General features: G+C 39.5%; 7 protein-coding genes across 10 annotated transcripts; 4 read left to right on the top strand and 3 right to left on the bottom strand.

Annotated features, from left to right (window-relative positions):
* Positions 1-16,398: 16,398 nt before the first annotated feature.
* Positions 16,399-31,160, top strand: ube2d1b (ubiquitin-conjugating enzyme E2D 1b). The gene is made up of 7 exons (XM_042507464.2): positions 16,399-16,607; positions 19,761-19,824; positions 23,107-23,138; positions 26,723-26,800; positions 28,317-28,422; positions 29,883-29,976; positions 30,104-31,160. Exons 1-7 carry the CDS (start codon positions 16,584-16,586, stop codon positions 30,147-30,149), a joined length of 444 nt encoding a protein of 147 aa, XP_042363398.1. The 5' UTR covers positions 16,399-16,583; the 3' UTR covers positions 30,150-31,160.
* A 3,725-nt stretch (positions 31,161-34,885) lies between these two features.
* LOC121958483 (signal transducer and activator of transcription 5B-like) lies at positions 34,886-60,611 on the bottom strand. The gene is made up of 19 exons (XM_088069823.1): positions 60,426-60,611; positions 58,073-58,209; positions 55,537-55,693; positions 54,682-54,771; positions 54,319-54,496; positions 53,296-53,426; positions 51,395-51,546; positions 50,985-51,140; positions 47,483-47,662; positions 47,163-47,250; positions 45,735-45,857; positions 45,334-45,426; positions 44,148-44,354; positions 43,945-44,039; positions 42,544-42,686; positions 42,081-42,236; positions 41,878-41,929; positions 41,017-41,124; positions 34,886-39,520 (listed from the first exon to the last, which is right to left on the bottom strand). Exons 2-19 carry the CDS (start codon positions 58,198-58,200, stop codon positions 39,397-39,399), a joined length of 2,361 nt encoding a protein of 786 aa, XP_087925949.1. The 5' UTR covers positions 58,201-58,209; positions 60,426-60,611; the 3' UTR covers positions 34,886-39,396.
* A 1,331-nt stretch (positions 60,612-61,942) lies between these two features.
* cavin1b (caveolae associated protein 1b) lies at positions 61,943-96,857 on the bottom strand. Its single transcript, XM_042507767.2, has 2 exons — positions 95,950-96,857; positions 61,943-66,601 (listed from the first exon to the last, which is right to left on the bottom strand). The coding sequence occupies exons 1-2, from the start codon at positions 96,478-96,480 to the stop codon at positions 65,741-65,743; spliced, it is 1,392 nt and encodes a 463-aa protein (XP_042363701.1). The 5' UTR covers positions 96,481-96,857; the 3' UTR covers positions 61,943-65,740.
* A 9,083-nt stretch (positions 96,858-105,940) lies between these two features.
* On the top strand, positions 105,941-148,354 carry LOC121958938 (V-type proton ATPase 116 kDa subunit a 1). Of its 2 annotated transcripts, none has more exons than XM_042508124.2 (22): positions 105,941-106,026; positions 107,466-107,628; positions 107,783-107,861; positions 108,019-108,116; positions 110,156-110,284; positions 110,380-110,462; positions 111,685-111,811; positions 111,978-112,060; positions 114,845-114,938; positions 116,482-116,694; positions 117,511-117,661; positions 118,635-118,774; positions 118,920-119,083; positions 119,973-120,063; positions 120,498-120,616; positions 121,241-121,454; positions 122,948-123,055; positions 124,893-125,000; positions 128,059-128,076; positions 133,479-133,596; positions 134,232-134,403; positions 145,538-148,354. In XM_042508124.2, exons 2-22 carry the CDS (start codon positions 107,512-107,514, stop codon positions 145,629-145,631), a joined length of 2,520 nt encoding a protein of 839 aa, XP_042364058.1. In that variant the 5' UTR covers positions 105,941-106,026; positions 107,466-107,511; the 3' UTR covers positions 145,632-148,354. The 2 variants fall into 2 exon arrangements, with proteins under 2 accessions (XP_042364058.1, XP_042364057.1); XM_042508123.2 differs by having other exon boundaries at positions 124,800-125,000.
* Positions 148,355-152,716: 4,362 nt separating this feature from the next.
* On the top strand, positions 152,717-179,974 carry rfng (RFNG O-fucosylpeptide 3-beta-N-acetylglucosaminyltransferase). 2 transcript variants are annotated; one of them, XM_042507521.2, is made up of 9 exons: positions 152,717-152,975; positions 157,499-158,068; positions 166,394-166,442; positions 168,038-168,140; positions 168,359-168,512; positions 168,692-168,777; positions 173,108-173,273; positions 173,401-173,486; positions 175,457-179,974. In XM_042507521.2, the coding sequence occupies exons 2-9, from the start codon at positions 157,565-157,567 to the stop codon at positions 175,530-175,532; spliced, it is 1,224 nt and encodes a 407-aa protein (XP_042363455.2). In that variant the 5' UTR covers positions 152,717-152,975; positions 157,499-157,564; the 3' UTR covers positions 175,533-179,974. The 2 variants fall into 2 exon arrangements, with proteins under 2 accessions (XP_042363455.2, XP_087926624.1); XM_088070498.1 differs by lacking the exon at positions 152,717-152,975 and adding an exon at positions 155,007-155,255.
* A 1,312-nt stretch (positions 179,975-181,286) lies between these two features.
* Positions 181,287-203,666, top strand: dcxr (dicarbonyl/L-xylulose reductase). Of its 2 annotated transcripts, XR_006106890.2 has the most exons (10): positions 181,287-181,441; positions 181,659-181,735; positions 183,573-183,670; positions 186,571-186,725; positions 187,238-187,280; positions 191,581-191,680; positions 198,389-198,453; positions 201,180-201,297; positions 202,119-202,205; positions 203,485-203,666. XR_006106890.2 is itself a non-coding variant. In XM_042508489.2 (9 exons), the coding sequence occupies exons 2-9, from the start codon at positions 181,684-181,686 to the stop codon at positions 203,586-203,588; spliced, it is 735 nt and encodes a 244-aa protein (XP_042364423.1). In that variant the 5' UTR covers positions 181,288-181,441; positions 181,659-181,683; the 3' UTR covers positions 203,589-203,666. The 2 variants fall into 2 exon arrangements, 1 of the variants encoding a protein (XP_042364423.1); XM_042508489.2 differs by lacking the exon at positions 202,119-202,205 and having other exon boundaries at positions 181,288-181,441.
* Positions 203,667-208,008: 4,342 nt separating this feature from the next.
* Positions 208,009-227,597, bottom strand: rac3b (Rac family small GTPase 3b). The gene is made up of 6 exons (XM_042507489.2): positions 227,414-227,597; positions 219,976-220,047; positions 215,793-215,910; positions 214,232-214,294; positions 213,491-213,650; positions 208,009-209,111 (listed from the first exon to the last, which is right to left on the bottom strand). Exons 1-6 carry the CDS (start codon positions 227,446-227,448, stop codon positions 208,981-208,983), a joined length of 579 nt encoding a protein of 192 aa, XP_042363423.1. The 5' UTR covers positions 227,449-227,597; the 3' UTR covers positions 208,009-208,980.
* Positions 227,598-228,851: the final 1,254 nt, after the last annotated feature.

The raw sequence follows: 228,851 nt of genomic DNA, 5'->3' as shown, positions 1-228,851 counted from the left end.
CTCTCTTTCTCTTTCCCTTTTGTCATTATTGTAATTTATTTGTTATTCACAACATCTATTGCACATCTGTCCATCCTGGAAGAGGGATCCCTCCTCAGTCACTCTTCCTGAGGTTTCTACCATTTTTCCCCCCATTACAGGGTTTTTTTTGTGGAGTTTTCCCTTAGATGATGAGAGGATCTAAGGGCATAGGGATGTCATATGCTGTAAAGCCATCTGAGGCAAACTGTGTTTTGTGATTATGGGCTTTATAAATAAAATTGACCTGACTTGACTCAGTTGACTCTCTGCAGTCCATCTACTTCCTTGGGGTCTATTATCACCAAGGAGCTCAACAGAGGATATTCTTCCCACTGCAGCTGAAGAAGTTCAACCCACCAAAGACAATGATGGTGTAACTTCCACTCTGCCATCACTGAGTTCATCCCTACTCCTCCAGCACCGTCTGGTATGCTGCTGCCACTGCCAAGGACAAGGGCACAGTGCAGTAGATCATTCAGTTGGTGATCGTCTGCTATCTCTCCAAGATCTGTATGCCTCCTGGATTCAGAAGGAGGCAGAAAAGAATGTGGATTGCCCCTTCTGTCCCATTCAGGACACAAACTCTTTGAAACATTCTCTTCTGGCAGGAGGCTGCTACCAATCATGACCAAAACCAGGGACCATATTTCTCCTGTTTTAGCTTTATTGCACTGGCTCCCTGTAAAATCCAGGACTGGACTTAAAATCCTCCTCCTTACATACAAAGCTCTAAATGGTCAGACTCCATCCTATCTGTCGCAGCTAATAGTTCCTTACCAACCCTCAAGGTCATTGCGCTCTGAAAATGCAGGATTACTTGTGGTTCCCAAAGTTTCCAAATGCAGTGGTGCGGTGGCAGAGCTTTCGGCCTGATCCAGCAGGGGTGGTTTTGAGTCTGTTCAGACCTGCCACTCTGGCTCTGCTTCCTCTCTCTTTCTTTCTTTTCTATTACTGCTCTCTGGCATTCATATTTAAGTCATAATTGCTGATCAGTGACTCTAGGATCCTCACTGAGTGCTTAACCTTTCTACTGCTCATCACCTTGGGTCTGTTGAACTGCACTACGCTAATCCCGCTGCCTTTCTGGAGCATTCCTGCTCCCTTGTTTCCTAGCTTTCCTGGTTCCTGGTCGCAACCCTGGCTGTGAGTGATCGTGGTGATATCTGTGCTGGCGCGGTGACCCTGCCTTTGGTTGTGGCTGCACTGATACTGTACCCCCCGCTCACCCTGATCGTGGTCTTGGTCCTGGTTGCGCCAATTATTATGCCTTTGGACACCTCCCTATCAATATATGCATGAGACTCTTATCAACACCCACAATATCATCAAAGAGTACATTTGATAATTTCACATCTATCGGTATTGTAATATGACATGCGTCTGTTTCCACTATTGCTGTGCCTCTCTCTCCCTCTCTCCCCCTCTCCTCCCCTCTCTCTTTCCTTTTTGCCACAATTTGTATTTCAATTGTTATTTACGACATCTATTGCACGTCTCTCCATCCTGGAAGAGGGATCCCTCATCCCATCCTCTGCCACTCTTCCTGAGGCTTCTTCCTTTATTCTCAACCAGTTTATGTTTATGTTTATGTTTATTGAGGATCCCCATTAGCCGACGCACAAACGCCAGGCTAGTCTTCCTGGGGTCCTATTTAAAAAGTACAATACAAACAATACACGACAATATACAAATCCAAATACGATATATACACAGATTCAAATACAATCAAAAGAGAAGAAAAGAAGAAAAAGAAAAGAAAAAAAAAGAAAATATAACGTTTCCAAAATGATATGCTATTAGCTCTCAAGTCTAAAAAATGAATTTACATGTTTTTTGAATGCTTTTTTGTTAGTAATGGTCCTAATATTTAAAGGTAGAATGTTCCATAATGAAATTGCTCTATAAACAACAGAGTTTTTCATTGAGTTAGTTCTAGGTCTTGGTAATGTAAGTTGACGCTGAGTTGAAGCTCTGGTACTGTAATGATGAACATCTGAATTATAACCAATCTGATTTGAGAAGGCAGTGGAGAGCCTACTATGAATAATGTTTCGAATAAATAACAATAAACTGGTAGATAACCTATGATTCACCTTCAGCCAACTAAGACAAGAATGCATTCTGTCAACGCTACATCTATAAGAACAATTAAGAACAAGTCTAGCTGCCCTATTTTGAGCAGTTTGTAATTTTATCAGCTCAGACTTGGGTGCAGACGCCCAGATAACTGAACAATAATCAAGGTGACATAACACCAGTGTCTGTACTACCTGTCTACGAATTTCAGGAGTTAAATAATGAGCACATTTCCTAACAGCAGCAATACTTCTACCCATCTTGGTGACAATCTGATTAATATGGTCAGACCACGAAAGTGTGTTACTAATGATAATTCCCAAAAGCCTGACTTTATCATCTTGTTTGATAGATTGTCCTGAGATTTGTAGGTCAAGTGTAGGATTTTTAGCTAGACTATGATGTGTACCAAAAACAATACTTTTAGTTTTTAAAATATTCAGAACCAGTCTATTACTTGTAACCCAATCAGACACTGCATTCAAGTCCCTTGAAAGGACAGAATTAACTTCACTTATTGTAGGTGCAGAGAAATATAGTGTACTGTCATCAGCATATAATACCAAATTGGATTTTTTAATTACAAGTGAAAGATCATTTATGAAAATAGAAAATAAAAGAGGACCCAAACAACTGCCTTGCGGCACCCCACAGCTTAAGATTTTGCTGTTGGAAAGTGTACCATTTAAATATACACGTTGACTTCTGTTATCTAAATAGCTTTCAAACCATGAGACAGCCATTAAACCAAAACCATAACATCTCAGTTTATCAATCAGCAATTCATGATCTATTAGATCAAAAGCAGAAGTAAAATCCAATAAAATTGCACCTGATAGCAAGCTCTTGTCAATTCCCATAAGCCAGTCATCAGTCATTTTAACTAGTGCTGTACATGTGGAATGTCCAACTCTATAGCCATGTTGTAATTATCCATCAAATTATTTGACGTAAAATAATCTTGAATCTGTTTGAATACAATCTTTTCAAGCAGTTTACTTAGAATTGATAAGATCGTAATTGGTCTGCTATTCTGACCATCCATAGGGAATTTAGAGTCTTTTATTATTGGCAGTATTTTACCTTCTTTCCAGAGATTTGGACAAATTCCACTCAACAGACAGACATTGAATAAGTGACATACAGTATTAGATATGTGAATGGCAGCTGTTCTTAATAATTTACCATCAAGACAGTCCGTACCAGCACAATTTTCCACAGAAATGGTCCTTAACAAATTGTCAACCTCCTCTATTTTCACCAATTTGAACTCAAACTTACAATTTTTATTTCTCATAATGTGATTATCAATTAAAGTACATGATTTACAATTATACTCCATATCCATTTTATGCCGTAGTTTATTAACTTTTTCAACAAAGTAGTTATTGAAATAATTGGCCATTTCCAATGGTTTGGTTATAAACACTCCATCAGATTGAATGTAGGATAAATTCCCCTTGGACTGTCTACCCATTATATTGTTTAACACATTCCACAGCTTTTTGCCATCATGTTGGACCCCCTTTATTCGTTGTTGATAGTACATCTTCTTTTCTCTCTGTTCATCTTAGTAACTCGATTTCAGTAGAGTACAATATTCTTTTTTGTCACTCACTGAGCTAGAGGCCATATAAGTCTTTTTTGCTTGGTCTCTTTGTTTCATTAAAATAGTCAAATCCTTATCTATCCAGGGAGCACCATTAGATCTTACAGTAAATTTCCTTATTGGTGCATGTGTATTAGCTATGTTCTCAAAATATTCCATGAAAATTTTCAAAGCAATTTCCGGGTCAGATTCATCTCTAACATTAGACCACTTCGCCTTTTTTATGTCTTCCAGAAAGGCATCCTCACAAAAATTTTTATAAGACCTAGCACTAATTATTTTCATTCTGGCTTTAGGTACTTTGGATCTTCTAGACACCCCTATCAGATTGTGGTCACTACAACCAACTGGGAAGGACACTGCTTTTGAACATATGTTAGGCACATTAGTATATATGTGATCTATACAAGAGGCTGATAAAACACCTTCCTTGCTAACACTCACCCTTGTAGGTACAGACACTATTTGAGTTAAATTGCAAGTTCTGGACATAAACAGTAATCTGTTCTTCATGGAGCAATTGTCTGACAGCCAATTTACATTAAAATCACCCAACAAGTATGTTTCTTTGTTTTCATCAGTCACTCTATCAATCATTATGCAAATGTCATTCAGATATTCCATGTTGGTATCCGGAGGCTTATAGCAGCAGCCAACCACTATTGGTTTAATATGTGGTAAATGCACTTGTATCCAGAGAGCTTCAATATTTTTGTTCATTAAGTCATATCTAAGCTTTACTGGTAGGTGATTCTGTATGTAAATTGCTATGCCTCCACCGAACCTGTTTCTGTCCTTGCGAAATGCAGAAAAACCATCAATAGATATTAGAGAATCATCAAATGAACCATCAAGATGTGTTTCAGTTACAGCCATAATATGAATCGAGTTGTTTTTTAGAAGTGTTTCAAGTTCATGTATTTTATTCCTCAAACTGCAAATGTTTAAATGAGCTAGAATTAAACCTTTAGGTAAGTTCATAGTGAGATTATCTTGTCAATGGTTTGGTACAATCCATAGTAATCTAAAATAAAACAGTCAAAATGAACAAGCAAACAAACAAACAGGACAGAAAACTAGGCTCTAACTCCATTCCCTTGCTTCTGGGTAGGGGATGAACAATGAGCTTGTCATATCGAATATAGGCTATATCACCTCTTTCTCTGGCCGCTTTCATGGCAGGGATAAGTTCCCTGCGCTTTTGTTTGACACCCTCAGAATAATCTTCATTCATGTAGATACTGGTGCCTTTGAGTTCCTTGGCTTTTCCCAGCACAGCTATTTTATCTTTATGACTGAGAAATTTAATCACAATAGGCCTAGGCCTCTTACCAGAGTAGCCAGATGGATTGCTAGACCTGTGTGCACGTTCAATCTCCATCCGACTGCAGTCCAGATGAAGTTTCTCAGTGATCACACTCCTGACTTTGTCCTCAGTCTCCTTCCAGCTCTCATTTTGTGTCTCAGGAATGCCGTCCACAACAACGTTGTTCCTTTTTGATTGACCCTCCAGATATTCAGCTTTATCAGTTATTTTTATCATGGTCTCACACATAGTCTTGATGTCAGTACGGGCAGATTTACTCTCCAACTCAATCCTCTCATTATTCTTTATAAGATCTTCAATATCTCTCTGAGAAAATTGCAGGCTGCATTTCAGTTCCTGTGTGTCTTTGGTCAGTTGATCAATCCGTTTGTTCACATTATTCACCAGTATATCCACAACCGTCTTGAAATTACTTTCCTGCTGCTGTAAAAGTTGCATGAACCAATCCTTCTGTTGATTCAGTAGATCTCGTACCTGAGAAAGCGACACAGCCTCTTCTCCATTGTTTTGGGCCTTAGGTGGCATGGTGTAATGAGGTCCACAACACAGGCTTGAGATTCAGCAAGTGTAGTAGGCCGAGAGGAGATCCACCAAAAATCACTGCATCAGAAGGTCATCCACCTCTTTTCACTTGATGTAACGTAAAAAGTAGCGTCTTAAATTAAGTTGTTTAAAAATTTTTAAGATCTTGAGTTAAATTAAAACACTTTTAAAAGAATAGCAGGAGCAGGAGCAGGATCAGATGAGATCAGATCAGTTCCTGTGGGTTGAACCAGTACAACCAGTCCTCATTATTCCTTATTATTATTAGTTCAAGGACCAAAAATAAGATCCATTACTAGGTATTAAATTGTACTTCACAAAATATAAACAACATGTTCAGCTAAATGCTAAGAAATAAAACATATAGCGAGAATAAACAGAAATGGCACCGTACTACAAAATGAAGTGTGTTTTTTAGGTACGGGACACATTCAGGAGTCACTTGCGGTTCTTTCAGAATGGACCTAAGACACACTTTTTGACTGGGACCCACCAGTTGGGAACCACTGCTTATAGCCACTACAAGTTACATTAACATTAAGTCTCAACATCAGTAAAAATGTATTAGATCTTTGTACATCCTTTGAACTATCATTTCTATACATAAGTGTACATAGTTGCTACATTATACTGTGAACTTTTGCCCATTCCTTTTCCTTTTCCTCTTGTTGCCATTCACAATATTAAGACCAACACAGTCCAGCTGTTAAAAGGCTGTAGATAGGTCTATTATGTTGCTGTTTGAATGTTACAGTTCTTCCTGAACTGAAACTTAATGTGTGAATGATTGTGAATATCGACTATGAATTAGCATATGAACATAACTTGTAAGAGATGGTATTTAAATCTTTTTAGCTGCCTGCTGCCTCTGATTTGTATTGGCTTATTTGAGGTGGGGTGTGCTTCATAACCGTTCAGTAACAAATCTGATGAATACAGATTAATGTGTGACAAAGAGACTGAAAAAACTGTTTATTAAAATACAGCACAACAGCATGGTAAGTGATGGAATGCATGTGAAATACATTATCTTAGGGCCTCCTCAACCATAATTACAGATGGATCCATGTCCCTAGTTGCACTGACAATTACACTTATCTGTTGGAAAGTTTGTGATTGGCAAAAAGTCCCATAAACACTTTGTGGGATCAGTAAACAGATCACAGCTCTGTTTACAGGGAATTGAGGTGAAGTCCAGTCTGCTCTCCTGCTCCTAACAACATAATGACAGTGTTTATGCTTTAGGCCGTCTGACTTACATAATTACAAATGGCAGCATTACTTCTCTCACGATATCTGTCTGTATGTTACAGGCTGAATGTAGAGACCCAGAACTCAGTGTGATATTTTTCATATTATCTGCAGAAACTAAATGAATGGTATGCAGACCTGCACTTGTATAGTCCTCTTTTGTCATTTGACCACTCAAAACACTGTTACACACAGTCACCATTCACACAAATATTCATACACTGTTGGCTGAGGCCACTGTACAAGGTGTCGCTTGCTACTTAGTTTTTATCTATTCATACACAGCCAAACGCTGATGGAACAGCCATCAGGAGCAATTTGTGATGCAGTATCTTGCCCAAGGATACTTCGACACGTTGTTGAATGGAGGAGCAGTGAATCGAGCTTCAGTCCTTCGGATCAGCTCTAAGTCCTGAGCCAAAGGTGTAAAAGTATGTAGAAAACTGAACTAGAGCAGACAATCAATTAAAAAAATACTTTAGAAAGCTGAAAAGATAGATGGTAATGTACATGCGCACACCATGTCTTTACAGATAAGTATTGACCAAATGCATTGTTGATACTGATTATCAGTGGAACCAGATACACTGATAAAATTCTACCACTAATGTGAATTAGTCATTGTGAACAGGAGATTTCTCTGGAATTTTGTGACTGCTAAACATTTTTTGTTCTTTTTTTTAGTCATTGTTAACAGCTAGTGATGATTAGGAATGGGTATTGCACATCAGTACTTTTTGTTACCAACCAAAATATGTCTCAGCTTGTGGAGCTTAAAGTGTCAAAAAATACATTATAAAACTCAACAGCAATAAAAAGTAAGTAACATACTTTCTGTCACATCAAAGGCTTTAATATGATGGATGAGTTTGGCAGTTGACCTTTGACCACGCCCCCTTGATGCCCCAGTGTGAATCATAAATAATTAGGGTTCCCATAACCTTTTAACCTTGTGTCCCCAAGCACATGTGCGCAAACACATAGGCCTAACCCCTTTTGCTCACAAGTATTTTAAACTATCAGGTTCTTTCTCGAGTCTGGAAAAAACTGCTGCCGGTTGTTGATCAAGATGGTTGTAAAAGCTGTGGGGAAAAAAAGAAAACATGCCTAAGATAGTGTATACCTCTGCGGTTATCAGCAAGACCCTGATGACAGTTATTCAAAACTCATCCATGTGGAAGGCCCTGAGAAAATCTTTGGTGTGCAAATGCAGAATTCAAGAACCTCCGGCGGGCAACCTGCAGGCTGAATGGATCCTGGAAGAGAATGAAAAGTGGGGTTACCACTTTAACTACTATGTTAGAGAAGTGCTTTTCTACCGTCTTTACCGGGGGAACAATTTGGTCCAGGGACAATTGGAGCTTGGATCACCTCAAAGGATTGGGAAGTCCTGTTCTCCATAGTGTTGAGATGGTTGAGAGGTGAGGCAATACCATCTTCTGACAAGATTCAGAGCCATTCAAACAACATCCAAACTGAAAAAGTGGATGGACCGGTCCAGGCAACGCTGATTGAGAGCCCAGGTGAAGAACAAGAGTTGGAAAAGACTGTCAGAGTGATTTGGGAATCAAAGTGTGACGTCTCCACCCGATGGTTCTTCAGAGTGACTTTTCAAATGATTGGAAAAACTCCTGTGGGTCAATTCATTGTGGAGAGTTTCAGCTCTGAAAATGGGGTATTTTCAACTTTTTTTTTCTGATTAATGAGCGTCTGTATTTTAGTATGTGTTATAATTGTAATGTGTGTATAACATAATGTGTGGATAGAAAAATATAAAGAGAAGCAGTATTCTTCTATATTATTCTATACAGTATTCTTTTAACGATGCAGCTTGCAGATAGATGGAAAAGAAATTCGAGAGTTTGATAAAAAAAAAAAAAAAATGCAATTAAAAATTAAAATCCCTCCCATCCCGGCAGTTTTGGGGGAGTGGACCGTTTTCACGGGGCTGTGCAGGATGCAATGGGAAGTAAAGTCAAAGTAGATGGGATGAAAAAGTTTCTAACCGAGCAAGATACGTATACCTTACATAAACCTGCCAGGATACATTTTCCCAGAAATAGAGTATTTGTATCCCGACCCCTAAATCAATGTCAACTTGATCCCTGCGACATGCAGGTGTTGCAATACAACGATGGGTTCAAGTATCTCTTAACCGTTATCAACATTTTTTCAAAGAAAACTTATGCCAAAGTGCTGAAGACAAAGAAGTGAAGTGACCAAGGCATTTGCCTCAGTGTTAACAGACAGCAAAGTGCCTGAGAAGGTGCAAACCGATATAAAGAATTTTTCAACAAAAATTTTAAGGTGTTAATGCAGAAACACGTTATTGTTCAATTTGCCACCGGCAGTGATCTGAAAGCTTCCATGGTTGAGAGGTTTAACCGTACACTAAAGACTAGAATGTGGAGATACTTTACAGCTAAAAATACACGTTGTTACATAGATGTATTACAGGATCTGTTAAAAAGTTATAATGATAGCATAAAAATGAAACCGAGCAAAGTCACTCCTGAAAACATCCCGCAGGTATTTCAAAACTTGTATGGGACATTTCCCCTTCGGCGCAAAAACAAGTCAAAGATTAATTTAAAGGAAGGTCCAAACTCAGTCCTTGTGTCCTTGTGCATTGGAAAAATTGGCCAGAGAAATTCAATAGTTGGGTGGGGAACAGTGTTGAGGAAATAATTTACCTCCAGTCCAAACGTTTGCTGTGGTGGTGTGAGTTTATTGAAGCATGCTGTCATACTGGTGAACTGACAGACACAGAGCAGGTCTGAGTCAGTGAGCTGACCCCGAACAAAGGTAATGAAGACATTTATATGCAGTAAAGGCAATGATGTGGCAGGATGTAGGTCAAAAGATGAAGTGAACAGACATAATGCAGTATACAAAAGGGACAAATAGAAACAAAGAAAAGGGGGTGGGGTGTGTTTAAATATAGACCTGTAGGGAGGACTGGGACACACAATAGTCAGGCTATCAAATTAGCAAATTGTGAAAGGGGGACAGGAGACAGGAGGATCACACATTTGGCATACAGCAAGATCAAGGCCCAGACCAGTGGGGGGCTGAAAGCTGCCCCCAGACTTGGTGATTGGCAAGTGTGCAGTGGCAAAATGTGTATTTGCTTTATCAAGCAGTCAGCTGACTGACATATAAAGGCAGCACACAGCTTTTGATACAAATCACAAAGAGCCAAGGACGCAAAGTCTGAAGAAGGATTTTACGTGATTCTGCCTTTTAACACCAGCCTCAGCATGAATACAGAAAACACCAGTTCTGACGTTCAAGTGGCTTTGGCCCAGCATCTTCACTTGGAGGGTCCCTGGCAAGAAGCTTTAACAGAGATTTCATACCCTCACACTTTTTATAATGTTAGCGCTAAGGAGGCAACTTTTGAATGGATAGACACTTGGGAGGTCCAGAGTTCAGCAAAGTCATATCCCAGAAATTTACCTACTACAAAGCAAATACACCATCCACAGGGAAAGATTTAAAGAAGGCTATTGCGATGATACAGAAATCATTTTGAGACAAGTAAATGCGTGATTTAAAAGGATGCAATCTGACGTCACTCTCAGGTATATCCCCTTAAAACACGTGTTTCAATGGACGGATAGCCGTCGCTATCAAGTGCGTTTCTTCCCACCAATGCCGTACATTTTAGGCTTAAATGCCGGTGAATGGTTCATGTGCAGTCCCAGCCCTAAAAACACTCCTCATTCGTCTGATATAAAAGCCAGGAAGTAACAGTTCTTCTGTTACTGTGATCTGGTGCCGCCGCAAGTGGTCGGAGACTGGTACACTCCACTTTTACAAACGGTTCGAATAGATGGGAAATTTTGTGACATAGTCACTAAAACCTTTAACCCAGCTTACTACTTACCGGTGGCACAGGCACATATTGAAAACGTTGGTGTAGAAATAAAGACGAATCAAAACCAGCCAGTAAATTTTAAGCCTGTTAAAACGCTGAAGCTTGCTGAAAATAATTAAAAATGGTGCAAGTAGACCCTCATCCCGATCTTTCACGATTTGTAAGTTATTATGAAAATCAAGTGGGAAATGGGATGCCTGGGTTCCATGGGGCTCCTATGATGTACGGCAAGGGACTGTGATTCATATTTTCAGAATTATTTCGCTTTGTTACACCGATACTTACAAAAGGTTTCACCATTGCTTAGCCGCATCTTAAAAGCGCTGTGCAAAATATTCCGTCGGACATGATCAACAGAGTCGTCAGGCAAGTGACTCACAAACAAGCTCCAGTCGCGATAGATCAAGATGGCGTGGGTCTTATTCTTCTAGCTTGTAGACCTGGAAAAAGACCCCCAGGGCATCGTATAGGGGGTCATAAAAAGCGCAAGACCAACAGTCGGGGCAAATCAGTGCAGAAAAGACAGGCCACGAGAAGGAGGTCCAGCGATATATTCTCTTGACTCATGAAAATATCGCGATGGCTCTTCTGCATTATAAATCTCCAGAATGCAGCATGTCGGAGCTGGAGTTATTTGCGGCCCTGCCCACTCAGCTCTCTATCGAACAAAGCCAGTATGTCGAAGTCACACCAGTCTAAGCTCTCACTAACTTTTCGCCCTTGGAGTTTGTGTTTCAAGGTCAAGGCGATCACTGCGTGGATCTCAGTAACACTGTTTCATTTGCATTTGCAAATTGTCAACGGGGTAGGAAGAAACTTGGTGCAGGATGCCCGTGTAGGGGTGATAAACTATACAATCGTCTCACAGGTGGATGTAACCCTAGGGGACAGGCTGATTTCTCAATCCAGCGCCACCCACCCACACAGAGCTATGATTGAGACTTTGTTAAATTTTTCTGATGATTCGCTGCAAAGTCAATTCACAGCGGGTCTGTTTACCTTGGAATCAAGCTGACCAGAGCCAGTGACGCATTTTGTGTAATCGGACAGCCCATCTCTGATTTCAGATTAAAAATACTAGGGGCTTCTCTTTTTGTGAAAAAGGTGGCAGTTTCCCCAGTGGTGTGTCTCGGCCATTCAGCGGCCCTGCTGAAAGGCAACCCGCTCTACTCGTTATCCAGAATTAATGTGAAAACCTACTCTATCCCCCAAAATATGTAAAATATGTAACCATTATAATGTCCTTTCTGACTTGTTGCCAAAATATTTGGTCATCACTCTTGAAAAATAATGACGCATTTACAGGGAGAAGAGATCTCTCACCTTTCGACTTTGCCCACTACAATGTGGAGTATTTGGCTCTCTGTCAAAACGGTAGACAGATTCCATCAAAAGCCTTCCAACCTCAATTGAACAACAGGATTGCTGTCAGAGATTTTTACAACCTCTTCACTGCCACAGGAAGACATCTCAAAGATTTACCTCTGTGTATCAACAGAGAAGATTTTGAGCAGGGTTTCGGCCTTCTTGTTTTTAATTTAAATCCCAATGAGGACATTGGGTTTGGTGGTCTGGGAACCGGTGGTGGGGCAAGGACCCAGGAGCAAACTCACAGGCAAATTAGCGATGAGTGAAAACATTATATTTTAATGAAAAATGGATGAGTGAGGAAAGGAAATGGAAGGGGGATCCTCAATGTCAAGAGAGAAGGGTGAGTGGATGGGGCTGGTGAGGCTGGCGATGGTGGAAACCAGAAGGGAATGGCACAGGTGGTGGCACACGGAGGCAAGAGACTGGGTCGTGAGGCGCTGAAGCTCGCAGAAGACACTGGAGAAAACACATAGAAAAATCAATAAGCACTCAAAAAAATCTTAAGAGTCAAAATAACACTGATTGCAAAGAAATCACAATAAGTGAGGCGGCCAATCTAACCACAGGCAGTTGGCAACAATCTGGCAATGGAGTCAAGTGAGGTTGAGTGCTTTATGCCAGAGCTGATTGCTGAGGGGTTGCAGGTGAGGCTGAGCTCCAGCACCCGGAAGCCACGCCCAGCCCCTGCAACATAACCATAAAAGGGAAAACACACCACAGAAAACCACAAACACAGTCCCAGGAATTCCACCCAAAGTCCTGATCCACCCAAAAACCCAAAACCACCATGGTTGGGGCTCTCTCCCCTGTCTCTAATGGTAATTTAAGGCTCGAGGTGAGATTCCAAGTACCCCTATCTCACACAGTGATTCTTGTGGTTTATGCTGCATACGATTCTGTTTCAGAGATTATTTCAAAATGAGAGGTGCTGGTGGATTATTACTAAGATGAACACTGGTGAACTTGAAACACTGCGCGTATTGGGTAACATATTTTGTGGTGTTTGGGCTTCAGTTGAATTCAGCACCCTGCAACCCCTATTGCTACCTGCTTACTATATTGTAAACACTCACCCTCCACACTTGCCAGGAGAACACTGGCTAGCTATCACTCTGGGAGAAGGGGGGGGGGGCTTCCTTCTTTGGCTCTTTTGGATTTAGCCCTTAATTTGACTATTACCCTAAAAGCATCCTCTCTTTCCTTGAAAATCACCGTGGGATAAAGAACATTTTTTTCCCATAACCGTCAACTTCAACATGAAGTATCCACCGTATGTGGGCAACATTGTGTGTATTACTTATGTCAGACAGCCTGTGGTTTATCCTACAGAGATGTCATATCTTGCTACCAACTGTCGTGTTCATTACATCTGTTTAAAAATTGTCATAGACTGTCATAGACTGTGAGATGTAAAAAAAACCCAAAAAATCAATGTGTCTGTTTAATCGTATTTTATTGAATTTAATAAAATCATACAGAAAAAACATCAACCGATGTTACAGAGTCTTTATAATAATAATACATTTCTTCAATGATGCAATATTACGGGGAAAACCCTAGCCATGGCACCCTGGACACCTTTCTTTTCTTCTTCTTTTTGCTACGGTGTTTTTGTGAAGAGGGAAGCTCATCATCATCCCTTCGTGAGCAACTGTCTTAAGTATTTAATTTTCTAAATTGTTCACAAGCATGTGGGCTAGAAACAGAGGTCACTGGAATATTCAATTCTTATAGAGTTTCAAAAAACGTGGTCCAGCTTCTGGGTGAGGGGCGTTGGATTTCTTATAGGAACCGATAAGGTGTTTGATCAGGTCGATCATATGGGAATCTCTCACCGCTCTACCTCTGTAAATAAACTCTCCTCTGGGAGTCCACCCGCTCTGAGCTTCTGATAGTTTATTCAATATATACTCTGCATTTTTACGATCATGAACAGGAAGGTTTTTCAATATCTCCTGTACGGCTGCTTCCTCCATGCTAGGTCATTTTTCCTCCTCGTATTCTGCGTCTTTTAATTCATCTTGCGGCAGGGTCAAGGTCAAGCAGTGAGCATCATTCTGCCCTTTTTTTAATGAGATTAAGAAAGGATTAAGGAAACATTTGTTGAGCTAAAATATTCATCTGTATTTTATCTTGCAGATTTTTAAACAGCACCAGGTCGTTACAATTCAGACTGATTGTGCGGCTAAATTTGCCCTGATGAAAAACATCCTGGGTGAGCATGATGATGCTCATATCTCTGTGATGATGGTATTGGGTAAAAATTCTCACCCCCTCTGGATGATTGGAAGCTTGAAAGATGAGGTAATCTAAAATAACCAAGTGTTTGGAGTCAGAGGGAAAAAGGGTTTCATCTTCAAAAGAATCTGGTAGCCCTTTTACAAACAGGATGTTATTAATTTTCTAGAGAAGTATCTAAAGAAGTATAAATCCATATAATATTATCAGGAACAGCGTTCATAACATGCTAACAGATTTCCAACACTTTTTTGACAAAAAAAACATTTTTCTTGACCGGCTAGGACCTGCAACTAAACAAGAAAAAGGTAAACACATTCTAGGATCAAGATCAGTCTCCTTTTTATCTTCCATGTTCATTTTCAGAATAAAAAACAACAGTTTCACCCCAAATGATTTTTGTTTTTCAATCAATCAATCAATCAATCAATCAATCAATCAATCAATCAATCAATCAATATATATATATATATGTATACATATGTATATATGTATATATATATATAGTAAAATCCAAAAATACAATATTTACAATATTTACAACCAAAATAGAAAAAACATCAGCAGAGTTTAATCCAGAAAATACAATATTTACAATCACAATAGAAAAAACAGTTTAATGCTAATAGATATATTTTTTAATTGAAACAGAAACGCTTCTTGCCGTCTGGCAAAAGGCGTCTTTTGTCAAACACTACTAAGTTTTTCTGAAATGACGAATTTTCCAATCTGAAGCCTTTTTTAAAAATTTTTTATCTCTGACAATGTTTTGCTGAGGCGCTGTTATAGAGTACCCCCAGATGAATCTTCCATGTAATCCTCTACCAGTTGTTTATACTGTAAAAGTTGATCTTTTCGCAGCTGTTATAGGTCGGTGTGATTCCCTTAATGCATGTGGCTATGGCAATAGATCTGCTCAGTTTTAGATACAAGTGTAAAATGACTGACACTAGTTTACCATTAGAAAAGATCTGCTGACTTGAGTGGATGGAACGTGCTTGCTGTGGAAATATAAAAACTATGCTCTTAGTTATTGGCCGGATTAACCTGTAAAGTGGCTGTACCAAAATATACTATCACTGAGGCGAAGAATTAACTATTTTGAAATAAGAATTTATTCATTTCTAGCACGTTTTACAAACACACCCATCATGGAGTGTTTTATAATGTAATTTTTTTTTTAAGTTTACAGTAGGTATGTAAGAGGTTTAGTTGCCTCACAGCAGTATCTATACTGGCCTGTTTCTGTTGCCTGGGAGATGGCTTTATGTGTTCCTCACTAAGCCTGCCTGCCTGTTTGTCAGCCTGATCCTGCCTCTGCCCGATTTTTGACAAATGAGTAAAGACTAACTTGACTCACCTACTTGGTGTCAGCATTTTGCTTCTGGAACCAAACCGAACTTTACCGTGTCATTACTTTATTTTGATGGTCTCCTTGTCTCCATATTTAAATGTAGCAGAGTACTCATAGGTGGAGGGTAAATGGATGAATGTTTTTCATGAATGTTTTTTTTGTCTGAAAACTCCTGTTTCATCTTAGAGAATTGTTAATACAATGAACCCTTTATATTGGCTATAGTGTAGATAGGGAAATAGCAATGGAGTAATGCACCTTCTCAAGCCGTTCTTGAAAATCATCAGTTTTAGGCTGACTTTCACTGTCAGACATCACAGAAACAATTCTAATAATTATAAACAGCACCGCCTGTTGGAGGTAAAGCAAAATTGCACTTTGACACCGCTGGGATTTTTAACTTTTAGTTCCTTAACTATAATTTAGGCCTATATATAAGAACGTATACTTAATGTATGTTTCAGATTTTTAGATGCATCTGATTAATTATTTTAGGGTATCTTTTTACAAGCAAAAACAACTCTTTTGTTCACTAATTACATGCAAGTTCTGCATTAAAACGGGTGATTATTTGCAACCTATATATACAGAACCCTCCAACTGGGCTTCATAAGATCCAGAAACTGAGCTACAAAAGAAACTGCGTAAATGCAAGACTTCTTTGCCATGGACGTATCCCACGTCACAACAGATCGCAATATTCAGAACTACGTTTCCCATGGTCCACTTCGAACGAACGACCGTAAATAGGAGAAAGCGGAAACAAAAGAGGGTTTATTAAAAACACAAACACATCCTGGCTGCCGAAGTACTCAGGGAACAAACTGCAGCCATTGACTTCGACAGCAATAACACTAAAAGTGAAATACAGAGCGAGTGGCCGTGAGCTGAGGAGCAAACCGCGTCAGTCAACATGGCACTGAAAAGAATACAAAAGGTAAATGGGACTCACGAGCTAATGTAGGCTAACTGGCCCAGCTGAGGCTAATGTGAGAGTTTATTTCCACAAAATGTTACTTAACAATGATTCCAACGCTGTCCACACATTAAATCAACTTCCGGAGAACTTTGCAACGTTTTTGGAAACAATTTGTTCGCTGACAACTCCCAGAACAGATACAGCAGCCAATGACAACTTTAAAGTTTCGTGCTAGCTCGCTAACAATGTAGCTAGCTTTTAGTAACTCCTCTGGCAGTTTTCATTCAGTGTGTCACCGTCCTTACAGCTGTCTCTCTCTTTGTTCTCTAACTTGTCTTATAAACGGAACAACAGCCCTGCTGGACCTATCGTCTTGGCTGTAGACGATGACTGCAGTGACTCAGGAAAATTAGTTGACAGTATCATTCGTGTGCAACTTCGTTTTTATTGTCTCAGTTGTAAAGTGATGCTAGGTGTTACTGCTTTCGTAGAACATTAGATAGACACAAAGGAATCATCGGGCATCTAAACAAGTACAACTCCTCATAAAGGCCAGAATTTACATGGGAAACCAGGAAATAATAATAACGTGATTAAAAAATGAAAGCCTTAACATAAGAGGGAAGATGTCTGAGGCTCTTTTACTCAGTGTCATCCCTTTCCAACCAGGGAGTCTGTCTTGGCAGAAGTCATTTCCCATTGAAACATTAATAGGGGATGTCAGTGAACGGCACTGTGAAAACTGATATAAGCCTATATCCCTATGTAGCCTATCATTCTTGAACACCATACCTAAGTCAGCGTGCATTCTTTTCTGGGGGTGTAATGAGACATTGATTAGTTGGATATACTGATTCAAGGGATGCACAATATTGATTTTTTTTTTTTTTTTTTTACTGATATCAGAAATGCAGATAATTTATATTGATATTGATATATTTTCCCCACCTAATTTTAGTGATCATCAAGTCTCTTCTGTAGTGGAATTAACATCATTTAATGCAGACTCTTATCATGATGTCCCACCAGCAGGAGACATGAAATACAATTCTTTTCATTGAAAGTAATATTCATTCATTGTGCAAAACAAGGCTGATGTTTTGTACTTGTACGCTTTGTCAGTTAAAAAAATATATTGGTTTTTGATATCAGTAGGGATCGGCATGTTGGCTGATGCCGATATTTCATTTTAAAGCCAAAATCTGTGGATACCAGTGATGTGCCGATATTATTGTGCATTGCTATCAATGACCCATTGTTGTTGATACAAAGTGAAAACATCAGTAGACCAAATCACTATGTTTTTTTTTATAACGTCTCCATAGAAACCACTGTGTCTCCTAAAAAAACTAATATCAGTTTACACTATATTTCAAATATCTTCACCGCTTCACATTGCCTGAACAGAATCATCCAGGCCAGGAGGAATCTAGAATTTATGTTACTGTTTGTGTGCACTCTTTACTCCCACCAACCGCGTATGTGGCAGACCAGTTAATAGAAAAAGACCAGCAATGAAAAGCAAGCTAAAAAGCGAGTTAAATACAGCTTGAGAAAAACAAGAGTGAACATTAGGGTTGTAAATTTTAAGCACTTCCCTAATTCAGTTAATCAGTCAAATTAATAATCGATCTATCGCGTGATCGTTATTTGAAGAAAATATCAAAACTTTGTTTATTTCAGTCATACCAAATGTGTTCCTCCTTAGTCAAAGCTCACAGCAACATATGGCATATATTTTGACAGCATAGCTTATTAATTAGATTTCACATGTTCGATTAAATTCTTAACGACCGGTTAATTGATCATTAATTCATTGTTATCATCCCTAGTAAACATCAGAGTGACTATTCTGAGGTGGAGAGAGCTATAGGACCTGAAAGGATAAAAACCGATGTTGGCTCGGCCTTGGTTAAGTCTTTCTTTAAGGCTTGCTTTTCGTTGTTGGGCTTCTTTTGTCTGTCTTTGACATGTGCACTGCTGTTGCCAAAGGGATGGGCAGTTTTGTCTGTTGCTGGTGGTTGTTTCCAGTAGGTTTGCCCCTCGATAGCTTGACAGTTAAATCATCAGTTGGAGACCCTCAGTCGACAGCTTCAAGTCGAGCAGTTATTTCATTTCTTTGCAGTGTGTTTCCAGGGACAATTGTATCACCAGATTTTGCTGCTCGACTTTTACTTTGCAGCTGCGGACATGCATGCAGCTGCACAGAGGGAGACTCAGACCGCACCATAAGGTGAAGAAGTGGTGATTTTACAGCTCACAGCAAGCTATTGAGATACATTGTCTGGCTTTTTTTAAATATCTAATGTTTGCAAAAAATGTTGTTGCGCATTTGTGACCCGTCATTAGCGGCATTAGCTAGTTTATAATATTTCGTAAAAGCTGCTGTCACATTGTACATGCTGCTGAGCCTTGTTCGAACTTTAAAACTCTGTATGGAAAACAAAATGAATCATCAGATATTTGCTTTGAACTGCCAAATCCAAATCAATAGGCATAATTCTGCGTTGGTCACAACCTTAGTTTCCAGGCACTGTGTTTGCAAAGCTCCTCCTGATGCCGTGAGCTTTGTATGTGGATCTTGACTGAGTGAGAGTATGCCGTGTGTGCATGAGCAGTGATTGACACTGCGTCAGAGACTTCTGCTGGCTCTGGCGGGTTTTTATCCAGGCACGGTGGATTCTTGCAAATTCCATTAAGAGCACTGTAGAAAGATCCAGAGAAAGCAGATTTTTTGTAGATTATACTGTTGGGGTATAGTTACAACTTCAGCAAATATGACAAAAATGAAAATGCGTGAATATCGACCTTGGATCCAGTAGTTGAAAAAATACATTACAATTTTAACTCAGGGTCCAGATAGTTGTTGAAGAGTACCATGAGATGTGGTGTAGAGGACCAGTCAAAGCTAGTTGACAATGAGCCAATTTTCCCATCTTCTTTTTTGCTGTCATCAGATACCTTTCTTGGAAAGCTCATGTGGTTCACATGACGTGAAGTCTTCAGTTTTATGATTTGATAGAGAAGCACAGCTGTTTAGATATAAGCAGCATTATTCATGGAGAGAACAGTGTCACTCAAACTTTAGTCATCAAACAGGAAATCCAGTAAAAACATTACAACAAAAAAAAAGGGTTTGTACATTTGATCAATAACGTTTTGTGCCTGCAGGAGCTGAGTGACCTGCAGAGAGACCCTCCAGCACAGTGCTCTGCTGGACCAGTGGGGGAAGACCGTGAGTACACACACATTTCATTTTCTCACCTGAGTGCTCTCCTACTGCCTGTTGGCAGTGTTATGGTTAATATACGAAAACAACACAAAATCGTGCCAAAATGTTTCAGCGACTTACATACAACCAACAAATAAGGCAATTTAAAAAATCACAATTTGTCCCATCCATTCTGATCACAGGCGATGCAGATAGAGCTAATTGAGCCACCACAAAGCTTTTTCAGCAGCTACCTTGAGTGTGGAAGTAATGTTAGGTGTAACAAATACCCATGATTCTACTGTTAGGAAATCCTGCTGTACTTTTAGTGGGACTGCAGGTACACAGTGAAATCTGCCTGCAGGTGCTGCCGTGTTAATCCATGTATCATAATGAAATCTCTCTATAGCTACACTAATCCAAAGAATTAATGGTCGTGCTTCATGCTGATGTTGTCTGGAGATTTATTTGCTCTCGTCTTTGTTTCCCCCAGAAACATCAAACACAGGCAAACACAGTGAAATCTACAACAAAAAATAAAGACATTTAATTTCAATTAGCTAGACAGAAATGTGCTAAAATAAAACAAAATGACCAAAAATGCACCACCAATGTCCATGTAAGGCACATTAACAATATAATGCATAAACTGTGTCAAATAATGTTTGTACAATATTTGATTTAGTGTTTTTAGGCCTGTCTAGGGACAGGCATTGCAGATTAGCTGAGACTATAAATGCTGTGGTATGTGGCATCAGTTGTAGGCTATATACTTGTCCCTATACAAATAAACATGAAATAGATAAATTATTAAAATAATAATTATAATGTGTGCCTCGAGGACCACGTGCAGAAATCGTTACTCTAGAGTTGTAGATTCGTTGTCTGCAGCCATATCACCCACCCATCTTACCCACAATGCTACTGACCTCACCACACGACATCACATATCCCACAGTGCTGTCAGCTGTGTGGGCTGGTGTTACTCTCTGCAATAAATAAAGACCTTACATTAAAGGCAATGCATTTTTTAAGAAAACATTTTAAGTATCTTGTAGACACATTTTTATCAAACTTTTTTTTACCTTTTTAAAACCTTATTATTTGTTTAATGATTTTTAACAACTTAATGAATTTAAATCACTATGAATTTATAACCACCATATACAATAACATATTCATTAAACTGCTTCTGAGACAGTGCAGCATTGCTTCCTTAGCTACTGTATGCCACCCTGGAAACTTTGATTTTTTTTGTCAACTTTGCAACATATAAATAGTTTTTTAGTTTTACATTTGGCGTGTTTTTGCTCTGGGAAAGGCAAAAAGTATACCACTCCCGTTCCACATGCACACTGCTAGAGGTGTTCAGTGCATGCACTCACAAATAATTTTCAACAACTGACCAAATCAGCAGCTTTTAGCAGTGGAGCTGCTCTTGACTGAGAGTGTGTTTGCCAGCACAGCTATGATTCACAGTATGCTATGTCCTCATTAAAAGCATATTCAAAGACCAGGAAAGCCACAGAAATCCGCTGTTAACCTCATGGACAGTGCTTCTATAGGCTAGTTCTGAAGTAAACTGAGTGTACCAGCTTGGACCACAAACAGACTGAACGAAACACTGAGCTGAAGAAAGTCAGAATCAGCACTTAATGCTGCAGCCGTGTGAGCGCTTATGCATTATTGTTGTACTGACTGAATTAGCTTTGAACTGTGAAGCGTTCACCTCCTCCACATAATAAAAAAGTCTTTCAGCGATGATGCATACTGAAGTATGTACTGAGGTGCATTTTAACAGTCATGTGACTGTTCAGCTAAGGAAAAAAATAAGCTACAAAGTAAGTAGGCGGGTTTCCATTAACCCCCGAATTGCGCAAATTGAGACTGCAGTCATAAACTGGAACTGGCTCTCCCAAGCATGATGCAGCAGGTGCTACAAGAGGTGTTATTGCATTTCGTAACTCTTCAAAAGTTGAGCGGATCATCTGAAAGTTTTGAATCCACAATTCCTCTGTGAAATCTTGGACTATCACCTCCCAGAAATCCCTGGTACGTGGCCGCTCTATAAGGGGCTTGCCTTTCCGTTATTGCTCACATAATATACCTATGTGGCCCTGGATTGGAAATAATGAGGGTTAGTGTGGTGGCTGAAATATAAATAAAGCTGCTAATGCTTTGAACATCCATCAACATTCTTCTTGGAATGTTAACGCTAGAGGAGAAGTTCAAGTCAAGTCAGTTTTATTTATATAGCCCATTATCACAAAACATGGTTTGCCTCAGAGGGCTTTACAGTGTACGACATCCCTCTGCCCTTAGACCCTCACATCACCCAAGGAAAAACTCCCCAAGAACCCCTGTAACGGGGGAAAAAAAAAAAAGAGGAAGAAACCTCAGGAAGAGCGGTAGAGGATAGTGAGGGATCCCTCTTCCAGGACGGACAGACGAGCAATAGATGTCGTAAATAGCAAATGAAATACAATCATGGCAAAAAAGGAAAGAGAGAGAGAGAGGGGGAGAGAGGGTGGGGGAGAGAGGAGGGTGGGGGGGGGGCACAGCAATAATAGAAACAGATGCATGTCATGTTACAATAATGGTAGGTGTGGAATTAGTAATTGCTCTCTATGATGATGTTGATAGAGATGATAACAGTCTCATGCATATGTTGAAAGGGAGGTGTCCAAAGGCAAGATCACAGCATCGGCGCAACCAGGACCAGACCACGACCAAGTTGCAGAACATCACTCTGAATATTGCTGAAGTTTTGCTCAAATCTGTAATGGAAAGCTGCCTACTGACTGCAAATCTTTGAACTGTACTAAAATGAGTATGTTGAATTAGTGTAGTGATTAGTGAATTCCACCTCTACTCCCTGCTTTGGCACAGCAACTCCAGAGTTTGACAGTCCTGGCCTGCCTAGTTGCAGATGCAAAGCTATGATTGGACAGTCCAGATTTGGGTGATGGGTTTAACAAAGCGTCACTTACTCACATACTTATTCCTACATCACAACTTATTGTGGACATAGACCTGGGAACACACCACCTGAAAAGCCTGCAGTTTGATTGGTTACCTTTGAAATGATTCAGGCACAGACAGTGACTGGAAGGACGGGAGTGGCTGTCGCCCTGTGGTCAGCAGGTTACAGCAGTAAGACCAGCTCCACCTGTACCTAACATCCAGAGAGCTGGGTAGAGGTAGGAGCCTCTTTAGACACAGTGCAGTGTAACTGATGCATGATGGCTGATGAACAGCAGCTGACACTCTTCTTTCTCTCCCTCTTATTCCCTTAATTGCTTTTAGTGTTTCACTGGCAGGCGACCATAATGGGTCCGGTGAGTATCACACCATCATGGAGAGCTTTCAGTGCACTCCTACACACTCATGTGCTTGTGCAGTATTATAAAAGGCCTCATATCTCAGATTAGTCCTCACATAGTGGAAGAGCCCTGGAAGGCTTTCCCTTAAAGAGTGGCTCCATTATTTAATAAGACAGCATCTTGTGATATCACACAAGTAAAAAGATAGTCATCAGTGGACAGCTTTATTAATCAACCCAAGATGCAAGAATAATGAACTGGTAATTGCATTTGATACTTTGTGCATCTTAAATAAGTGCATCTGTGTGTTATTTGGCCAGTGCATTACCTATACTGTGACTGTACACATAGAGTATACAGTGCCTATCATAAGTATTCACCCCCTTTGATGTTTTACCCTTTCATTGCTTTCATAAATCAATCATGGTCAATAAAATTTAGCTTTTTTAACACAAAAATTTATTGGAAAAAACTCTTTAATGTCAAATTGAAAACAGATTTCTATAAAGTAATGTTAATGAAAGAAAATTATATAAATGAAAATAATTGTTTGCATAATTATTCACCCCCTTCAAGTCAGTATTTAGTAGATGCACCTTTGGCTGCAATCACAGCAGTGAGTCTACGTGGATAGGTCTCAATCAGTCTTGCACATCTGCCCACTGCAATTTTGCTCCATTCTTCTTTGCAAAACTGCTCAAGCTCTGTCAGGTTGCGCGGGTATCAGGCATGAACAGCCCTTTTCAAGTCCAGCCACAAATTCTCTATAGGATTGAGGTCTGGGCTTTGACTCGGCCACTCCAGAACATTTACCTGGTTCTTTTTTAACCATTCCTGTGTAGCTTTTGCACTATGTTTTGGATCATTGTCTTGCTGGAAAATAAGTCTTCTCCCAAGTCGTAGTTCTCTTGCAGACTGAAAAAGATTGTCCCCCAGGATTTCAGTGTATTTTGCAGCATTCATTCTGCCCTCTATCTTTACAAGCCTTCCAGGTCCAGTTGCTGAGAAACATCCCCACAACATGATGCTGCCACCACCATGCTTCACAGTGGGGATGGTGTGGTTTTGGTGATGTGCAGTGTTTGGTTTCTGCCAAACATGACGTCTTGTCTGATGGCCAAAAAGCTCAATTTTGGTCTCATCAGACCAAAGAATCTTCTTCCACTTGACCATGGAGTCTTCCACGTGCTTTTTGGCAAACTCTAGTCGAGATCTAATATGACTTTTCTTCAACAGTGGCTTTCTCATTGCCACTCTCCCATAAAGCTTTGACCGGTGAAGAACCTGGGCAGCAGTTGCTACATGCACAGTCTCTCCCATCTCAGCAGCTGAAGCTTGTAACTCCTTCAGAGTAGTTGTAGGGGTCTTGGTGGCTTCTCTCACTAGTCTCCTACTTGCACGGTCACTCAGTTTACGAGGGCGGCCTGATCTAGGCAGATTCACACAAGTGCCATATTCCTTCCATTTCTTGATAATTGATTTCACTGAACTCCGGGGGATGTTCAGTGCCTTGGAAATTTTTTTGTAACCATCCCCTGAATTGTACTTCTCAATAACCCTTTCCCTGAGTTGCTTAGAGTGTTCTTCTGTCTTCATGGTGTAATGGTAGCCAGGAATACTGATCAACCACTCTCTGGACCCTTCAGACACAGGTGTTTTACAACTCAATCACTTGAAACACACCCACACCACTCAGGTGATCTTCATTTCACTAATTGTGAGACTATTGGCAACAATTTGATGGACCTCTATTGAATTAGACCATTAAATTAAAAAGGGGGTGAATAATTATGCAAACAATTATTTTTATTTATATAATTTTCTTTCATTAACATTACTTTATAGAAATCTGTTTTCACTTTGACATTAAAGAGTTTTTTCCAATAAATTTTTGTGTTAAGAGAGCCAAATTTTATTGACCATGATTGATTTATGAAAGCAATAAAAGGGTAAAACATCAAAGGGGGTGAATACTTGTGATAGGCACTGTACAAGCCTAACCTTAATATGTACTTATTATTTATTTCAACCTATTTTATTATGTATAGATTGTCACCATGTATTATGTTGTTGGTTGCATTACAATTAGTAAACCTGAAAAAAACATTTTCTATTGTTTAACGTAGGCCTTTAAAGGGAAAAAAACACCCTATATTAAAATTCCAGTATATTATTTCCATGGCCTGGGAAAGTTCAGTCAGTATTTGTAAATATGAGCTACTCTATCAAACCACAAACCACAGAAGGCATAACATGGGATCCAGCTAGTTTCTCAGATAACAGAGACAGGTTTACTGCCATCATGAATATTTGTGACCACATACACCACAGAGGGCGAGTCCACATGTTGGGTTCACAGTGGAGGTTAAAATATACGCCTGTGTGTTAGTACAGACACCAGCATTGTGATGGAATTGATAAGTGTTATAAGGGAATGCAAAAAGTAACCTATCAGCGGGAGAACTAATGAATACAGAACTACAAAAGCCATTATCACAAAACATGGTTTGCCTCAGAGGGCTTTACAGTGTACAACATCCCTCTGCCCTGAGACCCTCACATCACCCAAGGAAAAACTCCCGAAAAAGAACCCCTGAACGGGGAAAAAAAAAAGAAAGAAACCTCAGGAAAAGCGGCAGAGGATGATGAGGGATCCCTCTTCCAGGACGGACAGACGAGCAATAGATGTCGTAAATAACAATTGAAATACAATCATGGCAAAAAAGGAAAGAGAAAGAGAGAGGGGAGGAGAGGGGAGAGAGGCACAGCAATAATAGAAACAGATGCATGTCATATTACAATAATGATAGGTGTGAAATGTTTAATTGCACTCTATGATGATGTTGAGGGTGATGATAACAGTCTCATGCATATGTTGATAGGAAGGTGTCCAAAGGCAAGATCAAAGCATCGGCGCAACCAGGACCAGACCACAATCAGGGCGAGTGGGGGGCACAGTATCAGTACAGCCACAGCACGAGCACAACCAAAGGCAGGGTCGCAGCATCAGCACAGGGACCCAAAGCAAAGGGAGGCACTGTTGCAGATGTTCGATATTGACACCTTGAGACATATTTTTCTAGTTATTGTTTGGCTTTATGGCCTTTATTTGATAGGACAGCTAGAGAAATGAATGCAAAAGGGGATTAGAGAGAGTGGGGATGACATTCAGCAAAGGGCCGCCAGTCAGGCTCGAACCAGGGGCTGTGGCAACAAGGACACATAGCCTCTGAATATGGGGCGCACACTTTACCAACTGAGCTACCCACCAGCCCTGTGAAACTTATTCTAACAGGAGCTGTATCACAAAGTCATATTAGAAAATTAGTTAATATTGCAGCATTTTAGCTGGTTAATCTTACCCTCAAAGTTAAACTGGAATTGATGGCCACAACAAACACAGAATGCTTTAAATTCTAACAAGCCTTGACAGCAGTTTACCAAAATCACCAGTGTTGGGCTCTGAAATCCAGGAACCTCAGAGAGCCTGGCTAAGCTGAGCGTCCTGACACAGTTGTCACTGAAGGCGATGTCATGTGGTTCCAGCTGGATGCTTTCAGTGTGAAATGACAGCAGTATGTCACATGTCTTTATGTCAGGGTGACAGTCCTTACCAAGGAGGAGTTTTCTTTCTCACAATCCACTTCCCCACCGACTATCCGTTCAAGCCACCAAAGGTAAGAGCTGCTGTGGCTCCTCAAAGCTTCATCCTGCCACACTGTGGACTTCAATGTGGTTGTTGTGAAACATCTCCTGTCTCATTCATTAAGGGTTAACACCTGAAAAGTTGTACTTTATGATTGTAATGGATACTTGCTCTTAGGCTAAAAACAGGCAGACGGTTATTCTCCAGAGTCCATTACAATCATGAAACATACAAACTTAGAGGGTATAATCAAGCTTATACTTTAACACATGCAATATGTCATCAAAAATATATATATTTCGTATTTTGTATGACTAATTTGGATCTTACTTTTCTGTTTGAAGCATCATAAAATATCCCTGAGCCTCTAAATACCTGCCCTTTGCATTGATAGGCAACATTAATTTGAACAGGATGGGGTTCAGAAGGCAAGGCACAGAGTGTTAAAACTGGGAGACAAAGGGGAGACAAAAATAGGTGCTTTCAGATTATGAACATACACAGCCTATAAGAACATAGAATAGATGGACAGAATCACAATGTTAGTTTACAAAAAATTCCAGGTAGAAAAGCACAGTGTCCTGTTAAAATCAAACAGCACTCAGCAACAGCTGTCTCAGTTGCAGGTTTCCTACACATTCTTTATTTGTGGCAGCCCGCCATGATCAAAACATCTGCCACCACTAATATATTTTTTTTCTGGAACTGGACCGTTCATTACGAACGCTGCTGAAATACATTTATACTGTCATACCGGTTAATCATTGCACCACACTGTCATGGAGCAACAGATCATCAGGCGCAGTGAAAGTGGAATTTAACTCTTCATTCTGCAGCAGCTGCTCCTCTTATCCAAAGATAAGAAAGTCGCAAACTGCAGCTGAGGAAAAATAACTCAGAGAGAGCTTAGCCTGTGCTGGATTCGAGGACCTGAAAAAACCTCTGAATTCACAGAGGGGACACACAAAAAGTTTGCTATATTGAAATAAGCACGACAGAAACGTCAGATAGGTAGGATTACCCATCTTCAACCACAGTATAACAGAAATAAACAAGTTTGCAGATTTCACCCATCTCCGTCATTTAAATCAGTTGCCAGCTGTCTGCCCAGGATTGACTGTTGTTAGTGGGCCATCACAATAATTCTGTCGGTAGCGCAGCAGCCTTCTGCATAATATTAAAACTGTCATCAGGTCCCATTTCCATAATTCACAATTCTCAGGGGCTTATGAGTGTGCACACTGTTCTTCTATACTTACAGAGTGCAGAGCTTCACTTTGGATTGTTGTCCTCTCTCTGTCCAACTGTGAGACCAGGATACATCCTCACCAGAAAAAAGAACAAGAGATCAGCAGTAAACTTTGCTAAGGATTGCTGTTTGAGTTTGACATGTTAGTTATAAAGACTTTATTAAGAGCAACTCTAAACGCTAAATCAGCATGAGAGCCACATTCAGGACTGAACCCTTTGCTTCAAGCGAAACATTCAGCTCAGAAACTGAGTATTCTCTGCTCATACAGACCTGTGTGACTTTTTACTTTTTACAGGTTGCATTTACAACAAAGATTTATCACCCAAATATAAACAGCAACGGGAGTATCTGTTTGGACATTCTGCGGTCACAGTGGTCTCCAGCACTAACGGTGTCAAAAGGTAACCTCTCAGTGTTCACTGCAACAGCAGCTCCACCACGAAAGGACTTTGAGCTTAACTTTATTTTTCATCTCCTCGATGTTTTATGAGTCACTCTTTTTGAACACACATGAAGAAACTGCTGTGGTGCTGTTCAGCAGTTTGCAGTAAGATTAATTCAATAATAAATCCATATTTGCTTTCAAATTTAGAGTTCAATTTCAAAATACCACACTGTTCAAATCTCTGTCTCTTTTGAAAGGGAATCAGGTAAGTTGGACTTAAATAGACGTCTGTATTTCCTCATCTCTGTTACAGAGACTTTCAAACTGCACTAAAAAGTGATATAGAGTCAATATAATCATCAACACATAATTTTAACTGTCTATGCCTGCTCTTTCCTGCCTATAGTTTTCAGTACAACATCTTTTGTTATAGTTTTAACAACACTGATCTCTTGGGGTTTTGTGTTGTTTATTTTCAGAATAATTGTCATTTTTAGTAACACACAAAAAATCATAACACTTAAAGGCAAACATGACACACACTAGCCACAAAGAACACACCTATCACAAAAGCAAACGAGTAACACGTTCTATGAAGACCACACAATAACACACTGTGAATGTCCTCATAATGCACTATAGTGCATTATGAGGACATTTTCTTTCATATGGTAATGTGTGTTCACCTTTTTTTGATCCAGATGTTCTGGAGGTTTTTTACTGTGAGACGAATTATCTGTAGAGGTCTCTTCCTTTCCAAAACAAACAGATCAGGTGATTTAAACTGATCAAACACTGAAATCCAGGTATTTCTGATGCACTTGGCATGTCACTGTAGGCGGCTAGTCCAACACATGCTAATGTGAAGTCACCTTTTTTTCTGCGATAACTTCCGATCCAGACGTTCAGAAGGTTTTTACTGGAAGCTGACTTACGCACAGAGGTCACTTCCTCTCCAAAACAAACAGATCCAGTGATTTAAACTGTTCGAAACACTGAATAAAGAACAATGATGTTATAAACAGTGTAGCTCCAGCACTGCTTATTGCAGCAGTGAAAATGGAAATGGCCATATCTGGAGCCAGTGTTTGGTTTGTCCATTCTGGGAATAAATAGTGGCTCTAGTAAACTTTTATATGTATTACCCCAAACCTCTGTGCAGTACTTTAAGTAAGGTAAGAGCAGATCATAATGTGCAGTGATTTGTTGTCTAAAAATACCTTGCTTTGGCCATTACAGAAATGCTTCTAGATCATTTAGTGTGCATGTATTTAATGTGAGACTTCCAGCAAATTTTGTCATCTGTTATCACCTTAAGGAATTTCTGTATTAACACTCACTATCTGTACCTGTGCTTTCACACTGGACCTTTAAAGGAATCAATACGAGCAGCTTGTCAAATCATCACTCCTGCTGTCTACAAGTAGTTATCTACATGTTGGACTAAAATGCCTTTTAAATTCCTCTTCATTCCAGTTTTACTGTCCATATGTTCACTGCTTTGTGATCCGAACCCTGACGACCCCTTAGTTCCAGACATAGCACACATGTACAAGAACGACAAAGACAAGTGAGTACACACAGACTGTACACAGGTGGTGCTTTACCATTATATCATAATATCACTATCAACATGTGTGTATGTGATGTCAGTGGTTCTCATCCTCTTAGCTCACTTTCCTCTTTTCTCTCCTCAGATACAACAAAGTAGCAAAAGACTGGACCCAAAAGTACGCCATGTAAAGAAGAAAAACATGCATTTTCTTTTTCCTTCCTTTTTAAGGTCACAACACACTGTAAATAATAGTATGGAATCATGAAGTAATCTTAGGTAACCTGCATCAGACTGAACTGTCATTAACATTATTATTAATCTGAGACCATGACTTTTACATTCTTTGTTTTTTTTAAGGAAGCACAGGCTTTGAATTTAATGAGACAGATCGCAAGCAGGCATTTCATGGATACCATGACACTTAAAACGCTTGGCATGTTGTTTTTGCATCCAAGACATTTTATTTACAACATGACTTCATTAAAAATCACTTCCCAGCATTCTGCACTCTTAAAGTGAACAGGACACAAACCCCACCACACGCGCTGCGGCTGCAAGCCTTTTAACAGAGGAGCTGAGTATCAGTGCAGCAGGAGAGCATCATGTTAGACAGTCTGCTCCACAACTGGAAAAGCTCAGCTCCAGTCAGATGTGGGGGGGATGAATGCCAGATGTGAATGCCTCTCAGTGACACGTCATGTAGAGGAGGGAGGAGGGTTTGTTGAGTTGTTTTGCATCTTGTAGCAGACGGAGTGGACTGAAACAATGAAGTGTTTCCCTGAAAATGGGAGCAATTCCAAGTCAAGTCACATATTACTGTCTTCTTCTTCCTATTATTAAATATTATTATTATTATTTGTATAGTATTGAAAACTCTTGAGCATTTCTTTTAGAGTTATCCCAATGTAAATGTGTCATTCAAATGAAGTACTCTCTTTTTTTTTTCCCCCCCTGGAGAATAGCAGTGATGTTGGCGTTTTGGTTGGATTTACACAGGCGCAAAGAACAGATTTTAAGTACTTGAGGGTTAAATTTGCTCTTGTGTTTGACCTGCAGTCTGTCTGTATATCTATCTATGCTCTAGAAATTGTAAGAAATCCCATTTTCTGTTCCTGTGTAAACAGTCTCTCACTTGTGTCTTTGAGGCCTGCGCGGCACCTTTTGTACTGAATTAAAGAATGGTACAGTTTTTATCAGAACTTTGTGGTTTTTGTCACCGAACTTTATGTTTGTGTGGAATTTTCTGGATTTGTTCTGTTGACAAGGTCCTCCTTAGTGATCATATTGCTAAACATCAGTGTGGTGGAGTCAGCTGCAAGGTGATAGTGACCTAAGTATAAACTAAAATTACATATGAAAAACATTGAAGTTATATTAAAATAAAATAAAAAATAGACTTTTGAAAAAAAAAAACCTCACTAAAATGATATTATGTACCTACAAAATTAACTAAATAAAATAATATAGAGGAAAAGTCTTCTGTTTTAGTCTTTGCCAGTGTGGTCAGATTTTTCATCACATTAGTGCGTATGTTAATTGAGACTTAGGGTGCTTTCACAGCTATGTAGTTTGGTCCGGACTTTCAGACAATCCAGTTTGATCCGAACTAAAATGACCAGTGTGAAGCCTCCCCTGGACCATGGTCTGGACCAAACAGCCAAACCTTGGTCCGACCAAAAGAGGTAATCTCGTTTCGGATCAAACTGAACCACGGTTCGGTTCGTGTACAGTGTGAAAGCATTATTTTGAAGGGTTCAGATCTTCGTACCAATGAAAGGAAATTACGGCAGGCTAACTGGAAAAAGGAACACCGACGTTACCAAAACAAAATGAGCAGCGGATGCACCTGGGGAGAAGAGACGTTCCATCTATTTCTCCTTGTACTTCAAATTTGTTCTATCGTATTGCAAAAATAGCCTATTTTTTCTCAGCAATAGGCCTGTTTGACATAGCACGCGTCAGCAGTGCGTGACGGCAGCCTCGCCGAACTGCAGTGTGTTTTATGGCGTTCACACACGTGGCGCTTTATTGTAATGTCGCTGCTGCGGCGCTGCCTGCTGCTATGAGTGCTCTATTTCCACAATTATGAACACAAATTCCACTCATTTATGAGGGCCTGCATCACGGTCCTGTAAATCTTTCAAAATAAACTGTCTTGTGTCAACAACTGATGGGATTCTGACCACAGGGCTTTTATTTTGAAAGGGAAGTAATGAAGTTGGAGTAAAACAGACGTCTGTATTTCCTCATCTCTGTGACAGAAAACGACTTTTAAACTGCAGTAAAAAGTGGTATAGCATCAACACACAAAATTCACTGTCTATTCCTGCTGACAAACGTGTCATCACAGGTAAAAAATTGGCTTGTCACCTTTGTGTAGATGTACTGCAGCTGACAGGCGGCTGAGGCGCTCCTGACCATCGCTGCTCTGGCGGGCAGTGTGCATGCCGTAAATTGATAACATGGACGCCAAAATAAAAAACAACACTTAATTGTAAAGTATAGAGACATGCAACCCACGCGATGACGTAGGTTTGTCAGGTAAAGTCTGTTCGCATAATTACAGTGTGACACCAAAACCAACCTGACCAAAGGTACACAATATAACAAAAACTCGAACCTTGGTTTGGACCATGGTCCAGACCTTCAGGCGTGAAAGCACCCTAAAATGTTTAAGACTTAGAGCCTTTCCCAAACTAAACCCTACCTACTGACTGCCACACCATCACTGTCTGCAGTCACCTGCACAGCTGAGTGAAGCTCAGGATGGAGGGGGTAACTACAGCAGCAGCTCTGGACAAACTGCCCCCTCTATGACGGAAACCAACAGGAGCTGTTGTAATATTTTGCAACCATGCAGAGAAATAAAACTTACTCCCATTTTATGTTCTTCATATGTATTTTCACTTCACTTTCATTTGAAAAGAAAAAAAACCCCACCAACATCTTTAAGATTAAACATGCAAGGCAGGAATATTTTCTTTAAAAAATCGGTGGTAATAAGATGCAGCCATTTAAAGTTGTATGCCCCCAAAAAATATTGGCATGCCTCGTGGGCAGACATGAAGGGTGAGGCAGAGTGCCAGGAAAAAATGATTTTGTGACAAGCAAGTAAACATCATCTACATTTATTAAAGCTATGTCATGTTGTCAGCTATAGAAAATAAATTCACCATTATGTTACATTATTGTCAGTTATTTAACCCAACACATTTCCATTATTTTTCTGAAAATTTCAATGATTTTTACTTGTTCCCTGACTTTTTGATGGCTTGGAAAATGTGTTTGTGAAATTCCATGACTCTTCCAGGTTTTCCATGACTGTGAGAACCTTGTTAATAGGCCATTTTATTTTATACCCTATCTGTTATTTAGGCCTTGAGACTCCAGAGCTTCAGTGTCACTGTTGTGTCCTCTGCACTTGCTTGCTGTGTTTCATCATGTGTTGCTGCTGTGTTAACAGCATAAGCCTCTCAGAGCTAGTCCACACAAACATGGGTATATCTGACACAGCTTTTCCTCTTTGTTTCATCCTTTGTGTGTTCTAGGTCACTGAAAATGAATTTTGTAAAAGTACATCAAGGGTGAAGATTCACACACACAGACGGAGGCTGCACATCAGCTTTTACCTGTGTGGAAGAGTTGTCAAGCAAAGCTTACTGTTGGTTTTTATTGACAACCAATGCTGTAAAGTTACCATGGCTGTTTGTTTTTCTATCTATTTGTGACTTTTCAACACAAAAATGACAACTTGCATCTTTTTTGCTTTTTCATACCATCCCTTTAGGCAGCTAGCATGCTAAGCATGTTATTAATATTCAGCGTGAAAGTTAAATATAAATTTTGAGATTTGAACTTTTTCTAATATTCTAAATGTGAAGTACAGACATCATTGCCACTCCAATCCATAATGTCTTTAAAAAACAGTTGGTACTGCTTTTAAAACTGAGCCATGTACTGGTGGGAATATGAGATGCTTTTGATGTATTTAGTCTGACCAGCCGTGATAACGTTTCCTGACTGGGTAATAAACTTAAATTAATGCCATGCAGCTGTATGCCTCCATGCACCAGTGAAGTTGCACTCAGTTTACATACATGTCTGTAAAAACATGGATGCTTCACACACATCTTTCCCCCAGCAGCAAAGAGGATCTCTACATCAGCTCAGTCTGAAGGGAGGCACCAAACATTAATGTCACAGCTTCAAAATCAGTCTAAATATCTCCCCTTCTGTTCCTGAGATCTGATTTTGAGTAATAGCCAAGAAGTGTTTTGCAGATTATGATGTCACAGTTGACCTTTGACCTTGTTGATATAAAAATGTTAGAGCCTCCTCATTATATCTTATGAGACGTTTGTGTATAATCAGAGCATATTAATTCTTGAGTTTTGGGCAAGGACATGTTTTTGACTTTTGACCTTTAACCACCAGATTCTAATCACTTAATTTTTATAGTCATTTGTGTGGGCGTTAATGCCAAATTTCAGCCATCTCCAGATATTGCGTTCATGAGACAGACACAAGGTCATGGTGACCTTGACCTTTGAACTTTAAACTCTCATCAGTTTTTCATAGAGTTTAAGTGAATGTTTGCAACAAAAGAGATTTCCCCAAAGTGCTCTCTAGATATCATTTTCAGAACAATGAGACAAATGCAAGTTCATCGTGGCCTTGACCTTTAACCACCAGAATCGAATCACTTCATCATTGAGTCCAAGTGAACATTTGTGCCAAATTTGAAGAAACTCCTTAAAGGTGTTCATAATAATGGTCCATACATACATACAGACAACCCGAAAACATAATGCCTCTGGCCTCAGCTAAAAAATAAAAATAAATACCAGGTCAGACTATGAAGAGACACTTCACAATACACACATTTTAACAGGAAAAAATACAAGTGAACAATAAACCAGTGGGATATAATTCATTACAGAAACTTTTATTTTCCATGTCCCCAATCCCCACATAGAACCTCCAGTAACATGTAGTACAATTTGGAAGTAAATATAAGATCCCAGACAGGCCACACGCTGTACAGAAGCCAGCAAACACATGGCAGCAGAGAGCTCCAAACATGAATCACACTGAAGACAAACATACATCAAGATGATTCAAAGACAAGCAGAAGTACTGCATGACCAGAAACATCAAATCACTGCTGGTGTGAGCATCAAAGTGCTTGTTCACTTTTACTGAGTTAGAACATCATCAACGTTTGTGTTTCATCTTTCACTTAATAATTAACAGAAAGATAAGATAAAGTAGCACAAGAGTTAAAAAGGTATCCCATTGACAATCTAGTCATCAGGTATTATTTGGTTGATTCTGACTCTACACTTATTTCACAGTGAGTTTTTTTTAAAGTTTGTGTTAAAGTGGAAACAGACAATTTTTCAACCCACACTCCATTTTGTTCTCCACAGTTACTTCAGTCATAATATTTTCCACCAATCCCTCTCCTGAGGATAGTAGCTGCAGAGAATTTAGAATTAATACTCTTTTGTAGCTGCAGATAGCTACCATGGAAAACAAAAACACTATCCTCTTCCTCTTTTGGCTGCACAATAGTTGACCACGCCCCCAGGAAGTTCGCTGGACTTTAAAGCCGATTTGACATAGTGGCCAAACCATGTGGGTCTGTCACATGATGATGTGCACCATAATACAACAAAAACATCCAAAATAAATGAAAATAAACAAATACTTTCTATATGCAAAAGCTCTGTTATATATCTGCAACCATCAATTTGAGTGTACCTACAAGTTTTGTCTGGCCACACAAGGTGCAAGGTAGATTTATTAGTCTTTTTTTTTAAACATGCACCCAAGGAAGCAAAAATTAGTGCACTCAAAGAGCGAAGTTCTGTTGAAGACATTTCACATGATTTAGCGGATACATATTTTGAGCTTCACAGGCCACTCTAATGACTCGTTTCACTATCAGGATTTCATCAACTTGGTATGAAAACATTTGAGAAGTCTAAAGTTCCGCATGACTGAATAATTTTATCCCCGTTCATGTCAGTGGAGAGCTAAACTGGAGCTACCGTTCAGCCAGCGCTTGGTCTATGGTGCTTGCTCTATGGGCCCAATTATGCAGAAGATCAGAGTAAATTCCATCAGTAAGTTTAACTTTTTCGGCTTCATATGCCACTGAGCAACGTTGATAAGAATGAGCGGGCCCCGCCTCCAATGCTGTTTCCAGTTCTGTGTGTACATTCTGTGTGTACATCTATGTGGTTGATGCACTTCCTAGTGCTGTAAATCGAGCCTTAACTTTCCCTGAAAGTTGTTCTCGGTGGCAGACATTTGCAAAGTTAAAAAAAGGCTGCACAATACACATTCATAAAGTAAACATAAATTAAAGCCAAAAACTTGTCTATTTCCACTTTAACCCTTTGAAACCTGAGCAAAGTGGATTCATTTCTTGCAAAAATAAGAGAGGGCAATGAGCAGGTTAACAGGAATGGGCCCAAAAATGAACAAGAAATTATTAAAGTTGCTAATTATGTTTTTCCTGGGTTTGCAAAGAAATCAAGCCTATTTTCTCAGGTGTCCAAGGTTTAAATGTTCGTGAAAGGCTCCTGAATGCAGCAAAAGAAAACTGTTGATTCAGGGGTTAAAGGGTTAACTATCACTGTGGGTGAGTTGCGTTTTCTAAAAAGCGATTAGACATTCCTTGGTTGAGTGCACCATTAATGGCTATGGCCTTTAAATGTCCTCTATGGACAGTGCTGTCCCTTAACAATCCACATGGCAAAGACGTGTCTACAGAGCCTCTGTATCTCTATACAGAAGCCTTACAGAAAAGAAACGCTTACCGAAGATTATTACTCACGATGCAGAAAAAGCTTGATATGCAGCGCAGGATTGAGCCTGGTCATAAATTCATCCATAGTGAGGGTGCAGATCTGACACAATGACTAGACTCAGGCACTTTGAGAAGCAACACACACACTCCACCAGCACTGTGGACTCGAAGTATTACAAAGTATGAGGTTTGAGCATTCTCCTGAAGCAATCCACTGCAGGTTGCTAAGCTTAGCCCGTAAGACAGCACACACAAAGGATTTACAGGGATACTTTTTTGAAGTGGGGTCGTATGGGGGATTTATCCATAGACGGTAAATTACAGCAGATATCAGTCAGCACGCCCCCAGTTTGGAGAAGCGGGCTAAACCATTACTGAAATGAATGCCTCATTCTCACTGAGAACAAAAAACCTGCTAACATCTGGCTGTTTAATTAAACAGGAAAGTGTATAATCAGAACACACATGCAGGTCCAGTGACTCTTCTGTAGTGACGGGTTTTTATCGCCTCCTGCTCTTATCGGCAGTGATGGAAACACTTGGGTGAACGCCCTAATTTCAGCTCCTTAATCGGCAAGATGCAATGATGTGCCATCACTTGTTACTGTCTGTCTCCTCCCAAGCAGCACAAACACATTTTACAAATTAGTCTGCACCAAGTTTGAAAGAGAGACTGAATCAGGAAGAGTTTTTCCAAGAGAAGAAACCATGAAAAGTTTTCACAGACCTCTGTTCATGCTGCTGTCTACTTTTGACCCATTCTCTGGACTGTCCCTGACGTCAAGCGGACACATGAAATACCATAGGCAGAGAATTAAAGCTGTTAATGGTTTTCCCATCAAAACAGTCTGTCTGGCAGAAAGACAAAAATATTCTCAATAGCAAACACTAAACTTTTTTTAGGTGGCTAAAACATGTTTTGTTGCCAACCCCTCCACAGCAGGACATTGCTTTGCTTCAGTGCCAGACTCCAATCTGTAGACCTGCTAACTGACATCTACTGTATGTAATATACTGTCCATGCACAGGTACCTCAAACAACCCCACTTAAAAAATGGAAACTATCCCTTTAAGTTTCCACTTTGACAACACATATTGATACATTGAATATTTTTAAGATTCTCTATGACCATGTCATAGTCATAGTCATTCCCTCCACTACCCTCTGGGTCTGTTTGACTGCTCAGGGTTGAAACATTTTATCAGTCTATTGTTAAAAAGGATTTGAGGTTTAGGCTCACAGAGGTTCAAAGTCAGGCTCCCTTTAGGTTTGGACAGAAATATGCAGCCAGGCAGATAATACTGTGAGAGGAATGAAAGGACACAGTGGTCACTCACTTTGAGTTTCATCATGATAAAGAACTTGTGATGTACAGTGAGGGTTCAGGTCACTGCTTCCAAACAACATGATCCATCATTTAGAACCAGGGCTTTGACTCTGACCGAAAGGAGGGCTCTGCTGGTTGCAGGACAGACAGCACAGCCGCACTGGAAGACACTTTTGACAGTCAGAATAAAGAGGGGAAATCATTCTCTTTTTTAGTAATGAAATGTGGTATTTACATGTGAGCTCAATGAAGTGCAGACTGATGAATATAATATTCTATAATCTGTCCTGGCTCTTTAACCACTAAAACAAGTAAGATCTAGCATAATAGCCATTGCACAATTCCTCTTGAATATTGTTATATCCCTAAATATATCCCAGGTCTTCTCTTCACACATACAGTGAAACTTCAATTGATAGCGTTTATTTGCTTCAATCACTGACCTTCATATATATTTAGGGCAGGTGTCTCTACTTAAACCAGTATGATGTTACTTGTATAAAAAAAAAATGGCTATCTGATAAAATGAATTACAAATCGTTCATTTGATCTCACTCTGAGACAGTGCATCAGAGCGAGAGCAACACCCAGCCAGACCTGTATAGAAATAACAGCAGCCTCGCTAAGAAGGGATGAAGGCCAAAAAAATGTTTAAGGTGGCAAAAAGGAGAGGAGAGAGAAAAGGGTTTAAACTAATCACAGAAAGGTGGGGACAGTGGTTTTCTAACCAGCAAACTAATAAAAATAAGTACACGCAATGACACAGTGCAGGAGGGAGAGAAAACACCGTTTGTGTCAGTTCAAGTGCTTCAGATTGGATTGAAGCCTGGAAATAAAAATACAATAAAAATTGTCTACTCTGACTTTCTATGCAGGAGTCTCCCAACTGCAGCTAAAAGCTCATCAGGCAAATATAAATGCAAAGCTTACATAAAAAATGACTGCAGGGTGTTTTATAGAAATCCCACTGACCCAAACCAGCTGCTCACATTAACCCTGAGAACTACAGTAAGTGAGAGAGGACATTAGCACCAGCCTCTGTCAAACATCACTAGCACTGACTTTTGAAGGGAGTTTACTTTGTCTACAGAGACACTTGGGCAGGTGGACGGCTTTTCACCAGACCTGTTGTCTGCCAAAACTCCTGTGAGGAGCTGAAAGTCAAACTGAGAGCTGATCTGATAGAGTGAGCGATGGATATAGGAAATGTTTTGCCGTGGCTGCAGCTGGGGGTTTTTGTGTTAGAAAAGATGGAAACCTGAAGGTGTGCAGCAGGTTCGGGTTAAAGGTTCAGGACTGCTGGCTGCTCCACTGGTTGGCCATGGGCCTGCGGAGCAGCTCCTCCACATGACGGGCCACGTCCATGGTGTCCTCCAGGTCAAAGTCTCCGTCTGCATCTAGCATGGTGTCGCTCCTGACAGGACCGCAGCACAAACAGGGCATACTGTCAGCAAGGAGGATCATGGAAAAATGTTTCTTCTTTTTTTTGTTCAAAATGACAATAACACATAAAACTAGGGACATCCTGATGGAGTGGGAGATAATGGCTTTAAAATACTAGTGCGATATTGTAAGGCTATATCTAGATATCTTTAAATGTCCTTTAAACTAATGTTAACTACTAAAACGAATGAACGAATGAATGAACTGCAGTTACAGAAAGTTAAATCAAGTAGTTACTCCAATATAATAAAGTTAAATACACTACTGTTATTACAACATTTAATTAAGTATTGCTGTAATTAAATAAATCAAAGTGGGACCCATAGTGCTTTTATTTTGAAGGAACTAGCTCATCTCAGATGGGAAGTGTTGATGTTTTTTGTTGTGGACTTGAAGCCTCCAGTCAACAGCTGAATGGTAACATCAGCAGACAGTTAAACAGATACCGCAGTGCCGTTAACGTGATGATTAATTCTCCGTAAGCTGGAAACAAACTAACAGCTATCAGATATTAATGGTATTTGGAAGTCTAACTTGTGCTCCATGGTCACAATATGTGACTAAATAGTCAAGATCAGAGCTCTGTAGATAGAAAAACCCAAAAGATATTAATAGTATTTGCAAATCACATTTGTGCTCCACGGTTGCTAAATGTGACTAAAGAGTCTGGAGCTGTGTAAAGGCCCTGCTTTGTGTGTGTGTGTGTGTGTGTGTGTGTGTGTGTGTGTGTGTGGGTGTTGGTGTGTGTGTGTGTGTGTGTGTGTGTGTGTGTGTGTATGTGTATGTGAAGCAGAGAGACAGAGGTGAGAGTGACAGAACCAAAACACAGTTAATTAATAAAAACAACATAATTTATACTCAATGTTGGTGATATTTTCATTCTATATATCACATGAAGAACAAGACACAATACATCGAGTATATTCGATATATCACCCACCCCTACCTGATAGGATCTTAAAAGATCAGGCAATCAGGCCATTTTTAACTGATTGGGATCGGCTATGTTAAGCGATATAAAGCCTGATCCCATCCTTTGTTTTACATCAGCTGTTACACGTCTTTTTACATACTAAGTTTTTATGCACAGCAACGCAACAAGTGCAGCTGTCAGAAAACTCTCCTCCTCCCCTCCACTCTGCTGAGCTCCATGTGTCAGAGCAGGCGATGCAGCCTGCCTGCCACAAACACCAAACTAACACTGGAGAAATCCCCTTACAGGGAGAGAGGCATCCTCTGAAGACAGCCACAAGGCCAAACTGATTGGAGAAAGTGCTTGCTATTTAAAATGTAGTTTGTAAAAAAACTAAAATAAATTGAACATTAGGGAACACCTTGAATTCAGGGAATATAGTTCTTAATACATGCATATACACTGGATTCATTCAGAACAAAACAAATTACCAACCTACAAGTAAATTTAAAAAAAAGAGGAGGGAGTATGAGGAGGAGAAGGAGTATGCTTACATAGAGGGGTAGACACCAAAGTTGTTGGGGTGGCTCACAGAGGGAGAAGGTGTTTGGTCCATGAATGTAGGAGTTCCTCCGCTGGGTTCAGGGTTCGGAGTGGTAAATCTGCCAGAGACATAAGTGATCATGGATATATTCATTGCTGGAATAATGTTTGGCATGTCTAACCAAATTGACGTTATACGTTATAACCCTATATTAATGACACATTAAGCTACAAATACTACTCATTTCTGACTGGCTGGCATGTGTCAGTCAAAAATGTTTATTGCAACACCACCTAGAGATCTGGTGTGTTAGATTTAGGGGTATATATTGGCAGAGATGGAATATGATATAAGGTGCACAATAAGGTGCAAAATGAGTCGTTCAAATCTACACAGGGAGTGAGTCCTTGTTTATGGAGATTGACGTGTTGCACCTCCACATTTCTACAGGAGCCCAAAACGGTCAAACCAATGTCACTCTAGAGGCTGATGCTGTTGTGTTAAACGTCAAGCCCGTCATGCCTCTGAAGCAGGATGCCGTGATGCAGTGTATAATCACACATTGGAGCAGCATGATGCCGCCATTGTTGGCTTCTGTGAATAAAGAGGGGACTTTGTTGCAGCTCTATAGTGCCATTTCTGTGTCAAAGCAGCTTCCGTCATTAAAAAGAAATGATGTGCTTGTTATTTCTGTCCTACTACACAAAAAAATTGTTAGACATCCACATCTAAGGTGTGAGTGGTTTTCTATTTCTGTCGAGACGGAGGTCTTTTTGGGATTCATACCAAATCATCATTGAACTTCAAGAACTTGCTACTGATTCAGTCCTGTCTGTATGAAGGAAAGAGAAAAAGAAAAAAGAAAACTTACTCTGGCACAACTTGTTTGATCTGTGGTTTTACATAGCCATCCACTGCTTTGGCTGCAACAGAGACACACTGCTTTCAAAACACAGTCATTTCATCTTCAAACTGTCATCCATGTTCTAGATTCCATAGATCTCATCTGCAGATGTGTATTTGGCTCGTAGCAGTGTTGAATGGATGTGAGTACAAAGCCATGGTGATACATACAGAGTGGGGGGGTGTAGTACTTGGCGAAGACCTCGTCTTTGGGCCGGTCAGGGTAGAGAAACAGAAGGTGGTTGAGGTCACTGATGCGGTCAGCCAGGGAGCGAATGGAGAAGTCCTTGGTTGTATAAGGCAACAGATTCCAGACCAGCCTCTCACCTAGACAAGGACAGAGACAACCAAGAGTTACACTCACTCCATTTACCAAGGCATAATAAATCACTGATGCAGAGATTAAGATGGTATATATCCTGTGTCATGCATGTATGAACATGTGAGCACAGGAGTGGAATTAAGTTACTGATTATGACAGCAGAAAATTAAACTAAGAGCGACTAAAATAAATGCTGCTTTTCAGCAGAGCAGTTTTTTCGGTGTGTATTCAATTTAGTCAGATGTTGATGAGGAATTAATTCATTAGAATGAATCCCCCTGGGAAACACACAAAAGCGCAGCAGGTGAGCACCTGGTTTGTTGGGGTTCTCAGCCACCCAAGCGATGGTGATGCCTCCAATCTCAGAGTCGCTGAAGCGCAGCAGGAAGGTGCCGTTAGGTTTGGAGAGCAGCATGTCCTGTGCCTGCTGCTTGTTCACAAAGCCCAGGATGGCCCTAGAAATGCACAGGTTCACACAGACCCCCACGTTAACATGCCCAACTTTTTTTAAAAGGTTATTTTTTGGGCTATTTGCCTTTATTTACAGCTGAAGTGCAATAAGGAGAGAGATAGAGGGTGACATGCAGCAAAGGGCCGAGGCTGGAATCGAACCTGTGGCCATTGCAGCTAGGACAAAGCCTTTTTACATGAGGCTCTACCAACTGAGCTACTGGGTCCCCTTAAAATGCCCAACTTTACAGCAAAAATTAAAATGTTTACTAGGGCTTGGCTACTTGGCTATTCTAATATTTATTTAGTAGGAAGATATTTGTTTGGGTTTTTTTTTGTTTTGTTTTTTTTGCAGAGGACAAATGTTGTTTCAGTGTTTGTAAAAAAAAAAATAAATAAATAAATACATACAAACATACATCTTAAATAATAGATAAGTTGGGGTTAGTCTGCTCTGCTTGAGTTTCTAAGGACTTTGTCAGGTTATTAGTTTTCAGGTTGAGTGGTTTGTATGTCATTAATTATTTGTTCCTGATGATAAAAATTGTCACAAGGTGTGTGATATCACAAAAAGTGCATTTTATTGTACATCTGCAGTACGTAGATCTGCTCAGATCCTCTCTTTCTTTATCATGATATTGCTGCTGCACCTGTCACACACAAAGTGACATAATGACAGTTTTAACAAACAGTTATTAACGGGTTTATTGACTGAGTCGAGCCATTTCAGTGTGAGCAGCACTGGAAGTCTTGAGTGCCTGCAGCTCACCCTCACTCTAGCCATTTTCTTCAGCATGGAGCAGGAGAATTTAACATCTTCCATAATGAGGACACTCATCATTTCAGATGCAAAACCAAATTTAACAGGCTCATTTCCACACTGGACACAGATCATTGTATTGCGTACCTGTCAGACTTTTTTTTAACTTTACAAACTATAAAGTGTCACAAAGCTGACAAGCAGTTTGAGGCACACCGGGCTCTCTCTCACCTGACACTAACACTCCACCGCCACCAGCTGGCCTTTAAACTCTGAGATATAAAACATCAGAACTTCATCATTGTATCCTATGAAACATTTGTGTGAAATTTGAGCGCATGATCTTGAGTTATAGCCAAAAACATGTTTTTTTTTTATTTTCACCGTGACCTGACGCTTTGGGACCTACAGACGAAGATACATTGGACAACCCGAAAAAAATATTGCCTCCAGCCTCTGCTCTTGCCAGTGCGGTGAAATAAAAAGTCAGGATGATTCATTACCCATCATTCCAGTGAGGCTTGAGATGTTTCTTCATGAGCTCCATAACGCCATCAAACCACTGCCAGAAGGTGAAGTTACGTCCAGGTAAGCTCTCCTGTAAAAATACACATGCTCTATGAGTATGGTGCTAACTCAGACTTTTTATCTGTTCTATTTTCCGTGTCACATTCGGCTGTTGAGCTGTGGAAAGAGCTGGCCTCACCCGGTTGAACTGAGCCCAGGATATGGTCATGTTGCGGTAGTCCTCAGAGTTGTTGCTGCTGCTGGAAAAAGCTTTCTGTGCCAGGAAGACCAGGTTATCCTCTGACAGGCCACGCCCACTGTGCATCTCTGCTTTGTATTTCATGTCGAGGGCCTCGCAAAGCTGGGGCCACAGCACCTTGTCTGGCACGATGAACGGAACTCTGCCCTGAAGGAAGGACAGAGGGGCTGTGATGAACGGAGTGTGTTCATATGTAATATTCATCAGTCCGCATTTCTCTGTAGGTATATTTAGATCTATTTTTTCAGTTTGAGAAGAATCTATCCATATCATCAACATCAACCCTTTGAAACCTTGATTGACCTTGGTGTTTAGACACCTTTTATAAGTATTTAAAAAGCAAATTGTTTTGATTTCTTTCAAAAGAAGGTATTCTGCAATTTGACACAAAATGTACAGCAAACTGCAAAACATTAGTAAAAGGTAGAGAGTGACCTGAGACCTAAAAATTAACTAAAAAATAAAAGGAAGTCATCAATTAACTAGAAAAAACAATCAAGAAAAATTGAAGAAAACCATGGGTTAGGTTACAGAAATATATATTATATATTATTTTTTAAATTTAGCACATTTTCAGGTCTTTCCTGTTTCTGTTCTTTTGCATGTCCTTCTCTATTTTTATTTGCTAATTTCAGTTATTTTCATATATTTTCAGATATTTTTCCTGATTTATTGCAATTAATTTTGGGTCATTTCTTGTTAAGTAACTCATCACCTTCTTTCCATATTTTTGAAAGAAATAAAGCCAATTTGCTTAGGTTTCTTAGGGTTAAACTTTTTTTAAATTTTTTTTCTTCATGTTCATGTGTTTGTCAATTTCTTGTTTGTAGTTTTTGTCCATTCATCATTATAAATCAAATATACAATGAATATACAATAATACAATGCAATAATTATTGCCAAATATACACGCTGAAGAAGGGCACCTGGCCCGAAACGTCCGTGTGGCAATAAAAAATAATAATCGAAGTGCTGTCCTGGTTTAGACTGCATTTACATTCACTTTGAGGATTTTAGCACTCGGTCTCAATATATTTAATTGTGAGTGCGCGCGTTGTGTTTGAATTTTATGATATATATTAAAGCCAATATGGAAACACAGGCCATCCATGGGCAACCAACTCACCGGCTCAGCAAAGGCGTTGTCCCACAGCACTGTAGCAGTGGCATTGTTATCCTGGCTGCCATGCACGATCACCACCACAGGCAGCGATAAGGTCTGCAGGTTAGACACAACAGAAAGGACAGTGACAGATCAGAGAGGACAAGTCTTCAGGATTCATTCAAACTAATCAGTCGTTAGAAAAAGGTTCATGGAAGAAAATGTCAGACTTGGAGAAATCTGGACAAAAAACTCTTATTGACTCTGGTTGGTATCTAAAGTCTTCCAAAGAAGACACAGAGATGAAATCAGTAACCAGGAAGTGGCCAGGAAGTAAAGCTCACTGTTCAATGACCAAACTTGATACCTGGTGGTCTTACTATGGCATAACAAGTATAAAATGGTTAAATGTCCCATCTGATTACTTTGACATGGAAGACCAGCTCATTGCCCCCGACGCTGAACTGTGACTCAAACAGAACTGTGAACTTCTCCTCCGTCACCGACTCTGCACCTCGACGGTCTGAACGCTTGATCCGCTTCAGTGACTGCATGAAGACACGAGGAGATCATACACATATTCCTTCATCACAATAAACACAGACAACAACTGAGCAACTGCATTCTCAATCTCTGAAGCTGAGGATCAGGCAGACATTACTGAAGATGCTCCTTGCTGAACAAGCAGAGTAGAATATGATATACCAGGCAGCAGATACACACACAGTAGTAGTTAGAGGGATCAGTTCATTGTTGGCTTTCATGGAGTTTGCTGATAATAGAAGAATATTAGAAGAATACAGGGACACCAGCTTTATTCTTCTCTCATTTTGAATGTTTTAAGTATGTACTGCATTTACATTGAAAAACTTAGAATTTGCATGCATAGATGCATACATGCATAAATCACTACATTTTGAATTTTGTGTAAATGGATCTTGTTGTACCTTAATGCAATCACCCTTAAAATGGGGGGCTGTGCACTGCTAAATAAATGCCACTAGTTTTTGGAAAATTGACTTGCATTTGCACACTCAAAGCACTTTCACACGAGTCACAAATATTGTACTTTTTACTTCATTGAATTTATCTGAAAGGTTTAGTTACTTTACAAATTAAGATTTCTTTCATAGAGGAGGAGAGCATACAATATGTTTTGTTACAAATTAAACTACATAATAGATTATACAAGTACATCTGAAACGATTAGTTTATTCAAATAGCTGATTGACAGAAAATTAATTGGCAACTATTTTGAAAACATTGAAGTCATTGTCTTGTTTTGTCCTCTTTCTTTTGAATAGTTTTGAGTTTTTTTGTGTTTTTTTTTTTCCTGAATTTGGGTACTTTGACAGCTATTATAATTATAACACTTCAATCATCTTCTTTTATCCCTTTTTCCCCTTTTTTCCCTTTCCTTTTTTAAATAGTATTGAGTTTTTTGGGGGTTTGTTGTTTGCATTTTTGAAATAGTTTTGAATTTTGGGTTGTCACGTTTTTGTTTTGTTTTTTTGGGGTTTTTTTTGGATTTTTCTGAATTGGGTACTTTTACTTTTCATCCTTAAAATGTATTACACGTTCTTACTTTACTTCAGTTACATTGATAATGCAGGACTTTTACTTTAATCAGAATGTTTACACAGTGTGGTACTTAAACTTTAAGGAATAGTTAAGTTTTGCAAACAGGTGAAGTTTCACTTCTCAAAACTACATGGGGTCTCTAAACAAATAATGTACTAAAACTGCTGCATTTAAAAAAATCTATATTGACCATACACAAAATGCTATAATGAATGTGAGCTTTTTTTTTTACAAAAAAAAAATCTGTCTTCCACTTAACCAGCAGAGCGTACCATGTTTCTGAAGTGTGCACTGAGGGTGCCGGTGGCCTGGTGATACTCCATTACACAGTTGTTGTTGAGAATTTCTCCACTGCTTTCACTGCCAAGGCAAAAGACAGCAGAGAGAATACACACATTCTTAAGAGCCTGTAGCTGGAATCATTGACAAATGAGGGTTACACATTTACACTTTTCATCGCACATGACGACTATGCCACCATAGCACCTTTTCTATTTGCCTGCTAACTGCCAATTAATGACCTTTGGGCCTTCTATCAGCCAAGTGCCCAGAATGTGTTGTACATTTATCCAGTCTACATGTTGGCCCTCACCTGTGTGTGCTCTCATTCTTTAGCAGAGCTTTGGCTTGCTGCTCGCTCACAATGACAGCCTTGACCTGAGGTGGATTCATGTGGACATTGAGCTTCCCGCCCACCAGGAGGCGCACTGTGGCTGCAAACTTGGTCTGGGTCTTCAGCACCTGGGGAGGCTGCTTTTCAATGATGAAGGTACTGGAGAAAGGAGGGCACAAATGCGTGATGATTTGGTCAACCCTTTCTCTCATGAGAGGATTTAAGTTATCCAAAGACAGTGATATGCATGTATGGACTTAAACTCAGTGTACATATATAGTTCAGGATGAGAGATTCTGTCCATGAAAGTCAAAAACAGAATCACTGAGAAGGCTTAAGAGTGACAAAGTTACTCCTCTGGTATGCAGAGTCGAGGGATTGAAGATGGAGAGCAGCTGGGAGCTAAATCTGCTGCAAAACACCTCCATGCTTGACATAACTGTTATGTACATCAGGGATACTCAACTTGCTTTGCCTGGGGGCCACCTTTGCAAAATGACAGGAGGCTAGGGGCCAGCCACAGCAGCCCAATAAATGTTTCTAGGATTTGTGGATATTTCTAGGGTTTGAGGACATTTTAAGGATTTGAGGATATTTCTAGGATTTTAGAAAATTTCTAGGATTTAAGGGGATTTTTGGGGATTTAAGGACATTTCTAGGATTGTAGGACATTTCTAGGATTTCAGGATATAAGAGACTTAGCTAGGACCTCTGTTGGGGGGAGCAGAGGATCCTCCACTGCCACTTTTTTTTAATAAACAAGCTCTATTTACATGCTGTTTTATGTACTCTGACACCTATGTTTATGTTTAGTACAAAACAATCCCCAGTGTGAATCACTTTATTTTTAATGCAAATTAGAAAATGGTTGGGGGGCACCCAGCGCTCTACAGGGGGGCAGATTTGACTGTTGTAAATGTTCCCTAAAAAATAAATTGAGTAACAACAAAAAAAGGCAGGCCTTTTGCTGTGTGCTGCCAGCTGACAGTGAAAATGACAACAGTTATTTTGGAATGGAGTGAAAGGCAACTTAGTTGACTGTTGGATGAATATTTAAGCAGGCATAGAAACTTTAAAGATAAAAGTGCCCCTTTCTGACTGAGCAAGACAGAAGGAGAGAGCAAGCATAAAAAGAGAAGTAAAATGGGAGTTCCGGTTTGCTACAGACAAGGAAGGACATGCAAATGTGAGGTCTGTGGGTGCATCTCAACAGTCGCTTTTATTTTTCGATATATTTCTCATAACCACATTATTAACATCTCTGAAGTATTTCTTTCTTCGACGTGGTGCATGGCACAGTAAAACTTCAGCGGTATTAAAGATACTCCGTCGCTGTCTAAACAAACAACCAGACCGCATTACCGCATTATCAGTTTTCTCTTGCTGCTCACAGACGCCTTTCACGAGTATTTAAATCTTTGAACACTGAGCAAATTGATTTGAGTTCTTTGAAACACATGGGAAAAAAGGGAATGAGCTACTTGTCAAGAAATGTCATAGATTGAAAAAAGTTAGAGATTTAGAAAATTATTTTTTTTAAAGCTAGGGGAAAATGCCTGGGGGGAAAAATAACAAAAGCTAGTCAAAAACTATATTTATAATTATCATAATTATAAATTTTTAATTATGTTGCAGAATTATTTCTAAGCACTTTTCCATGTCATATGCCTGTTTTTTTTATGTTGTTAGGTTTTTTTAACTTATTTTTAAGTCATTTTCATGTAGTTTTTACTAAATTCTTTATAATTTTTGGGTCATTTCTTCGTTCATTGCTTATTGCCCTTTCCTGTGTTTTTGAAAGAAAACAAGCCAATTTGCTCAGGTTTCAGAAAAATAGCCATTTCAAGGACTTTAATTTTGGTAATTCTCCAAATTGATCAGTAAAAATGCTTGAGACTGTATGTATTAAGATATTTCCTTAATTTAAATTTTCCCGCCATTGTCAGGACTGTGTTCCTTCACTGAAATAAATTATATAAATAACGACTGCAGCTCTGTGACATTACCCATTGATTAGTGGGCTGGTGCTTTGATGCATCGAGTTTGGCATTTTGGCCACTGCTATTTCCGTTTTTTGGAGCAAGGAGTGACCATAGTTAGACGAGAGGTTGGCGCAGTGAAGCATGAGGAGTGGATCTCACTCACAGCCCATAATGATGCCTCACACACAGCCTCCCTCACAGTCACTCAAGCAGCCCCACCCCTAAATATGCCAAACTTTGTGCCTTGATTAAATGTCAACAGGTGGGTTTTGTAAAAATTCAAGCCCCAGTGCACTTGCCATGAACAGGAAATTAGTTATCGAGACCAAAAACTTCTGCTAAGTTTTTGACAAAAAAGTTTTTTTTATAAACATGTCTATTTCCACTGTAACAGTGAGCATTTTAACATGGAGGTCTCTGGGGCTTTAGTGTGTTTTGGGGCCAGCCTCAAGTGGACATCAGAGGAACTGTAGTTTCTCACACTTCATACGGGCTTCATTTTTTAGCTTCAGAGGATTCGTTGTCTCTAATTTATAAGGGAAAAAGGTAATATTTTTTATCTTGTGGATATGATACAGCTGAATCACACTGCCATATATCTATTTTGTATATACTCAGTGTTAACACCTTTTTTTGAAAAGCGGACTTAGTGAAGTGTATCCTGGGCTTTTTCAATACATTCATCATAAATGTCAAAATACAGGTGCACTTCAGCTTCAGCAGTAGCTGGTGTGACCGCAGAGATGTATGTGACAGCGAGATTGCTCAGCTCCTCACTGTCTCAGTCTGATGTTTCTGCACGGCCTCGGTTATCAGGCTGACTCTGTTGATCCCTTTCAAGAACTTACATGAAGTGTGTCTTGCTGCAACTTTGCAGGCTTCAACCAACATGTATAAAGCTTTGGTCTTATTAACAACTATAAAAGATATAAAACCTTTTTACACAGAAATATCACCATGATATTCAGAAATGTACAGAAGCCCTACATGGCCATACATTAATTCATTTTTCCCCCTCTATCTTCCTGAGATAGGGGATAAATTTCTCGAGATCTTGAGATAATGAAACTGTGTTTTCCAGAGATAATGACAGAATTCATTTGAGATGTCAAGATCAAAAATCAAATGGGATTGTCCTTAGATTTCCGTCACACGTAGAATCGCAATACATTATTTGAACTTTAAATGTCAAGTTTATTTCTTGATATCTATTTATTTACCCCCAATATATTAGTAAGGAAAACACTGATCATAGTGTCCACTAAATGTAATGTAAAAAACTATTTCAGTTGATTCCTAATTCCTAAAAAAAAAAAAAGAAATTGAGTAATATGAGCAGGACACTAAATAACTGACTGTAAACCCATACAGTCTTATCCAAGCCACAAAGAACCATGAAGCCAAACCATGACTTTTCAAAAGTGGGAACCAGCTGCCCTGTCTCAGTCCACAGGCTCTGTCCACAGCCTCCACACAGCACTATAAAGTCTGCTTCTCACCTGGTAACCAGGGCCGAGATGATATCTGTGATGTCAGCATTGAGTTTGCTCAGCAGCTCTTCCATGGGGCCAGGCAGAGGAAGCTGCTGAGTTAGATGTTCACAGCGTCGGATCTGCTGCCGGTTCTGCCAGATCAGGTCAGCCAACTTCTCACACCTGGTAAACAGGGACAGGACGTGGAGACACCACCGCAGGGAGGGAGGGAAGGGGAAGAAAAGAAAATGAGACAGGATTCCTCTATAAGAATATTTTTTATCAGTCAACATCTTAAGTGAAGGAAAAAAATCAAACTTCCTTGAAATCAGAAACAAAAGTGCGTTTTTGCTTGATATAATTATAAACATTTCATAAAATCTTCACCCTGTAATATAACATGCCAGTTCAAATCAGTGGAATGGACCAGTAAGTACCAGGATTGAAGGACATCCAGCCCCCCCTCTTGAGGGCCCCCGTTGCCAGCCAGCTGCTGCCTTCTCTTCCACTGGATGAGTTCCTCATCCAGGATCAGAGTCTGCTGCTTCCTCAGCAGGGCCAGGGTCTTCTGGTGCTGCTCCGACAGGTCCTGCAAACACACCACCAGCCTCATGCTGAGAAACATTTGAATGTCACATACACAAAGGACATACAGGGACAGAGTAGTGTATTGGGATATTGTGTTGCTGAGGTGCTGGAGAGTATATATTTATTTGCTGCAATAATCTTTTTTGTGATTACTTTCGTGTTTGCATTGTCTAAACTCTGTTAAAAACTGTGCAGCAGATTAAACCCCTGCTTTTCTCAAATTCTACATTTCCAATGAAAGGTCTTCTGTTTGCAGTGGTCAGTCAGTAATGAATTACTATGGAATACTCATGTAGTAATATTATTCAATATATTGATTATAGCTGCCATGGTCAAATCTGAAACAAAAACTTTTCTTAGTAAATAATTAAATATTTTTTCTCTAAAGTCTGTACTAGTTTAAGTACTATAGGAAAAAAAAAATATGGAAAATACATTCTTTGTCCAGTTTGCTTATTTGTTTGTCACCATAGAAAGAAACTCCAGTACCAACTACAAAATGATGAATAAGAATATCTATTCACTCCAAACTAAAATGAAATAATATTATGTGCAGAAGGACATGGTTATGAGTTGATACGACCAGATATTATACAAAGGTCATGAGTGTAGTGTATTTTGCTGTAGTGCAGAGACCAGCACTCTGGTGCTTGGTGTTTGAAAGTTGCTTTGCAGTCTGGGTGACGTTTGGTGCCTAGCACTGAGAGGAGGGTGCACAGGGGCATGATTGCAAGTGGCATTACATGCAAGCACTGCTGTGTCACATCAGTAACAATATGTTTCATTTAGCATCAAATTAATGTATTCATACTTTAAAATATTGCAGCTCCAACAAACAAGTTTTTAAATTATTATTTACTTTAGTTTATTTAGTCATCATTGTACTAATTAAAGAACCCACACCATCTGCCCCCTGGCTCCACTTCAGTTTTAGAATTTCACACCCTCATTCTGCCTCGGGTTTCTGTATAAAAAGGTATGATGGGATTTGCAGTATGGGTGAACAAACTTGTCTGGCCTTCATGCCGGCAATGGAGGTAGTAACAGGCCCAAGGTTCCTGATGCCGTGAGCTCAACATTCTGTTTCTCTCTCTGTATCAGTATGGACTCTCTGCTTCCACACAAACAAAATTGCAATCCAGCTTGGCCAATCCTGGATCTGCACCGTAGTTGACAATGTAAGCACCCAATCAGGGACTGCACTGTAATTGATGATGTAACATTGAGGCCGCCGTTACAGAACAGTATGGCGGCTCCTAAAGCAACAAGTACTTACTCTAACACTAGCAAAGTAAACACAGCAATAAGTGAAGTTACTGCAGAAATAGAGTCAATAACAACATCTAAACAACAACAAGAGAATACACTCGCAGAGTTTCTTGGAGGAAAAGATTTCCATCCCTCCTTCCATCCTTGCATCCATCCATTGTCATCCACTTATCCTGTTTGGAGTATTAGAGTCCAGACTGATACAGAAAGAGAGACACAATGTTGAGCTTACATCATCACGATGGTCTCACCAGGCCCATATGTGCAAAGAAAAGCAGCTAGCTGCAGTTAGCAGCTAACTCAAAGAAGAACAGCAACCAAGTTTTTTGTCTTCTAAGCAGAGGATGAGATCAATTGCCATGTAATAAGGACGGTAAATGATTGTTATTTCCAACTCATGCTATTATTACTGCATAACTCTGGACTACTGCAGAGTGTCAGTGTGTGTGTGAGATGTGAGTGTCATGTCATGTCTTCGTACAAGCCTGTATTTCTGTAGTGTGCTGGCCTCTCTGGCGAGCCAAGCCTCCACAGTGGCCCTCTTGCTCTGCAGGGTGGTCTCCCGCTGGGTGCGCTCAGCTGGTGGCAGTGTGGACAGGCTGCTCAGCTGGGCTAACAAGGCAGGAATCAGGATACAGGCAGGATGTTACAAACAAAAACTGCAAGAACAACTTCTGGGTAAAAAAGGTAACTTTGGTAACTTCTGAGCGGCTCCTGACTGCAGCAAATTGGTTTGATTTCTTTCAAAATAAGGCAATCATCAACTTGACAGAAAATTTTCTGCAAACTGCAAGAAATTATTAACGGATGGCAAGAAAATTACCTGACAATTGGCTAAAAAAGAAAAAAGGGAGAGAGAAAGAATTATTAGAAATGTTTTATTCATTGTTTGATTAATTTTTCTCATGTTCTTCTTTTTGTATATTTTTACTAATATCTTGATGATATTTGGGTCATTTTTCTTGAAGTTGCTCATTGCATTTTTCCATGTTTTTGAAAACAAAAAAAGCTAGACAATTTGCTCATGTTTAAAAGGGTTAAAATCAGTCTTCCTGGAAGGGCAAGGAAATTAAATACTGAGGTGTAGCTAAAACAGCTGAACTATATTTTTCATGATATGGTCAGTTAGCACTGTTTAGTCCGGACAGGAGTGGAAATTTAATTTTGATGCATTTACAATTTGTTGCGTTAACCTTGCAGACATGACATATCAGCAAATATATGGCCAGGAGCTTCTGTGCTGCTTCAGTTACAGGTGTAACCTTAGTACCATGTTCAGTAGGAACTCATTTTGGCATTGGCACAACTCATTTTAATCAGCAGGGCACTGACACACAGATTGGCAGTGTGTTTTTTCCTCTTATTAAGACCTGGTCGTGTGTGTGTGTGTGTGTGTGTGTGTGTGTGTGTGTGTGTGTGTGTGTGTGTGTGTGTGTGTGTGTGTGTGTGTGTGTGTGTGTGTGTGTGTGTGTGTGTGTCTCGTGTGTGTGTTCCTCATCCTAACCCTGGATGCGCAGGTTCTCCTGGTACTGGATAATGAAGTACTCCTGGCTGTGCTGCAGCTTCCTCAGTTCATTCTCAGTCTCCTGTGTGGCCAAGCGGAGCTCCTCAAAGGCCTGGTTGATCTGCTGGTGGCGCTGTGACAGGCTGTCCATGGCCTGCCCCCCACTCCCACAGCTGGCCTACACACACCACATTTCCAGATGCTTCTACAAAATATCACGACTCTAATATGCATAATTGATTGTTCATGGTGAATGACCAACATGTGTGTGTAAATCTCAACCCAGCCACAGTCTGGGGAGTGTGTGGGTTCACAGGAATCCTGCAGATAATGACTCATATCAACAAACCCTTTGACACTTACATCTGTAGCTTCTTGAACCAGCCTCTGCTCTGAGTGCAGGATGTGTTTAATGCAGCGCACCAGTTCCAAAGGACAGCGGTCATAAGTGCTCTGCAGATATCACACACACACACGCACGCACGCACGCACGCACGCACGCACGCACGCACGCACGCACATACACACACAAACAAACACCAGTCAGTAATAATATCAATTAGTTAATCCAATCCCATACAGATACCAACAATTTGACCAATGTTAGATCCAGAGCTCTTTCTGTCAAGCTAATTTCATGGCACTTGTTCTTTTTAAGCAGGACAGTGGGAAAATAACTTTCATAGTGGTAATTTAAAAAATTATGAGACATTAGCCTCAATCCAAATATGAAATATTGTCAGTGTAGTTTTTGATTTGGGCGTGGTAATTCCCAGCCCATATCACGTAAAATGGATAAAGCCAATCAAAAATTCCAAGTCAGCTGTCAGTGGATACTGATTAAACATGCCAAACTGCAATCCCTCAACACTCCTTTTAATAGGGTGTGTTCAGAAACACTCACTCTGAGTGCCAGAATGGACCGATGGTAAATTGGGAGCACTTCTTAATGAGACACTTAAACTTTGATATAATATGTGCATTCCTAATGTTTCAAGCCACGTTTACAAAGGCTTTAAATTGTTTGCACCGTATGGTTTAATAATAAAAACAATAGTGATTCATTTCAGGAAGTCTGTGATGCCCTGAGTGCTAGAATACATGGCACTGCGGGTGCTAACTAAGTGCTATTAATTGTTCCACAAAGCTCTATTTAGTGGCAAAACAAGGTTTCAGGGTAGGCTCGTTTGCCCTCATCTTTCAGTAGATGACTGATACCTTGAGCTGGTTGGCGTAATGGCCTAGTTTGATCTTTAGCAGAAAGCCGTCCTCTCCTCCCTGAAGCTGGGCTTTCCTCTGCAGCTCAGCCACTAGGTTTTCCAGCAGACGCTTGGCTTTGGCTTCCTCTGCTGGGTTGTCCAACTCCACTGAATCCCTGTGAATGGCACAATTACCAGCAAGTTAAAAGCTCATGTCAACCTCAGTGCTGCTTTCCTAAGACTAGCCATTAATGGGGACATAGGACTAGAATCAACATAAATATCTCATCAACAATGAAATCAAAATTAAATACTTATATAGCCACAACCATCCTCAAATGTACCTAATATATGCATCACATTCAACTTAGATTTTTTTTTTCACTACATGACTTATCAACTTTGACTAATAAAGGTCTATTAGTAAATTAATCTTCTCTCACAACAGGATGTCCGATATAAGAAAATAATTTAAGCCAAGGCACAACACTGGCACTTCAACAACTGAATTGAAATCATTATTTAGTCTGTTTTATTTGGTTTACTATGGTTAATGCATTAGTTTCTCTTGTGAGTGCAAGTAATATAAATGCTCATGCTGTGCTATTATGCCTGCAGTTTAATGTACTGTAATCACTGAGTAAACTGCGCAAGTCAAGTCAAGTCAATTTTATTTATAGAGCCCATTATAACAAAACATGGTTTGCCTCAGAGGGGTTTACAGTGTACAGCATCCCTCTGTCCTTAGACCCTCACATCACCCAAGGAAAAACTCCCAAAAAAGAACCTCTGTAATGGGAAAAAAAACGAAAGAAAAGTGCACACCCACTTATGTCTCAGGAAGGGCTGAACAATTCATCATTTTTCAATCATTTAAAAGATTACACTTTTCAAATTGCAAGACAAACATTTTTAATTATTACTTACATAATTAACTATTGTCTTATTGCCTTCACTACTGCTTATGTTTAACAGAATAACCCATTTCTTGCCCTGTTCTTTTTTACTAATGTTGCCATGTTCCCAAATTCAGCTATTAACTTGTTGAGCACATTGTTACTGACTGAAAAGATGGTCAAAACCTTTAAATTAAGATTCAGTCCACCTAAACCGATGTAATAAACACCATACAGTTTCCATTTTATTAGGTACACCTTACCAAACTTATGCAGTTTTCCTACCAAAATTAGCATGTGTATGCAGGTTTTGCAAACACGTGAAACATCCGCAAACGTAATAAACCAAACTTAATACAAATCTGCAGCTTTTAATGTAATAATCCCCCAAACGTAATCAATTTCCCACAAATGTAATCGCAGTTGCGTACTACAAATATATTATGAATTTTCCTGCAAATGTCCGGAAAAGACAACTGTACTACGTTCAGAAAAGAAAACTATACAACGTCCAAAGTCAGTGGTTTCTTCTCTGTCTTTAAATCTTTACTTATTCAGTCTCTCTTTCAAACTCGGTGCAAACTTAGAATAATGTTTGAGCACTGCTTAGGAGGAGACAGACGGTAATTAGTGATGGCACCTCATTGAATCTCACTGCAATGATATGTTGAAATTACCGTTCTCATTTCCATCAGCGTGTTCGAAACCGGAGGCAATAAAAAATGGTGACTACTGCAGAGTCATTTGACCTGGTTGTGAATACTGACCATAAACATTCTCATTGGATTAAAAAGCCAGATGTTAGTGAGGTTTTTGCTGATGGGAATGAGGCTTAGTACAACAGTCCAAAGCCCCATTTACATTTCATGAGTGTAGGTTAAACATCTGTACGCAATACAGTTTAATTGCACCGCACAATACAACATCCCCCAAAATTATAAAACAGTCATTCTACTAGGCAGAGTTCAAACGTATGAAAGTACCTAGAGGCGTTACTCCTATGTGCATGAGACTGTTTGTACTGATGTTTTTTAAATCATAATGTTATAGCAAAAACGCATGTGTATGGGAAGTACTGAGCATATGACTGGATAAATGAGACTTGAATTATACAGCACGAGCTAAGTGAGAATCTGTAAACTGATGTTTAGACATAGTTTTGCTGTTTAAATGTGGTCCCTATTTATGTCAATTACTGAAGAACGTTTTTTGGATTCATAGTTCACTGTGGAGACATGCGAGAAAAACCTTCATTAATGAATTCAAGGTAACAGGCTAAGTAACTGATAAACAAATGATTATTTTTTAGGTGAAGTATTCCTTTTGTGTTAGCTAACTGATAGTAGTTTTGTCTCCTGAAATTTCTCATCATTTTGATTAAGTATTGTATAGGGTTTTTGGACCCTGAAGGAAAAAGCATTCTGGTCAATCATAAAAGGGTTTTTTTTTGTCTGGTTTTGGTTTCTTTTTTTGGTCTCTCTCTGTCTTTTAGTGCAGTTTTACATTCTATTATATGAGAAAGGAAGTGAATATTCTGAAAAAAAAAAGAAACTGCCAAATGAAGCTTCTACCCAAAGAGAATGATATATGTTATTATATATAAAGAGATTGATATATAAAATACTGGAATATGAATAAAGATGAAGGTCTTTTGCATACCAGAGCTGGCTCTCTATCCATTGGGCCAGGTAGTGCCGCACCTCAATGGGGAAGTGCTGGCCATACAGTGCCTGCATCTGGTGCAGGGCCTCACCCTGCAGCTGCTGGGCCTGGATCCACATTGCCATGGTGCTCCTCTAGAAGCAGGAGGACAGCGGCAGAGAGGAGAGAGAGGAAAGAAAAGCAAGCAAGAGTAGTAATACAGAAGATGACCAGAGGGAGGTTCAGCAAAGAGGAGTAAAGAAGAGGAAAGATAATATAACAGGGAAGGAAATGGAGAGTGGGAAAGAAATATCAAGTACCTGTCCCATTGGTGAGCACTTCCAAATGGATGTGTTCCCGTTATTCTTTTATATAAAGTGCAACAGCTTCATACATACAATCCTGACAAGATACTTTATAAATATGTACCTGAATCACTATGGCAAAGACAGTGTGCATTTAACCCTTTTCAGCTTCAGATTTTTTAAGAAGCCTCCTCCTCCATTTGGCACTCTAACACTATAACAAAAACAACCTTACCCAGACTTGAACATGTCAATCATCTGCATATTACTGAACATAGAACACGAACATATTAGTACTACTAGGGATGAACAATTTTGGATTTTTTGCAGATATCCAATAACAATTTTCCCCACCCAATTTTAATGATTATCAAGTGTCTATTGTATTGGAATGAACATCATGTCATGCATACTCTCATTGTGATGGTTCACCAGCCAATGGAGATTTGAAATACAATTCTTTTCCGTGTGTTTAATATTTATTCATTGAGCAAAATACGAAAAAAGCATGTTGGCTGATTCCGTTCATTCAGTTCATTTTAAAGTCGATATCTGCCAATACCGATGATAATCCCTAAGTACTACCATACTTACCAGGCACTCAAGTGCAGCAATTAAAGGGGAACACAACCTTAATTAAGAATTCCAATGATATTCTCATGGCCCTGGAAATTTAGTTATTTTATAAAGTCTGCTTCATAAACATGGGAGAAGAACCTGATTTTGTGAATCCACATTATGTTTGCTTTCTTTTTGTTTATACCCAAATGAGCTTTACTCTGCTATAGTGTTTTCAGTTGTGAACTGTACCCACATACTTAAAACATTCCCCTGAGATATATATGTATTTATCAGAGGAGGGGGGTGTCTGTCTCTTTGTTTTGTTTTTCTTTACCCTCCCCAAAGCTACAAATATTTTTCCTTAAGGCTCTCTCAGTCACTCAGGGTAAATGCATAAAGCATTTGTCTCATATGACGTGCTCAAGAGCAGTCAGAAATTTAAAATAATTTCGATAGGTTACGTTTTTACCGATTTTGTTGATGTTTTTTTTTTGGTGACCCACAGATATGAAAGGTATTTTTTCTTTAAAAAAATCACCAAGAATTGAACAAAATACAATTGACAAACATAAAAAAAAAATGCCAAATACTTTCAAAGGAAAGAAAAATCACCTTAAATTTAATCTTTTTCTTAAAAAGAGAAGTGCAGAAAAACAAATACAAAACCAAAAGGTCCCTCCACTAATCCAAAATTAAAAAACAGTACCTCCCCAGTAACAGTCCCTAAGATGGATAAAAAATGAAGATTAAAAAAAGCCAGAGTGCATTAAAAGGCATCAAAATAGTGCTTGCTCATTAAAAATCCCCCAGGCCCCCCCTACAGAGGTCCAGGCTAAGCCCCCAATATTTTTAAATCCTAGAAACGCCGTTGACATGAATAAACATGAGTTTTAGCAGTCTTGATTTTAGATTTTGGAGAGATTTGTTCATGTATAGTAATATTTTTGGACTGTCTTGGAGCATGGGAATAACATGTATGAACTGTGAAAATGGGCGTAGTTCCCCTTTAACTTTGCAGAAGGAACACCACCTTGGTGGGTTTGCTTGTTAAATGTGGCCGGGGGGATGATTGAGGATCGTGTTTTTTTGACAAAGCAAGTCATATCACGTTAGTAATCGGTTGATGACACAGTCCTCTGTGTGAGTGTCGGAGTAGAGACGCATGGGTCTGCAGCAGGGAAGCTCCCAAAAAGTTTCACATATAGCTTAGCTTGCTAACATTACTGTACATTGAGAAATACTCAGTGGCAACCATTATAGGCAGCAAACTTGCAAATGGCGATGTGTGGGTGTTGCTTAACACATGTTGACATGCTGAGCGGGAATTGGGGGACTTTGTGATACGTTTGTTACTTTGGTGGGACAAGACAGCGTATCGTTTGCTAGCTAGCCAGTGTATGCTAGTGTACTGGCTAGCATGGTAGGAAAGCTCCTTGGTGGAGTACCGCACTCGACTAAAACTACACTTTGATGCGCCACGAGCAAGTAACAGCTCTTTAACTCACCTTTTCAGAGACGGCGGCACACCTCACAGCAACACCATGGACGAGCAGAAGCCAGCGCGCGCGCGCACACACACACACACATACACACACTACTTTTAAAGCTCACACAGGTCGTTGACGTGCATGTCACATCGCCAATTCCTTCTCAGCCCTCTTGTTTCTGGCAAAGCAGCTGTTGTTGACCAGTTTTAAGTCAGTTAACAATATTGAAGACAGCTTCCGATTTAACATTTCAGAATAAAAACCGAATTAAATCACTATCATGTCTAATGTTGGTTTATTAGCCCGTCATTACCGCATGTATTTGTTTATATTTACCTTGTATATAGTAAGATGAATAAACAAAATGTTTTTAATGGAATTTACCCAATAATTGTGACAATAATAGTTTTCACGTTTTTAATGTTGGTACACAAATCCTGTATTTCCGGTCACGTTCATGCTAACTTTAGATAGCTCCGTTTCCGCTAGCAGCCCCACCTCTGTGATGAATCAGACTGAAGGAAAGCAACAGGTTCCATAAAAAAGATTTGTGACTAAAAAAGATTAAAAGAATTAAATTAAATAAATAAGAAAATGAGAATAAATTAATATAATGTGAGTGATTTTTAAAGTATTAATTATTGTTCTAATTTTATAATTTACATGTTTATAATTTACATTTAATTAACCCTTTGAAACCTTGAAGCAGTTGGCTTGATTTCTTCCAAAAAGGAAGTGGGAACAAGGTAATGAGCAGCCAAATAAGAAATGAACCAAAAATTTGTTATTAAAATTTGTGTTTGTTAAAGTTATTAGTAAGAAATACAAGTAAAATTACTTGAAAATTTGAAAATAAATAAATAACTAAAATTGGGTATTTTTAACAAGCTTAAAAATTCTAATTATTCTGTAACATCATTTTGAATATATTAATTTGACAATTAGTTACATATATAGTTTTTCCCTGGCTTTTTTCCACGTAGCTTTCTAAAAATTATTTTCTTACCAAGTTGCTCACTGCCTGTTTTGAATGTTTTTGAGAGAAATCACACCAACTTGCTCAGGGTTTAAAGGTTTAAATACTTGTGAAGGGTGTTTGAAAGCAGAACAAGAAAAATGATTTCTCTCCAGGATTCAAAGGGTTAAGGGTCAGGTTTGACTATTTTATTTAATATAATATATACTATGATGTATTTCTCTGCTTTCCCGTTGTTGTCACATGTGACTGATGGCATTTCTTTTGTCCCCTAAATATGAATAAGCCTATAAACAGTGAGTATGTATAGCATATAATATGTTACAGTTACTATGAATAAAATACTAATGTGTGAGGAGAAAACAGTGAGCAGATTCTACAATTTGTTTCTGCTTTTCATTTTGATGTGTTCTAATAGAAAACACTGCTATGACCAAACAAACATGACATCACATATTATTAGGTCATAAAGGTGTACTATAAATAAGTTTTGTAATAAAAGGTTTTTTACATCCAGTCTTTCACCTTTTCCCCTAAGATTCAATAAAAACACAAAAACTGTGAACCAAATAGCTTTTATTAATTAAATCATTAGTGGTTAAGCAATGAAAAATTATACAGGAATCAGTTACCAACAAAACAAAAGCAAGGAAGCAGTTAAGTGCGAACTACATTTTATGTTCCATTGACATAGGCTTCAGCACAGCTGCATGTTGTTACTGTTCTCACAGAAACAGAGGTGGCATTGTTAATCCACTTTGTAGGGCTGACAAACAAACAGTTCAAAAAACTGGAATATTTTATCTTCGCTTACATGTATGAGATTCATATGTTGCCCCGTGAAATCTGTGCAGACATTAACATGATTTGGCCTGAGAAGTTGTAATAAATGCAGAGGAAGTGTAGGCAGCAGAAGGCAAGATGCTATGGTATATAAAATAAAAAATCAAATCAAATGCATTATTGTCTGCATTGGCAGTGATTCACATTATATACAAAAAAAAAACAACACACACACAAGAAAGCTGTGATGTGTCTGACCTAGAAACTAAACACTGACAGTACAAATACTGTGGCAATGTGGTCAACTTTGGCAACAGTTACATAAAACTCTATTTTCACTTACTTTGGATTCACAAATGTATCTTGTGTCTGTCTCTGTATTAGCCCTTTGATAGACTGCTGACCTGTCCAGGTTGTATGCCCCTTCAATCCAAAGTATGTCAGGATAAGTTCTAGCCCCCCACTACTCTGACCAGTATTTGTTTAAAATACTAAAAAAAAAAATACTAAAAAAAAATGAATGAAAGAAAATTAATTAACCCTTTGAAACCTAGCAAATTGGCCCAATTTCTTTCAAAAACATGGAGAGCAACTTAAGAAAAAGTAAGCAAGAAATAAGTTAAAAGTAAATAAATGAAACTGAGCCCAAAAAAGAAAGAAAAGTTAAACAAATAAAATAAAATAGGAAAGGATGTGCAAAAACTATCATTTCAACACATTAAAATATATAATTATACTAATTTTGAATATATAGAATTAAGAATTATAAATGTAGTTTTATGGAAGATTCTTTTTGATAATATCTAATAATTCCCAGGTCATTTCCTTTCCACCTTGCACTAGTTTTGTTTGTCTGTTTGTTTGTTTTTATTTTTGTTTTTTTTCAATTAATGGGACATTCTTGCTCCTTATGTTTTTCTCAGTGTTTTCACAAGAAATCAAACCAATTTGCTGAGGTTTCAGAGATTTAAATGCTTATGAAAGGCGTCTGACCACAGCACAGGAAAAAACTAATGTGGATCCCCAGGTTAAAGGGTTAATTATTTTTGAATTATTTTTTTATGGCTCCAGTAATGGTAAATATGTATAACACATTTCTAAACCTCATTACAATAAGTAAATGTGTATGATAGTCTATGAGGAAATCTCTGAGTGAAATGGTCATCTGTCAAAAGAACATTGGGAGATGATGTGAAATGCACCTTTACTCTGGATTGTAGGATAATATGATGAGCTGGCTAAACACTAGGGGTCAGTGTCAGACTGCAGCAGTAACACACACTCGTTGTGAAACTTGTCTCTGTCAATAGACAGGTCCCCAGACTACACAGTGTTGATAATAGGCTCTACCAGAGGTTTGTGAGACTTGCTGAAAGTATTGGTCCTTATCTCAGTTTATTTCTGAAACACATCTTAGAGTAGCACATAACACATTTAAACAGGAAAATTCTCATGAGAAAATCGAGTGAATACCATCAGTGAGTGAAATGTACTGGACCTTTAAGGGAGTTGTCTCTGCCTGATGTTTTGCAGATCTTCATTTTCATGGGTACTGGTTATTCTTTGGTAGCAAAATGTTGTGTAAGAGTATTGCAGTGCTAAAACTACAACTACTGGGCTACAGTATGTCAGTAATTAAAAAAGGGAGATGACATCAGCCAAGTGTATATTGTGATCACATACAAAAATCATACACACATATGTAACTGTGAGCTCATCAAAACCTAGAACGACAGAATCACTTAATAATGAGTAAATTAAGAAGAGCAAGATAACACCAGTATTTAAACAGCTGAACAACAAAGGGGGTGGAAGGCACATTATGTGTGGGTGGTATGTTAGATAAAAGGAAGTTAAGCTTTTTAAGCATGATTATGTACTCGGTGTGTTTATGAATAATTTGGCTATCTGTTGCTCAACAGTCCATGAGATCATTTTCTTCATGTTTAACAAATACTCCTGAAATTCAGCGAACAGGAGAAAACTAATTTCTATATGCTCATCCCACTAGCTGTGAGTGATTGGGATTTGGGTTTAAAAAATTAAACGCAAAAGGAAATGCTGACAAATGATACTTTCTTACAATGGGAGTGATGGTGTCCCCTTGATTTTCTTGATCTTGTCAGTTCTGCGAACGCCCCACCTCCCTTTAGAAGCCAACAACAAAGTTATTTTCAGTGTCCTCTTTCCATTTTCTTCTTTGAAATTTCACAACCATCTATACTGTCCAAACACAAATGGATTCTAAACAATCCTCGAAGTGCTTTTGCAAATATGGAAAGATTTTCATTAAGTGCTTTAAATTAAGCCCTTTATTCGTTTATAGGCACACAACCTGCAGTCAAATAATGTGAAACCAATGTTGTTAAATGATCATTTGGATGTTTTTTTTTTTCCAACTTGGGCCCTTTTTTGTAGTTTTGGCAATTGTTCCTATTGTTAATAATAACGCTGTCATGACAAACTTAACTGTTTAGATATGGGAATACAACACGCTCTCAACCCAAGTTGCAATGTATTGCTGCTTCACAGTGGACTTCTGTGTCTACATATAACACTCTAGGTATCCTCTTGCATCTGCTCTTTATGTTCCGGGATGCTGCTACCACAATGTCAACACAAAACATAAGCACATAGTAGGATTACACTGCACTTGCAACTGCACGTGGCAACAAGCACTGGGACATCAACAAACGCACATGCTGGCACGGATGGTGAGGAATGGCAACAAAGTCATGGATGGTTGGGATAAGGGGAAGGAGGCACATGTTAATGTGTAGAAAAATAACATCACATTCGGACGGGATGTGTTGGTTCGGAATGAGAATGGGCTTGGGAATGCCATAACCCAGTGATTCTCAACCTTTTTCGTGTTCTTGACACATTAGGATAGAGACCCCCATGTGATTAAGATTTTGCTTCAGGGACCTCCATCTGAAAGGAAAGTTGCAAAGTACAGTTGAGGAGATAAACATGGAGGAAATGAAACCTGTAATCCTCCTATGATATGGCTGACTTGTTAGCAAGCAGTTGCCTATTTACACATATAGCAGATATGAAGCAACATAAGCATTCATTTAAAGTGGTGTTTGTCCACCTGGGAAATGTAAGACCAATGTACACTCTCTTTTAGCTCTGCTTTTGGTCTCCACCAACTCCTGAGAAAAATATCTGGCTTTTTTCTATTTTCTTCACCAGCATGTCCTAACTGTGTCTATAGGCTATTTGCTGCTGAGTAGGGAGCATACCGTGGGTTTTGAGAGCTTTTAGCTGTTGTACATTGGCTTGCTGCTGGAAACAGCAAGATGCTGGCTTGTTGATCATGTCTTATCATCTAACTGACCCATTAACCTTTAGGCAATGATGCAGCGTTCCCAGATCTCAGTAATTACTTGTGTGTACAAAGTTATTGTAACTGATAGGAATATTGGTCAAAATCATTAAAAAAAAGACCCAAGTTGTAATCAACCGTAATTATTCTTTATCAATCTTCCCAATCGCCACAATTAATTAAGTTTTTACAAAAGAACCTCGGGGATTTTGTTAGGATCTTGGCAAATTTGTTATGCTTTTTCTAGTCGCTTTCTCTATCTCTGTCTTCATTCTCATGCAGAACACCGTGGCTGTCCTCCTCTTCATCCTCCTCAGGCTCTTCCTCATCCCCACCTCCATTCATCATCTCCATCTCAACCTCCTCTGCACCCTCCTCGACCTCCCCATCAGCCCCACTGAAGGGATCAGCTTCCTGGGACACCTCCACCATCTCGGTGCCTTGGACCACCTCAACTGCGCCCTCACGGATTTTCTTGACGTGGAATGTGAAGGGGGGTACTTTGTACACAGCAGTCTTGGACCGGGCATAAACAACATGATCTGGCGTGAAGGCCTTCTTCACCTTGTCACGGGATGTCTGCATCTTCTGCTTCCGCTCGGGGTTGACAGTCATCCGATTTCCAAGCTTTCCCATTTTCTTCTCGATGTTGTGGCGTGTCTTCTCCAGGTTTTCCTTGGTCTTCTCTATGTTGTCCCTTGTTTTCTGCCTGGTCCTTTCCAGGTTCTCTTTTGTCTTCTGCTTTGTCTTCTCCAGGTTCGCCTTGGTTTTTTGTTTGGTCCTTTCCAGGTTCTCTTTGGTCTTTGCTCTGGTCTTATCCATCTTCTCCTTTGAGAAAACTGTCTTCAGGTTTTGTACACGCTGCAGGCTGCTGCGCTTGATGCGTTCAGCACGTGACTCCTCAATGGTCTCCTCAATCTCCACTCCCTCCTCATCTGACGAGAGGTCGACATGGGGTTTGTCTGCCTTCTCTTCTTCTCCTCCCTCCTCCTCTTCTGCAGCTTCCTTGAGCTCCAGCAGGCTGCCTCCTCTGCTTCCCGTCACAGACTCAGAAACCTTCATGGATTTGGAAATGCTCAGCTTCGAGGGAACCTTCACTTCATCCTGCGGAGAGGAGAACATAAAGAATGTCAATGCAACCAGTGTTGATGTGACTTACTAAAGACAGTGAATGAATGTAAATCAATGTTTTACTCATGAAATGATGGTCCACAATGGCAATGAAAATGTAGGCAGTCTTTATGTAAGCCACAAAAAGTCAAAAAGAAATATACGTAACCTGATGACACCCAACATAACCTACATAACCTTAATATCCTTAACCTAACCTATGTAACTTTACCTTCCTAAAAACAAAACCTACACAACTTAACATTAAGCATGTAACATGACAATGCCCAACCATGTTTATTTTCCACAACATAACCTAAGCAACTTTAATTTCCTGAACCTAACTAACATAATTTTTTGTTAAATATGTAACATTGTGATGCCCAACCATGATTCGCTTCCTAAACCCAACCTACGTATCTTTACATTAAATACGAAACATGACAACACCAAGCTGTGTCTCTTTTTGTTAACCTTACCTAAATAACTGTACTTTCCTGAATCTAACCTAGATAACTTTACCTTCCTAAACCTAACTTACATAACTTTATGCTAAGTACATAACATACTGACACCCAACCATGATTCTTTTCCTAAACCTAACCTACGTAATTTTTTGTTAAATATGTTACATGACGATGCCCAACCACGGTTCTTTTCCTAAACATAACCTACATAACGTTACGTTCAGTACATAAGAAAAGGATGAGCAACCATTTTTACTTACCTAAACAAAACCAACGTACCTTTACCTTCCTAAACCTAACCTATGTAATTTTTTGTCAAATATATAACATTGAGATGCCCAACCATGATTCTTTCCTAAACCTAACCTATGCAACTGTACTTTTCTAAATCTTACCATCCTAAACTTATCCTACATAACTTTACGTTCCGCCCAACCATGATTCTTTTACTAAACCTAACCTAACCAACTTGTTAAATATCATATGAAGTGTTGTACGTATATTTTTGTATGATACTATTTAAACCATTGTATGAGGACTTACTGAAAGTTAATTTATTTGAGTATAAACCTGCATGTCTGTCTATTTGTGCATTTTTCCATTCTCTTACTATGTGCTCAGGTACACACAGGTGAACTGTGGTGAGAAACATGACTCACCAGGCAGGGTTTGCTACACAATAGAGGCATTTGAGGCCAGCCTAAACAGAGATGTGGGCTGAGGCTAAGACCAAGTGGAATCTGTAACAAGACTCCAGGGTTTACTCGTTTATGTCATACCAGAAGTTGACATGACAGAGAAAAATGTAAGAGACAAAGCAATGGAAACATGGAAATGGAAATAGGTTAGGGGGGTTTTCTGGGAGCTGTTAGTGAAGTGTTGAAAAGTTTCGCAACAGGATCACACTTTGAGTGCAAAGCTGCACATGCCCTTTTACTCACATTTATAAGATAGGCATGGTACACACACAGGTTTTATACACAGGCACACACACACACACACACACACACACACAAACACAATCTAGATGTAGAGGAGAGGAGAAAGCTCCACGACGTTCCCGTAAGGATCAGGGAGAATTGAAGCTTTCTGGTCTTAGAATTTTTCTCTCTGCAGACTGACACATGCTCTGATTCTTCCAAATCTTGTATTCATCCAGAAATACAGTATCACAGAGACAAGAGCAACAACAGCAGGAGAGACAGTTTGACAGTGAGACTATTTTTTCCCCTGTAGTTTAGGTAGATAACTTAGTAATCCAAATAAGGAAATCATGTCAAGTGTGTGAAAGTAACGTGTTGGCTCATATGTCCTGAGTCAAACTCCTACCAAAAGTGGTCCCAAGTACCATGTCAACAGGTATTGTAAGGTCCAAGTCAGGTCTCAGGTCTCTTTTTTTTCATTCACTTTTCTTCATCTTTACATTACATTGCACAGTTTTTAGTCTATAGTGTAGGCTGCAGTAATAAAATACATTTTGATGGCATGTACTTGAAATGTACTGATGCAGTTGAATTTTATTTCTAGACTACATGATTCAAAGTAATGTTTTAATATGGTTATTTATAATAAAATATGAATTGTTGATGTCTAAACCTGTGAAGTCTGGCGAAGCACCCTGAGCAGATTCTCTGGAACTCCGCAAAAAGTCTGTTTGAGGCCCCTTGTGAACTGGATGAATTGTGGATTTGGACAGCACTCAGCACTCGTAGACCTCCTCTGAACGCGCCTGCAAAGTCCATAAGTCTGCACATGCGGTTAGGTCCAGACATTTGGATTCAGCTGAAGACCCGATTCACATAGCATGCAAAAGCAGTGTTTGACAGCAACCTCCCCAAACTGAAGCGAGTTTCACACTTTTGGTGTTCACATTGACAGCGTTGTGGCTGTGACACTTTTGCAGGGTTGCCTGCTGCTATGAGTTCTGTATTTCCACATTTGTAAGCACAAAACACTCATTTATCAAAGTTGTGCAAGCTCCTGCATTGTCAACATTTCGTACATAAAATGCCCTGTGTCAAGAACTGATGGGATTCTGTCCACAGAGAAGTTGTGGCTTTTAATTTTAAACTGATCCAGGGAAGTTTCAGTAAATTCAATATTTTGTCATCTCTGTGACAGAGACTTTTCAACTGCTGTAAAAGGTGGTATAGCGTTAATATAACGACGACCAACTTTACCATCTGTTTCTGCTGACAACTGCACACGGCTACGTGAAAGAAATCGGCGAACCACCGTTTCTCTAGATGTGCCGTGGCTGACAAGCAGCTGAGACGTGCCTGACCAGCACTGCTCATGCAGGCAGCGTGCATTTACTTTCTTTGTTAACATGGTTCAGTGACGCTCATGCACTACTTCAGCATGTAATATGAAAAGGGCCTAAGAGTAGCAGTTCTTTCATTCTGGGTGTAATTCACTTTTCAGCCTCCATGGAGGACCCACTACTTTGGCTTTGGTTGGTGTTTAGTCTTGTTACATAGAGGTCTTGTTCAGCACAGTTTTTACACCTCCTGTTCACAAACCACATGTAAGTATGACCATGTGACCTCAGCCCGCCCTGATAAAACATTCCTGCACAGCATAACTTTATGCTGCTCTCATTCTTCCAACATCTATCCCTCCCTGGCCCTTCCATCAACCTTTCCCTCGCCTTTCCCTGTTTTCATTGCAGAGGAGGGAGCCTTTCTTTCCCTTTCTCTCACATGCCTCATTCACCTCGTAAATACAATGCTCCGGCTTATTAATGGAGGGCTGAAAGGAGAGGTGAGGGGAGGTGGTCTTCCTCTTTCCATCACAGCAAATCCTCATCCATTTCGGCTCCTGAATGTCTGCATGAGGGCCAATACTTGTTGTACGTATTGTCTTTTCCTCTCCAACTACTCCGCCTATATGGTCAAAACAGGAACACAGCGGAGCCAGAACAGAGGACCATGGGGAGGGGGTAAGGTGTGGAAAAGAAAGATAGTTTTCTGCTGTCGTAGGAATCGAATAATCGCACAAGTGGGATGACGCTTCAGAGTCTTGGGAAACCATCTGCTCAACAGGAAGATGATAGCATCAAAGTCATCTTGGCAGGAAGGTGGAGGTATTAGAGCTGAGGGGGGGTCTAGTCTACTGTGTTCTGTTGCAGTGTGATGGTGGTTTTATGACCATATTGTACTACAGTATCCTGGGTAAACTTGACCTTGGATGAGGGAACTCGGCTTTCCTGAACAGCTGTGTTGACAGGTTGGGCGCTGGAAAATACCTGCCCTGCTAAAATTCATTACATCGTGTTTCCATCTGGAGGACAATACAATGGGTGTTGTAAATCGCTTAAGCAGTGTGCAGGCCAACTCTCTGACATGGACTCACAGTTTGTCACCAGAGTTCTCATTGAAGGTGGATACTAGGGTTGAATGTGTGCGTGCAGCTTTTTCTTGTGGAAATACATCACTTCAATCCAGAGAGAATGGAATTTCCTGCCATATCTTCAAGGAACATTTAAACACTATTAAAGTCCTTAAAAGAAACATGAAAACTGCAAATTTATTCAACACTTACAGGGACACTTTCCTGTTTTTCAACCAACCAGTAAGACATCCAGCTCCTAGCAGGTTGACTCGAATTATCTCAAAATGGTCTCAAAAAATTCCTTAAGACACTGATGATGCTTGAAATGAATATTGTGAGTTTTCGTTACCAGAGTGGGCGGGACAATTTCGATGTTTCGACATGACATCAAAAACTGTTGTAACTTCGCCCCAGATGGTCAGATCTTTACAACATTTTACAGATTTATGAGTCCAGGCCTGAAGACATGTGCAGTGCAATTTTGAATCATAGTTATAGCGCCACCTATTGCAGGAAGCAGGAAGTTACTTTTCATACTCTTTGATTTTTCCCCTGTAGCAGGTTAACTCAATAAATCTCATATTCAATTCGAATACTGTAAAGACCTTCATGATGCACAGAAATTAAACTTTTGAGTTTTCATCAAACGTGGTTGCCAAAATTACGCATTAATCGTCAGCCATTTTGAATTGAATGTAAAATTGTGCCATATTTTTGGCCATTTTCATTGGTTGCAATTTTTCGATTTTCTTCTACATATTTCATCCAATTGACTTCAAAATTTAAACATCCTCTCAGAAGGCCCCGAATATCAAAAGTTATTACATTTGTGAGTTTTCATCACACCGTGTGGCCGTTAATGGGCCAAACATTTCCATGTCTCGCCATTAACCAAGAAGGAGTTTATAACTCTGAGGGACATGGTCCAATCTGCACCAAACTTTGCATGTTTGATGACAGTCTTGCCCTGAACACATCTACATGACAACCATTATCATGACTTATAGCACCCACTACTGGCAATATTAAATCTCATGGAAATTACATGCTTTCTTCTTTGATGGACTGCTCCAACAGATTTAATCCGATTGACTTCAAATCTGGTGACAAAACCTTTAGGACCTTAATGATGCCTCACTCTGAAGTATAGGTTTACCATGAACGCTGTTGCCATGGAGACCCAGTGTTGGCCGCCAAAAAGGAAGTTGTTGTAACTTCACTTTGCATCGACCGATTGGCCCCAGATTTCACAGTTGTGATCAGGCTGCAGCCCTGAACACATCAACATGTCTTTTAACTATGATACTCACTGAGGCACTTACTGGCAACAGTAAGTATGCCTCGTACCACAACTATCCTTTGATTTTCATGAAATTTACATGTTTTGGTCTACAAATGATGTAGATAAATGTCATGGAAGAAGATGATCAGCAGAAACATTAGCTTTGGGGACCATGACATCCAAAGCCAATCTTACAGCAACCCAGCTTTCAAAAGCTGTTATTGAACAATGTCTGTGCCCTTTGAACTCTGATTTCCAATGAGGCACAGTGCACTGTGCACAGTGCACAGCAGAAGGGCATAGCAGCTTCTGTCAGTTGTACCGTAGAGGTGCAGATTATTAAACAAAGTTTGAAAATCGAATTGACAAAATAATCAGTTTAATTCATCAGCTGAACCTGGGACTTTTGGAGGACCTGGGGCTATTGGGCTGGTGCTCCTTTGCTCAGTAATGAAACCTTAAATTAATGGGCCTTGGTGTGACTATTCTGGAGTCATGAAATCTTAATATATCCTGACGATCCTAGAAAAATGGTTAATGAAGCTGAACCCCTTAAGCTTTTAAAATGAGGTGTACCTGAACTGTTGCCTTCTCTGTGAGGAGCCTGGACATACAGCGTGTGCTTGGGGAAAGCCCAGTCTGTCAGTTCAGAGTGTAGGAGGTCACAGGATCATGAGTTTGCATAAGAGAGACTCAACAGAAGCCAGGGTACAGGAGGGAATTCTGTGCTGCGTGCAAGTGTGTGTGTATCCAAGTACATGGAAAGAGTGTATGGGGAAGTTCAGGCATTCACCTTGGTGTGCTGACTTCCTGACCCTCCTAATTTAATGGGACATTGTTCTCCACGAGGCTGCTGCACAAAAGACAGGAAGGTACACTCGGAGCCATGGAAAATAGACGAATGGGGTATGTAATGGTTCTGTGAGTTACAGTGTGTGTGTGTGCGTGTGTGTGTGTGTGTGTGTGTGTGCGCGTGCGCGTGTGGGGCAGTGATACGACATTTTGCTTTTAGCTCTTGCAAAATATGCAAACGATCATTTCCATATCTGGTTTGTACTTAAATTACAAAATGACAATCAGGGGGGAAGTTAGTTGCAAAACACTTTCTTGTGTGTGAGTGTGTGTGTGTGTGTGTGTGTGTGTGTGTGTGTGTGTGTGTGTGTGTGTGAAAAAGAGAGAGAAAGAGAGACAGAGACAGAAAGACAGTCAGTATGTCCTAGAGCAATGGGATAGGTCTCATGATTTGTTTTAGCACAATGTGGAGCTATGCTCTCTGCTCTTTATCTCTTGTTATGCCTTCTTGTTATGTGTCTGTGTACGTGTGTGTTTGTAGTGTGTCTTTGTGTGTGTTTGTGTGTGTGCACACGTGTTCACAGTGCACTGGATTTCTGTAACCAGTGCTGCGTTCCTCTCTCCCAGTACTAATAACACACACACACACACACACGGTCACATTTTTCATTGTTCATACTTTTCTCTTTTTCTTTCTTTCTTTCTTTCTTTCTTTCTTTCTTACTTTCTTTCTGTCTTTCTTTCTGCCTTTCTGCCCCTCCTCAGTGTGTCAGTGGTGGGCACGTAGCTGGATGTAGTGACTCATGGCTGCTGGAAAAGTCATTCGTCTAATAGGTGTTTACAGTACTTTTACTCTGGTTCTCGTCCTTTACACTTTTGAGCTCTCTGGCATAAAACATATAAGTAGGGTACACTGTAAATAATACTGCCAATATCTGTGGTGGACATTATCATCATACTTACAGTACCTGTCAGCTGTATAATCAGCCCTGTGGGAAATTAGACTGCTCAAACTGTGCAGTCAAAGACAATTTCTGAAATGCCAGAAAACCAACAGATGGTACAACAGCCATATTGCTGATTGTTTCATAAAGACCATACAGATTAATGCTGTTAAACATGTAAAATTAAAAAAAAATGCAGCTGATGTCTCTAATCTAGCTGAAGCTAATTTGCAGCCCCTGTACCTGCCTTAGCTTTTAAGATTTATTTATCTATTAAAAACCGCAACGCAAGTTGAGACTGAAATGAAAAGGTAAGAGAGGCTGATTAAATCTTAAATCGAAGCACTTTCTAATATGAAGCCTATAGTTGTAACAAAAGCCTATCATTGTGTGTGTGTCAGTTGCTGAGATCAGCTGGCTGATGCTCTGTGTTGTCAGCACAACGCAGTGTTTTTCTTTCATGATGAGTGTGCATGGTGACTTCTGTCCCACTGCTCACTCTACTGCTGTGCAGCGCAGCACAAGTGTTAAGGCATGAGCCTCTACGGTTTTTCTCTCTTACAAAGTTGCTTTTACTTTTAGTTGTAATAGATTTCATTTTAGTTTCCCAGTATGAAGACTGGTGACCATTAATAGTAACAAGCATGGCCTGTGTTGCAGTTTGCCAGTGTTTATATATTTCCATTACAAGGAAATGATAAAATGGACTGTGCTTTACTGGTCTTCTAACCAATCAGAACACTCACACTACATGTCACATTCACCCATTCACACACTTGGCGGCCGAGGCTACCGTACAAAGTATTACCTGCTACTCAGTAACCATTCAAACACACTCATGCACAGCATCAGGGGTAATTTGGGGTTCATCATCTTGCCTAGTGTTTTCAGAAACATGTTACAGCTTACTGACATTGACCTTTGACCTCCAACCACCAGATGCTAATCAGTTCATACTTGAGTCCAAGTAGATCTTTGTGCCAAATTTAAGCAAACCCCCTCAACGTTATCTTCAGATTTTGTGTTAATGTCATTGAGATGATTGCAGGGTCACAGTGACCTTGACCTTTGGCTGCAAAAATCAATTCATCCTTGAGTCCAAGTGGATGTTTGTGCTAAATCTGAAAAACACCCTCAAGGTGTTCTTGAGGGAATTTCAGACGGACAACCCGAAACCATAATGCCATCAGCCTTGGCTATCACAGGCCCGGTGGCATAAAAATCTAAAACTGTTTGCCATAAAAATCTAAAAAAATTTGTTTCAAAAATCGTGACAAAAATGTGACATATACACATTCAGTACATATGTTTAAATTCTTGTAACGAAATTGGTCCTTTAGGCAGGAATGTCACAGAGGTATCCTGACACCTTAACAACAGATGGAGGACTTCTGTAGTTCTTCATCTCCACTTGATCAATTTCTTAATGCCATTACCTAAATCTTGCTGTTGATTATGACTTACATCTGACTCTTTGCCTGTTTTCCTGTCTGTGCCTGTGTGTTTCCTGAAAGTCGCCTTTCAAAGATGTCTGGGATGTTTCATGTGGGCATATTTGGATTTTTCTGGGCGTAGCCAGTGGTGAGCCACTGTGCCTATCAACCAGCAGAGGGAAACCATGGCAGCAACAACAATGCCAGAACACTTACCTCAGCCCAGTGTGTGCCAAGTGTGTGTCTACACTTCTAGCCTCAGGCTGACAATCATTTGTTTTTCAGCTAAATCTGTGCTTTGTACTTCATCTCATTAGTTCTACACTGTAGTTTCTGATGACGGTTTTGTCTAATGTCTGTAAATAAAAATCATGCCAGAACTAACTGTTTTCAGTTTTATTGCCTCAGTTTTACTTGTATCTCCATGGTAACAGTGGTGAGCCTGACTGGAACTACAATGTTTCTGGATAACTTTATCACCAAAAAAACTACTGCTACACTGACTACTGCTAGAGTTGTGTGTGTACGCATGTACACTGTAGGTATATCTGTGCAAGCAAGTACACAGATGTGTGTCTTTGTGTGTAACTGTGTGCATTTGTGTTTTTGAGCACATCCTTATACAGATGTGTAATATGTATATGCATGCTAATATAAAAATGCATGTTTGTGTGATGAAGGTCTTTGCATGAGTAGTGTGTGTGTGTGTGTGTGTGTGTGCACGCGCATGTGTGTATATGTGACCATATATGGGACATGGAGCACACCATGGAAGCTTTCCACTCTGAGCCCACAGTGCAGCTACTCATCAGCGTGATGCAGAGAGAGAGAGGAATCCCGCTGCAACACACCCCTCTCTGTTTCTGTTTTCCTGTTTAAACTCTAACCACCAAGAACCGCCCTACTGCTGTGGAAAGGCCAGATGTGTGTGTGTGTGTGTGTGTGTGTGTGTGTGTGTGTGTGTGTGTGTGTGTGTGTGTGTGTGTGTAATAGAATTCCAATGAATACAGCACATGTACATGTACATGTACAGTACAGTACAGTACAGTACAAACACACACACACATACACACTCACTCAGTGAGGGGATTTTCCAGTAAATCCAGGAAAACGGGGAATCCTCTTGACATAACTGCTGATGTAAAAAGTAACTGGGCCGGTCTATGGAGCAAATGAGGACATTGGGTTTCTTTTTCCGCAGCTTCGGAATAACAAATGCCAATTTATTTAAGTTGAGAAAACAGCCTCACCACAATGTCCATTTAGTAGCTGCTTTTGAGCTTTTGATCATTTCACATGATGTTCATCAGCCAATGGGGTTTACCAAGTTGTCATGGGAATAAAGATGAAGATCATGTGATGTGATAGGGATTGAGAGCTTCAATAAATGGACTCTAATGGATTTGTGTCTCAACTGCTGTTTTCAAGGTCAAGAATAAACTTTGACCCTCAACTCCACAGCACTTAAAAAGAAAAAGGAGTAATCATACATCTTCCAAAGGCCTTGGTTCCTAATTCTCCTAGCTACGGGCACAGGTCTGCAAGCACATGCGCAATAGGCATCTACATAGGAGCATGCCTAAGAGTTGCAATTCATATAAAAAATTTCCATCTTTTATTCAGGATTTTTTCAAAAATATCCTTCCATTGGAATGGACAGTGGATCTTAATGTCAGCGGAAAGGGAATTGGAGAAATACAGTTTATATAGGGAAATACTGATCAGATTTAACCATTTATTGTCATACTCACTTATGAAAGTTATTTCTGCATTACAATTCTTTGTCCATTGGAATGGACAGAAAAATAAAAAAGTTACATAGAAACATAAAGTATCCTAATTTTATATATATATATATATATATATATATATATATATATATATATATATATATATATATATATATATATATATATATATATATATGGGTGCATTTAGAGTAGAAATTCAATTCATTCATTTTTATGTTTGGAACATAATTGGGTTCTGAATGGGTTAAGGCTCAAAGTTATGAATGATGAAGCTCCACCCCTTACTTCCACAGCCCCACCCCTCCTTCAAATATGGTCACATCTGGCTCCAAAAAAAGCATGCTGGCTACAACCGAAATGGGTAACTCCAGGTTTCAAATGGGGAGTCCACAAACCAGTGGGTGACGTTACTGTAGCTACGTCCATTATTTTATACAGTCTATGGCCCTAATGTCCTCGGTCAAACTGGCTTCTCAGGGTGATGGATGTGCAGGCATACATTGCTTTAACCAGTGAAGAGACTCTGTGTGTGTGTGTGTGTGTGTGTGTGTGTGTGTGTGTGTGTGTGTTTTCAGTACATTTCTCATGTGAGTGCCATGGGAAAGAGTGTAATGGTCACACACAGCATAAAACTCTGGGGAGAGAACTCCCTACTCTCCTCCTGTTTTCCACTTGTTCCCTTTAATCAGAGACATGGGACTGGGAGAGAAAAAAAGAGAGAGAAGTTGCTATATAAAGTGATGGCATGCCGCAGGTCCCTGAGGGGGGAGAGAGAGGGATGAGTCACCAGGTCTGTTGTTGCACTGGAGCACAGCAGCAACCTTTCTTTTCTTTTTTATTCTTTTTTGCTTCTCTTTCTCTTCCCATCAATCTCTTTTCCTCCCTTGTGGCATTCATCCCTTTCTCGGTTTCTCTCAACCTCCCTTGGTGTGTACTGTCTGTGGTTTCCTTACAGTCAGTGGTTTAAGAGTCAACTAAGATTCTCAGATCACTGAGGAATGAGACAGATCAGTGTCACAGCTCCATGGCAACCAAACACAGTGAAACCAAAATATTTCTGTGCCAGCTGTGGGCCAGATAATCTCACTTTTTTTTTTAAATTTTAGTTCAGTTCACTTGTTCCAGGAAGGCTTTAGAGTCCTTGACCACTCATCACCATTCATCTTAGTTCATAGACTGACATCCTATTTGCAAATCACATTTTTGCTTTTTTATATGTCTTTTCTTCCTTTTTCCTTTTTTTTAAGCAATGTATTCATCAGAAGTGTGAGAAATGTGTCAGAGAACAGTCTTGTTTCCATTGAGCACTTGATTGTTAAATCTGGAGTAGGCAGTTTTATTTTTAAATAATTGGGCAAAAATACCATAATAAGCTTTGAGCATATTGTTATTCAATTTATCTCAGAGAAGACTGGACTTCTGCACTTCCTCTTGGTTCTGTTTTAAGGCTTTGGGAAATCTAGCCCATTGTGGAGACTTTGGCCAATCACATGTCATTTCAGAGATGTTCCTATTGGCTGTTCTATAATTGGGGATTTGTGTGCAGATCCTTTTGGTGAAAGCCTGATTCAGTGGAGAAGAATCCTGCAGGTAAACGTTGCAATTCCACTATGGCAACAACTGGTTACATTCCAGAGCAATCCAAAAAAAAAGAGGACAGACTCATAAAAAAAGAGAGAATGTTAAAGAGAGTCTGACAATGGACAAAATAAAACATATAAGTATTGCGAGGGGTTTAAAAGTTAGAGAGAAAATGTTCCTAATAGTTTAGCACTCTGCTAACTGAGCCAATAGCTTATGGTTGCAGCTTCAAGTTCACATTTACGTAGCTAACGTTGCTTGAGCCTCGAATCATGCTCAGTATGATTCCATGCACTGTTAAGTGGAGCTATGGTTAGAGCTCTAGTAGGTTATTTAATTGGACTACTGTTCTTGTCTTAGTACACAAACACTGGGGGAGAATCTATTTATTTATGTCTCACTTCACCATGGTAGGTGGAGATATGCTCCCTTTCAGCTTGTTGCTAGAGACCACCAAGCCAGGAGAAAAGGGGCAGTAGCTCTAGAAATGGACCCCCACTCAGCTGCTGCAGTAACCTGAACCAGCCAGTGTAAATCCAAGCTCCAGAAGACCGGACAAACTCTACTTGCTACCTGATCAGCAAACTTTCAGTTGCTGCCATTACACAAAATAAACCTGTGCTACCACCACCCCACTTTGACACGTGCTGAGGGATTTGTGGTCGCCAAGCCTCAACCGTCGACAACCAAAGATCAGTCTCAAGAGCTGCTGCCCCCTCTCCTCTTGGGGAAGAAGTCCACAGTGATGGGGGCGAGGCAAAGGGACAGTGAGATGGCTAACATTACCTAGCCAACTTCTGTATCACTTGTGATCTGATAAACAAACAGAGAGAGAGCAGGGTGAGAAGGGACCGAAGTAAGATTCAATAAATCAATGAGAAACACTGGGATACTGCATGGAGTGCATGCAGATGCACATAGTTGCCTGGTGGGAGGGGTTTAGTACAGAGAAGAAAGGAAGGTTTTGTTTTTTTGAAGTATTTTAAGCAAACAAAAGAGTAAGAGGTTAATTCAACTGGCCTGAATAGTGGACAGTGGGAAAGTTGGGTGTACTTTTTATAATTTAGCAGGACAGTTCATCATATTCCTTATATCTATATTATGAATTTAAAATATTAGATTATGTATTAAAAATAATGATAACAACAGTAAACATAATGGACCAACCCCCTAAGAAAGAAAGCAGATGTTGACCTATTCCTTTAACCCTTTGAGACCTGGAGCACACACTTTATAATAAGAAAAGTAATGTGATTAAACCTTTGAACCCTGAACAAATTGATGCAATTTCTTTAAAAGAAAATTAAAAAAAAAAAAAACACAGGGAAAAGGCAATGAGCAACTTGGCAAAAAAAATCACAAAGTGCACGAAATTAGTAGATTTTAAAAAACATTTTCAAAAAGATGCCCTATTTACATATTTAAACAATATATTACAAAATAATTAGCATTTTTAAGCACTTTTTTCCAGGTTTCAAAGAGTTAAATTACTTCCATCAAATTTATTGCTAATATTTTCATCACCTCTATCCTCTCCTCTCCTGGCCAGATGTACTGTATCTCCTTGTGTTATTTCATGGCCCGCTGCTTGTAATGACAGCATTTCTTATAGTGCTTTAAGGCACCTCTGCAAGTTTCTTTGTGTATTCAGGAGCCATAACAGCTTGCACAAACTTCTTTTCTGCCTCAACATAAGAGCTTTGTGAGGATGCACACATGAATCTAACACAAATAAGGATTTCTTGAGGTGTTTCCAAGGCTGCAGACACGTGTGTTTGAGGCAGCTCATTCTGACTCCTTTAAGCTTTCATGGCAAGACACAGCTTGCCATTGTCGACTATCACTGGAAGTTGCTTTTACGACATACTTGGGGTTGGCGGGTATTCTGATCATGTACTTTCATGTAAGAGCACACAAAAACACACACACATGCAAATGCAATCCCACAGAGGCACACACTGCTTAGTGAGTAAACACAGAAGCCCATCATTAATAATTCCTGAGTGATAAAATCTTTAAGGATACTATGTACCATTGTGGCACCATATCCAAAGACAACTTAATGCATAATCGCAAAATAGGCTTACTTTTCAGACATTTTAATTTGCACTGCATAATTCTGCTAATAAGGGATCTAATTAACTATGATGGGGTGAGCAACTGAAGCTCAGCAGCCCTGTCTCCCTCCTCTCTGGCCCTCTCTGGGTCTATGTACAGTTCCTCATGCTTGACTAACAGGAACTTGGACAGTGAGGGATGACAGTGGTTGTTCCCATGGTCACCTTGTGTTACTCTTTCCAATAACAATGGAGGAGATTAGTGTTTATGGAGAGATTTACGGAGCTGCAGAAGAAGTGGTTTCTTCCTCTGCTGTTTGCGCCTGTCCTTTCTCTGTGCAATGTTTCACTCGCTTTAAGCTAACAGGACTGTTAGGCTAAAGATGAGCACAGTCACAAGGAAGCCACTTTTTTAAAGGGGTAAAGTGATTTTGTGTTGCCTATTTTGTAAATAAGAATGGTAAAAATCAGAACAGCAGAAGCTGTGATATCCTAACTTTACTGTTAAGTATGGGACCAGCTCAAAAGAGTTTTCTCCTAAGGTGAGAAAGTCATAGTCTGGTTTTAGTTGGAACCAAGAATGAGAATTCTAAATTCAGAAAGCTGCTTTCAAGTAAGACTTTATCCAACTGATTCCAGGCTACAGGGACTGGAACTGAACATTAGCCACACAATGGCTGAAGGGTTGTATGACTGGGAATGCAGCTTTGCAGAGAAGGTTTCTGGCCCACCTCTTGGAAGGCATCTGGATCATACACCGTCAAAGTGGTGGTATTTAACAAACTTAGAATGAGAACGGGCCAAAAACCTTATCTGCAAAGCTGCATTCCTAGTCATACAACCCTTCAGCCATTGGAGGGCATCACTTGAGAATGTGGTCAGATGGAACCTGTCACATCAGATTGGGGTCAGATTGAAAAGCTGCCAGTAATGATGTAATAAAAGTAGCACGAGGGCGCCTATAGGGCAGATGAGGACCAAGGGACTTTCATGTGGGAGTCTGGTGTTCTCCTCCTGTCTTTAATGTGTTGTTTTTCTTCTACACCTTACCATGTGCCTTCTTCCCCTAATCCTAACCACAAGTTGGTACAACTTGTGTAATTGTTAACCTTCCAGCTAGGTTACCATGCACAAGTGTTGTCTAAACATCACCATGTGCTGCATCATCCCACTATATGCATCTGTTGACATCATGTAAGCGGCATCCTGGAATGTAAAGAGCCAATGCAGAAGGATACCTAAAAAGTAATATTTTGACCTGAAAGTCCACTGCAAAGACGCAATATGTAACAGCTTGGGATGAGAACGTGTTGCAGTTTCTGGTCTGATGTTATTAATTAACACAGCTAAGAAAACATTGTGGACATCCTAAAAAAGAAGAGTCCCAGAACAGAACCGAGCAAAACCACAAAAAGGGCAGCACTAAATGTCACTAGGGTGTCATTTGTTATCGTGAAAAGTTCATCCTCGACCTTGGAAGTATTACTTTGACAAAGTTTCTTAACTCAAGGTCAACTTACAAGTTTCTTTCTATATGAGGGTAGAAATTGGTGCTACAGTGTCACTGCAGTCATTCCTCTGCTGCAAAGAAGGTGCAGAGTTGCTGAGAGCACAGATGTAAAAACACTGACCAATCAGAGATGATTGGGCTCAAAGAGAGGCACTAAAACAGAGCATTTCAGAGGGTAAATACAGGTATATTCATGCAGACAGTATATGAAAAAAATGTTTTTTGAACATTAAAGCCTGTTAACATGCTGCAGTCTAAACTCTAAATACAAATATGAATGTGAAAATGGGCCTTATATGGGACCTTTAACCCCCTTAAACCTGGATTACCAGTTTTCCTCTGCTGTATTCAGTTTCACAAGCTATTTGACACTTTGAAACCTGAGCAAATTAGTTTAGAAGTGTCCCAAAATTGCAATAAATTAGACAACACGAAAACTACCTTAAAATTAGTTTTGAAAGGGGGAGGGTTCATAATTGTAATTGATGATGATAATTGAGGATAATAATCATTATTGTGGGCCATGTTTTGTTAAGTTACTTGTGGCCTCTTCCCCATTCTAAAAAAGGAATCAAACCAATTTTCCCTTGGTTTCAAAGTGTTAAGTAACTCGATGATATTTTAACTGTCTCTATGACAACTAAGCAAACCCCATCTGCTTATGAAGACTAGGATCTAGGGAAGGATTTGTCATGTCAGTTGTTACATTGAGATTATAACATAATAAAAAAAATGGTTTAATTGATATTTAAGATCTGAGGTGAAGTCCACTGTTTTAAACAAAATAATGAAATGAGACTGTTAAGAGTAATGACTCAGATTTTTAAAAAGTAATGGCTCTTGTCAGCTCTAAGTATGCCATAAACTTTAGAAACGTTGCCGTTGAAATGTTTAAAGTTTTAAGGAAGTGATCCTAACATTCACATCATTATTGAAGTGGGTGATTTGGTGACTTATCACAAACATACTTCTGTTCAGGGCCAATAATCCTGACTAGCCATGAGAGGATTCAAAGCTGGAATCATATGACAGAGTGGATCATATGAGTAAACAAAGTAATGTTTTCAATAACCACAGCTTTTGACTATGAGTCATAGACGACTGACTCATGTGGAAAAGATTCTACTCAGAAGTTTAAAAAAATTATTCGGGGGAAGTTCTGAAAGATAATTACTCGATTGATATCAAGTGAGTAGCATCAGATCAGATTTGACATGCATTTCACCACAGCTGAACAATTATAGTGGTATTTTTGAACTATTTTAAACATGCCTTTGGATATGAGAGAATGTGAAAGTGATGTAGTGGGACTAAAAGTGTATAATGTCTGGTGGTAGACTGCTCCTTTTTTTGAATTAATTATTACTGTGCAGATGGAATCTACAGCCTAATGTGTAAACGAGCTCAACAGATGGGCACACTTAGTCAACACAAAAGATTTCAACAGTTGTGAGCTCTTCATGTACGAGATCCAAATAGGGCTTAAAGGACAAAAATGTGTTTTTAAGCAGAATGACCCGCTCTGCTTTGTGGTCTCTCGCTCTGTGCATATTTCTGTCACTTCGAAAAATCCTTGGCTCTACCTGCTATTTATATCAGCGACAAACTGAACATTTCACACATTGATAAAGTAGCCCCAAACTACAATACTTTACGAGGAGTGAAAATCTTTAAAATTGTCTTTATATAATTCCTTCTCTCTTTGTTTTTGCTAAAGAGAACACCTTTCAAGTTTTATGGATGCCCCCATATGTTCTGCAACGGACTTTGGCGTCTACATTTTACGTTTTAGGAATTCTTCTGCATCTGCAGTTTATGTTCCAGGATGGCAACCAATACTGGAACATTAACAAACACAAATGCAGGCACAGATGTTAAGGATAAGGGGATAGAGGGACATGGTAAGGTTTAGAAAAAAAGCATCACATTCAGATGGGAAGCAAACACAGGGCTTGTTGGACCCATCCAACACCCCTCCTGTCCTATAGGTGACTTCACGCTCCTTATATTACATTGTTATGGGCAGCGTTTCAATCTGATGCCTTCCCGCTGTGTTTCATGCAACCGCACCAGGTTCCATCTGTTCATGTTTTTAAGTGATGCTGTTAGTGCACATATCATGCAGACACAGCAGATGCCATCTCGCCATCCAGTCACATATAATAAAACCGAGGTAGCATTCTGACCTGACACCTCAAGCAGCGTCTTATGCAAACATAAAGGGGGGCTTTAGCCATTGTGATCTTAAGCCAAAAGCACTGTCAAAGCGGCGGTATTTGTGGAAAAACGTTGGAGAAACAAGAAGAAATAAAGAGAATCCTGGAATTGGACATTCCCTTAAACCCATTTTTATTTTTATTGGATGTGCCTTATTACTATGATATACCAACAAATGAGTGTTTTATACAGCATATTTTGCTGATGACTGCAAGAAAAACAATTGCTATTAGTTGTATGAAGCTTAACCCTCAATGGCTGCAAAAGGTCAATTAAGTTTACATGATGGAGTGCATGACAGCTCAGCTTTAACTACAACTTCCCACTTTTTGAAGGAGATGGGCATCAGTAATTGATTACCTTGGTAAGAAAACTTGTATTATTCTGAGGTTTAAATTTTTTGTGGATTCATGCATATATCATTCACACATATATCATGTATATATGTGTATGTACACATATGTATACATATGTGTAATATGTATATATGCATTTTGCATTTTGTATGTGTAGATGCATGTGCATATGTATGGATGGCATGCGTATTATTACGTTCATGGGAGGTGGGTACATGGGTATCTGTGTCTTTTAATATTGTATGGTTAATCTTCATTCACATGTGTATTTAGTCAGGTAAAACCCAAACTCTAAGGCAATTTTGTTCTGCGATGTTAATTGCCTGTTCATTGCTTTTAATGGCCATAAACTTAAAAAAATAAAAAATAAAAAAGCGGTGGTATTTCATGATTGCATTATAAGAATGGGATGATCCCCCTTGTGGTTGGGTTAATCAGCATTAGGCAACAGGACAAAATGGGTAAGGTTCAGGTTCAAAAGACAGGATAAGCCAATAAGCCAATTAAAGAAAAATACACTGAGGGACTGTTAGGGACTACTAATGCATACATTCAGAACAATCATTGGCCGATCGAATCTGAAATTTTTCCAGAAGGAGATTTATGAAGCCTGATGAATATCTTCAAATGGCGTTACTTGAGTGTGGTTGGTTGGGTCTGAAGACTGCAAGTTTTAAAATAGAAAAAGAATCTGTAGGTTGGGTGTTTAAAACCAGTATGTTTACTAGCCCCCTGTGGCCTGCTACACTAGCTTCTACTAGCATAACACGCTGAAGTATCTGTGAGCGTTTGAAAAATGTCTGAATGTCAAGAATTAACAAACAAGTTGATGTTGTGTCCTCAATGTCAGCTGTGCTTGTCCAGGCCCTGGCCTCTGATGGTCCAAACCAAACAGGAACACAGTCTCCTAAAGGCCTTTTCCTTCTCACAATCAAACAACTATGTGATAGTTGCTATTTTTAGACAGCTCTCCCCTTCTCTCTCTGTCTCCATAAGCCCTCTGCTCTCCCTGTCTGTCTCCTTTATTCTCTCTCCCTTGCTCTATCCTTCCTCCCCATTTTGTCAACAGGCTCTCATCAGTGTCCTGACCATCTCGCCTGACTTTCACACCTCCCCTACCTACTGAACCAAAGCCAAAAACACTCCACCAAAAAGCACTGCTCCCAGCTGAAACAATGTTACACACAATCTGGCCTGTAAACTGAGCGGGGAACATTTCTGCCTCACATGTCCTTATATGGACCTGGATCGACCTGTGGGAGAAGAATGGCTTCACTCTTGATTAATTTACATGCACTTTGTTACTGGGAGTCTCATTGCTCCCAGGCTGTGGGTGAAATGTGTTCTTTACGTTGTTGCAGATCTAGTTTTTTCAAGGGCAAAAGCATTCAGAATAATTCATTTGGAAATAATTTCAATGAAGCTGTGATCACAGTGAAATACAGATGATTTTGATTGAAATGTGGGGAGCATAAAGGCAACAGCTGTTTTGGATGGTGTTTTGGTTGAAAGTAGAAGAGAGGGATGAGCAAAATCTGTTATGACAGGTTGTTTGTGAAATTGTGATTCCTCTGAATGTCATAAGAGTGGATGAAAAAAGATGCCAGGGTAGAATGCGGGGGCAGATTTGTATTTATATTTTTGGCCTTTTTGCTGATAGAAAACTGGCTTTAAGCACAAACACAAACTCTCAAAAACACACTATGTGGTGTCTAAATTTCAAGCTGGCAACATGAAAACAATGTCTATGCAAAGTCAATGAGGCGCTTGTTGTGGTGGACACACCAACTACGTATAAAATGAGACAAAGTATACTGAGGGCAGGGGGGAGAGGTTGTGAATGGGTCAAACAAACACAGGGCATTCAACCAGAAGACTGCTGTTTGTGTCTTACATGAAGCCAAAATTCAATGTAGTTATGTGACATTGCAGACTGAACGTAATTTAGCAAAGCAATTTATGCAGGTATTTTATGTAAAAAGTCAATATACTGAAGTTTACATCCCCCACCTCCCATAAAAAGCTGTTTGAACCAAAACCACGATATTTTCCTAAACTAAACCAATCATAATTTTTCTTTAAATCTTATGTGTTTTTCTGTCTCTAAACCAAACTGAGACCATTTAACAACATTTGAAATTGGACTCCTTCATAATAGACAACACAAAAACAATACTGGCACTGTTTTTGTGTTGCCAGCATGTGATTTTAACATTTTTATGCCCATCACCACCATGTAATTTGTTATTAAAAGGTCAAGTCGATTTATGAGTTAAATAGGTGATAGTGGCAGCTTGCAGGCCCAGCTGGCTGGTGTGCTAATTAATGAATAATAGCTAATGCTAATGTATTATTATCAATACATTATACTTCATACAGTATGTTACTCTCTGATTCAGTAACATACTGTAGCTTCCTTTACACAGAGCTTAGAGAGCAATATCTTCTTCTTTTTTTTAACCTGCAGTGGGTTCAGACTTCAAAAGTATTTTTTTAATCTCAAAGATGTTTACTGTCTGACTGTATTGATCAAACATTTGCCCTCAACAAAACCAACTTTAAAATGAAATATTCTTACAACCAGCAGTCACTCACTATGACGGGTTAATACATTCTCATCCCAACTTGTCACATGTTCCTGCTTTGCATAGGACTTCCCCGTCCACATATTACGTTTTAGGTATCCTTCTGCGTCTATTGTTTATGTTCTGGGATGATGCTGCCATGATGTGAATACAAGCACATGATGGGTATATGCGACATGGTTATGTTTAGGCAACAACAGCACATGGCAACCAACACAAGGACATCAAAAAACGTACATGCTGGCATTAGCATTAGGGGAAGGAGGCTCATGAAAAGGTGTGGAAACAAAACATCACATTCACATCGGAAGCAAATGCATGATTTTTTGGACCTCATCCACAGCCCGCCCTTCATGCACCCTTGCGCTCCTTAAGTTACGCCATTGCGAGCAGTATTTCAACCTGATGCCTACCATTACATGTGAATACAACACAATCCGTCTGGCTGCATTCTCAAGTTATGCGGCAGGTACCATTCAGCTATCCAGCCATCTGGCTGTCTGCTTATAATAACACTGCAACTGCTGCTGTCTGGCTGTGTTCTCAGCTGACATGTGTCATGCAGATGCAAAAGGTGGCTTTTGGCATTGTGATCTTATGCCAACAGCCCTGTCAAAGCAGTCGTATTTCATGAGTTCGGAATTAGAACAGGCTGGTGAAATTATATTCAGAAGTTATTCTAGTACATTCTTTAACTCATTGAGTGCCATTGACGTATATAGACATCATTCAAAAGCCAACGCTTGAGTGCCATTGACGTATATATACGTCAAAGTATGTTTTTGCCAGCTGGCACAAGGGGGCGCTCTCATAGTTAGATAGATTCATAGTTGTAGTACAAAAGACAGTAGATCAAAACATAAAGTGGAGTTGCCAGGATCAGAGAGCAGAGTGATCTTTACAGAGTTGATTCAAAACTACAGCAACAAAGCTACATCAGTTCAATATTGGCATAAAATGCCCCCCAAAAAGCGGAGAGGGTAAAGTGGCCAGTTTTGCCAGTGTAAAACACACATTTGCAGATGTCTTTTATGTCATTGAAGGCAAAATTATAACATTCAAATCAGTGTTTTGCTTGACAGACTCGCTTTCAGAAAAATGCATTTTTCTCAGCTTTCTAGAAAAAAAGTGGTCTTTTTGATGAAACTAGCCTCTATTCAGCTTCAGATAAATCAAGAATGGAACAAGGTACAAACAAACGTTTTTTTTTCCATGACGAAAAGGAAAGTTTCTTCTTGCAGCTATTCAGTGTTTTTTAGAGTCTTTGTACAAAATATTCTGTGGGTCTTGAAAGATGACTCAAAATGGCCAGAAAAGCTGGCACAAGCCACTTTCCATTATATAATAAGGCTGAAACTCAGTGAGTTAATAATACCAGGTGATCTGCAGAATAAATGTTGGCATTGTAGTTTCTGCAAACTACCAGTAGGCCTAGGTAACATAAGCTTAGGTTATGTTAGTATGTAGAGGATACATTGAAACTTCACTCATGTTTAACGCCTATTAAGCTGCTGGAAACTCTAAAAAAAAAGCCCCAAGTGCAGTGGTTAGTTTGTTTCATAAAGTGGTATGCAGCTTGGTAGACAGCTCGGCAACATGCCATCCACCATCCCTTCTGACTCAAGATGACAATGTCAGCCCATGTGCTACATTGATATGATATCTATTAAACATACAAATGTAACATATTTGTGGTTTGCAGAAATGGATAATGCCATAGAAACTCCAGCAACACTTCTAGTATTTAAGACTATGGATTGAGAACTGGTTCGACAGGCAGTTTGTGGAAATATTAGATTTAAATGCCGCTTTTGCCAATCATTTAATAATTTCAGGCAGACAGTGGACCTCTTTGTGTTCATAAAAATACATTTTAATGTCATCACCACTGGATAACAGGTAAAAAATAAACAAGATAATAATTCGATTTTTCTGCAAGCTGTAACATAAACAGTTATTGAAACCTAATCCTTATCCTAACACCAACACTGTAATGAGAGCTATTTGCCTTGGCAACAAGATTGCAACAAAAGATCAAGATCAATATCCCAGATATATATCGAAATGCCTGAGACACTAATTAAAAAAACACATGGACTCATCACATTTGCGATTCTGAATGATAACTTTCAAGCAGTTCTTTTCAAAATAATGTGTTTCTTATCATGAATAGATTTTATTGCAAATACCTTTTGAATTATGTATTTTAGTTGGATTATCTGATTAATCAAGAGGAAGCATCTAATCAACTCTAAAATAACCAGACAAAAAAAATGAATCAAATTAGAGGAGAGAGAGGAAAATGAAGGAGTAGCGGTAAGGGAGCAGGGATGGTGTAGGGTGGGGCAAGGTGGGGAGAACGCGATGTGGAACGAATTATCCCGGTGGATGGACGAGCAGGGGAGAGGGAGGAACAGGGCGGTGACTGAGGAGGAGGCAGGAGGAGGTTAGCACGGGGAGCTGGGGATGCCTGTGCTATGAATCAGCTGTCTAAATATGGCCCCTGCTCTTCCTCGCAACACACCCATCAACTCCCTGCACAGAGCGGATGGACATCTTTTCTTGAAGTTCATCTTTTGCTCTTACTCACCCACGCATATTATTCCACCCTCCTCGCAGTGATGGAGGAAGCTCCTGGTTTCAAAGGTCACATGTTCTCACTGCACAGGATGTATTTTTCTCAACCAGCAGGCTCTGCTGCAGGTGGTGGCAGCGTGCACACACACATTCAGGGATAGCAGGTGTGTACCTGCTATTCACACACTGTCCCTGAGTGCCCACCCATGAAACTACACCTTAAAGTTGCACAGCGTGTCATCAGACCGAGTCTAAGGGCAAGTGTGTTTATAGCTGTCTAAGGTCTGCATTTGAATGTGGACTGCAAAGCCAACCATCATTGAGACAGCACAGTGACTGTAAGTAAATGTTGTTGAACATTTCTGCAAATCATGTATATGTTACTTTTGTTTGTTTCATCATATCAATGTTTCTAAGGTGATGCAGAATGAGCTGACTTATTATCGAGGTGGCGAAGATGGCTGCCAAGCAGCAGACCATAGTTTCAGACAAACAAACAACAACCACTGTTTTTTTTTTTAATGATCCATTGCTGCTTTTCCAGGATCTTTTGTAATGTGTAATGTGTGATTTGTAGCGTCTTGTGGCCACTTTTTCATTAGCTTTTGTGCTCCCAAACTTATATTTTGGAGTGACTGTTGAACACTTTTCCAGCAGCTTTGGTACGACCTAACGCTTTTCCAGAGACTTTTTTGCCACCAAATATGACAGTGTTAAGCCAAGACAATATCTTGTGGCTAAAGTTCACAACTAAATATGTGAAGTTTCAACGCATTTGCTTTAGAGATACTCAACTTGAGTCATTTCCAAGATTTTTAGGATTTTAGGGAAAATTCTAGCTTTTCAGGATGTTTCTAAGATTTTAGGGTGTTTCTCGAATTTTAAGAGGTTTCTAGGATTTCATTTTTAGGATTGTAGGACATTTTTTCAATTTTAGGACATAAGGGTCTTAGCTAGGATTTCTGTCAGGTGGTGAGGGGGATCCTCCAATGTCACTTTTTTAAATAAACAAGCTCTATTTTGATGCTGTTTATGCACTGTGGCACCTTATGTACACTGAAAGTACAAAAACAATTCCTAGCATGCACTTTATTTTTATAGTGAATTAGAAAATGTTTGAGGGACCAGATTTGGCCTGTGGGCTGCAAGTTGAGTATCATTGTGCTACATAATAATATCAAATGTAGCTTACACATTGTTTGCAGAAACATACAATGGCAACATTTTTTCTGCCGACTGGGTTGATAGAGAAGGTGCAAAGAACAGGGGTGACGGAACACATTTTCAGACAGTTGTGCAGCTTTAATCACCTAACATTGTCATCACTCTGCCTTGCTCCCTTTGTTTCTCACATGCTCACACACTCACACTCTGTGGGGTAGAGTTGTCACATTCCAGGTTGGATCCTCAGTAAGTGTAGGAAGCTCTGTTCTCTGGCAGCATGTAGCCTCAGCTGTCAGGGAACTGAACACAGATGTAAGGGAGTAAATCTCAGACTTACCACATATTGAGGCTGAAATGAGCCAAAGACGCACACACACCCCCGATACACAAGCACAAACACACCCCCACACACACACTCCCAGAGGAGGACAGTTGCTCATGCTAACAGGGAGACAGTCACTTCCAGTTGATGTGCTGACAGAACTGCTGCTGATTCACACATCATACAGTGGCCTGAGCTGGTCCAGCATACCAGTGGCATTATGGGATGTTGTTTACATTGTTTGCATTAATCACAGGACGTTTCAATTTGCTTTAGACTGATATAAGTTTTTGATTGATCACATCGGAATATATTGCAGTCTGACAAATGGCCTGCCAAAAAATTCTCCCTGTCATGGAAAAACCCTGCTGAAGGCAGGCAGAAACACATCCATGCATGCTTGTGAGGAATCAGGTCACTAAGCCTTGCTATAGACTACCAGGATCCTTAAATGTATACATAGTTGACATTTGTTTTTCATAACAAAACAAGATGAAAGGTCATGAATCCCATCAGCATGAGTCTCATCAGGACCACACTTGTGAATGGGGCCCACAAGGGTGTGGATGGAAGACTTGTGGGTCCACAGCCACCAATAAAGCAGAGATTAAACACCCTATGGTCCACTACAAAGCCCTCTTACCATGTCCTACCTGTGTGAGCTGACCCCATGTAACTCTAAACATCACTCAGTAACAGTGTGTTTTTATTATCCACACAGCACCAGGGCAGGGCTTTTCCTCAGGGGACAAACAGCACGGTATAAATCAGGGGTGGCTGGATTAAGACTCATTTCACTCATTTGAAAAATATATTTGGAAACGATCAGAAAACTGTATCTGTTGCTAGGCTACATTCATCACAAACTTATAAATATACTCAAATTAGCTCACAAACCCCCAAGTGATTAAGTTATGACAGGGATCCACGAGGGAGCGTTGATGTTGACTTCGTATTGAAATGTCAACACTGTAAATGAGTAAATCCAAGCTGTGGGAATGGTTATATGGTCAATAGTTATCCTTATGCATTCAATACCAAATCTTTGAAACCTGAGAAATTTGGCCTGATTTCTAACAAAAACATGGAAAAAAAACAGGAGAAATGACCAAGAAATTGGTAAAAAAAAAAAAAAAAAAAAAAGTACAAGAATATTACCTGAAAATTATTATTTTTTAAAACAAACAAACAAAACAAAAAGGAAGTAAATGATCTGCAAAAAATGTTAAAAATCACAATGCTTCGGTAACATATTTTAAATAGAGTATTTTAAATAGCTTTTTCTTTTTTCCCTAAACATTTTTCCAGGATTTTCTTATTTTTTAAATCATTCACTAAATCTACTAATAATTTATTGCAATTTGAGGAATAAAGTTCCTTATTGCCTTTTCCCCCATGTTTTTGAAAGAAATCACACCAATTTTCTCAGGGTTCAGAGGTTCAAATGCTGATAATACACAAGAAAAGTGATGTCACTCCAGGTTTCAAATAGTTAAGCAACAAAATCAGCAGAATAAATGTTGGCATTGCCAGTTTCTGCAAACCACAGATAGGTCATCATTTGGATTTTATTATACTGGACACATTGAAACTTTACCCATGTTTGGTGGCTATAAAGCCGCTTGAAACTTGGCTAAAAAAATAGCAGTTTATTGGTTCCAAACAGTGGTCAGCAGCTTTGTAGTTGTCTGTCCTAGCTAACACACCATCCCTTCCACCTCCACCTCCACTTCTAAATGACAAAGTCAGCCTATATCACATTGGAAACATTGATATCATACATGTGAATCGTGCAATTGTAATGTGTATGTAGTTTTTTCAGACTTGCAGAATGCCAACAATTTCTTCTGGTCACTCAGCTGGAATTCAAGCTTTGTAACTAAGTGTTGCTAGTGACCCCCAAAGCAACATCTTGGCATCTGAGGATCTTTAGAACACTCTTTGTTTTACTTGAATATTTCCATTTTATATATCTTCCTTTCAAATACCCTGCTCATTATTATGGTGGATGTTTGCACAATGAACAGCTAGCATGTTTGAAATGCTGCATTTTTCAGGCTAATCAGACTTTTCTGAAACTATAATCCATTGTGCAGATTTTTTTTTTTTACTATTTATACTTGTTCTGTACCACTTTTCTAAGTTACTTTTCCCATCCAGAACAACTATCTGTCTGACAGCTATATAAATTATATAAAGAAGCATAACTAAAATTAGATCTGCATATACACACCACCACTCATAGCAGTCCCATACATGTTTCTAACATTTTAGGACATTTCATGGATTTTGGGGCATCTTTAGGATTCTAGGAAGTCTCTAGAATTGTAGGACCTTTCTCAGAATTTGAGACATTTCTTAGATTTTAGCACTTTTCCTGGACTTTAGGGCATTTCTAGGATTTTAGGAAAAATCTTTGACTTTAGGTTATTTCAAGGATTTTAGGACACTTGTAGGACTTTAGGCCATTTTAGGGATTTTAGGATGTTTCTAGGACTTCAGGACATTTCTAGGATTTTGGGATGTTCCTGGGATTTCAGGACATTAGGGGCTTAGCTAGGATTTCTGTCAGGGGGCACAAGGTTTACTAAAAGTACAAAAACAATTCACAGTTGAATCACTTTCTTGTTTAAATGTGTGGTCCATAAGTTGACTACCACTGGTATAAGTCAATAAAGCTGATGAGTCCTAACAAAGACAGTGTGTATTGTGATTATTTCTGAGCTGACACACTGAGCATGGAGCCAAATAAACAGTTTAAGAGTTCAGGGATTGTTGTGGAGTCTCTGTCTACTGCTGGTTTTGAAAGAATATGCCCTTAAAGGGCAACAAAGGAGCACAGAAAACTGAAAACAGAACAACACATTGTGGTTTGTTTTTTTTAATGAAGATGGATCTGACATTATGTCATAGCTGGCACCCATAAAGTAAGCCAGTGTTTTGAGTTAGTGAGGGAGCCAGAGATAGGCATTTCAGGGGGAGTTTCTCTTGCCACAGGGCCTGAGCAGTTGGCTAACACTAGCAAACCTCCCAGCCCGTTCTGTTTTTCACTGTGTGGTATTTCAAGTAAATTGCACTGGAAACTTGCAATCCTCAGCGTCAAGACTTTATTAGATACTAATTAAAATGTTGATTTATGATCCTTTCAGATTGGAAAACAGTTCAGTTGTCAGATTCCTTCAGATGTGATGATGGAGATTAGCATTTAGCACATTCTTTTTGCTGAGAGCTCTGACCTGCTCATCTGCACATCATTAGGTATAAAATCTTGTGCTGGTAGGCTAGGACGAGGGAGCCAAATGTATTGTGTAAGCGCGTTAGAATAGCATTAACTCATGAGCATTCACAGTCAGACAGTCTGGGTTGCTTAAGATGGAGCTCTCATTTGACTTCTGCCCAGCTGCTGGATAGAGACTAAGAGAAAAAGAGGGAGTGAGCTCAGTCCAAGCCATGATGTCTGAGTCAAGGGTGGAAACTCTGAATGTTCTCGCGCCACTGTGCAAAAAGCTGTAAGCCATTACACATCACACTGCAGCCTCATAGGCTAAAAAAAGAAACAGGGCTCCCCTCAACTCCCCTCAAATAAAATGCTTGCTCTCTGTCTTTTCAAATGAAACATCTGCCGCTCAGAGCTCTCCTCTCTCCCCGTCCCTTCCTCTCTGCTATCACCCCTTTGCCTTAAACAGGACCTTGAGCGTGCTTGTGGTATTTTCCATCTTTGTTTAAAAAAAGGGAAAGAGTGAAAGGACTTTCCAAATGGAGTCCGTATGATTTGGGCAGCCAGCAAACTTGACTTGTATTCTTGAGTGTTTTATATATAGTGTGCCATTGAAGGGAAATATCTGGATGTTGGGGCAGGGGAGGTGAAGAGCAACATCTGGGAGGTTAACAATCACAGACATATACGCACAATCACTGCACAATTTATGTTGTTTGAGAACAACACAAAATGTGCCTGTATAAGCTACGCATTGAATGAGCAAGAATAAGAACTTTTTAAAAATTATGTTTTATGTTGTTCATAAAGAGATTCTCTGTTAAGCGTTGCTTGGAGCTTGATGTTTTTGTATTTTGATACTAGATGGTCATCTATGAATACTCGGAAAACGCAGCTCAAACTGGAAAAAGAGTGGAAGCTGTATTTTCCAATAAATAAGTGAGTAATATATCCGGTGATTGTTTCCGTAGGTGTGGATGTGAACTCATATTTTAGCACTACTAATGTGTTTTGCCACATTCATTTTGAAGGCAATGCAAATTCTTCCTGGATTATGATCACAGGCAACAATTTTCCAGTGAGACTGTGCAGAAGTTGTAGGGAGGTGATTAGAGTGGATGGCATACAAGGGTTCAAGTCAGGTCAACTCTTCAGTTAACGATTAGGGTATATTTAGGGTTAGGGTATGTTGTCACATAGGGTGTATAATTACCAAAGCTACAGTAAATATATTGAATATTGTTCTTTACCTTAGATGATTATGTATAATAAAGTAGTAGGCAAAGGTGTGTGATGTAATGAGTACCTTCCTAGTGGTTAAATATTATCTATTGTGGGAAAAGCATGATTTTCAGAGTGGCATGTTTTTGGTGTTGCAGGTTCAGTGATGAGCGATAGCACAGCCTGTCCCTTGAGCTCTTGCCAGCAGTTCTTTGAGGTAACCTTCGACCACTCCCTAAAATCCTCAGCACCTCAGCAAAATGCGAAACATCTTTGGCAAATGCTTTCCTCTTCACTCGTATTAAACCTCATATTAAATCACCACCACCACAACAATTTTCAGCAGGGTTTTTTGGAAAGTGATGTGGCACTGACATGACTTTCATTCACATTCAAGAGTTCCAGTTTGGCCACACCCATCCCTTAACCAATAAGGTGCCATATCATTTACATACACAATTTTACACCTCAAACAGACAAACCATTACCACACATTGACACATGCACTAACACAAACACACAATCTCTCCCACCTGGTAGATCATGACTTTGAAGTTGCGTCTCTTGAGCAGTTCAGCCTCGTTGTTCTCCAGTTTCTTGATCTGGCCTCCTTGCTTCTCCAGGTTGGCGCGCACAGTCTTGACATTGACGCTCACCTTGCGCACCTTCTCCATCATCTTATTGACGCTGTTGGACGTCGTGTTGTGGCTCTTGGCCAGTTTGGTCAGCTCACCCTGAATTGTGGTCACTGAGCGCTCCATCTCCTGCTGTCTGGCCTCCAGCCCACTCTGGGTCTGTTGGATCTGGTCCACCGCCCCGATGATCTTGTCAAGCAAAGACAGCACCATGACGCCGTTCACCTGTTGGTCCACTTTCGCCGTCTCATCCTTGTCTTCGGCGGCGTCTCCCTCTGTGCCCATGGTGGACAGTTCTTTCTTGGCTGCGGCGAGGGCATCCTCCTCCTCGTCTGAGGGTGGAAGGTTGACCTCATCGTCTGAGATCTCAGTGAGGGTTTGAGGCTCCAGTTGGGCACTTGTGGATTCCAGTGCTTCCATTGCTGCCATGTCAGTGGATTTGTAGTTTACGAATCAGCCTTTCTTCACCACTGGTTCTTCTAGATACCCTTTTCCCTTTCTCACCTGCTTCTCCTTTTCTTTTATGCTCTGGACCTGTTCTTTTTCCCTCCTACTTCTTAACTAACTTATCTCTCCAGCATACATGCACTTTCTGTCTCTCTCTGTGTCTTTCCAGTCTACTTCAGATCCCTGGAATCAGGCCAGTGTGCAGAGAAAGCCAAGCGATGTTGGACGTTACCACATGAGCGTTAGGATGTGAATGCCACACCAGGCAGAGAAACCCTCCAGTCAAGCTACAGCTGGCAGGATTTTCTCTCCACCCCCCTGTTTTTCCAATGGACTCTCCCCCTCTCTTCAAACTCCTCCCAATGTCCTCCCTAAATACACACACACATCAGTAAGACTCCACCTCCAGCATACAAATCCAGCCCCTCAATGATTCCTAACACACCCCTGTGGTCGAGCCTTGCCTCATCAGCATGGTTGTAATAGTTAGAGCAGAGCCGCAATGATCTGCTTGTATACAAGCTCAGGCACAGCATACGGAGAGGAATGTCAGACAGGATCTGCCCCCCCGCCCATGTACAGCACATGTTTAGATCATGCAAGGCTGGCCAGATTTATGATGGATGAAAACACCTGGAAGGAAAAGGATTTAAAGAAGCAATGCTTTGCAACAACATCGTCTTTTGATGAATTACAAACTGTCAAGATTTACATTTCTTATCCCAATTCTGGGATGTATTTGAGTACTCTGCTGCTTGAGGTCAAACTTTAGCTGGAAAAAAAAACATAAAAAACTCAAGGTCCTTTTTATATTTTTTTTCCAAGTCAAGTTTTTAGCAAATACCAAGTCGAGCCCCAAGTCCTAAACTTAGTGTTTCGAGTCCTAAACAAGTCATTATGTGCTCCTCACCAAATAAAATGCCAACAATACAGTAAATACACTTATAATGATTTACAATAAATTTACAGTTGATTTGTAGCACACTTTTTCAGAAACATACTTCATCAATGTTGGCAAGGTGCCAAGGCCTTTCAAGTCAAAGGGCTGAAGTCCAAGTGAAGTCACAAGTCATTGGTGTTAAAGTCAAAGTCGAGTTGCAAGTCTTTTTTTATTTTGTCAAGCTAAGTCTAAAGTAATCGAATTTGTGACTAGAGTCTGACTCGAGTCCAAGTCATGTGACTCAAATCCACACCTCTGGATAGTCGTCCATGTGATTATGGAGTTGGCTCCTTGATGAAAGGTGTAAGATGTAGTTAAAAGCTAAGGAAATGGGCTAGTAAACAGACCTCCAGTGGAAATTATTTTGTCAAACTATGAATCCCAATGTCAACAAAGAAACTTACATTCTACCTGCCTATTTTTATCACTGGCTTTGTTTCAAGGAAGAAAAAAAACTCATCTTGACTTCAGAAGATTATGTAACATCATAATTATTTTCACAAATTTCTGTTATGGGTATAGTTCATTCATGAAATGATACAGGTAGATTACATTTCTTAAAATATACAGTAAAGTACCCAAAAACACCATCATAAAATCCATTCTATACATTGTTGATGTTTCTGGTTCATTGGTCTTGTTCATTTGAGTCATTATCACGGGTCTGGTCAAGCAGTTAGAACATATCTTTCACCTAAACACTCACAAGGGTTTCATAAATGAAACAAGAGCATGAGCAAGACCTTGTTATGGTTTAAGCTCACTCGAGTCCAGACCTGTCCTCAAGGGGCTGACAAAGGCAAGACCAAGACAAAGGCAGTTTCAAATTTAAAGTGATATTCCAGTTATTTAGTTGACCAACACAATTTAATGTATATACCAGATCTAATATAAGTAATCTTGACATTAACATGGAAAAAAAAACACACATAAAGACAGTGAAACATTTGCATCCATCACACTGATATAAACCACAGACACACAAACACACACACACACACACACACACACACACACACACACACACACACACGCACACACACATACTCACACTCAGATGCAGTAGATAATTACAACTACCTCTCAAGATCTGGACTTTAGGCACATCAGCCTTAGATGTCTGACTGGTAATACTGGACAATTCTGCAAAACACTGGATTACACACCCTTACTTTACTCCTCACCACATAAAGGACTTCCTACACTGGCACAGACAGCCTGTTCTCATTTCAATAATAACGTAATGCCAAAAGCCACTTTTTGCATCTGAGTGTAATGCCAGTGGACAGCGCTAGGTGAGAACATTACCGGACAGAACCAGTCAAGGTGTTGTTTAATGTTGGTGGATGGCTGGACGGTACCTGCTGCATCGGCAAACCCCAGACTTTCACCTGGGAGGTCCAGCCCATGGAAATTCCAAACCTCGACCGCTTTGACTGTGCTTTTGACGTAAGATCATGACACCAATAGCCACCTTTCACATCCGTATGAAACAGTGCTGGATGGTGTCAAGTTGAAACGCAGCCAACAAGGACATAATGTAAGAAACACAAGAGCATCTATAGAGCAGGCGGGAGGGGTGGTGAATGGGTCCCGCAAACCCTGGACTTCAACGCAGGAGTCTGGTGTTTGTTTCCCGTCTGATTGTGATGTTTTCTCTCTACACCTTACCATGTGCCTCCTTCCCCTAATCTTAACCATACGTGCCAGCATGTGCGTTTGTTGATGTCCCAGTGACAGTTGCCATGTGCTGTTGTTACCTAAACACAACCACATGAAGCATTATCCCACCATGTACTTGTGTTGACATAACAGTAGTGGCATCCCACAACGTAAACAACAAATGCAGAAAGATACCTAAAATGTAATATTTAGATGTGGAAGTCCACTGCAAAGCAGTAACATGTAACGTATTGGGATAAGGATGTGTTTAGGTATGTGTTCACTTCCCGTCTAAATGTGATGTTTTTGCCTAATCCTAAGCATATGCTTTGGTTGATATATATGATATGATATATAAACCATTGTCCTGGCATTGGTTGCCACGTGCTTTTGTTGCCTAAACATAACCACATGCTTATGTATTGTTATCCCATCATGTGCTTTTGTTGATATCCCGGCATTGTTAGCAGCATCCCAAAACATCACCAGCAGAAGGATACCCAGAACATAATATGTAGCAAAAGTCCACTGAAAAAGTGGCAATATGTGACAGCTTGGAATGAAAACATGTTAATGCTAGATAATAAGCATATACTGTACTTAAGTCAACAGTAAGAGGAATTAGCATGATCTCACCCAACATCAGAGTTAAAATAGACTGCAACAGCTCAGCACCTCCAGGAGAGTAGAGACTGCAGCCCTGACTATAGATGCATGCTTCCTCTTTGCAATCTGAAAGTAGAGGAAAGACTTGCATTGTTGGGTGTGGTGCACTGATTTTTCCACAACTGCTTGATTGTGTCCGGATACATTTTAAGCAACACTAAAAGAAAGATTGCCCACAGCTGTCTGACTTAGCCCAGTCGGACACCTTATCCATTTAGTCATTGAGCAGTGGCATTGGTTCAGGAAGTGCAGTCAGTAGTTGCAAGTAGACTGTGAAAACTGAAACTGTCCTAAATTATCAGCACAGTCTTTTTGCTTGGAGAAGCCAAGGGTCAAAGTGCAACGGCTGCAAGAGAGAAATATTTTGAATACAAATTTGCAAGAGTCAGTCTCTTATTTGGAATCCACAGAAAGCCATTTTCTGAAAAGCACTTTTAGTCCATATGCACTCAGTGACACGCTCTGCTGTACTGCACAGCAAGCAAACACTTGGGAAAAACATTCTAATGCATACAAATTATAAAGAGCACATGGCACCCTGGAATAAGGCAAAAGTTATAAATGCTATTTCTCATAGAGGTCTACCCCAGTAATTTATGTACATTATGGGAGTTCCATGCTTCCAAAATTGCTGGCTGGCAGCCGGCCAGTGTCCTGGTTTAAACCCTGCACCATGTGGAACTGAGAGGGGGTGAGACTCTGCTGTGGCTGTTTGTAAGAGGAAAAATTCTGCAGGATCTTGTTAGTACTGACTCAATGCTTGGCCAGTTGTGAACTATTCCACCACATCTGGTAGGCCTTATTCTCAGGACGCTGAGAGGAGTGGTTTTGGTAGTGCTTTATTTTCGGTAGTACTAATAGGAAATGAGGTATCAGAGGCATCTTACAGGCCCTAGTCAGAACATGGTGATCATCTAATCCGAGTTTGATACCGTACAAACTGTAATACATTAAGAGGGTATAAATCTCCACAATATGACTGATTAATGGCATAATACAAAGAGTGCTAGAAGGAGTATTTTTGTGATGGATGGGCCGGAGGGATGAAGAAACCTCAGGAAGAGCGGCAGGGGATGATGAGGGATCCCACTTCCAGGAAGGACAGACATGCAATAGATGTCATAAATAACAATTTAATTACAATAATGACAAAAAAAGAGAGAGAGAGGGGAAGAGAGAGGGGGAGAGATGCACTGCAATAATGGTAACAAACGCATGTATTATTACAATAATGACAGTTGTAAAATTACTAAATGCACTCTATGATAGCATATGATGTTATGTGCAAATATTGTGGGTGTTGATAAAAATCCCATGCATATATTGATAGTGGAGGCATGACTCATAATAATGGCAGTAGAAGGTTGTGTCAAGCACAATCACGGCATCAGCGCAACCAGGACCCACAACACAGGAGCATAGCTTCAGACAGGACCACAGCAAAGCCAAGACCACAATTTTGGGGGGGGTACAGTATCAGTCCAGCCACAGTACAAGCACAACCAAAGGCAGGGTCACAGCATCAGCACAGCTAGATTAGGGCTGGAAGGGTACTATGAGCTGCAACAGGTAGGATGGATCATTTAGAGCTTTGTAAATAAGGGGGAGGATCTTTAATTCAATTCTGGATTTTACAGGGAGCCAGTGTAAAGAAGCTGAAATTTGATCCTTTTTCTTGGTTCCCGTTAGGACACGTGCAGCAGTGTTCTGCACCATTTGGAGAGACCTAAGAGATTTGTGGGCAACCATATAATAGGGAGTTACAGTAATCCAACCTAGAAGTAACAAATGTGTTTACTAATTTTTCGGCATCCGTTTGGGACAGGATATGTCAAATTTTTTCAATGTTACGCCACTGAAAGAAACAGTCCTAGAAGTTTGTTTTATTTGGGAGGCAAAAGAAAGATCTTGATAGAATAAAACTCAGAAGTTCCTTACAGTTGTGCTATAGGCCAAGGTAATGCCATCTAGAGAAATTATATCCTTAGAAAATGAGGTGTTCTGGGCCAAGAACAATGCCTTCATTTTTGTCTGAATTTAACGTCAAGAAATTAAGGCTTGAAGTCTAGATAATTGATCAGTTTCAGATGGGTTCATAGATAAAGTTGCATATCATCAGCATAACAATGGAAATTTAAAAAGTGATTTCTAATTATGTTACCCAGGAGAAGCATGTATAAAGTAAAAAGGATTGGTCCAAGCACAGAACCTTGTGCTACTCCAAAGTAGGCCTTAGTATGCGCGGAGCGTTGATCATTGATGTGAACAAACTGGGAATGATCTGATAAGAATGATTTAAACCAGCTTAGTGCCATTCCTTTACGGCCAGTTAAGTGTTCCAGTCTGTGCAGTAAGATTTGATGGTCAATGGTGTCAAATGCGGCACTGAGATCTAATAGGATTAAAACAGAGACCAGAGCTTTATCGGAGGCAATCAATAAGTCATTAGTAATTTTTATTAGTGCCGTCTCTGTACTATGATGAACTCTGAAACCTGATTGAAAGTCCTGAAATAAACTATTATCTTGGAGAAAGTCACAAAGTTGATTAGCAACCACTTTCTCAAGAATTTTAGAAATTAAGGGGAGATTAGATATCGGTTTATAGTTTGCTAAAATGTCAGTATAGAGAATGGGCTTCTTTAGAAGAGGTTTAATGACAGCTACTTTAAAGGACTGTGGTACATAGCCTGTTAATAAAGACACACTGATTATAACTAATAAAGAATTGTCAGTTAAGGGTAAAACTTCATTAAGTAGCCTAATTGGGATGGGGTCTTACAGGCAAGTTGATGGCTTGGATGCGGATATCAAAGTAGAGAGTTGGTGAAGGTCAGTGGGGGAAAAATAGGCCATGCTGCCATATCCAAGCTACCTGTGTCTGAAGTCAGGTCGATTAAGGTCAAGAGGTGATGGATTCTATATCGAATAGTTATAATGTTATCATTAAAGAAACTCATAAAGTCATCACTGCTTAGGGCCGAAGGAATACAAGGCTCTATGGAGCTGTGACTCTGAGTCAGCCGAGCTGCGGTGCTGAAAAGAAACCTTGAATTGTTTTTATTTTCCTCAATTAATGATGAGTAATAGTTTGCTTTGGCATGGCGAAGGGCCTTTCTATATTTTTAAGATTGTCCTGCCGGACTAAACGGGACTCTTTCAGGTTGGTTGAATGCCAATTTCTTTAAAATTTTAACCCATCCCATCCAGGCAGAGAGCAGCTGCGTGCAGCACTTGGGGCCCAACTTCAGATCTACTGCAGGCGCAATGGTCAGACACACTGACATGTGAACCTAACGTACATTTTTGATGGTGTGGGGAAAGCCAGAGCACCAGGAGGAAACTCACGCAGACACAGGGAGAACATGCGAACTCCAACCATTTTCTAATTTACAATGGAAAGATGATGATTCACACTGGGAATTATTTTTCATACTTTTAGTATACTGAAGGTGCCAGAGTGTATAAAACAGCATCAATATAGAGATTGTTTGTTTAAAAAAAAAAAAAGTAGCAGTCATTTCATGGATTTTAAGGACAGTTTTAGGATTTTGTGATGTTTCTAGGATTTTAAGATGTCCCAAGATTTTAGGATGTTTCTAGGATTTTCTGATATTTCTTAGATTTTAGGACATTTCTTGGATTTCAGGATGTTTCTCAGATTTTTGGCTGTTTCTAGGATTTTAGGACATTTTTTTTAGGAATGGGTCATTTCTAGGATTTTGGGACATTTCTTGATTTTTAGGACATTTCTTGAATTTTAGGATGTTTATACGATTTAGAGGCTTTGTGGTTAGCACTGTTGCCTCACAGCAAGAGAGTCCCTGGTTCGAATCCCAGTTGGAACAGGGTTCAGTCCGGGCAGGGGCCCTTCTGTGCGGAGTTTGCATGTTCTCCCCGTGTCTGCGGGGGTTCTCTCCGGGGTCTCCAGCTTCCTCCCACAGTCCAAAAACATGCAGCTCAGGTTAATTGGTGACTCTAAATTGCCCTTAGGTGTGACTGTGTGTATGGTTGTTTGTCTATATGTGTCAGCCCTGCGATGGTCTGGCGAACTGTCCAGGGTGTACCCCACCCTCCGCCCAATGACAGCTTAGATTGGCTCCAGCACCCCCGCGACCCTTACGAGGACAAGCAGTTACAGAAAATGACTGACTGACTGACTATACGATTTAGAGTGTTTCTATAGGATTTGGGACATTTCTATAGGATTTCAGGACATTTTTTAGGATTTTAGGACTCTAGGTATTTCTAGAATTTGGGAGGACTCCATCTAGGACTAGGACCTCTGTCAGGGGTGTGGGGGATCCTCTACCGGTACTTTTTTGGATAAACAAGCTCTATTTTGATGCTGTTTTATGCACTCTGGAACCTTATGGATACTAAAAGTACAAATACAGTTCCCAGTGTGACTCACTTTGCCTTTATTGTGAATTAGGAAATGGATGAGGGGGGGCCACCTGGCACATTTGGCCCGCAGGACGTGAGTTAAGTATCACAGCTGCAGACCTTGCACACCCTTTATTCAACCTGTTTCAGCTTCTCCCCTCTAGTTTTACTGCACACTGCACGCCAAAATAACCAGACACCAGAACAGTTTTTTTCCAAAGGCTGTCACTTTTATGAACACTCAACACCAGTTACAGTGTCCTGGTTTTAACACGTAAATATCATAACCGTCAAAGATAAATCTAAGCATGCTGTATTTTCAGTGAAACTACAAATTCCTGGTATGTGTACACATACTTGGTCAATAGAGCTAAACTTTACCTGGATACTGTTGGGATGAAAGATAAAATAGTTGCTGCCATGATAACATTCCAGGGTTGTAAAATCCTTCTTCATAATATTATAAAGGTCTGTGCAGTGTTTTGGTGTCTGACAAACCGCAACTTTGTCCATCACTCAAACTGCACCTCCTAGGTTTGTTTAATGGGGCTGCTTTTGCATCCAATTTCGTTGTACATGTACTATGACAATAAAGTTATTCATTCATTCATTCATTCATTCATTTTGGTTGGAAATCTTACTCTTACTGTTTAGCTGAAGAAAATAGTGGAGCATTGAGTGAGAGCTCAGGGGTTGGTTGAGTATTGGATTATTGGATTTACATTCATCATGTGGAAACAAACATGATTCCAAATAAAAGCTAATGCTGCTTTGTGCTTGCTGCTTGTGTGGCAGCTATAAATTAATCTGTGCTTTTCATTTAATAATCTTCTTGGAACCCATTAATATTTCCTGATGTTTCTGGCTTAAGATATCACAAATCACATAACTGCCCTAAGTGGTTTTATAATCTGTACCACCCTAGGAAGCTACCCCAGAAAGAGCAACAGGCGAGGTATCCCTCTCCCAGGACGGACAGACCTGCAATAAGATAGATGCCATGTGTACAATATTCCTGTAATAATTTAATTTAATTCAATGTAATAAAACCTTTTGGTGTTTAAATGTGTAAAATTTTGAATAACGTGTAAACATGGGTAGAAGGAAATTAGCAATTTAACAGGGAATTTGGGGTGGGAGGGGGGATAGAAAATGACCTAAAAATTAGCAAAACAAACAAACAAACAACAACAACAACCGGGAAATAATCTGGAAAAATAATGGTTTAAAGATTAAAATAATTCTGCAAAATAATTTAAAATATGTGATTATGACAATTAGAAATATAGTTCCCTGAGGGGGAAAAAAACCCTAGCGTTCTCACCAATAATTTTCTAAATATAGCCTACTAATCTCTTGTAATATGCGAGCAATTTCTTGTGAAGTTGCTCATTGTCTTTTCCTCCATGTTTTCTAGTGTTTTTCTTGTGAAATATATAAAACGGCACAGTGATTTAACCTTTGAAGGTTTCAAAGGGTTAAATCATTGTGTCACTGCTGGTAATGTCATTAATCCTTGTTCTATCATATCAAATTGATGGAATTTCAACAATGAAATTCCGGTTGGGATTTTTAGAATAATGGCCTACGACAATTACAATGAATCTGTTATCATGAGTTGGAGCAGAAGGTACCGCAGCGAGTGATTAACAATATGACATTTTAAATGCACTGATTTAAAAAAAAAACAACATTTTTAAAGTCCGTTTCAAAAAGCACGCTACACATATGTCAAGAAAATGTACTGTGACTTTATTTTGAAATCGTCTATTTTGCGTCATATGTCCGGCGGACTGTATGTTGCTTGAGCTCAGCATCCCGCAGCATCCCGCAGCATCCCGGTCGCAGAGAGCTGAGCAGCTGCTCCGCACACAGGTCAGTACCTGGATATTTAACCTGGATATTTAACATTTCTTTCATCTTTCATGTCAAATTAAGTCATTCAACGTCTCAGACTCTGACAGGCAGGAAAAATTTTTACCAGAGTCGTTGGACTCAGACGTGTGTGCTGACAGGATGGTGATAATGTATCACCGACAGCTGCATCTGTCGTGACGCCTGGTCTTCGCAAAATATACATTTAATTTTTTTATCAAATATCCATTTGTCACATAAAACAAATCGGTCCCGTTGACAACCCGTGCTAATGCTGTAACGTATTAACGTCACTGCAGCCCGGGAGACGAGTTTCTAGTGTTAGGCCCTATGGTGCACCGTGCTCCTGAAACATAATGAATAAAAATAAATAGATAAATTTTAGTATTTGTTGTTGTCGGTCATGAGGGGAGTGTAATTTGTTGGAGCGGACACAGTGAGTGTGTGAGGGGAGAGGAGGAGACAGATGCTCCCTCTGAGGCGGAGCTGCTGTCTCCAGCAGCATTATGGCGTCCTTGAGCCCTGAAGAAGGGCAGAGCAGAGAGCTGCAGCAGAGCTCAGAGGAGGATGCTGCGACACCGAGGCGTCATCAGGCCTGGCCGCCCGAGCCTTCAGCCCCCACTGGTTCATAGATAGCCCCGCAAATCTCTCTCTCTCTCTCTCTCTCTCGCTATGTATATATATATATATATATATATATATATATATATATATATATATATATATATATATATATATATATATATATATATATCATTGCAGTTTGGCTTCTTTCTACGGTCTACGGTGGTCGGCGTGAAGCCAGTGTTTTGGTTTGACTGTTAGAACATAAAGAACATAAGGATTCTTATTTTCAGGTTATTACACACAAAAGAAAACAACGTATTATATCATACTCTATTTCTGCCAAAAAAATACCTCTAAATCCTCCATGCTGGTCCTTCAAGTTTTGAAAGTTTCTGTCTGTGATAAATGGTGTAATAGTAGTGACTTCTATTTGGGTGGGTATTTGGGTTTAGAAGGCATGTTCTTTTTACAAATCACCAAAAATTTTGAAAGGAAAAAAAAACTTTTTTCAAAGAAAACATGCCTTCATAAGATGCAGGCTTGCAGATTTGGAAGGCATATAAAAGTGAAAGTCTTGCAGTGTAATAAAGTGTATTATAATAGTGTGGTACTGTATGCTGTATGTTGCTGTGCTTATCCTCCGTGCTCTGTTGTGTCATACTGTACTACACACTACAGTATAGTGTTGGTTGTGAAGACAGTGTAGTACAGCATATTGTTTTATGTACAATAATTACAACAGTTCTTTCGGGGTATAACAGGCTTTGTATGTGTTCTTTGGCTTGACCTTATTCATTGTGTGAGAAAAATGGATGAAAATATTTAAAACATCTTTAGATTTAATTGAATCTTTGTGTATGTCTCTGTCCTAGGTGCAGATTTTCTTCATTTTAGCTGTGTTGGAGAGTGACCGTCATCATGGGGGAACTGTTCAGGAGTGAGGAGATGACCCTGGCCCAGCTCTTTCTGCAGTCAGAGGCAGCCTACTGCTGCGTCAGTGAGCTGGGAGAACTGGGCATGGTCCAGTTTAGAGATGTGAGTAAATGTTCTTATGCTGTACCATTCGTTGTGGTGGAGCTCCTCTGAAGGCACAAATAATGTCATTCACTGAATGCAAGCCAGTGAAAAATGTGAGAGGACATGTGGTGTTCCTCATTAGCTGTTTTTCATATGACATCTTTTTTTCCAGCTGAATCCAGATGTAAATGTGTTCCAGCGCAAATTTGTGAATGAAGTGAGGAGATGTGAGGAGATGGACAGGAAACTGAGTAAGTAATGAGACATATTAAAACTCAGAGTCAACCGAAGGCACAGGGTGGTTCCTACCTATGATTAAGTTACGAAATTGCTTTCATCTCATCTGGAAAAATACAAAGAACTTGGTTTTGGTGAGGTCATAAATCCTTGATTCTCTTTGCTGAACAGGGTTTGTGGAAAAGGAGATCAAGAAAGCTAATATCCCAACTGTGGACACTGGAGAAAATCCAGAGGTGCCTTTTCCCAGGGACATGATCGATCTCGAGGTAATCAGTCTGCAATTTGTTGTAATTTTCACTCATCAACCTTTTTCCAAACTAGAGTAAAAATAAAGTGATTCACACACAATGTTTTAACAGGCTAAAAATGTCTTAATATGCTAATCACCCTAAAATCCTACACACGTGCCTAAATCCTTGAAACATCCTGAAATACCCAAAAAACGCCCAAAAATTATGTCCTAAAATCGTAGAAATGTCCTGAAAACCTATAAATGTCTTAATATCCTAGAAACACACATCCTAGACACATGCTAAAATCCTTGAAATATCTTGAAATCTTGGACACATGCATGGTTCTGCTGTAACTGGCCCCTGTTTATTTGCAATGGCCCCCATGCAAAGTGAGGAATCTCTGTTCTACAGTAAGACAGGCCCAGGTCTCCTCTTCTTGCTCTGTGCACTCCTTTTATGGCTCTTGTCAGAGTTGTAAAAGAAAACAGCCAAAACAAGGAGCTTGGAAGTGCAAAGGAGATAATTTAAGTAATTTTAATTCAAAGCTGGATTGTGAGATGTATGTAGTCCACCCCAGAATCATCCTTTTCAGCCAAATATGTGTACACACACTCCTGTAAAACAGATAGAATAGACAGCTCAGAACAAGAACAACAAAGCTGAGCAAAGACAGTTTTAAATACACAGAGAACAATTGTGTAAGTAAATGCAAGATTCATATTTTGACAGTGATGAGCATGTTAGTGTGTGTCGTAAAATACAAATATATGTGTACCATTTATAGGTACAATGGACGTTGTTGTGGTACATTGTTGTTAACACTTTGTGAATGATTTAACTGTTTGTCAGTCATATAAACTACACATGGATATTTTTTTCGTTTGAAAATGCCATCAAACCTTTCACATTAGAGAGATGCTAAGACATAAATATGTCATGGTTTAGGTGTTTGTTTACTGTGAACTGTCTTTTGGGATTTTCCATGTATTTCTTGTTTTCCATGTTTCCTGGTTTATTTAGTGTTTCACTCCTTGTGTGTCTCTGCGGTCCCCTGTCTCTGCATTTTCCTGATTTGTTATACCTGAGTTTATCAGTCTTGTCTGTACTTCCCTGTCAGTTTCCCCTGCACACCCGTCTCTGTTTTAGTCTTGTTTGCTCCATCCTAGTGTTCCCTGTAAATTCGTCTGTTTTCCTTGCTGCATTCCTGTTCATGTCCATGCTATGTTCACCCAGCTTCCGTTCCTGTTGTTTTGATCTTCTGTGTCTCCCTGTGTCATCACCTGAGTTCCCAGTTTGTGTTAGTTTTTTTATTCCCCCTTTTTGGATATTTGTATTTTTGGTTACCTGTTCTTTTTGTCGATTTCATCGGCATTAAAGACTCACTTTCTGTTCGCACTCTTGTTTGCTTTTTTGTGTTCTGCATTTGGGTCCTCATCCAAATATACAAAAAAAGCCATCTGAAATTGTTAATGACTGTTACTGAGACTACCTTCTTCCTTCAGTTAACTATTTAAAACTTGGGCAAATTAGCATGATTTCTATCAAAAAGATAGGAAAACAGTAATGAGCAACTTAACAAGAGATAAAAAGTTACAAGAAAGCAAAACAAGAAAACAAGATAACCTTAAAATAAGTAAAGTTAAGTAAAAAACAAAAAGAAACAAGAAAATGACCTCAAGAAAGTGCTCCAAAATCTTTTAAATAATGTTTATAAGAATTATCAATATAGTTTTCTGGACATTTTCACTTTTTGATAATATCTTATATCTAATCTATCTAATCTCCCCACAGGTCATTTTCTAGTTATTTCCTTGTCACCTTTCACTATTTTATTTTAGTTTCCAGGACATTTCTTGCAAAGTTGCTCATGCCTTTTCCCCATGTTTTCGAATTAAATCAAACAATTTTTTTAGGTCCCAGAGGTTTAAATGCTTGTGAGAGGCATCTGAGTGCAGCACAACAAAGGTGATGTTGATCCAAGTTCTAAAGGGTTAAATGCCAAACATCATTAAGCAGGTGTAAACAAAGTCTCCTCAGGGTTGATCAGTAGTGTGTGTTGACTGTGACTGCAGGCCACCTTTGAGAAGCTGGAGAATGAACTGAAGGAGATCAACACCAACCAGGAAGCCCTGAAGAAGAACTTCCTGGAGCTGACGGAGCTGAAACACATCCTACGCCGCACGCAGCAGTTCTTTGATGAGGTGTGCTTGTTTCAGACTCTTACACCCAGAGGCACAACAGATGATTGGTGTGCTTCTGTAAATAATGTAACCAAGGTCTCTGATGTCTTTGATAGATGGAGGATCCCAACCTGCTGGAAGAGTCTTCAGCCCTGATGGAGGGCAGTGAGGGGGGCCGCGGGGCCCCACTCAGACTGGGGTAAAGCATCAGATTTTCCAGTTGCCTTTGTAAATACAGAAATAGTCGTGTGTACACCACAAAATCCAATGCACATGAATATATTTTGGTGGTCAGTAGGTTGTCTTCCATTATAGAATCAGAAAATAGTGTTTTACGTTAGAATCATTTGAAAAGTTGAAACTCTCATTTTGTCAGTAATAAGAAATTCAATTCAGTCACCCAGCCTGCTGACTAGAGGTGGATGATATATTCAATATACTCGATGCATTGCAGCTTGTTCCAGATATAAAAGATATATAAAATGACTATATTGACATCGAGTATAAATTGTCCCGTTGTTTTTATAAGCCATCTGCCTCTCACAGAGACACTCACACAAGGCAGAGCTATGACAGAGCTCCAGACTGTGACTATCTAGTCACATTTTGCCTCTACGGAGCACTACAGCGATTTGCAAATACTATTATTGTATGAACTGGAGAGGTGTTTGTTTCCAGCTTACAGAGAATGATTTATCACATTTAACAGCGCTGCATTAGCAGTCTAACTGAATGAGTGGTAGTGGTGGTATTGTGAGCAGGTAAGGCGTGTGTTTGAATCTGCAGAGCTCCGATCCCAACTATTTAGTCACATTTTGCGACTACAGAGCACCAATGAGTCTTGGAAATATTAGTAATATATGAACTGGAGAGCTATTAGTTTCACAGTGAATGAATCCTCACAGTTAAAGGCGGTGTAAATTACTGCTGAGGCTAACATCCAACTGTTGACCGGAAGCTTCGAGTCACAACAAAAACATGACAGACACTTCAAGCCTGAGAAGAGCCATTCTTTCAAAATAAAAGCACCATGAATCCACTATGTTTGATTATAACAATATATATTTTTTTAAATGTCATTATAAAAGTTCTTTATTTAACTTCCTTATAACTACATTTTAATAAATGTAATTATAACAGTAGTGTAGACAGTGTGTGTGACAGAAGCTGCTTTATTTAACTTAATTATAACTGCAATTTTTTCAATAATGTTGTATTTTAGTAGTTAAAATTAGTTTAAAGGGCTTTTAAAATATTGATATATATATATATATATATATATATATTGTGTATCACGATAAAGCATCAAAAGATGTCAGCATTTTTAACACCATCAGTTCTTTTTACCATTCTAAAGGCTGACTCTGTACTGTGGACAGTTTTTTTCTACTATGAGCACTTGCATGTTTTTGCGGGTGCAGGTTTGTGGCAGGAGTGATCAGCAGGGAGAGGATTCCAACCTTTGAGAGGATGCTGTGGAGAGTGTGTCGCGGTAACGTCTTCTTAAGGAAGGCTGAGATCGAGGACCCTCTGGAGGACCCCGCCACGGTCAGCATACATAACATACATAACAAAGAGGCTTGTAAAGAGACACTAAGAGCAAAAAGTACAAAAAAGCATACAACAATCAGACATACCTGATAGTTGACATTTTCACATATTATGTTTGACTCATTTGTGAATTTTGAGGTAAGTGTAGTTCTCTTTCATACAGGGAGACCAAGTCCACAAATCAGTGTTCATCATCTTCTTCCAAGGTGACCAGCTGAAGAACAGGGTGAAGAAAATCTGTGAGGGGTGAGTGAATTGTAATAATTTGTTAACATCACCACACTTTTTTTGTTACTTCTTTTTGTGCTACTTTGGCTCTGGTGCACCCTCTCTGTCTGTACCCTTGCTCAGTCTCCTGCCTACAGCACTGTCTGATTGGCAGTGTTGGCAGGAAGTAACTAGTTACATGTAACTAGTTATAGTAATTTAATTATGCATAAATGTAAATGCAATCAGTTATAGTTGCTGAGAAAAAAAAATTTAATTCAACCACTGATTAAAATGATCAAAATGCTGGTGATTACAAAGGGGTTACATATGAAAAAAAAGTTCAATAAAAAAAGTTTATATGTCAAATGGAATATTCATTCTGTCGCTTTACCTCTCGTTGCTGTGCAGTATGCCATTGTTTGGTAGATTGTTGGGCAACGCAGAAAGCTGACAAATCTGAGTGCAAAATTTTTGAAGTTCAGCTTTAGCTTTGTTGCCCTGTTTAAAATTTCATTTGTTAGAAAAGTTTCAAAATGTAATCAAATGTAATAAGTTACATTACTTTGATAAAGTAATAAAAATAGATTCATAACTAATTAAATTTTTAATAGGATAACTAGCAATCTGTAACCTATTACATTCTAAAAGTAACCTTCCCAACACATTACGGTGATAGCCTATCAACAGTGAAGGCTGCAGTGTAACAGACAGCTGAGACAGGGACTGGAGCTCCTCCATTGAGCCAGCAGATTAGGAGCTGTGGGTCAAATGTAGTGCAGCAGATATAACTGACACTAAAATAAACGTCACAATATTTTTTGTTGAAGTTTCTGGATAATAGTTTATTACGCAGACTTGTTATTACTATATCTTCAGTTGAGTTGAGTCAAGTATGAGAGCTGCAAGAAGAGGTGGAGGGAGTGAGACAAGATATGTGACTAATTATAGTTGATAAAACTACAGTGCGGTGACGATATAGATATTTTATAAGATAAGACGTATGAAACTGAGACTGCCCAAACATGGTGCTACGTAGCATTTTCACTGCAGTGAGAATAAAAAGTATACTATCAAAGCCCTGTCACAAACTAAGAGTGTGGAGTTTGAAGACATGATAGAGAGGGTGTAGTAAAAATGCTATCGGTTGCATTATGGTATGTGTAGGATTTGGAACTTGAGCCATATTAGAAATTAAAATAAACAGTGTATTTAATCCCCTACTGCTTCTTTTTATGCCTCCATGCAGCGGACAGCCTCGAACAAAGGCATTATGTTTTCACGTTGTTTGTGTTTCTCATAAACTCTCGGATAAACTAATTAATAGATTTCAAACGTCACTGTGACCTCATGTCCTTCCCATTCTTGTGATCGCGATATCTCAGGAACGCCTTGAAAGAATTTTGTTACATTTGGCACAAACATCCACGTGCACTCATAAAAGCACTGACTAGAATTTGGCAGTGAAAGATCAAAGATGACCTCACAATACATAGTTTTAAACATTTCTAAAAAAAAATTTCACACAAATTTCTAAGGTCAGAGGTCAACTTCACTGTGACATCATAATGCTTTCTGTCCATTATTCAATTCAGTCCCTAACTCAGGAACAGAAGGGGAGACATTTGCTCGGATAATGAATTGGTGACACTAAACTTGAGTGCCCACCTTGAAACTGTGCTGATTGTAAAGACTGTGTGAACTTTCCACTTCTGGGAATTTGTAGGTTCTTTGCATTTGCATCCAGTCCACTGTCTTAATGATTTGGACCCCTAAGTACTTGTCTGAGTCTGCCCGTTTCACTTCCTCTCCCTGGATAACAACCAGGACAGGGGGCGTGCTGTTGTTCTGGCAGTCCACTACAGGCTCCCTGGTTTAGCTGATATTGAGCTTTAGGTGACTGTCATTGTCAGTTGTTGTAATGAAGCTCCCTGTCAGTCATCTGCTCTCTTTTGTAAAAAAGTCTCAAGGTGACACAGTTTGTGCAAAACATTTTTCTCATTAGAAAGTATTTACTGGAGTCATAGTTGCCAATGTAACGATAGCTTCTATTTTTCCCTAAAAAGTCACAGTATTTTCTTGCCACCTTTCACTAATTTTTTAAAATTAATGGGACATTAGTTTGGAGTTGCTCATTGACTTTAACCATGTTTTTGAAAGAAATCAAACCAATTAACTCAGGTTTCAAAGGGTTAAACAGCTTGTGAGAGTTTTAACTTAATTTTAACTTAATATAGACACCAAAAATAGAAAATTAGAAGAACAAAACGGAATGACCTGAAAAAAAGCTCCAAAATAAAATAACATAATCAATTATAATAAATATATGTGTTTGATTCTGCAGCTGAACCTTAAACATATTATCAGAAATATAGATTTGTTTATATTTTTCAGTTATTTTCTCAATTTCCTGTGATTTTCTCCCTCTCATTTTTAAGCTAATTTTCAGGTCTTTTTTGTCACATTTTACTGAGGTTTTTTTTCTCCAATTTGCTGGACATTTCTTGCCAAGTTGGTGATTGCCTTTTTATTTTTTTGAAAGATATTAAACCAATTTTCTCAGACTTCAGTTAAGTTTAAGTTAAGTTGAACCGGTTGAAAGGTTTCTGATACCAGCACAAAAAACCTGATGTCGATCCAGGTTTTAAAGGGTTAAACTGGAGTATTACTCCAGTAGTACTCTGTCAACTCCACCACACAAGAATTTCATGCTTTCATAAACATGAGTAAGAAAGAATGAAAGATGAGGGAAGCATGGACTAAGCACAGTCCAGTATGTGTCAGATGCGGTGAGCTGACTCTGTCGGTGCTTTTCTTTTCCAGGTTCCGAGCCTCACTCTACCCGTGTCCTGAGACCCCACAGGAGAGGAAGGAGATGCTGGCTGGAGTCAACAGCCGCATCGACGACCTCCAGATGGTATGTTTCACTAGAATGGATCTTTACGTCCGATCATTAGCATTACTCACACATTAGATAAGAAAAAAAGGGTAATGAAAATTAAAATCGAACAAAGTGAGAGTTTCCAAAGAGGCAGTTGACCTTGCCGTAATGCCTGCTTATCGGTGAAGCCACATTACAATTGGCAGTGCGGCTCTTTCTTTTCATTTATAATTCTTTCAAAGGCTCTTTGTACTCTTTGTTACATTGCTGTCACCAAACAACAAGAAATTCATTAGAAACTTTGCACAACAGGATGTCCGCCTTCAGGCTCCTGCTTAGTCTTCCTTTTAAAATCTATTTTTCTAATCAAATCACAAAAGCCCTCAGAATGTGGACGGGTGTTTTCTCGTGTTCGCTCTTATCTGTGAAAGACCTTTGTCCTGTCTCATAGTGCTGTGGTTCCCTGAGAGTCTGCCCTTATTAAGGCTGGAAAAAGGGCCTGGTTCTGCTTCAGAGCTCTGCTCCAGCCTCAGCGTGCCAACCACATACAATCTATCACACTCTACTACAATGGAGCAACCTTTGCATAGGAAATCCAGTTATGTTCATAAACATGACAGTTGGAGCCAGTATAGACAAATCAGTCAGTTTCGACTGTTTGCCAACATGTTTACATCACAGATACTACAGCATTCCAGAGGGCAGTACCATGAAGCCAGATGAATGTTCTAGTGAAGTATATTGGGTCTAAAGCTGGGGTTTCCTGCTTTAAATCTGGCTAGATCACCATGGCAACTTATGCTGCAGACTTATCCTGGTCAGGAGCAAGTTATGTTCTAAGTTTCAGCTTGAAATCAGCTGAAAAGCTCCTTTCACAGCTTCTTTGAAGAGCATCACTCTATAATCAGTAGGCGGGTTTCCATTACCCTCAAATTGAAATTGCAAATATAAAATACACCTAATGGAAACACGTACATTTAGAGAAAACTCCAACTTCAAACTGTAATGGAAACACTTTTTTGGCTCCCTCATGATGCAGCAGGAGCTACAAGAGGTGTTAATGCATCACATAACTCTTCAAAAGCTGAGCAGATTATCCAGAAGCTTTAAATTCACAATTCCTCTGTGACATTGTGGACTATCACCTCCCAGAAATCCCTCATACATGGCCGCTCCCATGTATAAGGGGCTTGCCTTTCCATTATGGGTCCATAACACGCCTACATGGCCTTGGATTGGAAATGATGACAGCTAGTGCGGTGGCTGCAATAGAAATAAACTGCTAATGTTTTGAACATCCGTCGCCATGGTTACTGGGATGTTATTGCCAGAGGAGAAGTTGCAGATCACCACTTAATGGAAATGCAGTCATCTCGACATTGTGTTTTATCAGCAATTTGAAAGTATCGCTTAAGTTTTGTCTGCGTACACAACATGCCCATGGTGCGTCAGAGGCAATGTGATTGTTTGATTTAAGTTTGATTTTGAGTTTTGCTGAAAAATGGCCACTACACTGTCTAAACATTGACTGGACCAGGATCTGCAGTCTAAAGTGAGTCCTCCCACACTGATCCTGTAGGTGCTGAACCAAACAGAGGACCACCGTCAGCGAGTGCTGCAGGCTGCCTCCAAGACCATGCGGGTGTGGTTCATCAAAGTGAGGAAGATGAAAGCCATCTACCACACACTCAATCTGTGCAACATTGACGTCACCCAGAAGTGTCTGATTGCTGAGGTGTGGTGTCCTGTCTCAGACCTGGACTCCATCCAGTTCGCTCTGCGCAGAGGGACTGTGAGTTTTTTTTGTTGTTGTTTGGTTTAACAATTTTTGGTTTACAATCTTTACTTATATTGCACTTTTCAAGATTAAACACAAAGTGCCTCCAAGATTAAAAGATTAACAGTATAATAATAAAATATCATAAAACCATGTAGCCCCTCCCCCACCCCCTTTATGACATACCAAAGTGAGGAACATTAAGAACGTACAGAACAGCACCGCGTACATGAAAAGATGGGGGTGCAAGTACAAAAAAACAATTTCATAAATAAATAAGTAAAATGTAGAGAATAGAATTAGGCTCATATAAGCAGCTAAAATTAAGAATAAATGATACAACCACATGTATTAGCAGATAAGATGCTAATAAAGGAGAAAAGGATATGTAAAACAGGTTGAATGCCAATAAAAGAACAAACAATTACATTTAAAACAGGTAAAAGTGCAAATTATATGGAAGTGCATAAAATGATCACATGGGGAAACTAAAACAAGACCACTATAAAATGCAATGACAATGACAAGTTAAAAAAAAAACAACTTTAGAATACCATCAAATGATAATATTAAAGGTATGCTTTCTTGTAAAAGTGAGTTTTGAGGAGGCACTTAAAAGCTCACTCACTTTTATGTAATTTGATCACACCAATTAGAGAAAATTAAATTACAAGTACTGAAGACAAAGCTTACACCCAACATATAAACATTCATTTCAGTTTGAATGTAAATCTGGGTCATGATGTAGTGTGGAGGTTTCTGTTAGTCATCTGGTCTCACCGTTTCAACACAGGCAGCATGTGACTGATCAGTGAGGACTTTATTTGACAGGAGAGAAGCGGCTCCACAGTGCCGTCCATTCTCAACAGGATGCAGACCAAGCAAACGCCACCAACCTTCAATAAGACCAATAAGTTCACATCTGGCTTCCAGAATATCGTGGATGCTTACGGCATTGGGAACTACCGGGAAATCAATCCAGGTTATACACTTACTCATTTATCTACAACTGAATTCATTATTCATCATGTATTTGAATATTATTCATTCATTCATTCATTCATTCATTCATTCATTCATTCATTCATTCATTCATTCATTATCTGTAAGTGCTTATCTTGCTCGGGGGTGGTGGTGGTGGTGGTGGGTGGGGGGGTGTCCCAGCTGACACTGGACAGGTCTTAGAGACAGATAACCATTTACACTCATATTCATTGGTGATTTGGGCAATTTATGGCACATTAATACACCTTTATGTGCGACAATACATACATCAGTTTCAAATGTTGTAGATGTCACTGCCCTCATACTTCCACACTTGCATCTTTTATTTTGGCATAAATATAGCCAATACATGGCACTAGAGGGCAAAGTGAAAAGTTTCAGACAACAACAAACAAGGTGACGGTGAAGACGGTCGTAATGATGTACCTTTTAATGGAGGCAGTGTGGTAGGCCATTACAAAATACAAGGTGGATTTATTTGTATGAATTTTTTAGTTTAAAAAATAAAAAATAAAATTTGTCCCTAAATCCGGCTACATCTTTTTGGCGTGGAAGGAGGAGTTGAGGAGGCTCACACTCTCACAAAGAAGCTGCTCCATAGTCTGGTGGTTCAGCAGCAGATACTTCTGTATCTTTTTCCAGATGGCAGCAGGGTGCACAGACTGCGTCTGGGGTGGCTGCTGTCTTTCAGTATCCTTTGGGCTCTGTGCAGATACTTCACCGAGCTCAATGATGCTTTGTAGAAGGGAACCAGTGATGTTCTGGGCAGTTTGAATCCTTCCTGTCTTGGGCCGTGCATTACGTACATAGGGATATATGGATAAGAATTCTTTTCACTTTATCCACAAAATTTAATACTGACTGATATTTTACTGGCTGAATATTTGAGTGTTTTTGGATGTTTGAGGCTTGTTGTGTGATGCATTCTTCCTGTGTGTCACCTGTCACAGCTCCATACACTATCATTACTTTCCCCTTCCTGTTTGCGGTGATGTTTGGTGATATGGGTCATGGCTTGCTGATGACCTGTGCTGCCCTCTACCTGGTCATCCGAGAGAGCCGCCTCCTCGCCCAGAAGAGTGACAATGAGGTACAGTAAGGCATGAACAACTGATCCACCAATCAAAAGCTTTACACACAGTACACATTCAGAATTAGAGACACACACACACACACACACACACACACACACACACACACACGTGTTTTTCCTGAGTTGTTGTATCTCTCTGTAGATGTTCAACATGGTGTTTGCTGGTCGCTACATCATCCTGCTGATGGGAATCTTCTCCATGTACACCGGGATCATTTACAACGACTGCTTCTCCAAGTCACTCAACATGTTCGGCTCTGGATGGAGCGTTAGGCCCATGTTTGGCCCCAAAGGAGCCAACTGGTCGTAAGTCAGCCACCAACTCTGTTTGGACTGAAACTGCCTTCATGTTTGTTTTTTTTGTAAATATTTTAACAATTGTCCTAAAAAATCAAAGGAATAGTTTGGGAAATGGGCATCTTTGCTTTTTTTTGAGAGTGAGATGAGAAGATGGATGTCAGTCCAATGTCTGAACAGGGCTGGAGTCAGGACATGATTAGCCTAGCATTGCATGAAGACTGGCCGCAGGGGAAACAGCTCTGTCCAGAGTGAAGAAATAACCAACCAACACCTCTAAAGCTCGTTGATTAACAAATTGAATGTTTGTGGTTTGGGGGAAGTTGCAAGCTGGAAGCATTTCTTTGCAGAACAACGGTAGGTGCAGTGACCTCCGGAAGTCTTGTTGTCACAGCAGCCTGGTTTGGTACCATCGTGTCTGTAGAGTAACATGTACTAAAACCTGAACTAAGAACTTCCTGAACTGAAAAAAGTCGGAAATTATTGACCTGTTCAGGACGTGCAGGTGCTCAAAGTTAATCCTTACAAACCTGGAGCAACATCACTTTTCCTGTGCTGCTTTCAGGCACCTTTTTAAAGCTTGTCTTAATGCATTATCTTTCAAAAACATGGAAGAAAGGCAATGAGCAACATGGTATGAAATGTTTCATGGAAAATTCTTTTTTTTTTAAGTTGGGGGAAATATCTTAAGAAGAAAGACAAAAGCTAGGGAAAAACTTAATTTATTATTATTGTATTGTATTGTGTTATTGTGTAAATTGTCAGGTAATTTTCTTGTACTTTAAACTAATTTCTTGCTATTTGGGGTAAATCCGGCAGCTGGACTACAAGCCCACAGCATGTAAATAACTGGTTTTATTTCAATACATGGATTCATTTCCTGCTGATGTGTCCCCAGGTTCACAACACTTGATGAGAATGCAGTTCTGCAGTTAGACCCAGCTATTCCTGGTGTGTTCAATGGGCCGTATCCACTCGGAATTGACCCGGTAAGAAGATCTGTACCTTCTTCGAACAAAAATAAACACTGTGGTTTATTTTGACACAACCACCCACCCACTCACACGCACCATCCTGTTGCCCCAAGTGCTACGGTCCGAGTGTGGTCTAGTCAGCTGCTGAAAATAGCCTACAAAAAATCACTCTTTCCTCCTGTTTGAGTGATATTTGTTAAAACATACAGTGACCAGTTTCAGGAAACAGTTGAGACTTAAAAAAAAACAATTCAAATATAAATGTGTGAGCTGTTGGAATTGTGAAAAAATGACATTTTCAGTAGGAACCCACAGGCTGAGTGATTAAATAACTGCAGAGAGAGAGAGAGATCCCAATAAACTCGGTTTACGTTTGTGCAACAATGCAAAATAAAGAGTCTCACCTTGGCTGGTTTCAAAGATTTGACTTTGTTGTGTAATCTGTGCAGATCTGGAACGTTGCCACCAACAAGCTGACCTTCCTCAACTCATTCAAGATGAAGATGTCTGTGGTCCTGGGTGTCATCCACATGCTGTTTGGAGTGACTCTCAGTCTCTTCAACCATCTGTAAGTACCACACTCAGCTCCAAAGGCTTGGACCCCAATATTCGGCTTTTCAAATATTCACTATCAATAATCGAATAATCTTAGATTAGTTTGAGTTAGTCTGCTCTGCTTCAGTTTCACAGGGCTTTGTCGGGTTATTATGGGTAGTTTGAGTGTATATAATAATTTGTTTATTATAATAAAAAATTGTAACAAGCTGTGTAATGTCACAAAAAGGGCACAGAAAGGTTATTGAAGCCAATACTCCTCAGGAGTTTTGCTTGTTAAAAAAAGACACTATTACTATACTATTACTATATTCCCTTCAAAGGTCATAGGAAATGACATTTAATACAGTTTTTCTTAAGCACACATTGCCCCCAGAACACACCTCTTGTTCCTCAGGAAACACTGTTACTTACTGTTATCCAACTGAATGTATACAATGACACTGATGGAATATACTGACACAAAGAGCTTGGTTGGAAACTATGCCAGTGCTGTCTAACCTTCATATTCACCTGTTGGTCTATGATATGTTCACTGCAGTCCAACATCAGCAAAGTGAAACTCAACAAATGTCATCTTCGTCTCTTCATAAGATGTTCTTGGTGTGTATTGGTAACTGACCTTCCTGCACTGCAGGTACTTCAAGAAGCCGCTGAACATCTTCTTAGGTTTCATCCCCGAGATCGTCTTCATGTCCAGTCTGTTTGGCTACCTTGTCCTGCTGGTCTTCTACAAGTGGACAGCCTATGATGCCTACACCTCTAAGGATGCGCCCAGCCTGCTCATCCACTTCATCAACATGTGTCTCTTCAACTACGACAACACCTTCAGGCCACTCTATGCAGGACAGGTGCTCCCCCCCCCAGCCCTCCGTCCACCTCTAGCTTCATGCACCCCCCTCCTGCATTACATCAGTTAACCTATGGTAGAGAGGTGCTCAGCAGCTCATAGTAAACACTAATAATGCTATATTTCAATTTAGCGACAAGCGACAGTTCCGGGGTTCAAGCCAGCACAGACCTTTAAAACTTGAAAACTGTGAAGGATCAAGAGCTTTGATAGTTTAGGAAACCTGCATTAAAGATAAAAAACACTTTTAAGACAATCAAACAGATGCTCATTCATTTAAATACAAATCTCTACAAGGCCACCCTTTTCTGTTGCTTCCTATTGGTCAATTTCAGAAACATTTTGGGAAGAAGCAACAATGTTAAAATGTGAAAAAAATCACCTAGTTTGGTGATGTTTGATTAAATCCTCACTGATTTCAAAATGTTTTACACGTGTGGCTCAACATTAGAAATTAACATACGCTGCAAGTTTTGTAACAATTGGAAAAACAGTTTCTGATTTATAGTCTTGATTTGTGTTCTGCTACACCCATTTTTGTGCCTCCCCCCAGTGGTCAATTTGATTAAGACTTTTAGGATATGTTGCTAGTACTAATGTAGACATTTTCTGCAAGTCTTGTGATGATTGGCTCAACAGTTATAGAGTTAAATCTATCAGTCTGCTGAGCCACACCCAGATCTTCTGGTTAATAGACTCAAAATAGTGATAAATCTAGTCAGACTGGACTTCTGTATCGAGTTTCAACTCAATCCGACTCACTGTGTGTGGGGTGTGGCCTAAATAAAACTGGTCGTAATGACAGTACCCCCAGGTGGGCAATCGGAATTATATTTCTTGAGCAGTATTTGCACAAAACTTCCAATCATTGATGAAAAATTCACCTGTCTACAATGTAACTTGTCATGGGACTTTTTGAAACATTTCTGATGAAGAGGAATAATAATAAATCAGCACAAAACCAATAGTTTCAACCATTTGGAATTGAACCCATAATTCAACATAATTAAATATACTATAAATATATGGTTACCTTCCCTATCACCCTATCAACAGAACAACCCTAAAACTTAAATTAAAAGCAGAGAACCAGTTAAATGAGTCCATTTTATTAGCTGGCTGTGGCTACACATTTTGACAAATATCAGGTATCAATTAAACACGATTGCCATTGGCACTGCAAGTCTTTTTTTAATATTCATGTTTTACTTACATAAACAATATTTTCAGTTTCTCCTGCACTGTATTGTTAGGCAGCTTAAAAGTGTAGAAAATAAGCAAACAAATGTAACATGTACCTGTGTTGCAAGAAAGCAAAGGAAAGGTTTTATTTGGTTGAGAAAAAAGACTCAGATTGCTTTGTTTTTTCTGTGCCAGCAGTGAGACAGAGGACTGAATCAGGCCTCAAAAGGATCTGTCCAGAGAATTATCATTTTCTCATCACTGCTCCATATCACCAACACTTTGTTAACCTCTCTCTGTTTGAATCTGTAGATGGGGATCCAGGTTTTGTTGGTGCTGATTGCCCTTGCATGTGTACCCTGTATGCTGATTGTGAAAACTATGGTGCTTCGGCGTCAGCACCTGTGGAAAAAGCACCTGGTATGTGGATCTGACCCCACCTTTAACTTAACTGCCACCTTTGATGAATAACATTTATAACCTTTGGTATAACCTTTTTTTCACTCCTATTCTGCCATTCATTTCAATGCACATTGTACGGTGTAATGTGGTTGGTTGTGTTGTCATGAAAAATGCTTAAAGCCTGCCTTGGAAACGCTCTTATTTTGGTGGAAAATTTAGAAATACTTCACAGACAGAAGGCACCCTAGCAGCTGATGATCTGCCACTTGTTTTCACTCATATTTGAAAAGTTCTTAGCCAAAATGACACATATCCAACAAATTTGAATTACTTAGTAATAAGTGATTTACTTATCAGCCTGGCACTACCATTGCACTCAATGGTTGTCTTTAACCTCAAAGAAATGCAGTTCCATCAGGCCCCAAATCACAATTTGTCTCAAAGGGGTTTACAGCGTACAACATCCCTCTGTCCCCCGGAACCTCACAGCAGATAAGGAAAAACTCCCCCCAAAAAACCATTAAATAGGGAAAAAGTGGTAGAAACCTCAAGAAGAAACCTCTCTTCCAGGATGGACAGGCATGCAATAGATGTCTTATATACAGAACAATAAAAATACATTTATATATGACAAAATGACTCACAGAGGGAGAAAGAGAGAGAGGGAGAGAGGGGAGAGAAGCACAGCAACAATAATAACAATAATGACTATAACAATAGAAATATGAATATTAATAAATGTAGTTTATGATAGTATGTATTATATTATATTATAGTATATGTATGTGAAAATAATAATTATATGTGTACAATAATAATGGAGGTATGACTAATAATATATAGCAGTAGTTGTTGGCGTCGGGCAGGACCACAGCATCAGTGCAACCACGACCCACGATTCCAGGCACAGCCAAGATCTGAGAAACCTACGAGACAAGAGAGTGTAAAGGCTCTGGAGAGGAAGCTGAGTAAGTGTTATGCAGATTAGGCCTCTATCAGCCTAACTAGGGGCTGGTCCAAGGGAAGCCTGAGCCAGCCCTTGCTATAAGCTTTATCAAAAAGGAAAGTCTTAAGTTTACTCTTAAATGTGGAGATGGTGTCTGCCTCTTGGACCGAAACTGGAAGATGGTTCCATGAAAAAAGAGCCTGATAGCTGAAGGCTCTGGCTCCCATCCTATTTTTGGAGACTTCAGGAAACACAAGTAACCCTGCATTTTCGGAGTGAAATGCTCTGGTAGGAAAATAGAGAACTATAAGCTCTGAAAGATGTGACAGAGCCTGACCATTTAGAGATTTGTAAGTGAGGAGAAGGAGTTTAAATTCAATTATGGATTTTACAGGGAGCCAGTACAAAGAACCTAAAACAGAAGAAATATGATCCCTTTTCTTGGTTCCCATTACACAGTACACATACCGCAGCATTCTGACCAGTTGGAGATTCTTGACAGAATAGTTAGAAAGACTGGATGAGGATGTTGCTAGTGACTTGATGACCCAGCAGGAAGTGTTAAAGAAGTCATATTTAGACCAGAGTGTCTCCACCGTGCCAGGCTGCTTTCTTCAGAATGTTTCTTGAGGTTTAAGCAGAACCAGTGAGCGGTGTCATGTTTCACAAGTGGTGGCTATCTTTCATTGTGGAATGAAAGCCTTCACTCACTGTATTGGGTGCCCTGTTACTTTCAAAAACTGAAGTAAATTAAGAAAGCGTTGAAACTAAGGCTTGCTTTAAACTAGACACAGCTCTTGTGGCTTTTGTATCTAGTCCCAGAAGAGGGAAGAAACCCCTGCAGAGAATCTAGAGCAGTCTTTAGAGCAAACAGGCGTGTCCTCATCATGCACCGGACTCACCCAACAGGGCACGCAGAAGTTCGGAGGAGTGCGGGTGGGCAACGGGCCCACGGAGGACGAGGCTGGCATCATGGACCACGACCAGCTCTCCCAGCACTCAGAGGAAGGAGATGAGGTGAGCCCAAGAAATATTACCACACATCACCAAACACACATTCCATCCTCTTCCACACCTTAACTTAGTTTGGTTCAAGCAGGATTATAATGGTGTCTAAGCTTTCACTATTATATATGGACTACTCTCTACAGTCACTCGTATGTGGGCTCACTTATGAACATGTGGTCTGCTTTATAATCATTTTAATTAAACGGTAACTTTGGTATTTTTCAACCTGGACCCTATTTTCGCATGGTTGTGTGTCTAAATGACTAATGGGACAAATTTCCTGCATCAAACCCACCAGACTCCCTTGAAATAAACGATAACTGAAGCACGAATAGAGACAATATGTTGTCACATCTTACTGAGTGAATCAAGAGTTTATTTTAACCCTTTGAAACCAGAGCAAATTGGTTTGATTTCTTTTAAAAGAATGGGGAGAAGGCAACATCAACTGAATAAGATGTCCCAAAATTAAAAAAAAGAAGTTAAACAGTTACAAGGAAATTACCTAAAAATAAGCACAAACAATTATAAAACCAAAAACAAATTATCTTTCTGTCTGTCTGCCTGTTTATATATCTCCGTGTGTCCGTGTGTGTGTGTTAATTCGTTATATGTTTTCTATAACATAATTTTTAATCTAAAGTTATTATAATGATAAATATCAGAATGTTTTGGATAATATTCTAATACTCCCACAGTTTGTAGAACTAATTTTCAAGTAATTGTCACCTGGTATCTTGTCACCTTTTAGTAAGTTCTTGCAATTTTTGTGACCTTTTTCACTATGTTTTCAAAAAAAAATCAAACCAGTTAGTTTCAAAGTGTCAAAAAGCTTGTGAAAGGTGTCACAAGAAAACTGATGATGATTCAGGTTTCAAAGGGTTAACCAAACCAGAGTTTATGATTGTTGCAACAGTGGAAAGACAAACCAGGACTGTTGATTTAAGTTCTGTTATTCTGTGGACTGTGAATGAAGTGTGTTTTACATTGATAAAATGAATTTTGTTTGGTTTTTTGGTTTGATGATTGCAATTTCAGGTCTGTTTCTGGTTAAACTTAAAGACTCTTACTCTTTAACAAAAAGGTCCAACTCTGGAAGGATCTTTCAGCAATTTTGTCAGACACTTAGAATAACAATCTTAGCCTGTCAGTGGCAAACACTTTTTCCTGTCAATTTGACACAGAAACATGGGAAAATGAGTCCAGGTTGAAAACTGCCATAAGTTAACTAAGAACAATAGATTCAACTCAGTGTGGTTCCAGCACTTCCAGACTCAGATGGTCAAAAACGTATAACTCACACATAACTGAATTAAAATCTCCTTTCTCAGCTCATTCAACAGCTTCACTCCCTGTTGTACCTTCATGTCAGAGAGCAGTCTGTTCTCCTGAGTAGTAACAGGAGATGAGGGCAGAGTGGGCACATCAGCATGCAGAGAGAGAGGCAGGGCAGGGATGGACCGCAGCAGATAAGAGATGGATTTTCCATTTCAGAAACATAAACAGCGAAGTGGTTTTCATGAGAACCAGCAAGTGGAATTAATGAAAATACCACCCAGATGTTTTGTGTGGGTGACTCAGAGGTTTGGTTTCTCCCAGGTCTCCCACATAATAAATCTCTGAGTGTTTATGTTGCGATAACACATTACATAACTGTAATGTAATAAGGCTGCATTTTGTCATCAGTGTTCCAAGCGTATGATATTCATGCAGCCTGGTCTTATCAACAGGGTTATGGGATTTAATATTGCATAATGTTGAGAGCAGCAGCTGACTGTGAGAATATCAGGTTGGAGAGTTAACTGAATACTGCAGAAAACATTGACAGCCAGGTAAAGTGACTGGTGCTGGTTTAGAGGATCAATCTGTCTGTTCCCCTTTTCTCTCAGGTTTTGTCTGGAACTTTTAAATTTTGTTAATAAATAGCACTGACCTTAGAGCTTCTAATTGGTGGTTGCTGGCAGTGCTGGTATTTGAGAGTTTCAGCTGTCGTTCACTGGATTAGATCAGCACCTTAGTTCACAGTTTCGGGCATGCTGTAGAGCTCTGCACGGTTCCTAAACTGAGGCCTACACCTGGCCATATGCACATCTTTAAGGTTAGGGTTTATCAAATCTGCCTTAATATTCACATACCCAATTTATATTGAAAAATGTAATAGGTCACTGTAATCTTTTCTGCTGTCTATACTTGCTGTAAAGTGATATAAAGGTAACATAAGTATACTGTAAGAGGTGGAGCTTAACCCTTTAAAATCTGAGCAAGTTGACTTGATTTATTTATTATTTTATTTTTTCAAAAAACACTGGAAGAGAGCAGTGAACAATGAAAAAATAACTCAAAAATTAGCACAAAGAATCAAAAGGAAAGAACAAGAAAATTACCTTACATTTGGGGAAAAAAACCATTATTATTAGTAGTAGTTGTAGTAGTACTAGTAGTAGTAGTGTTAGGATTATTGTTATTGTTATTGTTACTATTATTATCATTAATAAAAAAAATTTAAAAAGATAAGGAAAGTTAAAAAAAATAAGGGTATGACCTGGAAAAAGTGCTTAAAAATTATAATAATTTGTAGCAGAAATTTAGGTATGTAATACTGATCATTACAAATGTAGTTTTCCCAGGCTTTTTTTATTTCTTACCTAGGCATGATTCCCTAGCGTCTCGTAAATAATTTTCTAAATGTACTTATTTCTCATTTCTTACCAAGTTGCTGATTGCCCTTTTCCCAAGTTTTTGGAAAAAAAATCAAACAAATTTGCTCAGGGCTCAAAGGTTTAAATAACTGTGAAAGGCAATTGAAAGCATCACCAGAAAAATAATGTTGCTCAAGGTTTTAAAGGGTTAAAATCCACAGTCTTTGGTTTGTGCAGAAACACACAGACAGAAATATCTCAGTTATATATGAAAATAAGCCAGAGAAAGCCCAACGTGTGCACAACAAGGTGGTGCAAACTCTAGATTCTAGTGAAACCAACTGCAGACAAACTGTAAGATTGAACCCTGTGGATAGATGCAGTTCCTGAATTCCACCACTAACCTTTGACCTTTGCTTACTTTCAAGCACTCAGAGGAAGAGCCGGTAAGAAAACCTGTGTTTTGGAATCTTCTGAGCATGTCTGGATGCTGTCTTCTGCATCTTGTCTGATGTGTTTGTACCAAGTGTTGCTCTTTGTGTCTTTGAGCTCTGGTTGCTCTGTGTGAACCTCCTGTACTCGTACACTGTCCTCCTCCCAGCAGCAGGCATGTCTGTGTGTGACTGTAAAGATGGATCTTTTTGTCTGTGAAAAGCTCCGCTGCAAGTCATCTAGTCAGATGCTTATCTTTTAAGTGTTGATTTTCAATATATGTATTTTTTAAAACGTAAAAAATGAACAACTGCTGAGATGCACAACAATTTATTTCCAGAAGACTTTTATACATAGCAGGATCGTACCTGTAGTGTAATTTGTTTAGACAAGGCAAAACAATTGTGATGAATCAAGAAAATGACAACTGATTTGAATTTCTTGACATTTATTTATTGTTTGTTTAACGTTTTGAAACCAGAGCAAATTGGCTTGATTTATTTTAAAAACAAAAAAAGGCAAGAAAACCTAAGACAACATGCCCCAAAATTTGCAAGAATTTAAAAAGCAAAAACAAGGAAATTACTTAAAAATGTGCATAAAAATAACAATTCTGAAACATGAATTTAAATAAATGATTATATGAATTATATATATAGTTTTCTAGACATTTTCCCCTAATAATCATCTAAATCTACTAATTTGTTGTAATTTAGAGAATATCTATTGCCAAGTTGCTCATTTTGTCCATGTTTTTGAAAGAAATCAAACCAATTACCAAGTGTAAATACCTCTGGAAGGTACGTGAATGCAGCACAAAGAAGTGATGGCAATCCAGGTTTAAAAGTCTTTAACAAGTGAAACTTTTGGCAGGTTTCCTCACTTGGAAAATATGTTTTAAGTCTTAATGAGACTTAATGACTTGTAAATATGGATATTTTTTGACTGTCTTTAAATAGAGCTGATGCCAAGACCAGGAGGTAGGATCAAAGACTAATGCAAGTATGAGCATTTTTTTGAGTTGAAGGGAGGACCAAGTCAAAAGGAGGGTTGAGTGTGAGTTATAATGAGTCTAAAACAAAGAAAACACAGTGGCCAATCAGTATTCCCGGTACTGCTGTCTTATGTCGGATTTCATACTACACAATATCTGACATAATCACGTTCAGATTAGGTGATTATTTAGTTTGTTTCCATCCAAACGAGTCAAAACACTCACAAGGCGAAGACTAATTCCCACAAGATGGAAACATGAGTTAAAAGACAAAACACCCCAGAAACTAAGGCAAATCTGAGACGTAACAAACATGAGACCAGCACAAGTCCAAAAAAAAAAACAGCTCTGCTCTTAAAGCCTCTTGAAACATGGCTTGAAATAATAAGGAAGTTGAGTGTCTCATTAACCATCTACAAATACCAGAGTGAAAATAAAAGTTCCCATCTATTAGAAAAGCAAGTTGAAAACAGTTATTTTGAGGATAACAGCATTTTCCAGGTTGTGTGGGCGTGGCAGATCACTTTTTGATTGACACCTCCTTGGATCCCACCTTTGTCAACTGTCTCTTGTCTCCATGACAACAGCCATGGAGCAAAGCAGAGTTGGCGTGGTACAGCCCTATCTGTTCCAGCCCTCTGACTCTGACTGCGTTCCTAAATCCAATCTGACGCTCTGCGCTAAATTGAGAGAGCTGTTGTTTGACGTTTAAGTTCATCACACAGTCACTCTGTTGGGCACTTTGCTGTTCCATCTCCCCAGACAGAGTGCCCAGAGTGTGATCTGAAACTCCCAGAATGCACTGCTCTGGATAACCGAGCTGTACATTCCAGCAGTGCTCCAAATTTACCAACAGTCCAGTTTGTGCCCGAATGCGCTCTAACACTGTGAGTGTTTTTGAACACACCCTATTGAAAGAAGCGTTGAGGGATTTCAGTTTGACATGTTATATTAGTATCAACTGACAGCTGACTTGGAATTTTTGATTGTCTTTATCCAGTGACGTGATATGGATCAGGGATAACCATGCCAAAATAAACGCAGCTTCAGGAAACTGTGTAAAAACTCAAATTATAGTATTTCAAATTTGGATTGAGGCTAATGTCTGATCATTTTTTATGCTTTTTTCATGCATGTAAGACCGAAAACAACATAAGAAAGATTTGGGTGATTTGGGTACTCAGAGGCTTTAAAAATACACTCTTACTCAAGTGGCTGTTACTGTGGTCTCTGTAGTACTACAACCCTGCTTTTGAAATGTGCTGTAATTTAACTTTGGGTCAGCACCTGAGTTTTCCTTTGTCCTGCAGTTACAAATCAGACTGAAAGCATCTGTGAATGCTGGACACTGTTTGACTGAGCTGTTTATCATGTACATGATAAATGTACAGTGTGAAATCATTTGGCTCTTTAGCTGAAATGTTTATTGCCAAACATTGCCAGTGCGAGCGTCTGGTCTCAGTGCATTATGCCTTAAGCATGTAAGCCTTCGTTGTTTTCATTAGCCACTTGTCGGAGGCCCTTTGAATAGAAACAATGAGTGCTGCTTCCATGAACTCTATGTCACGGCTCCAAGGACAAAAGACAAGCATGGAAAGAGGAAACCAGACCAGCACAAAGCCAAACCCAACAAGCACCACTCAGAGCAGCAGACTCCCATGAAAGCCCCCCCCCCCCGGGAAGGCTCGCCTTGCTCCAGGAAGAAGAGAACGAAGGAACTGTGTTGGCTTTACAACACACAAACAAGTTGTTGCACTGTGATCTCGCTCAGGGGAAACGCTTTGCTCTTTGTTTTCTGCCCGATCACAGCTGAGGGCTCGGGCAGGGGTCAAAGGTCAACACTGACACTCATTAGGATGATAATAGAATTTCCATTCCAAGTCATTCCCATGCTTCATGCCATTTTGACTGTCCAGTTGTTATTACTGGCCACATTGTGAAAAGCAGAGCAGGGTGATAATCATCTCTCCAAGCTCAGGAGAAAGTAAAGTGTTTGTTTTACACATCTCAGTTGATAAGCTCGGATGACGTGTGTGTATGTAATGACATACCAGAAATTCTATTGTTTTAGTCTTTTTTTTCCTGCATTGTTTACTACTGTAGTCATCACGGAAAACATAATACTGTTAATGTGATAAACAGCTGTTTAATTTATACTCATTTTTTTAGATATTTAAAGAAACACTATCTTAAAACGTCAGTTTAGACAAACACACATAATACTACTGAGAGTAAAAGCTACACTTAGCAGAAATATCTTGAGGGGAAATACAGACAAAAGAATTACTGTCCTTGAGGGTACTTTCCATTTTACATGACAAAGTTCACTTGAAATACTTAGCACTGCTTAGCCTGTGAAAACAGCTGCATGGTGTCCTCTGGGGCTCCAGATGAGCTGTGATATCTCTGAGATATGACATTACCAGGTACTTTTTGCTTTGAGTTCAGAGACTGAAAACATATTTATTATTCTCTGACAGCTGGGGGGAGTGGTTTTTCAAAGACATGCATTTCATTTTGTCAGCTACTGTAATTTTGTTGTTCTTTACAACATCTATTGCATGTCTGTCCATCCTGGAAGAGGGATCCCTGCTCCCTCTTGAAGGGTTCTTTTCTTAGTCATTGTGAGGGACTAAGGACAGAGGGATGTTGCATGCTGTGAAGTGTGATTTGTGAAAATGGGCTTTATAAATAAAATTAATTGAATTGAATCCCCAGACAAAGAGGATCTAATAAAAAGTGCAGGTGGAGAAGTGTAGGTTCCAGTGTTGTTTTTTGTTTTGTTGGGTTTTTTGACAGCCTGCGCAGCACAAATATGGACTTTCTTTTTGTATGTTGTGAGACTTAATGAAAGTTCAGTATTTACTCACTGCAGTGCCTCATTAATGCTCCTGAAGAATACATATGTGCTTGCTTCAGTGGCGATATCAGATGGTAGCAAACTTTTTAAAGCTCAATGAGGACAAACAGAGATTCTTGTGGTAGGTGCCAAGGCACTTTTCTGTCTTTGTTACCTCCATTAGCATTAACTCCTTTAACATCTAGACTGTCATGTTGGTTGCTTTAAAAAAAAAAACTGAGGGGAAAAAAGGCAATGAGCAACTTGGCATAAGGTGCCTGGCAAACTACAAGAAATTAGCACATATTGACACTGATGGAATATACTGACACAAAGATGGAATATACTGACACAAAGAGCTTGGTTGGAAACTATGCCAGTGCTGTCTAACCTTCATATTCACCTGTTGGTCTATGATATGTTCACTGCAGTCCAACATCAGCAAAGTGAAACTCAATGACACTGACAAGAATATGACCTGAAAACCTGTTGTTTTTTTTGTTTGTTTGTTTTAAAAGGACAGATTAAAGAGAGATAATGAGTATATTAAAAAAATAGGGGAAAATTCTCAGAAAATATAATAATATTTGTATGTGTAAAATTATGTCACAAACATATGTACACGTTTGTATATTAGCACTTTTTTCAGGTCTTTCCCTTTTTTAATCTTTTTTTGCTCATTTTCAGGTCATTTTCTTTCTTTCTGTTTAACAAATTGCGTGCTACATTTGAGTATTTTTTTGTTAAGTTGGACATTGCCTTCTCCTAGTTTTTTTTTTTTTTAATGCTCAGATTTTAAATGGTTAATTGAACTCCAACTTATTCAGAATGCTGCTGCCAAAGTTAAATAGTTTTAACTAAAACGCATCTCTGCCTTGGTGGCTCAGATCTGCTACAACAGTGTCTTCTTCTAAAAGCCGACGAAAAGCATCTTTTTGCACAAGCTTTTGGCTTGGTTGATTGTCTAACTGGTGGCACTTTACTTAAGAATCAGTGTTGCTGTCATTATTATCGTTAATATTATTATTAGTAGTAGTAGTATTGTTACTTAAATTGTTATTACTATTGTTCTTTTTTAACAAGCATTTATGTTTCCTTTTTGTGCCCTACCCTCTCATTTTATGTTTTATTTTAGTTTTTAGTATTTTAGTTTATATGTATATGGAATATTTTCCTATCTTGTATGTTCTTATTTTATATGATTTTCTTAGGTATGATGTTATTTTTATCTTAAGCACATTGAGTCTTGGCCTGTTGTAGGAAAAGTGCTTCTGTGATTAAACTGTACTATAAGCAGTGGAGACAAAATAAGTTTCCAAAAAGTTAGTTTGAAGTTGAAACTCTGTGGTGCAGTGGTGGCCTGATGGTTAGGGAAGTGGGCTTGTGACCTAAAGGTTGCAAATTAACCCTTCGGACTGGCATGATCGCAAGCAGTGCTTTCCCCTCATTCCCCTCCACCTCTGAGATTGTACCTTGAGTAGGGCTGCAGTGTTTGAAGGGCCCTAAGCTCCCTGTGAGGGGAGTAGTTACAGTAACAGTAATTGATAATCACTGCCACTGACCATCTTGTCTTTCCACCACAGTTTAACTTTGGGGACGTAGCTGTCCACCAGGCCATCCACACCATAGAGTACTGCCTGGGATGCATCTCCAACACAGCCTCCTACCTGCGCCTCTGGGCCCTCAGCCTGGCTCATGCACGTAAGTAAAAGCATGCACACACACACAGCCACACACACACACACCACACACAAGTATGTCAACACAAGTCATTGAGCAACTGAACAAGAAATGACCCAAAAATTACCAAGAAATCTGTAAAAAGTTAGAAGAAAATAACTAGAAATTAGCCACAAAAAGTAGATAGTGAAAAAATCTAAACAGGAAGTGACCTGAGAAAAATGCTGAAAAAATAAATTAAAAGTTTAATTTCTGTCAGATGATTTTATATAATAATGATAATAATTTAGTTTCCCTGATATTTTTCTAATATTTTCTAATGATTCTTACTCTCTCTGTTATGTAGTTTTTTTTATTCAGCTATTTTTCTGGTAAAAATTTGCAATTTATGGGACATTTCATTGCTGATTGTCTTTTTGTGAGAAATGTTTTTTGAAAGAAATCAAACCAAATAAGCGTAGTTTCAAAGGTGTGAATGCTTTTGAAAGGCATCTGAACGCAGGTAAATAAAACTGATGTCGATCCACGTTTGAAAGGGTTAAGGAGGTTGTAGATAAAGACTCTATTAAATCATATGCAGTTGCAGTCACTGTGAATTCAAAGATGCTTGATATGTATATTTGGTGTAAACCTATGTCTTTACTGTGTGTTTGCAGAGCTGTCCGAGGTGCTCTGGTCCATGGTGATGCACTTGGGTCTGTCCTCACGCAGCGGGGGCGGGTTTTTCGGCCTGTCTATCATCTTCTCGGCGTTTGCCACCCTCACTGTTGCCATCCTGCTGGTCATGGAGGGACTGTCAGCCTTCCTGCATGCCCTGCGTCTGCACTGGTAAGACACACATGAACACACGTGTAGTATATGTGCATATTTGCAAAGTGAGCACACTCTCACACCCGTTTACACACATGTCCAATGCTCAGAGCATACGGAGAAAGTAAACACTCTCACATGCCTACTAACTGAATCCCATATTAATAGAAAAGGTTCAGTGGGCCAGCAGGCTGTCACTGTTCACGTCTTGAACCAAGAATCTTTGCCAAATCTATACTGCTTCAGTTTAACATGCACCCGAGGAATGCCAACAAAATGAAACATTCCTGACACAAAGTGGTGTACCAAACTGTGAGTGTGCAGGCCTCCAGATAACCTCACACCCTCAAGCTCCATCGCCTCCTAGCACCACCTCCACCCTGTTGATTCAGCCAGAGTAAAGAGCACCGACACATAGGCAAGGCCACGCACAGACAGAACTGTGACACAACCAAACTGATGGGGTTACCATTGTCAGATACGGTCAGGCAACAGTTATACTTCATAAAATACATGTAGTACAAGGTATGTGGCGTAATTCGAACGTTAGAAGATAACGAATCATATTAATGAACATTTTTTCTGAGTAATAGTGTTTTGAGATGTGGACACAGACGTATTGCTGCTGATAACTATGAGGAGGAGGTGTTGTAAAAGTGGTACATGAGAAATGCTTGGCATCCCAGAGGGTAACATCCCTTTCAGCATTGAGTACACAATCCAGTGATTTATAAACACACAGGGACTGTTTCATTTACACAGGGAACTTCTCTGTCAGAGACTATGATGTATCAGGTCAAAATACATGTAGAGAGAGGTAAAAGTAAACCAATTCATCTGTAAAAATATCTGTATTTATATATCTCCCTCACCTTAAGTGGTATGCAGATAGTGTCTTACAATATATTTTTCTGCAGTTTGGGCCAATTAACCCTTTCATATCCTTAAATGTGAGTTTGGTGCATGTCAAAGGTAAGAAAGTCACCAAAATTAACTCTCAGGTTTTTTTGCCCCCGATCAGATTGGAGTCATTAAATATTGAGTATCTGCCGATACCAAGTCTTGATCTGATACTTGTTATTTTTTTCATATTATTATTATTATTATTATTATTATTATTATTATTATTATACAGCTGCACAGAACACACTTAAAGAAGGCCTCTTTAAAGTTATCAATCCAATAGCCTATGCTTGACAATATGAATAAATGAATACCTCTGCAATGCATTAGCCATATTATTATTATTATTATTATTATTATTATTATTATTATTATTATTATTATTATTATTATTATTATTATTATTATTATTATTATGTATTTATTTATTTTACAAAATCAAATATAAAATGACCATTTATCTTTTTGGGCTGCTTCTCCAGTGTTTGTTGCTTTGGTGCAGCCTGAGTCTGAGTTACTTGAATTAACTGTATTCCCATGAGTGTTAATTTTAGTTGTTCACACATTTTGGGGCAGATTGCACTTCATTAATACACAAGCCATGTTGACTTTTTGCTCACTGAGTAGTTGCAGTGGTGAGTGTGGTTGTAGTAAAGTCTGAACTGCTCTCCTCTCCTCCTCTGAGCAGGGCAGAGAAACACTGTGCGCTATAGTTAAAGGTAAAATGCCAGTCCCTCACACTGAGCTGAAATGAAAAGAGTGCTCATAACTTTGGTAAATAAATCATAAATCATAAATCATAAATTAACAGTCTCATACTGCATTTTTCTTTATGGTGTGTGGTGTTTTGCAGAGGGCGGGGCTTATCTGCTGCTCTGACACATGTAGTAACAGAGGGGAGACAGAGACAGCTGAGTGGAGGAGAGAGGACAAAGGTTGCGCTCTGCGTTGCTGTGCATTAAAATAAAGCACCTGTGTGACAGCTGACATTAAATAAAGGACCAGATCTACTAGAAATCACACAACAGGCTAAATAATCCCAATCATGAGCAGTCAAAACATGCCTTTTCTTTCCTTCACTCTTCTTCTGTTTTTGTTTGTCCTGGCATTCTTCTACAAATTTATGCCGTTTGACTTTTGGGTCAAAGACCGGCTTGGGGACTATGGAGCATGCACAGAATGCCTAGGCCAGTTCAGGTCCAGTTGAAGCGTATACATAAAAAGGGTAAACTGACCTTCCAGCTCATTATCTTGGCGTGTTAGTCTGAGTTCGAGACATTCGACTGACAATTTTAGTCAGACCAACATGTTTACATGTATTTTTTCAAGTTTTAGTCAGACTGACACAATGATTAATTTTTTATCTATCATCATGTAAATGCACTGAGTGTTTAGTGCTGGTTGATCACTACACAAAAAATATAAACTGATGTATCAGGGTCAAATTAAAGTAATGATATTACTCAGCTGTCTGTATTTCACAGGCTCGTCTGTTGCCTGGTTATGTTCTCAGTGAGCATCCATTTAGCACTGGCTGGTTTGTGGAAAATGGAGCTGAAATAAGGTGCCACCTGCTGCATTTCTGTTTGACAGACCATTCTTTTCAGTGCTATTAAGTGAAAGTAACAAGTGTATTTTCTTTAATCCATCTGGTCTGGTTCCTGTTTGTAAGACAGAGCCGTACGTCATGATTATGAGATGGATAAACAAAGACAGGGCCAGAATATCTTGTGTGTTTTTGTTGGACAGAGGTTTGGTGTTAATGCTTAACTGCTGCTCTCAGGGCTGATTGTTTGAAGTAGCTTGGAGTAGAAGCTGTCTGTGTCTTTCCTCGGTCTGTCTGTTGTTGCTGTAAACTAGTGGAAAGTGATCTGACCGCCTTTCAAATATGAGCTCAGCTGTCTTTTATCCATCCCGTGTTGTTCTTCCAAGGAGCCTACAGTATGAGTTGTATAATCCCACCTATCTGCCCTACACATGGGCTAGCTGCGTGTTCAGGCTGCAGGTCATGTTGTGCAAAGCTTTCCTGCAGACCAGAGTGTTGTGGAAGCAGGTGAATCAGCTGAGTGAACCTGAGACAATATTAATGCAGTCAGTCTAGAATAGGTGCGATTGAAAAGCTTAAGTTTGACTCGAGGCCAAACAACACACCCATGTCTGCATCAGCAGCTGTGGAGCATTTATTTATGACAGATCAGACATGTGGAGGCAACAAAGAGAACTCTCTTATTGAAATACCTTTATGAAATGACAGATATTTAGAAGTTGACCTCAGATCCCTTTTATACCATGCCAACAAGTGTATAGGATTGCTGTAAACCATGGCCTAATCGGAATAATGTTTGTTTATTTATTTATTAATGTAAAGGGGACCATGTACAGTTTAAAACATAAATGTCACTATTTGATGCACTGCACAATAACATAATAATATAAAGTTGTACAAAAAAGTGTGTGTGTGTGTGCGTGCGTGCGTGCGTGTGTGTGGGTGTGTGTGTGTGTGTGTGTGTGCGTGTGTGTGTGTGTATGTGTGTGTGTGTGTGTGTGTGTGAGCACGGCCCCACTATTTACTAGAGGGCCAAATGTGGATTAATCCACTGTTTGAAATAGTCCCCAAAGAATGCACTTTTTTCTTCTGTTTAAGTAACATTTGTAAAAAAAAAAAAAAAAAACAATCAAAAAAAAACTACACTGACCAGCTGATTAGGAGCCACAGGCAGAGATAGAAAGCATTGAGAGCGACTGTGACATTGTTATTTTGTGTCTGTTTTTTCACAATAAGAAATATAGGAAAGTGCTAAGAATCTGTAGTCTAAATTCTTTAAAGGAGCTGCACATGACATTCAGAGCATACATAAGATTCAACATCTGATTCAGGTTGTCTGACTGATGGGTGGGCACTACACTTCTGCACGACACTGTGGGTCAGGTCTGAGTTATCCGCAGTAACAGCCATATGAGCGCAGTGCAGTTCAGCGGCAATGTCCAGTGGGATACACATGCACACTATCACATGCATTATCCTGTGCGTAGCACCGAAATGTCTCTGGGAAATTGAACTTGCTTTGCCCGGGGGCCTCTTTTGCAAAATGGCAGGTGACCAGGGGCCAGTTGCAGCAGCCCCATACAGGATTTTAGGATGTTTCTAGAAGTTAGGGAATTTCTTGGAATTTAGGACATTTCTATTATTTTATGACATTAGGGGCTTAGCTGATGCTGTTTTATGTACTCTGGCACCTCATGTATACTAAAAGTACAAAAACAATCCCAGTGTGAATCGATTTATTTCTATTGTGAATTATAAAATGGTTGAGGGGCCACCTGGGATCCTATCAGGGGCCAGATTTGGCCTGCGGGCCATAAGATGAGGATCACTGGTCTACCCAAACAAGAACGGTGAAGTTCGGATTACAATACACACAAATACCATATTTTTATGAGGTTTCAAAATTCAGTGTTGGTCTGGTGTAGTGTTTTTTCACGGATAAGCTGTGAAGTTCAGCTGCAAAATAGAGTTGGAATTTAAATTAGAAAATTCAAATAACACGAAGAGAATAGAGTTCACAAAGTGATTCTGTCGATGATCTTTTCTCACATAAGTGACTGAAAAGGCTTCCAGTGGCCCACAGAGAGGGACCGTAGTTACACTGGGCAGCTCTCAGGCTCCAATGGGCATAACAGTATGGATGTGAGGCACTTTGTTAATAACGCAGCAGCATGTCGACTCCACAGGTCTCCGCTAAGGTTAAAAAGAGTAGTGGAGTATTTTTCACAGAGGTGAGTGAATGGAAATAGTCATGTTCAAAGTAAACAGCAGTGAACCTGGACCCTCTGTGCAGCCATCCACTCTTCACACACACATGCTGATGAGTTATCTGCACAAACACACTGACCGGTAAGCCCAGTTTAGTGTGTGTTAGGGACGAGCATTTTTTCAACCTCCACAGCTGTGTGGAGAGGCAGATGAGTGGATTTCTCATTTCTTTCCTCATTTTAAGTGTTGCCCTCTCACTGCTCTGGCAGGCCAAATATTTGCCACAACTGGGAGACATTCCTGGGCACTCCCCTCACTCCCAGAGGCCAGGAACCAGCAGGAGCTCCACAACCACACTTAGTTTTTTCCTCTTAAATAAAGACATCACAAGTTGTCAGGATTTGAGAATTACAGTTTCCAAACTGTGAATACAGAGAAATTTAGTGTTCTGAGAAAAAAATCTGAAAATACAGTACTTTTGTAATAAAATGTACAGATACCAAATCAGCAGTAAATGGATGTCTTACAATCTGTAATCAGACTGAACTGAATCATATTGAACTTGAGTTTAATTAATCCAGCTCTTCAAGGATAGTTTTATCACAGCAAGTTGATACACTGTTAAAATGATTATTGTTGGTATCAAAAAAGATATCAATGTGAAATATATAGAATTTTGTTTTTGTAGCTCTGCAAAATTCAGAGTGTATGATTTGTCTGGAAATGGTTGTCAACATTGAGGTAGCTGAGCTGACAGCTAGCTAATGGTGCCATAAACAGCGTTTAACAATAGCAACAGTTAGCGGGTTTCCAGTACAGGTTTGTGCAAAACTTAAGTGAAATTAATAAAACACAAATGCAAGATGACTTAATTTCCATTGAGTGATGTTCTGCGACTTCTCCTCAGGTAATAACATTCTAAGAAGCATGGTGATGGATATTCAAAACATTAGCAGCTTTTTTCTATTGCAGCCACCACACTAGCCGTAGTTATTTCCAATCCAGGGCCACGTAGGTGTTATGGAGCGATAATGGAAAGGCGAGCCGCTTATACATGGAGCAGCCATGTATGAGGGATTTGTGGGAAGTGATAGTCCAAGTCCACGATTTCACAGAGTAATTGTGGATTCCAAACTTCTGGATGATCCACTTAGCTTTTGAAGAGTTATCCGATGCTACAACACCCCTAGTAGCTCCTGTTGCATCATGGGGGAGTTTGTTCCTGCTGACAAGCATATAGCCATAGCATTATGTGACCTAGAGAAGCCAAAAAAGTTTTTCCATTGCAGTTTTTTGCAAAATATGACTTATTCGAATCTCCTGAAATACCACCTCATGTGAGCGTAAAAAGTTTTTTTGCAATAAATGGTAGTTTCTTTGAAACTGACATGTTTCTGTTCGCAATTTCAATTTGCACAAATTGAGGGTTAATGAAAACCTGCCTAGTGCTGACAGAGCTAACCACGGTGTAAATAACCCTTACGCTATCCAGAGGCAAATTTGAATGCCATAACTCCACTAAAACTTTGTTTAGCAAATGATGTTTTGCTGCTTTGTTAACCCTTTTAACTCTGCAAAAGAATTGGTCCACTAGTGCCTACGCTGGTATTTTTGCTTATTGTGATGTAATTTCTCAGAGTATCTTTAAATGTTTTATATCCCTAAAATCTGCACAACCTAAGCTCAAAGGATATGAAAGTCAGTAAACCATAATAATTGATAAAAGTATTGAAATTGTGTCATAAAAATAAATATTATAATAATAATGATAACAATAATAATGTTTAAATGTTAAAATGTAGAAACATAGATTAAATATGCTTTAACACAAAAGTTATTTGAACTGTCTTCATTATTTAGTGTATCAGATATGCTCATTTTTATGAGCAAAGTGTGAAGGCGTTGTGATTCATTCATCAACATGCATTCTGATATGGTTTTGTACCACACACAATGTAGCCGACGTCATTACAAGTGTGCAAGATGATGAAGCCTTGGCTTTCTGCTGCTGAAAGCATGAATGCTCTAGCTATTTTGGCTTTTATTTTATGTCAATATATATAGGATTATGCAATAACAACCACCCGCAGCCATTACAGGGAAATACCAAGGTAATTACAGCAGAATAGCATGCGTGCACAGCACGTAATTTAAGGTAACTTAAGATCATGACATAAAAGACAGAAGCCAAGGCTTACTGATACAAAATCAATGAATGCTCACTATTATGGTATTTATTTGAGAACTGTTTAAGAAGAACCATGCAGCAACAAATCCCTTGATGCCATACGGTGATGTCAGGCTATCTGTTTTTAAAGGGTTAATGATCTGAATGTGATATACAGAGCCTTTAAAGCTCTGCAACAAGATTTTTTCTTTTCAAGATTATCCCCTTAATTAAAAAAATGCATAATCAGATTTGGGGGAGAGGAGCCGAAATGAAAACTGTTTAAATAAGTCATGTTAACAACTGCATGTGTCTCCATCTCCCCTGTGATTTGAAGCACCAGACAATCCAGATTGGATTCTGAAAATGATAAACTTTGTCACACATTTATTAAACATTAGCCTTCCTAAATGAGCAGGCAGCTCATTAGAGTCTAGCTTTATTGGTGGAGATATGAGAGGGGTGACAGACTGGTCTGGCTCCCAGCAGCCATATTTGGTCACATTGCAAACTGAGCCTGTGCAGACTGTCCGACCACTGACTCTCACAGTTCTTCTCCTCATCGCTGTAATCTCTGCATGTGTCAGTGTCTGACACGTGTTATTCTGTGCAAGCAACAAACTGAAGAGTTCAACCATTTGAAAAAGCCGAGCTTCCTGTTAGCTCACTGCCAAACATCTCCTGTGTTGACTGTGGAATATGGAGCTTGTTAAAGACAGAAATGTGTGTTCCTGCATGTGGAAAGAGTTTCTCTTAGATTGCCCCAAAGCTACGCTCTGCACTGCAACTACAGAGCTTATCTGATAAACCTGGCCTTGTAGTCTATAAGACTTATTCTGCTACCACTTTCTACAGTTAAAATGTTAATAATGCATTCATTAGGGGTTTTAATCATTAAATATCCGGTTCTAAATGTTAACATGAAAAAATAATTGTAGTCTATGGCATTGACAAACTGCAACCCAAAACTTCTTACCATTAATGCTTATAACTGATCAAATGCATTTTTGTACATTTTCTGTGATAAAAATGTATAAATTACAACAAGGGATGTCCCGATCATATTTTATGCCCCTGATCCAGTCATTTGATATTGACTATCTGCCGATACTGAATCCTGATCCAAGACTTCAAATTTTCAAGATACTATAGCTACACAGTGCGCACATTAAGAAGGCCTATTTAAAGCTTTTTAAAATGAATCCATGTAAAGCCTATGCTTGACAATATAGATAAATGAATAGCTCTGCAATTCATTAGCAATTTTATTTTTATTATTTATTTATTTATATATATATTATATATATATATTATAAAATGACAAACTCTTCCTATATCTTTTTGGCCTATCTCAGGGGAATTTCTCTGTCCGTTAAAGAGAGCGGGCTTTTCGGTGCAGCCTGTATCTGAGTTACCTGAATGACCTGTATAGCACTCTTTATTTTTGGGCAGATTATGCTTCATTAACACATGAGCCATGATGAGTTTTAACTCACAGAGCTCACATACTTGCAGTGGTGAGTGAGGCTGTAGTAAACTCATCAGTGCTGTCTGTCTCTCTGTTGAGCAGGGCAGAGAAACACCATACACTATAGTTGAAAGCAAAATGTGAGCCTCATGTTCTGAGCTGAAATGAAACCAGTGCTCATAACTTTTTCAAATAACGTACAGTCTCATACTGCATTTTTGTTTTCTGTGTGATGTTTTGTGGCGGGCGGAGCTCAGCCGCTGTTTTTACACACACATGGAGCTCAACAGTGGGGAGCAACAGAGACAGCGGAGTGGATGATTGTTGTAGAAGGCTGTGCTCCACTATGCTGTGCATGAAGTAAAACACCTCTGTGACAGCTGACATAAAACAAAAGATCAGATCAGGCTTTATAAGACAGATACTCTTGATCCTGATCAATCAACAAATGCCATGATCCAATACCGATGTTAGAGATCAGATTGGAACATCCCTAGTTACAACATATAGACCCTCATATCCCCCTTATCAACAGCACCTTACTATAGATTGGCATTTAACTTGTGCACTGCAGTGTGAGTCTCACTGAACACAATGTGTTTAAGATCTTACATAAGCAACACAGCAAGCAAGCTCCAAGCCCCTGACCCCAGACAGCACATGGAAACAATACTCATGTGTCTGCTAGACTGAACCAGTGCTCTGTGATACAGCCTGTACTGGTGAGAGTCTTTTACGTGGACACAAATACTTTCGGGAGAATTCCAGCCAGCACATGTTTGAGTTCACTGACAATCAAGGCTGATAAGCATCTTTTATTAAAATCATACATCAGCCATTCACTGTCGTGCTGCTGATAAGACAGAGACTATTGTTATCGTTATCTAGATTTGTTATAAGTCATCTCAAAAGGCTGAGCAGAGAATATTTCCACTGCTGTGTGGGAGGATTTTACTTTGACTTACTTTAAAGGAATGTGCCCTGCCTTCTAGACATAACAGCCAAATGGATTTTTAGCCTCCTCAGTTGTTTTTACCCTGACAAGAACAAGATTTATAACATGCATGACCTCAGGACTGAAGGTGCACTTTAGTTCTGAGGTCATACATGCCATCATCAGGTCAGCATTTTCATTTGTCCAATACTTTGGTTACAGCCAAATACCTTTAAACCCCTGACACTCCCATCAGCCTCAGCTCTATATTGTGTTAAGTGCTAATCAGGAAATGTGCTCAACTGAAATGATGATGATGATATCAACATTATACCTGCTGATCATGATCATTAAAAATAAAAAACAAACACTCAACCTCCACTTTTATCCATCTTAATATTTACTGTTCTTTACAATAAAGCTCAAAGCTGAACAGAAAATCGTCTAAAGTCAATAGTGGGGATACAAATATATGAATGGGGAGAACCGTGTGCAACTAACCTGCCAGATTAAGGGGCCGTTTACACATCAACGTGTCTTGTATGAAACATCAAACTTTTGTTGAGGTTTGGCCTTTTGAAAACCACAATAGCAAACTTTTGGTACGGGGTTCCAGAGTGTAATCTTCTGAAAGATTTAAAGGGACACCCCCTTTTGTTGCCATGAAAACTGGCAACAAAAGGGTTAGGGTGGATCCTGTGAGAATGGCGACGTCACGGCTGCACTTTGCTCATGCGCATTATGTTTCAGAGAAATAGTCATGCGCAAGAGTAGGAGGGCAACAAGAACAACAATGGCCGACTAGCGAGCTGTGTTTGTGCTGCCGACTCTACTGAGATTATTCACGCTGTCGGTTCACAAGCATGCCTGTATACTACAGCGTTTACGGTTGTTTTGCGGATCTGTGTACACAAGGATCGTTTTCACAATGTTAACATATGAACAAGAATTTTTTAACGCAAAGGAAAAACCTTTCCATCTTTATTCTCTACTAAATGTGGCCTAAATGTTGGCACTGTATGTTTCTGCAGCCAGATATGTTGCAAAGGAAGACAACAGGGGCACTTCTGGTGTACCTTAAACTATAGGTGCTCATGGAAGGGAATACTTCAGAAAAAGGGCAGGCACTTGTAAACAAAAAACTGTGGTGTAAGAGATCCAGATCCAGGCACTCAGGATAGTTTGCAAAGCATAATAGGCCTTTAATTCATTGGGCTATAAACATTAAAAATATACAAACACGTATCGGCTTGCGCCAGTGAGTCAATGCACCCTGAAGAAGGCGCAAGCAGTACACCACAGTTTTTTTGGTTACAAGTTCCTTTTTTAACAGATATGTTACATTTGTACCTCATTAAGTAGTGGATATGTTTTATATTTAACAATGCTGTGCTTAACTTGCGGTTAGCTTTTGGCACAAAAACCACTTGGTCATTATCAGGAAAAGATCATGTTTTGCCTTATAACACCCAGTTTTGGAAGCACAATCTGGAATCAAATACGAAAACTCACCGGAAACGCAGCAACAGGTTGCTACAAAACACCCACTATGGGTGGCTAAAAAGACAGCTTTGTTGTTTGTTGCTCTCGATCTGTGGTCTGCAGTTTGCAGGTGTGTCGCTTAGGTGACACGTCACCCATCATCTTAATGTAAAGCCTACTTGACACAAAGTATTTTTAGTATCCATAAGGTGTAAGAGTGCATAAAACAGCATCAAAATAGAGCTTGTTGATCAAGACAAGAGCCAGTGAAGGATCCTCCAAACCCCCGGACAGAGTTCCTAGCTGAGACCATAATGTCCTGTTTCCTATTCAACAGGAAACACATAACACTTGGGCATTTATAAAGTGTGTGATATATTTAACCAGACTTGTTAAACCCCAGCTCTCACCATCAGTGTCCTCCTGCTTGTCCTCCTCTCTTAGGGTGGAGTTCCAGAACAAGTTCTACTCGGGACAGGGCTTCAAGTTTGTCCCCTTCTCATTTGAGAGCATCCTGGAGGGACGATTTGACGAGTGATGAGCACAGTCCCCGGCCTGCCTCCTTTCCTCTCATCTGCTCTGTGTACGTGTTTGTGAGTGTGTGCATGAGCCCCAGTGCAGCTCTCTCTTACCCTCTAGTGGTCATTTGTGGAACTTGTATTATGTGTGAGCTATAATGTGATCCTTGTGAAGACTTTTCCAGAGCACATGTGCCAAGCTGTACCTATACTGGAGGCTCTATTGCTGTGGCACAGTACAATGTCTGTGCTCAGCACTCAGCATGTTCACCCCGGCTCTCAGAACATCTCCTCCGACAGCTTTCCGCTGAAATGACCATTACATAATTCACTTGCCAGGGTCTGTTTTCCTGTGAGATGAATCTGGTTTGTAGGCAGAAGTGGACAAGTGGCATGTTGCTTGTTAAAGCCGACATAATGTATTTCACTTTTTAACCCTTTGAAACCTGAGCAGCGGGCTGGAATTCTTTCAAAAACATGGAAATGAGACAACTAGCAACTATACAAGAAATTACCTAAAAATAAGCAAAGAATTTAATTTTAAAAAGTTAGGCCTATACTGAAAAAAATAGCAAAACAAAGTTTTTTTTTAAAAAAAGGAAATGACTTGAATAGTACTAAAATAATAATAATAATAATATCCATATATACTCCAGTAACTATTAATATAGTTTTCTCTCTCTCTCTCAGCTAATTTTCAGGTCATTTTCTTGTCACCTTTAACTAATTTCTCACAGTTTGCAGGACATTTCAATCGAGTTTCTTATTGCCTTTTTCCATGTTTTCAAAGGAAACCAACTCAATTTGCTCATTTTCCAAAGGCTTAAATGTTTGTGAAAGGCATCTGAATGTAGCACAAGAAAACTAATGCTGATCCAAGTTTCAAAGGGTGAAGTGCTTTTCTTTTTCAAGAAATCTATCCGGTAATACATATTAAATTTTGAAAGTACCGTAAAAAAAAAAAAATTGAGAAATGTCCTGAATTCCTACAAAAATCTCACAATCTGAGAAATGCTAAAATCCTAGAAACATGTATGGGGCTGCTGGGACTGGCCCCTGACCTCCTGCATTTTTACAAAAGTGACCCCCAAACAAAGTACGTAGAGTCTCCCTGTCGTAACACTTTGTGAATAACTCAAATCCAAACAGTCTTTTTGGTCTCATGTCCTCTTCCAGCAAACAGCACTGACATAAAAGCAGAATTTCTGGTTAAAAAAAAACACTTAACCAAAATCCAGAGTGCATATAAACTCCTTCAAACATGTGTTCTATGAAGGTACCTTGTGTATGTGTACAGCTTGGAACAGTTAGGCACTGGAAAAACCTGAATCCATCCAGCCCTAAGATCAGCTGTGCTCTTCCTCCTGTGTAATCAGAGAGTCTACACACAACCATCATAGAAGCCCCAGTGTTTACTCCAAGGCTGAAGTTTTACTGCACCTGATGACTGATTAGTCATCAGACAGTGTGGGGGAAGAATACTGAGACACAAAGCTCAAGAACTGTTCTGTGGTACATCTGTGTACAATGAGGAGGGGTAAACACAGTATGAAAGGCCCAGTCATGTTAACAGCTGAAACCTCTGACTGTGGTGCCAGCACTAGAAATGGGTCTGAATCACAAAGAGGAGAAAATGAGGGGGAATTCTCAGACCAGCTTTCTGCTTCAACTTTGACCGTACAGAGTCCCAGATCTAAGTAGTTTCTAAAATTAAAAGCCAAGTCTAAAGTGGAATGATCCTTTAATGTGCTGCCAGTGCAGCGTGGCTTAACTTCACTGTAAAATTGGACAAATTGATTTACTTGATTTTGAAATCTAGTGAATCGATTGCTTTGAAAAATGTAAGGAAATAGAACTATTCGCCTTAATTCATGTTAACTTTATATATATTTGTTTAGTTTACTTAAAATTTAGTTATATTTACTTAATTTTGTGAAGTTGTTGCAACCTAAATATTGACAAGTTTAATCAATCAGTCTTCTTCAATCTATAAGTTTTAGCAACTACAGTAAACCAAGTTTTCTGTGCTGTATGTCTGTATTCTGCTGGCTACAAAGTAGTCAATTATATTTGTAGAACTCACAGATCTCCTAACTTCATAATTGGCAAAATCCTCTTTGTCATGATCAAGTTCAGTCAGACTGGCTTGGTTTACTGAAGTTGCGAATACTTAGATAAAACAAGGTAATTCCACTTGTCATTTTTAAATTGCAACAACTTCACAAAATTAAGTGAATACAACTAAATGTAAACATAACAGTTAGATATAAAGTAAACATGAATTGTGAATTATAGTTATATTTACTTTACTTTTTCAAAGCAATTGGTGTAAAGTGTAGTTTTTGTCAGGAAATGGCATGGTGTGAATTTGGGCCGTGACTCAACATTTGGAAAGATTTAAAACATGAAGACATGACAAAGATAAGATTCCACCCAGTATTTAATCACTACGTCCAGAAATCACATTATTCATTGTAAACTCTAGTTTATAGAATTTGGTTGTGGATGATATTAACGTACCATTGTGTTATTATGAGCCAGTGTTTCAATGAGAGGAGAACAGAGCTGACCCTGCGGAGATGAAGACATGGCGCCCTGTGTTTGTTGATCTGTTGCTTCCCTCTGCTCAGTCTGTGTGAATTGCTGTTGTAAACCAGTTGAGGTACTAAGTCAGTGAGTGGTGATATGAAGGCTAATGTGACTGTGATCAGTAATAAACAGAGAGCAGGGGATTTATCCCGTGTCTGTGATCCTCTGTCTGTCTCTCTCTGGGTAAAGCAAATAAATCTTCCATGCCCCCGAAAGCCAGGGGTCCACCGTGTAGCATTTCATGTGTATTAAACTGACAGACTAACCCTTTATGGCCCGCTTTAACATAACACACACCCATATCACTCAAAATGATATAAAGATAAAGATTAAAATCAAGCTTTAAAAAAATATTATACGTTATTATATTATTATTTTCTACTTTCATTGAGTTAATGCTTTGACAAACATCAGTCCTATTCCTAAAAATCCAACATTCATTCATTTTCAGAATTTTAACCCTTTAAATGCCAGGTTTTTGTCATGATAGCACCATGTTTTTAGATGAAAAAAACAACAACAAAAATATTTTTTTTTTCAATAGACTATATGCTTAGTCGATTTTTTTTATTATCACAGCCTGGAATATGTCAATAATTAGCAGCAACATTGATTTTTATTTATTTACTAGTTTTTATTATTAGTTTTTGTGCAGTGTCAAATACTCACACGTACTGCTCTGAGCACAAAATGCATTTTTCATAACCAAACTATAAAAAATATTATACATTAATATGATACTTACTTTACTTTAAGTTACTTTACGTTTTTTTAAACTAAATCAGTCATAATCATAAATATCAAATATTCATTCATTCATTTTTAAGAATTTTAACCATTTAAATGCCAGTTGGGGTTCTTTTTAAATCATGATGCCAAGTTGTTTTTAGATTAAATAAAATATCTTTTTTCAGTGTACTACATGCAAAAATGGAGCCCAGAATGACACCCAGAAGTAATACAATCATGTTTTTGTACTTTGATGGCTGTGAGATCAAAAATTTCAGTTTGAATGGGTTTCAGTGGAACATTTTTTGCACTAACAGTCTGAATGTAACAGCTTTGTTTGCACAGTGTACTTTGGACTTATTGCTTACTGATTTAGAGATTAGACAAAAATACTTAGTCGTGCCAGTGTTACTGCTATATGCATGAACACAGCCACAAATATCAAAAAATGAAGAATGAAAACAACAGTCCCTAAGAGTTACAGGAGTGTTGGGTAATATGCAGCTTTGGAATTTTATTAAATAAAGGTGCTAACAATTCCCCAATCCCCAGAGAGACCTGTGAAAACCTTTTTTCTAGGTTTGATTAATTTATTGAGCTGTTTCATTTTTTTTTACTTGTTATACAATATATTTAAATTGAATTCTAACTTTTTCCCACTTCAAAGGATAGGGTCATTATTTTTCAGGTCTTGAAATGATAGTCAGGTGGCCCTAAAATCAGTGAATTACTTGCTGTTATCCCTTCTCTTGGTTATTGTGGCTATCAGAGATCCCTTTCAGATGTGCTTCAGTGTAAGTGATGGAGAAAAAATCCAAAATCCTTTTTTAAAATGTATTCCAAAAAGTATCTGAAGATATAAAGTAGATTATTTATAGTTATTTATAGTAAGATATAGTAAGGTATTTTTCAACCTGGACCCTATTTTCCCAGGTTTTTGTGTCTTAGTGACTGACAGAAATAACCATTTTTGAAATTGGTCCAGTACTGAGCGAGAGGGCTGCAGTTGGTAGCAGCAAGATAGGCTGCAATGTAACAACTAAGGGCATGTTAACAATTTACACTTACATCCACAGCTTAAGATTGTTCCTCTAAGTGTCGAACAACATCATGGAAACAATCCCTACATACACCATGTCAAGTCAAGTCAAGTCAAGTCAATTTTATTTATAAAGCCCATTATCCCAAAACATGGTTTTCCTCAGAGGGCTTTACATCATACGACATCCCTCTGCCCTTAGACCCTCACATCACCCAAGGAAAAACTCCTGAAAAAGAACCTCTGTAACGGGAAACCTCAAGAAGAGCGGCAGAGGATGATGAGGGATCCCTCTTCCAGGATGGACAGATGTGCAAAAGATGTCGTAAATAACAATTAAAATAAAATCATGACAAAAAGGAAAGAGAGAGGGGAGGAGAGGGGGAGAGAGGGAGAGAGATGCACATCAGTAATGGAAACAGACGCATGTCATATCACAATAGTGATAGGTGTGAAATTACTAAATGCACTCTATGATAATATTGTGGGTGTTGATAAGAGTCCCATGCATATATTGATAGTGGAGGCGTGGCTCATAATAATGGCAGTAGAGGGTTGCGTCAAACACGATCATGGCATTAGCGCAACCAGAACCCACAACACAGGACCACAGCAGTGGCAAAACCAAGACCACAATCAGGGTACAATCAGGGGTACATTATCAGCGCAGCCACAGCACGACCATGACCAAAGGCAGGGTCACAGCACCAGCACAGCTATCACCCCAATCAAGTGGAGCCAAGGTTGCAGCCAGGATCCGGGAAAATGAGGAAACAAGGGAACAGGAATGCTCTGAAGAGGTAATGGAGTTAGCGTAATGCAGTAAGCGTAATGCAGTAAACAGACATGCACACTTTCAGATGGCAGGAGTAAGAGAAGGAAAAGGAGCTCAGTGTATCATAGAAAGTCCTCCAGCAGATTAAACCTACGTCAGCCTAACTATGGGCTGGTCCAGGCAACCTGAGCCAGCCCTCATTATAAACTTTATCAAAAAGGAAGGCCTTAAGTCTACCCTTTAAAGTGGAAAAGGTGTCTGCCTCCCTGACCAAAACTGGAAGATGGTTCCATAAAGATAAAAAAAAAAGAAAGAAAAAAAAGTCTTGATTTCTTTTAAAAACATGGTAAGAAGGCAATAAGCGATGGAAGAAATGATTATTATTTTGGGGGGCTTTTTGACTTGGTCAAAATTTGGTAGGACAGTTCAAGCATGAAAGGGGGAGAGAGGGGATGACATGCAGCAAAGGGACAAGGCTAGAACCCAACCCATGGCTGCTGCAACATGGACACAGACTCTGTAAAGGGGGTGCCCACTCTACCAACTGAGCTACTGGATGCCCCATAACCCAAAAAATTTCAAGAAATTAGGAAAAAGTACAAGAAAATTACCTGACACTTGTCAAAGCAAAATCAAAATAACAAAATAAATTTTAAATTTTAAATTTTATTTATAGAGCCCATTATCACAAAACATGGTTTGCCTCACTGGGCCGTACAGTTTACAACATCCCTCTGCCCTTAGACCCTCACATCACCCAAGGAAAAACTCCTGAAAAAGAACCCCTGAACGGGGGAAAAAAAAGGGAAGAAACCTCAGGAAGAGCGGTAGTGGATGATGAGGGATCCCTCTTCCAGGATGGACAGACGAGCAAAAAATGTCGTAAATAACAAATGAAATACAATCATGGCAAAAAGGAAAGAGAAAGAGAGAGGGGAGGAGAAAATAAAGAAAAAGAAAGTAATACAATCCAAGCTGAACAAGACTTGGAAACATGATTATTATTATTATTATAAATTAGAATAATTCTGTAACACAATTTTAAATGTGTAATTATAGTAATCATAAATATAGTTTTTCCCCAAGTGTTTATTCTGACATTTTTCCCTTGAAAAAAAATCTAAATCTAGGCTAAATCTTGCTATTTGTGAAACACTCCTTTTTAAAAAGGTCGGGGTTCAAAGGTTGAAATACTTGTGAAAGGTGTCTGACAGCAGACAACAAAAGTGATGTTGTTCCAGGTTTCAAAGGGTTGAGGTCTATGCGGAAAACTGAAACCTGAATATGATACTGTAATACATGAGCTCAACATCCTGTTTCTCTCTCTCTCGCACAGACTGAAACAGAAAGTTGAGCTGACGTCACGGTTTTAGCAGGCTTGTGGTGCGTCGCGGTGCGTCCCGTCCACACAGAAGACTAAACAGTGCATTGTGCGCTTACTGCCGGCGGAGGGCGCAGAGCTCCAGCTGAGACACGTCCTCCTCAGAAACAAACAATGATCCCAGATTCCAGCACTGACTGAGAGCTCCGACAAGCCAACCACAGTATGCCCACTCCATACCAGGAATTCACGGGTTAACAATAAAAGCACAGTATTTAAGTAACATTTTTAACCATGAACATTATATATCTATATATCTATATATCTATCTATATATATATATATATATATATATATATCTATATATATATATATATATAAATGAATGGCCAACTTGAAATTTTACTATATATATAGTAAGATTTCAAGTTGACCATTCAAGTTGGCCATTTCCTTTATTGCCAATGTTCTCAAAAGCAAAGAAACCAATTAGCTCAGTTTTCAAAGAGTCAAACAGTTTGTGAAAGGCGTCAGCACAAGAAAACTGATGTAGACTCAGGTTTTAAGGGATTAACCTGCTGACGACAATAAACAGCTTCAACCTTGCTTTTATTATGAAATGTTGGACCGGAACAGCAGTGGTATTGTCCCGACCAGCTTGGCGCGGCTGTCCGACATGAGTTGATGAGGTTGGTGGTTTGTGAAGTGTTTGGTGAAGTAGAAGTGGACGGCCGGCAGTGAAAGTAAGTCTGTGCTGGGTCAAGTCTTCTCGATAACTTCATGAACGTGAAATAAATCGGACAGTCAGAGCGGAGCGGGCAGAGGAGGAGCTTCGGAAACTGTTGGAACATTAAATTTAAAGTCACGTCGGAACAAAAAGGAAGACAACGAGTCGAGCAGTGGATCCGGTGGCAAGTATCACTCAACACCATCGGAACTGTTGTTGTAAGCTAACGTTAGCTGGAGTAAAGGATATATAGTTCTGTCCTCGCCATTCTGGACAAAAGACATCAAATGCCGCAGCGAAGCTCTTTATGCCACTCTTTCCAAAAACAAACAATGTCTCCAGTTAGAGCGCACTGGCTGCGGACTGACTTTAGCCTACCGGTGAACGAGAGAGTGAGCGGTGGAGCAATAGAAAATATGCTACTTTTCAAATCGGCGTGGATTTTATCCTTTAATCGGCATGTATTTGAATGAACAGTTTGGTAACAGCTTCTATGAGAATGTATACATTTTTAATAACGTACGCACCTGGAGCCGTAACGTAACCACATGCATCGTTAATCGTGTAATTGTTATAAAAAGGACAGATGCTTGGAAAATTATACAGATGCCGACTTTAATAATGTGCATCGCTGACTTCTCAAATCAACTGTGCCATACTGAAACGATAAATTGCAGCGCGAATAAAAAAAGCCGAGCTAAAAGAGTTGCATTATTAAACGGAAGTGGCATTGCTGTTTGAAGGTACCAAGGCTAGCTTAAGTGTTGGCATCTAACCAGTAAAGGTAATGGCTCCAAAGAAAGAATCAGGTGCAGAAACAGAGATTTGATCAATCCTCTGAGTGGGAGCACAGGACAGCGGCCTCTCCGCACTGTGCCCTTTAAATGCTGACGGAAATGTCGCCTTTTAACTAACTGGAACTGAATGCGTTTATATGTGCATCTGTAGCCAGTGTGAAAGAGAATGTAGTCTTTACATTTGGATTTTGGCTCATTTTAGAAACTCTTTGAACAGACTTCGACTGTGCATGTATCTAAATATGTGTCACAGCTGCCTTAGTAAAGATAATCAAGTTTAACCCTTTGAAACCAGAGCAGACTGGCTCGATTTCCTTCATTACTAAATGTCTGACAACATTATTGAAAGGATCCAAACAGAGATGCTAAGCATTTGAAACCTGAACAAATTGACCTCATTTCCTTCAACAACATGGGAAGAAGGCAAGAAGCAAAAAGTTTACCTGAAAATTAAAAAAAAAAAAGAAAATTAAGAAAAAAACAAACACAAAAACAAAGAAATGCTTAAAAATCATGATAATTTGTAACACAATTTTACATCCGTAATTCTGATCATGATCATATGTTTTTTTCCTTAGCTTTTTTGTTTGTTTTTTTCTGTCAATTATTATTTCTATTAATCTGTCTGTCAGTGGAGTAACTGACTGATTGAGTACTAGTTGTTTGCCAACCAAACAACGTGGCTGTTTAATAACAGCCAAGTTTATTTTTAGTTAGGTTTTGTTTTGGTTTTTTTTTTAAAGAAAAATGTCCAGAAAACTGTATTTATAATTCTCTTGATAATGTATTTAAAACTAGGCCATAGAAAAAAAAATTAAATCACTTTATCATTTTCTTGAGGTCATTTTCATTTTTCTTTCTTTCTTTTTTTCTGTCTGTCTTTCTTTCTTTCTGTCATTCTTTCTTTCTTTGCTTATTTTCAGGGAATTTTTCCTGTAACTTTTAACAAATTTCTTGCTTCTTCTTGGGCCTTGTCTTGTAAAGTTGCTCATTGCCCTCACATGTTTTTCAAAGAAATCAAGCCAGTTTGCTTGGGTATCAAAGGGTTATACATTTTCACATTATTTCGGCTTTTCAGTATGAACACAACTTAACGTAAAACTAATCTGAGAACAGTGTGACTGCAGGTGGTTTTCACCTGTAAATGTCCGTCTGTCCTCTGAGCGGAGCTGTGAAGGACAGCCTCTGTGCTGCTGTCAGATTTGTAGAGAACGTCTGCAGCAGCAGATCCAGTGAAGTGAGGCTGGTCGTCAGATGTGATTCTTGTGAAGTTGTAGGTAAAGTGCCGGCTCTGACTTATGACTCTCCAACATCAGAACATATGCAGTGTTTCCTCTACACTCATTTAGGAGTGGCGGCCCGCCACTCCTAAATCCTACCCGCCGCTCCTTCAAATGTCGGTTTTTTTTTTTTGTTTTTTTTTTAAATTGCAAATACACCACCGCCGCATCACAGCACAGTCCTGCACTGCGTTGGGTGTCGCGAGTGCTGAGGCAGATAACTATCTTGCTCCGTATCTACTCTTTGGGGTAGATACCACCGCCCCCTCCCACCCCCCAACAGAACTAACTGGTGCCGACGTTAATTAGCTACTGGCATCCAGGCATCAGGTCGGAGAGTCAGAGGAGTGTCGGCTTGAAAATAGCGTGCAACTTACCGGAGAAAAGGTAGACTTATTAGCTTAAGAAAACTTATAATAGATTTTATTAGTTAAATAAACATTTGCAAAATATTGATGGCCAGCTAAGGTTACGTAGCTTAAGTTAATTGGGCCCGGTGCCAACTCAACTCAGTGTCGCTAACGTGAGTAAACTAATTGATAGCATTAAGCGATATACACGCCATGATGTAACTGCTGACTGCATTTTCAGATGAGCTTGTTCAAATATTTTTCAAAGAAGAGAAAGACACCTGATGAGGATGGCGCTAGTCAGGTATCATTAGCCTTTTTACTGACTCAAATTATGATGGTTAGGTAAAAAATTATGTTCACACTTGTAATCAAATGTGACGTGAGTGTAAATTATCTAACGTTAATGTTTTATGTAATCGTATAAGACAAGTAACAGACAGGGAGGAGCAGTGCAACAAAGTGAAGGAGAGCAGAGTACAGGAGGGGGAGTGCCGAGTGAAGGAGCAGGAGAGCAAAGTGATGGTGCAGGAGAGAGAGATGAGAGGAGAGGAGAAAAACATAAAGGGAAACACAGGCTATCAGGCTGGGACCCTAAATGGGTTGAAAAAAAAAAATTTAAAAAAATAAATAAAAAAATTATTGTTTCTATTTGTAGGTGAAGACTGACTTGAGAAACAGGCTGCAGGGGGATCACCTTGCAGCATGTATGCTGCTGAGCATCAACGGGCCACCTCTTGGGGAATTTCCATACAACAGAGCCTTAGAGCTGTTCTACAAAAAAAACCAAGAAAAATCCATTGTTCTGAGCCTGGGTGCAAACTTTGCCACTGATTACAGCCCCATCAAGAAATTATTATTTATTGTTTTTATTATTTTATTGTTGAATTTTTGTTATTATTTTTTATTTTTACATTCAGCCTTTAAAAAGCGTCATTTGTTTACGCCGCCACGGCTCCCCGGAGAGCCTGCCCCCGCTGCTGAAAAAAATCCTAGAGGAAACACTGATATGTGACATGAATGTGTGAGGCCTCAGCACATCAGCAGCAGAAGAGCCCGTATGCTGCTGCTGGGGTTCAGTGGGGACCTCTGTCCTCCATTTCAGAACTCAGCGGGGCCCTTTGTGGGGGGACAGAAACCAGTAACAGAAAACAGATGTGCGGGGGGTCGTTTTGGGGGGTAGGGGGCACAAGTGAGTGGGCTCCAGTGAGCTGTAAAATTGTGTATTAGAAGGTTCCTCACAAAATAAAATGAGCTGGTGTAAAGTCGAATCAGAATATGAAGTGGATATTTTGAAAAATTTAACAGCCTTTGACACAAGTGGTAAAATTGGTCACTTCCTTTGGGTGGACAGTAACTAGAACTTAAACTCAGACAAGTAAAGGCAACACTTTATATTACGGGTCTGTAATGTCCTAATGTTGTCACAGAGTTTATGGAAATAACTTTTTTTATTTAGAATTAATTCTATGGAAGATAAAGGAAAATAAATAATGCTTTCCCATTCATTTAACCCTTTGAAACCTGGAGTGAGATCTCTTTTCTTTTGCTGTTTTCAGATGCCTTTTAAGTATTTAACTTAAAACTCTGAGCAAATTTATTTGAATTATTTCAAAAACATGGAAAAAAAGCAATGAGCACTTTGGTAATAAATGTTTCACAAATTTCAAGAAATTAGTACATTTAGAAAATAATTTTTAAAAAGCTAGAAAAAAATGTCTAGGGAAAAAAGTAGGTTTATTTAAAATTATGTTACAAAATGTTTAACCACTTTTTTTCAAGTCCTAAAAAATTAAAGACACCTTTCACAAGAATTTAAACCTTTGAACCCTAAGCAAATTGGTACTTTTCTTTTTTTTTTCTTTTTTATCGAAAAAACATAGCAACAAAAGCAATGAGAAACTGGTAAGAAATGTTCCACAAATTACAATACACAATCAACCTTGTTGAGCTTTGACCACGTGGATATGCAGAATCTGCCAATAAAATCCTCATGTATATGGAAATGTAAAAGCTGGTATTCTAGCAAAACTGGAGAGCGGACAGACAGCACCCACTCGTCACTCAAAGTGACCATGCCCTTAATTATGTAGAATTTTAAGCCTCAATAACACGTAAACAGGTGAGGTATGTAGAAACTCACCCCTGTACAGTTATCATGAATAGGGAAATAAGCTACAGAGATGAAAATGTGTTGTTTAGGTGCTGAATGAATGTTTGGAGTATGAACACGTGTTGACCATTGAAACCTTGTTAGATCTTGACTCTCTCTCTGTGCAGGATTCCGGGTGATGGTGTGAGGATGGGACAAGGTGGTGCTGGGAGGGACTGCAGCCCTGGAGGCTGATGAACCCGCTCCATCGGCCAGTCAGGATGCACATAGTCTCAGTGGGTGTCAGCAAGTTCTGCTTCCTGTTTTCCCTCGCATTCTGCGGCCTCCTGCTTCTGCTCATCCCCACCCTCCAGCCCCCAGCCCGCCAAGTGGACCTGCCTCAGCCCAGACCCCAAGTCAGACCTGCAAAGGCAGGTTCCTCACAGCATGCTGGGGATCCAGCAGTGTCTGCCCCTGCAGAAACAGACTCTAGCACTGAGCTACAGAGGAGCTCCGCAGGCCAGGGCAGATCCATCAAGACTGAAGGTATCCGGGAGGATCTCAGTAGTCCCAAGAGGGGCATGGACTCCAAAAGAGGAGCTCTTCCTAAAGGAAAGGGTAGCAGACCTTCAGGGTCCAGGTCACGGGACCTATTAGAGCTAAAGGATATTTTTATTGCAGTGAAGACTACCAGGAAGTACCACAAGTCCAGACTGGAGCTGCTGATTCAGACCTGGATCTCCCAAGCTTTAGAACAGGTGAGGAGATTTAGTTATTCTTTTGGATTTAGCCTTAACCCTTTAAAAACTGGATAGACATTGCTTTTCTAGCGTTGCTTTCAGATGCCCGTACAAGTTTTTGAAACTTTGAACCCTGAGCGAATTGGTTTGCTTTCCTATGATTTTTTTATTTTGTTGAATAGAGAAAAATGTCCAAAAATAGACATATATAGTTATTATAATTATATATTTACATTTATTTTACATGATAATAATAGTATTTTTTCTTCTTCTTCTTGGGCCATCAAATTATCAGTCAGGTTCACAATGAAATTCAAAGCTCAATATATTATTTTGGATAAGACTCAATAGGATTTTATATATTTACATTACAAATTAAAGGCTTTTAGTTTTGAGTATCCACATAAAAAAAAGAATTATTCAAGTTCTATATCAAGTATGTGTCAGAAATACTGGGAACATTGCATCTGCTGCACCAGTGACAGTGAACATGTGGAGTGATGCACTGGGTAACATTTTAACACATGATTCAAGGAGAATGCGTTATCATTGAAATGCTGGTGGCTGAGTGTGCTTTGCATCAGTTCCAGGATCAGTGTCATCCATCTCAGTTTGGCATTTACCACACGAGAGCTGTGTGGACACATGAACTTGAAGTAGTGGGACTCATGGCTTCAGTATTTGCACTGCATGACATGACATCAGATGACATGACTTCCATTCGGCACATTCATCCAAAGTGACTTTCATGAAGGAACTAAGCTCAATGTTAGGGCTGCCAGAATACGGCAAAAACCATATTCATGATTATTTTGATCAATCTTGAGCTCAGAGATATGTAATATGATTAATCATTGACCAAAATCTGTCTTTGCACCATTTTGACCCAAGGTGAAAAAAACATCCGACAGGCTGGTTGATAGTGAGTTAGGCTTTTAGGGAGGGCTGAAAAGCAGTGTTAAATTCGGCAGCTTTTTTAGACTCAGTCTGTCTTTTTATCAATCATATTTTTAGTCTAGTTTTAATTGACAAAAGCTCGAAACATTTTGTCAACTTTTAGTCGTCAATTTGGTGGGGTTTTTTTCTGTTTCAACAAATTTAATTGGGCTAAAACAGGTCCCAGAAATTAGAATCGGGGTGACAGGTTGTGTTTAAAATTCATTTAGAAGTTTTTTTTTCTGCAACTACAAATAATTTCTATACATTGAGTTTTTGAGGTTGAATGGATGATTCACAAGCACATATGTAGTCAGTTTCAAGTCAATTTTATTTATAGAGCCCATAATCACAAAACATGGTTTGCCTCAGAGGGCTTTACAGTGTACGACATCCCTCTGCCCTTAGACCCTCACATCACCCAAGGAAAAACTCCCGAAAAAAGAACCCCTGTGACGGGGAAAAAAAAGGAAGAAACCTCAGGAAGAGCGGCAGAGGATGATGAGAGATCCCTCTTCCAGGACGGGCAGACGTGCAATAGATGTCGTAAATAACAAATGAAATACAATCATAGCAAAAAGGAAAGAGAACGAGAGAGGGGGAGAGAGGCACAGCAATAATAGAAACAGATGCATGTCATATTACAATAATGATAGGTGTGAAATTACCAAATGCACTCAATGATGATATTGTGGGTGTTGATAAGAGTCTCATGCATAGATCAACGTAGCGATCAACTCAAAATGTCTCTAATTATGGTCTCAAATACTAATATGAGACAACTGGGATTTGGACAAAGGTTCACTGTGAAGGAAGGCAGCACTGTAAAGTAAAGGGCTGTGCTGGATTTATAACACAATACAAAATTAGAGCATCATTGTGAAATGGAATGCAGCACACAAATGATTTTATCTCAGTGATCTTGTTTTCATACATTTTGGAAGTTCAAATCATAATTGAAAATAAAATTTCAATTGGCCAGCTGTAGTGCATGTTGCTAAAAACTGGAAGTGCAACGTCCCTAAATAAGAAACTGCTTTCAGCCAGGAGGAGTTTGGAAGTATCATTAGCTGCTGACACTAGCGCCACTCACCTTGTGTTGTATGTTCTAACAGCTCTGTGTTGTAGTTTGTTTCCCCTTACCTCAACCTGAAGCCAGCCATATCCCTAGCTCCAACCAGTCGTCTTCATCCATGAATAATCTTAAAGCAATAGTTGGTTATTTTTGAAGTGGGGCTATATCAGACACTCATGTAGTCAGTGTATTACATGCAGTAGCTGGTGGTTGACACGCTCCTGGTTTGCAGAAACAGATTGGGCACACAGCCAACAGTGATTGATATCAAACATATGTTTTACCTAACCTAAAAAAATCAATACCAGTCTAACTGGACACTGTTTAGAGTATTTACACCACTTCAACACACTATCACACAGTTTTTTAGTTTGCCACTACATTTCTCAGCTGCTGCGACCTGCTCAGAAACAGGGCTGGAAATGAACTTTTTTGTCCAGCTGCCACCCTGGCAGCCACTCAATAGACCACTTTTTTTGGCTGGTGAGGGAAGCAGATTTCGCAGCCACTTGCATATGCTGGTGCTGGTCAAAAAGTGCTGTTAGCGGCTGTTACGCAAACCGACTGCAATGAAACCTTACGTTGAAAACACTCTCATTACAGTCTGCTTAGACTGATATTGTATTTTTTAGGTAGGTGTTTTTTTAAAGTGGCTAAATCACATTTTGATATCAACCCTCTGTACAGCAGGGTAATGCTGAACTGTGGGGTGCACGCACCGAACACCAGCTACTGTAAATAATACACTGACTATATGTAAGTATCTCATACAACCCCACTTCAAAATCCCACACTATCCCTTTAACTCAATCTTATAGTCAAAGAAATTGAACTCAACTAGTCATCTGCCCAACACATAACATGGCATAACCCCAACCACAGTGCTACAGTGGAAACAGATTTAAACAGAAGACAAATGAGCAGTAACAGTCAGTGTGCACGTGGCCCTCTAAAATGAGCACTAAGACTTGTGGTGCCTCCAGCATATTCTACCATACGGCTGCATGTTTTATAGATTGCAAATGAAATGTCAAGATTTCAGGCAGCGGTGGAAACAGTCAAGTATGACAGGTCTTAAAGGGTTTGAGTTTTTGTCAAGAAGCTAATTGCATGATGTAGGTGTGTGATTGGACAACATAGCTAGCTAAGGCAGCACACACTGCGACACCCGGGATGGCTGTATTCTGCTGCTTGTTTTATTGGTTTTCTGCCATGTATAGTTTGATTTTTATAGAGCCAAAAACTCTTGTGCACACACTGCACATATAATGGTGAGATAGAGCCAGTGGAAAATTGTTGCAGTCCTAAAATTAAGCTAGTGTAGTGTACAACTTGACACCATTACAACACAAAATAAACACAAAATAAATCACATTTATATGCATCTCCCAATCCAAAACCCCACCTAATGAAATGCATTGCTAAATTCTGTGGTTAAGCAATATAATCACCCTCCATAATCTTTTTTACCCAAGAGCTGAACCATCCAGTGTTCCTGCCAGGGAAGGAGTACATGAACTAAAAGCCCTATATAATAATTCACTAGATGTAATCATGGGAAGATATCAGCTGCATGCAGTTCATACAATTCAGTGCACATCATTAAAAAAAGACGTAGCTCTCATATAAACACACTGATGCAGCACGAACAAGCTCAGTAATGTTAGTGCTAATGGATTTTGCTTTTGCCTGCGCCACCCTGTTGCCTGTCTGTTGTTGGTGGGTTTTTGGGTGTTTCTGTGTCACCATCAGAGATTCCTTCGTGATGCTGTTAAGAGTTTGTATTCGCTGGCATTTAGTGTAACCACAGGATATTTATGAGAAAGTAAATCTTGAACCTGCTTTGTGTCAGAATCCCCTCTATTGAACCAAGTTGTTAATATGTTGTTTTTCGGTCATTATGATATAGAATTGTTGCACAATTTCACCTGTCGTTCACCACTCCACATATTTTTCAGTCTGTTTTTTGGCCTTGGCACACCACCATCCCAAATGTTGCAAAATGAGACCGATTGTAAATAGGGATGTCACAATCATGTTGTTTTTGCCCCTGATCCGAGTCAGTTGATTTTGAGAATCTGCAGATACTGAGTCCCGGTCTCAGTGATACTTGTAGTTACCTGGATAAAACAGCTGCACATTGCACACTTCAAGTACTTTCAAATTATGCACTGTTATTTAAATCACTACAGGGTATCTGCTTGACAGTTTAATAGATCCTTCAGGGTTTTTCTTTTTTCTGTTTGTTTGGCTCTTATCATGCTGCCACTTAATTTAGCATTTGTTTTTTCAACATATTAACAAAGTAAACAGACTAAAATGTGTCTGCAGAAACTGTTCTCAAATCCAACTAGTGTAGCATTGTTGTGAAAATACAGAACACTATAACACCTATTAGAGCAGCAGCAGCATCACAATAAAACCTGAATATCTGCAAAAAATCATGCTCTCTGTTTATGACACCTGTGTGACGGCAGACATAAATGAAAGATTGGGCAGGGTGATGATATAAGGATTTTTATGACATTGGATTTCAGGATGTTTCTAGGATTTTTGGACAGTAGGGTCTTAGCTAGGACCTCTGTCCGTGGGTGTGGGGGATCCTCCACTGCCACTTTTTTTATAAACAAGCTCTTTTTTGATGCTGTTTTATGCACTCTGCCACCTTATGTATTCTCAGAGTACAAACACAATTCCCAGTGCGAATCACAAAATGGATGGGGGCCATCCAGCACACTATTGGGGGCCAGATTTTGCCCATGGGCTGTAATTTAATTTGAGAATTGGCATGTGTTGTAACCACATGGCTAACAAGCCTCTCAGAATCGCTTGTTGTTTTTTTAATGACTTATTTAATTATAATTATAGTGGTCTGTTTATTTGCTGACAAAACAATGACAGTAATTGATGAAATGTACGAGCTACTCCAGCTCAATTTTGAGCATTTATGGGTTAAAGGAAACTAGGTTTAGTCAACAGTTGACCTGAGAAAAATGGACTGAAGGGACTTTCCACCAAAAAACGAGTCACTGGTAGTTAACCACCGTGACATGGCAAGTTTGATTGATTCAAGGTTTTTAACACACTCTAAGTCAGAAGTGAATGCAGAGAGGCTTTGGTTCAAAGCAGTCCTAAGTACCTCACATAAAGTTGAAAGTATCTATCACAGAAAGCACTGTGACCAGCTCTGTACTGAGAGCCACTAAAGCAATTAGTAAGTCTCACTGCTGGACAAAGAGCCCCAGTGTGGAGAGAGGGAAGTTTAACTGCAGAAACACTCTGGCCCACTTCACCCACAAATGCTCCAGTCAGGGAGGATGGAGCAGTTCCAGTCCAGTTTGTGCTCCCAGTATCAACAGCTCGGCTCATACTGGCTCTTCTGTGAGAGGGCTCCTCTGTGTTAGCTGTCAGCTGTAATTAAGCATGTAGTATCAGGGACCGGCAGACTGTTGCCATTATATTTTACTGCTCTCAGGTCAGTAAAGTCTGCCCCTCGTGTTTACAGCTGGCCGTAAAATTAAAAGTTGCTGTAATGTAAATACGTCAGTGTTGCTCTGTCTGAGTGGTGTGTAGAGAATCCTCCCATAAAGACACAGGCCATGGTTATTTAATAGAGGCCTGAGGTCAAGTTAAACAAGCCTTTTGGGGTGACCTCTAGCTCAGTTGGTAGAGAATGCGCCCCATATTGCTGAGGCTTCTGCAGCAGCCAGGTTTGAGTCCAGCCTGTGGCCCTTTGCTGTGTGTCATTCCCCCTTCTCTCTCCCACCTTTCCTGTCCATCTTACACTGTCCTGTCAATAAAGGGAAAATGGCTCAAAAAAATAATCTTAAAAAAAAAAATAATAATAGTAATCCTTTTGACTGTCATTTGATGGTGTGTGACAGTTAAACGATGCGTGCCTGCAGTGCCCTGAAGAGGCATGTGTCCATATAGAGATCTGTGGAAAACACTTCACTATCAGAGGCTCTTAAATAAACTGGATAGATGATGCTCATTAATTAAACATGTCAGTCAACACTTTACTGTAGCAGGTGTACTTAAGCTGCCTTTCCATCAAAAGCTTTGAGTATTGTACCTTTGCAACCAAAAGTAACCCCTACAAACATGGGCCTAGATCCTAGATCCACGATTCCACTTCAGACAGTACTCTTACATATGGGCAGGGTTTTGTCACTCCGTTCAGCAGCAACCGCTGTATTTCCCTGTTTACTGGTGATACAGATTGAAGTCTGTACCCCATTTACCACTGAACGGATCTGCATGACGACATTTTCAGAACCAAAAAGGGCAGGCTATAGTGAGAGTGTCTCTAAATGGGATATTTAAAAATAGCAGGTTTGTCCACTGACTCCTTATCAGGCAAGAACAGGGGTTTAGTGCTGCCGGCCCACACAGGAATGACACTCCAACATGTTTTTTTTTCTCCACATGAGGAGTAGAATATATACAGGTCACATAATTCAGGCTCAAATTTTTTTTTTTTTTTTAAAACACTTCAGATCCACTGAGAGATTTGAGATCCACTCAGTACTGAATGTGTGTGTCATCCAAGAGAGACAGTAAAAACACATGAAATGGTCAGAGTTATCATGTTCAAATGTAAGGTGTGTTGATGGATTCACATTATCATCACATGTATTGAGTAACATTATAAGTAAACATTTCACCTTAAAAGTTGCTGGCAGTCAGCTCAGTGAAGTAAATTATTTTTTCTCAGTCTCCAGTAGCTGTTAGAGGCTGCAAACAACTTTCATTTAATAGTTAAAGTTTACTAATGTATAAAACTTGTGACCGTATGAACAGCGGTTAAAGCAGCCACAGCTCAGCTCCCAGTGCACAGTGTTGATTCTTTACTGACCAATCAACAGACTGCAGTGTTTCTAGCTCCGCCTTTTAGTACCGGATCATGTGCCTAGGTACCCCAACAGAGGGGAGACCAAACATGGGGACGGTTCCAAAGTTACCATGCACAACTTTTCACAATGGACACGCAAAAAATTTGTACTGTTCTGAACTGAACTGAATCGAATCAACCTGCTGGTGGGAACGCCCCTTTGTGTGTAAAAACTCAGTTTGACTAGTCTAACTTGCATTTTAGTGGCACAACAGAACCAAGGAAAACAAAAATTTTAAAAACATGCACTTCATGTTCTTGTTTCAAATATTTCTTTAAAAATCTTAACTTTATTTGTTACCGGTTTCCACCAAGTGGTAACCTTAAAAAAGGAAGCCAACACAGAGGTGCCAAAAATTGCAGCTCCTCTAATGGCCACTTGAGGCTCCAATAACATTGATTCTATATCCATAGACCCCCATGTTAAAATGTCTCATTTTACAACAGAAATACACATTTTTTACAGCCTGGTACAAAAAAGAGGTTTTGGTCTCGTCTCTACAGCAAATGTCCCCGCTCATGACAACTATATAAGTGTCAATATGTCCATTAAAATGTTACTAAGGTTTAAAATTACACATTATTAATGGCATGGCCAGTTCGAGTGACAGGTGGGTGCCATCCATAGACAAGACGATCCCACTGCGTCAGCGTTGTATAGGTAATGTAACCACGCAGGCAAAACCCCAAATTTACAGAGTATAGGCCCGACTGTTACAAATGCATTATGTTCTCAAGTTATGGAAGTTATTTGTTATGCTTTGGTTGTCTAAAAAAGTATTTTTCAGTGTTGGGTATTACAGAAAGACCCTTGAAGGAGTTGGTCATTCAGTTTTTCAGGAAAATTTCTTTTTCTTAGCATTTTAAGCCTGTTTTTCTTTAGCAAAAATTAGAATTATCATAGTTAACCATAGCTGTAAATCCACCATGCTAACAATGCTAACTAAGCTAGCAGTTAGCCATAGGGTTATATACACCCTCTCATCAAAATATGGTCACTTCTGGCTGCAAGAATCCAAGATGTCCATCATTTTTTACAAAGTACAGTTTTCAGAGCATGTCTGTTGGTAAAAAGGCACTCAGTTAAGCACAGAGGGGGGGTGTGAATGTGTTCCCTCTCTACCTCTCATTAATTTAAATATGTTTGGCACTATTGTGTGAGCTTTGTGTCTGGATCTCATTTTTTCTCCATCTTTGCTCTCTCTTTTATAACCACACACACGTCCTCATCTGCAAGAGAAAACAATGGAGCGCTTCATTGTGTCTCAACAGGAGAGCGTGTGTGTGTGTGTGTGTGCGTGTGTGTGTGTGTGTGTGTGTGTGTGTGTGTGTGTGTGTGTGCGTGCGTGCGTGCGTGTGTGCGTGCGTGCGTGCGTGCGTGCGCGCGTGTGTGTGCGCGCGCTTGCATTTTCTAACAGTGTGTCTTTGTGTGTTTCAGACCTACATATTTACTGATGGGGAGGACAAGGAGCTGCGCATGAGAACAGGTAAGAGACTGGACAGTTCACATGGAAAACAGGAATGAAATTCAGAGTGTTTCTTGTCTGTTTTATGTCACCATATTATGAAGTTATCCAGTAAATCAGAATAGACATAGTCACCCTTTGTTACAATGGACACATTTCTTTTTTAAATATTTGTTAATATTTTGGGAGCCAACTCAGTTTGAGTAAATGTGCTCTACAGTGTCAAGACTAATTGAGAAATTAATTATTTTATTGCACTAAGCCAGTTTTTATACATAGAGGTAAAGAGTGCTGCAGGGATGACATTTTTTGTAGGCTAACCCTGAAATTAATTCCTTCAACAAAAATCCGATGGGCTTTTCTGCTGGATGTGTATTATTGCTGGAAATAAGCTCTGTGGGAAACAAACACTTGTGTCACTTTTACATTTTGTTCATAACCCTTTGAAACCTGAAGCGACACTACCTTTCTTGTGCTGCTTTCAGAAGCCTTCCATAAGTATAAACCTGTGAACCCCAATTTATTTAAAAAAACATGGCACTTGGCAACTTGGTAAGATATGCTCCACAAGTTGAAAGGAATAAATAGACTTTGAAAATTTGAAAAAAGCTAGAAAATTTTCTCAGAAAAATGTCTAGGGGAAAAATAAGATTTTTAATTAGAATAAATACATATGAAAATGATATTATGAAATCACAAGAATTTGTAAAGAACCTTTCCCAGTCCCATTTGCCCTTTTTTTCTACTTTATTTCTTATTTGCATTTTATTTTTGTTTGTTTTTTTTGTTGTTGTTTTTTCTAATTATCAGGTAATTTTCTTGTATTTGACTAATTTCTTGCTCTTTTTTTTTTTTTATCATTTCTTCTTTCATTGCTCATTGCCTTCTTCTCATGTTTTTTTTTTCAAGAAATCAAGCCAATTTGCTCAGTGTTAAAGTTTGTGTAAAATTGATTTGTTTCAAAACACATTATAAATGTTGCAAACTGATTGTTGAAAACATGTTACAAAGACCCTTTGCTCTATAGTAATGAATTGTGGAGTTAGATGGTTGACTGTTTTTTTTAACATTTTCCTGTTTTAAGATTTTTTGGGCAAGCCTTAAACCATAGCTCAATGACACACTGGAGCTATACTCAGCATAATCCTGCGATTGGGCGTGGCCTCCGCTCCTCCAGTGGACATGCCCCCAGTGTTTCAGATCAGAGAATACTGTGCATTTTTTTCATGATATTGAGACCTTCTTTTACATACTTGGTGATTTTTTTGGTCATTCAAATTTGGTCAGGTGTTTAATAACATATCTTTATTTGATGCGACAAACTCAGAACACCTTTTAATTATCACTTTACATGGACTTTAGAGGAGCCAATGTTGAAACACGTTTGCTTACAATGACACCAAATTTTCAGTTAAATAGATACGTTTTAAAGATGAAGAAATGAAAAAAATATGTAGACAAACCCATCAGTCTGGTTTGATATGTGAAGAGTATTTGAAGATTGACAATGCAAGTTTATGCTGTTATACGACAAGAAATGTGTACAATAGTAAGTTTGCAACCATCCACAGCAGCATGGAGCTGAACTGTCCTGTCCTCTTCTGTCTCTTTATCAGGAGCTAACATCATCAACACTAACTGCTCAGCAGCTCACACCCGACAGGCTCTGTGCTGCAAGATGTCTGTGGAGTACGACAAATTCATCGAGTCCCAAAAAAAGTGAGTGAAAAGGGAACAGACTCGTAACACAGCAAGGATGCAACACAGTTTATTAACCAGGAGATTACATGCCACCAGCACAGACAGTATGCACCCAAAGTAAGCTACAGTCTGTCTGTGTGTGTGTGTGTGTGTGTGTGTGTGTGTGTGTGTGTGTGTGTGCGCGCGCGTGTGTGCGCGCGAGTGTGTGTGTGTGCGTGCGTGTCTGTGTGTTGTAGGTGGTTCTGCCACGTCGATGATGATAACTACGTGATCCTGCCCAGCCTGCTGCGGCTGCTCTCTTCCTACCACCACAGCCAGGATGTGTACCTGGGCCGGCCCAGTCTGGATCATCCCATCGAGGCTGCAGAGAGGGTCAAGAGTGATGGATTGGTCAGTCTGCCGTTTACACCTTATTACATGTTTCTGGCTCCAATAACTGACAAATACTGCAGTGAGCAATGAAACCAAATGCAGTCTTCAGAATGTTCTTTCAGAAACAAAAGCAAGTTTTTTTTTCTTTAGGCTTTTTGACCCCCAACATCTGTCTGACTGTCTTTGTGTTATTTCAGGTATCAGTCAAGTTCTGGTTTGCCACGGGCGGAGCAGGTTTCTGTATCAGCAGAGGTCTGGCACTGAAAATGAGCCCATGGGCCAGGTAGGTCATGGACAAGACTTTGATCAAAGTGTTGTACCTTCACGATGCTGCATTTTTGTGGTAGAAAAAAAACATTTATATGTACAGTGTGTTACGAGCAACCCTGTCTTTAAGCTCTCAGGTACTTGAAGAATGTTAAAATGAAAAGCCTTCCTCAGTAGGTCTGTAGATCACCCTCAGAGAATGTGCCCTATCCTGTTGTACTCAGCTGTTTTAATGTGTAGTTGGAGGCAGAAACAATCACGAATTAATAATTGTCAAGAAAACAAGAGTTGTCAGATACAGACGATGATACATTTACATGCACACTAATATTCCTCTATTACTATTGCAAATATGACACGCTTTGAATTTGATACATGTTATGTAAGCAGCATTTTCCATTTGGATATATTTCTGAATCTAGTGTTTTCTGATTAAGACGTGTGGGATATGCTGGTATTATTTAGGTTATAGGAGCATTCTTTGGATTTTTTATGCCTCTGCACAGGCAGTAGATGATGCCGAGGGCATTTTCTTTTCGGGTTGTCTGTACGTAGGTACGCATGTCCACCCATCTGTCCATCCACACCATTCTTTTTTTTTACCCCACTCTTTATTTAAATGAATTTCACATTTTAGACAAGACACAATAAAACAAGAACAAACAATGTGGGGGCACATCATTTAAATAATTTTGGTTCAAACTGTCTAATGTCCATCATTGTCCATTGGCATTCACAGAGATAGCCTCCATTTCTTTGCTTATATAAATAGTCCATTTCTCCCAATTTCTGAGGAAGTTGGCTACTCTAGACCTCAGTGCCAAAGATCTCCTTGATTATGTCAAGCCATTGTTTGAGAACTTGGAGGTTCAGATTTGTACCAGTTCCCTGTAATTGCTTACTTACTGGCAATAAGCAGTATTTTATACAGATACCAGTCATTTTTATGAGTGATATCTTCTTTAATTGCACAATTAACCAAAGTAACTACATTTTTATCTATTTTCCCTTTAACTATTACATATTTCCCTTCTTTAACAGTCAAAAAACTGATGAGTTTAAAATTAAGAGAGTTAGATATTAGTATAGCCACTCCTCTTTTAGGGCTTTTCTTTAAACTACTAAATAAAGTGTTTTTATATCCCAATTTCTTCAGTTTGTCACGTTCTCTCAAGGATAGATGTGTTTCCTGCAAGAATATCACCTGGATTTGTTCTTTCTTCACTTTAGCTAATACTTGTCCTCTTTTAATAGGATTATTTTGCCCATTAACATTTAGGGACAAAATTTTCATGCTGTTACACTGCATTATCTATATGGACAAAAAGGACAGAAGAGACGAAAATACATACATACATACATACATATATATATATATATATATATATATATATATATATATATATATATGTTATTTGAACACCAGGACCTGGAAGCATTCACAGGATCAGTACTGGACTACATCAAGTTCTGTATGGAAACTGTGTCTGTAGTCAGAACCATCCGGGTTTTTCCAAACCAGAAACCATGGATGACCACCCAGGTCCGCTCCCTCCTGAGAAACCGCGACTCCGCTTTCAGGTCAGGGAACAGAGCTCTTTACAGCACAGCTCGAGCTGACCTGAAAAGAGGAATAAAAAACGCCAAAGCAGACTACAAGAGGAGGATAGAGTCCCACCTTGCCAGCAACAGACCAAGGGAGGTGTGGCAGGGATTACAGAACATCACAAACTTCAGAGGCTGCGCTGCTACACCGGGTGATATGAGCGTGTCGCTGGCAGAGGAGCTTAAATGCTTCTTTGCCCGTTTTGAATCACCACAGCGACACGCATCTGATCCAGCCCCACCCACACCAGGTCCCAGCACCCCCCCACTCACTGTAGAGGAGCACGAGGTGAGACGGGTGCTCCTCTACAGTGAGTGGGGGGGTGCTGGGTCAGTTAACCCCCGGAAGGCTGCTGGCCCAGACGGAGTACCTGGCAAGGTCCTCAGAGCATGTGCCCACCAGCTGTCTCACATCTTCTGTAGGATCTTCAACCTCTCCCTGGCCCAAGCAGTCATCCCCACCTGCCTGAAATCTGCCACAATCATCCCTGTCCTTAAAAAGACGACACCCATGACCAGCCTCAATGACTACCGCCCTGTTGCCCTCACACCCGTCATCATGAAGTGCTTCGAGAGACTGGTCCTACAGCACATCAAGGACTGCCTTCCCCCCACACTGGACCCGCACCAGTTCGCATACCAGGCGAACAGATCCACGGAGGACGCCATCGACATAGCTCTGCATGCAGTACTGCGTCACCTGGAACAGAAGCAGAGCTACGCCAGGATGCTCTTTGTGGATTACAGCTCGGCATTCAACACAATAATCCCGGACATTCTGACCACCAAACTGACCATCCTGGGCCTCCCTCCCCCCACATGCAGCTGGATCAAAGACTTTCTGACCGACAGACCCCAGACTGTGAGACTTGGCCCCCACTTCTCCTCCACCCGGACACTGAGCACTGGTTCACCACAAGGCTGCGTGCTGAGCCCCCTCCTGTACTGTCTCTACACCTATGACTGCAGTCCGACCAACAGTACCAACATCATCGTAAAATTTGCCGATGATACCACTGTGGTCGGGCTAATTTCACGGGAAGATGAGACAGCCTACAGAGAGGAGGTCCAGAAGCTGGCGACCTGGTGCTCAGACAACAACCTGGCACTAAATACTGTAAAAACAAAGGAGATCATTATGGACTTCAGGAGGAACAGAACTGACCCGCCCCCCCTCTACATCAACGGTGAATGCATGGAGAGGGTCCACACATTCAGGTTCCTGGGAGTCCAGATCTCCGACGACCTCTCCTGGACCGACAACACCACAGCAGTCATCAAGAAGGCTCAGCAGCGACTACACTTCCTGAGAATCCTCAGGAAGAACAACCTGGACAGGAAGCTGCTGCTGGCGCTCTACCGCTCGTCCATCGAGAGCCTGCTGACCTACTGCATCACCACCTGGCACGGGAGCTGCACTGAGGCAGACAGGGAGAGGCTACGGAGGACAGTCAGAACAGCCCAGAGGATCATTGGCTGCCCTCTCCCCTCCCTGGAGGACATATACACCACCCGGTGCCTCAGCAGAGCACATCACATGATCAAGGACAGCTCACACCCTGGCGCTCAGCAGTTTGATCTGATGCCCTCAGGCAGGCGCTACAGGTGCATCAAGGCAAGGACAAACATACTGAAAAACAGTTTCTTTCCGAGAGCCATCACAACCGTGAACTCTCACAAATAACCACCCCGGACACCACAACAGACAATAGACATTATACATCACATCCCTACCTCAATCCACCGGGTGCACACCCTAATTATCTTCCATGTGCAATATATTTCCTGTGCAATATATTTCTATCTGTGCAATATACTTCACATACTGTGCAATATGTCATGCAATACACCGAGCCGCTCTACTCATATTTATTATTTAACTTATACCTCCACACCCATGTATATAGCTGTATATAAGTCTATTTTTTTTTTTTTTTATTTCTATCCCTTACTTAATTCTGTAAAAAGCTTTTGTACTTTGCACTGAAGGAATGGAGAAGCTCTCCAATCTCGTCATACACTGTATAATGACAATAAAGAGCATTCTGATTCTGATTCTGATTCTGATATAAAAAGTCCTCTGGTAGGGCAAGTTCACATTTAAACAGAGTTTCCACAAACTTGGTTACAGACTCACCCTCTGTCCCTTCTGGTACCCTGAAGATACGTATGTTATTTCTCCTTGACCTACATTCTAGATCTGTGAGCTTTTCTTGCAGGGTCTTTTGTTGTTTAATGGAGAGTAAGAGGGCTTCATTTGCCTCCTGCGCCGACATTGCTGACTGCTTGGCATCTTCTCCTCGCTCATTGTGGTAGTTTTTTTACTCCGGATAATAAGTTTTTGAGTTTTTCTGAGAATTTTTGAGTTTCGCTGACGGGAGCTCTGCTGCCACACAACCTTACTCAGCTATTGCATAACCCGTCCACACCATTCTTGTCATCGCGATATCCAGAGAACGCCTCAAGGGCATATGTTTACATTTGACCCAAAAATTTACTTGGACTCAATGATGAGCTGATTAGATTTTAGTGGTGAAAGATTAATGTTACTGTTACCTCATCTGTGTCATTCTTATGAAAGCGATATCTCAAGAACACCTTGAGGAATTTCCTCAAATTTGAATTAAACTCAGGTGGAAGGTTCCTTCAGAGCTGGCTGCTCCTCACAGAGCTGCTGCTGGTGTGGAGTAACACACTGACAGGCTTTGATGGCTGAACCTCTGTCTGTGCTCTGCTTTCAGTTTGGGGAATTTCATCAGCACAGCAGAGAAGATCCGACTCCCGGACGACTGCACCATCGGCTACATCATCGAAGCGCTGCTGGAGGTGACCCTGACACACACACACCTCTTCCACTCTCACCTGGAGAACCTACAGAAGCTGCCCACCGACACAGTGCTGGAGCAGGTGAGTATGTGCACGTGAGGATGTGTGCACGATGTGGTATGATATGTGTTGGTGAAATCTTGCATTGACATTCTCAGCTCTCTGTACTGAAATTGAATGGTGTACATTTCTGCTTGATTTGAATCAGGTGACTCTGAGCTTCGGAGGCTTTGACAACAGAAGAAATGTGGTCAGCATTGTAGGAGGCTTCACTCTGGCTGAGGACCCCACAAGGTAAGAAAACTTAACCCTTGGGGACTGTTTGGCACATTTTCTGCACTTTTCATTTTTCAATTTTTGATTGTTTTGGCTGTGCTCATGCATATGGCATACATTTCGATAAGACTGTGTATTTTTGTTGAATCTTGGAAGTTCATGCCGAGCTCCCTACCATGAGTCTAAAATACACTGTGTTACATTCATACTGTTAAAGTACAAAAATTGCTCCATTGAAACCCATTCAAACTGCAGTTTTTGATCCCACAGCCATCAAAGCATGAAAACATGCATTGTATTATTTATGGGTGTCATTCTGGGCTTTTGCCTTAGAATTTGTCATTTTGACTATTTTCCACCTGGTGACGTCTTTTCACCATATTTGGCATATGGAGAAAATTCATGCTATTTCCACTAGGTCCACTGTAACAATCAATGTTGCTGCTAATCATTGACATATCCCAGACTGTGATGATTTTTTTAAAAAAAGTACTTTGCATTTGTGTTGTTGTTGTTTTGTTTTCTGATCGAAAAACATACTTACAAAATTACGAAAACCTGGCATTTATAGGATTAAAATTCGGAAAATGTATTTATATTTGATATTTATGGTTTGGACTCGTGGGTTAAAAAAATTAACTCAGTGAAAGTAGAAGTCATATTAATATGTAATATTTTTTAAAGCCTGATTCTGAAAGGGGCATTTTGTGTGCGGTGTGAGTATTTGACACTGCACAAAAAAATTATCAAAAACAAATCTGCTAACCACTAACATTTCTTAGGCTGTGATAATAAAAAAAAACATATCTGCTAAGCATTTAGTATATTGAATTTTTTTTTTTTTAAATTAACTAGAAAACGTGGCATTTGAAGGGTCGAGATTCGGAAAAAAATGAATGTATATTTGATATTAATTATTAGGACTGATTTTGGTTAAAAAAGTAATCTCACTATCTCAAAAATAGCACTAATGTATAATAATTTTTAAAGTATGATTTTGAAAAGTGCAATTTGTGCGCTGAGCAATACAAGTGTGTATAATATTAAAGCAGGCCCCAAAGGGTTAATAGCAAGCCCTGATATTGATAGTGGAACATTACTAGGTTGCCGTCTCCGTACAATACACACATATTTGAATATAAGCTGTTCTAGTGTATAATTTGTTTTCTTTTATTTTCACTTTCTATGTAACATCACTTTTGACAACACCAGAAAGAACCTGTGCAGCTCTCCGCTGCTCCAACAGTAGCAGCAAGCTTCATCTTTAACTTCAAACTTCAGTGTACACTACTTGGCCAGTATGTGAAAATCTGAATGCTCCAGTCATGTGTGAGTGTTGCACATGTGATTCCAAAACATGGGCAATAGTGTGCTACAAACAGCCTCCGTTATTCTGCAAGACTTTCCAGCAGATTGGCTGCTGGGATTTTCTCCATTTCAGCCACAAGAGCATTAGTGAGGTCAGTCACTGATATTAGTGCCATTCCAGGTTTTCTCAAAGGTGGTCAGGGCTCTGTGTGGAACATTCAACTTCTCCCACCTCAAACTGGCTATCTGCTCTGTACAAGAAGAAGAAATGTTCCACAAAACGCAAGAAATTAGTAGATTTAGAAAATTAATTTTAAAAATCTAGGGAAAATGTCTAGGGAGGAGAGAAAAAAGTTATATCTGTAATGATCATAGTTACATATTTAATTTTTTTCACTAATATTTTGGTAATTTTCTTGTACTTTTCACTAATTTCTTGAAAATTTTTGATTCAATTCTTTTTCCGTTGGTCATTCCCGTCTTCCCATGTTTCTGAAAAAAATAAAGACAATTTGCTTAGGTTTCAAAGGGTTAAAGCCTTTGTAGGACATCCTTAAAACATACTACATTTACCCATTTTACTATTTTACTCATGAACTTTGGGTAACACTTAACACTTGAAGTTTGCTCTTGTTAGAGAAGTAAATGCATCTCTGATGTTCTTCTTGTCCACCTTGCAGGTTTAAGACGGTCCACTGTCTTCTGTATCCAGACACTGACTGGTGTCCACAGCTGGAACATCGCCGCAGACACTGACAGCCACTGTGTTTGCATCCTGCAGCACTGATACATGCTGAACCTTAATGCCACTGCCTCACCCTGCCACGTCTAGATTGAGCTCATGCCATACATCATTTGGCTCATGCCTGTATCCAAAGCAGCTTCATTTCATGCTTCATCAATGCAGTGTTAACTGAAGGTTTTTTACAACCCTGAGAGGAAGAGCTTTTTTATATGCAACATTAATCTAACTCATTAAGTCCAATTAAATAGGTGGAACCAAAGAAGAGCTTTTTCTGGCTGCTATAGCATGAGAGTAAGTAAAGCCACTAATGGCCAGAGCCATATTTTTCTCCACTTGAAATGAGCTTTTGGGAGTTGAAAGTTAACACTAATCTCAGTTTCCCTCAACAGAAACATAGCAGGCATGGCCTAGTATGGTTCAGTCTCTACTAATCAGCAATAATCAGCCGAATGGGAAAACATGAGCGTGTCAGCATTCTCGATGGAATAGTTAAATTAAGGTGGGTTTAAATTTACCTAATGTTACTCCAAGGCAGGTTTACATGCAATCTCCATGTCAGAAACCACAGCATCATCACTGCCGTGAGTTCCCTACTCTGTTTCTGAGAGCACGGATGTTTGATGGTTAAATGAAAGGCCTCAGTTACCCACAAACCACTCAGTACATTTCCATGCACAGTTTAGAGAAGTGATGGTTACAGCTCGATTAGAGTTTAATTTCACTACTGTCTTTGTCCCAGTGAACAAGCACTGGAAGGGAATCCCTTTTTTGACAGAAGTGTGTCCAACTCCTCCACCTTTCAGCTGGTTGCAATAAACCTATATTATTTATACAGTCTCTGATATAATCTCAATCACAGTCATAACTGTAACAATAACTTTGGGGTAGAAAACCGCCGCGTCACTTACATATAATCAAACAGCGCTGAGCAAACTCTGCCTTCATTGATTAGTTTTAAGCCACCTAAAAAAAATCAGTATCAGTTTAAGTCTAGCCTATGCTATAATTAGAATATTTACTGCTTTACCTTGCTGTAAGACAGCTCTTATTGATGGGGATCTGAAGCTGTAAACATAAACATTTTGCTGCACTAAACAGCAGAGCTGCTGCTCAACCGCTGCCTCCATCAGCTGCTGTGGAAGCTAAAGAGATATATAGTGTCACTTAAACTAAGATTGATTTTTTTAGATGGCTTCAATAGGTTTGCTGCAGTCCTGTCCACAACAGGACATCGCTTAGCTTCTTTGTTGGTGTTGTGGGACTGTTCTTTATCAGAGGAGGGGGGTGGCTGGGGTGTGACTTTTTTTTTAACTAAAACAAATATAAAATGCTTTGTCAAGTTCATGTCCCTCACCTGAGCCAACATTTAAAACTCAAGTCCCTCCTCAGTGCCTACATTTTTTTTATTGCCTGACCCATTTTGCAGCACCCCTTCCCCCCTCATAAGTAACAAACAGTCCCTAACTCTAACCACCGAGGGAGGAGCATGCGCAGAATGCCGAGTCCAGTTGAAGTCTGACTGAGGTGTTTACATGACAGAATAGCTCAACCTCTTATCAAATTATTTGGATGTGTGAGTCCCATTTTGAGAAATTAAATAGATTTTAGTCGGACTAACACAGTAATATGACTTTTTACAACATCTTGTAAACATACTGAGTGACTGCTATTGTAATGCAGTTCATCTCTGTATTCTTTCACCGTTGACATGTGACCCCAAAGTCAGTATAAAAACATGATTATTTCTTTCCATTGAGTAATTGTTGAGGTACTTTTAAGATTCTTGTTAAAATCTTTTGAGATTTTTTTTGGTGTCAAACATGAACTGAGGTGATGCTTCATATGAAGGTTTGTGTGCTGTGTGGGCACACATTTATTTCAGTGTGTTGTTCTGATGCATTCATATTCTCTGCCAAATACTTTCTTGTATTAGCCCATTTCCAACAGGCCTGTCTCTAGGGTTTTGCACTACCTTCATCTTGTAACTTCCTGTATGTTACCGACTGTAGTTAGATATCACAATGTTGGTGTAAATATGTGTTAACTTCATTATGTATTCTTTATTTTTGTAACTTTGGAGGCAGAACTCATTAGTGGGAGTTGGAGGAGCAAAATAAATCTTAACCACAGAGAAGCCCAGGAATGACTCAAAAAAAAAAAAAACGGAATTCAGTAGCTTTTTAGCACTTCTAATTCCCTTGTCACAAAGCCAATGGGTTTTTTGAATGTGTTTTTGATAGGAAGTCTGAAATAAGGTCTGTGGTAAACTCAAGCTGAAGAGACTATCACGTGTTGTTCTGTGACATAAAATACATTAGTATATACCACAGTCGCAAATTATGAAACTTTAATGTGTTATCAAAAAAGGCGGTCACTAAAAGAGAATAAATGAGACTACAGAACATCACCACATCGAACTGCTCTGAGTATAGCTTTGTAACCTTGTAGTGGTGATGACACGACTGTGGTGTAGTTAGTTTATTGTCTAACATCAGCTTTTTACTTCTGGCAATTGCATTTAGGCTTCAAAAATCCTGAAAGTGGTGTTTATTTGTGAAGATAATCTTGCTGATCAAAAGTTACAAGTATCATGAAGGTTAGTTTCCCGCAGAGCTTATTTTTTGCAATGATCCAAAATCCAATGGAAGAATCCCATAGGCTCTCTGATGAGGGAAACAAGGCTAACTTCTGCGTCGGCCTACAGAAAAACGTCATCCGTGAAGGACTCTATTGCCATTAAATTTGATGCAGATACTCATTGTCATCATAGGGTACAGCTAATATTCAAAGTGACCTAGTTTCCTTTTGACCACTTTGATCCATGAGAAAGTATCACTGCAAAATAATGCCCTTTCAATTTTAACTTTTTTAGATGAGCATTCTTTTGCTCAAAATAAGCCAATGTGGCAGTAAGTCATTTTCAGTAGATTTTTCTTGACGTGACAGTGAACCCAAATTTTTTTTTCCTCTTACCTGTAGTGCTGTTCATCAATCTAGATATCTTTGGTGTGAGTTGTTGACTGTTGGTGATATCGACCTTATAAATGTTCAGCACATTCTCATTCCAATTTATAACATATTGCAGTGGACTTCCACGTCTACATATTTTGTTTTAGGTATCTTTCTGCGTCTGCTCTTTACTTTCTGGGATGCTGCTGCTGTGATTTTAACACAAGCACATGGGGGGATCACACTGCGCATGGTTACATTTAGACAAAAAAAGCACATGGCAACCAAGGCTGAGATGTCAACAAACACACATGATGGCATGGACCGTTAGGATTAGGTGAAGGAGGCACATGGTAAGGAACAGAAAAAAAACATCACATTCAGACAGGAAGGTAACACTGAACTCACATATGAAAGTTCGCCATAGAGGCGTCCTTTTGGTCCTAACATTACAATGTTACCAGTAGCATTTCAACCTAAAGCCATCTTTCCACATTTCATGCAGACGCAGCAGGTGCCATCCACCAGTGTACAATAACATAGTGCCCAGTTCTGTTTGGCCATGTTCTCAGCTGGTTCCGCTCAGCAGCAATTCATGCATATGCATAAAGGTGGCTTTTGCGATCTTGCACCAAAAGCACTGTCAAAACGGCAGATTTTGAGTTCTGAAAGGGAACCGGCTGAGATGCCTTCTCTCCGATACAATTGAACTAGATGTCACTCAGCTTTTTGTGCTCAAAGTGCCAAAAAAATATATTTGAAAAACACAGCAATGTCTCTTTCTACACCCGCCAATCATATAGCAGTGCAGAGGGAAGCGTGCATCTATTCATGGATGACATGAATTGATCTTCCACATCTGACCTGTAATGTTAGCTAGCTTAGTGATGTTAGATCAGCCAGCAGCAGATGCACGCTTCCTGCTGTGTGGTGATCAGGTTGCCAGGTGTACTTCAATATAATATTGTAGAATGTTCAAATGTCATGTTCAGTGCTCATCTAAGTACAGCCTCACATTGGATGCTTAGTTTTGTTTCCACCAAAGTAATATTACACTGAAATCCAGTGAAAGTTAAGAGGCTTTCTCTAAAAATTAACAGATACTGTAGTTTTTTAGCATGCCAGTTAATCTGCTGATGGTCTGCATTTTAACTTTTCACAATGAGATGGCAAAGAAGTCCTCATTTTCTTAAATATCAAGATCCGTTTTTGGACTCTAATAACATGGTTCTTTGGCTCCACCCACTGCATTGATACCAGCCTGCGACAGCATTTTTGCCTGTAAACAGTATTTGTAACAGTATTTCTGCCTGTAAACTGTATTTGTGTAAAACACTTGTCTACCTTTTTGCACACAAGACTAAAATCCAAAATCCAGAGCATGTGTTCCACTGCAGGTCAGTGGCTGAGAGAGAGAAAGCAAGTGTTTTTGTAAAGCCGTCGCCGCTTATGTATTATTGTGTTGTTTTTAAATAGCAATAAAACCTTTCTGCACTGTGCACAAGTGTGTACAAGTGTCTTCTGTGCTGTTGAATTGTTACCATACTGCAGACGTGATGTATGTTTAGTTTGGATCATTGAGCAGAACACTGTAACCAAATCATTGCTTTAGCAGTGTTGCACATACTGCCAAACTGATGACATCACTTACAACAGGAATGAAATACTGTAGCTGTTAGATTTATAGCAGTGTGTTTATCGCTTCTTCCTGGGAAGGGCCTCTCTGGAAGCAGTTAAAATCCTGTTCGACGGGCCGATGAGCTCATTCAGCAAAATCTAATGAAGCTGATTTGGTGCCGAGGGACTCTGCTCCTGCATCACATACTCGGTAGATGTGCATAAAGAATAGGCTACACTTAAGGGTGTGCGTGTTTACATAGTTGTGTTGGTCTGTAAGGTTTGTGTAGTTAAGAGATGATTATATGTTGTGTGTGAGTTTTTGCATATCAGGAAAAACCCACATCAATATTTTGTAAGTTTAAATAAGTAAAATATGGAAACAAAGCAAAAGTTTTTGTTTGTTGTTCCATTCATCTCAAAGACAATTCTATGTTAATCATTATTATTTTCTGACGTGCATCTGCTTGTGCATAAATACAGAGGCCCTCAAAGGCACGGTAAAAAAATTAAATACTTTAAAAAATCATAAAAAACTTTTTAGTTTTGAGGCATACATGCCTATCAGTATAAAGTGTTTTGCATTTCCACCGCATACAGTATTTAATAGGGATGTCCCGATCTAATCTCAAAATTCGGAATGGAGAGATGCATTTTTGACTGATCGGGATCGGGAGTGCACTGTGCAGTTGTTTTGTCTAGAAAAATAAAGGTATCGGATTGGGACTCAGTATCAACAGATACTCGACATCAAATGACTTGGATCAAATCCGGGGCCAAAAGAAAAAAAAACGTGATCAGGATATCCCTAGTGTTTAATGTATGGGGGTTATCACTGCTCCATCCAGCTCTTGTGTATTTATCATCACCAACTTAATTACATGACAAATTATGAAAAATTCCGAATTTCCTCTTTATTGTGAGACACATGGTGAGACAGCTGAACATGCTTCTGTCATTCAGCAGCTTCCCAGAAAGCACTGCACCCCAACTAAGTCTGGTAACGTAATTGCACATCCATCTCAACATGGAACACTTTACCTGTTGCTCCCCTGAACACCGCAGTGGAAAAGAGACCCCCCAACCCCAAAGATTTTCAGTGGTCCCATCTGGCCCCCCATGAAACATATCGGGGAGCGCCACTTGATGAAGTAACCCTTGAAACATATTTCTACACAGACAGCTGTACAGCATGGAGGTTTGTGCCTGCTCACGGTGACTGTGCAGTGACCCGGAAGACCAGTTTTAACATTAACTTTTACTTGCGGAACACACAGCGGAGCAGACACACCGCTTCCTGCAGCCTGCAGCCCCGCACAGGAGCCACCAAATCTCCGCTCCGTCTGCACTGCCGGTAAGATGCTCCACGCTCACTGTAAAACTAAACAACATATATTCTATGGCACGTAGTTTGTTTGCATGCTGGGTGTGTGTGTGGCAGAAAACGATAAGGAAGTTGCAGCGAAGTTTGGCTCGATCAGTCCTTACGGCAGACATGAAGGAGTCATATGACTGCTGGCTTCCCCTCATTGTGTCTCTGTGTGTCTGTGCTGTTTCATGTCTGTGTGCAGCTGATCTCCACGGACTCCACCGACCATGAACATCTCATTTGCAGACAAACGAGCTCTGGTCACGGGAGCAGGAAAAGGTAAAGCAACACTTGAGGTCACATGCGCACACTGACACCAGCAGGCTGCTTTACACATTACATCCTCTCTGATCCTGCAGTTTACGCACAGGGCCCAGAGGTCCTAAATCACCCACTGCCTCCCAAACCCCCAAAATGTTTTCATTGATCACTAAAGATTCATTGAATTGTTCTTGTCACAGTAGGTTGTTTTTTTTTTCAGAAAACAAAAACAGCTGAACATGTGTTTGCTTTTAGCAGCAATTTTATTTTAATAATCTTATCGTTACATATAATGACTACAAGACATTCAGTATTAACTTTCAATGCTTGATAGCATGTGATATTTGGTCTTCAAGCCCTGTAATATGGAGAAGATCAAATATCTCATATTTTTGAACAAATATCTCAGTATCAGTCAATATTGCAATAATATTGTAGGGTTGACAATTGATGCTTTCATACATTATTGAAATTATAGGATTTTTGATCAATCATCAGTAATGTGGGTATAATGACTGAGTTTGTAAAGGCAAAAAAACAGCAGTATGATAAATCCAGAAAATGACAACACTTGACTGGAATGCCCCCTTTAAAACCAGGAAAAGACAACACTTATGAGATTAGGATATCCAAAGTCAAAGATGTCTAGTCTCATATCATAATACAGATATATTGCTTCACCTGGTGTTACAGGCACCCTACTAGAAATAATCATGATTCAGTAGAACCAAAACTGTTTTATTACCTATCGCATCAGACTGACATTATCATTTTAGCAACAAGCTCTCATGATGTGAGCTCAACACGAGTTACATGGAACAAGACAACATTTAAGTTCCCCTATTTATCATTATAATTGATATATAAATTATATATAATACATAGTTGTAAGCAAATCTAAGTGTTTAATAACCCTTTGACACATAAGCAAATTATCCTGATTTCAATCAAAGCCACCGGCAGAAACAAGGAAATCACATTAAATTTGGCACAAAAAGAATGGAAAAAAGTGAAAAAAGAAGGGAAGAAAAAAAACTATAAGGATAAAAAAAATTAGATTATAATAATGGTGATAATAGTAGCATAGTTTTCTGGATATTTTCCCTATTTTTAAGATGACTTAGAATAATTTCAACTCCTCTTTTAAACAAACAAACAAACAAAAACAAATTTTCTTGTCACCTTTTTTGCAATAACATTTCATTGCAAATACATTTTTGCAAAGGTGGTCCTCCCTTTAAGGCCCTATTTAAAAATAATAATAATAAAACCAATTTGCTCCAGTTTCAAAGATGTAAATGCATCATCACTTCATTCCGGGACCCAGAGGTGGCAGCTTCTGTATGAGCAGAAAATGATTGATAACATATGAAAAACTCTATAGGAGAAATTATGATTTTTGACAAATACTGTACATTCATACACACAAAAACCTTTTTTGTACCGCTACAACAACATAGTAGTAAGTTTTAAACCATTTATTCAATGTTTGTATGCTGCATATAAGTGCTAAAGACTGGGATTTAAGTAAAGTGTTAAGGTTAAAATGACCAGATTGTTAAAAGCTGTGCTGATATGAATATAAATAAAAAATGATCAGACTCTGTGATGAAATTGCATGTGAACTTTGGGAGCCTGATGGAGGCGTGTGATGAATGTGTACGTCCCCTCAGTGTCTCGTCAGTTCCAACACGCTGAGAAAAGGAATAGGAAAGGCATTGTTTGTGGAACACAGTGTGGCAAAGCCTGAGACATGTGTGGAATGTGTGTGTGAGTGTGTGTGTCAGCTCTGGTGTCACAGCAGCAGCTCCACTCTGTAATAAGTCTTTGTGTTTATGGATGCTTTGTGTCTCAGGGATCGGCAGGGCCACGGCTCTCGCTCTGGCACACTGTGGGGCAAAGGTCACGGCGGTCACACGCACGCAGGCTGACCTCGACAGTCTGGTGCAGGAGGTACTACTTAATTTGAGCCAGAGTTATGTGTGATGGATGGTTGAGATTCTCATGTTAATGACTCACGAACCCTCATATCATCTGACAGATCAATGCGGTATGGGTTATTTGATATAGTTTCATTACCTTCAACACGCTGTGACTCACATGAGGCACCACATTCGTTTTGTTTTCAGGCTTTAATATTTTTGCATCAATTTATATATAATAGAATAGATAAAATATAATATTTTTCAGAACAATTAGAGTGTTCCCAGTTACACCATGGATTAATTTTAAACTATTGAATTAAACATATATGAATGTGGCAGCAATTGTCAATTTACTGATAAACAACAAGGTAATATTAATAAACAATATTCAATAAAATATGCATTTTATTTGTGCAAAAAATAAAATAAATATAAATATATATTTAAAGCATTCCAAAAGAAAAAAGGAACCTAATAATAATATTAATAGTAGTAGTAGTAGTAGTAGTAGTAGTAGTATCATAAAGCATGTTATGTGTATGGAAAGTGTTGATTTTGCCATATATTTACAAACACATTTCACTGCAGGGTATTGCTTTCTGTAAATAAATATCCAATACTAAAATTAAAAAAAATTCATTTTGAATGTTTTTAAAATCATCGAACAGAAATTTTGTTGTGAGGCCTGAGAGTGAAATAAGATATTTATACACACACTAATAAGGGATTGCTAATTTGTTAATTATGAAATGATTGAGGAATGAATCAGGAATGACTTAATAATTAAATAAAATATTAATAGTATATATTTTATATAACACAGAGAACTATTCAGTATCATTTTACTGTGAGGGGCACAAAAACACGAATGTTCAAGTAATGAGTAACTAATGAGTTGTTACTGGTTTTGTGCGGCTCAGCATCTGCTCCAGAGTTAACTTTATCACTAATCATTACTTAAGAATACATTAACCCTTTGAAGGGTGGGGTGGGGTTGATAGAGCATAGTATTGTGATATTTTGCATGGCAATATTGTATCGGTACATGGACACCTAGACTTAACAGATTTGTTAATTATATAAATTATTAATATTGCAAACACATACACAAACTTTTGTTAGCTAACTAGAATTATAAAATCAATTGCTTTTTCAGTCCATTAGATATATTTTGCTGCAATAAAAATTATTAAAGTGAGCTAAAGTGAATTGATTGAAAACTTTTTTCCTTTGGGGACATATGTGACATTACTTGTAGTTGAAAGGTAATATATCACACTATAGTAAATTGCAATATATTTTATCTCAATAACATTGTATTGTGACCCAAGTGTCGTGATAAAATCATAGCTCCCTGTCTGTTCTCTTGTAACTCATTGTCTATTATTATTAGGTAGAAGAAGAAGGTAGAAGGTAGATTTATTGGTCATTTTTTAAACAAAGTTTAAAAAACTAAATAACAGTTATCCTTGATCCTGCTCCATCTTTGGTGTTGAAGGTTGAGGTGACTAAAATCAGCAGCTACCGGTTGCTTGGTAATGTTGCTGCTGGTGGCATCGTTCAATTCCTAGAAACTACTTTTTTATGAATCATCAATTATCTAGTTGTTACTGATTTGCTCTTTACTTGATTCTAAATAAACTTGTAATTAATTCATTAATTATTATCTTCTCTATAAACCTTCAATAGGTTACTGATTGGTTCAGTAGCAATTTGTTTCTCAGGTATTCCTCATTAGTTCCTCATTAGTTGAGTAACTACTCAAAATGCTCCATCCCTTATTTTAATTCATTTTATTTCATTTTATTTTATTGATTTCATTTAAAGTTTTATTAATTTACTTTCAATCAAACATTCTACACAAAACAAATGACTTATAAAACAAACCAAACAAGAACAGAAAGACAGTCATTAGTGACACAAACATTTTACAGATGCATCCATGTGAATTTAAATGTCATGGACTCTTAATAAATGGAAAGAAATTATCCCAGGCCTCAGAAAATTTCCCTTTTGTATTATTCATTGGAGCCAGGAAATATTCAAAAGCGGCAGCTTCTGTCATATGTCTAATCTATTCAGTTAATTCTGGGTTTTTATATTTTCTAGCTCCTTTAAACAACTCTTGTCACAGTGATAAAACCATTTACCAATAATCCAAACTGCGCTTTAGTGACATCTGGTGGCAAAAATGTTTTATCCTGGAAAAGACACAGCTGAAGGGAGTGTGGCAATGACTGTGCTACCCATTCAACAAGTTTCACCAGCACCTCTTTCCGAAAGGGAAGAGCCACAGCACATTCTCACAGAGCATGCAAGAATGTGCTCATTGCATTGTTATATTTCCAACAATTTCTATCATGTATCAGGCCCATTCTGAATAGCTTTGACAGGATGTAATAGTATCTATATAGAATTTTAGAAAGTGTAAATGTACCTCTAATAACTCTTGTGGCCCAGTCAGTACAGGATATCATATCCTGCCATGTCGCCTCTCCAATATCTTGTCCTAAGTCCCTTTGCCAGATTAACCTTATACTGTCACACTCATCATTTTGTGTATTTATAATGCTTCTAGAGAACAGTGAAGCACTCTGCATTATGTTGACTGTTTGTTTCCTTATTGTAAAGTGTTACAGAGATTTCCTTCTGGTGATAAACTCTGTAGCTGGGTCCTCATTTCCTATTACATACCAATAGCACACAATATGCACACACTGTTTCTCATAGTATACTACTTTGTAAGTCAGTGAAGATAAAATCAAGAAAACAATAAATGTGTAGTTTTATGTTAATGATTGTGTTTTATACTCTGGTCACTGTTGAATGGATCAGTGCTGGTTTAAATGTAGACATTCTGTGTTTGCCGCTCTTCTCCTCCTCCTTCTATGATCTGCACCAATGTGTGGTGTTGGTTTCCTCTCACAGTGTACGTCCATCACTCCAGTGTGTGTGGACTTGGCAGACTGGGGGGCCACAGAGGCGGCCCTGCAGGACATCGGCCCCATCAATCTGCTGGTGAATAATGCTGCCTGTGCCAATCTGCAGCCGTTTCTGGAGGTCACACCCGACCAGTTTGACCAGTAAGAAAAGGATAGGAAAACTATCAGGATAGTTGAATGATTTCCAGCTAGAAAGTCACAGACTACAGCACAATTTAGAAGATATGGGTCAGATTATACAGTTCCGCTGGGTTAGGGCTGGGCAATTTATCCATATTATATCAACATGATATGAGTATAGATAACAGTTTAGGTTCTGCTTATTGTAATATGTTAAGTGTTGTCTTTTCCTTGTTTTAAAGGCTGTATCAGAATGTAATTCTTTACCTACAGTTCTAACTCTTTTATTATTTGCCTTCACCCACTTAATCATCATTTATTGATGATTATTTATCAAAATGTGATTGTGTAAATATTTTCAGTATGTTCAGGACCCAATTGACAACCCTACAATATAGTCACAATGTCAGTATTGGGATTTGCGTCAGGAACGTTGTGATATTTTATTTTCTACGTCACCCAGCTCTAGTTTCATCATGTAACAGTCTGTTCTGTTCTGTCTTATCATGTTTTAAGGTGTCTTTCTTCTCCAGGTCATTCAATGTGAATGTGAAAGCTGTGCTGCATGTCTCCCAGGTACACTCATGGCTCACATCCACATCAAACTCCTTTTGTTGGAAGTCTGCTGATGTCCAAATATTTCCAACAATTTCAGCGCAGTTTGGCATCAGAAGGTGTTTTGTTGGTCTAAACCAGTGATACTCAACTTTTAGCCCGTGCCCCCCCAACCATTTTCCAATTCAGTAAAGTGATTTAAACTGGGAGTTGTTTTGTACTATTAGTATGCATAAGGAGCCAGACTGCATAAAACAGCATCAAAATAGAGATTGTTTAACAAAAAATGTAGCAGTGGAGGAACCCAAGAAAGATCCTGAAATCCTAGAAATGTCCTTTCACTAGCAAGGACCACACCTTCAACTTGAAGATCAGTTTGACAATTGATTGACATGAATGGAATTGGTATGAACATGGACTGATGAATTATTAATAGTGGGACGGATGGTTGAGTGCGGTATGGAGAAGCTTCGGTGGGGAATCTGCCATGGCTCCCGGACACGACAGACCCCCAAGGGCGCACATTATTTGAGAGTGTACAAAGCAGATTTGAGATCTCTTAGGTCAGAACAGATGTAATGGTGATAGGCTTGGGAGGACCATCAGCCCATAATCTGAATCAAGTGTTCTGGGATGCTGCTGCGGGAAGCTGAGGTGGCAGCTTAGATTCCATAGGAGTGTCCAGAGTAGTGTATGGGAGAGATGCCAGACCAAGAAACAACATGATGGAAAAGCTGGTAACCACCTGGCCTGATTTGGAGGCAAACAGAGGATCATCCTAGATGTGCTTTTGGACATCCGGAAATGTAAGTAGCTGGAGAGAATTAGGAAGGGGTTTAGTACAGATTGAATTTTGAAGTAGAAGACAGGAGTGGATTGGCCAGATTGGTTGGTTTTGGTTCTTTTCAAGTAATAAACTGTGGTGTCGTTTGAGAAAAAGGAAAGGCCCGAAAGGCAGGCGTGCTGACATGGATCGTAGCAAAGGGTCGAAGCAGTGAATTCTGAGCATCTGAGAAAACCGAAGAAGGCAAAAACAAACATGGCCTCTAGCAAAAGCAAACTGCTGTAGGCTTGGAGGTTGAGCAGTACAGGGCACCGGCAAACTCGGTGCCAGATGCCCCAAGGAGAGAGAACCGCTGCAGTAGCCGAGGTCGTACAGATGCCCCAACAAGAGCAAACTGTCGAGGTTGCTGCGGGAGTACAACTGAGGGCAACGGCATCTCGGTGCCAAATGCCCCAGCGAGAATAAAGTGGTGCAGTTGCCAAGCATGTACAGCCGGAGGCATTGGCATCCCACTGCCAGATGCCCCATCAAAATCTAACTGCTGCAGGCAGTGAGGTTGAGCAGTAGAGGGCACCGGCAGCTCGGTGCCAGGTGCCCAAGAAGAGTGAGCTTCTGTAGATGTAGATGGGCGCAGTTGCTGAACATGTACGGCCAGGGCATTGGCCTCCCAGTGCCAGGCGCCCCAGCAAAAGCGAACTGCCGCAGGCGTGGAGGTTGAGCAGTAGAGGTCACTGGCAGTCTCGGTGCCAGATGCCCCAAGGAGAGCGAACTGATGCAGTAGCCGAGGTTGTGCAGCGGGGGGCACCAATATCACAGTGCCAGATGCCCCAATGGGAGCGAACTGTCGAGGTTGCTGCGGGTGTACAACCAGGGGCAACGGCAACCCAGCGCCAGATGCCCCAGTGAGAGTAAAGGGGCGCAGTTGCTGAACGTGTACGGCTAGGGCATTGGCCTCCCAGTGCTAGGGGCCCCAGCAAAAGCAAACTGCCACAGGCTTGGAGATTGAGTAGTAGAGGGCACCTGCAAGCTCGGTGCCAGATGCCCCAAGGAGAGAGAACCGCTGCAGTAGCCGAGGTCATACAGATGCCCCAACAAGAGCGAACTGTCGAGGTTGCTGCGGGAGTACAACTGGGGGCAACGGCAACCCGGCGCCAGATGCCCCAGTGAGAGTGTAGGGGCGTGATTGCTGAATATGTACGGCAGGAGCATCGGCCTCCCAGTGCCAGGCGCCCTAGCAAAAGCGAACTGCCGCAGGCGTGGAGGTTGAGCAGTAGAGGGCACCGGCAAGCTTGGTGCCAGATGACCCAAGGAGAGTAAGCTGCCGTAGAAGGCACAGTTCAGCAGGAAGTGGCACTGGCCTCCCAGTGCCAGAAGCCCTAACAAGAGGGAACTGTCGAGGTTGCTGCGGGTGTACAACTGGGAGCAACAGCATCCTGGTGCCAGATGCCCCAGCGAGAGTGAAGTGGTGCGGTAGCCAAGCATGCACGGCTGGGGGCATTGGCATTCCACTGCCAGATGCCCCATCAAAATCTAACTGCTGCAGGCAGTGAGGTTGAGCAGTAGAGGGCACCTGCAGCTCAGTGCCAGAAGCCCCAAGAAGAGTGAGCTGCTGTAGATGTCACATTTGAGCAGTAAGTGGTGCCAGTATCCCTGTGCCAGATGAGCCAACATGAGTGGAGGTGGGAGAGCAGTCGAGGGCGCAGGCATCCTGGTGCCGAGGTCCCCAGGTGAGGCAAGCTGGTGGGAGTGTGCTGCCAACATCGCTGGCGCCCGGGCAAAACTTAACTGCAGTGGCCGACAGGACCAAGGAGAAGTGGCTGCCGTAGCTATGGAGCCTCATGGTTTACCTGAAGATGCTCATCCCCACTTTCCTTACAGCTCGTGCCGCTGGTCATGGAGATTGGGTGTGGGCGAACTGGCCCTTTAACAGAGGTGCTGATGTCACAGCGCACAACGGGGGTCAGCTAAATGACGTCACCCGAAAGAGTGCCAATGTTTACAGAGTGGCCATGGCACGCCAACGTCAGAGAGTTGAAAAGTTTGGTTTTATTGTCAGTTCTGTGAATGGGATTCCCCTGTCTCTCAGTGCTTGTTGAAGGGTGGCCACTGTCCAGTCGGATAGTTTTTTAAGGCAGCCGGCACTCGGGAGACCTCGCCGGTGCGAGCCGCAGAGCGGGCGGGGCTGCCCTCAGGTGACCAGCAGAGGAGTCACCGACTGAACTGTAGCCTTGCATGGCGAGCAGAAAAGAACCAGGCAAAATACCCAGGAGGAAACCCAGTGGCAACTTGACGGAGTCGCTTGCTCGCTGGGTGCAGTTGCACGGCAGAGGTCGGCGTCATGGGTATGCCAGCGTGGCTCGACGGAAAGGTTGAGGGTGGTCGTCCTGGTGTTGGGCAAACAGATCGTCATCCGACGGGGAAAAAGAGGAGTCCATGCTGTGGAACAGGTGAGTAGGCGAATCAAAGTCAACAAGAGAGAGGAGAAGCTCTGTGGCGTGTTGGTACGTGCTCGTGCAGAATACCTGAACAAAAGAGGAGGAGAGGATTAGGAGGGTATGTAAGCCAGAAGAAGAGCAGTTGAGGTGTGGTCCTGCTCCCAAAACTCTGCTGGACAGCTTCACACAATCCTAGAGACAATGTGCAAAGTGACCAAAAGAACAACATTGCGGGTACAAGCAGCTGAAACGAGCTTCCTCCGTAGGTTGGCCGGGCTCTCCCTTAGAGATAGGGGGAGAAGCTCGGTCATCCAGGAGGAGCTCGGAGTACAGCCGCTGCTCCTCCGGGGGGTCCTCATGTTTTGGGGGTCATTTTATGCTGACATTGAATTGATGTAGCTTTGCTCTCTGATCCCCGCTACTCCACTTCATGTTTTGATGTACCGTCTTTTGTACTACAACTACGAATCCCAGCAGCCCCAAGCTTTGGCTTTTGAATGATGTATATATACGTCAATGGCACTCAATGAGTTAAATTCTAGAAACTTCCTAAAATCCTTAAAACATCCTGAAATCCAACAAATGTTCTTAAATCCAAGAATGGTCCTAAGATTCTGGAAACATCCTAAAAATCAGTGAAATGTCCTAAAATCCTAGAAGTGTTCTAAAGTCCTTGTGGTGTCCTGTCATTCTAGAAACATCTTAAACTCCTACAAATGTCCTAAAATCTGAGAGATGTCCTGAAATCCAACAAATGTTATTAAATCCAACAAATGTCCTAAGATTCTATAAACTTCCTAAAAATCTAAGAAATGTCCTAAAATCCAAGAAAGATGGCTGCTGCAAATGGCCCCTGGCCTCCTGTCATTTTGCCCCCAAGTGACCCCTGAGCAAAGCAGGTTCAGTCTCCCTGATCCAGTCACTAATGGTAAACTCATGTTTTGGGTGTCAGGTAGTCTACAGTATGCCTCATTAAATAAAAATCTCCTGTAATGGATGAAAGTGCTATCAATGCTTTAATCACAGCATTAGTTTAAATTCAAATGTCTGCTTCATCAGAATGCTTCTGTTGACTCAAAGTGAGTTGTGTCTGTGTGGTCAGATCGTGGCTCGTGGTATGAAGGCCAGAGGATCAGGAGGCTCCATCGTCAATGTGTCAAGCCAGGCGTCCCAGTGCGCCCTCAGAGATCACACCATCTACTGTGAGTAACAGCATGCACCAACATGAACCTCCAGAGAGAGCTTAAAGCAGCTGTTAGAGCTGTTCAGTACATGAGCAAATCTTTAACCAACTCTTCAAGATGAACTGACTGTACTGAATCACAGTCACTGACTGAAACAGCAGCTTTTAGCAGTGCAGGTCCTGACTGGTGACCAAGAGCACCACTGTCATCTCCAGCAGGTTTACATAACAATACTCTGGTTAAAATATCACTACACCCCTAAATTAACATTTGTAAATCAATTACTTACCACTTGTCACGTTAAAGTTTTGAAGAAAACTTTATTTTTCTTGCATGCCTCAACAGTGAAAGAAGTGCCCAAAAAAAAGAAAAAATCTTGATGAACTGAAGTCATAGGGGTCCGCCTTTAGCCCTGTGAAACCTTGACTGACCTCAGTGTTCTTGTACAGCATTCAGACGCCTTTCATTAGTATTTACACCTGTGACATGTAAGCAAATTGAAAACTTTCATTAGCTTTTATACCTGTGACATGTAAGCAAATTGAAAACTTTCATTAGTATTTAAACCTGTGACATGTAAGCAAATTGGTTTGATTTCTTCAAAAACATGGAAAAACAATGCAGTCCACAACTTGGCATGAAATGTCCTGCTAGTTGCAAAAAATGTGTAAAAGGTGACAAGAAAAACCAAAGCTAAAAAAATCATTCACCTGAGAAAAATAGCAACAAAACTATATTTATAATTAGAGGGAAAAGTGTGAATTAATTTTAGCGTTATCAGGTCGTTTTCTGTTTCTGTCCTGTTACTTGTCTGTCTTTCTTTATTTCTGTCTTTCAGGTAACATTCTTGCTAATTTTGGATCATTTCTTGTTAAGTTGCTCACTGCTTTTGTCTCATGTTTTTGACAGAAATCAAGCCAATTTGCTTTGTTTTTAAAGGGTTAATAACAGCAAAACTATATCACTATATCACAACATCCATTTACAACATTTACTTTCACAGCTCATGCAGTTTAATCCAAGTCTCATTTCTCCAGTCATATGCTCAGTACTTCCCAAACAGGCCACTCTTTCAGACAGGGAACTGAACTTAATGTGAAACATGTCTATGTGATCTTCAGAGCCAGACTTTATTGACAAAAATGGAAATATTTCCTTTCTGAACACAGAAGCTGCTGCTCTACCTTTGCCTGGATAAGAGCTGTTTGTGCTATTGTGTGGCTTTTCTGTTTTAAAGGGTTAATTCAAATTAAAAAAGTCACATAATAACACAAACAAACTCACTGATGGAGGCAGTGGTGTAAATACTTTCAGCAAAAGTTGTGTTAGAGTTTGTGAACAGATGTTTTGAGGTAGTTCTGTTGTTTTTAAACCCAGTCCCCAATGACTTCAGTTCATCAAGAGTTTTCTCAATTTTCTTTGTTCATCTGAGGCATGTGAGAAAAACAAAGATTTCTTTCACAAATTCAACATAACATGAAGTAGGTTGCAGATATACAAAAGATAATTTGGAGACTGATGTTTTCCTTTAACGCTAATCAGAAGACCTCACAGGCCAAAGAAACAGGATGATGTGATGGCTGAGCTGCACAGTGCTGAGCTGTTACCCCTATAAACACTAATAAACAGTGAAGTTGTCTTTCCCTCATGTACTGTTAACCCGCTTTTTTAATCAAGGTATACAGTGCCCTCAAATAATACTTTCAATAGCATAAAACATACAATACACATTGTTATATGCTTTTGATCACCATTAACCATTTGAAACCTGGATTGACACTGTTTTTTTGTGCAGTGTTTAGATGCTTTCACAAGCATTTAAATCTTTGAAACATGAGTAAATCACTTTTATTTCATGGCTAAAGAGGCAAGGAGCAACTTAAGATGTCTCACAAATTGCAAGAAATAGGAAAAGGTGACAAGGAACTGACCTGAAAATAAGCTCTTTTTTACCTGAGTAAACTGGTTTAATGTTTTTCAAAAAAACTGAGGAAAAAGTCAAGGGAAAGGCTTGCAAAAGACAGGGAGCTGATTTTCAGGATGAGGGTGCTGTCTTAGTGCAGGAATCTCTAGGCTCCATTGAATCCTGTGTGGCTCTTTTGCTGAAAGAGGGAGGGAGAAAAGGACAGGAAAGAGGGCCAGACATACCTTTATAGGCCTGGGTGGGAAACCACTTTGGGAGATGAGGTGTGTTTGGTACCCAACTTCAGTTATGAAACTTTGTTAGTTGTGTTAAGTTTATACTTCTCAGTCAACATGTTTCAAAAAAAATTATCCAGTGAGGTCTATTTCCCAATGTTAACAAATGGGGAAAAGTCTTTCTGGGCCAGTGTGCATCACGTGACGCTGCATTTTTTAATAGCCATTATTACAAACAAATAAGTCCTAATGATGTAAAATGCGCCATTTTCCAAATGTAGAGATATTTCTCCAGACATTATATGAATCCACATCGGAACGCCACCGGGTGCATGCGCATGTAACTACGAAGTGGCCATGTTAATCGCCAAACATGGCAAACCTTTCACAGAGGGTACGTCTATCAAAGACTGTGTCATGAAAATGGTGGAGAACGTTTGCCTCGAGATGAAGCAAGAATTTGCTAATGTTTGCCTGGCTCGTAACACTGGCACAGGGAACAGAGCTGAAAAGGGACAACCGATGCAAGAACTGTCAGATACTGTATGGCTGGCAGATTAAGCTTTTTTGGTTGACATTATGAAGCATCTGAATGTGTGAACGTTAGTCTCCAGGAACAAGATGTAGAGGTGAGCTAGCTATATGCATGTATTAAGGCCTTTGGAACCAAGCTGCAACTTTTCCTAAGACACTTGTCTCAAATGGAACCCTGCACCACAGATTTCCCAGGTTTGCAAGAAGTTATGGACAGTTTTCCACAGAACAACATCGGTGCGCAAAGGAAGAGGTATGCAACATGTAGCATACCCTCCGAAAGATGACTAAGAGACTCGACTGATGGTTTTTAGTGTTTATTCCTTTCCACGAGCTCCACAATAAACCAACGTGAGAACTTGTAAGAAAAACAAAGAAAACAACAAATCACATCTCTGTTACCATTTCCGTATATAATAACTGGTAAACAATCACAGTGCAAGCCTATCTGAATACTCAGCAATATATCGTGAGATCGCTAAACACATGAGCGACAAGCTAGCATAAATTTCCTGCACACACACATTGTCAAAAATATAGTTACAACCACACACCAACCTTGTGCCTCTTCGGGGGGTTGCTAAAATACACTCTGTTTCCGTCACCATTTCTGTTTTGCTGCTTCACATGCATTTTCCTTTGTTTACCTTACAGCCAACTTTATCATTTTACCATCAACTTGTTGATTCCGTGTTCATGGCTGAATTTTCCCGGCAACACACTATTAACCCGGAATTACGACATAGCGACCTTCAAAATAAAATCTTGCACTCTTAAGATGAACCCTTTTAGCTCTTAAATGAGCAAAATATACACATACATATAGATGAAATTAAATTTTTTAGCAAAACTCTAATCATGAAATATATTTATAAAGGAATCATATCAAAATACTATTTGTTTCTCCCAAATGAACTTATAAACAGTGCAAGCTGCCCTCTGGTGGACAAAACGAGAAACAGCAAGCACAAAACACAAAGTGGGTTTGCTACACAACAGCCATCATCTCTTTGGTTGGATTTAAACGAACACTTTTGGGATTTTGCAGCTATTGAAAAGGACGTGTTGCTTTTGTCCTCTCCCTTCTCCATGGACGCTGACGATGCTCTGCCACAGATGCAGATGGAGCTCATTGATCTGCAGTGTGACAATCAGTGGCGCAGCAGACACCAGCAGCTTTCTCTTGTTGACTTTTACCATCAGTTGGATAAAGGCAGGTTTCCAGAAATGCAAACATTTGCAAAGACAATGCTGAGCTTATTCGGCTTCACATATTTGTGTGAGCAGAGATTCTCTGTCATGAACTTTAACAAAAACTGCTTGAGGTCAAGACTAAGTGACTTCCACTTACGTGACATTCTACACATCTCAACCACTGCCTTCAAGCCAGACCTGGCCTGTCTACTGAAATCCATATCTCAGTATCACCCTTCTCATTAGTGTCATTAAGTTACCTGTTTCTAGGTCAACCTGAAATTCTGAGTGTTTTGAATGGTAACATCTGTTACTATTAACTGTGAAAAGCAAAATATATGCACTTGGACTTATGGCACATATTGTATTAAACTTTTGAATAAGGTTTGCCTTTAACTGCTGGTGTTCTTTAGCTACCTGTTGTTGTGACACAAAATATTACTTTCCGAATTATCTTGTGAAAGACAAGAGTAGGAGTCATATGTTTTAAACTTAAATGTTAACAGACTTTGCATTACTCATAATAAGTAAAGTTTAAAATGAACATGAGGTTAAGATTTTTATTAACTTCAACAGGTATTCCACACAGTGTGTTTTGTTATCTGACTCCATTTTTGAAAGAAAGGCAGAATTGTCTTTACTAAGATTTGTTCATGCCTGAGTGGCTTAGATTTGATTACATTGCCATTTAAAAAATGCTAATTGTGACAATGAAAATAAAATTGTTATCGAACAGTGCATTTGTATGTAACTTTTATTGTTTTAAATAATGTCAGAAAGGATCATTGGCCCCGGGCATCTTCACATTATCAAATATGGCCCTTCCAAACTTCCAAAGAAGTTTGAAGACCCCTGGTCTATGGTCTGTAGATTCAAACAACCGGTTATCAGTAAGCAGCACTAGTGACAGTTATAAAACAATACTGATGGTAGTATTTACTTAAAGTTGAGCTGTGTAATAATAGACGGGGCAATGTTACAAGACACCACCTTATATAATCTTTTTGTGGGCACAACACTTTTTTAATTCTGCTAATTTCATTTCTCCGGTCGTGATTACGATATGATTCCCTGATAAGTTGTATGTGTATTTGTGTGTGTGTGTGTGTGTGTAGAGAGAGATAGATATACCATTATCTGATCATCACGTCAAACCGACAGCATCGCTGTCGTTATATCACCGATTAGCTGCTGTTGCTAATAAGCTAAGCTACTATGAGAGGAATGCTCATGAATGAGCGCTGTTCGCTTCGAGCTCTCGACTCGGGGAACTTCTGTGAGTGAGCCAGTGAGTTGGAGTCAATGCTCGGGTACACTCGGCTGCACTCGGCCGCGTTCAGCTGTCGTTTATCACTTCTACGCACGCTCTATATGCCAGTAGATCTGGGTATTTGACACTTTTCTTCTTCTCTTCTTCCTGAACCTAAACAACTGACAGCTACATGATCAGCACCAACTAGCTGTCTGAACCTGTGCTTAAATCATACCATATTTACTCTTACACTAGTTAACAGATTTTGAATGGCCGTGAAACGGAGTGATACATGCAAAGTTAAAAGTTAACAGTCCTATTGATGTTGTACTCCTAGATCAGCACTCATAGAATGGAACTCAACCAAGCAAATTGCTTGGTCGGAACTAACTGTTGTAGAATTTTTGCATGTCACATTTAATAAACAAAGTGAAGATTTGTATTGTGTCTCAGTGCTGTCCACCAGAGAGCAGCACAGATCTGCCAACATTAAATACAAAGCACTGTCATTAGTGACATGACATATATTACATGAGGAGGACCAGGGGAGCTTTTAGTTGTTTGGATGGTGATAAATTGTCTAATCCATGATGAAAAACAGCAATTGCCTGTCTAGTCACAGCTGGGGTGTGAGAGCGTGGGCGATGCTTCAGCCATTTTCTTGTATGAATCTAAACTCATCACCGCTCTAGTTCAACATTTTCGCTGGCATCTTTGTGTAAATGACCTTCCTTCTCACCCTGGATATTTGTGTTCTTCTGGTTTCACGCCAGTCACATGACAGAGATGGCATGGACATGCCCACTCACTGACTGTGAATGATCAGGACAATGACCTGCTCTGTTCACACATGGGTTCAGTCGGACATCACACAGACGTTGTAGCAGCGAGCTGGCAGGATAAAGTCTGTTTAATGTCCAATCTAGCTGATTCCTGCTTTTGTCTTCTTACGTACAGCTCCTTCAGGTGACGGCTAGATAAGTTTAAGGTTGTAATGCACATGTGAAAGGGGCTTTGGTGTCTGATGGTAGCCATGACAGGCAGCATTAAAATAGCCTGCTGTGTGTCAGCTGTCTGGACGGACAGCGCTGTGGACATTTTAGATGGCTTCTGAATCCACAACACAGATTCTTCCAAACTGGTATACATACACTGTAAAATCTGACAAATTGCTCTTACTTAAAATAATCTTGGAACTGATTGCCTTGAAAATTGCAAGTAAATATAACAATTAATCTTAATTTATAATTACTTGCATCTAATTGTGAAGTTACTAAAAATTCAGGTATATTTACTTAATTTTGTGAAGTTGTTGCAATTAAAAAAAAACGCAAGTGCAAAGACCTTGTTCTTTCTTAGTGTGAGCATCTTCACAAAACCCAGTAAATATAACAACATTTTCAATAAACTTAACAATTACATATAACGTGGACATAATTTAAGACTAATTGTTATATTTACTTATTTTTAAGGCAGTAGGTTTGTTAGATGTTTTTTTAAAAGTAAAATCAACTTGTCAGATTTTATGGTGTACTGCTATTCAGCTGCCCAGGTTTCCATGTGCTGCAGTAAAGTTGCTGTTGTCTCTGTGTTCTTTCATTGTTCAGGTGCCACTAAAGCAGCCATGGACATGCTGACTAAAGTGATGGCTCTGGAGCTTGGACCCCACAAGGTACACTCACACTACACAGCACAGCAGTCTCTCTCAGTCATCTGGACCACAGCGTGGCTTATTAGAGTTTACAGCAGGCTACGTCTAGTTTATGTTCACTGAGTGGTGAAAAAAGTTGGAACTCCTCTATGTTCTAATGCAAGCAGTCAAACCACGATATGCATTTCATATGCATTAGTACAGCAACTTCTCCTGTCCACGCTCACTACAAGTCCTACTGCCTCTGATACTTAACCCTTTGAAATCATTTTACTTGTGCTGCGTTCAGATCACTTTCACAAACTATTTACTATTGGGGCGGCTGTGACTCAGAGGTAGAGCAGGTTGTCTTCTACACAGAGCGTCAGCTGTTTGATCCCCAGCTCCTCCAGGCAACATGTCGAAGTATCCTTAGGCAAGATGCTGAACCCCAAATTGCTCTCAATGCTGCGTCATGGGAGTGTGCATGCGTATGAATAGTTCCTGTGCAGCAGCAGCAGCAGCAGCAGCAGCAGCAGCAGCAGCAGCAGCAGCAGCAGCAGCAGCAGCAGCAGCAGCAGCAGCAGCAGCAGCAGCAGCAGCAGCAGCAGCAGCAGCAGCAGCAGCAGCAGCAGCAGCCCTGGCCACCAGTTTGTTAATGTGTGTGTAAATGGGTGAATGTTACATGTAGTGTAAAAGTGCTTTGAGTGGTCAAAACAGTAGAAAAGCATTATGCAAGTACAGTCCATTTACCATTTAACCCTGGAAATCCACGCAAATTGGTTACATTACTGTTGAACTTGAATTCATGTGCCCTCCAGTGCCATCTAGTGGGTGCTAGAAGTACTACATCATGTGAAATATCTCACTCCAGGGTCAAAACTTTATGCGTGCGTTATTTGACTTTAACAGAAATGAACAACTGCTTTAGCTGTAATTCACCAGTACCCCGACATCCGTGGGGATGCGAGGGCCCTTTCATTGCCGCTTGCAGCTTTAGTTGAGGTCTGGAACTCCTTATCCATGATGAATTTTAAAGTTATTTGTCCAAAGCAAAGAGCTATATTCAACTTCAAACACGGTTGAAGTCTCAGATGCATTGGCTTGATCTATTAAAACACTTACTCATAAACCATAAGATTGTATGTTCAAGTTCAAGTTCAAGGGAACATCAAAAACATGCTAAGTGTTAGAAGGTTTGGCTCAGTGGGTAAATCAGGCGATTTGTGTGCCCAAGGTTGGTGGTTCAAGTCTTATCTGGGACAGGTGAATTTTGAAGACTGCTGTCCAAAGCACAGAGCTGAAGGGAACGCCGAATATATGAAGTTGGGTTGAGAGACAGGAAGTTGAGTGAAGGTAAAAGATGGAGGTAGAGGATGGACGAGAGGACGTGAAAATAGGTATAAGAACAGGTTAAGAAAAGGGTCAGAAGGTAGAAAGTAAGGCACTGGAATAGGAAAGTCAGGACAGTGGCAGAGTAATGAGGTAGGAAAGTCAGGAAGATAGCATGACGCAGCCTAGCGCATCTGGAACCATGAAAAAAGGGGATGTTACACCCCTTAGGTCTTGAACGACAGGGAGCAGTCTGAAAACAAAGGAAATCAGGTACATCATCGTACTTTGCAACAAACACTTAAAACAGTTAAAAAACACAGGATTGTCTCCCTGTCTCCTGAATTTTCTTATACTGAATACTGAATTTTCCCTGCCAAGAACTTAGTTGATTATTGGCCTGGCTCATATATCAGTCAAGTTTTCAACAGACATCACTGCCATTACTGAATTTTACATTTCAACACCATATGATCCTTATATCAGCAGAGCAGACAGAAACATGTATATCAGCCGATATTTTATTTTATTTATACCATAAAATAAAGTTTGGCTGTAGATTCATACAGTTTAGACACCGATTGTGATATTGCAGAATAAATTAAGGCATGTAAAGTTGAGTGATTAACCAGGCAAAGTTGTCCCAAAACAGGTAAAATCAGTATCGGCAGATGCGTCTGTTGAAATCAAGGAATATCGCTGAAGAAATGTCAAAGTGAAATCTGAGGTAATTAAGAAACTGTGATGCAATAACACAATTGTCTCCTTGTCTCCTTGTCTTGTATATGTAATGTTTTCCAGCTGACACTTAGACTATTTTTGGCAGTCCTTTTTCCCCTGTGGTTTGGACAGCTGCTTGTAAAATTCACATGCCTTGGGTGAAGTTTGAAATAATGGTTTTGAAGACTGCAGGCAAGCCCACTAACCAACTGAGCTAAACCTTCAGACACTTCAACTGTGTTTTAAGTTGCCCTTCAGACTCTTCTCTGGGAAGCGGCCTGTAAAGCTTACCTGCCCTGGATAAGGTTCAACCTCAACATTCCAAATAGGTTTTTTGTTTATTAATTAATTAATTAATCAATTAAATTTTATTTTCATGGTTTGGTCTACAAATTATGTACACCAAGATGACATGGAATTTGTGTCCCCTCCACTGCCACTTAGTGGCTGCTGGAAGTACCACATCATGTGAAATATCCCACTCCAACCTCTGCATGCATAATCCAGCTTTCACAGAAATGAACGACTGCTTTAGCTTGAGTTCACCAGTACCCCAACATATGTGGGGATGCGAGGGCCCTTTCATCACTTCTTGCAGCTTTAATAATGTCTTTGCTGTTGAAGGACGTAGTTTCATAATGAGATGTTTCAGGGTGTTTTCATTGATTGAATGTTGGAGTGCTTTTAACTGAGTGCCAGTGTTGTGTTTTAATCAGATCCGTGTGAACGCTGTGAATCCCACAGTGGTGATGACTGAGATGGGTCGCCTTGGCTGGAGCGACCCTGAAAAAGCCAAAAGCATGATGTCTCGCATCCCTCTGGGCCGCTTTGCAGGTCAGACCCACAGGCTGCATATACATCGTCAAGACACTTGTGCGTTTACATGATATTAGAAAAATTATTGTGTCAGTCCAACTAAAACTGGACTTTAAACAATGTAACATATTAACATCATAGTCTGACTGAAATTGGATTGAATCAAATTTCTCAAAGTTGGAATAACACACCCAGATAATGAGGTTGGACGCGGACCTATTCCGTCACGTAAACAACTCAGTCAGACTTTAACTGGACTAGATGTTCTGTGCATGGTCCTATTCACCGCGCCTATTCACAGCAGGCAGGTGTACCTTAGCCCTTAAATTGCACAAATTGAAATTGCGAGTACAACATACGCATAATTGAAACGCATCAATTTGGAAAAAAATGTTTTTATCGCAAAAGATTTTTATGCTCACGAGGTGTTATTTTAGGCAATTCGAAATATATTGCAAAACTGCGATGGAATCACTTTTTTCGCTTTTATAGTTAATATGATGTGCAACACCGGGCGGTTGTAATGCGACTTTGTGGATGCCAACCGCCATTAAACCCAAAGAATAAAAAAAAGTACAACAAAGTCACATGACGTCCTACAAAACATGGTGCGGTATGTGTGGACAGAGGAAGAGACCAAGATCTCCTTAACTCTGATACGCGACAAAGAAATTACACTGATATCAGATTGGCTTTATTGAGTGGCTGCAATAGAAGTAAACCTGCTGATGTTTTGAACATCCATCACCATGGTTATCGGAATGTTATTGCAAGAGATGTTGCATAATAACACTCAATTGAGACGTGGTCACCTTGCAATGTTTTTTATTGAAATCTAGAAAATATCGCTGAAGTTTTGTGAAAATCTGTAATGGAAACCAAGCTACTGTTTCAGCATGGTTACTGCCACCACTGCCATCTTAAAGGTGAGACAACTCTGTCTTTCCCTTCTATTATCATACGTTTTAGACAGAACAGCAAGTTGCGCAATATTTCTGACTCAAGCCTTTGAAAACTGAGCAAATTGGCTTAATTTCTTTAACATGTGCGCAACCAACATGTTTTGAATTTTGCACTTTACATGTAGATAAGGCACTTTATCCTATGCACTTTATGCCCAGTTAACATTGCTATTGTCACTGCACTTTTGTCCTCTGTATATATATTGTTGTATTGATTTTTCTTCTTTCGTTTTTGTCCCTTTTCTTTCTTTCTTTTCTTTATAGTATATACATATATATATTATCTAGTACCTGCCAAGAGACTACGAACGTAAATTAGCAGTTAGCAGTTACTATGCTGTGCCCCCTTTAAAAAAAACATTAAATAAATTAATTAATTAATTTCTTTTGCTAATTTGGGGTAACTCCATGTTGAGTTGATCATTGCCTTCCCATTTTTTTAAAAAGAAATCAAGCCAATTTGCTGATGTTCCAATTAATGAATCAAGTACGAGTCAAATCCTACTGCCTAAAAACTCAACAATGGTTGCTAGATACTATTCCTTTGTAGAATGTTTATGTTGTAATATATTATATATATAATCTAGCTTTCACATTGCTCTTTGCCTCTTGTTTTATATCTGTTGTGTTTATGACATGATTTATTTTCCCTTTCTGTTTTTTCTGCTATTTAAGCTTTTTTTAATTGTATTTTTTGTATTTAATGTTACTAGTCCTTTGTTGTTATGCAGCCACTGCTCAGCCTCCTCCCAGAGTTCATGGCAGGCTGCTGAAAGGAGGCTGATAGTTAATTCAGATTCAGGAATGTGGATTCACCCTCTCCTGCCCATTCCGTCCCCATTTGTTATGTGGATTCAGACAGGGTTTGTTATGTCCTCTTATATCTGGAGCACAGCTGTGCTCACAATCTCTGCTATTCAGTTTGACTGACTCAGTCATTGTTGGAGTCACCAAGACTGACTGGTCACCAGTTGTCTTCATGGTTTACATGGACAGTCAGGATCTCGAGGTGCAGCCAAAGACTGCTTTTAAATCTAAATGTATTGTTACTGTCAGCTTGGATATAAATGAGATACCTGTAGGGGTGAAATTATTTAGTGTATATACACACCTACACTTCATAAATGTGTCAACGGTGCTCCTTTGTGTGTGTGTGTGTGTGTGTGTGTGTGTGTGTGTGTGTGTGTGTGTGTGTGTGTGTGTGTGTGTGTGTGTGTGTGTGTGTGTGTGTGTGTGTGTGCAGAGGTGGAAGACGTGGTGAACAGTATTTTGTTCCTGCTGAGTGATAAGAGCAACATGACCAACGGAGCCACGCTGCCGGTGGATGGAGGTTTCCTGGCCTGCTGACCAACATGAGCCCCGTCTGAGTTAACGGTCCAAATGGAGGTCAATTTTAGTCCGTAAATAAACTCAACCAACCTCTGACTTTTCTTTGTTATTTGTGCTTTTTAATGTGATATTGGAGAATGTTTATTTGCCAGTTATGGTAATGATTTTGATTATAACTACAGAGGGCTTAGCATGTTTCCAGATAAACTCAAAAACAAGTGTGAGTAATAAGGAAGTAGGAGGTTATTTCACAGCTTGTTGGAAGAACACAGACATATAGCAATGTGTATTATGGATGGTAGTGTTATTTTCACCTGGTCAAAACCCCCACCCCATGTCGTCCAAAACATCATAGTGTAGTTATAGTATAGCACGTCATAAACTAAGCATGAAAATGTCAGTGTAGTATCTCGCCCAGAACAGCAACAGAAAAAAAATAATTGCATTGTATGTCATCCAAAATGGTATAAAAATGTCAGTATAGTATGTCATCTAAAACGGCATAAAAATGTCATAGTATAGTATGTCGTCCAAAATATCATAAAATGTCACACTATAAAAGTATGTCTTCCAAAATAGCATAAAAAAGTCATACTGTAGTATAGAAAAAATGTCAAAGTACAGCATGTTGTCCAAAATATCACTAAAATGTCATACTATTGCATGTCGTCTAAAATCACATAAAAATGTCATACTTTTGTATGCTGTCCAAAATACCATAAAAATGTCGTACAATAGTATGTTGTCCATAATAGCATAAAAATTTAATACTATAGTATGCCTTCCAAAATACCATAAAAATGTCATACTGTAGCATGTCGTCCAAAATGTCATAAAAATAGTATGAAAATGTTAAACTGTAGTATTTTGTCAAAAAAAGCATAAAAATACAATAGCATGTTTTTCAAAATACCATTAAAATATTGTGCTATTATATAAGAAATATAATTGCACAAACTTTTAATGGTCATTTTTTATGCCATTTTGGTTCTTCCAAAATGTCATACTACAGTGTGTTGTCCAAAATAGCATAAAAAATTTCATAGTACAGGTTGTTGTCCAAAATATCATAAAAATGTTATACTATACTTAGCTGTCCAAAATTGCATAATAATGTCATACTATACCATGTATTCCAAAATAAAGATAAATGTTATACGTAGTAGTTCATCAAAGCATAAAAATTTAATACTTTAGAATGACGCTGAAAATATTAGAAAAATATCATAGTATGTTTTCAAAAATTGCAAAAAGATGTCATTCTGTAGTATTTTGTCCAAAATATCATAAAAGTTTCATTCTATAGCATGTCATTCAAAATATCATAAAAATAGCATGAAAATGTCATAGTATGGTATGGTATGCAAAAACATTTCGTGGTTCCAGATTCTCATATATTGTATGTATGAGGACCTGCTGTTTTTCCTTTGAATTATTTTAATTATTTTGATTCATTAGATGCAAACCTTTTTGCATAAGTGCTTTTACTTTTAATAGTTCAATACATTTCCCTGAAATCACATTTACCTTAGTTTATTTAACAGTAGAGACCTTCATCAGCTTCACAATTGCAGAAGTTCTTCTTACAGTCTCTCTGGTGTCATGTTTCCATTCTTGTTCCTGTGCCAGAGTCTTTACACAGCACAAAACCTGCCCTTATATAGTGTTTAGGGGGAAAGTAGTGGAATAAAGGTTTACTGAAATGTGAAAAACCCTAGTACAGATACTCCCAAAAAAATAATCTTCTCTAACAAAGAATTATCATTTCATTACATGACACGAGTGTGTGTGTGTCTGTGGTTGTAAAGAGCGAGAACAGGCTGCGTGAAGAACAAATCATGACACGAGGCAGAGTACCTTACATATACATTTCTATTTAGTATACAAAAAATTGAAATATTTCACCACACAGACATGTGAAGTAATAAAAAATAAGACAAACAGTTGGAACAAGTATACAAGTCATCTTACATTACATACGTACATGGCCAATGCATTTCATCATACAACCTCTCCTAAGAATTACAGTGGGTCAAAGAACCAGAGAACTTCCATGCAATAGTAGATTAGAATTTTTTGCTGCGTTTCTCATCTACATTTCAACACCTTAGCTAGGCAGGACCGCACAACATGATTCAACCACACAGTTTGCTATGCCAACCAAAGACAGCGTGACAGAGTGGACTGCAGTGCTGCGTCTTGCCACGTGAGGGAGACAGACACACTGCAGACCTGGAACCATACAGAAATGCATTTCATAAAGGTGCAATCTGCACTGTTTGCCACAACGACAAACTCCACAAAGATTGGCCCCTTTATTGTACACTGTTAGCAACACTTCTAACTTCAACACAAGCAACTATAATCCCTTTAGTTTGAATTGTTTTAGTTTTAAGAGCTAAATATTCAGGTACATGTAGATAGATATTCATAACGCATTCCTTTTCTAAGGATTATTCTGTACATCACTAGATGTCATTAATATCCATTTTTTCTTCCTTTATGTCCACAGATTGTTGAAAAGTCTTGTGTATTACTACAATACAATATGAAATAGTACCAAAAACTGGACACTAAAAAACTTGGCTTAAAACAATACTGTCTTTTATGCACTACCCCAAACTGTGAAACAAAGCCGTCTCACTGAGACCGACACTCATCCATACACACAAACACCAGCGCTCATATACATGCCTGTGACACACTCACTCTCACACACACACACGCACACACGCGCGCGCACACACACACAGAAACAAAGACAAGATCTAAACAATGGGATAAATTAAGACAGAATATTTTAAGACCCATGCAAGCTCCTCCGTCCCCAGAGGCAGAACTCAGGCAGCAAGGTTGTACAGCCCCCATGTTTGGCATGCGTGTCTGTCACATGTTCACAGTTAGATGAAGTTACCCAAAGACACCAGGCTAAGATCAGATGTTTGTCTGAAGTACGAATCAAGTTTAGTTGTTTAAGAAACATGTCATTTTTTTAACCATAACATGACAACACACCTTTCTGACAGTGAAATGTTTCAGTAAGTAAAACAGTTTTAATTAATTTACTTCAAGGTTTACTTCGTAGCTTTATCCAGAGCCTTCAACTAGGCTTGGCCAGTATCACTGTATTTCAGTATACCAGGGTATTTAGAATTCCTGGATGTATGTTTCTCAGTATTGTCATAAATGCAGGCGCTCCTCTTTCTATCAAACTTATTGTATATAGAGCACAGCACGCACCACCAGAGTTCAGTCTCCGGTCTCTACTGGTGGAACAAGCAGCTGAGCTGAAAGGTGGAGGGAGAAGTTACAGGACTGTAAACAGCCAGCAGCCAGCAGGCAGATAGAGAGCATGGGGAATTACAGCATGTTTTTTTACATCTAACTCTAAATAAGGATTTATTTCAACCAAACCAGACCTGGTGAATGTTGGGCCAGTGGACTTACTAACTGGATTGCTAACTAGACAGTTATGTTGAGTTTTATTTTGTTTCTGTAATGTTTGTAAGAAGTGTGTTTTATGACAGTTAACAAGGCAATTCAACCTTGTCAGTCTTCTGTGACTGAGGGAAAGTTGAATTCTAAAAGGTGGACAGTTGCATTTCTGTATTAAATAAGGAAAATAGGTGAGTATTTAACATTTTATGGGTTTTTATTGTGCATATATTAGTCTGAAAAGCTAAAAGTAAGTAGTGTATTTGCCATCTGTGGAGTGTAGGGGTTGGGGGATTAAGGTAAGATTAGGATTGAAGATTTGTGAAGGCTAAATGAGAAAAATGTGCGAAGAGTTCAGATACACTGGAGAAGTCACCACTCTTACTTTAGACTGCCATGCAATGCTATGCTAGGTCTCTTCCATCCTTTTTTTGCCTTTATTTGATAGAACAGAATGTACGAGTGAAAGGGGGAGAGAGAGGGAACAACATGCAGCAATGGGCTGAGGCCGGAGTCCAACCCATGACTGCTGCAGCAAGAAGTCACTAAGCCGCCAACACCCCAGGTCTCTAACATATTATCCTTTTAGTGGAACAGTTTGCTGAGATGTCCAAAAGGGCAAGAAACATGAGAGGTCAGGCAGCTGTTACTGTTGGCTATGGCCAGTTTCACCTTTTAACCCCCATTCCTCTCGTTTCCCATTCCTTAAAGGAATACATCACCCGCAGAATGACCATTATATCACCTACTCATGCCATGCTACCTTGAATTTGGAAAGCAAGCTTTGTTTTTCTTACATGCCTCTATGGTGAACAAAGAATGAAACAGTTTAAGTTTAAGTAAATGGGGTCCACATTTAACAACAGCAAAACTAAATAAAAATGTCTCTTTACAATCTTTGAAAGTTGGAGTTGTCTAAGAGTTTGTAAAGAGATTTTGAATAGTTGCTGTTTGCTGTTGTTAAACGTGGTCCCCAATGAATTCTAGTCATGAAGAAAGTTCACTTGGTTTTTTTTTTTTGGATTGTCTGTTCACTGTGGAGACATGCTGTAAAAACAAAGTTCTCTTAACCAATTCATGGTAAAACAGTGATATACAAATGGTCATCTAACAATTTCCTTTAATACTACCTGGCCTAAGATTTTCTGTGTGATGATTGGATTAAATTGACTAAGTTGGTAATATGCAACATATTAGCACAAAACTGAAATAATGAGTTTTGGTTTGTATGATGACACAACTGCAGGGTTTTTCTTCAAAGCACATTTTCTGTGTTTTTTGACTCAATAGACTTTGTGTTCTTAAATTGCAGCAATGAAGTTGGTGAGCACAACATTATCACTGATTTAGATGAGGGCTAAAAGTACAACAACAAAAAAACAACATGATTTCCCTTAACTTATCAACACATTTCTTGTGGAAAAAGCACATGATTCCTCTTAAAGACACCATGCTGTATTGGTGAAGTGAATGCAGGCAGTAGTATTTTGTTTGTAGTGTCAGTAGCAACATATTTGTGTGTGCATGCCAGTATTTTATCTGCACATTCTGATCTTAGATCAGGAGCTGAGGGTAACTTCAGACCTGAAGGCTTTGTCATAGTTCACTTTCTATCTAGTCAGCACTGCATTAATTCAAGCAAGCGTGGCTGAAACAGAAGAGATGGCGCAGTATGAAGACAAGTTCTAGAAACCTTTGTCAGCCCTCATGGCAACTTGATGTGGTTCTATGAGTACAAAGTAGGTGGACAGTCAATGTCTTTCACAGAGAACCTATGAGCCTATTCAGTAATGGTAAAAAAAACTGGATTAAGTATTGGTCTTGTTACCAATGTCGCTTTGAAAAAACATCAATATAAAGAAAGCAATCTCAGCAGTGCACACTCACTCTCGCTAGTTTTCTCTCTCATCCTCTCAGAGAAGTAGTGGTTGTTGTTCATGGTGATGTAGTGTAGTGTTTTAGCAAGGTTTCCTCCTCAGAACATGGTGCACCTCTTTCCCCTCTTCTTCACAGGCGGAGGGCAGAGCACGGCTCGGATGGCCTCGTCGAATACTGTCTTCAAGCCTCGCTGGGTCAGCGCAGAGCACTCCAGGTACTTTACAGCCCCTGAGAGAGAAGGAAGGCATTATGGGTTATAAACAGATAGGACATTAACTTGAGAGCCTCAGTTTTCTTTCACTCTTTAAAGCCTGGATGGAAGTCAGTTTTCTTATACAACATTCAGACCGCTTTTGCAAGTATTTAAACCTTTCAAATGGGATTTCTTTAAAAAAACATGGAGAAAAGGCAATAAGCTACTTGGTTGGAAAGTCCTGCTAATTTAAAAAAAAACTCAGCTTAAAAAAAATAGAAAATTATTTCAGAAATTTTATTATTTCAACTTGATTTTAGCACTTATTTCAGGTCTTATTCTGTTTTTGCTCTGTTACTTTTCTTTTATTTTTTGCTAATTTCGGCTAATTTATTTTTTCCAACTTTTAACAAATTTCTTGCAAATTTTTGGGTCATTTGTTGTTAAGTTTAGAATTGCCTTCTTTCCCTGTTTTTGAAAGAAATCAGGCCAGTTTGCTCGAGTTTCAGAGGGTTAAATGAATTTTCGTTTAACACCGTTGCGTTTAAAACCTCCGCCTCCCACACCTTTCTGTGTGTAGGTAGTGCAACATCATAACAAATGACATACACAAAAAGCATAGAAACTTGTGTTTCATCCAAAACATTAATTTCCACCTATCATTTGATCAAACAAGTTATCACATAAAAAAAGCATTGCTTCATTAACAGGCCACTGGCTGTGGTCTGCCCCATCGACTGTATATAAAGATGGACAACATAACAGTTCCACCAAAGTGTAACATTTTAATCTGGATTGCCTCCTGCTGTCTGATTGCAGTATAGGTCATAAAGCCCACCTCCACGTACGTGAATGGGACATAGGCCAAACTAAAGTACACGCAAAATACATTTTTCCCAAAGATTGTTTCTGTCACTAAAGCTAGTTCTCATTACCCTGATGTTTGTTCAAGTGATTGTTTTTATGATGAGTTAAGTTTTAATGAGTTATTTGATTCTACAAAAAGGGGATTTTCCACCATGATTGACAGGTGTGACAGCCAATCCATGCATTCATATTCAATTAGTCTGCTTGTGATTGGTTGGACGGGTGTTTCGGCAGGAAATCCCCACCAACTGATATGGCTACTGTCCAGACTTCAGTTCCAAATGACTTCACCAGCGCAAGATAGAAACGCCCTTATCCTGGATATTCTAGCCTAACATAAGCATAGCGGGGGTAAGTGGGGGCGCTTCTTCCATCTTTATATACAGTTTATGGTCTTCATGTCGAGCGCTTCATGTCGAGCGCTAACAAGTTTAACACCTATGGCTGCTGGACTGGCCTTTAGTTAAATTTGGTTGAACAAATTCGTAATGGCAATGTAATGTTAGCTAGCTAGCCAATGAGCTACGAAGACATCAGCATATTACCAGTTTAAGAAAAGAGGATCTAAAAAAAACAAAAAACACAAAAAAACAGTGGCATATGAGATCCAGGTCAAGAAACTCAGGGTGGTTTACAAAGCATATAAGCCCTTTAATTCACTGGGGGTAAAAACAACTTTGGTGTATTTTTTATGTTTCTAGGATCTTGGTATATACAGTATAAGACCTCCACTGTTAGTAGAAGCAAGATGGGACTTAATCTCTATCAGCAAATTTATTAAGAACATGAGTAATATCTTGAATGTAGTATGGTAGATAAGATACAAAAGGTTTACTGAAAAAGTCTGTTTTAAGATAACTTCTGTCAAGGATCAATTTCCAGATATTTTTGGTCTGCCTGGAGGATTATCAAGACCTTTATGCACTTTTGGTAGCATGTAGAAACATGGCGTTGTGGACTTGGGGAGAACATAAAGTTATATTCTGCTTCGCTGATTCAGGAGTTTTCTTTAGCTTCTCTTAGCATGTAGTTTAATTTACTTTTCATCTCTTCCACGGGGTTACCTTGCAGTTTTTTGTGGTACATGTCATTATCAAGCTGACGATGTGCCTCAGTTTAATATTTTGTTTTTTGCTACACCACAACAGAATCTCCTTTGTTAGCACTCTTTATCGCAATGTCCTTAAATTAAGAGGACAAGATCTACTACAACGAAATCAAAAGGACCCAGAGGAACAGCAAACATTACGTTATTGTGACAACACCAGAGCAAATAAAATAAAGCTAATTATCAAAAATAATTGGGTAATCACAGAAAGTGATCCACTCCTGAGAGAGGTGTTTCCATCCACACCAGCTGTGAGTTTTAGTAGAGCGCCTACAATGGAAGATGAGCTGGTCCACAGCTATCTGCCCGGAGACATAAAAAGCACCTGGCTCCATTATAAACCACGTTTTTTTCAAATGTAGGAGATGTGATCATTGTGACACCATACAGCAAATTATGAAATTATATCAAATTATATAAATTATAAGGATATCCATTCCAGGAAGTTGTGGTCAGGCTGATATGATACTCACTGAGCCGCCTACTGGCAACAGGAAGTACGCCTCGTACCACAACTATTCTTTGATTATCCTGTAATCTACATGTTTTGGTCTACAAATAATATAGACCAAAATGGCGTAGATTTTGTGTGTCCAAAGGAAGTAATTCACAATGTAAAATATCTCACTCAAGGCTCCAAACTCTCTGCATACTTTTCAGACTTTCACTGAAATGGAAGATTGCGTCACTCAGAGTCCCGCCAGTAGCCTCGACTTGCGTAGGGGTGTGAGGGCCCGTTCATCGCTGCTTGCAGCTTTATTATTATTATTTTTTTTCTCTCAAATGAATTGCCTTTCTGAGGGCTTTAACATATTCAAAAAGTCATGAAACTTTGCAGACTTATCAGGTCTGGTGGAAATTTTAATATTTTAATGGTCTCATGTGGGTGGGAGGAAATGTATCAGTGGCACCCCATACTGATTTTCAACGAAGCAGCCCCCGCAGCACGTTTTACCTAGAGCTGTGAAACTTTGGAGCAACACCCCAATACATACAGAAAAGTCTCTTGGGGCCATACCGTAAAACCAACAGGAAGTCGGCCATTTTGGTTTGAAGTTGTAATTTTGCTGTATTTTTGGCCATTTTCAGGGGGCATCATTTTTAGAACGTGTCCTAGAGCTTTCATCAGACTTTAAATGTTATGGCTACCTTTATAAGACCTTTGACAGGAAAATGTCAAAACTCAAGTTGTGAGTTTTAATCAAACCGTGTGATCTGTATGAGGCATCAAATCTGCATGTTCTGCTATGAACTTGGAAGTAAACAGGAAGTGGTGTGTAACTCTGCTGTAAATTGTCCAATATGATCCAAACTTCACGTTTGATAGGAGTCCTGCCCTGAACACATCTATATGACAATGTTAAGTGATAATGAGAGCCTATTAGCACAAGAAAGGCTTAAAAGTTTTACACTAAGACTTTATATCTGGTGACAAAAACTTTAAGACCTTAATGATGCCTCCCTCTGAAGTATAGGTTTTCCATGAACACCGTCACTGTGAGGCCCAGTGGTTGCTGCCAAACAGGAATTTGTTGTAACTTCACTTTGCATAGACTGATTGGCCCCAGATTTCACAGTTGTGGCCAGGCTGCAGCCCTGCACAAACGTCATTGAACTATGATACTCACTGTGCTACCTGCTGGCAATAGGAAGTAAGCCTGGTAACACAACTATTCTTTGATTTACATGAAATTTACATGCTTTGGTCTACAAATTATTTAGAAGTATAAGTTTTCCATGAACACTGCTGCCATGGAGACCCAGTGGTCGCTGCCAAAAAGGAAGTTTTTTTTAACTTCACTTTGCATCAACTGATTGGCTCCAAATTTCACAGTTGTGATCAGACTGCAGTCTTGAACACATCAACTTGTCATTGCTCACTACTACATACATACTACATACTCACTGCGCAACCTACTCCCAACAGGAAGTATGGCCTTCACACAATTATCCTTTCATTGACATTAAATTTACATGGTTTAGTAAAATGTAGACCAACATGATGTGAGGAACTACACCATGTGAAATGTCTCACACAAGGGTCCAAACTCTTTGTGCGCATTTTCCAACTTTCGCTTAAATTAAAGATTGCTCCAACTGGAGTTACGCCAGTAACCCCGACTTTTCCCTATCTAAATCATCTAATTTCTTTCAATTTCCAGGATGTTTTTTTCTTTTCCCAAGTTAATCATTGCCCTTTTCCCATGTTTTTAAAAGAAACTGCACCAATTTGCTCCGAGTTCAGAGTTTTAAATACTTGTTAAAGGCGTTTGAATGCAGCACAAGAAAAGTGATGTCATCCAGATTCCCAAGGGATAAATGTCTGTATATTTTGTTACATCTTTATCATCTCTTTGTACTATGTTACACTTTCAACATTAAAAACAAACTAAGAAAAAGAAAGGAATTGAGTTGTGCACGTGGTGCACACAGCCTCACCGATCTCTCTTGCCATGGCCAGGCCCTGTGGGTAGGTGATGGGGGACAGCTTCTTGTCTCGCAGTCTCTCAATGGTGTCCTTGTCATCTCGCAGATCCAGCTTGGTGCCAACCAGGATGATGGGTGTGTTGGGGCAGTGGTGTCTCACCTCAGGGTACCACTAAGGCACCACATACATAAGCACACATGTACAGTTGCATATGGACAAAGTCAGTGAGAGAGGAAAAAGAGAGCAGTTAGCAGATACAGAGGCAGAGCGGCCAGCGCCTTCCCACTGTCACATTCAACACACTCTGTCAGCTATTTTCATAGATCTGTCTGAATGGAAGCATAGTTGTATGAACACAAAAACATCTTGAGGAAAAGCAGCCTCCAATCACATGACATGATAAGAGAATCCCTTCAGACCAGGAGTATACACACTCTGCAGAGGGAGGCTGGACCTTCAGGGGAGTGTGATTTCATATGAGAGCATCTCATGACGCTCAACAGACCAAACCACAGCCAGTCGTCACGCTCCCCCTGCAGAGTGTTCACTCGTTCAGACCTGGCCTTGCAACATGTCTCAGTACTACCTCCCACAGAGGTACGAGTCAAGTCCAGACTGTTCTAAGGCCAGGTCTGAACAGGTGGGGCAGCAGTGTGAGAAGCCAGGTGGAGCCATAGATGTGCCTCCTTGTGGTCAGACTCGGCGTGGAGGGGGACAAAGGGAGGGGGCGGGTGGTCAGTCAGCGTACTGACCTTAGCTCGGACGTTCTCAAAGGAGGCCGGACTGACCAGGGAGAAGCATATCAAGAACACATCCTGGGAGAGAACCAGAGAGACAGCTAGTTGAGAGGGAGATCTGTGTGTGTGTGTGTGTGTGTAGCCAAGAAACACACTTCTTTATTGGACTGGTGGACTGTTGCTGTCTGAGTAATTGTTAGTCACTAGTCAACTAGTACCTCTGCATGTTGCTGCCATTAACACAAATGTATATATACATATATATATGTATATATACATATACATATATATATATATATATATATATATATATATATATAACTTAACTAGCCTTTTCTGATCAAAAAAAGAAATACTGCTTTGTAATTTGACTGTAATTTTTGTGACATCAAATTCTTTTTTTTAAATTGTAATTTAGATTATTTAGATCGAGTGGAATCGAATTCAATCGAATTGAATAGAATAGATCTTTATTCTCCACCAGGGTGGAGACCTATCCTTGGAAAGAAACCTGAAACCTCCAGTGCAGAGCAGACTTGTGGGGACAGAGAGCAGTTCATGTTAGCCTGTTGAAAGTTTGATAGCAGGCATGGTGGAGTGTGCAGTTTTTGGATGTAACTACATACCAGAAACACCGTTGCAGCAGATATCATTGTATGTTTAACAACCACTGATGCTCTGTGAGCCGCTGCCAGTTAGCCTACTACTATGATACTCAACTTATGGCCCATTGCAGTCCAAGCTAAGCCCCTATGTCCTAAAATCCTAGAAATATCCTCAAATCTAAGAATCATCCTTAAATCCAAGAAACATCCCAAAATCCAAGAAATGTCCTAAAATCTGAGAAATGTCCTAAAATCCTTGAAGCGCCCTAAAGTCCTAGAAATATCCATCAGAGGAATGCATAACAATCCTAGAACCATTGTAGAAATGTCCTACAATCCTAAAAAACGTCCTAAAATCCCAGGAACATCCTAAAATGTTCTAAATGTTCTGATGTCCTCCTAGAAATGTTCTAAATTCCTAGAAATGTCCACAAATAACAAACAAATAAAAGATGCCAACTGCACTTACCATTCAGATACATCTGCACATAATCTATTTTGGTGCACAACAGACTCGTAATCTGTCTCTGGTTCTGACTGTGGCTCAATCTCTCATGTGTCCTCTATCGACAGTCATCACAATGCACATTTCTCTTTTAACCGTTTACCTCGAGCCAGCAGCGTTTAAGAAAGCGGAAAGAAAAACCTAGTAGTAGGTAGTAGTTAACTGTGAGAAAAGCATGTTAAACAAAATATTTGAATTAGTGTAAGTATTTCAAATGTGTCTTAAGGGAGACTTTAAATTGTAACTAGGCGAAGTTTGGACTGATGGTGGATAATCAAAGGTTTTAACCAACAGAGAGCAGAGCAGCAGCAGCAGCAGTGTTTCGCTCTTGCAGTGTTGCATACCTGCTGCTTTAGATTCTTCAGACAGAGTTCAGTGTGTGTGTGTGTGTGTGTGTGTGTGTGTGTGTGTGTGTGTGTGTGTGTGTGTGTGTGTGTGTGTGGTTGGGAGGAAGATGTTAGAGTACCGTCTGTGGGTAAGACAGTGGTCTGAGCCTATCGTAGTCCTCCTGTCCCGCTGTGTCCCACAGGCCCAGATTCACTGGTTTTCCATCCACCATAACATTGGCAGAGTAGTTGTCAAAGCTGCAGGGAGGCAGATATTACACCAAATCAAATACAGTTAACAAAGAGAGCGCATACACCTCGCTGATTAAGCTACAGACCTAACCTTGCTCCATAGCATTTTGTGCAGTTAACTGTTTATATCTATCACATTTCTTTTATGAAGGTTTGTTTAAAATGAAAACCTTATTTTTCAACATGTGTTTTATATTTAATTATTATACTAATATTTGTTTGTGTACCTTATGACTTATTGATAATATAACTGGCTATACATTGCCACCAGTTATAGTTCAGTATTTTAGGAAATACACTTAGATGCTTTATTGCTGAAATTTCAAAGTAGTCCCGCAAGGTTGTTGTGTTGTATTAAACCTAAAAAGACCCCCTGTGGTCAAAACGTCTGACACAGTGAGATCATTAAACCTTAGTTTGCTGTCATCAGGGTTTCCACACATTTTCAAGGACAACATTTCAAAACTTTTCCATGACTATTCATGGACCCATTAAGCTGTTTTTGTCCTTGCCAAGCTTGCCTGGCATTTTGTAAACATGTCAGATTCAAATTCTATGCAAACATAATTTCAGCTAGCTGGGAGAAATGGAATTCAAGAGGAAAATGAAGAAATGTACGTCATAGTAAAAAAAAAAAATAAAGTTTTACATCAATGGTTATTAGAGCAATGTAACATCGACAGCTTTAGAAAATAAGCTTATGTGACATTATGTGGAAGGTTATCCATTACTGACTAAGATGACTGTATTTCATTACACACCACACATTTTCAAGACTTTTTCAAAACTTTCAATAATTTTACTAATTCCATTACTTTCCCAGGCCTGGAAAATGTGACTGTGAAATTCATGTGAAACCATGGGAATCCTTTATATCAGCAACTATTGCACTGCTTTGATTGCAACTGTTTAATTATGGCATGCTATGGTTTGTTATTTCTGGAGAACTTAACATCTCTATGGATAACATATCGTTGCAATGGATAACAGACTAGTTGGTATGGATAACAGACAGATGCTATGGATAACATACTGTTGCTATGGATAACATATTGTTGCTATACTAGATAACATTTCATATCTATGGATAACAGACAGTTGCTCTGGGCACAGTTCTAATCATAAAAGCTTATTGGAAACATTAAAATCTGTTTTAAATCAATGAAATCACTTTGCATCACGTTCCAGCATTACTTTTTTTTCGATACACTTGTTGTACATTATCCCTTACATACTGACCCTTTATTTCATCTTGGAACACAGCTTTTGTCCCTGTTTACTTCCTGTCAGCAGTAAACCTTTTAGGCTCTTATACATGCCACATTATTTGTGCCCTTAAATTTATTGTTTTAAAAGTAGATGCGTGGCGGGAATGCTCAAAAGCCAGACTGCAGCTGCTGCGACACGCAAGCGCTCTGGAGCGCCTGTTGTTCAGGGTACAGCACCCTGAGATTTATGCTGCATTCACACTTAGAGAAACAATTCATGTTCAGTGGAAGCTGTTGACATGATGATACAAACTGATGTGTCGCTGTTGCGAGGCATGACACACTACAAATTAAAGTTGAGCTGTATTCAACGTTTTTCAGCTCTCCAATGAAGCGTCTACCAATCATACAGTGCCGTGGCACTGTGTTATTCAGCTTACTTAGCTGACACAGTGCTAGCTTTATGTGAACTGCGGCACACACAGGGATGCAACAGGGCAGCAAAATGAGATGTTAAAATGAAGCTCAGACACTGATCATGAGCACAGATATTACCAAATTTGACATTTTGGATGACATTTATTCAAGGTGCTTTGTAGCAGGTAGCAGACACACTCACACCCATGTTAGCAAAACTGCATTAACGAGTGCCCGAGCAACACTTCAACAGCAACTCAACAATAATGCAGCTGGGCACACACTTTCTGTGTCACTTGTAGCGTGAACGCAGCGAAGTTTAACGTTTGGAACAGAGCAGAGTGCAATGCATGTCATGTTAAATGAACAAACCAATCACAGCCGGCAGAAATCTTTCCCTTCTGCCATAAATATCAGTCTGTGGTAAATATGGAGAAGATATTGATCATTTTAGCACAGGACTACCCAGAGCTTTACATCTCTCCTACAGACTATATTTTAGGGCCAATACACATTGAAGAAGAATCAGCTCTGCACACAGGATTTCTGGAAAGTAGGCTATGATGTGGTGTTGGTTATGGTTGCTTAGCAACCTCAGATGCATCCTGCCTCCGTGCTCTTGAAAGTTGGCACAGTGGACACAGGAGTAGCACCCAATACCTGACCAGGCGTTTTCCAGGGTGTTAAAGACGTGGCATTTGTTTGGGCCATTACAAAATCTTGTCAGCAACTGTACTGACAAACATCCCAACAGGAAACACAGCAGGACTCATTTAGAATCTGCACATTGTCATGTCTGAAAAGGTCTATATGTTGGTAAAGTACATTTTCTGGTAAATCAATTGAAAATATGTCTAAACAGCTTGACAAAAGAAATCTTTACCCTTTAGGGCCTGCTTTAATATTACACACACTATCAGTATCAATGCACACAAAATCGGCTTTTCAAAGTCAAGCTTTGAAAAAGTATTATATATTAATATCATTTCTACTTTCATTGAGTTTATTTTTTACCCAACATCAGTCCTAATCATAAATATTGAATATTCATTCATTTTCAGAATTTTAACTCTGTTAAAAATGCCATGTTTTTGTCATAATGCCACTATGTCTTTAGATGAAAAAAAAACACAGAAAATGAATTATTTTCAATTTAAAATATGCAAAGTACATTATTTTGATGATCACAGTCTGGGATATGTCAATCATTAGCAGCAACATTGATTGTGAAAGTGCACCTAGAGGAAATAGAACATATTTTCTCCATATGCCAAATATGGTAAAAAAATTATGTCATCAGGTGGAAAATCAGAAAAATTCCAAGGCAAAAGCCCAGAATGACACCCAGAAATACAATGCATGTTGATGTAAAATGTCAGTTTGAATGGGTTTCAGTGGAGCATTTTTTTACCATAACAGTCTGAATGTAACAATTTAGTTTCCATGATGTATTTTAGAGTTATTGTAGGAGCTGAGCTGGAAATTCACTGATTAAACAAAAATACACAGTCTTGCCAAAATTTATACCATATGCATGAACACCAAAATGATCAAAAAATGAAACGGTTAATAAAGGTTATCTTGTGGTCATCATCAGCAGATATTTGTTAAATAAGTTCTCATGGGGTTGGCTCAGTTCTTGTCATGTGACTTATATATGGGACTTTAGACGAGTGATGAAAGGTGGTCTGGTCATATATATTTTATGTTTAATGACATAGTAAGTAGCTCATGGTAATTCTCATAGTATATCAAAGGCAACTGGATTTGCTTAAGTTTCTTGAAGACATTTCACCTCAGATCCAAGAGGCTTCTTCAATTCTAACACACTGCGGATAACCTTTGTTGTTACAAAGCAGATTTTTTAGCCTGTTTATATGAATTTTTTGGCAAAGTCTGGATCAATATATACTAGGTCTGTGGTCTGCACAAAGTTTCTGGTGTGCACATCCCCTGAAGTCTGCGTGTAGCTGAGGTGCACATACAGTATCCCCAAGTATGGACTAGTTTATAACAATTTAGCTGATAAAAACCATAAAATTCAGATGAAATTCATGGAAAAAGCCAGCAGGTCAACCTTAAGACAATTCTGGGGCTTCTTTGTCTGTCAAACTACTTTTTCTACAGTCAAGGATGATCTTTTTAGCCCAGTGCTAAAATAGCCAGTCAGGAAAGGCTGTTTTTGGCTAATCTATCAAATTGAATACCTGACAAACCAAAATGTTGATGCACAAATCATATCACCATAAATCAGTCCTGAACAGTGATACAATATTACTAATATAATTTAATTTATCCAGAGATATTAAATTAAACACAGTATAAATGCAATTAATGCATACTGTCTCATGTATCGTCATACTGCTTGACCCTAAATTTTATTTAATAACATGAAACTACTGCTTTCATCAGAGCAGTGTGTGTGCATGTGCAGTGTGTTACTCACACAGTGGGGATGTATTCACCAGGGAAGGCATTGGTGGTGTAGCTGATCAGCAGACAGGTCTTACCCACAGCCCTGAGGAAAGGGACAACAGAGGACACATGAGTACAAATGTAGGATACAGCTCTGCTCACTCACATGTACAAAAACTAACCGTGTGTAGACTGTGTGTGAGTGTGTGTGTGTGTGTGTGTGCAGGACTAAATGTGTATGCATGAGTGTAAAGGCTGCCTGCTTCTCCCTTTTGCTGTGCCACACAGACACTGGCCTACATTCATGTTGCCTGAGGGACACAGTAGCCCCCTATCATAACCCCCCACACATATACACACACACACACACACACACACACACACACACACACACACACACACACACACACACACACACACACACACACTCACTCACTTGCACAACCTCACTCTGCCGCTCACATACAGTACACATAACAGCCCCTCCCCTCCTACGCTGGAGTGCACTGACACACGGCGTAGGATGCCCCACAGATTGGTGGCGGCGTGGAATGGGTATTGGCTGTGTGCTCATGCATGAAGTCATGAGCAATTTTGTGTGCATGTCTCCACAGACACAGCAAATGGTGGTGACACACAGTGCCAATATGTGTGACGGTACCATGAGACTGGTTTGAGGTCAGTAAGTTTCTCTGGTTGGGATGTAGGGCAGGACAGACTTGGATATAAAGAGACAGCAGGACAACAAGACATTATGTCTAATGAATGGGTAGGGACTTAGTATGTCACTTTTATAAAGTTGGGGGACTGATGAAAGACAGATTTTTAAAAAGGATGAACTGCAGAGACAGAGATGTCCTGACCTGCAGTTCCAATGTTGAGGCAAGCCTCAAAAACAGTGAATCCTACACTTCCCACAATGCAACTTGATTTTGTGTATTCTCTTACCCTAAACTTGGGAAAAGTGGCTTGATTTCTTTCAAAAACAGGAGTAAAATGCAATGGGCTCCCAAGAAGAAATGATCCACAAATTAGCACAAAATTTGTGAATAGTTATAAAAATACCTGGAAATAAAAAAAAAGAAGGAAATGACCTGAGAGAAGTGCTTAAAAGTAATAATAATTCTGAAGCACAATTTGTAATTATGATACTGCTAAAGATAGTTTTCTGGACATTTTTCGGTAGCTGTTTTTTGGGGGAAAAAATCATTTTTTAAATTTACGCAAATCTTGCAATTTGTGGGGACTTTCTTGCCAGGTTGCTCATTGCCCTTTTTCCCTATTTTTCTGAAGAAGAAATCAAACCAATGTGTTTGGGTTAAAGGGTTTTAACACGAGTGAAAGTTGTCTTAATGCAGCACAAGAAAAAGTGACGTCGATCCAAGCTTCAAGGGGTTAAAATGTGTTCAGACTAAATTAAATGTTCACTTCAAAAATGGCGCAAAGTTCCATGTATTTATGCAAACTCATGGGTCAGTTAATTCCTATAAGGAATGTTTGACCTTTGATGTGTTAGCAAACTCCTCTTACCATTTGTTCATTTCAGTCTCCAGTATATGAAAATAACTGGTCTTTTGTGGCAGATTTTTTGAGATGCTACAGGTTTTTGGAGATGCTACAGGTTTAGGCTACAACTGTTAAAAGTTTGACGTCATGTTTAGCTAGCTAGGATTGGTAGCGTGCTAGCTGTGTAACATCGGCTCTAGAGAACATTTTTAACAAATTATTTTACAAGACTGGGTACACAGAGAGGTGGGTGAAGTATTCAGAGTGGCTCAAGTATACCTTTACTTAGGTTAAAGTACTAAATCTACACTGTATAAATACTCTGGTACAAGTAAAAGTCCTGGATTATAAATTTTACCTAAGTGAAAGTAACCACACATAATCAGGGACCTGTACTTAAAGAATTAAAAATAAAAGTACCCAATCCAAGAAAATCAAACTTAAAAATAAAAAAAACAAAAAACAAACTCAACAATATTGAAAATAAAATTCAAATAAAAGTTGTTTCTTCTTAAGTTGTTCATTGCCGTCTTTCCATGTTTTTGAAAAAAAAATCAAGCCAATTTGCCCAGGTTTCACTGTTGGATCGTTTCATTCATAAGGTAAAGTATAAAGTGGCGTGAAAAGAACAGATTTAAGTAAAGAAATACACCCTAAAAGCTGAAATTTATTAAAAAATAAAATACAAAAATCCCAGAATACAAAATTATTTAAGAAAAAAAACCCCACATAACTTTATAAAATAAAACATGTTTATCAAAACAATTATTTTTCTGTCATACATTGACTAATCAACTAATCATTGCAGCTGTACTTGCACAAACTGTTTGATTTATAACAAAACATAATATTTCATAAACTCTTATATTATTTAGGTAAAAATCTTAACCTGTCAAGTAGCTAAAGTGTTCAAATATGTGGAGTCAAGTAAAACATTGAATATTTCCCTGTGAAATGTAAAAATATTAAGTGACATAAAAAAATACTCAAGTAAAGTACAACTACCTCAAATTAGTAAAAGTAAATGTATTCAGTTAGATTCCACCTCACCTGGCATGCCAGACTCATCACTTATTTGTTGCCGTGCATTATTGGTCTGTTTTTGTCTCTGTGCTGCTCCATGTATATATTCCACAAGACTGGATGTCAAAACACATCAAAATGTTACTTTTCTGCAGCTTCTGCAGTGATGTTTCTATCCATCTGTAGAGATACAAGTCCTTGTACTGAAGACCAGGAGCATCATCCATGCACTAAATGATAGTATGGACTCTATACAAAACTGTGCAGAAACCATGGAAATGAGGTGCAAAATTTTCTTTTTTTTCTTTTTTTTTTTTCTTTTAATGATCTTCTCAGTTTCAGCACAGAAATACAGCAGTCTGATCTTGTAACAGCATTATAGGTTTATGTTATGCCCATCAGTCTGAATCATTTCAACATTATTTGTGAGAAATCTTGTTCCATCAGTTTCTCACAGTAGTTGGCTTTACTTCCTACAATTCCCGGCGCCTCTGTTGCTGTTGCTATGGAGAAGGCACAAATGAGAGCTCAAAGAAAAACACTAGGCCTTTGCAGGTGGGACCAGAACACTGACATACAGTTGCAGATTTCATCCAAACCATCCATGGATGCAGACTTAACAATATCATCCTCTGAAAAGCACAATCTGCTTGTTGTTCGCTGGGAAAAAAAAAAGAATTTTAAACTCTGGAATGTGATGTTTCTTACGGAAACGTACCATGAGAGTCACGGCTAGTGCCCTCTCCACTTGCATTTTTAGTTCCACAGACTTGTAACTTTGACATGTTTATCAAAGGCAGGAGGATGAGGAAACAGCTGCATGGACAGAGGTCTGTGAAAATTTTACAGTGGTTCATTTTTTTAATATATCTCTTACTTTTTCAGTCTCTCTTTCAAACTCGCTGCAGACTGTTATGGAATGATGTTTTAGTGCTGCTTAGATGGAGACTGACGGTATTTTTTGTTATCGTGTCATTGCATCTAGATGGTCAAGGGGCTAAAATTAGCACTTTCATCCAGATGTTGTGTTTCCATCAATGCGGTAAGAGCTGATAAATCTCTAGCTATTGAGCTACTGAGGCACAGACTGGAGAACACTGACTTTAGCCAGTAAACTGTTGGGGATTAAATTGCCAAATATATCGAAAGTCTTTATTGAGACAGAGTCATGAACAAGCCAAACATCACCGTGGCTGATGACAGGCAGCCACTGGCCTCCTCACTGAACCTGCTCCCATCTGGATGACACTATAGAGTGGTAAAGGGATGACGTATTTTTGTAGGCCACCAGGAAGTTAGCATCGCACTGGTTCCCTCGTCAAAAACCTTATGGGATTTTTGAATGGGATTTTCGATTATTGACAAAAGTAAGCTCTGTGACAAACACGAGTTTATGAGACTTACACATTTTGTTCAGCATGATAATCTTCACAGATGAACACCACTTTTGTGTGTTTTGAAGCGTAAATGAACTCTCCAAAAGCAAAAAGCTCTTGTTAGGCTATATACGAACTACATGGTGGTTGCAGGACTTAAATGTCACAACTACAAACACTGTAAAAACACATTAAAACACAATCAAAAAATATTATAAACAGGTAAATCTAAAAGTTCGAGTGTGACTGTGACGTAAAGGCGGGTGAGTGGGTTTAATATATAGGGCTGCAACAACGAATCTCTTAAATCGATTATAATCTATTATAATTGATTATTAAATATGTTGGCAACGAATAAAATTATTGATTCGTTGTGTCGCACGATTATTACTGACAAATTCTCTAGCAGTGCTTGTCAGGCGCGTCTTAGCTGCGTATCAGCTGCAGCACATCTGCGAACAGAGATCGAGAGAGAGTGGCTCGCCGATTTTTGTACGCATGACACGTGCGTTTGTCAGCACAAATAGACAGTGAAGATGGTTTTTTGATGACTTCCCTACTTCTCTTTCAAAACAAAAGCCCTCTGACAGCATCTCTGTGGACAGAATCCCATCAGTTGCTGATACATGGCATTTTATTTTGTAACATTTACAGGATCGTGTTGTTGGCTGTGCGGGAGCTTGCACGACTTCATAAATGAGAGGAATATGTGTTTAGAAATGTGGAAATACAGAACTAATATCTGCGGGCCGGGAAGCAGCAGCAACGTTGCAACAACGTTGCATGTGTGAACACCACATGCATGAAACACGCAGCAGTTCGGCAAGACTGAAGTCAAACTGAACATACGTTTTTTGTCGAAGTAAGGAATCGTAACGGCATGTTGTAAAAGCTGTCAGCATTTAGTTTTTGAATTGTTTCATATTTGATTTTGTCGTTATTTATTATTTGCTATTATTTTGACAGCTCAGGGTCATCAAAACAACCCCCTGTTTAAGCAGTGCACTTTTTACACTGTTGTCCATGATAATTTGTTTTTTATGACATTTTACTGAAAACCCATTCAAATGGGTAAAACCCATTCTAAAGGCTAATGGACTTTCACGTTTTAGGACTCATTACTTGACCACTCTATGGCCCCCTGTTTTTATTTTATACAAAAACCAGATTAAAACTGTCCAAACAAATGATAAGTGGTATGTCCAACTGGTCTAGCAAAATGTCTCCTCTGTCCTGTCCCTTAAAATTCTACTTAAGATGCAAATGTAAGTGTGTGGTTTGTCTACTGATTGTGGTCACTTGTTAAGTCAATTTATATAGAAGTATCAAGTGATTGCTCCTGCAAACCAATTTCCCCTCTGGGACTAATAAAGTATCTATCTATCTGCTGCGCAGTCATTTGACCCAGGTGTGAATGCCGATTATAACCATTACTTTGAAAAGCCAGACGTTAGCAGGTTTGAGCGGGTTTTTTTGTGCAGTGGAAAACAGGCTTTAGGCTGCTTGTTATAAGCTCAGAGGGTTTCGGCTTGATTGGGACATTCACACATTTCCAGAGGCTTCGCTGTTAAAATAAGCTTTAATTTTAACACGTTAGTGTCTGGGCTGGATTAAAATTTAACTTACTGTTATTTTTTTTGTTTTATCTTTTAGTGTTTTATTATCTTAGTTTAGCAGATTTTACTTAGTTATCTTTTATTGTTTTATTAATTTATTATTTTGTTTTTTTACTGAGTCCCTCTTTATGACACATTTTCTAAACTTGAGCATGGATTGTGGGGTTGTGAGGTGGGGTATTCTTTTTTAGGTATTTTTAAAGCCCTGTGTGCTACATTATTTTTGTATGAAAAGTGCTATACAAATAAAGTTTAAATGATTACTTGAACTTTTTTTACGGCACTTAAAAGGCAGCCTGGACCCTAACTTTTTTTAAGTTAAAACAAATAGTTCATTTTTATAGCGTAACAATAATAACAACAACAACAACAACAACAACAACAACAACAACAATAATAATACTTGTACAGCACTTCTCTGGATGCAAAGCACCAAAGGATTATGAACTGGATCCATGAATCCAGCAGCACATGAATGTATGGAGAGACGAGGAAGAGGAGAGAGACTGGAGGAACAGAAAAGAAAGAACTGGAGTTTCGGAGATTAGCCAGAGTCTGAGCTGTAGCACGAACACACACAGATGGTCTCTGCACTGTCAGTGCCTACTTTGCTAGAAAGCTGCAGCTGACATCTGTGCAGTTGGTAGGCCCTTAAAACACAAGACATTTTCACTTGTCATGGTAGGAAAACTAATACTGATACTGTTACTGATAACATTAAGGAGGAGGCAGCATGAACTGCAGCACCCTGAAACTGAAGCAGCGAAATGACTACAAGACATTTGTCTTTTTTATTCTCTCCTGTGCTTTGCACACTGTCCAAACACTGAGCAGGCACAGGCGTGCGCGCACACACATACACACACACATTTAAAAACAAAACAAATGACCTAAAAAGGGCTTAAAATGTATAAGAATTTTGTAACATAACTTCAAATGTATAATTATGATCATTATAAATAATTTTGATTTTTGTTGAATATCTTACCAATTGCTCTTTTCCCATGTTTTTGAAAGAAATTGCACTGGTTTGAGTTCAAAGGTGAAATACTTGTGAAAGTATGCAGTCTGAATGCAGCAGAAGAAAAATAATGTCGATCCAGATTTCAAAGGGTTAATGATTTTTATATTTTTAGAATTCCCAATGAGCCAGTTCTGCCAATATCATCTGTGACATAGTGAAGTGATCTACTCTGCCACAGAGGAGGATTAAGGTCACAAACTTTTTTTAAGAGTTCTGAGGTAAATCCTGGAATTCTAAACGAAAATCTTGACAAAAGGTCAAAACCCTTTTTTTTTTTTTTTTTAAAAGGCAGTTTTCTAAAACTGAATTCAAAGACAGTATTGTTTACTTTCAGTATTCTGACTTAAATCCTGAATATATGACTTTGGTCCCTGGCGTAGTCTTGATTATTCTAAGAACTGGGAGTATAGCTCTTTTTTTTTGTCCAGGCCTTCGTCTATATCTAGCAATGGCATCAAGATTTCCAAAGAAAGGTAAGAAAAATCCTGAAAACTGTGAAAATGTGAGCCCACGGTGTGCTGGATGTGATGTGGGTGCAGTAAGAATGCCCCGGTGGGAGCAGAATTAGGGCAGCGGGGCCTGTTTGCCACTGACAGGGCCACAAATTCCTTAGCGTGCATCAGCACTTCAGCCTGCCTCCAGTGGCCTACGAGGCGTGTAGGTGTTCCCGCATCCGCTCCCACCGTCACAAAGAAGCAAAGGCCACGGTGACACCGAACCGAGTGCAACCACAAAGCAACTGAGTGAGGAGATCTACAGAGCATCAGGGAGAACCGGGACCAACCGACAGACCGACGGAGCCCCAGCCCCTTTTCCTATATAGCATCCTCCCATCATCCATCCATCCGTGGACGCTTCACCGTCTCACACAGGAGAGAATGTGCTGCTGTGTGTGAGAGTGTTAGTGTGTGAGCGTGCTCTTACCCGTCGCCCACCACCACACATTTGATCGCCTGCATTTGGACTCGAGCTGGAGGCTTTCAGGAGCCGGCGCTGGTGGTCTGATAGATCCGACGGTGTGCACTGAGGTCTCGGATGAGAGCAGCGGGCCAGTCCGCTCGGCGATGGAGCCGCAGTGAAAGGAGTCGGTGACGAGCAGTGCCGAGCAACTCCGGAAAGGACCGAGTGCTTTTAAAGGGACAGAGCGCGGAACAGAGAATTCATAGCAGAAGAAGAGAGGATTCCCCTCTTCTACTTCCGGCTTCGCTTCTTTTTCTAAACACACTACTAGTAATAGGCTACTACTACCACTAGGCGTCTAATACTACTACTACTATGCTGCTTTTTACTACCACTATTACTACCACTACCACTACTACCACTACTACTACTATTCTTACTAGCCTAGTGTTACTAATAGGCTAATAATAAAAATAATACATCTATTACAATTATTAATACTACTACTAATTTAAAAATAAAAGTACCCAGTCCAGGAAAATTGAAAACAAAATATATTTATTTTCATTTCATAAGAACCTCAAATATATTCAAAAGAAAATAGAAAATGTTTAACTTAACTTAAATGTTTATCAAATACAGTTGCTAATTTCCTTAACTGTTTCAGACATACTTGTATTAACCCGTTGAAAGCTGGATTGACATCAGTTTGCTTGTGCTGCATTAAGACACCTTTCACAAGCTTTTACACCTGAGCAACTGGTTTGATCTCTTTCCAAAAACTAAAAGATTTGTTAAAAAAAAAAAAAAACAATTCAAAATTATTCAAAACATTTTTCTTCAAAATCCTAAAAACTCAAAATTATCAGAAAATTAAAAAACATCCCCCAAACTAAACAATATTAAAAAATAAAACAGAAATATCCCTTTACTCAAAATTATAAAACCAAAAACAAAAGAAAAAAACACATAACTGAAAATAATTAAAACATGTTTATCAAAAAATATTCAAAATATAAAATATTTTTTGTCAATTAATTGATTTGATTAATCAACTAATCATTGCAGCTATACTTGTACAAACTGGTAATTTAATTTATAACAAAACATAATATTTTATAAACTCTTTTTTGTTATTTATGCAAAAACATCTAGGTTTAGGGCAACTGTGGCTCAGAGTGGGTACAGCATTGGTGAGTCGTCCTCTAATTAGAAGGATAGGGGTACGATCCCCGGCTCCTCTGGGCAACATGTTGAAGGATCTTTGGGCGAGATACTGAACCCCAAATTGCTTTGAGCTGTGTCATCATCATGTGAATAGTTACTAAGTAGCAGGTGGCACCATGTACAGTAGCCTCGGCCACCAGTGTGTGAATGTGTGTGTGAATGTGACATGTAGTGTGAAAGCACTTTGAGTGGTCAAAAATACTAGAAAGCACTGTACAAGTATGGTCCATTTTAT

Source organism: Plectropomus leopardus, chromosome 19 (assembly GCF_026936395.1).
Source record: "Plectropomus leopardus strain MGB_pleo_1.0 chromosome 19, ASM2693639v1, whole genome shotgun sequence".
NCBI lineage: Eukaryota > Metazoa > Chordata > Actinopteri > Perciformes > Serranidae > Plectropomus > Plectropomus leopardus.
The sequence above is the reverse complement of the archived record's forward strand: the minus strand, read 5'-3'. Positions and strand labels throughout refer to the sequence as shown.

Excerpts from the sequence above, each read along its gene's own strand:
- ube2d1b (XM_042507464.2), top strand. The coding sequence starts at position 16,584 with ATGGCACTGAAAAGAATACAAAAG. Across the intron at positions 23,139-26,722 it reads AGGCGACCATAATGGGTCCG|GGTGACAGTCCTTACCAAGG; the intron begins GTGAGTATCACA and ends TCTTTATGTCAG. Across the intron at positions 29,977-30,103 it reads TACAAGAACGACAAAGACAA|ATACAACAAAGTAGCAAAAG; the intron begins GTGAGTACACAC and ends TTCTCTCCTCAG.
- LOC121958483 (XM_088069823.1), bottom strand. The coding sequence starts at position 58,200 with ATGGCAATGTGGATCCAGGCCCAGCAGCTGCAGGGTGAGGCCCTGCAC. Across the intron at positions 45,858-47,162 it reads GTGCACACTTCAGAAACATG|TCACTGAAGCGGATCAAGCG; the intron begins GTACGCTCTGCT and ends GTCTTCATGCAG. Across the intron at positions 42,687-43,944 it reads AAGCCTCACTGGAATGATGG|GGCCATCCTGGGCTTTGTGA; the intron begins GTAATGAATCAT and ends GTGCATTTCTAG.
- cavin1b (XM_042507767.2), bottom strand. The coding sequence starts at position 96,480 with ATGGCAGCAATGGAAGCACTGGAATCCACAAGTGCCCAACTGGAGCCT. Across the intron at positions 66,602-95,949 it reads TCAAAGTCATGATCTACCAG|GATGAAGTGAAGGTTCCCTC; the intron begins GTGGGAGAGATT and ends TCCTCTCCGCAG.
- LOC121958938 (XM_042508123.2), top strand. The coding sequence starts at position 107,512 with ATGGGGGAACTGTTCAGGAGTGAGGAGATGACCCTGGCCCAGCTCTTT. Across the intron at positions 120,064-120,497 it reads ATCCACTCGGAATTGACCCG|ATCTGGAACGTTGCCACCAA; the intron begins GTAAGAAGATCT and ends TAATCTGTGCAG. Across the intron at positions 134,404-145,537 it reads CATGCCCTGCGTCTGCACTG|GGTGGAGTTCCAGAACAAGT; the intron begins GTAAGACACACA and ends CTCCTCTCTTAG.
- rfng (XM_042507521.2), top strand. The coding sequence starts at position 157,565 with ATGAACCCGCTCCATCGGCCAGTCAGGATGCACATAGTCTCAGTGGGT. Across the intron at positions 168,513-168,691 it reads GGGTCAAGAGTGATGGATTG|GTATCAGTCAAGTTCTGGTT; the intron begins GTCAGTCTGCCG and ends GTGTTATTTCAG. Across the intron at positions 173,274-173,400 it reads CCGACACAGTGCTGGAGCAG|GTGACTCTGAGCTTCGGAGG; the intron begins GTGAGTATGTGC and ends GATTTGAATCAG.
- dcxr (XM_042508489.2), top strand. The coding sequence starts at position 181,684 with ATGAACATCTCATTTGCAGACAAACGAGCTCTGGTCACGGGAGCAGGA. Across the intron at positions 191,681-198,388 it reads CAGAGATCACACCATCTACT|GTGCCACTAAAGCAGCCATG; the intron begins GTGAGTAACAGC and ends TTCATTGTTCAG. Across the intron at positions 198,454-201,179 it reads TGGAGCTTGGACCCCACAAG|ATCCGTGTGAACGCTGTGAA; the intron begins GTACACTCACAC and ends TGTTTTAATCAG.
- rac3b (XM_042507489.2), bottom strand. The coding sequence starts at position 227,448 with ATGCAGGCGATCAAATGTGTGGTGGTGGGCGACGG. Across the intron at positions 215,911-219,975 it reads GGTGAATACATCCCCACTGT|CTTTGACAACTACTCTGCCA; the intron begins GTGAGTAACACA and ends GCCTCCCTGCAG. Across the intron at positions 214,295-215,792 it reads CACTGTCTTACCCACAGACG|GATGTGTTCTTGATATGCTT; the intron begins GTACTCTAACAT and ends GTTCTCTCCCAG.